General features: G+C 34.3%; 12 protein-coding genes, 1 long non-coding RNA gene and 1 other non-coding gene across 18 annotated transcripts; 7 read left to right on the top strand and 7 right to left on the bottom strand.

Annotated features, from left to right (window-relative positions):
• The first annotated feature begins 88,785 nt into the window (after positions 1–88,785).
• LOC133035036 (uncharacterized) lies at positions 88,786–89,989 on the top strand. Its single transcript, XM_061110670.1, has 3 exons — positions 88,786–89,020; positions 89,112–89,159; positions 89,244–89,989. The coding sequence occupies exons 1-3, from the start codon at positions 89,018–89,020 to the stop codon at positions 89,841–89,843; spliced, it is 651 nt and encodes a 216-aa protein (XP_060966653.1). The 5' UTR covers positions 88,786–89,017; the 3' UTR covers positions 89,844–89,989.
• Positions 89,990–93,603: 3,614 nt separating this feature from the next.
• Positions 93,604–94,393, bottom strand: LOC133034397 (phosphopantothenoylcysteine decarboxylase subunit VHS3-like). Its single transcript, XM_061109478.1, has 3 exons — positions 94,285–94,393; positions 93,808–94,188; positions 93,604–93,702 (listed from the first exon to the last, which is right to left on the bottom strand). The coding sequence occupies exons 1-3, from the start codon at positions 94,345–94,347 to the stop codon at positions 93,604–93,606; spliced, it is 543 nt and encodes a 180-aa protein (XP_060965461.1). The 5' UTR covers positions 94,348–94,393.
• A 12,528-nt stretch (positions 94,394–106,921) lies between these two features.
• On the top strand, positions 106,922–108,806 carry LOC115718399 (UDP-glycosyltransferase 71K1-like). Its single transcript, XM_030647166.2, has one exon. It carries the CDS (start codon positions 107,268–107,270, stop codon positions 108,675–108,677), a length of 1,410 nt encoding a protein of 469 aa, XP_030503026.2. The 5' UTR covers positions 106,922–107,267; the 3' UTR covers positions 108,678–108,806.
• A 9,606-nt stretch (positions 108,807–118,412) lies between these two features.
• LOC133035038 (uncharacterized) lies at positions 118,413–185,568 on the top strand. Its single transcript, XR_009686321.1, has 2 exons — positions 118,413–118,714; positions 185,359–185,568. It is a non-coding gene; the product is annotated as an uncharacterized LOC133035038 (long non-coding RNA).
• Positions 175,875–175,981, bottom strand: LOC115721511 (small nucleolar RNA R71). The gene has a single exon (XR_004012530.1). It is a non-coding gene; the product is annotated as a small nucleolar RNA R71 (small nucleolar RNA).
• On the top strand, positions 182,907–185,540 carry LOC115719767 (UDP-glycosyltransferase 71K2). 2 transcript variants are annotated; one of them, XM_030648955.2, is made up of 2 exons: positions 182,907–184,659; positions 184,988–185,540. In XM_030648955.2, exons 1-2 carry the CDS (start codon positions 183,297–183,299, stop codon positions 185,023–185,025), a joined length of 1,401 nt encoding a protein of 466 aa, XP_030504815.2. In that variant the 5' UTR covers positions 182,907–183,296; the 3' UTR covers positions 185,026–185,540. The 2 variants fall into 2 exon arrangements, with proteins under 2 accessions (XP_030504815.2, XP_030504814.2); XM_030648954.2 differs by having other exon boundaries at positions 185,064–185,540.
• Positions 185,569–186,204: 636 nt separating the features above from the next.
• LOC115720437 (uncharacterized) lies at positions 186,205–189,451 on the top strand. The gene is made up of 3 exons (XM_061109479.1): positions 186,205–186,212; positions 188,662–189,137; positions 189,258–189,451. Exons 1-3 carry the CDS (start codon positions 186,205–186,207, stop codon positions 189,449–189,451), a joined length of 678 nt encoding a protein of 225 aa, XP_060965462.1.
• A 3,791-nt stretch (positions 189,452–193,242) lies between these two features.
• Positions 193,243–224,865, bottom strand: LOC115720698 (zinc finger CCCH domain-containing protein 25). The gene is made up of 5 exons (XM_030649864.2): positions 224,813–224,865; positions 197,871–198,261; positions 197,663–197,772; positions 197,357–197,544; positions 193,243–196,483 (listed from the first exon to the last, which is right to left on the bottom strand). Exons 2-5 carry the CDS (start codon positions 198,041–198,043, stop codon positions 195,692–195,694), a joined length of 1,263 nt encoding a protein of 420 aa, XP_030505724.2. The 5' UTR covers positions 198,044–198,261; positions 224,813–224,865; the 3' UTR covers positions 193,243–195,691.
• LOC115720697 (UDP-glycosyltransferase 71K1) lies at positions 193,357–194,947 on the top strand. Its single transcript, XM_030649863.2, has one exon. The coding sequence runs from the start codon at positions 193,357–193,359 to the stop codon at positions 194,773–194,775; it is 1,419 nt and encodes a 472-aa protein (XP_030505723.2). The 3' UTR covers positions 194,776–194,947.
• On the top strand, positions 222,709–224,326 carry LOC115719228 (UDP-glycosyltransferase 71K1-like). Its single transcript, XM_030648181.2, has one exon. The coding sequence runs from the start codon at positions 222,800–222,802 to the stop codon at positions 224,216–224,218; it is 1,419 nt and encodes a 472-aa protein (XP_030504041.2). The 5' UTR covers positions 222,709–222,799; the 3' UTR covers positions 224,219–224,326.
• A 27,370-nt stretch (positions 224,866–252,235) lies between the features above and the next one.
• On the bottom strand, positions 252,236–253,080 carry LOC115721337 (pleckstrin homology domain-containing protein 1). The gene has a single exon (XM_030650610.2). The coding sequence runs from the start codon at positions 252,892–252,894 to the stop codon at positions 252,454–252,456; it is 441 nt and encodes a 146-aa protein (XP_030506470.2). The 5' UTR covers positions 252,895–253,080; the 3' UTR covers positions 252,236–252,453.
• Positions 253,081–258,399: 5,319 nt separating this feature from the next.
• Positions 258,400–261,040, bottom strand: LOC115718897 (probable NAD(P)H dehydrogenase (quinone) FQR1-like 3). 3 transcript variants are annotated; one of them, XM_030647706.2, is made up of 5 exons: positions 260,704–261,040; positions 259,597–259,673; positions 259,404–259,497; positions 259,028–259,293; positions 258,400–258,906 (listed from the first exon to the last, which is right to left on the bottom strand). In XM_030647706.2, exons 2-5 carry the CDS (start codon positions 259,620–259,622, stop codon positions 258,681–258,683), a joined length of 612 nt encoding a protein of 203 aa, XP_030503566.1. In that variant the 5' UTR covers positions 259,623–259,673; positions 260,704–261,040; the 3' UTR covers positions 258,400–258,680. The 3 variants fall into 3 exon arrangements, with proteins under 3 accessions (XP_030503566.1, XP_030503567.1, XP_030503565.1); XM_030647707.2 differs by having other exon boundaries at positions 259,597–259,698; positions 260,704–261,039; XM_030647705.2 differs by having other exon boundaries at positions 259,597–259,889; positions 260,704–261,038.
• A 369-nt stretch (positions 261,041–261,409) lies between these two features.
• Positions 261,410–266,158, bottom strand: LOC115718896 (anthranilate synthase alpha subunit 2, chloroplastic). 2 transcript variants are annotated; one of them, XM_030647703.2, is made up of 11 exons: positions 265,774–266,158; positions 265,258–265,442; positions 264,982–265,171; positions 264,437–264,588; positions 263,942–264,057; positions 263,524–263,770; positions 263,364–263,420; positions 262,988–263,140; positions 262,724–262,804; positions 262,451–262,537; positions 261,410–262,195 (listed from the first exon to the last, which is right to left on the bottom strand). In XM_030647703.2, the coding sequence occupies exons 1-11, from the start codon at positions 265,937–265,939 to the stop codon at positions 261,869–261,871; spliced, it is 1,761 nt and encodes a 586-aa protein (XP_030503563.2). In that variant the 5' UTR covers positions 265,940–266,158; the 3' UTR covers positions 261,410–261,868. The 2 variants fall into 2 exon arrangements, with proteins under 2 accessions (XP_030503563.2, XP_030503564.2); XM_030647704.2 differs by lacking the exon at positions 265,774–266,158 and having other exon boundaries at positions 264,982–265,160.
• A 2,106-nt stretch (positions 266,159–268,264) lies between these two features.
• On the bottom strand, positions 268,265–269,212 carry LOC115718531 (bark storage protein A-like). Its single transcript, XM_061110671.1, has 2 exons — positions 268,618–269,212; positions 268,265–268,513 (listed from the first exon to the last, which is right to left on the bottom strand). Exons 1-2 carry the CDS (start codon positions 268,792–268,794, stop codon positions 268,448–268,450), a joined length of 243 nt encoding a protein of 80 aa, XP_060966654.1. The 5' UTR covers positions 268,795–269,212; the 3' UTR covers positions 268,265–268,447.
• Positions 269,213–288,358: the final 19,146 nt, after the last annotated feature.

The raw sequence follows: 288,358 nt of genomic DNA on the forward strand, positions 1-288,358 counted from the left end.
AAAATATCACCTATCTAGATTTTCCTTCGACTAATTAATTCAATTTCTAATAATATACTTAACTCATTTATTTTAAATTAATCAATAAATGAAAAAATCTTTGATTTAAGTTGGTCCAAGAATTAATTAAAATAAATAATTAATTTACAACTTAATCTATTTTTCAAGATAAATTCAAAATCATCTTGCATTATGAAATGCAATTTCAAAAATTGATTAATAAAATAAAGAAAAAATATATTTTGAAAATTATTTAAATTTAGTTGAAAAAATAAATTTCAACTAAAAATAATTTTCTATTTAATTAAGTGTCATGAAAAAGAAATATTTAAGTATCATGATAAAAATCAACTTAGATATTTAATTTTCAATTTAATTAAATGTATTAAATTCAAGAAATAAATAATTAAGTGTATAGCCTTAATTATTAATCTCTAGTTTAATACTAGGAAAAAATATACTTAAAATAAATTGTACCAAAATAAATAATTAATTTCACAATGTGTAATATTTTCCTATTTAATATTAGAAATAATAAGTAGTCTAGAAATAACTATATAGAAAATATCTTATTTGACTAAGTATATTTTCTACAAAATTTGAAAAAATATCTAATTTAAGTTGTATTAGAAGAATCTAAAAAATCAACTTAAATATCTTTCAAATTAGATTTAATTAAATATAAAATTAAGTTGTAACCACTTAATTTGAAAATATTCCATTTTAAGTTAATATTTGAAAAAAATATCAACTTAAAAAATATCTAAAGAATCTTAATAACCAATTCCTAAAATTCCTCAACTTAATTTTGAAATTTGAAATTCAAAAGATATTCAGATTTAAGTTGATTAGTTAGAGATAACTAATTTTCAACTTAAATAGGAATATTTAATGAAAAATTCAAATTAAGATTCAGAAAGAATCTAGATGGTTATAATTCTATATTTAATTAAATACAAGAAAATACATATAGTTTAGCTTAGAATAAAAATTCTTTAAACTATGGTTTTCTTAAATTAATTTCAAAATAAATGAAATTAATTATGTTGCTAATCAATTTTATTAGGTTAAACTAATTTAATTAACCTAGTACAGTTATTCAAATCAGGCAAATGGGCCTTCACAATTGGGGTAGTTCATGTGAGGGGGTACTGGGTTCAGTATGTCGTACCCACTACTATAGCTCCCAACTCTCACACAAGGCCCAAAAGAGAGGAATTTAACCTTAAAATGAACAACTGTTATTAATTGAATAGGCCCAAAAACTAAATGGGCCTAAATAAAATCTATCAAGAACTATGATATTTTATTTAGCAACAACAACCTATATGCATCTATAATGAAATTAAACACATAGGCTCACACAGGCACACAATTTGGATGGATCCTATCATGTTGCTAGGTCATACACAGATGAAAGAAGATTGTAAATATACCTGTTACAAATTATTTACTTGACCAAGGGAGCCATGAGTTAAAATCAGATCATTGGATCTGTCAACAAGTTAACCATGGCTATTTGCAATCAAGCAATAATAGGTTTTAAAAACTTACAAACAAGCTAAAACACATACTCCTGCAAGAAGGTTAGCTGGATAGTTGGATGTAGAATTTATTTAATTTTAAATAAATAATTTCAAAAAATTAATTAAATAAAAAAAAAATTATTTTCGAAAAATAAAATAAAATAAAATTTAAATTTTTTTGAATTAATATAATAATATTTAAAATTAAACCTACAATTTTGAAAAATTAGGTTTCAACCAACCTAAATATCATTTCAAAATTTGCTAACTACTTTTTTTAAAAAAAAATTAATGTTATTTTATAAATAAAAATTAAATAAAAAATTAAAAAAGATAAATAAATATCTTTTTCAGATTTTAAATGTAATTTAAATAAATAAAATAACAAAATTTAAAAGTTAGCAAAATATCTTACATCTATTTAAAATTACATGATTATAGTTATCTTATTTTAAATTTAAATAAGGTCAAATTATTTTTTTAAAAAAGTTTAATTTAAAAAATTTAATATCTGACCTTAAATATAAAAATAAGATAAGATATAATCAAATTTAAAAATAAGATAGATAATTAAGCAAAAAGATAGATATTTACTATTTTCAAATTCAAATTACACAAATATCATGAATTAAATTTAAAAAAATATTAATTAATTTAATTATGATAATTAGAATTGAATTAGGAATAGTAAATGTATAAATACAGAACTACATAAAAAATCGGAAGTTAAATCCATGAAATAGCATGAAAAATCGAAGAAAAACGAAAAAAATGCGAGCTGTACGAACGGTATGCTGTGCATACACGTCCGCGCACGCTGGTGGGTTGCTTGGGCGAGGAGACACGGCGCAGGGAGGTGACAGCATGATTTCCGCGCGCGTGTCACTGTTGCTCAATCCCGATATTGTTCGAAACTTCAAAAAATCATAACTAATTCAAATTAAATCGAAATTGAGTTCTGTAAAAAAGTAAATTGCTTAATTTTTTCCATACTATCCAATAAAAATAATTCCAGAAACAGATATTCAATTATTTTTTACGAAAAATTCACAAGCATCAATCAATCATCATATAACACTCAATACAACATGATACCATCAAAAACATCAAACGATCGTTTTAAAGTCCAAATTTCTTGCAAGCAAATCAATTACCATGGCTCTGAGGCCAGTTGTTGGAAATTATTTTACCAGGATCTTAGATCTACTCACAAGTATGTTGATTAACACCCTAAATATGAACTTCTAAAACGATTATGAAATAAACACATATAAAGTATTAGAAACCTTACATTGGGTGCAACGGAATATAATGACTCCTTCCGTTCAGATATCTAGCCCTTGATTCCTTTCTGTAGCAGAGCATTATCAATATCTGAACCTAGATCTCTTTCTCTGATTCTTTAGTGCTGAAACTCCTTCTTGCTGAAAGTCTTTCTTCACGATCTTCCTAACTATGATTGAGGTATCACTTGCTGTGTGTGGGCACTACTCTAATCACTAAGTATTTCGAAATCTTAAGGAAGAAGAGAGAGAGGGAGTGGGCGGCCAGATAGATAGAGAGAGGCTCAGGTTTTTCTAAATGAAAAGTGTGAAAGTTAAGTGTAAATTTCCTGAAGCCTTCACTGTCTATTTATAGCATTCCACTAGGGTTAGGTTTGAATTATTTGGCATTAAAATAATGAAAATATCAGATGATAAATGCTATAAAAGTGGCCGGCCCTAGTAAATATGGATTTGGGCCTCACTTTTTGCAATTTTGCAGTTTTATCATTTCTGCATCTCATTTTCTCAAAAACGCCAATTTTCTAATTCAACCATTTAAATGCCAATTCTAATTATTTAATAACTATAAATAATTATTAAATAATATTGTCATTTATCATATTTATTAATTGAACCATATAAAGTATCATAATTAACAAATATGCCCATAAAACTCTTTCTTTACAATTTCGCCCTTACTTAGTGAAAAATTCACAAATAGACATAGTCTAAATTGAGAATTATAATTGATTAATCAAAACTAATTATATGAGTCTTACAAGCAATATTATCTCAACTAGTGGGGGGCCATGGGTCTATATAAATGAGCTTCTATTAAGCAGATCAAGAATTTATTACTTAAATTCACTGACTTATTAATTCTTCGTTGAATACACGCATAGAACTTAGAATTGCACTCTGAGTATATAGAATGCTCTATATGTTCCACCATATAGACACATCATTAGTTATCCATTGTTATAATCCTAATTTGATCAATGATCCTCTATATGAATGATCTACACTGTAAAGGGATTAGATTATCGTTACACCCTACAATGTATTTTATCCTTAAAACACTTAACCCCGTATAAATGATATTCCAGCTTATGTGAAATGAGTACTCCACCATTTATTTTCGTTTGGTCAAGTTCGAAGGACATCATCCTTTACTTACTATTCGCCAGATAGAAGCTATAGATTCCATGTTTATGTTAGCGCTCCCACTCAATTGCACTACCGTGTTCCCAAAATGTACGTATCACCCTGACCCAAAAGTAGGCTTAATTAACAAATCAAAGAACACAAATAGCCTCTTGAGATTGAGCCTAATTATAACAGGATTAAGATCATTTGATCTCGGATCAACTAGACAATATTGACTTGAATAGATATTACGGTAAGTTTAATAAATCTAAGTCAAGTTCAATATCGGTCCCTTCCGATGCATACTCCATGCATCCAACCTGAGCTTTACTTTAACCAATGCTCTGGAAAGAACATAGCATTTCTCCAAATGCAAGTAAACTCTGTTGTAGATTATCATATCCGTAAAACCCTGTGTCTGATAAATCTAGGAAACTCTATTCACATAGTCATGTTTACTTTCCAAAGTGTTGACAACACAATAAACGGGATCAAGTATGTGAAAAGGATTTCAGATGAATTCATACATTATGTACATATAATCATGAAATAAATCATGTGAACCATGCAACATTAAATGTTATTTCTGATCTATATTAATAAGTAAATCTGATTATATTGAAATGAGTTTTATTTAGGTCATAAAACCTAACAAAAATCTTATTATTTCAAATATTTATATTGTATTTTCGTTCAACAGATGCCCTCTTAAGCAAGTGCATGTCATTTATGTAAACGTATCTTGCTTAAGAATATTTTTATATTTCATTTTTTTTGACATACTGATTGATTTATTTTTTTTACAGCATATCTATATTTAGGGCTCTAGGCTCTCAAAGAGCTCCTAATGAATTCGGGAAAGATACTTGTGAGTAGATCTAAGATCCTGGTAAAATAATATCCAACAACTCGCCTCAGAGCCATGGTAATTGATTCTCTTGCAAGAAATTTGGACTTTAAAACGATTGTTTGTTATTTGGATGGTTTCATGTTGTATTGAGTGTTATATGATGATTGATTGATGTTTGTGAATTTTTGTGAAAAATAATTGAATATCTGTTTCTGGAATTATTTTTATTGGATAGTATTGAAAAAATTAAGCAAGTTACTTTTTTACAGAACTCAATTTCGATTTAATGTGAATTAGTTATAATTTTTTGAAGATTCGAAAAAAGATAGGGCTGCTGCATCACCCACGCGCGCGCGGAACCGAGTGCACCTCGGTCACACGCGTGTTGGGACGGCATTCTGTCCGAGCAACACGCGCGGGTGTCTGAAGACACCCCCCTGCGCGCGTGGAATTGCTGCAAGTCCCCCTCAGCGTCGAGGTTTCTCGGCAGGCTTCCCCTCATGCGCGCGGACGTGTATGCAATGCATACCGTCCGTACAGCTCGCAACTTTTTTCGTTTTTCTTCGTTTTTTCATGCTTTTTCATGGATTTAACTTCCGATTTTTGGTGTAGTTTTGTATTTATACATTTACTATTCCTAATTCAATTCTAATTATCATAATTAAATTAATTAATATTTTTTAAATTTAATTCATGATATTAGTGTAATTTGAATTTGAAAAATAGTAAATATCTATCTTTTTGCTTAATTATCTATCTTATTTTTAAATTTGATTATATCTTATCTTATTTTTAAATTTAAGGTCAGATATTAATTTTTTTTTTAAATTATTTGACCTTATTTAAATTTAAAATAAGATAACTATAATCATGAAATTTTAAATAGATGTAAGATATTTTGCTAACTTTTAAATTTTGTTATTTTATTTATTTAAATTAAATTTAAAATCTGAAAAAGATATTTAATTTATCTTTTTTAATTTTTATTTATAAAATAACATTTAATTTTTAAAAAGTAGTTAGCAAATTTTGAAATGATATTTAGGTTAGTTGAAACCTAATTTGTCAAAATTGTAGGTTTAATTTTAAATATATTTTTTTTAAAATAATTTCGAATTAAATTTTTTTTATTTTATTTTTCAAAAATAAATATTTTAATTTTTTTTATTTATTTTCTTTCGAAAATTAAATATTAATTTTATTTATTTATTTAATTATTTCATATTCGAAATTTATTTATTTAAAATTAAATAATTCCTACTTCCAACTATCCAGCTAACCTTGTTGCAGGAGTATATGGTTTTAGCTTGTGTGTAAGTTTTCAAAACCTATTATTACTTGATTGCAAATAGCCATGGTTAACTTGTTGACAGATCCAATGATCTGATTTTAACTCATGGCTCCCTTGGTCAAGTTAATAATTTGTAACAGGTAAATTTTACAATCTTCTTTCATCTGTGTATGACCTAGCAACATGATAGGACCCATCCAAATGTGTGCCTGTGTGAGCCTATATGTTTATTTTATTATATAGATGCATATAGGTTGTTGCTAAATAAAATGTCACACCATGATAGATTTTATTTAGGTCCATTTAGTTTTTGGACCTATTCAATTAATAACAGTTATTTATTTTAAGGTTAAATTCCTCTCTTTTGGGCCTTGTGTGAGAGTTGGGAGCCATAGAAGTGGGTACGACATACTGAACCCAGCACCCCCTCACATGAACTACCCCAATTGTGAAGGCCCATTTGCCTGATTTAAATAACTGTACTAGGTTAATTATATTAGTATGACCTAATAAAATTGAATTAGCAACATAATTAACTTTTAAAATATATGAAATTTATTTTCATTTTAATATTTTAAAGTTAATTTTAAGAAAAACACTTTTAGTTTTAGATTTTATTTCTAGACAAACTATTTGTATTTTTCTTGTATTTAATTAAATAAAGAATTTTAACTAACTAGATTCTTTCTGGAACTTATTTAATTAAATATTCCTATTTAAGTTATAAATTAGTTATTTTAACTGATTTTTAATATATAACTTAAATTTGAATATTTTATTTAAATTTAAAATAAAGTTGAGGAATCCTAGGCATTAGTTATTAAAGATTCTTAAGATATTTTTTAAGTTAGTTTTTTAAACTTAAAATGGAATATTTTTCAAATTAAGTGGTTACAACTTAATTTTTGATATTTAATTAAATCTAAATTTGAAATTATTTAAGTTCTAGATTTTTTCTAAACAACTTAAATTAGATATTTTTTAAATTTTTGTTGAAAAGATACTTAGTCAAATAAGATATTTCTAGATAGTTATTTCTAGACTACTTATTATGTCTAATATTTAAATAGAAAAATATTATACATTGTGAAATTAATTATTTAAATAATTAATTTTGGTACAATTTTATTTAAGTATATTTTTCCTAGTATTAAACTAGAAATTAATAATTAAGCCTTCTCTACACTTAATTATTATTTCTTGAATTTAATACATTTAATTAAATTGATAATTTTAAATATCTAAGTTGATTCTTATCATGATACTTAAATATTTATTTTTCATGACACTTAATTAAGTAGAAAATTATTTTTAGGTTGAAATTTAATTTTTCAAGTTAAATTTAAATAATTTTCAAAATATATTTTTTCTTTATTTTATTAATCAATTTCGAAAATTGCATTTTAGTTATGCAATATTTTTGAATTTATCTTGAAAAATAGATTGAGTTGTAAATTAATTATTTATTTTAATTAATTCTTGGGCCAACTTAAATTAATGATTTTTTCATCTATTGATTAATTTAAAATAAATGAAATTTAAAATATATAAATATATTATTAGAAATTGAATTAATTAGTCAAAAGAAAATCTAGATAGGTGATATTTTTGCTTGAAGTATTTTTCTAAGTTTTATTATTTTCGAAAATTTGTATAGTTTTTATACTTTATTTTTCGAATACAATAAATATATTCTTATGGAAATTTTTAAGTTGCTAATTAATTTAAATTAATACAACTTAAATTAATTTCCTTAATATTTATATTTAAAATTACTACTAAGATGGAAATAATTAATTTTATTTCAATCACCATCTAAGTATAATTTTATAAATATTATATTAAATTCTTATTTTTGATTTTTTTTAATTCTAAATTTGATATTTAATGAATATATTTATTAGAATAATAAAGAAAATACATTTTAAAGAATGAGCTTTATTATTATTAAGATATTCGATCTCAATTGTTGGTTTTACATCGCGTTTGTTTTAGTGAGTAATCCTCCCTAATGGAGGAACGTTCATCAGCAATTTCGCACCGTTTAATCTCGAAAGATAAGTAGTTTGTAAGTGTTTTATATGGTATGGATCACCCTAATGGTGGCGACCATATTTGACTTGCAAATTGCGAAACAATGGTAGAAGCTCATAAGATAGAATAGCCTTGACTCTCGCCTAAACGGGACAACGCTGGATTCCAATCTTGATCGAATAAAAGGTTGCTAGAATGTTTAACATTTTAGATGAGCTGACAACTCTATTCAATAGATGGTAGCTTTGACTCTCGCCTAAACGGGACACTGATATCAGTTTGTTGAAAAACCTTGGAAATTATTTAGGATTGAATTTTTTTTTAAGTATTTTCTCATATCATTCCTACTTGCTATGTGCTTATAATTTCTGAATTAATTTTGTGTTAAACCATTATTTATTTCTATTTGTTGATTTATATTATTTTGTAGTATCCTGTATAAACATGATGAATTCCATGTTATCACTGTTGACTGAAAATAAGCTGAATGGATCTAACTTTCCTAAATGGAATGAGAACATTAATATTGCTCTCATAGGAGAAAGTGCCTTGTTTGTTTTAACTGAGCCGTCACCTGAAGTGCCTGGGGATAATGCATCCAAAGCTGTGAAAGAAAAGTATGAGCGTTGGCAGAAAGCAAAAGACAAAGCTCTATACTTTATGCTTTCCAGCATGGTAGACACCCTCAAAACTGGTTTTCTAAAACCAAAAAGGCTGCTGAAGTAATGACGAAGTTAAATGAGCTATTCGGTAAGGCATCACTTCAGTCTCGCTTTGACGCGACTAAAAAGTACATCAATGCACGGATGGAATGTTGGGTTTTATGCCCTAAATAAAACTCTGTTTCAATGTAATCTAGATTATTCTATATCAATAAAGTAACAGAAGTAATTTTTCATTCACTTGTGTATGTTTTGGTTCACTTAATCAATTGCTTGTCTATTTGATTTATAAATTCATCCAAACCCCTTTCACATACTTGAACATGTTTATTGTGTGGTCAACACAGTGGAAAATAAACATGACTATGTGAATAAAGTATTCCTAGATTTATCAGAACACTGGGTTTCACTGATATGACAATCTACAACAGAGTTTACTTACATTTGGAGAAATGTTATGTTCTTTCCAGAACATAGGTTAAAGTAAAGCTCAGGTTGGATGCATGGAGTATGCATTGGAATGGACCGATATTGAACTTTGAATTAGATTTTGAAACTTACCGTAAACATCTATTCAATTCAATATCAGAAGTTGATCCTAGATCACATGATCTAAATCCTGATATGGTTAGGCTTAATTTCAAGAGTGTTATTCGTGTTCTTTGATTTGTTAGTTAAGCCTAAAACTTTAGTCTGGGCAATACATACATTTTGGGAACACGGTAGTGCGATTGAGTGGGAGCGCTAACATAAATATGGAATCTATAGCTTCTATCTGGCGAATAGTAAGCAAAGGGTGATCTCCTTCGAGCTTAACCAAACGAGATAAATGATTGAGTACTCATTTCACTTAGTTGAAATATCATTTATACATGGTTAAGTGTTTTAAGGATAAAATACATTGTAGGGTGTTACGGTAATCTAAGTCCCTTTACAGTGTAGATCATCCATATAGAGGATCATTGATCACATTAGGATTATAACAATGGATAACTAATAATGTGTCTATATGGTGGAACATATAGAGCATTCTATATACTGAGAGTGCAATTCTGAGTTCTATGTGTGGATTCAACGAAGAATTAATAAGTCAGTAAATTTAAGTGGTAAATTCAAGATCTGCTTATTGGAAGCTCGGATATATAGACCCATGGTCCCCTCACTAGTTGAGATGATATTACTTGTAGGACTCATTTAATTGATTTTAATTAATCAATTAAGAATTCTCAAGATAAACTTGTCAGTTTGAGAATTTAGCACTCATTAAGGGCAAAACAGTAAATAGAGATTTTGAAGGGCATATTTATTAATTAGGAAACTTTAATTAGTTTCATTATTAATAAAATAAATGATAATATATTATTTGATAATTATTTTTAATTATTAAGTAATTAGATTTATCATTAATATGGTTGAACAGTGGAATTGGCAACATTTCACAAAAAAGGGAAACTATCAAGTGTAGGAAAAGGAAAGTTGGAAAAGAGGCAAGCCTTGTTTCCACATTGCCTAGGCCGGCCCCCTTTACCTTCCTTTTCCCTTGATTTTCTCAGTTCAAAATGTCAATCATAGCCCTTGGTGGTCTTCTATAAATAGAAGGCAAAGGCTTCAGAGTTAAACACATCTGTATCTCTGAAAAGGCTTTTCACAGCATTATTCTGAAAGAATTTTCTCTCAGAAAATTCTCTCTGAGCCGCCACCCTCTCTCTCTCTATACCTTCACTGTTTCGAAATGTATGAGTGCTAGAGTAGTGCCCACACACATCAAGTAATACCTCAATCATAGTGAGGAAGGCTGTGTAGATTTCAGAGACAACAAAGAAGGACTTTCGGGCTCAGATCTTGATTATACTCTGCTACAGAAAGGAATCAAGGGTTAGAGATCTGAGTGGGAGGAGACATATATATTCCGCTGCAATCACTGTAAGATTTCTGATACTCTTATGTGTTTAATTTCATATCGTTTTAGAAGTTCATATTTAGGTTGTTAAATCAACATACTTGTGAGTAGATCTAAGATCCTGGTAAAATAACTTCCAACATGGAACCCCATCAAAACGTGCGTGACCATGTTCTCATCATGGCAAGTTATTTCCAAGAAGCACATGATCATGGTGCTGAAATGGATAGCGCTACTCAAGTAAGCCTTATCTTGAATAGTCTGACTCCTGCATTTCTACCATACACATCAAATTATGTCATGAATAAGAAGGAAATAGACTTTCTTGAGTTAGTCAATGACCTTCAAACTTATGAAAATTTGATTGGAGGACCCAAGAAGAAAGGGAGTAAACCTCACAATCCTGGGAATGGTAATGGGACGATAAAACCTGAAGCAAATGTTGCCTCTGCTTCGAAACCCAAATCGAAGAAGAAGTGGAAGAACACCAAGAAGCGTGCAAAAGCCATGAAAAACAAAAAGGCTGCTGCTTCTGGTGATGCTACACTCAAAGGAAAGTGTTTCTACTGCAATGAGAAAGGACATTGGAAACCCCAGTGTCCTAAACTTCTTGCAAAGAAACAAGGTATTTCTATTTATAAACTTTAAGAGTTTTAGTGAATTATTATCCACTTGGATTTATGATTCTGGACTAACTTTGTTTATTTGTTTTCTTCTTCTTATAGGCCAAGCTACTTGAACTCAGATGAGTTGGATCAGAAAGCTGGACAAGGGTGAAATCGTCCAGATGAAGATAAAGCTCTTCTATCTATTTTTTGAATTAATTGTTTTAGTTTAAAGACAATTTGGATTTCGAATTTTAGTTAGGGATATTTATCCCTGTTTTTCTCATATTGTTGTAATATTTTTTTATTATTATTAATAAAATTTCTTTTATTTTCGAATTCAAACCAATTGCAATTTATGAGATTGAGCTTCATTTATTTTATCTTCATCAATAATTACCACATTATATTTATATGTTTGTATGTGTAAGTGTTTTTATTATTGATGCAAATTCTATAATATTTACAACTCTTCATAGAGTTATATTAAATAAACACTAGAAACTAATTCTATGTTTATTAATAATTGTTAATTCTAATACAATTATTAAGAATTTGTTTAATAAAAGGATCTTTTGATCTGATAGGGGTGGAGAAAAGTTAAGAAAACTATGCAATTCAACGATCTTTTATATCTAATGAACTCTGGATAGTATTCAACTCCACATAAACTCTATCACACTTAGAGAATCATGATCTTTACAACTTTTAGGGGTAGATCATAATCTCTATATACTTAGGGGTGGAGTTTATCCACAATACCATATATGTATATACTTAGGGGTGGAGTCTATTCCACAATACCCTCTGTAACACATATTTTCTTTAAACATGGAAGTAATATAATGACTTAACTATTATCAATATAAATCCTTGATCTTGATTGTATGTTCCATTTCGTTTTACTATTGTAAGTAAAAGTTTGATACCTATAAAAAGTTCTTTGATAAAGTTTCACACTACCTTAATTGAGTGGGAGAATTTTAAAAATTCTTTACCCATCTTCATTAGGTTGACACTTGTGATAGGTACTTAAGAACTCTACTGAAAAGCAAATCTAACGATACACATGGATAGGTATAACTTATCAGAATTATGAGAATAAGATAAAGAACTCTAGTTCAGTCTATTCGAATGACTTGAACCAAGAATTCTTAATCCTCATAAAATTTTATGGTATCTTAATTTTAATTACTTAATCTCTGGCATGTATTTTTCACTTCAAATACTAGTCTGCTATGTTGATGACTTAGTCTTAACTTAAAGTTTCAGACTAATATAAAAGTCACAACTAGGTAACTCTCCAAACAATCAGAGGTTAAAAGTATTATTTAACCAGACATCTGCGATTGAGTGGGAGCTATCTGAGATGTAATCAAATAGGGAACATTAGAAGATATTCAAGAAAGATTTATGAAAGTGATCTATATGTTAGATATTAAGGAACTATGTATCAGTTATCCTTGTATCTCACTAACTCATTTCAAAATTCATGAGATGTTGCTTACTTTGGGGGTGGAGGAATTATTCTATAATAATTCAAGCTCTACCAGAGAAAAATTATAACTTTGTAAATTTGAAATTACTAGAAAGTTATATTGCTGAAGAAAAATCTACACTGTATTATCTCAAATACATATTTTAAAATATGTGAGATATGTCTTCTGTTTATTCAGATGTACTTTTAAAACAGTAAAGATTTCAGTATCCCTTGATGAGTAAAGCATATAGTAAAGGATGTTTCATAAGTGTATTTATGAACTAGTTTCCAGAAGTTTGGGTGGATACAAATATACTACCCTTGATCTGAAGATCAAGACATCAGATTGACCTATTTGCGCACTTTGTTTTATATTAGTGCAAGTGGGAGTTTGTTGGGTTTTATGCCCTAAATAACTCTTTACAATCTGATTAGTTATCAATATAAGAAATTTGAAGTGATTAATGTTTGCATGAATTTTACATGCTAATGGTTTAATATATTATTACACTTACACACAAAATCAGTTAAATCCAGATCATATGTTTATTCACAATTATAGTATCGTCAACACAGTGGAATGTGATTGTGATCATATGAATCAAAAGACTAAGTCCCTGTTTCATCAGTGTAATTGGATTTACACTAATGTGATAATCAGCGATGATGTGTACTTACACTTGGAGTAAGTATTATGTTCTTTCCAGGACATTAGTAAAGTATACTAGTTTCGAATGTATGGAGTATACATTGGACTGGACCGATATTGCAACTAAGTTAAGATATTACAAACTTACTGTTATATATCTTTCCAAGTCAATATCAGTAGTTGATCTTAAGATTAAAAGAATCTAAATCCTGATATGCTTAGGCTCAACTCAGGAGTGCTATTCATGTTCTTTGATTTATTAGTTAAACCTACTTTTGGGTCAGGGTGATGCGTATATTTTGGGAACATGATAGTATGATTGAGTGGGAGTGCTGAACATAAATATGGAATCTATAGCTTCTACTGGTGTATAGAAGTCAAGTGATGATTCCCTTCGAGCTTAGCAAAGAGAAGTAAATGGATGAGCACTTGTTTAACTGACTAATTATTAGATCACTAAACACCATTTACAGGTAGCTAAGTGTTTTAAGGGGCAAAATACATTGAGGGGTGAGAACGGTAAAATTTTCCCATCTCGATGTAGATCATCTATATAGAGGATCTTTGATCACAATAAGATTATAACAATGGTTAAATGAGATAGCATATCTATATCGTGGAACATATAATATGCTTTATATAAGTCTGAGAGTGCAATTCTAAGTTCTAAGAGTGGATTCAACGAAGAATTAATAAGTAGGAATTTACTTGGTAAATTTGGTTCACTTATTGGAAGCTCAGCATATAGATCCATGGTCCCCATTCTAGTTGAGAACATTCTGCTTGTAAGACTCATTAATTGATTCGTGATTAGTCAATTATAATTCTAAAGTTAGACTATGTCTAATTTGTGAATTTTCACTAAGCAGGGGCGAAATTGTAAAGAAAAGAGATTCTAGGTTTATTTATTTATTAATGGACTTTATATGTCTAGTTAATAATTAAATTAAATGACAATATTATTTAATAATCTATTTTAGTTATTAAATAATTAGTTTTGGCATTTAAATGGTTAGAATTAGAAAATTGGCGTTTTTGAGAAAATAGAAATAAAATTTGTTAAAACTGCAAAATCAAGTGGGGCCCATTATCTACACCATGGCCGGCCACCTATTGTGGAATTTCAAATTGATATTTTCATTATTTTAAATGCCAAATAATTCCTAACCTAAACCTAGTAGTTGCCTATAAATAGAAAGTGATGGCTCAGTCAAATCAGAAGTTTTCAATAACATCTTTTGACAGAAATTTATCTCTTCAGAAAAACTGAGCCTTCCCTTTTTCTATACCTTGGCCGAACCCCTCTCTTCTCTTTTCTTCTTCTAAATTTCGACCCTAGTGATAGAGTAAGTGCCCACACACAGCAAGTAGTAACTCAATCATAGATTGGAAGACTGTGAAGGATCAAACTCAAAGAGAAGGACATTCGGGCTCAGATCTTGATAATACTCTGTGACAGAAAGGATACAAGGGTTAGAGATCTGAGTGGAAGGAGACATTAATTCCGCTGCATCAATGTAAGGTTTTCTTAACTTTTTATGTGTTTATTTTATCGTTTTAGAAAGTTCATATTTAGGGTGTTAAATAACATACTTGTGAGTAGATCTAAGATCCTGGTAAAATAATATCCAACAAATGGCACACAGGGTTAGAGTTTCACTTGCACCTTCTATCTTGGGCTATATATATCGAGCTTTATATAATTCTGCCTTACATTGTCAAGAATAAGGCAAATGTTTCTTGCCTATGCACTATGTGTTGGGGTGGTTAGATGAGCACTTTTGTGATCTTTATCATGTTGGGATCTCATTCCCGATTTACCTCATTTAAATAAGTATGCTGGGATTCTAGCTAGGCACCCGACTTTGAATAGAGCTCGACATATTTAAAGGGGAGAGAATTATATTATACATTAACCATATTATTTTCCTTCAGAGGAAGATCATGACTATTTGGATAATGAAGATCAGTTTGACAAAAAAATTGAATTGTTAATGTCGATGCGCTCTGCTTTATTACCCGTTAGAGTTGGCAGTGATATATATAGGGAACCTTATTATCCCAATAGATTTGATCGTCAATTTGGTTTTGAACAAGGTGTTCCCTTAAAGAACTTTTGCTTATGTATCCCTAGGAGGACGCAATGTGGAATCGAAGATATCGCCAAAGCTTGGGTTTTAATTTTAGGGAGGAATATCAACATTCACTTTCATATACCTAAGATGACTCGTATGGGTCAATGTACATGGTGGTATTGTCGTTGGTGGGTGAGGAGTAGACCTATGTACTTAGGGAGGTTTGTCAAGAAGATTCATAAAGAGTTAAAGCAACTCTATGAAGAGGAAGAGTCAAAGTATGTAATCCAAGACATTCGCGAAATTTACTCCACCCTTGATGAGGTTTTTGTGAGATGTTGTAACAACCTAATCTATAGGGACGCCACGTGTGTGATTTTATAAGCTAGTTTAATACTAATAGATTAATTAATTATTAAAAACCGTGATAATATTAAAAACTTGACCAAAATAAAAACACTAAAAACAGACATTAGAACGACATAAAAAGTGTGTTTCGGGGATCTCTGTTATAAAAAGTTTTGCCAAAGAAATATATACGACAACCATTTAAACACAAAATCAAAGTACACAGTAGATACAACTAGCCCAAAACAACTTTTGGCAACTCAGCGCACAGGCCAGTGAGGTCAATATGTACATTGCTGGAGAAGACTGTCACCTCGTGGTTGATCTAGCTTTTATTTGCCTTTACCTGCACTACATAGCACCCGTGAGACACAACAACTCAGCAAGAAAAGTAATAATAATCATATAGTTTATTATTTGAATATTTTCATTTACACACAATAAGAATCAAAATATCACACATTGTTCATAAGATGAAATCCAAATTACTACTGGCATTTGCTATGAATAAACATAAGTATATAGATATTTGGTAATACGAAACCATTATACCAATAATAGAATTCATATTCATTTAATCATATAAATTATATATATATGATACCTCATAAAGTAACCATCTTCATAATAACACGTTGCCTAATCAGGCAAGTCGATGCTTAAATAGGATAATCCTGTATTGCAATGCCTAATTCGGCAAGCCCATGCCATAGCCTGGCACCCATATATCGTATAACTGCATCACCTAATCAAGTGAGCCTATGCCAAAAACATGCACCCATATATCATATAATTGCATCACCTAATCAAGTGAGCTTATGCCATAACTTGGCACCTGTATATCACATCGCCTAATCAGACGAGCCCGTACCTACACCCGGTACTTATCATATGTCATAGATGTTGGAAATTATTTTACCAGGATCTTAGATCTACTCACAAGTATGTTGATTAACACCCTAAATATGAACTTTCTAAAACGATGAAATAAACACATATAAAGTTTAGGAAACCTTACATTGGGTGCAGCGGAATATAATGACTCCTTCCGTTCAGATATCTAGCCCTTGATTCCTTTCTGTAGCAGAGCATTATCAATATCTGAACCTGGATCTCTTTCTCTGATTCTTTAGTGCTGAAACTCCTTCTTGCTGAAAGTCTTTCTTCACGATCTTCCTTACTATGATTGAGGTATCACTTGCTGTGTGTGGGCACTACTCTAACACTAAGAATTTCGAAATTGAAGAGGGAAGGAAGAGAGCAAGGTGGCGGCTAAAGATAGGGAGAGAGAGAGGCTCAGTTTTTTCTGAATGAAAAGTCAGAAGAAAAGTGTAGAAATTTAGTGTAAATTTCCTGAAGCCTTCACTATCTATTTATAGCATTCCACTAGGGTTAGGTTTGAATTATTTGGCATTAAAATAATGAAAATATCAGTTTAAATTCTCTACAAAAGTGGCCGGCCATGCATAGTGGATTTGGGCCTCACTTTTTGCAATTTTACAGTTTTATCTTTTCCGCATCTGATTTTCTCAAAAACGCAAATTTTCTAATTCAACCATTTAAATGCCAATTCTAATTATTTAATAACTATAAATAATTATTAAATAATATTGTCATTTATCATATTTATTAATTGAACCATACAAAGTACCATAATTAACAAATAAGCCCCTAAAACTCTTTCTTTACAATTTCGACCTTACTTAGTGAAAAATTCACAAATAGACATAGTCTAATTTGAGAATTATAATTGATTAATCAAAACCAATTATATGAGTCTTACAAGCAATATTATCTCAACTAGTGCGGGGACCATGGGTCTATATAACCGAGCTTCCAATAAGCAGATCAAGAATTTATTAACCTAAATTCACAGACTTATTAATTCTTCGTTAAATTCACGCATAGAACTTAGAATTGCACTCTCAGTATATAGAATGCTCTATATGTTCCACCATATAGACACATCATTAGTTATCCATTGTTATAATCCTAATTTGATCAATGATCCTCTATATGAATGATCTACACTGTAAAGGGATTAGATTACCGTTACACCCTACAATGTATTTAATCCTTAAAACACTTAACCCTGTATAATGATATTTTAGCCTATATGAAATGAGATCTCCACCATTTATTTTCGTTTGGTGAAGCTCGAAGGAGATCATCCTTTACTTACTATTCGCCAGACAGAAGCTATAAGTTCCATGTTTATGTTAGCGCTCCCACTCAATCGCACTACCGTGTTCCCAAAATGTACGTATCTGTTGTTACTGATATTTCGCAACACCAAAAAGTACAATTTAACTGGAAAAAGAGAGAATTATTTGAGAGATGACAAATGCGAGTATTCGACCTAGAATGGCGAAATATCAGTAACAACATTTGGCGCCGTCTGTGGGAATTCGACTGTAAGATTCTATTCACATTCAAAGAACATCACTCAACATGGCTGGAAATCACGCTAACGGAGCTAACAATGAATCCATCAACATTGGATCGATGAGCGTACCATTGCCTGGAACCGGAGTGCCACCTGTAGACGTCATCAACGGCGGGGTAGGGAGGAGCAATATCAGACCACTCAACCTATTTCCAGAGACGACTGGTCCTCAAGTCGGAGGCACGTCCACACCACCAGCAACCATGCACTTTCCCCCTGTCACCCCGGCGGTCGTGTCCGAAGGAGTGGTCCAGCTCACGACTGATCAATACGCTGCAATCCAGGATCAGTTGCGAGCACTACAAGCCGAGGTGGATGGACAGAGCCGAGCTCGACGCCCTCCTCGGGTCCCTGCCGTTCGTAACGAAAATCCTCAGGTAACGGTTTCTAGACGTCAAACTAACCATGCACGCAGGGAACGACGAACTGATCCTGAAGTCTTGGACTTGAATCACCCAACGTCAAGAGACCAATACGCAAGGTTACCTAACCAGAGCGCACAAACCGACGAGGATCCTGAGCGCCGCAACCCTCGCAGTCGTCACCCTCGGGATAACGACGCAGAGTCAGCCTCTTCCTCCTCGCATGACCGTACTCCAAGCAGGTATACGAGGTCTGGCTCTGTGCAGACACAGCAAGGAGGACGCTACCGTGTACACCGAGGTGATCTGCGTGATCATCTCAATGCAGTCTTTAGGGCGCGCTCCCGCGGTCCGCATAACACGGAGACGCTCCATGATCCCCATACGGGCGATCAGGGTGTCAACACAGTTAACAACCCGCCCATCGCGCCGATCGCGACCACTGGGATTAATATCCCTTCGAACCTTGCCGCAGTGGCTGCGAGCCCTACTGTTGTAGCAACTCCGCCTCCTGCGACAGGAGGAATCGACCAAAGTATGCTTCTGCAAGCTTTGAAGATGCTCGAGCAGCAGCGTAAGCCCATTTACAAGCTGCACGGCACCTCGCCCTTCACCGCAGAAGTGCGACAGGCCCAACTTCCAAAGGGATTCCGTTTATCCGAATCCCTCAAATATAAAGGTACTTCTAACCCGTTAGACTACCTCGAAAAATTTAACACCATAATGGAAGTGGACCAGGTGCCGCAACTCGCGAAGTGTCGCATTCTCGCGGCCACACTCGAGGAGAATGCCCATGATTGGTTCACCCAATTACCAGAGGCATCAATATCGACATGGGAGAACTTCGTCGATCTGTTTCTCACACATTTCCAGGCCACAATGACGTATAGGCCACCCTATACGACTTTGGCGAACATCAAGCAAGAACCTGGTGAGTCTTTGCAGAATTATTTCAAGCGTTTTAACGCTGAAGTAACAAAAGTTGAGAAGGCCCCCGAGTCTTCGCTTGTGTGTATGTTAATAACAGGTGTCTTGCCAAGAACCGACTTTTGGAAAGAGTTACAGGCCCGCAGGCCAGAATCCTTGGTAGAATTCTTCGCCATGGCCGAACCTCATAAGAGGATCGAGAACTCCTTGGCGGAATTGGAGAAGGGCAAGAACAAGCGGCGATCACCCATACCGCGGTCGCGGTCCCGCAGTCCGCGAGGAAAGAATTCCAGGGGCCGAAGCCCCAGGAGACGCAGTCCACGCAAACCGCGGAGCCCGAAGTTGGCCAAGTCACCTCCTAAAAAGGAGTCCTCGCCCAAAAGAAAAGGAGGACCTCGCTTCGTCAACTATACTGAACTCGCCGTCCCTCGAGACCACATCTATGCGGTTGAGGAAAGGAACGGCGTCTTCAAGAAGCCGCCCCCCATCAGGGGAAATCGCGACCGAAGAGACCCCAAAAAGTTCTGTAAGTACCACAAGGATATCGGCCACACTACCCTTGAGTGTTGGGTCTTGCAGGACGAAATTGAAGAACTGATCAGAAGGGGAAAATTCGATAAGTATAAAAGGAGCGAGGAAAGTCACCCCCGAGCGGATGACAAGGAAGAAAACCAGAATGCGAGTGGTTCTAGAGCACCTCGCAATATCTTGACTATAATCGGAGGGCCACACATCGCAGGCAACTCTCGCAAATCACAGGAACGATATGCCAGAGAAGCCAGAGAGAAGCCGCTTACCAATGTGAACAATCTTGGTGAACGGCCAGAGAAGCTCTTCAAAAGAGAATGCGAGGACATTGTCTTTATGGAGAGCGATGCGAGATGGGTCCACCACCCGCATTCTGACGCACTTGTGATAGTCGCCAATATAGGTGGAGACAATGTCCATCGCATATTGGTCGACAATGGAAGTTCAGTGAACTTATTGCACTTCCAAGCCTTCAAGCAAATGGGGCTACAAGAAAAAGATTTGCGGCCAATGACATCGAGCATCTACGGTTTCACGGGAGATGTCATAGCCATCAAAGGGATGATCAAACTCCCAATCACTTTGGGAACTGCCCCAATAACTGCCAAGTCGATGGCCGACTTCGCAGTAATTGATCAATACTCAGCATATAACGCCGTAATTGGACGGCCAATTCTGAAGGAGATGAAGATCGTGACTTCGATCTATCATCTAACCATGAAGTTCCCTACTCCCTCTGGAGTAGGGTCAGTGAGGGGAGTCCAATCTGACTCTCGAGAATGTTACAATGCAGCTGTCAAGCTCGCAGAAAAAAGGACGGTGAATGTTATCCACCTTTTGGACGCACCACCACCTCGCCAGGAGATCCTCAGGATCGAGGAGGTACCGCACATAGACAAGCCGGATTTGGATCCGAGAATCCTTGATCACACCGCCGCAGCCCAAGCCGCGGAAGATACAATTGAGGTACCTATAGATCCTGTAGATAATAACAAGGTTTTAAAAATTGGTTCTAGATTAAACATACAGTTGCGAGAACAATTAACAACCTTTTTGAAACAAAATCTTGATATTTTTGCCTGGAAACATTCAGATATGGTCGGGATATCTCCGCAGGTCATGTGTCATCGCTTGAACATTGACCCCGAAGTGCGAGGTGTCCGACAAAAGCGCCGCAAAATGGACCCCGCGAGGTACCAAGCGCTGAAAGAAGAAGTTGACCGCCTCCTTGCCTGCGGCTTTATACGGGAGTCATTTTACCCCGACTGGTTAGCCAATCCGGTACTCGTGCCAAAGCCCAACGGCTCATGGCGTACATGCGTCGACTTTACAGATTTGAACAAAGCCTGTCCCAAAGACAGCTTTCCTCTTCCTAGCATCGACCAGCTTGTCGATGCCACTGCAGGCCACGCACTTTTAAGCTTCATGGATGCATACTCGGGATACAATCAAATCCCGATGTACGAACCAGACCAAGAACATACCTCGTTCATTACTGATCGAGGATTATATTGTTACAAGGTCATGCCTTTTGGTTTAATAAACGCAGGTGCAACTTATCAAAGGCTAGTGAATATGATGTTCGCAGATTTGATTGGAAAGACGATGGAGGTATATGTTGACGATATGCTCGTAAAGTCGCAACATGCGGAGGATCATATCACGCACTTGCAGGCCATGTTCGGCATATTGCGACGATATAAGATGCGTCTAAACCCCTTGAAATGCGTCTTCGGGGTGGGTTCCGGAAAATTCCTCGGTTTTATGGTGAATCAGCGAGGAATAGAGGCCAATCCTGCGAAGATCAGAGCATTGGTAGAAATGCCGTCTCCGACTAAGCCAAAGGAGGTTCAAAGCCTCACAGGTAAAGTCGCGGCCTTAAACCGCTTCATATCCAGATCCTCTGACAAGTGTAAAGAGTTTTTTCAGATCCTGAAGGGTAACAAGAGGTTTCAATGGGACGAGAAATGCGAGAAGGCTTTTCAAGCGTTAAAAACGCATCTGGGGCAACCTCCAATTCTTTCAAAACCGTTGCCCGGAGAGGTCTTGTCTATTTATTTAGCAGTCTCCGAATATGCGATCAGTTCAGTACTTGTTCGCGAGGATCAAGGACGTCAGCACCCGGTGTATTACGTCAGTAAGCGGTTATTGGACGCCGAGACGCGTTACCCCCAGATGGAGAAACTAGCTTTTGCCTTGATAATATCCTCAAGAAAATTGCGACCTTATTTCCAGGCTCACAGCGTTGAAGTTTTGACAAACTTCCCCTTAAGACAGATCCTGGCAAAGCCAGAGGCATCGGGGAGATTATTAAAGTGGGCTATGGAGTTGAGTCAGTTCGACATCAAGTATAAACCAAGAACCGCGATCAAGGGGCAAGCCCTAGCAGATTTTATACTTGAGTTCCCGAGCACAGAGGTAGCGGTTGTAGAGGGTGGAAATGATATCGCCGTGATAGACAAAGAGGTATGGACATTGTATGTCGATGGGGCCTCAAATAATGAAGGTTCTGGCAGTGGGATATTGTTAATCAGTCCCAATAATTTCAAGGTACACGCTGCTCTACGTTTCGAATTCTCTGCATCTAACAATGAAGCCGAGTATGAGGCTTTAATCGCAGGTCTGAAATTGGCTCTCGAGATGAAAGTCGAATACCTACAAGCATTTAGCGACTCTCAAATCGTGGTATGTCAAGTAAGTGGAGAATACCTAGTGAGAGGCGGAAGATTGGTTAAATACTTAGCCATCGTTCGCGAAATCATGCAGAAGTTCAAACATGTAGTTGTATCTCGAGTACCGCGTACTCAAAATGCCCATGCAGACGCCTTGGCCCGACTGGCCTCCACTAGAGAAGCCGAATTACTCGATGTAATTCCGGTAGACGTATTGTCTCATCCAACCATAGATCGAGAAACAATCATGGAGATCGATGACGTTCAGGAGATTACCTGGATGACCCCTATCCTCGCATACCTCGACAAGGGGCTCTTACCTAATGATAAAGTAGAAGCAAGGAAATTGCGACAACGAGCAGCCCGCTATGTGATATATGACCAGAGCCTGTATCGCAGAAGTTTTAGTCAACCACTTCTCAAATGTATCAGTGGAGAAGACTGCGGTTATATACTGCGTGAAGTACACGAGGGAATTTGTGGCAATCATACTGGAGGTAATTCCCTTGCCCTAAAAATTATGCGACAAGGGTATTACTGGCCAACATTGCGACAAGATGCCCTCGCATTTGCAAAAAGATGTGATAGATGCCAGCGAATAGCCACTTACACACACCAGCCCCCGAGTAACCTCCATTTTATCACGAGTCCCTGGCCCTTTGCAATATGGGGAATTGATTTAATTGGCGAGTTACCCAAGGGAAAGGGCGGAGTCAAATATGCTGTAGTCGCGGTTGACTATTTCACAAAGTGGGCTGAAGCGAAAGCACTCGCGACCATCACAGCAACGAAGTTACGCGAGTTCGTCTACACTTCCATCATCTGTCGCTTTGGCATTCCGCACAAGCTCATTTCAGATAATGGGAAACAGTTTGACTGTAAAGAGATGCGACAGCTATGCGATGATTTAGGAATTAAAAAAGCCTTTTCTGCAGTCGCTTACCCGCAGAGCAATGGGCAGACTGAAGCAGTCAACAAAATAATTAAACACACCATAAAAGGAAAATTAGAAGACCGCAAAGGGGCATGGCCAGATGAATTACCGCAAGTCCTATGGTCTTACAATACAACCCCTCGATCTACAACTGGCGAAACACCCTTCTCACTTTCTTATGGGTGCGAAGCCATGTTACCAGTAGAAGTTGGGGCGGGATCCTTGCGCAGAGATGCGAGAGTAAACAACAAAGCTGGAAAAATAGATGAGACGGTGAATTATAGTGGTTCAGTCAGATTTCGTTCTGCTTAGTCCACTGTAGCAAGGGATTCGTAGGTGCATTTTCACGGTGGATCACCCCTTTATATACAAAGCAGGTGCCCAATCGGTTACATGAGGATCACATTTATTGTTAATCCATTATTTACACATTAAATTGTCATGATTAAACTCAGACAACGTTAACATTAATAAATATATGACAGTTACTGAACTCATCAACGTATGCGTCCTTCGCATCTGCGAGTTGACCGTTCGTGTTCCGTCTGTTGAGTTCGTAGGGTCGCACGTACGTTTGGAACGTCTGCGTCCTTAGGTGATCGCTCGTTACAGACGTCGCATGCTGAAGTTGGTAGCATCTGGACATGCGAACTTACATTAGTCTGTTAGGGCTATTGGGTCATTGGGACCAAAACTGCATCATTGGGCATTGGCCTCTATACTTGCCGCGGAGGTATAGAGGGAGGCACTCGCACATGTTCTGACATATGCGAGTTGGGTCTACCCTGTATGATGAGGATTGCGGTTATGCGGTGTGAATTAAGTCGCATCCGCGATACCTCGCTGGTTCCTCTCCTGGGCGAGGTCTAAACTTCGAGAAGTCTCTCACGGACATTTCAGCTTTCATTGGGAATCTGAATACACGTGTCCTTTTAAGGAGGAATCTAGTCTCGAGTTTCTAGGTGAGAGAAATCTCACTATAACAGTATCACCCTGACCTAAAAGTAGGCTTAACTAAAAAATCAAAGAACACGAATAGCCTCCTGAGATTGAGCCTAATCATAACAGGATTAAGATCATTTGATCTAGGATCAACTAGGCGATATTTACTTGAATAGATATTACGGTAAGTTTAATAAATCTAAGTCAAAGTTCAATATCGGTCCCTTCCGATGCATACTCCATGCATCCAACACGAGCTTTACTTTAACCAATGCTCTGGAAAGAACATAGCACTTCTCCAAATGCAAGTAAACTCTGTTGTAGATTATCATATTAGTAAAACCCTATGTCTGATAAATCTAGGAAACTTTATTCACATAGTCATGTTTATTTTCCAATGTGTTGACGGCACAATAAACAGGATCAAGTATGTGAAAAGGGTTTCAGATGAATTTATACATTATGTACATGTAATCATGAAATCATGAAATAAATCATGTGAACCATGCAACATTAAATGTTATTTCTGATCTATATTAATAAGTAAATCTGATTATATTGAAATGAGTTTTATTTAGGGCATAAAACCCAACAAACTCCCACTTGCACTAATATAAAACAAAATGTGCATTTCAAATAATCTCAACACCTTGACATACAAATCAAGTGTAGTAGTAGTAAACTCCTCGTAATAGGATCTGAAAGGTTGATTTAACCACAACCTTTCCTCCACTATTACTCTTCCTTAATCATAAAATTATTGATAATGTGAAATTCCTCTCTCTATGTCTACTCTCTTGGGATACTGGATTCTATACATTTGGCAACTACTTCTTGGTTATTCAGGAAATAACACTAGTAGTAAAGGCAATTTGGAATGGTGCCAAAGATGTATAGAACTTTCCTTAGACTGAATAGGTACCTTTCCTGCAACTTTAACATTCAGTCCCTTTCTGGTAGACCTAGAGACTTCAGATAGGTTTTTACACTTCTCCAAAATCACTATTCCACCTCCAGAGTAATCACCATCTTATCAGAAAGATTTTTTAGCACAAAGGCAAATTTCGAAATCTGATGTGGTGTAGTCTAAGAGTTTTAAACACACCCTTATAGACTAACATATAGTTCATCTTCTTTATCTTTAGATTTACTTGATTGTCTTCCAATGTTCTTCTCCTGGATTAATCTGATACCTACTCATTACTCCCACTCAACAGCAGGTGTCTGGTCTAAGGCATACAAAAGCATATCTGAGACCTCTCACTGTTGATATAAGAAATTCTTTCGTGGCTTTATCTTTTCTGGAATAGTTGAGACTTTTCCTTAGATAAATAAAATCTATGCCTAGAAGTCGAGAAGCTTCTATAGATTGCCATTAGAAAGAAAATGCTTCAGCATCTTACTAAAGTAAGTTGCTTGCATTAGAGTAAGTAATTACCAGGTATACCACAAGCCATAGGTTTAGATAAACTCAAACCTACAATACTAGGAACATGAAGTTTTGTTAAGTCCATTGAATAGACTTATTAACAAAATTTCCTTTTATGTCCTTGTAATAGAAAACTTTAGGTTATTCCACGTGAATGGATTAAACCATAGTTCTATTGGCTTTTCTTCTTAGTTTCTTATCTTGACAATCCATTACTTGTTTAAACTCACAATGGATTTTAATCACTAGTGTCTCCCAAGTCATAAGAAGGTGAGTTCCTAGAAACTCTCCCACTACGACAAGGTACCGTGAATTATGTCAAAGAAAACTAAATGGTATTAACCTCTTTGGTTGTTACAAGACAACAGAGGCAGTGGGATCAACATATGTCATATAAGATGATAGAACACTTTTGGAATCAAGAAAAATATCTCCTTTATTTGCTACTTTATTTTCATACTTAGTCATTTTCTTAGAAAAGTAGTATTTGCTTGAACAAACACTTTCTTATCTATTGACAATGGGATGGTCCACCCCTAATCACTTAGAATAGCTAACAAACCATGGTTAACAGTTCTAGCTTTTCTTAAGATTTTGATTAGGTCATCCATGAATCTAGTAATGATTTACATTAAGTATACAACCATTACATCATTCTGAAATTGTATTACCATAGAAGGATTTAGGCAACGACTAGTAACTAATCATCAATATGCAACTCGAATTTCTGGGGAGATAAGTTGGGATATAATTCAAAAATCAATTTAATGATCTTTGAACTGCATATCTACTAACTATTTCTCCACCCCTATCAGTTCGCATGATCTTTAACCACTTACCTTAATGGTTTTAACCATTGCTAGAAATTAATGAAAATTTTCAAACATTTCAAATTTCTTTTCTTAAGGTATAATCTAGAGTGATCGTTTTAAGAATACAACGAAAAACTCATATCCACCCCTGAATGTGCATCCATCTGCGAATGAGATGAACTTACTTTCAGTGGATATAGGCATATTAACTCTTTGCAGAGATTGATCTTGTCAAAACCACTATGATCAAGATACAAATGCCATAGATTAAAAAAAATGTGGTTGAGTCTTTTGATGACTTAGGTCTAGTTACATCAAAGAATTCTTAGAATAGTGCAAGTGGATCCTGGTCACAGAATACCTAACTCATATTCCATACAGTTTGAATCCATTAATAGAAGATGGATATTAAACCCTTGTGAAGGTGTAACTGTATTGCATCCTGGAATTAGAAATATAAACTGTTTGGAATCTAAAATTAAAGTCAAAGACTTAAATTTATACCAAATATAATGAGTAATTCTATCTTGGACCACCACTACTAATTTAACTCTAAGTCAGATTTGCCCATAAAGTAGGAGAATTCTAAGATTGAGGATTTATATCAATTGGGAATAGAATTTCGGGATTATAATCATATGTGTCATTTAATTTCTTAAGAGAAAATATAGAATGACATGAAATGATTTATAGACCATTCATCCAATGATATGTTATTGAGCTAATTCGAAATGAATAAGCTAAGAGGAATTAGGATAATTTCGTTTATAACTAAGAATCCAACGATGCTTCGATTAGCGAAAGTCAAAGTAATCTTATTATGTAATCTTCTTGTTTCATATTGTAAAAATACTAGTCTAAGGTGTCATCAATTGATGAACAGCTAGATGTTGCTTATACAATATTTATCTTTCGAGATCTAACACTATTATGTATGTCTAATGGTGAAAATCCACTAGGGATTTATCTCATTAGATAAACAAACCAAGTTAGACCAACAATGAAGATTCGAAATTAAACTACAACTTAATAACAGAAAATAGCAAGTAGGAATGACAAGTGAAAATACTAAAACATACAATCCTAAATAATTTCCAAGGTTTTCAACAAACTGATATGAGTGTCCCGTTTAGGCGAGAGTCAAAGCTACCATCCATTGAATAGAGTTGTCAGCTCATCTAAAATGTTAAACATTCTAGCAACCTTTTATTCGATCAAGATTGGAATTCAGCGTTGTCCCGTTTAGGCGAGAGTCAAGGCAGTTCTATCTTATGAGCTTCCACCATTGTTTCGCAATTTGCAAGTCAAATATGGTTGCCACCATTAGGGTGATCCATACCATATAAAACACTTACAAACTACTTATCTTTCGAGATTAAACGGTGCGAAATTGCTAATGAACGTTCCTCCATTAGGGAGGATTACTCACTAAAACAAACGCGATGTAAAATATATTTTACTTCATTTATTTTAATTAATCATTAAATGAAAAAATCATTGATTTAAGTTGGTCCAAAATTAAAATAAATAATTTACAACTTTAATCTATTTTTCAAATAAAATTCGAAATTCCAGAATTTAAGAAATGTAATTTCGAAATTTGATTAATAAAATCAAAAAAATATATTTTGAAAATTATTTAAATTTAGTTGAAAAAAAAAATTTCAACTAAAAATAATTTTCTATTTAATTAAGTGTCATGAAAAAGAAATATTTAAGTATCATGATGAAAATCAACTTAGATATTAATTTTCAAATTAATTAAATGTATTAAATTCAAGAAATAAATAATTAAGTGTAGAGAAGGCTTAATTATTAATCTCTAGTTTAATACTAGGAAAAAATATACTTAAAATAAATTGTACCAAAATTAATTATTTAAATAATTAATTTCACAATGTATAATATTTTCCTATTTAAAATTAGAAATAATAAGTAGTCTAGAAATAACTATCTAGAAAATATCTTATTTGACTAAGTATCTTTTCCACAAAATTTGAAAAAATATCTAATTTAAGTTGTATTAAAAAGGAACTTAAATATTTTCAAATTTAAATTTAATTAAATATCAAAAATTAAGTTGTAACCACTTAATTTGAAAATATTCCATTTTAAGTTAATATTCGAAAAGATATTAACTTAAAAAAAATATCTAAAATATTCCATTTTAAGTTAATATTCGAAAAGATATTAACTTAAAAAAAATATCTAAAGAATCTTAATAACCAATGCCTAAAATTCCTCAACTTAATCTTGAAATTTTAAATCCAAAAGATATTTAGATTTAAGTTGATTAGTTATAGATAACTAAATATCAACTTAAATAGGAATATTTAATGAAAAGTTTAAATTTTGCTTCAGAAAGAATCTAGATGGTTATAATTCTATATTTAATTAAATACAAGAAAATACATATAGTTTAGGTTAGAATAAAAAATTCTTTAAACTATAATTTTCTTAAATTAATTTCAAAATAAATGAAATTAATTATGTTGCTAATCAATTTGATTAGGTTAAACTAGTTTAATTAACCTAGTACAGTTATTCAAATCAGGCAAATGGGCCTTCACAATTGGGGTGGTTCATGTGAGGGGGTGCTGGGTTTAGTATGTCGTAACCACTACTATGGCTCCCAACTCTCACACAAGGCCCAAAAGAGAGGAATTTAACCTTAAAATGAACAACTGTTATTAATTGAATAGGCCCAAAAACTAAATGGGCCTAAATAAAATCTATCAAGAACTATGACATTTTATTTAGCAACAACAACCTATGTGCATCTATAATGAAATTAAACACATAGGCTCACACAGGCACACTTTGGATGGGTCCTATCATGTTGCTAGGTCATACACAGATGAAAGAAGATTGTAAATATACCTGTTACAAATTATTGACTTGACCAAGGGAGCCATCAGATCATTAGATCTGGCAAAAAAGCTAACCATGGCTATTTACAATCAAGCAATAATAGGTTTTAAAAACTTAAAAACAAGCTAAAACACATACTCCTGCGACAAGGTTAGCTGGATAGTTGGATGTAGGATTTATTTAATTTTAAATAAATAATTTCGAAAAATTAATTAATTAAAAAATTTATTTACGAAAATTTAAAAAAAAATTTAAAAAATTTCGAAATTTTAAAAATATTTTAAATTAAACCTACAATTTTGAAAAATTAGGTTTCAACCAACTTGAATATCATTTCAAAATTTGCTAACTACTTTTAAAAATTTAATGTTATTTTATAAATAAAAAATTAAAAAAGATAAATGAATATCTTTTTCAGATTTTAAATGTAATTTAAATAAATAAAATAACAAAATTTAAAAGTTAGCAAAATATCTTACATCTATTAAAAATTACATGATTATAGTTATCTTATTTTAAATTTAAATAAGGTCAAATTATTTAAAAAAAAAGATTTAATTTTAAAAAAAATTTAAATCTGACCTTAAATTTAAAAATAAGATAAGATATAATCAAATTTAAAAATTAGATAGATAATTAAGCAAAAAAGATAGATATTTACTATTTTTAAATTCAAATTACACTAATATCATGAATTAAATTTAAAAATATTAAATAAATTAATTATGATAATTAGAATTGAATTAGGAATAGTAAATGTATAAATACAGAACTACACAAAAAATCGGAAGTTAATTCCATGAAAAAGCATGAAAAAACGAAGAAAAACGAAAAAATTGTAAGCTGTACGGACGGGATGCTATGCATACCCGTCCGCGTGCGTGCATGGGTGATTTGGGCGTGCAAACTCGGCGCAGGGGAAATCAGCATGATTTCCACGCGCGCAACTTTGTTGCTCAATCTCGAAATTTTTCCGAAACTTCAAAAAATCATAATTAATTCAAATTAAATCAAAATTGAGTTCTAAAAAAAGTAACTTACTTAATTTTTTCCATACTATCCAATAAAAATAATTCCAGAAACAGATATTCTATTATTTTTCACGAAAATTCACAAACATCAATCAATCATCAAATAACACTCAATACAACATGATACCATCCAAAACATCAAACAATCGTTTTAAAGTCCAAATTTCTTGCAAGCAAATCAATTACCATGGCTCTGAGGCCAGTTGTTGGAAATTATTTTACCAGGATCTTAGATCTACTCACAAGTATGTTGATTAACACACTAAATATGAACTTTCTAAAACGATGAAATAAACACATATAAAGTTTAGGAAACCTTACATTGGGTGCAGCGGAATATAATGACTCCTTCAGTTCAGATATCTAGCCCTTGATTCCTTTCTGTAGCAGAGCATTATCAATATCTTGACTTTATACTCTGCGACAGAAAGGATACAAGGGTTAGAGATCTGAGTGGAAGGAGACATTAATTCCTCTGCATCAATGTAAGGTTTTCTTAACTTTATATGTGTTTATTTATCGTTTTAGAAAGTTCATATTTAGGGTGTTAAACAACATACTTGTGAGTAGATCTAAGATCCTGGTAAAATAAATTCCAACAACTGGCCTCAGAGCCATGGTAATTGATTTGATTGTAAGAAATTTGGACTTTAAAACAATTGTTTGCTATTTGGATGGTTTCATGTTGTATTGAGTGTTATATGATGATTGATTGATGTTTGTGAATTTTCGTGAAAAATAATTGAAATTTTGTTTCTGAAATTATTTTTATTGGATAGTATGGAAAAAATTAAGCAAGTTACTTTTTTACAGAACTCAATTTCGATTTAATTTGAATTAGTTATGATTTTTTGAAGATTAAAAAAAAATCAGGGGTGATGCACTTACATACGCGCGCGGACGAGGGTGACACCTCGGACAGCACGCGTTCAGACACGGCTTGACCGAGCTGCTTGTCTGAACCCTCCCCTTCCGCGCGCGGAAACCCTGCATCTCCTCCCCAGCGCCGAGTTTTCTCGGCAGGCAACTCCCATGCGCGCGCGGACATGTATGCACAGCATACTGTCCGTACAGCTCGCGTTTTTTTCGTTTTTCTTCAATTTTTCATGCTTTTTCATGGATTTAACTTCCGATTTTTTTTTGTAGTTTTATATTTAGACATTTACTATTCCTATTTCAATTCTAATTATCATAATTAAATTATTTCATATATTTTTTTTAATTTAATTCATGATATTAGTGTAATTTGAATTTGAAAATAGTAAATATCTATCTTTTTTTGCTTAATTATCTATCTTATTTTTAAATTTGATTATATCTTATCTTATTTTTAAATTTAAGGTCAGATATTAATTTTTTAAATTAAATATTTTTTTTAAATAATTTGACCTTATTTAAATTTAAAATAAGATAACTATAATCATGATATTTTAAATAGATGTAAGATATTTTGCTAACTTTTAAATTTTGTTATTTTATTTATTTAGATTAAATCATAAAGTTTGAAAAAGATATTTATTTATATTTTTTAATATATTTTTTTAAATAATTTGACTTTATTTAAATTTAAAATAAGATAATTATAATCATGATATTTTAAATAGATATAAGATATTTTGCTAATTTTTAAATTTTGTTATTTTATTTATTTAAATTAAATCATAAAGTCTGAAAAAGATATTTATTTATCTTTTTTAATATTGTTTTATATAATTTGACCTTATTTAAATTTAAAATAAGATAACTATAATCATGATATTTTAAATAGATGTAACATATTTTGCTAACTTTTAAATTTTGTTATTTTATTTATTTAAATTAAATCATAAAGTCTGAAAAAGATATTTATTTATCTTTTTTAATTTTTTATTTAATTTTTATTTATAAAATAACATTTAATTTTTAAAAGTAGTTAGCAAATTTTGAAATGATATTTAGGTTAGTTGAAACCTAATTTTTCAAAAGAGTAGGTTTAATTTTAAATATTATTTTATTATTAATTTCGAAAATAAATATTTTTTTAAATTTGAAAATTAAATATTAATTTTATTTATTTATTTAATTATTTTATTTTCAATTAAATAAATCCTACATCCAACTATTCAGCTAACCCTGTTGCAGGAGTATGTGGTTTAGCTTGTTTGTAAGTTTTTAAAACCTATTATTGCTTGATTGCAAATAGCCATGGTTAACTTTTTGACAGATCCAATGATTTGATTTTAACTCATGGCTCCCTTGGTCAAGTAAATAATTTGTAACAGGTAATTTTTACAATCTTCTTTCATCTGTATATGACCTAGCAACATGATAGGATCCATCCAAATGTGTGCCTGTGTGAGCCTATATGTTTATTTTATTATATAGATGCATATAGGTTGTTGCTAAATAAAATGTCACACCATGATAGATTTTATTTAGGTCCATTTAGTTTTTTGGACCTATTCAATTAATAACAGTTATTTATTTTAAGGTTAAATTCCTCTCTTTTGGGCCTTGTGTGAGAGTTGGGAGCCATAGAAGTGGGTACGACATACTGAACCCATTACCCCCTCACATGAACTACCCCAATTGTGAAGGCCCATTTGCCTGATTTGAATAACTGTGCTAGGTTAACTATATTAGTTTGATCTAATAAAATTGAATTAGCAACATGATTAACTTTTAAAATATATGAAATTTATTTTTCATTTTAATATTTTAAAGTTAATTTTAAGAAAAAAACTTTTAGTTTTAGATATTATTTCTAAACAAACTATTTGTATTTTTCTTGTATTTAATTAAATAAAGAATTTTAACTAACTAGATTCTTTCTGGAGCTTATTTAATTAAATATTCCTATTTAAGTTATAAATTAGTTATTTTAACTGATTTTTCATATCTAACTTAAATTTGAATATTTTATTTAAATTTAAAATTAAGTTGAGGAATTCTGGACATTGGTTATTAAAGATTCTTAAGATATTTTTTAAGTTAGTTTTTAAACTTAAAATGGAATATTTTTTTTTTCAAATTAAGTGGTTACAACTTAATTTTTGATATTTAATTAAATTTAAATTTGAAAATATTTAAGTTTTAGATTTTTTCTATACAACTTAAATTAGATATTTTTCAAATTTTTGTTGAAAAGATACTTAGTCAAATAAAATATTTTCTTGATAGTTATTTCTAGACTACTTATTATTTCTAATATTTAAATAAGAAAATATTATACATTGTGAAATTAATTATTTAAATAATTAATTTTGGTACAATTTTATTTAAGTATATTTTTCCTAGTATTAAACTAGAAATTAATAATTAAGCTTTCTCTACACTTAATTATTTATTTCTTGAATTTAATACATTTAATTAAATTGAGAAATTAAATATCTAAGTTGATTTTCATCATGATACTTATATATTTATTTTTCATGACACTTAATTAAATAGAAAATTATTTTTAAGTTGAAATTAATTTTTCAACTTAAATTTAAATAATTTTCAAAATATGTTTTTTCTTTATTTATTATTCAATTTCGAAATTGCATTTTAATTATGCAAGATGATTTTGAATTTATCTTGAAAAATAGATTAAGTTGTAAATTAATTATTTATTTTAATTAATTCTTGGACCAACTTAAATCAATGATTTTTTTATTTATTGATTAATTTGAAATAAATGATTTAAAAATATATTATTAGAGATTGAATTAATTAGTCAAAGGAAAATCTAGATAGGTGATATTTTTTGCTTGAAGTATTTTTTCTAAGTATTTATTATTTAGTATTTTCAAAAATTTGTATAGTTTTATACTTTATTTTTCGAATACAATAAATATATTCTCATGAAAATTTATTTTAAGTTGCAATTAATTTAAATTAATACAACTTAAATTAACTTTTCTTAATATTTATATTTCAAAATTACTACTAAGATGGAAATAATTCAATTTATTTCAATCACCATCTAAGTATAATTTTATAAATATTAAATTAAATTCTTATTTAGAATTTTAATTCTACATTCGAATTGAATGAATATATTTATTACAATAATAAAGAAAATACATTTTAAAGAATGAGCTTTATTATTATTAAGATATTCGATCTCCATTGTTGGTTTTACATCATGTTTGTTTTAGTGAGTAATCCACCCTAATGGAGGAACGTTCATAAGCAATTTCGCACCGTTTAATCTCGAAAGATAAGTAGTTTGTAAGTGTTTTATATGGTATGGATCACCCTAATGGTGGTGACCATATTTGACTTTCAAATTATGAAACAATGGTAGAAGCTCATAAGATAGAATAGCCTTGACTCTCGCCTAAACGGGACAACGCTGGATTCCAATCTTGATCGAATAAAAGGTTGCTAGAATGTTTAACATTTTAGATGAGCTGAGAACTCTATTCAATGGATGGTAGCTTTGACTCTTGCCTAAACGGGACACTGATATCAGTTTGTTGAAAAACCTTGGAAATTATTTAGAATTGTATTTTTTAGTATTTTCTCTTATCATTCCTACATGCTATGTGCTTATAATTTCTGAATTGATTTTGTGTTAAACCATTATTGATTTCTATTTATTGATTTCTATTATTTTGTAGTATCCTACTTAATCATGATGAATTCCATGTTATCACTGTTGACTGAAAATAAGCTAAATGGATCTAACTTTCCTAAATAGAATGAGAACTGTTGACCGAGGTTTTCGGCAACTAATAAAATATTATAAAGTTAGAGAGCTGTAAGAAAATTAGAGAAGGATTTTTACGTGGTTGGGGCGTTAATGAGCCTTAGTCCACAAGTCTTTGTTATTTATGGATGTATTTAATACAGAGAATGTATTTGGTGAGTGTTTCACCCTTATAAATACAGAGAATGTTCTTGGTGAGTATTTGCTCTACTTGCTCTTATGCAGCCCAAGATTCTCGATCCCATTTAATGAGCTTTGAGGGGGTATTTATAGTGTTTTTGGTGGGGTGATCCCCAGAATTATCCTTACAAATGTATCTGTAAGTATCCATAAAGTTGGGTATTCCCAATGAATATACCATGAGTAATGCATGGTCAAATCCCTAGGTGCTGTAGGGCTTTTATGTGGAATGTCCTTATTGTCTTTTGACTGATGTGACTCTTCACAGTGTAGCCGTCGCTAGACTTAAACGATCATTACTTTGTAGCTGCTGGTTGGAGGTTGTGCCGTCAGACTTTATTGCGTGTAGCAGTCCCAACACGCTTCCTCCCATGCGGCATTAAATGCGACTTGATTGCTCAGGAGAAACCTGACACGTCGCGGAGATGCCTTAACGTTACTTCAAGCTTCCGGGAGCATATGGGGTTCCATATGCCTTCTCCGGGAGCTACGTCCTGGAAGCCACCTTACGGCATAAAGACTTAGCAAATATTTTTGGATTGTACATTGCTTGATCTACGTGTCCTTGTTTGGTTGGTCCACGTATATTGGGCAAAATCAGGGGCAACATTTACCCCCCAAGCCTTGTTTATTTGAAAAAAATAAAATAAGGCTTGCTCAAGTGCTTCTGGTTGACTCCTCGGTTTCCTGGCACGAGCTTTGAGCGCGTGAGGGTGTATTTAATGAAGACTTTTAATGCAGCGATTCACTTTTTGCAGAGGTCGATTCGTTTCACGCCCATTGATTGATACGGCGCATTAATGGTGTCAGACGGATACTCAAATGTTTCCACCGCCTTAATTGCAAATTAATCTGGTTCGTTGATTTTTGAGAATTCGAATCGCGCACTTCCCCCACCGTTCGATTGGTAGGTGACAACGCCTATTCCTCATGCAGCTTTTGCTTTATTGTTAATATGCACGGCATGCTGTTTCTTATCTGCTTGTTCTTTTCTGGGTTTGTATTCAAAGTTTCTGGGAATGCAAATGTTTAGATCCTTCATATAATCGGTTTGGGTTCACTGCTCTAGTGATAGGATTACTCTTGTCACGCATTTGTTGTTATTTTTTTGTAGAAGACCATACGTTCTTTGTATAATGGTCGCTTAGGGCATAGGATAGATTGTTTTCTTTCTACTTTCTACCCTTTCTTTTTCTTTAGTGCGCAATGCCGTCTTCTACGAATTTATTGCACCCGACTCTTGTCCAGGGAATCCTTCTAGGGTTTCCTGTGTGACAGGTGTCCGGAGGGGGCCTCTTTCCAGCGGTTAGGGGACCCCCATTCCCTTTTTCTTGGTTTAGGGTTTGGTATGGGGCCTAACTGCTGGAACTTTAATTCTTTTTACAGAATCGAAACATGTCTGCTTCTGGCTCAAAGTCATCTAAGAAGAGCGGTAAGCGCTTGGCTACCCTCGAGGAGGTTTCGCTGGGTCCTGTTGCCCAAGAAGGGTACAAGTCTCGGGCAACCGGATGGGAGGCGGCCGAGCTTCACTCCACTCTAACCTGCCCCCATCAGCTGGAAAACATCGTGGAGGTAGCTGGAATCAAGCCTTCCACATCCGGGACCTACCACCGGCCACCTCGTGATGTGGAGACACCCAATCATAACTACGGCGGCTTCGAGGCCTGGAGCCAGACGCATTTGATGGCCGGGGCCATGCTTCCTCTCCAAGACTATTTTGTTAATTTTTTAGTTTTTGTCGGCCTTGCGCCATACCAACTTATTCCCCAAGCATACCGCCTGCTTTCAGGCTTATTTATTTTTTACTCCGCCCGGGGATGGGGCTCTCCCAGCCCGGCGGAGATATTGTATTTTTACGAACTTGTTTCTGTCCCCAAGAAGGGGGACAAACTTAAGGACGACTTTTACGGGTTCCGGGCCCACCCTGCCAATGAGGGGGTGGTCCCGTATAATAGGCAAACTCATGTTAAGGAGTATCGCCATCGTTTTTTCTTCTCTTCCGGGTTCCGGGCGGTGGACCATCCGGAGCTCCTCACTGAGTGGGTCAGGATTCCTCCTTACGAACGGACCCCACCTACTCAGGTCTTTCTTCGGAGAGCCCAGGCCTTTGCCTCTTACGACCGAGCTGATCTTGACGTCGGGGGCCTGGTTACTACGGAGAACTGCAGGAAGGCAAAACTCATCCTGCCGCATCAATCCGTGGAGGATTCTAACCTCTCCCGGGTTATCTGTCCCAACGTGAGGGTACCTGCCGCGGAGAAGACCTTCCGGGATGAGATCATCGCCACTGCCGAGAAGAAGTACCAGGACTATCTCTACCGGAAGGCTCAGGAGAAGGCATACTCTAAGGCCCAGGCAGCTTCCGGGAGGCCACTTCGCGTGGGGAGCCCGGTCGAGAGAAGAAGCCAGGCGATCGCCGGGAAGCCCCTTCATATTGGGGACTCAGCGGAGAGAAGGGCTCCCAGGCCACAGCCTTCGGCTCAGGAGCCGAACACTGGGGCTCCTGGTGCCAGCACTTCCGGCTCCGGTGGTAAGTCTCCTTTAGCAGTTCATTATGTCCCTTCTGTTGGCGAGTATGCCAGTCTTAGGCCTGTAGGGTTCGATGAGCGTCTTTATAGGTTTAGGATGCCCTCGACCCGGTGGGGAGACCATTTGAAGGAGTTTTATTTTTCCAACTTAGGAGATTTCCTAGGTCGGTCCCGGATGGGTTCTGGTCCTCCGGAGCCCGTCCCCTTAGGCCCTTCAGCTTATATTACATCCAGCTGGTTCCGGCCTTCGGACAGCTATCTCGGAGATGATGCTGCCAGCATCAAAATTCGGAACTTTGCTAGGGCCGAATTAGAGAGTCAGGGTAGGACTAGCTTGCTTGTCATATCTGAGTGTTGGTGGTTTCCCACGGATGTTCTAACACTTGCTTTCTTTCTTTTGTTGTAGCAGGTGCTTCCATGGACGCCATTTTGGCCGAACTTGCCGGGGTTCACACTCCTGAGGCTCCTCCTCCCTTTACTTCTTCCCAGATGGCCCCCCCTCTAAAGATTTCTTCCAGTGCTCCTCCAGACACTATTGACTTAGTGGATGATGAGGTGCTCCCGGGAGAAAGTCAAGAAAAGTAATGGGGCTTTTCTGAGGAAGTTGAAGAAGGTGGAGGGCACCGGGCTCTTCCTGAGGAAGTTGAAGAAGGTGAAGAAGAGCAAGAAATTGCTCTGATTCGTAAACGCAAAGGCAAAATGGTTGCCCAGGAGGAGCCCAAACTAGCCACCTTGTGAAAGCCGATATTCCTACTTCACTCTGGGCCTTGATGGCGGGGTCTCTCCCATGGAGGAACACAATGCCCCTCCCAATACTGTGCTGACTCCGGTTCCTGGAGATGAGGCGAGACAGGAGCTCCAGATAGCTAAACACAACTACGCCATGGATGAATACTCCCGGGGGTATGCTGAGGTGGAAGCTCTTAGGAGGGTCTTGCGAGTTGAGATGCAAAACACTCTCAACAACCCGAAATACCAAAATCCGTGGGACCTAAATTTGGACCCCATGTCGGACTGGTTCAGTCGCTTCCTTGGGCCCACCTTAGCTCCCTTTGCTGCGGAGATGACTGGCGAGTTTGCGTCCCAGCTTACCCGGTGTGCACCTAAGCGGTTCGCTGCTTGTGCATCCTTGAACTCCATCTACCAAGTCCAGGATCTTAGCCACTCCCTCACTGTGGTAAGTGTTTTGTAGTTCACTTTTTTCCTTATTGCTTTCTTTTTCGGAAATTCTTACTTATACTTGTATTATTTTTTTTAGCTTCCTGCTGAAGCCGGCCGTCTCTCCAAGAACATAATCAACCACGGTTTCATCCTGTCTGATTTTGGGGACATGGATGAAATCAGGAAGATTCTTCAGGATCTTACTGCTGAGAGGCGGCTTTATCAGGAGGTTGCTGAGCGCCACGAGGCCACTGCCAAAGCTAATAAGGAAGAGGCCAAGCGGAGGGAAGCGCAAGCGGAGGCAATGATCCGGGAGGAGGCCCTGCGGAGAGATAGGCTGGAGGCCAGGCACCAGGAGGAGTTGAGGACGGAAGGTGAAGCCACTGCGAAGGCCAGGCGAGAGCTTCGGGAGGCTAGGGAAGCCTTGGAGGAGATGGCTGCCAAGGTGAGGTCCTTAGAGGAAACTCACCAGGCAAACTTAGAATCTAGGGCCACCCTGGCCGCGGAGCTGAAGGAGCTCAGGGACTTCAAGGAACAAGCCTCAAAGAAGGCGAAAAGAGATGAGCTTCTTTCTCCTGTCTCCTGCAGCCGGTGCGCCAAGCGTTTTGATGATGGCGTCTTCATGGCTTGGTCTACAAATGACCAAAAAATCAAGCTTACCTTCTACCCCAAACCTGAGGAGATGATTGCCAAATTCCGGGAGAAGAAGAAAAAGCTTGATGCCATGGTGGAGGCACGCATCGGACCTCGTCTTCCTCCTCGCATCGATTAGGCCGCTCCGAGTTCGACCCAGTACAACCAAGATTTCACTCATTTTTTTTTATATATGTTTATTTACAGCTATTTTTCTTTTATTTAAGACAATATCTTACATAGCTGTTTTAAAGGGGAGACAATTTCTAAGGCCTGTCCCCGGGCCATTTGTATATATTTTGACCTGCCCTTTAGGGCTAGGATATTTATACGTGATCTTTTTTGATGCACATATTTCTCTTTTGGACCTGTCCTTTGGATCAGGATGTTTATGCTCATGCTTTTTATTTTTGTGCATACTCTTTTTGACCTGCCCTTTGGGTCAGGATATTTTACTTAGTTTGTTTTTTGTCTGTCCGTGCGGTATACCCTAGTACCCCCCTGAGTGGCATAGAAACTTTGTTTTTAAGGCACTCAGTTTTATTTAACATGCGGAGGCTGTATACATTTGGACGGTACAAACTCTTTAAACAAAATCTAAGTTATATTTTTGGCTATTGCTAATATTTTCTGAGGTGATCAGCATTCTAGGCTCTTGGCACAATGGTTCCATCCATCCTTTTTAGCTTGTAAGTGCCTGAGCCGATTTCGTCCTCGATTTCATATGGTCCTTCCCAATTTGGCCCAAGTACCCCCACTCCGGGTTCTTGGGTGGCTGGGAAGACTCTTCTTAAGACCATATCCCCAATAGCAAACTTTCTGTTTTTAACCTTGGAGTTAAAATACTTGGTCACCTTCTTTTGATAAGCTGCCATCCGTATTTGAGACTCGTCCCGGAGTTCTTCAACTTGATCCAGGGCTTCTTGAAGCAAAGCCTGATTCGTGACTGGATCGTAAGTCGTTCTCCTGTGGGACGGGAATAACGTTTCTACCGGGACCATCGCTTCACAGCCGTACGCCATTGAAAAAGGCGAGTGACCGGTCGTGGTTCTGGGAGTCGTCCGGTAGGCCCATAACACTCTTGGCAACTCTTCAGGCCAGTTGTTTTTGCAGGCCAGCAGCTTTTTCTTCAGGGTGACCTTTAGGATTTTGTTGACTGCTTCCGCTTGACCGTTTGTTTGAGGTCTGGCCACCGCGGAGAAGCTTTTCACTACTCCGTGTTGGTTGCAGAAGTCAGTAAATTCCTCGCAATCGAATTGCTTTCCATTGTCAGAGACTATTTTGTGAGGCAGGCCATATCGACACACTATGTTTTTGATAACAAAGTCCAGTGCTTTTTTAGCAGTTATGGTCTTCATGGGCTCAGCATCTGTCCATTTGGTGAAGTAGTCTACTGCTACTATTGCATACTTTACTCCTCCTTTTCCTGTTGGCAGGGACCCAATAAGATCTATTCCCCATACCGCGAAGGGCCAGGGACTAGTCATCAGGGTGATTTCATTTGGAGGAGCTCTCGGTATGTTCGCGAACCTTTGACACGAATCACACTTTTGGACGTAGTCTATACAATCTTTTTTCATTGTTGGCCAGAAGTATCCCTGTCTCAATATTTTCTTTGAGAGACTGGGTCCTCCCGTATGATCTCCACAGAACCCTTCGTGGACCTCTAACATGATTTGTCTAGCTTCAGGGTCCGATACACACCTTAAATAAGGCATGCTGAGTCCTCTTCGGTAGAGAATTTGATCCATCATTACATAACGATGAGCCTGATACTAAATCTTCCGAGACAGTGCCCTTTCTTGGGGCAACTCACCTTTTGTTATGTATTTTATGATGGGGACCATCCAGCTAGGTTCTTGCCCAACCGTTATCGTGGCCTCTTTTATTTTGATGCTTGGCTCTGCCAAGCGTTCCACTGGTACTACCCCCAACTCTTCGATTTCTCTCTGAAGCTAAGTTAGCCAGACAGTCCACGTGAGCGTTCTTTTCCTGGGGGATCCTTTCTATTTTGTAGTCTGTGAACTCGTGGAGCAGCTCCCGGACTATTGTTACATATGCGGCCATTCGCTCGCCGCGTGTTTGGTATTCTCCTGATATTTGGTTTACGACCAGCTAGGAATCACTGTAGACTTCCACTCTTTTGGCTCCTACGGCTTTTGCCAATCTCAGCCCTGCTATCAGGGCTTCATATTCGGCCTCATTGCTTGAAGCTGCGAAGTCGAACCGTAGGGCCGCCTGGAGTCGCAGTCCGGTTGGTGATATCATCGCCACTCCGGCTCCGGACCCATTTTCGTTGGAGGCTCCGTCCACAAATACTCTCCATGTGGGGATTGGCGGTACCGGCATATTCGTGGTTGCCTCGGCTTCGTTGCATTCAGTAATGAAGTCTGCCAAGGCTTGGCCTTTTATGGAGATTCGGGGAATATAGTGCAAGTCAAATTGACTTAACTCCATTGCCCACTTGAGGAGCCTTCCGGACGCTTCGGGTTTTTGGAGGACTTGCCGGAGCGGGTGATTGGTTAGTATCTTGATCGGATGTGCTTGGAAGTATGGCCTCAATTTCGTCGAGGCCATCAGGAGGCAAAAGACCAACTTTTCAATGAGGGGGTACCTCGTTTCGGCTCCTATCATGCGCTTACTGACATAGTACACGGGATGCTAAGTTTTCTCTTCCTCCCGGACTAGGGCAGCGCTGACCGCGTGTTCAGAGACAGCCAAATATAGAAACAGGTCTTCTCCGAGAACGGGTTTTGACAAGATAGGTGGCTTGGCCATGTGTTCTTTTAGTTTTTTGAACGCCTCCTCGCACTCGTCTGACCACTCAAACTTTTGACACTTCTTCACTATGTTGAAGAAGGGGATGCACTTGTCTGTAGACCGTGAGATGAAGCGGCTTAGGGCAGCCACCTTTCCGGTCAGGCTCTGCACATCTTTGTGCTTTTTAGGGGATGGCATGCTCAAGAGAGCCTGGATTTTTTCCGGGTTTGCCTCGATCCCCCTCTGGCTGACGATGAAGCCTAGGAATTTTCCCGACTTGACCCCAAAGGTGCATTTCTTTGGGTTGAGCTTCATGCCATATCTCTGGACTACTTCGAAACATTCCTCTAAGTCGTCCGCGTGACTATTGCATGCTTTGGACTTGACGAGCATGTCATCTACATAAACCTCCATATTTTGTCCCAGGACGCCTTTGAACATCCGGTTGACCATTCTCTGGTAGGTCGCTCCGGCGTTTTTCAGTCCGAAGGGCATGACTAGGTAACAGTATACCCCCTTATCGGTCCTGAAGCTAGTGCACTCCTGGTCTGCCGTATGCATCTTTATTTGGTTATACCCAGCATAGGCGTCCATAAAGGATAGTAGTTTGAATCCAGAAGTGGCGTCCACCATCGGGTCGATCCTGGGCAGCGGGAAGCAGTCCTTCGGACAAGCTTTGTTTAGATCAGTGAAATCTATACAAACTCGCCAAGTCCCGTTCGGCTTGGGTACCAGGACCGGATGGGCTAGCCACTCCGAATAGTATACGTCGCGGATCATGCCGTTGGTCAAAAGTTTATCCACCTCTTTCTCCAGAGCCTCGGCTTTCACCAAGTCGAGCGGGCGTCGTTTTTGCTGGACTGGCGGCATGTCCAGATTGACGTTGAGCACGTGGGTGATGACATGGGGGCTTATGCCAGTCATGTCTTCTTGGCGCCATGCAAAGATGTCGATGGCGCCCTTCAGTGTTTTTATTATTTTCTCTTTTTCCTCCGGATCTAGGCCCTTTCCCAGCTGGAGTACTTTGGTGGAGTCGAGGTCGCACACTGATAATTCCTCGACATCCTCCATTGGTTCCACAATTCTTTCGGACCCCACGCGGGGGTCTAACTCATCTTCTTCAGCCACTTCTGGCTCAATGGATTCCCGGACCATTAATACCGGCAGGTGGGTTGCAACATTGTAACATTGCCTTGCTTCCCCTGGGTTCCTCTCACCGTCCCGATCCCAGCTTCCTGGGTAGGGAACTTTAGGCACAGGTGCCGAATGGATGTGACCGCGCCAAAATCTACCAAGGCCGGTCGGCCGAGGCTCGCGTTGTAAGCAGTTGGACAGTCCACTACCACGAAAGTGCAGTATTTAAATGTGCTCTGGGGGGTGTCCGGGCACAAGGTGACTGGAAGCCTCACTTTTCCCATCGCGATAAGTGTCGTTCCATTAAACCCTGTGAGTTGGGACCCACTGGGCGAGAGGTCTCGGTCCGTCAGGCCTATTGCGGTGAAGGCCTCCTTGAAGAGTAGGTTCACGGAACTTCCATTGTCAATTAAGACTCTGGCCACCACTTTATTAGCGATGGGGGTCTCTATGAACAATGGCTCATGATGAGGGAAGCGCACCGTCTTGGCATCTTCTTCCGTGAACGTGATGGGTTGGTCCATCAGCCGGGGCCTTTGGGCTGGGAGTTGAGTAACCTCCCAAACCTCATTATGTTTCACGGCCCCTGCGTATCGTTTGAGCTCCTTGCGAGTAGTTCCTCCAATATGGGGAGCTCTGGAGATCATGGCTACCCTCCCGTTAGGTCTGGGCGGTAGACCGGGGATGTGCTGGGCGTCGCCCGCGGGAGCCGCTGGAGCTAACGCTCCTGCCGTACTCCCCGGTGTTCCCTGGGGCACACCCACTGTCGCCTGGCTCGGATTGAGGTGAGGCAGCCTATTTTTGATTCACTCATAGAGGTGGCCCAACCGGATTAGGTTTTCAATCTCGTCCTTGAGATTCTTGCATTCATTGGTGCTATGACCAATGTCGTTGTGGTACTCGCATCTTTTGCTCGGATCTCTCTGGGAGCTATCCTTGTACAGTGGTTGTGGTCTCCGATAGTGTGTATTTTGCCTAGTAGGAAAGTACACACGCTCTTGGGAGTCCGACAGCTCCGTGTATTGGGTATACTGGGGAGTGTACCCTCTTTTCTGGCGCTTTTCCCCCGTCCGGGTGCTGCCCTTGATGGATCTTTTACTCCTTGAGCCCTGGGAAGGGCTTGCCAGGCTAGCGGTAGGAGCGGAGGGCGAAGGAGTTGGGCCATTCATCCCGGACGGATTGTAGAAATGGGATGACGCTAGCGCCAAGGCCTGGCCCTGACTATATCCGGGAGGGGCAGAGAATTGTATGCCGCTTGTCTGTGGAGTTGCGGTCGGGGCAGTACCCGAGGGCGGTACTCCGGGCATGTACCCTGCTATCCCGGTGGGATAGTATCCTCCATAAGCCACTATTTGGGCTTCTTCGAGGTTGATATATTTTTGGACTCTCTTCTGGAAGTCTTGAAGGCTAGCAGCTCCTTCTTGCTGTAGCTCATTCCAGAAAGGAGTCCCCGTATGGATGCCTGCTTGGAGAAGCGCAAGCTGTTGTCCGTCGTCAACTTTCTTGGTTTTCGAGGCTTCCTCTCGGAACCTCTTTATATAGTTTTTCAAGGTCTCAGTGGGCAGTTGCTTGATGTTAGTCAAGGCACTGACCTCCAGGTTGACCTTTCTTGCGGCGACAAACTGTCTCCGAAAATTGGTCTGTAGCTTATTCCAACAGCCCACGGATCCTGGTTCCAACTTCTTGAACCATTCCTCCGCGGACCCACTTAGAGTAAGTGGGAAGCACAGACATTTGGCGTCATTGCTGACTCTCATGACCGTCATGACGCGGTTGAACCGTGACAAGTGGTCGCTTGGATCGGAGTTCCCAGTGTAAGCAGCCATTTCGGGCATCTTGAAGTTCTTAGGGAGCTCCGCTTCCAGGATGTGCTTAGCACATGGCTCCCGGTCCTCGCTATCTGAGTCGGAGTCGTCCCCTTTCTGCCTTCGGGAGACTCGGGCAATGTCTTTTCGAAGTATGGCGAGTTCCGCCATAATTCCTTCATTTAACGTACCCGTGGAGACCGCGGGTCCGTATCTTTTTTGGTCAAGATGATCCCGGAGGTCACCTTGGTTCCCATTGATTTGATTTCTTAGATCAACGGGAGGACATCTCTGTCCTCTTCTTCCTCTACCCCCGGGCTCTTGGTGCACGGAAACGCTTTTTCGGTCCTCTCGATCCTGAGGGCCAAAGCTCCCTTTTTGGGGCTTGCCCCTCTGCGGACCTTTCCCTTTAGGGAAATCTGAGCGGACCTTTCGCGGATCCTGCGCCTTTTTCTTTCACCCTGGGGTAGAGGTAGGATTTTTTGTTTGGTTCCCTTCAGCAGGGTACCTTATAGGACTAGGCTCCCTAGACTTCTGCTGTTGGGAACTAGGCGAGGACGTTTCAGGTTCCTTGCCAAGTCCAGCAGTCATTTCCTTGGGATGTACGTGAATGCCAGCCGCCTCCATGGTTTTTGGCATGGCCAGCATCACTTCTTGCATTTTTTGGTTTTGCGCTTTCTGAGCTTCGATCTCGGCTTCGTGATCGATAGCTTTTTGCCTGAGAAGCACCAACTCTGAGTAACTACCTTCGTCGTAGGCATACTCATCGAGGTTTCCCTCGTAGTCATCATCTGGAATTCCTTCTTCTTCCTCGGAACTCTCGGCTGCTCTTGAGGCTACATCTTCCTCATTTGGGTCTTGAGCATCCTCTAGTGGGCGAGGCTGACGAGTACTTCTAGTCTCCACCATGTTTGTGAAGTCAAGTGTTCGTTTACAGTAGCTTTCTTCAGCTTTCAATGAAAGCACCAAATGTTGACCGAGGTTTTCGGCAACTAATAAAATATTATAAAGTTAGAGAGCTGTAAGAAAATTAGAGAAGGATTTTTACGTGGTTGGGGCATTAATGAGCCTTAGTCCACGAGTCTATGTTATTTATGGATGTATTTAATACAGAGAATGTATTTGGTGAGTGTTTCATCCTTATAAATACAGAGAATGTTCTTGGTGAGTATTTGCTCTACTTGCTCTTATGCATCCCAAGATTCCCGATCCCATTTAATGAGCTTTGAGGGGGTATTTATAGTGTTTTTGGTGGGGTGATCCCCAGAATTATCCTTACAAATGTATCTGTAAGTATCCATAAAGTTGGGTATTCCCAATGAATATACCATGAGTAATGCATGGTCAAATCTCTAGGTGCTGTAGGGCTTTTATGTGGAATGTTCTTATTGTCTTTTGACTGATGTGACTCTTCACAGTGTAGCCGTCGCTAGACTTAAACGATCATTACTTTATAGCTGCTGGTTGGAGGTTGTGTTGGGTTTTATGCCCTAAATAAAACTCATTTCAATATAATCAAATTTACTTATTAATATAGATCAGAAATAACATTTAATGTTGCATGGTTCACATGATTTATTTCATGATTATATGTACATAATGTATACATTCATCTGAAACCCTTTTCACATACTTGATCCTGTTTATTGTGCCGTCAACACATTGGAAAGTAAACATGACTATGTGAATAAAGTTTCCTAGATTTATCAGACATAGGGTTTTACTGATATGATAATCTACAATAGAGTTTACTTGCATTTGGAGAAGTCCTATGTTCTTTCCAGAGCATTGGTTAAAGTATAGCTCAGGTTGGATGCATGGAGTATGCATCGGAAGGGACCGATATTGAACTTTGACTTAGATTTATTAAACTTACCGTAATATCTATTCAAGTCAATATCGCCTAGTTGATCCTAGATCAAATGTTCTTAATCCTGTTATGATTAGGCTCAATCTTGAAAGGCTATTCGTGTTCTTTGATTTGTTAGTTAAGCCTACTTTTAAGTCAGGGTGATACGTACATTTTGGGAACACGGTAGTGCAATCGAGTGGGAGCGCTATCATAAACATGGAATCTATAGCTTCTATCTGGCGAATAGTAAGCAAAGGATGATCTCCTTCGAGCTTGACCAAACGAACATAAATGGTGGAGTACTCATTTCACATAAGCTGAAATATCATTTATACGGGGTCAAGTGTTTTAAGGAATAAATACATTGTAGGGTGTAACGGTAATTTAATCCCTTTACAGTGTAGATCATTCATATAGAGGATCATTGATCACATTAGGATTATAACAATGGATAACTAATGATGTGTCTATATGGTGGAACATATAGAGCATTCTATATACTGAGAGTGCAATTCTAAGTTCTATGCGTGGATTCAACGAAGAATTAATAAGTTAGTGAATTTTAGTGCTAAATTCTTGATCTACTTATTGGAAGCTCGGTTATATAGACCCATGGTCCCCGCACTAGTTGAGATAATATTGCTTGTAAGACTCATGTAATTGGTTTTGATTAATCAATTATAATTCTCAAATTAGACTATGTCTATTTGTGATTTTTTCACTAAGTAAGGGCGAAATTGTAAAGAAAGAGTTTTAGGGGCATATTTGTTAATTATGATATTTTGTATGGTTCAATTAATAAATATGATAAATGACAATATTATTTAATAATTATTTATAGTTATTAAATAGTTAGAATTGGCATTTAAATGGTTGAATTAGAAAATTGGCGTTTTTGAGAAAATCAGACGCAGAAAAGATAAAACTGCAAAATTGCAAAAAGTGAGGCCCAAATCCACTATGTAGGGCCGGCCACTTTTGTAGGGTTTTTCCCTCTGATATTTTCATTATTTTAATGCCAAATAATTCAAACCTAACCCTAGTGGAATGCTATAAATAGATAGTGAAGGCTTCAGGAAAATTACACTTTTTTCTGACACTTTCTGAATCAGAAAAACCTGAGCCTTCTCTCTCCCTATCTTTGGCCGAACCCACTCTCTCTTTCTTCTTCCTTCAATTTCGAAAATCTTAGTGTATGAGTAGTGCCCACACACAGCAAGTGATACCTCAATCACAGTGAGGAAGATCGTGAAGAAAGACTTTCAGCAAGAAGGAGTTTCAGCATCAAAGATTCAGAGAAAGAGATCCAGGTTCAGATATTGATAATGCTCTGCTACAGAAAGGAATCAAGGGCTAGATATCTGAACGGAAGGAGTCATTATATTCCGCTGCACCCAATGTAAGGTTTCCTAAACTTTATATGTGTTTATTTCATCGTTTTAGAAAGTTCATATTTAGGGTGTTAATAAACATACTTGTGAGTAGATCTAAGATCCTGGTAAAATAATTTCCAACAGGTTGTGCCGTCAGACTTTATTGCGTGTAGCAGTCCCAACACGCTTCCTCCCATGCGGCATTAAATGCGACTTGATTGCTCAGGAGAAACCTGACACGTCGCGGAGATGCCTTAACGTTACTTCAAGCTTCCGAGAGCATATGGGATTCCATATGCCTTCTCCGGGAGCTACGTCCTGGAAGCCACCTTACGGCATAAAGACTTAGCAAATATTTTTGGATTGTACATTGCTTGATCTACGTGTCCTTGTTTGGTTGGTCCACGTATATTGGGCAAAATCAGGGGCATCAAGAACATTAACATTGCTCTCATAGGAGAAATACCTTGTTTGTGTTAACTGAGCCGTCTCCTGAAGTGCCGGGGGATAATGCATCCAAAGCTGTGAAAGAAAAGTATGAGCGTTGGCAGAAAGCAAATGACAAAGCTCTATACTTTATGCTTTCCAGCATGGTTGACACCCTTAAAACTCGATTTTCTAAAACCGAAAAGGCTGCTGAAGTAATGACGAAGTTAACTGAGCTATTCGATAGGGCATCTCCTCAGTCTCGCTTTGACGCGACTAAGAAGTACATCAATGCACGGATGGAACCCCATCAAAACGTGCGTGATCATGTTCTCCTCATGGCAAGTTATTTCCAAGAAGCCCAGGATCATGGTGCTGAAATGGATCATACTACTCAAGTGAGCCTTATCTTGAATAGTCTGACTCTAGCATTTCTGCCCTATACATCAAATTATGTCATGAATAAGAAGGACATAGACTTTCATGAGTTAGTCAATGATCTTCAAACTTATGAAAATTTGATTGGAGGACCCAAGAAGACAGGGAGTAAGCCTCAAAATTCTGGTAATGGTAATGGGACGGTCAAACCGAAAGCAAATGTTTCCTCTGCTTCTAAACCCAAATCAAAGAAGAAGTGGAAAAACACCAAGAAGCGTGCAAAAGCCATGAAAAACAAAAAGGCTGCTGCTTCTGGTGATGCTACACTCAAAGGAAAGTGTTTCTACTGCAATGAGAAAGGTCATTGGAAACCCCAGTGTCCTAAACTTCTTGCAAAGAAACAAGGTATTTCTTTCTATAAACTTTAAGAGTTTTAGTGAATTATTATCCAATTGGATTTATGATTCTGGACTAACTTTGTTTATTTGTTTCTTCTTCTTATAGGCCAAGCTACTTGAACTCAGATGAGTTGGATCGGAAAGCTGGACCAAGGGTGAAATCGTCCAAGATGAAGATGAAGCTCTTTTATCTATTTTTTGAATTAATTGTTTTAGTTCAAAGACAATTTGGATTTCGAATTTTAGTTAGAGATATTTATCCCTGTTTTTCTCATATTGTTGTAATACATTTTTTTTATTAATAAAGTTTATATTATTTTCGATTTCAAACCAATTGCAATTTATGAGATTGAGCTTCATTTACTTTATCTTAAACAACAATTACCACATTATATTTATATGTTTGTATGTGTAAGTGTTTTTATTATTGATGCAAATTCTATAATATTTACAACTCTTCATAGAGTTATATTAAATAAACACTAGAAATTATTTCTATGTTTATTAATAATTGTTAATTCTAATACAATTATTAAGAATTTATTTAATAAAAGGATCTTTTGATCTGATAGGGGTGGAGAAAAGTTAAGAAAACTATGCAGTTCAACGATCTTTTATATCTAATGAACTCTGGATAGTATTCAACTCCACATAAACTCTATAACACTTAGAGAATCATGATCTTTACAACCTTTAGGGGTGGATCATAATCTCTATATACTTAAGGGTGGAGTTTATCCACAATACCCTATGTAACACATATTTTCTTTAAACATGGAAGTAATATAATGACTTAGCTATTATCAATATATAAATCCTTGATCTTGATTGTATGTTCCAATTCGTTTTACTGTTGTAGTAAAAATTGATGCCTATAAAAGTTCTTTGATAATGTTTCACACTACCTTAATTGAGTGGGAGAATTTTAAAATTCTTTACCCATCTTCATTATGTTAACACTTGTGATAGGAACTTAAGAACACTACTGAAAAGCAAATCTAACCATTCACATGGAAAGATATAACTTAGCAGAATTATGAGAATAAGATAAAGAACTCTAGTTCAGTCTATTCGAATGACTTGAACTATGAATTCTTAATCCTCATAAAATTTTATGGTATCTTAATTTTGATTACTTAATCTCTGGCATGTATTTTTCACTTCAAATACTAGTATGCTATGTTGATGACTTAGTCTTAACTTAAAGTTTCAGACTAATACAAAAGTCACAACTAGATAACTCTCCAAACAATAAAGAGGTTAAATACATTATTTAACCAGACATCTGCTATTGAGTGGGAGCTATCTGAGATGTAATCAAATATGGAACATTAGAAGATATTCAAGAAAGGTTTATGAAAGTGATCTATATGTTAGATATTAAGGAACTGTATATCAGTTATCCTTGTATCTACACCAACTCATTCGAAATTATGAGATGGTGGTTACTTTGGGGGCGGAGGAGTTATTCTATAATAATTCAAGCTCTACCAGAGAAGACTTATAAATTTGTAAATTCGAAATTACCAGAAAGTTATATTACTGAAGAAAAGTCTACACTGTATTATCTCAATTTCATATTTTAAAATATGAGAGATATGTCTTCTGTTTATTCAGATGTACTTTAAAACAGTAAGGATTTCAGTATCCCTTGATGAGTAAAGCATATAGTAAAGAGTGTTTCATAAATGTATTTATGAACTAGTTTCCAGAAGTTTGGGTGGATTCAAATGTACTACGCTTGATCTGAAGATCAAGACATCAGATTGACTTATTTGCACACTTTGTTTTATGTTAGTGCAAGTGGGAGTTTGTTGGATTTTATGCCCTAAATAAAAATCTTTACAATCTGAATAGTTATCAATATAAGAAATTTGAAGTGATTTATGTTTGCATGAATTTTACATGCTAATGGTTTAATATGTTTATTACATTTACACACAAAATCAGTTAAATCCAGACCATATGTTTATTCACAATTACAGTATCGTCAACACAGTGGAATGTGGTTGTGATCATATGAATCAAAAGACTAAGTCCCTGTTTCATCAGTGTTTTGGATTTACACTAATGTGATAATCAGCGATGATGTGTACTTACACTTGGAGTAAGTGTTATGTTCTTTCTAGGACATTAGTAAAGTATACTAGTTTCAAATGTATGGAGTATACATTGGACTAGACTGATATTGCAACTTAGTGAAGATATTACAAACTTACCGTTATATCTTTCCAAGTCAATATCAGTAGTTGATCTTAAGATTAAAAGAATCTAAATCTTGATATGCTTCGGCTCAACTCAGGAGTACTATTCATGTTCTTTGATTTATTAGTTAAGTCTACTTTTGGGTCAGGGTGATACGTATATTTTGGGAACATGATAGTTTGATTGAGTGGGAGTGCTGAACATAAATATGGAATCTATAGCTTCTACTGGTGTATAGAAGTCAAGTGATGATTCCCTTCGAGCTTAGCAAATAGAAGTAAATGGATGAGCTCTTGTTTAAGTGACTAATTCTTAGATCACTAAACATCATTTACAGGTAGCTAAGTGTTTTAAGGGGCAAAATACATTGAGGGGTGGGAACGGTAAAATTATCCCATCTCGATGTAAATCATCTATATAGAGGATCTTTGATCACAATAAGATTATAACAATGGTTAAATGAGATAGCATATCTATATCGTGGAACATATAATATGCTTTATATAAGTCTGAGAGTGCAATTCTAAGTTCTAAGAGTGGATTCAACTAAGAATTAATAAGTAGGAATTTACTTAGTAAATTCGGTTCACTTATTGGAAGCTCAGCATATAGATCCATGGTCCCCATTCTAGTTGAGAACATACTGCTTGTAAGACTCAATAATTGATTCGTGATTAATCAATTATAATTCTAAAGTTAGACTATGTCTAATTTGTGAATTTTCACTAAGCAGGGGCGAAATTGTAAAGAAAAGAGATTCTAGGTTTATTTATTTATTAATAGACTTTATATGTCTAATTAATAATTAAATTAAATGACAATATTATTTAATAATCTATTTTAGTTATTAAATAATTAGTTTTGGCATTTAAATGGTTAGAATTGGAAAATTGGCGTTTTTGAGAAAATAGAAATAAAATTTGTGAAAACTGCAAAACCATGTGGGGCCCATTATACACACCATGGCCGGCAATTTATAGTGGTTTTTCAAATTGATATTTTCATTATTTTAATGCCAAATAATTTCTAACCTAAACCTAGTAGTTGCCTATAAATAGAAAGTGATGGCTCAGTCAAATAATAAGTTTTCAACAAACTTTCATTAGTTTTCTGTCAGAAAATTCTCTCTTCAGAAAACTCAGCCTTCCCTTTTCTATTCTTTGGCCGAACCTCGCTCTCTCTCTTTTCTTCTTCATAAATTTCGAACCTTAGTGATAGAGTAAGTGCCCACACACAGCAAGTGGTAACTCAATCATAGATTGGAAGACTGTGAAGGATCACACACAAAGAGATGGACATTCAGGGTCAGATTTTGATAATACTCTGAGACAGAAAGGATACAAGGGTTAGAGATCTGAGTGGAAGGAGACATTAATTCCGCTGCATCAATGTAAGGTTTTCTTAACTTTATAAGTGTTTATTTATCGTTTTAGAAAGTTCATATTTAGGGTGTTGAACAACATACTTGTAGTAGATCTAAGATCCTGGTAAAATAAATTCCAACATGTACATGAAACAAAAATAAAAAGTGAGAGTTTTGCCTATGAAATTAGGAAAACTATGAAAGGTCTTGTCATCTGACATGTTTGTTATTTAGATTGTTTAAAAGCTTTGCTATGTGACTGTTTGCCTAGTTAGAGGTTGGCTTCTTATGGCTTCCAGTAGTTGTGAGATTGAGGATATGGGAAGAAGGTGGACAGAGTTGTAGGTGGAGGATGAAGAAGAAATTGGAGTATGGTTTGATCAATCGGAAGAGTTGGGAGACGAGTTTGAGTCACGCTGGTGTTTGGTGGGTAGATTATTGACAAATTGGCCTGCTGATTATGATTCGTAAAGAATGTGACACTTTTGAGGCCAGGCAAGGGTATGTATGCTAAGGAGTTAGAAACCAACAGGTATCTATTCCAACTTTTACACGAGGTCGACATTAACAGGGTGTTGGAGGGGACTATGTGGACATTTAATAGAATACACCTTTCATTAAACACGATGGAGATTTGAGTTCAGGTGTACGATTTACAGGTTGAATTTCGATCAAATAGAGTACTGAAAATAACAGGTGTTTATATTAGCAAGTATGTGTCCTCTTGTCCCAAAAATTTCAATGGAATTTAGAGGTTTTAATATCAGGTCCGAGTGTTGATTAATATTGACAAGCCTCTTAAAAGAAGAATGAGAATTTATAAGAACAAGGATGAATGGTTCTGGGCAAACTTTAAGTATGAAAGGATACCAACTTTTGCTTTATATGTGGCATTACTAGCCACTCTGAAAAATTCTATCACAGATTGTTTGAAGCACCGTTGGAGACAATCGAAAAGCCTTATGGGATGTTTATGAAGGCACTAGATTGTAGACCAAATTGGCAAATTAGAGCTCGCTAACTTCGTGATAACATGGGACAACCGATTGGGGACTTCTCTGGTAGATATTCAGCTGACAATGGAGGATTATCAGAATCATATCATGATCCAAAATGTGCGGGTACAGCTAACGTCAATGAAGAAAATTATGGAAGAATTATTTTAGAAAGTTCTAGTGTTAGAAAAATAGTTGGGAATAAAGATGTTTTGGGAGTAAATAATGGGAATACTATTAATGTGAATGGGGGAGACAAATATGTAGATAGTCAAAATGAATTTGATCATAATAGATCCTAAGAGGAGAAGGACCCAAGGGGAAGGTACTGATGGGTTTTTAAGTCAGATTGAAATGGGCCACAATGTTATTAATAAAGAAATGGGCCATGTTTATATGGAAGTGGTGGATGAGAATTATAATAGGAGTGGGCCTGGAAGGAAAATGAACAAAGGGATGATGTGGGCCAGGCCTTAGCTTCTAGTGGGGTTCAAGAGGACATTGATGGTGGGAAAGAAGTGGGTATTTCTCTAAGTGGCATTATTTCGAAAAATGCATTTTTGGCGGGTAATCATTTTGGGTCCCGCCAAGAGTCATGAGTCTTTTAAGTTACAATTACATGGGGCTTAGGAACCCATGGGTAGTTCAATTCCTTAAGGAAATTATTTTCCAAAACAGACCCGATCTTATTTTTTTGTGTGAGGCTATTTGTAAAAATGTAAAAGTAGAACATCTTCAAACCATGTTGGGCTTTGAAGAAAGTTTTATTGTTGAAGACAGTTATGTTATGGCAAAAGAACAATGACGAGAAACTTTTGAGTTTTAGCCAAAATCATAGTGATATTGAGCTTAAAATTCAAGGTTAGCCTTTGATTCGTGTGACTGGATTTTATGGGGAGCCTCATAAAAGTCTAAGGGATAATTCGTGGAGGTTGATAACAGATTTAGCTCAACAATCAGTGCTTCCTTGGTGTCTAATAGGGGATTTGATTAATGTTCTTCACCAAAGTGATAAAATGAAAGGGAGGTCGTACCCGAGTAGGTTGTTGGCTGACCTTTAAGAGGTGGTGTCAGAATGTAACCTCATTGACATGGATTTGGTTGGTCATCCCTATACATGGGAAAGAGGAAAGGGTACAAATATTTGGGTCGAGGTGAGGCTTGATAGAGCTTTGATATCTCATTCTTGGAATGCACTTTTTCCATCAGCTAGATTGGAGGTCGTGGAGGTTTCGGTCTCTAGTCATAGTCCCATCTAGTTTTGTCTTGTTTTGGCTACACCTGAGTTCGCACCTCAAAGATTTTAGTTTGAAAATGCTTGGGCCTGAGAGCCAATGTGTCGTCAAATTGTCAAAGATAATTGAGCAGCTTATGAGAGTCATTCCTTGCAACTAAAGATTAAGTGTTGTAGCACGGCTCTAGCAGAATGGGGAAAAGATATAATAAAAATTTTAAGGAGCGTCTGAAAAAGTGTAATAAGATATTAAAGTGCTTAAAGAGCAGAAGAGATGATGAGTCAATAAGAAAAATAAGGATACCCAAGCTCAATTGTTTGAAGTTCTTACTCAAAAATAAATGCTTTGGAGACAATGCTCTAAGCAGCTATGGCTTTAAGTAGGAGATCAAAGCACAAAGTATTTTCATGGTTGTGCTACCTCTCATAAAAGAATCAATCAAATCGTGTGTTTGAAGAATGGGGAAGGGGATTGGGTTGGCTGGGAGAATGGTCTTAATGAGGTTATGGAAGACTTTTTCAAGGAGCTGTTTATAGCTTCAAACTCAGACTGGGAAAGAGTTACTTCATGTGTTCGAAGTGCTATTTGGAGGATCAAAATTTAGGGTTGTTGGCTCCTGTGGCTGAGGATGAAGTTACGAAAGTGGTGTTCCAAATGGACCCCGACAAGTCAACAGGGCCAGAGGGGCTTAATCTTGGGTTTTACCAAAAATTTTGGGATGTGGATGGGCTTGATGTGGTTGTTGGGTTTTGTGCCCTAAATAAAACTCATTTCAATATAATCAGATTTACTTATTAATAAAGATCAGAAATAACATTTTATGTTGCATGGTTCACATGATTTATTTCATGATTATATGTATATAATGTATGAATTCTTTTTTAAGTCCAGAACATATTAATTTGTTAAAGATTATAGTCTTGTCAGCACAGTGGCATATAATCTTAATTATATGTTCAAAAGTTTATTCCCTGATTTGTCAGAACACTGGATTTAGACTGACATGGTATAATCAGCGATAGGTATTCTTACACCTCAGAAAAGTGTTATGTCCTTTCCAAGACATTGGCAAAGTTTACCAGTATCGGATGTATGGAGTATACATCGGAAGGGACCGATATTGAACTTTGATTAGATATATTAAAACTTACCGTAATATCTATTCGATTCAATATCACCTGTTGATCCTAGATCAAATGACCTTAATCCTGATATGGGTAGGTTCGATCTCAAGAGTATTATACATGTTCTTTGATTTGTTAGTTAAGCCTACTTTTGGGTCAGGGTGATACGTACATTTTGGGAACATGATAGTATAATTGAGTGGGAGCGCTACCATAAAGATGGAATCTATAACTTTTATAGGAACTTAGAAGTGAAACAATGATATCCTTCGAGCTTGGCTAAACAGAAATAAATGGTGGAGATCTCATTTCACTTTGCTGAAATATCATTTATACGGAGCTAAGTGTTTTAAAGATAAAATACATTGAAGGTGTAGCGGTAACAATAGTGCCTTTTCTATGTAGATCATCTATTAGAGGGTCATTGATTACATTAGGGTTATAACAATGAATAACTAATGACGTGTCTATATCATGGAACATATAGAGCTATCTATATGACTGAGAGTGCAATTCCAAGTTCTAAGTGTGGATTCAATGAGGAATTAATAAGTTAGGAAATTTACTTGGTAAATTCAGTTCGACTTATTGGAAGTTCGGTTATATAGACCCATGGTCCCCATACTAGTTGAGACCATACTGCTTGTAAGACTCAGTTAATTGATTTTAATTAATCAATTAAAATTCTAAAGTTAGACTATGTCTACTTTATGAATTTTCACTAAGCAAGGGCGAAATTGTAAAGAAAAGAGATTCTAGGTTTATTTATTGATTAAGAGACTTTATATGTCTAAATTAATAAATATATTAAATGGCAATATTATTTGATAATTATTTTTAAGTTATTAAATAATTAGAATTGACATTTAAAAGGTTAAATTGGAAAATTGGCATTTTTGAGAAAATGGGAATGGAAAATAACAAAATGGGAAAGTTGCAAAGTGAGGCCCAAGTCCCTTTGTATGGCCGACCTCATGCACTAGGAAATACCATTTGTAGTTTCCATTATTTTAATGCCATACAATTCTAACCTAAACCTGGAGGGTATTCTATAAATAGAAAGTGTTGGCTTCAGGAAACAAACAACTTACACACAACATTGAACATTAGTTTCCTTCAGAAAAGGCCACACCCCACATTCTCTCTTTTCTTCTCTGTATTTTTGAAATTCCTTGAGTGATGAGTAGTGCCCACACACATCAAGTGGTATCTCAATCATAGTATGTAAGACTATGGAAAATCTGCATCAAAGAAGGAGAAAAGAAGATCCAGATTCAGATCTTGATTATGCTCTGCTACAGAAAGGAATCAAGGGCTAGAGATCTGAATGGAAGGAGTCATATTATTCCGCTGCACCCACTGTAAGGTTTTCTAAACTTTATATGTGTTTATTTTCATTGTTTTAGAATTCATATTAGGTTGTTAATCAAACATACTTGTTAGTAAATCTAGATCCTGGTAAAATAATTCCAACAACTGGCACCAGAGCCATGGTAATGATTTACTTTCATGTAATATGAATTAAAACGATGATTTATATGTTTTTGTGTTGATTTGGATGGTTTCATGTTGGTTTATGTGTTAGTTAATGAATGGTTATGTTGTACAGTACCTTTTTCCATAAAAAATATTTTTAATATTTTTGAAAATATTTTATTTGGATTCCTTGTGAAAAATTAAGCAATTTTTATTTTTACAGAACTTGATTCCGATAAAAATTGAGAAAGTTATGAATTTTGGAAAATCGGGATTTCGAGTGTCCATGGGTGCTCAATCGCACGCATCAGGCTTCAGACAACGAAGCCCTGCCCGCGCGTGAGCCTCGCCCGTGTCACCCCTGCATGCGCCGAGTAATGCCGTTTATGCACCCTGCTGACGCCGAGATTCCTCGGCTGGGTGCCTTACCTCCGCGCACGTATGGGGCTGCTGCATGCAGCCCCTCCTGGCAGCAAACCCAAAAATTGCGATTTTTGGGGTCTTTTCCCCAAAAATCCAATTTTTTCATGGGATTGTTTCCCAAACTTCATTTTTCCATTTTTAAATATTTCTAAATTGAAATATTTTCAATTTTAAATATTTTCAATTTGGAATTCTTCCAATTTTAAATATTTCCATTTTGGAATATTTCTAATTTTAAATATTTCCTATTATGGTCAGATTTAAAAATTTGTTAACTTCTTTAATATTTATTTATTATTTAATTATAAGATTAGATATTTTGATATTTAACATATTTTAAATTAAAAGATAACTTTGTCTTTTTATTTAAAATATTATATTAACATTATCTTATATGACAAATTAAATAATTAATAAATTTAAAATTAACATAGATATTTTTATAGATATACTTACCATAATATTTTCAAATTCAAAATTAGTTATTTTGCTAAATATTTAATTATTTATAAATTATAAGTATAAAAATGATATTTTTTTTTTCTATATATATCATTTTTTTTTATTGGAAATTTATAAATCATATCTTAAATATTTAAATAACATAGATATTTTTGTAGAGATTTGAATATTGCTTAATTTGAGATATTTTGACATATAATTATGGTAATTATTATTCATTTATTATTTTATTCCTAAAATAATAATTATCTAACCAAATCTATTTTAAAATTGGTTTATTTTATTAAATTATAAGATCTGAAAGTGATATTGAAGATTCTTTCCTTTTAAATCATTGATCTTATTAGATATTTAATTTAATTTGATTCAAATTAACCTAGATATTTTAAAATTAGTTTCCTTTAGTTGGTTAGTTTAAGAATAATAATTTTATTATATTAATATCTTATTTTCACATCTTTTACATGGACAATGTTTGTTTATTAATATTGTTTATTCAAAAATTTGTTTAACAAACCTATTATTTATCTGATCTAAATTGCTATGATTAACTTGTTGACAGATCCAATGATCTGATTTTAATTGTAGTCCAATTGTCAATAGATCTTATAAATAATTTGTAACAGGTAAATTTTGTACTTCTTTCATCTGTGTAAACCTAGTAACATGATAGGGCCCATCCAAATCATTTGACCTGTGCTAGCGTATATGTTTGCTTTTGGGCTTAGATGCATATAGGAAGCCCATTTAAGTTTTTACTAAGTAAATGGACTAGGTTGCTAAAATAAATTTTGACATAAGTAAATTTATTTAGGTCCAATTAGATTTGGGCTTATTCAATGAATAACAATTATTTATTTAAAGGTTAAATTCCTCTCTTTTGGGCCTTGTGTGAGAGTTGGGGGCCAATAGAAGTGGGTACGACATACTGAACCCAGCTCCCCCTCACATGAACTACCCCAATTGTGAAGGCCCATTTACCTTATTTAAATAATTGTATTAGGTTAATTATATTAGTCTAACCTAATTAAAATTGAATTAGCAACATAAATAACTTTTAAAATATATGAAATTTATTTTTCATGTAATATTTTAAAGTTAATTTTTAGAAAAATACTTAGTTAATTATATATTCTAGATAGTTATTTCTAGTACTAATTATTATTTCTAATATTAATTAGGAAAATATCATAGATTGTGAAATTAATTGTTTCATAATTAATTTTGGTACAATCTAAGTTTAGTATATTTTCCTAGTATTAAACTAGAATTAATAATTAAGTTTCCTCTATACTTAATTATTTATTTCTTGAATTTAATACATTTAATTAAATTGAAATTTCAATATCTAAGTTGATTTTCATCATGATACTTAAATATTGTTATTTTTCATGTTATTTAATTAAAGTTGAAAGTTATCTTAAGTTTGGAATCTTATTTCAAAATAACTTAAAGCTGAATAATTTTCAAAATATATTTTTTTTTATTTTATTAATCATTTCCCAAAATTTCGAAATTGCATCACTTTGATGCAGAAATTTTGAATTTTATTTGAAAAATAGATTAAAGTTGAAAATTATTTATTTTGGACCAACTTAAATCAATGATTTTTTTTCATTTAATGATTAATTAAAATAAATGAACTAAAATATATTATAATTAGAAATTGAATTAATTAGTCTATGAAAGTCTAGATAGATATTATCTGTTTTGCTTGAAGTATTTTTCTAGTGAATTTAATTAAATAGAAAATTAATATTTCAGTTGATTTTTAATCATGATACTTAAATATTTGAAATTTTTCTTAGATATTTAATTAAATAGGAAAATTATATTTTTGTTGAAAATTAATTTTTATTAATTTTGGCCAACATAAAATTAGAGTAATTTTCCAGGATTTATTTTTATTTTATTTTAAAGCATTTTCGAAAGTAGTATTCTTATACACTTCATTTTTCGAAATGCAATATATATATTTATAGAAAATTAAATTTGAGTTGTAAATTAATTTTGAAACAACTTAAATTGAATAATTTTCTAAATATTTATGGAAATTATTACTAAGATGGAAATAATTCACGTTATTTTCATATCCATCTAAGTATAATTTATAAATATTAAATTAAAATTTATATTTGGAATTTTTCATTCTAAATTGGAAATTTTAATTAAATAAATATATATTTAAAATAAATTGATTAAAATAAATATTAGGAGAAAATACAACCTTCATTAAATAATGAGCTTTATTATTATAAAGATATTCGATCTCCATTGTTGGTTTTACATAGCTATTATTTTAGTGAGTAATCCTCCCTAATGGAGGAACGTTCATTAGCAAGTTAGCACCGTTTAATCTCGAAAGATAAGTAATCTTGTAAGTTTTTTATATAGTTTTGATCACCTTAATGGTGGCGACTGTATAAGACTTGCAAGAATATGAAACAATGGTGGAAGCTCATAAGATAGAATAGCCTTGACTCTCGCCTAAACGGGACAACGCGGATTCCAATCTTGATCGAATAAAAGGTTGCTAGAATGTTGATCATTTTAGATGAGCTGACAACTCATTTCAATGAATGGTAGCTTTGACTCTCGCCTAAACGGGACACTGATATCAATTTGTTGAAGACCTTGGAAATTATTTAGGATTGTATGTTTTAGTATTTTCACTTATCATTCCTACTTGCTATGTGATTAATAATTTCTGAATTGTGTATGAATTTAAATTGAACCATGTTATTTTCTGTTATTAAATTGTAGTTTAATTTCGAATCTTCATTGTTGGTCTAACTTGGTTTGTTTTTCTAATGAGATAAATCCCTAATGGATTTTCACCATTAGACTAACATAATAGTGTTAGATCTTGAAAGATAAATATTGTATATGCAACATCTAGCTGTTCATCAATTGATGACACCTTAGACTAGTATTTTACAATATGAAACAAGAAGATTGTATAAATAAGATTACTTTGACTCTCGCTAATCGGAGCATCGTTGGGTTCTTATTTAAAACGAAATTATCCTAATTCCTCTTAGCTTATTCATTTCGAATTAGCTCAATGACATATCATTGGATGAATGGTCTATAATTCATATAAAGTCATTCCATATTTTCTCTTAAGAAATTAAATGACGCATATGATAATATTCCCAAAATTCTATCCCAAAATGATATAAATCCTCAATCTTAGAAATCTCCTACTTGTATGGGCGAATCATAGAGTTAGATTAGTAGTGGTGGTCCAAGAAAGAATTACTCATTATACAGTCACACTTTCACAAGTGTTTCATAACCATTTTCTATCAATGGATTTAAACTGTATGAGTTTAGTATTCTGTGACCAGAATCCACTTACACTATTCTAAGAACTCTTTGATGTAACTAAACTTAAGTCATCAAAAGATACAACCACATATTTTATAAATCTATGGCATTTGTATCTTGTTCACAATGGTTTTTACAAGATCATTCTCTGCAAAGAGTTAATATGCCTATATCCACTGAAATTAAGTTCATCTCATTCGCAGATGGATGTATATTCAGGGGTGGATATGAGTTTTCGTTGTATTCTTAAAACGATCACTCTAGATTTTACCTTATGCAAAAGAAATTTGAAATGTTTGAAAAATTTCATGAATTTCTAGCACTGGTAAGTGGTTAAAGATCTTGCGAACTGATAGGGGTGGAGAAAAAGTTAGTAGATATGCAGTTCAAAGATCATTAATTTGATTTTGAATTATATCCAAACTTACCTCCCCAAAAATTCGAGTTGCATATTGATGATTAGTTACTAGTCGTTGCCTAAATCCTTCTATGGTAATAAAATTTCAGAATGATGCAATGGTTGTATACTTAATGTAAATCATTACTAGATTCATGGATGACCTAATCGAAATCTTAAGAAAAGCTAGAACTGCTAACCCTGGTTTGCATGTTTGTTAGCTATTCTAAGTGATTAGGGGTGGACCATCCCATAGTCATTAGACAAGAAAGTGTTTGTTTAAACAAATACTACTTTTCTAAGAAAATGACTAAGTCTGAAAATAAAGGAGCAAATAAAGGAGATATTTTTTTCTTGATTCCATAAGTGTTCTATCATCTTATTCGTTACAAGATGATCCCAGTGCGTCTGTTGTCTTAACACAACCGAAGAGGTCAATACCATTTAGTTTTCTTAGACATAATTCACGGTACCTTGTCGTAGTGGGAGAGTTTCAAGGAACTTCACCTTCTTATGACTTGGAAGACACTAGTGATTAAAATCCATTGTGAGTTTAAACAAGTAATGGATTGTCAAGATAAGAAACTAAGAAGAAAGCCAAGAGTACTATGGTTTAATCCATTCACATGGAGTAACCTAAAGTTTTCTATTACAAGGACATAAAAGGAAATTTTCGTTAATAAGTCTATTCAATGGACTTAACAAAACTTCCTGTTCCTAGTATTATAGGTTTGAGTTTATCTAAACCTATGGCTTGTGGTATACCTGGTAATTACTTACTCTAATGCAAGCATAAGATGCTGAAGCATTCTCTTACCAATGGCAATCTATAGAAGCTTCACAACTTCTTAGATATAGATTTTATTTATCTAAGGAAAAGTCTCAACTATTCCAGAGAAGATAAAGCCATGAAAGAATTTCTTAAATCAACAGTGAGAGGTCTCAGATATGCTTTAGTATGCCTTAGACCAGACACCTGCTGTTGAGTGGGAGTAATGAGTAAGTATCAGATTAATCCAGGAGAGGAACATTGGAAGACAATCAAGTAAATTTTAAGATTAAGAAGAGGAACTATATGTTAGTCGATAAGGGTGTGTTCAAAACTCTTAGACTACACCACATCAGATTTCGAGACTTGCCTTTGTGCTAGAAAGTCTTCTGATAAGATGGTGATTACTTTGGGGTGGAGTAGTGATTTTGGAGAAGTGTAAAAACCTATCTGAAATCTCTTAGTCTACCAAAGAGAGACTGAATGTTAAAAGTTGCAGGAAAGATACTTATTCAGTCTAAGGAAAGTTCCATACAATTGTGGCACCGTTCCAACCTGTCTTAACTACTAGTGTTATTTTCTGAATAACCAAAAGTAGTTGCCAAAGGTATAGAATCCAGTATCCCAAAAGAGTAGACATATAGAGAGGAATTTCACAATATCAAGGATTTTGTGATTAAGGGAAAGTAATGGTGGAAAAAAGGTTGTTGTTAATTCAACCTGTCAGATCCTATTACGAGGAGTTTACTACTACTACACTTGATTTGTATATCAAGGTGCTAATGATTATTTGAAATGCACATTTTGTTTTATATTAGTGCAAGTGGGAGTTTATTGGGTTTTGTGCCCTAAATAAAACTCATTTCAATATAATTAGATTTACTTATTAATAAAGATCAGAAATAACATTTTATGTTGCATGGTTCACATGATTTATTTCATGATTATATGTATATAATGTATGAATTCTTTTTTAAGTCCAGAACATATGAATTTGTTAAAAATTATAGTCTTGTCAGCACAGTGGAATATAATCTTAATTATATGTTCAAAAGTTTATTCACTGATTTGTCAGAACACTGGATTTAGACTGACATGGTATAATCAGCGATAGGTATTCTTACACCTCAGAAAAGTGTTATGTCTTTTCCAGGACATTGGCAAAGTTTACCAGTATCGGATGTATGGAGTATACATCGGAAGGGACCGATATTGAACTTTGATTAGATATATTAAAACTTACCGTAATATCTATTCAATTCAATATCACCTGTTGATCCTAGATCAAATGACCTTAATCCTGATATGGGTAGGTTCGATCTCAAAAGTACTATACATGTTCTTTGATTTGTTAGTTAAGCCTACTTTTCGGTCAGGGTGATACGTACATTTTGGGAACATGATAGTATAATTGAGTGGGAGCGCTACCATAAAGATGGAATCTATAACTTCTATAGGAACTTAGAAGTGAAACGATGATATCCTTCGAGCTTGGCTAAACAAAAATAAATGGTGGAGATCTCATTTCACTTTGTTGAAATATCATTTATACGGAGCTAAGTGTTTTAAGGATAAATACATTGAAGGTGTAGCGGTAACAGTAGTGCCTTTTCAATGTAGATCATCTATTAGAGGGTCATTGATCACATTAGGGTTATAACAATGGATAACTAATGACGTGTCTATATCATGGAACATATAGAGCGTTCTATATGACTGAGAGTGCAATTCAAAGTTCTAAGTGTGGATTCAATGAGGAATTAATAAGTTAGGGAATTTACTTGGTAAATTCGATTCGACTTATTGGAAGCTCGGTTATATAGACCCATGGTCCCCATACTAGTTGAGACCATACTGCTTGTAAGACTCAATTAATTGATTTTAATTAATCAATTAAAATTCTAAAGTTAGACTATGTCTACTTTATGAATTTTCACTAAGCAAGGGCGAAATTGTAAAGAAAAGAGATTCTAGGTTTATTTATTGATTAAGAGACTTTATATGTCTAAATTAATAAATATATTGAATGGAAATATTATTTGATAATTATTTTTAAGTTATTAAATAATTAGAATTGGCATTTAAAAGGTTAAATTAGAAAATTAACATTTTTGAGAAAATGGGAATGGAAAATAACAAAATGGGAAAGTTGCAAAGTGAGGCCCAAATCCCTTTGTATGGCCGGCCACATGCACTAGGAAATACTATTTGTAGTTTCCATTATTTTAATGCCATACAATTCTAACCTAAACCTAGAGGGTATTCTATAAATAGAAAGTGTTGGCTTCAGGAAACAAACAACTTACACACAACATTGAACATTAGTTTCCTTCAGAAAAGGCCACACGCCACATTCTCTCTTTTCTTCTCTGTATTTTTGAAATTCCTTGAGTGATGAGTAGTGCCCACACACATCAAGTGGTATCTCAATCATAGTATGTAAGACTATGGAAAATCTGCATCAAAGAAGGAGAAAAGAAGATCCAGATTCAGATCTTGATTATGCTCTGCTACAGAAATGAATCAAGGGCTAGAGATCTGAATGGAAGGAGTCATATTATTCCGCTGCACCCACTGTAAGGTTTTCTAAACTTTATATGTGTTTATTTTCATTGTTTTAGAATTCATATTAGGTTGTTAATCAAACATACTTGTTAGTAAATCTAGATCCTGGTAAAATAATTTAAACATTGGCCAGGTTAGTTCAACATTTCTTTACTTTTAGTGAATTTCCTGACTTCCTAAAAGATACGCATATCATGTTAATACCGAAGAAGTCAAGACCTGAACATATGAGGGATCTTTGGCCCATAGCTTTATGCAATGTAATTTATAAAATTATTTCGAAGGTTGTGGCAAACAGATTGAAGATGGTGTTGGCAGATGTTATCTCTGAGACACAGAGCGCTTTTCTTCTAGAGTGTCTTATAACAGATAATATTTTAATCTCTTTTGAGATTATTGTTGGATTTTATGCCCTAAATAAAACTCATTTCAATTTAATCATATTTACTTATTAATATAGATTAGAAATAACATTTAATGTTGCATGGTTCACATGATTTATTTCATGATTATATGTACATAATGTATAAATGCATCTGAAACCCTTTTCACATACTTGATCCTGTTTATTGTGCTGTCAACACATTGGAAAGTAAACATGACTATGTGAATAAAGTTGCCTAGATTTATCAGACATAGGGTTTTACTGATATGATAATCTACAACAAGAGTTTACTTGCATTTAGAGAAATGCTATTGTAATACCCGAAATTAAGAAAATGATTAGCAAAACCCTAATTATATAATTATGAATAATTGAGGAATTATATTATTATATAGTTCAATATATGTGAATTAATATGAATTTTAATATGTTAAGACCCCATTGGTGAGCAAGGGGCATTTTGGTAATTATGACCCGAGAAGGGTAAAACGATGAGATTAATTTAATTACGTGCTTAATAGAACTATATTACTATATAGTATGCCTGTGTTGTCTTTTCAGGTGTGTTCTGACAGGTTGGCGCGGTATAGTCACAACCGGGTATTTCGGGCCGAACGGGATTCAGGCCCGAAATGCAAATTGGATTTGGCATTTTAATGTTGGTGAATAATCTGAAATTAATTGGGTTTTAATTGTGCATGAAATGCCATTTTTGCCCTTGTATGTTAAAGTGAATGTTAATTGGCCCTAAGGGCATTTTGGTCATTTGACCTCTTTCTATTACATTTGGAAAAATGAATTTTATTAAGAAAAATCAAAGTAAATTCTGGGTTATTCCTCTTCTTCACCCGACCTCTCTCTCTCTCTTTAGCTCTTTGAATTTTCAAAATTTCTTTGGTGAATTGCTTGGGTTTAGCTTGAAATTGAAGTGAAAGTGTTGGTGATTCTTGTGCTAGCCCTTAAAGTGATTCTTGAGGTAGCTTTTATAACTCTAATTCCTTTTATGTTGCTGGTATTAATTGTTGAAAAAGCATGTTGGGATTTTGAATTTGCATGTTCTTGATGATGATGATGATAGGTTTCATGATAGAGGTTTCTTTGATTGGTTTGAGCATGTTATGCTTAGATCTTTAAGGTTGTGCTTGGTTGGGCTCTAGATGGAATTTTAGGGCAATTCTCTTGTGTTTAATTCTGGTTATTTCTTGTGATTGATTGCTGGAAATTAATTGAGAAACTTGACTGTGAAGTTCTTGAGTATGAGCTTGATGTTTGCTTAGTTGAAGCATGAGTTATGTGATTATTTACAATCTGAATTTTTGGTTTAGTATGGGATTTTGATGCATGAAATAGGTTATTTTGACCCCTTAATAATTGCTAGCAACCCTATTTGATGATTTGAGAGTTTGGTTATGAATTGGGGTGATTTGGATGAATTTTGGGCATGAAAATCGTTGCTGGTTTTTGAGTTTTCTGGGTTTTGAACCCAGGTGCCGCGGCATGGTATTTAGCATGCCGCGGCGCGCCCATTTCTTTCTGGGCAGACCCTTTTTGTAAACTTCAAATAGCCATAACTTTGTGATCCGGACTCCGATTTGGGAGTTCTATATACCGTTGGAAAGCTCTTTTTGAGATCCATCTGAATATGTGAATTTTAAATGCCATATGAATATTTTATGAAAATGAAATCAGGGGTTAACCCTATTTGTGAAATCCCAGATTGTGTGACTAGGATTACCGCACTCGATCAGAGCACCCGGGATTTGGAATCTCTGTTATTGCGGGACATCGTGTAAGACAAGATTTTGCACGTAGAGTATGCGCAAAGTGGCGCTTATGTGATTATGATATATGTGCGTTATTGTAATCGGATTGTGGTTATTACCCTAATAAGAACGGTTTGTTAGCCTAGGGTTATTACCCTAGTGGAATATGTGTATAAATACCATGCATGTTAATTGAAATGAAATTTAAGGATTATGCGCTCAAGGCATAATCAGTTGGACTCTACACATAACCGAGATGAACCACTTCTAAGGCCTTAATGTAATTAGACGTGTGAGAGCAACACGTGGGTCTACGTCACGTAGATTTAATTAGATGTGTGAGCGCAACACATAGGTCTACGCCACGTAGACATAAATGGGCATGTTGATATAGTGATCAGGTCTGTGCTATACAGACATATATGTGAATAAGCATAATTTATTTGTTATGAATTATACTGTCTTGCTGGGCTTGGCTCACGGGTGCTCTACTGTGCAGGAAAGGGTAAGGCATTAGCTGATCAGCCATGAGTTTCTGGAGCAGACGAAGAATGTACATGTTCACGCCACTTCAGACCAAGCGGGTTATGGGTCTAACAGGGTTGACTTTTGTATTCTGTTTTGCCGCTTAGGCCTGGCCAAGTAAGAAAGAACTTGTAATAATTTTGTAAATAATTTTTGGGATCCCAACTATGTTTGAAAAGTTTAAATGTATTACAAGTTTATTTTTAATCTGTTTAATATAAAAGTTTAAATTCTGCGCTATTTTAATTAGTAATCTCGGTTAGGGGATTAGGGTTTCATAAGCATTTTTGGGTAGCGTGCCTAATTATTTAGGGCGTTACAATTTGGTATCAGAGCGCCAAGGTTTTAAACTTCCTGTAGACCGGCCGAACATGTACATTCGTCGTCAGAGATAAGCTCGACTCATGGTGCAATAAGTATTGAGAGTAAATACTTGACTGTATGTGTGATCATCTGTTTACCGCTTTCCATTTTAGGCAGGATGCAAGCATCTAGAGTATGTATGTGTTATGTGATGCCATGCTATAAATGTTAATTATTTATGTAAATATGTATGAGGTAAATAGATGAGTTAGGGTTAAAGGCATTAAATGCGTAAGTGTGGTATCGGTGCTTAACTCGCTGGGGTTGTTGATTTCAGGGGAACTAGTAATGGACCCTCCGCAATCATCCAGACCACAGGGCGAGCAAGTAGAGCCCGGGGCTACCCGAACCGATCCACCAGCACCGCCTCTACCTCCGCAAAATTCGGGGGATAATGCGGAGGCTGTTAATGCTAATCCTCCTGCTGATTGGCAGCAGATGTTTCATGAAATGCGAAATGTTATACTTCGTCAAGAAGAAGAGTTGCAACGTTTGAGGCAACAAGCTATCCCAATTAATCAAGGGTTACCACCAGCTCCTGTGCCTGTGGTGGGTAACTAAGGGTTTGTTATGCCGCATCGGGACTCTGTGTTCGAGCGGTTTGTGAAGCTGCAACCTCCGGTTTTTCTGGGAGGTATCGACATTATTAAGGCCGATCAGTGGATGAGCACTGTTACCCGGATCCTCGATAATATGGGGGTGACGGGAACTGAAAGGGTAAATTGTGCGGCCTTTATGTTTCAAGATCATGCCCGCGTCTGGTGGGACATAGTGAATCAAACTCGGGATGTCAGTGTGATGACATGGGATGAGTTTAAGAAACTTTTTGAGGAAAAATTCTATAATGTGGCTGTACGGACTTCACATCAGGAAGACTTTGTGAAGTTGACTCAAGGGAAGATGTCGGTGGCTGAATATACTCTGGAATTTGACCGGTTATCTAAATTTGCTGGTGATTTGGTGCCTACCGATTTTACCAGAAAACAAAAGTATGTTCGAGGACTGAATGCTACAATCAGTCGAGACTTGAAAATTACCACATCCCATGACACCCTGTATAAGAGGGTGGTAGACTTGGCCTTAATTGCTGAAGAGGCTGAGCAGCAAGTGATGAAAGAGCAGGCGGTAAAGGATGCCGCCATGGCATCAAACCCTCCTGCTGGTGGTAATTTCAGTAAGGGGATCGACGGTAGCAACCCTGAGCACAAGCGGAAGGCTGAAGCTTCCGGAGCTTCAGGAGGAAATAGAAAGTTTCGGGGAAACAGAGGTGGCCGTCAAGGCCGCGGGTCCTCATTCCGGTCATACCCCGAGTGTCCTAAATGTAAGAAGCATCATCCTGGTGAGTGCCGAGCCAAGGCATGTTTCCAGTGTGGCGTGGTGGGCCACTTTATTAGGGACTGTCCCCAAGCTAAGAGAGAAGAGCCTAAGAATAATGTTGCTCAGAACCCGGGGAGACTTTTCACTATAACTCAGGCAGATGCTGATGCTAGTCCGTCAGTTGTGACAGGTCAGTTATCTATTAATGGTTGTGCTTATACTGTGTTATTTGATTCGGGAGCTACTCATTCGTATGTATCGAGTAGAGTGATAGAAAGTTTACATAAGCCATGTGATATTTATGCTTCGGGGTTTGGAACCCTGTTACCCTCGGGAGACCTGATAGTATCCACAAGGTGGATTCGGTCCTTGTCTTTTTGGATTGACGGTTGTGAATTGACCGTCAATCTAATTGAACTGCAATTATCTGATTTTGACATAATCCTGGGAATGGATTTTCTGTCTAAGTATGGAGCAATGATTGATTGTAAACGGAAGATGGTGGTGTTTGAGCCCGAGAGTGCTAACCCAGCGGTGTTCGTGGGTAAAGTTCAGGGGGCACGCATACCGAGAATATCGTTGTTGAAAGCTAAAGACCTGATGGGTAGAGGTTGTCTAGGGTTCATAGTCACTGCAGTGGACACTAGCCAACTTGTGACATCAGGGCCTGAGAATACGAAATTGGTATGTGAGTTCCTTGATGTCTTTCCAGAAGATTTGCCGGGATTGCCACCTGTTCGGGAAATTGAATTTGTTATTGAACTGGCTCCGGGAGTAGATCCAGTGTCTAAGGCACCGTACCGTATGGCTCCAGCCGAGTTGAGGGAGTTGAAGATACAGTTGCAAGAGTTATTGAATCTGGGATTCATTAGACCGAGCTACTCACCTTGGGGTGCTCCGGTTCTATTTGTGAAGAAGAAAGACGGAACCCTGCGAATGTGTATTGACTACCGAGAGTTGAACAAGCTTACCATTAAGAATAAATATCCTTTACCTCGAATTCATGATCTGTTTGATCAACTGAAAGGGAAGACGGTCTTTTCTAAGATCGATCTTCGCTCAGGCTATCATCAGCTGAGAATCCGAGAGGAAGATATCCCAAAAACTGCGTTCCGTACACGGTATGGACACTATGAATTTCTTGTGATGTCTTTTGGACTCACTAATGCCCCGGCGGCATTCATGGATTTGATGAATCGGGTGTTTAAGGATTATCTGGATAGGTTCGTGATTGTATTTATTGACGACATTTTAGTGTACTCTGAGACGGAAGAAGAGCATGAATTGCACCTCAGAGCGGTTTTACAAAGGTTACGGGATCACAAGCTTTATGCTAAATTTAAAAAGTGTGAGTTCTGGTTATCTCGTGTCTCATTCTTGGGGCACATAGTGGATAAAGATGGGATCATGGTGGATCCGGCCAAGATTGAAGCTGTTCGGGATTGGCCAGCACCGAAATCAGCTACAGAGGTTAGAAGTTTTCTGGGTTTGGCTGGTTATTATCGTCGGTTCGTTGAGGATTTTTCTAAGATTACTGTACCCTTAACGGAGCTGACTTGAAAGAATCAGAAATTTGTTTGGACTGATCGGTGTGAGAAAAGTTTCCTGGAGTTAAAGCAACGCTTGATTACCGCTCCTGTACTAACTCTTCCTTCAGATAAGGAAAAGTTTGTGGTATATTGTGATGCCTCGAGACAGGGTCTCGGCTGTGTGCTTATGCAGGCTGGGAGGGTAATAGCTTATGCTTCTCGGCAGTTAAAGGAGTACGAGTAGAGGTACCCTACTCACGATTTAGAACTCGCAGCGGTGGTATTTGCGCTAAAGATTTGGCGGCATTACCTTTATGGCGAGAAATGTGAGATATACACTGATCACAAAAGTCTGAAGTATTTCTTTACCCAGAAAGACTTGAATATGAGACAGAGGCGTTGGCTAGAACTGGTGAAAGATTATGATTGTGAGATTCTTTATCACCCTGGTAAAGCCAACGTGGTTGCTGATGCCCTGAGTAGAAAAGGTTAGAGTCAGCTGAGTTCTATGAAGCAAATCTCCCAACAACTGGCAAATGAAATGACTCGAGCTCAAATTGAGTTGGTTGTGGGGCAATTGGCTAATATTACCCTGCAATCCACTCTTCTTGAGAGAATTAAAGAAGCGCAAAAACAGGATTCAGAATTGACAAAAACCCGAGCTAGGGTTTCGGCCGGGAAGGCTAGTGATTTTTCAATGGATGAAATGGGAATGTTGAGATTTGGGAATCGAATTTGTGTGCCTATGGATGAGAACATCAAGAAAGAGATCATGGATGAGTCTCACACGACTCCTTATTCAGTTCATCCAGGGTCGACAAAGATGTACCAAGACCTAAAAGCCATGTTTTGGTGGCCAGGCATGAAGAATGACATCGCTGAGTATGTTGCAAAGTGCCTTACGTGTCAGCAAGTAAAAGCTGAACATCAACGACCTGCAGGGTTGCTACAACCGTTGAAAATACCAGAATGGAAATGGGAAGATATAGCTATGGATTTCGTGGTAGGTATGCCTAGAACCACGGGACAGTTTGACTCTGTGTGGGTCATAGTGGACAGATTTACAAAGTCTGCTCACTTTTTACCTGTTCGGACGAACTTCTCCATTGATCAGTATGCTGAGTTATATGTTAGAGAAATTGTTCGTCTGCATGGTGTCCCAAAATCCATTGTGTCGAATAGAGATCCGAAGTTTACATCAAGATTCTGGGAAAGTCTGCATCGAGCTATGGGAACTCAGTTAAGGTTCAGCACAGCTTTTCATCCTCAGACGGATGGACAATCCGAGAGGACTATTCAGATTTTAGAAGACATGCTACGGGCATGCGTGCTTGACTTTGAAGGATCATGGGTAAAGTACCTTCCCCTGATCGAGTTTTCTTATAATAAAGCTATCAGACAACAATCGGGATGGCTCCTTATGAACTTTTGTATGGAAGGAAATGTAGATCGCCCATTCACTGGGATGAAGTGGGTGAAAGAAAGTTCTTGGGTCCCGAAGCTGTTCAGAAAACAAGTGAGGCAGTTGACAAAATTAGAGCGCGAATGCTCGCGGCTCAGAGTAGGCAGAAGAGTTATGCCGATCCAAAGCGTCGAGACATTGATTTTCAGGTCAGAGACATGGTATTTCTCCGAATATCTCCAATGAAAGGCATAAAACGCTTTGGGAAGAAAGGGAAACTTAGCCCAAGGTTCATTGGACCTTTTGAAATCCTTGAGAGGATAGGGCAAGTAGCGTACAGGTTGGCTATACCCCCAATGGGCAAAATTGTACACAATGTGTTTCATGTTTCAATGCTTCGCAAGTATGTCTCAGACTCGTCCCATGTTCTGAGTTATGAAGCGTTGGAACTACAACCGGACTTATCATACGAGGAACAACCAGTGCAGATACTTGATAGAAGAGAGAAAGTCTTGAGAAGCAAGACTGTGGCACTGGTGAAAGTACTGTGGAAAAACAGTAAAGTAGAAGAGGCAACCTGGGAGCTCGAGACGGATATGCAACAGAAATATCCGGAGTTGTTCAGGTAAATTTCGGGACGAAATTTCTATAAGGAGGGGGTAATTGTAATACCCAAAATTAAGAAAAGGATTAGCAAAACCCTAATTATATAATTATGAATAATTGAGGAATTATATTATTATATAGTTCAATATATGTGAATTAATATGAATTTTAATATGTTAAGACCCCATTGGTGAGCAAGGGGCATTTTGGTAATTATGACCCGAGAAGGGTAAAACGATGAGATTAATTTAATTACGTGCTTAATAGAACTATATTACTATATAGTATGCCTGTGTTGTCTTTTCAGGTGTGTTCTGACAGGTTGGCGCGGTATAGTCACAACCGGGTATTTCGGGCCGAACGGGATTCGGGCCCGAAATGCAAATTGGATTTGGCATTTTAATGTTGGTGAATAATCTGAAATTAATTGGGTTTTAATTGTGCATGAAATGCCATTTTTGCCCTTGTATGTTAAAGTGAATGTTAATTGGCCCTAAGGGCATTTTGGTCATTTGACCTCTTTCTATTACATTTGGAAAAATGAATTTTATTAAGAAAAATCAAAGTAAATTCTGGGTTATTCCTCTTCTTCACCCGACCTCTCTCTCTCTCTTTAGCTCTTTGAATTTTCAAAATTTCTTTGGTGAATTGCTTGGGTTTAGCTTGAAATTGAAGTGAAAGTGTTGGTGATTCTTGTGCTAGCCCTTAAAGTGATTCTTGAGGTAGCTTTTATAACTCTAATTCCTTTTATGTTGCTGGTATTAATTGTTGAAAAAGCATGTTGGGATTTTGAATTTGCATGTTCTTGATGATGATGATGATAGGTTTCATGATAGAGGTTTCTTTAATTGGTTTGAGCATGTTATGCTTAGATCTTTAAGGTTGTGCTTGGTTGGGCTCTAGATGGAATTTTAGGGCAATTCTCTTGTGTTTAATTCTGGTTATTTCTTGTGATTGATTGATGGAAATTAATTGAGAAACTTGACTGTGAAGTTCTTTAGTATGAGCTTGATGTTTGCTTAGTTGAAGCATGAGTTATGTGATTATTTACAATCTGAATTTTTGGTTTAGTATGGGATTTTGATGCATGAAATAGGTTATTTTGACCCCTTAATAATTGCTAGCAACCCTATTTGATGATTTGAGAGTTTGGTTATGAATTGGGGTGATTTGGATGAATTTTGGGCATGAAAATCGTTGCTGGTTTTTGAGTTTTCTGGGTTTTGAACCCAGGTGCCGCGGCATGGTATTTAGCATGTCGCGACGCGCCCATTTCTTTCTGGGCAGACCCTTTTTGTAAACTTCAAATAGCCATAACTTTGTGATCCGGACTCCGATTTGGGAGTTCTATATACCGTTGGAAAGCTCTTTTTGAGATCCATCTGAATATGTGAATTTTAAATGCCATATGAATATTTTATGAAAATGAAATCAGGGGTTAACCCTATTTGTGAAATCCCAGATTGTGTGACTAGGATTACCGGCACCTGATCAGGAGCACCCGGGGATTTGGAATCTCTGTTATTGCGGGACATCAGGTAAGACAGTATTTTGCACGTAGAGTATGCGCAGTGGCGCTTATGTGATTATGATATATGTGCGTTATTGTAACCGGGATTAGGGTTATTACCCTAATAAGAACGGTTTGTTAGCCTAGGGTTATTACCCTAGTGGAATATGTGTATAAATACCATGCATGTTAATTGAAATGAAATTTAAGGATTATGCGCTCAAGGCATAATCAGGTTGGACTCGGTACACATAACCGAGATGAACCACTTCTAAGGCCTTAATGTAATTAGACGTGTGAGAGCAACACGTGGGTCTACGTCACGTAGATTTAATTAGATGTGTGAGCGCAACACATAGGTCTACGCCACGTAGACATAAATGGGCATATTGATATAGTGATCAGGTCTGTGCTATACAGACATATATGTGAATAAGCATAATTTATTTGTTATGAATTATACTGTCTTGCTGGGCTTGGCTCACGGGTGCTCTACTGTGCAGGAAAGGGTAAGGCATTAGCTGATCAGCCATGAGTTTCTGGAGCAGACGAAGAATGTACATGTTCACGCCACTTCAGACCAAGCGGGTTATGGGTCTAACATGGTTGACTTTTGTATTCTGTTTTGCCGCTTAGGTCGGCTAGTAAGAAAGAACTTGTAATAATTTTGTAAATAATTTTTGGGATCCCAACTATGTTTGAAAAGTTTAAATGTATTACAAGTTTATTTTTAATCTGTTTAATATAAAAGTTTAAATTCTGCGCTATTTTAATTAGTAATCTCAGTTAGGGGATTAGGGTTTCATAAGCATTTTTGGGTAGCGTGCCTAATTATTTAGGGCGTTACAGCTATGTTCTTTCCAGAGCATTGGTTAAAGTAAAGCTCAGGTTGGATGCATGGAGTATGCATCGGAAGGGACCGATATTGAACTTTGACTTAGATTTATTAAACTTACCGTAATATCTATTCAAGTCAATATCGCCTAGTTGATCCTAGATCAAATGATCTTAATCCTGTTATGATTAGGCTCGATCTCGAGAGGCTATTCGTGTTCTTTGATTTGTTAGTTAAGCCTACTTTTGGGTCAAAGTGATACGTACATTTTGGAAACACGGTAGTGCAATTGAGTGGGAGCGCTAACATAAACATGGAATCTATAGCTTCTATCTGGCGAATAGTAAGTAAAGGATGATCTCCTTCGAGCTTGACCAAACGAAAATAAATGGTGGAGATCTCATTTCACATAAGCTGAAATATCATTTATACGGGGTTAAGTGTTTTAAGGATAAAATACATTGTAGGGTGTAACGGTAATCTAATCCCTTTACAGTGTAGATCATTCATATAGAGGATCATTGATCAAATTAGGATTATAACAATGGATAACTAATGATGTGTCTATATGGTGGAACATATAGAGCATTCTATATACTGAGAGTGCAATTCTAAGTTCTATGCGTGGATTCAACGAATAATTAATAAGTCAGTGAATTTAGGTTATAAATTCTTGATCTGCATATTGGAAGATCGGTTATATAGACCCATGATCTCCCCACTAGTTGAGATAATATTGCTTGTAAGACTCATATAATTGGTTTTGATTAATCAATTATAATTCTCAAATTAGACTATGTCTATTTGTGAATTTTTCACTAAGTAAGGGCGAAATTGTAAAGAAAGAGTTTTAGGGGCATATTTATTAATTTTGATACTTTGTATGGTTCAATTAATAAATATGATAAATGACAATATTATTTAATAATTATTTATAGTTATTAAATAGTTAGAATGGGGATTTAAATGGTTGAATTAGAAAATTGGCGTTTTTGAGAAAATCAGATGCAGAAAAGATAAAACTGCAAAATTGCAAAAAGTGAGGCCCGAATCCACTATGCATGGCCGACCACTTTTGTAGGGAATTTAAACTGATATTTTTATTATTTTAATGCCAAATAATTCAAACCTAACCCTAGTGGAATGCTATAAATAGATAGTGAAGGCTTCAGGAAAATCATACTTTCTTCTGACTTTTCATTCAGAAAAAACTGAGCCTCTCTCTCTCCCTATCTTTGGCCGAACCCACTCTCTCTCTCTCTCTCTCTTCTTCCTTGGATTTCGAAATTCTTAGTGTTAGAGTAGTGCCCACACATAGCAAGTGATACCTCAATCATAGTGAGGAAGATCGTGAAGAAAGACTTTCAGCAAGAAGGAGTTTCAGCACTAAAGAATCAGAGAAAGAGATCCAGGTTCAGATATTGATAATGCTCTGCTACAGAAAGGAATCAAGGGCTAGATATCTAAACGGAAGGAGTCATATTATTCCGCTGCACCCAATGTAAGGTTTCCTAAACTTTATATGTGTTTATTTCATCGTTTTAGAAAGTTCATATTTAGGGTGTTAATCAACATACTTGTGAGTAGATCTAAGATCCTGGTAAAATAATTTCCAACAATTATGCATTACCTAAAGATAAAGGTTGCGGGAAGGATAGTTTTATGGCAATAAAATAGATATGAGCAAGGCGTATGATCGCATCGAATGGGGATTGTTACAAGCCATGTTAAGGAATATGGGTTTTAGTGAGCATTGAATTATGTTGGTGATGAAGTGTGTTACTTCGGTCTTGTATAAAATTATCACAGGTGGTCAAGAGATTGGGTCGATTATCCCAGCTAGAGGATTGTGACAAGGCGATCCATTATCACCTTATCTTTTCATTCTGTGTGCAGAAGGCCTCTCGGAATTGATTAAAGGCTATGAGCGATTGGGGAAAATTCGTGGATGTAAGGTTGCTCGGGGTGCACCAATCGTTTCACACATGTTCTTTGCAGATGATACATATGTATTTTGTAAGGCTAATGAAGATTCTGCTAGCAATGTCATGGATTTGCTGAAGTTGTTTCAGCTGGCTTCAGATCAGCAAATTAATGTGCACAAGTCACCCATTTTTTTCAGCACAAATACAAGTACTGCAGAGCGTGCTAGAATCTGCTCAAATATGGGGATTAGTAAAGCTAGGGATAATAGTACCTACTTGGGGCTGCCGAATATTATGGGTAGAAACAAGATAACTTTGCTTGGTTTTTCAAAGGAGAAATTGAGGAAGAAGGTTCAGAGTTGGGAAGGTAAATTGCTCTCTAAAGCAGGCAAGAAATTGTTAATCAAAACAGTAGCTCAATCACTCCCTAGCTATGAAATGAATGTTTTCTTGTTAACTGAGGAGATATGTAATGAGATAGAGCAATTGATGTGTAATTTTTGGTGGCAATCATCTTCTAAGAACAGTAAAGGCATACATTGGAAAAGATGAGATCGCTTGACAATACATAAATTGAAGGGAGGTATGGGGTTTAGAAGTCTTAGAGATTATAATATCAGTTTGCTAAGCAAAGAAGGCTGGCGGCTCCTGTGTCAACTTGACTCTTTGGTGGAAAGAATTTTTAAGGCACACTACACTATCCTAAAGGTGACTTTTTGACTGCAAAATTGGGTTGCAACCAAGTTTTGTGTGGTGTAGTATACTTAAGGCTCAAGATGTAGTTCGAAAAGGAGCTCGGTGTAGAATCAAGGATGGTTCCACAGTCAGTATTTTGCTAGACCCTTGGTTGCCAAATGAGGAAAATCCAAAGATTACATCTACACATCCTGCCCTTGTTAAGCAGCAAGTCACAACATTGATGTTGCCTGGACAGATGGCTTGAGATATAGACTTGGTTTGTGATTTGCTTAATGATCGGGATGTTGAGTTAGTTGTAAGCATTCAACTAAATTCAAGTCGATATAGTGATGTTTGGTATTGGCGGTTGGAAACTTCAGACCATCACTCTGTTAAAAGCACTTATAGATACTTGCAAGAGAACAAAGAAGATGAATTGCAACTTGTTAGTGTTGGTTTTTGGAGCAAACTATGGAAAATTTGAATGCCTCCGAAAGTTAAAGACCTTTTGTGGCGTGCAGCAGCAAATTTCCTGCAAGCTACTTCACAGTTGCGTTCTAAACATGTTGAAGTTGTTGATCATTGTCCACTGTGTCCGATAGGGAGAGAAACAATCTATCACTGCTTAGTTAATTGTTCTTTTGCTAAAGCATGTTGGGAGCAAACGAAAATGGATGTGGTTAATGTGAATGTGGCTACGTTCTTGGGTTGGCTTGATAACTTGCTGCAAGTGTTAGATGTGGAGCAGAAGAAGGTCATTGCAATGACCTGTTGGGCTATTTGGAAGACAAGGTACGAAGTGGTCTGGATGAAAAAAGAGCCAATGGTTTCTGGGGTGTCTATTTTGGCTCAATATTATTTGGACCATTAGGCCCGGGCACAAGATAGAAACCAAGTCCCTCGTGCAACATTTTTAACTGATGGCTGAAACCAGCAGTAGGTGCTTTGAAGATAAACATCGATGCAACCTTGTTTTCAGTATCAGCTACTTATAGCTTCGTTTGTGTTGCACGGAATGTAGATGGGGCTTTGGTGGAGGCAATTTCTTATTGTCGTCCATGCCAAATAACTCCTGAAATGGCTGAGGCTATGGGGGTTAGAGAAACTTTGAGCTGGATAAAGAGAAAATCTTGGCAGGGGTTTATTGTTGAAACATATAGTCTCATTGTTATGCAGGCAATCCATAGCCCTCTTTCCATGTTATCTTACTTTGGGACTGATATTGGTAAATGTAAAACCTTGTTAGAGGGGTTGAATGATGTTTCTGTTTTTTTTATTAGGCGATTTGCGAATAGTGCTGCTCATTACTTGGCTAGAGTATCTTATTTTGTTGTTGATCGTGTTATCAGAAGTAACGATATTTCTTCTGATTTTAGTGATGTAATCTTGAATGGTTGCAGTTATTAATGTGATGAATGATTTTTTTTTTTATTAAAAAAAAAAGAAGGTAGAAGAAGAGAGAAGGACAGTTGAGTGTGATGATTGATGAATGATCATGTCAGTTTTACTTTTTTAAGTTTTATAATTTTTTATTACAAAAAGTAAACCAGTTACCTATTTTTTTTTAAATACCCCTATATGAATCCCAATCCTCAGATCACATAACTTCTCCATGTAACGGTCAGGGTACATCACGGAATATATAGGGGTTTTTTCTATTTTGGATTAATATTACTTTAAATAAATATTTATACTAAAAATAAACATTTATACTATTTAATATTTACAAAAATACTAATTTTAAAGTTTATTATTTACAAAAATACTTTTAAGATACAAAATTGGACAAAAATAGAACCAGCCAGCAGTGTGAAAGACACGCGGGAGTAGAGAATCATATTGCCACATGAAAAGCAACACCAACTATAATTACGAATTTTTTAAGTTTTTTTCTTGTAAGATTTTGATCCAACATATTATATCAATAAAAATAAAGTAAAAGTTGTCAGATATTTTGACCAAAATGACTAAATTAATAAAAAATATTTATATATATAAAATACAATTTAATATTTTATTTAGGTAGCCTCAGGTGCAAAACGTATGAGAGGATTTTTGCTAAATAAATTTTATATCATAAAATATAAAAAATAATATTGTATTCTAGTATTTGTTTTTTTTAAAAAAATTTGTTAATTAGATAGCTATTTATGTATTTTATTACTATTATTGTCGATGTGTTTATGTAAAATGGTGGAATTGGAAATAAGTAAATCAAAATTTTAAAAATTAAAACAAAAATCATTACACAATCACAAATATATATATACTAGTAATTTTTATATTAATTTATTGTCGCGTATTGATATATGTTGAGAATTTTTATATTGGGTACATATATAAAGATTATAAGTAAAATAATCGTGGATGAATAATAATTTTATTCATAAAATACAGTCTTCCATCATGAAATTATTGATGTGGTTACAACAAAGTATATAATTTAACGAAAAACATAAATAATAATGAAAGAGAGAAACATATAAGTGTTATAAATATTATTATGGATGTCCAAATCTTTTATTTATTACCATGAATTGTAATCAACATTCCTCTTTTCCTTAGTTTCCCTTTTTCTTAGTTTCTTAATATCTCACTCTTGTATTTGTATAAATAAGGGTTCACCCCATTGGAATAAACAACTCAGAAATTCTCATTCACTTTCTCTTTCTCTCTTCATCTTCTTCTTCTTTCTTCTCATCTACTTTATATTATTTTATAACAAGTTATCAGCACGAGTCTCTGCCCAAGCTTCAAGCATGAGTCTCTGCCTAAGACCCAATGTAAGTATTTTGTTAAAATTCTTGAATTGTTTCAAAGTCACGATACACTAAATATATATTTATATATATACTTATCTGACTGAAACAATTTCAAGAATCCTTTGGTTTTCTTTTTTCTTTTTATCTATATATATCTATATATTAGATATATATGTATATGTTTTTATATATTTATTATTGATTCATATATATATATACATATTATGTTCTTATCATTTATAATATTTACAATATATGTTTGCCTATGATATGATAAAGAAAATCTATATAAATTATACATATATTCTGAAGATTATGTATCCTCGATAAAATATTGCATATATCTTAAAGATTATGCATCATCGATAAAATATTGCATATATCCTGAAGATTATGCATCCTCGATAAAATATTGCATATATCCTGATGATTATGCGTCCTCAATAAAATCTTGCATATATCCTGAAGATTATGCAAACGTAATATCCATTATATAGTTGATGGATATATAATGAAAGAGATGAATACATATTTATATATATGTTCTTGTATTCTTTGAGGACAATAAAAAGTAATCTAATATCGATATAGATTTTGACAAACATTTCCTGAAGTAAATGTTTTATATTTGTCAAAAAAAAAATGATTGTATTTATGTGAATACAACTAAAGAATCATTAAAAATGATTATTATTGATGCAATTTTATAGTGGGTTTTGAATACCTAAAAAGAATATTAAGAAAATTGCATTGAAACATCAAAGTATAAGAATAACAGTGAGCATGACTAATGTTATTTAAATACATGAGACATGTATTTATTGTTCATCATTCCCTACAGAGAATGATACGAATTGAATTCAACTACTTTTAAAGATTGTTTGTATTAGTCATGTTACTATACATTGTTATTACTTGCAATGTTGGAAATTATTACATGTGACGTATATTAAAGATTATGCAAAAATTGTATTCATATATTCTTTGAAATATTGTTAAAGAAATTGTTGAGTAATTTCTTTTTATATATGAACAAGTAATAAATTTTTAAGAAATTTATAATAATGTTATACTTGTTCAACGTCATTCCCCGAAGTGAATGAAATGATTTTAAATAATCAATGGCATTGTTTGCTACTCAAATATTTCCAGAAGAAATTGGAAACAACCAAAAGATGAAATACCACACACAATCAAAGTGCATGAAATCTATATATCATGTGTGGGATTGAATAATAGTAGTCGCGTACCTGTAGTACAGACACACTTATAATCAAGATAAAAGTATTTTTGATTATTGAATAAGTGTGAATTGTACAAATTGATTGTACATTTAGAATATTTAAATATCATTCCCTGAAGAGAATGAATACACATGAAATTCTATTTCAAAGAATATAAATTTCACATATATTGGTAATGCCATAAGCAAATTAATATATGCATATTTTATTATTTCTTGAAATCAATAGTTTCAAACTATTGTTGGTACATGATATGTAAATATATAGTTACTATATAATTCAGTTTGCATATTCCCAAAAGTGGATATATAATTTGCTAATATTTGTTAGTGATCCAATATAATCAAAGTGATAAAGAATCACAAAATGATTAGTTGAAAAGCTTCCTGAAGAAGTCTTACATACAATTGCTACTTTGAGTAGTAAAATGTCTTTGTATGTACCTAGATGTGTAACTTTTATCTAGTTATGAAAGTGATAATAAATAACTTATTATATGTTGTACATTTAAATATATAATATATCAAGTCATGATAATTAGACTGATGAATAGTCTAAATAAATTAGACGACTTGTTAAAAAGATACCAGGAAAAATGAATGATATATTATGGTTATATCTATTTGACCATTATAACAACATGATGAAGTTGTTATGTACATTTTATATAATACACATCATTAAATTGATGATAGTGATTCCTGAAGAAATATAAAATTTGATAAACATAATAGTGACTCCTGAAGAGTGTATATGTTTTGGAGAATAATATAATTATATTATTCGTGTATATAAAAATGAAACTTGTAATGATTATGTTGTAATGAATTTACATTACATTTTGAAAGTTTCATTGAAATACAAATTATAGTGAATCTGAAGTTCATGAATTGAATTATTTTGACATGATCAATCATATGCAATAAATTGTCAAAGAATTTGACTAAATTTTGTTGAAGAACTAGAAGATTCTTCTCATTGTTAATTTATAAGGCTCAAAAGAAGAATGTGCATATATTTGCACATAGAAAATATTTAAATTATATTTCCTTAACAATCTTGAGCTATTGTTAGATTTTTATTGCATAGTTTCTTATCGATGTGATAAGATTATATGATCATGCATTTACAAAATGTGTAAATTTATGTATTTCTAATTATACACGTATGACTCATTCTTAGAAATGAATTAAGTTCATAAGGATTGAACTTGAAACTAAAGTTTATTGAACCTAAAGTTCAATGTCATATAGTATATATGAGTTTAAACAAATATTGATTCATTGTGATATATTGAAATCCCTACATGTGTATTAATATTATTAGATATCACAATTTTTAAAAATTCTCTCGATCAGGGGGAGAGAAGCAGTTGGGATTGATGATAATTTTTGAAAAATGATCTTTGCACAAAGTATATAAGAACAATATAGTTCAAAATGATATATACCAACTGCAAATCAATATTATTCAAAGTTGAGATAGAATGAGTTGAAAACGCCTGAAGCGTAAATGAACAATGTAGAAATTATTAATAAATGTTCATTTGATTTGCCCTGAAGTTGTTAAATCTAAAGGTACTCATGGAGATACCTTAATGTTATAAAGTATTAAAATGATAACCGTGATGAAAACGGTACTCGAAAAGACTCCCAAGAGAAGTTAGACATAACACATTTGATCATAATTGAATCCCTGAAGTGATTCTATATAGGTACCTATAAATGATAAACATATTTGAAAAATATGTAATTTAAAGAGATCTCTATAAGTTATGTCAATATGGGAGGAAATTATCATTTATTAAAATTTTTGTCGACAATAAATATTGAATGTTTGCATATGCAATAAACTAACATGAGATAGCAAGGATCATGGTATTAGATTTGTCGAGAATCATCGACATACATTTTGATTTTTGGCCAAAATATTATGACGCAATCCAGGCAAATTTACTCACATAAAGTGAAGTAAGACCTGTAGGGTGTGCAAATAAATTTTTCTAATGAGAAATTTGCATATATGTATTTGTACATAATGAATTGTTGTACAAAGTTTGCATAGACATGAGATTGATTGAAGTAAGGCTTAAATATTGAGAAAATATAATCATTATTTGATTATAGCCTGAAATATATTTTATGAGGATTTATAAGCGTCACATAAATGTTGCAACAAAAGGTTATTTATTTGGAGCTCCTAATATAGTGAGAATTTGAAATAAGCCTTATCTAAAAATTCTAGAAGAATTTCATACATGTCTTAAGTGATATAAATTCTAAGTCGCGCGCACTATATGACAAAGATCTTTGTATGAAATAAAGACATGTAAGTAAATTATTGTTTGAAAAATACGTATGGTTGTCTATGCAGTATAAATACGTAAATTATACGTTGTGATAGACTCTTGAAGAGTTTTTGATTAATTGAAGAACAAACTTTTATTTCTTTTATATATCGAGAAATATTAAATGTATAAAGTTTGTTCATTAGTATTGAAGTCCTGAAGTACTTCATATGTATTAAGAATTATAGATATATGATCATTTGATATGTAAATTAAGATCATAAAACAAGATGGAATAAATATATGGTCTTGGAGTACCATCATTGTCACAAATGAAAATTTATAGTACCATTAATGTGTTATGTTCATATCTACTTGAAATTTTAAATTTTCGTATGAACAAAGTTGTGTACACACATGAATGATACAATTAGTTGGATAAAGACTAATGTTCCACGAACCCCTCATCTATAATTTAGAAGTCCATACATACTCTGGAAGAGTTATAGAAAATATATGATCAAAGATTATATATGGTGATATTTTAAAAGTGATAAACAATAATCTTATGAGATATATTATCACCAAAAGAATTATGGATCATATGTGCATGAGGGGGAGACATATTCATGTTGCACTCTTTTTCCCTTAGTTCAGGTTTTGTCCCAATGGATTTTCCTGGCAAGGTTTTTAACGAGGCAACTTACAAATAGTTATGAATATGAAATATATATTGTACTCTTTTTCCCTAGCTCAGATTTTGTCCCACTGGGTTTTTCTGGCAAGGTTTTTAACGAGGCAACTATAAATCATGTTAACATACTTGCATTTTTTGAAGCAAGTAGAGAATGTGTGTGAGTGAGATCATTGGCATAGCATATTCGGGAAACATATGGATTGCACTCAATAAAGAAGTATCAACCCAAGCAATTCTCTATGGATAATACTGCTTGCATCGTTCAACTAAAAGGAGGTACATTGAAGGAGATAGAGTTAGAACACATTTCACGAAATTCTTCTTTATACGCTTCAAGAAAATGCATATTGGTGTTCAACATATTCAATCAAGTGTCAATCTTACAAACTTGTTCACAAAGTTATTACCAACATCAACATTTGAGAAGATGGCAGACAAGATCGAAATTCGTCGATTAGAAGATCTCCACAAATGCCTAAATGAGGGGGAGGGAGTTAGTTTACACTATACTCTTTTTTCTTTGATCAAGTTTTCAGCAAGATTTTTAATAAGACAGTTATTATGGACATCCAAGGGGGAGTGTTATAAATATTATTATGGATGTCCAAATCTTTTATTTATTACCATGAATTGTAATCAACATTCCTCTTTTCCTTAGTTTCCCTTTTTCTTAGTTTCTTAATATCTCACTCTTGTATTTGTATAAATAAGGGTTCACCCCATTGGAATAAACAACTCAGATATTCTCATTCACTTTCTCTTTCTCTCTTCATCTTCTTCTTCTTTCTTCTCATCTACTTTATATTATTTTATAACAATAAGTGATATATATGAGTTTATTTCCTCTATTTAAATATAATATCTTAATTATTAATTTAGAGTATATATAAGTGATATACTAGTATATTGTTACGTGCGATGCACGTATGCTATGTTTTATATTAAGTATTATATTATGAGTTCGGAAGGAAATAAATGAATAAAAAATAAATAATATTTAATTTAGAGAGATTTGAATAATAAATTTAAATTAAAGTCTTATGTCCAGTAAAAACATATTGGAAACAATAATAATAAGGTTATAATATATGTTGCATTTGTTCCAGTTCTTAAAATAATAGCATCAAGAACATATTTGACCTGGAAAAACAAATATTACAAAATTAAGAATAAGCAAAGCGTGTGTAAATTAGACAAAGAAGGAACCCTCAATTCTCAAAGTCTCGATTATAAAGTAACAAAGAAGTATTAAAATTCCATCTGCTCATTATAAAGCTACCTTCACTCAAAATAGCACAACAAAAGTAACAAAGAAGTATTAAAGGTGTAAATTTTACCAAAAGCAATGAGAATTATTGAGTTTATTTTTTAAAATTTGAATGAAGCAGTGTAAAAAAATTTCAAAAAATTGTAGTTTGTTAGAGAGATATGTAAGTTAATCGTAAATATTATTTAATTTTTTATGTTTAATTATTGGGTTTATTTTTTAAAATTTGAATTTAGCCGTGTAAAAAAATTTTAAAAATGGTAGGATTTGTTAGAGAGATATGTGGGTAAGATTTTTTTTTTTAATTTTAAAAAAGATTGTTTAATTTTTTGGGTTTAATTATTGGGTTTATTTATTTGTTAACGCTTAACGTTAACAGTCTGTTAAGTTAATCGTGTAAGTGTAAATAAAAAAAGGAATCGTTAAACCAAGAATCGTTAAACCAAGAATTGTCGTTAGATAGGCACTTTTAATATATAAAGATATACTAGGTTAATGTTACGTGCATTGCACGTATAATTAGTTTTTTTTTTTTTAATTAAGTGATGTTAAATGCAATAAATATAGGGAAAAAAACAGGAATATTCTAAAAATGGTAAAATATTACAACAATACTGTGGGCCGGCCCAATCAACATTTGTACAGCCCAAAATGAAAATATTACAAAAATACCACTTGCCCTTACCTTCAGCCGCACGTCACAAACGGAGAGGATGAATGAAGCTCCATCGATGCAGTCGGCCACGCAACCAGAATGAAACCAGATCGAACGTAAAACAACTGTAAATCCCGTCGAATTTCAATAGGAAACGAACAAATCCAACGATCTAAACAGAAATTTTTTTAAAAAAAAGAGCAGGACAACCGTGGAGAAACTGAATTTCAACATTTGATTTCGGTTTTTATAGTGCAAAATCACTCAAACGATCGTCGAAAATTCAGATTGAAGCAATGTAAATCTGTATTGAACAGATCTGGAGCTCCCCCTCAAATCCAAAAAAAAGGTATGAACTGAATTTTTTTTTCAACAATGATACACAGTATTTTTAGTTGCATTCTGGTTGATTCAATGGTGTGCAACAGGCAATACATATGGTAAAAACCAATAAACAAGAACTGATTATGATTAAGGAAACAAGGGATACTAATAACTTCGTTTCATTTTTTTTTGCGTTGGCTTACAGTTGCATAATCGTTTGAAAATGGTTTCGAAATCATGAAGAAGTGTTATATGACAAGTACCTAGAGCTAGCATATGTACAAGGTAAGATATATGTTAATGGTAGCAAATTAGTTTTATAATAGTTGTAAATCGATCTGATTCGAATAAACATGATGAAAAATGACAATGCGTTATAACTATGTAATTTTGGGGATAAAATCGTTGTTTTTCAGTTGGTTTACAGTTGCATAATCATTTAATAATAGTTTCATTACGTTTTTTGCAGGAATTTATTGTGGAAAAGATAGAGTACAGAACAGTTTGAGAAATGGTTAGTTTCCCAAAATTTAAATGAAGTTTCTTAATAGTTTTATTCTCGTTTCTTTGTAGTTTATTAACTACCAAAAAAATGGCAAAATCAGGAATCTGGACAGGAAACACAATGCTTGAACAAAGGAACAGAGATAGTAGTAAGTTTGTACTCTATTTCATAACATAATAAAACCAGTTTTAAAATTCGTTGCCTCGGACTAATAACAATTGCAAAAACACAGGAAAGGAAAGACATTCCATTCCTAGTCTTCTACAATGGAAAATTCGATGATCGAATGAATTATGAAAATTATGAAGCCAGTGGACACTACATTTCTGCCAATTGTAACTATGAAGATTTGCAACAGAAACTCAAAGATGCCCTGGAATGCAACCAAGAAAACACTGTTTTGCAACTGAAATATCAAGTGAAGGAAGGATACCAACCATTGAGGATAAAGGATGATCAAAGCCTGCATTTCTACATACAACTCAAACTGAAAGACCCCGACTTCACAACATACCCAATGTGTGTGAATGTCATCAACAACCCAACAACAACCATCGATGCAACATTCTTTGGAAATGACAATTCATTAATTACACATAGAAGCGCCTTCCAACCAATCGAATACAATGCAGCAACAACAGAAGACTCAACAAATCAACAACATATAATTGAAGCAAGAGTACCGGAATTTGGGGAAGAAAGTTTTGACTTCATGGACTATGCAAAACTTGTGGCAGAGGAAATGGTTGAGCAACTGGAAAACAACAGAAAAAAGGAACCAGAAATCACAGATTATGACGAACTACTAATCACAGATCCGCATCATCCGTAAATAGAAGAAGCACAAATATACAAAGACAAAGAAACACTGCAGAGCGTGCTTGGTTTCTATGCAATTAGGAACAACTTCCAATTCAGAGTTAAAAAATCATGTGCAAAAACATACAAGATTTGTTGTTTGGATCCAAAATGCAAGTGGGCACTAACAAAGCATCCGTAAACGGCCAACAAAGTCATTCATCATTCGAAAGTACGACGAAAGGTGATACACACTTGTGATCTAAACATCAGATTTGCCGACAAGAGACAAGCTACAACGAAATTGATTGGAAACTACATCAAGCCACGGTTCACCAACATAAAAACAACTCAAACGCCACAAGACATCAGAGGAGAAATGAAACACAAGTATGGGGTCGAATGAACTACATGAAAGCATGGAGAAGCAAAGAGCACGCGCAAGAAGAATTACGAGGAAAAGCCAACGAATCATACAGGTTGCTGCCCGGTTTTTTGCACATGTTGCAAAAAACTAATCCCGGAACAATAGTGACATGGAAAACAGAGGATGACAACAGCTTCAAGTACTTGTTTGTCGCACTGGATGCATCAATAAAAGGATGGAAGAAATGCAAACCTATAATAGTTGTTGACGAACTTTCCTTAAATCAACATATGGAGGTACACTGCTCTCTGCTTGTACACAGGATGCAAATGGGCACATTTTTCCACTAGCTTTTTCTGTTGTGGATTCAGAAAACAACAACTCATGGCAATGGTTTTTCACAAAAGTGAGAGAAACATATGGGATTAGAGAGGAACAGTGCTTGATCTCAGATAGACATGAGAGCATAAGTAAGGCAGCTTGTCAAGTATTTCCAGAAATCACACATTGCTATTGTGTATACCACCTGTTAAGCAACCTAAAAGCAACCTTCAAGAAGAATGCAAGCAAGCAGGATAAACCATTCTTCGCTGCAGCCGGAGCATACACGGAGAGGAAATTTGATATGAGCGAGTTGGACGGCTTGGACATCCGTGTAAGACCATATTTACAACAAGTTGGATACCACAAATGGTCAAGATACCACCGCAAAACAACAGTATTCAACTATGACTTCAAACATTCTTTGAATCTCTAAATGCGACAAACTTGGCAGCTAGAGAGCTACCAATCACAACACTGATGGAGTCATTGAGAGCATTGATTCAACAATGGACATACACAAACAGGAAAAAAGCACAGAAAACAACAACATTTTTAACACCTACAGCAGAAAAGAAATTAGTCGACAACTTTGTGGAATCATTGACAGAAAATGTAATGACATGTTAAATATTTTAGTTGCATTTCAGTTTCTTTATAGTTTGTTTTTCGTTGTTATACATATTAACAGTTTCACACTTAATCCGCATGAGTAAAACCAATAAACGAGACCATGTTCGAAGTCATTGAACTAACCAGATCATGGGTCATCAACCTCAAGGAGAAAACATGCAGTTGCAACAGATTCCAACTTGATGAGTTACCGTGTGCTCATGCGCTTGCTGTTATAAAAGAGATGAACTTGAATGTTTACAACTACTGTTCGGGTTATTACACCACGCGAACATGGCTTGAAACATACAGCGGCTCAACATATCCGGTACACAATCACACAACTTGGGATGTGCCACAAAACATAAAAGATATCATTGTTCTGCCACCAAACCAAAAATAAGATCTGGAAGACCAAGGAAACGAAGGTTTTTATCTGAATGGGATACAAAAAAACATAACAGGTGCGGCAAATGTGGACAACACGGACACAATCGAAAGACATGCAACAATCAAGCAATAAAATAGATACATATGAAATATTTGAATTGTTTAATTTTGTGTGCAAATTCAAACAAAGTTGATCTGTGATGCTCTAAATACATGGGATTTCATTTTTATGAAATTTGAAACAGTTTTTTAATAGTTTCAAAATAGTTTTGTTACAGTTGCGACCCTTTGTAAAATATTAAGAACCGGAATGACTTATTGTTTACAGTTTTAAAGGCAACGATCAATAATTGATAAAACATAACTTGAATAAGGGAAAATAGTTAACGGAATACGAAGAATAAATATACATTCATAGCACTATTTAGGAAAAATGAAAACATAGTTTGTATTTAGTTGGTAAATAGTTTCTCCATAGTTGTGCGACCGTATATATGAACTTGAACAATTAAAAAAACACAAAACTTTGGGAAATACAAACCTATACAATAAAGATATTATAAGTAGTGAATGTCAAATATCCTAAAAGTTTTAAACCAGCTACATAGTATAAAATCAAATATAATACCTACATTGAAACAACAACACTAAAACTTGTCAAGTAAATAGATTCAACAAATAACATAATAAAGCCACCAAAATAAAAGTTCCTATTTCTTCAATTTAGATGCCTTAGAAGACTTGGATTGCTTCTCATCCTCGCTATCAATACTTTCGTCAATTTTCCTTTGTCCGTACGAGTAGAAAAGTGCAGCAAGTCGGGTTCGATAAACTTCGATGTCAAAGTCTGCAGGGACATCCTTTCCGTGTATAAAGAATTCAGCAAAGGCAGCAACATATGCTCCACAATCACTGTTAAAAAACATAGAGAAAAAATAAACATTAGAAACTAAAAAACAACATAAAAGAAACTTAAAAGAAACACTCACTTCTTCGCCGAGACGCAAGACCACTAAGCTCCACGATTCTGAATGGAGCTGTAGGGTCAGAAACTGAGGCAGGAACTTGTGCTCTATTCTTCCAGAACCCAAGTAAATCGAAAAACAAAGGCAACAACACGGAATAAGCCTTCATCGCATTCCTAGCTGCGGCATTCATCTTCGCGGTTCTCAAAGAATTGTACAGAAATAACGTCCTTTCGTGCACGTCAAGACGCCCAAAAACCCAATGACTTTCCCTTCTTAAATTGATGATGAAAAGCACGTGATCGGCTTCATACCAAGGCTTGGAACAGGGAATGCGCATACCTCGGATGTAATGCGCAATTGGGTGGGCAGCGTGAATGTGTGACATCTTAGTCTTCATTGACTTGGCCTTGTTAAATTTGTGGTACAATGCTTGGATGGAATCATCAAAAAGACAATCAGTGGTTGCGAAATTCAACGTCACAGCGGAAGAATACTTACCTTTTTTCCGAAGGTAATAGAATATGGTGTTCATATGCTGAGAAAAAAAAACAACACAGAAACACAAATGAAAAGGTTTAACAACTGTAAAAAAACTGAAATGTAGTATCAAAACTAAAAAACATTTATAAAGAAACTAAAAACAAACTACCATAAGTACAATATAAATTGGAAACTTTACCGAGTCGTTCATAAACATGTCGCATGTGGCCAAATGGTAAAACCAAGTTTTATCCTCAACATAATCAACACCTAGCCTAAAACCCGGGGTAAATTTCTTTGCGCCGTCTTCATAACAATTATAATGCCTACAACAGCAAAAAAACAGCATTAAAACAGGAATAAAACTGGAAAAAAAAAATAATACAAAAACAGATTTAATAAAAAACAGTCACCTGGGATGTTTAAGCAATCCTTCACCAATCCAAGAGTCAAATTTTGCCTCAATCTCGGTAGATACGGGATCAGCAAAAGCATCATTAAGAGCATAAAGGCCCTTCACATAAGTCACCATTTTGAAATCCCTATCATCCCCAGCAGACTGAGAACCTGAGGACATAAGCTCCATTGGAGTGCTCCCAACATCAGCAGACCCGAAATCAACAAATGGAGATTTCAAGGCCGGAGCACGCTTCCTCTTATCCAACAGAGGTGTATCGCAGACGGATCCTCGTTTCTTCATCAGTATGAATGGCATCTGACTTTTCACCAACAACATCTGGATTGGGTGCGGGGACCTAAAAAATAAAGAATGCATTAAAACAGTTGCAAAACATAGTAGAAACTAAAGAGCAACCAAAAAGAAACCTAGTTTTTTTGAAAACAATTAAAAGTAAACTTACATTGATTTTAGCAACAGCCTCCAAGCCAGCCAACACAACTTGATCATCATCTATTACAAGCTGGCTCAACCCATCAAAGAAATCGTCCCCCTTCAATCGAGACTCATCGCCCTTCGGCTTCTCAACATCCTTAACATTTTTATCACTCCCTCCAACATCCTCAGAAGGATTCACATCAGCAGAAGGGACAGCAGTAACAGCCTTGTCAGCATCATCAGCATCCCCACCAACTTTAACCAACTCACCACCATCGTCGGAGTCGGAATCAATATTTTCTGGATCAGGCAATTGCTTGTCATCATCCTCGGCATCATCATCATCATCATCATCATCAGGATCATCATCAGAATCTTGAGTTACTAATTCATCCGATGACTTTCCCTGTATCAGCCAACATAAATGAAACTTAAATAAAACAGTAAAGAAACTATACAAAAAAAAATAAAAAAACCTAAACAATAAAGTAAGAATAAATACCTCGTCAGAAGGACGACGATGAATGGCATTAACCTTCTCTTGGATATCCTTAATTACAGTCATTACAGATTTGAAATTAAAATCAACAAAACACCTCAACGAAATGAAGTCCTCGCCAATGATGATTGATTCGAACCGAGCATCTCCACTTAGATTTCATCCAATCAATATCTCCGAATCGACTTCTTTGAAGATGAGCCACCCTCGAAGGATTGCTTCACTACACCACGTTCATCAATAGATTCATCGAGAAATAGACCGTCAAGTTGAATCTGCTGCCTCTCTTCATCAGTAGGACGCATGTTTTTTATCTTCAACTGAACAGCATAATTAAACATAGTATGAAAAAAAATTAAAACAATTGGAAAAACCAAAAAACAACTACATATATTAAACCGAAAAGAAAACAGAAAAAACAAGAAAGAAACTGTAAAGTACCTTCTCCAAAGGTAAATCAAAAATCTTGCCCTTCAAGTCTCGAAGGGTTGGATTTTTGGTGACGATGGTGTTGCTCCAGTTCAGAATCCTGAATAAGATGAAACTCTCTTACGTAAAGAGTTCACCATTGCGGGACAGCATTCATAAAACCAAACAAGAAAAACCCAAGGACATCCCAATGCCCTATACCGGCCATCATATTGGCCTCCCTTCTCTCGCCTTTCTATTTTTCATAATGATCCCATGCTCAATCCTACCTTTGAATGAGTCAATTGTCAATTCAAATGATTCCCTACCCCAACAATACTCATCCCACCGACCGCTATCAACTATATCTAGAACAAACCTAGACACTTCTTTGTCAGGAGTATTGCTAAGAAGAAAACACTGAATGAAATACAAGACAGCCATTTTCAAACCAATAGACTCATCCAAACCCCACCGACTACCCAAAAAAGCATCCTCGATGGCTTTGTTGTCAATAGTTTTTACACCACGGAAACATGTTTCTACCAATTGATTTGTTTCCTGTGAAAACAACAACTTGTTGCAATCACCGAAACAATCTAAACCAGAAATAAGGTAAAATTCTTCGGCACTAAACCGTATGCAACGGCCAGCAACCTTAGCCCAAAACTCCTTAGGATTAGGCTGTAAAACTTCCCTTAGTAGTAAACTATGAACGACTTGTGGGTGAAAAACAAACTCAGGCATATCCAGAAAATGCCCAAACTGAGTTTGACGAAACAAAGAAAGCAAATTAACAGATAAAGTGTTTTTAATATTATTTATCACAGAATCACACACCGGTGCACACACACTTAGATCCGTAAAAATCGTAAGGACTAAATTTACAAATCCCAAACACCGCAACATAACAAAAAAGGGCCAATATAAATTAAAAATCCTGAGTTAAACAGTATGAAAACTGTAATACAACTACAAACAAACTAAAAACAAACTATCAATGGCAAACAACTACACAGAAAATAACAGCAAAGACCTTAAATCGTTTGGAAACATAAAAAAAACAGTAAACAAACTAACCCTAAAAGAAATCGAAAAATGCAGTATAAAAAGAACAACAAAACTATATTAAAACAACAAACAAACTAAAAAACATATACAACTATAGGAAAATATAGAGCAAAGATTTGAAAATCGTTTTGAAATCTAAAACATAACAGCAAACAACAAAAACTTATGAAAATCGAAAACACATCAAAACATACCAAAGAATAAACTATTTAAAAACTGAAAAGAAACTAACGAAGAATGATTGAAAACACCAAAAACGAAAACAAAACACATAACCTGTAAGCACAAAAAAACACTAAAAATAAAGAAAACAAAACAAAATTAAATAACAACACCCAGACCAGAATCAAATGGAAAGATAAAAAGCAACAATAAATAAATAAAAAATTTAAAAACATGAAACAAAATGCACAAATGAAACCCTAAAATCACACAAAGCAAAATGAACATGAAACGCCAAAAATCTGGGTAAAGCAGAAATGGAAGAAAAGGGGGAAACGAAAATAAAACTAAAAACCAACCTCAGTCCGATCTGCAGAATGTGTAACAGGTTTCTGAAATTTTTTCCCAGAAATTTCTGGAAGCGAGGACTCCTCCAAGTTCAGCTTCGATTTCTTCGAAGAAGTGGGTTTCACACGCTTCGGCATGGGAGCTTCAAAATCAGAATCAAAATCATCAATGATTGGGCGTTTACCCTTGGATTTGTTGGCCAAAGATTTCTTGCCCATTTTTGATTTCTTTTTGAGAACTGGAGAAGGGGATGAAGATGACCGAGTGATTGCCATGGTATAAATAAGATTGAAAAAAAATGAAACAGAGAGGGAAAAACAGTTGCTAAATCGTGGGCTAAGTGGAAGTTGAAAATTCGTGGATGAACCAAAAAGAAGAGGGAAAAACGTGATAAATTGTGAGTGGTTAATGGAGGTTACTTGATTTCAAAATGAACTTAGAGAACAGAAATGAAGAATAGAAAATGAAATCAAAACAAAATGAAAAAAGAGAGGGAAGAGAGTATGATTTGATTGATGATGCATGGGGATAGAACACGTGTATGCATGGTATGATGAGTAAGTGGTAAATGTGTAATAAAAATAAGTTTGTAAGTATAAATGTAGTAATAGCCGTGTGAGGGTAATAATGTAATAAAGAGAGTAAAAAGGATTTTTCATGTAAAAATTTCATAAATATATGTTTAATTTTTTTTAGTTAGATAATATATATATATTTTTTTTAAAAAATGGAATTTAAAATTTTAATTTTTGATGATATATTTTGTAATGAATCCCACAAAATCTGCACAGTCTTGTCTTGGCTTCGGTTGTGTAGTTTGTTTTTCATAAATCTGACCAAAAAAATATAAAATAAATAAATAGCTTCCCAATTATTTACAAACTCTTTAGATTTGGATTGGAAGTTCTCATTAAAAATAAATAGATTGGATAAGAAGAGGAGAAAACAATGTTGTGTACGATGAAAAAAAATCTCAACTTAGATTAAAATAAAAATATTGTAAATACATACCATAATCATGAAAAGAATAGATTTTTATGAATTTATAAATATAAGAATTTAAGGATACATAGTCAACAACGAAAAAACTTGGAGTTTCGATGCTATCGTAGTACACTTTATTTTTTGGGTTTAATTATTGGGTTTATTTTTGAAATTTGAATAAAGCCTAATCGTGTAAAAAAATTTCAAAAATTGGGAATTAAGTTAATCATAAAGATTGTTTAATTTTTGGGTTTATTTTTTGAAATTTGAATTGTTTAATTTTTTGAGTTTAATTATTGGGTTTATTTTTTGAAATTTGAATGAAGCCGTGTAAAAAAAATTCAAAAATTGTACGATTTGTTAGAGAGATATGTGGGTAAGATGATTTTTTTTTTGTTAATTTTAAAAAAAGATTGTTTAATTTTTTTGGTTTAATTATTGGGTTTTAAAAGATTGTTTAATTTTTTGGGTTTAATTATTGAGTTTATTTATTTGTTAACGTTTAACGTTAACAATCTGTTAAGTTAATCGTGTAAGGCTAAATAAAAAAAAGGAATCGTTAAAAAAAATCGTTAAATCAACAATTGCAGTTAAATAGCCACTTTTTATATATAAAGATATACAATTTATAGAATTCATAAAAATAGCAATAAGTTATCTAGACTTCAATTAAAAAATAACTAAAAGAATAATCAATTAAAAAATATAATACACTTTCTTTACAATAAAAAAATAAAATAAAAATATATGCACCTATAAAAAACTATATATATATATATTCATTTTATTTTTCTAAATTGAACAATTAAATGACAATAAACAAACAATTAGACAACAACCCAATTATAAAATAAAAATAAAATATCAACATATTATATCAACTCAAAACAAATAGAAAAATAACATACAAAAATGCTTAAAAATTAAAAGTAATTACAAAATACTTTGAACAACTCAAAAATATATGTACCCATAAACAAATAATTATATACTTATTTTTATATTAGTCAAACAACTTAATAACAACTAAACAATAATTGTATAACAGCACTATGTAAATCAATTGGACATCAATAAATAATGTAAAGAATTTCAAAGAAACAAACAAGCAACAAAACTACAGAGTTATATAATTTTATTTTGCTCTTTGATCATAAATACGCATAATATATATATATATATATATATATATATAACAACAATCTTGATATATAATTTTATTCCTTTCATCATAAATATCAAAAAAAAAACATAACAGCTATCTTGATATATGTAACATAAAAAACTAAATATGTATACATATACTTTTATTTTTTTCTTAATTAAACAACTATAAATAACAACCAACAAAAAATTTCATAACAACTTCACTATAATATGAAATTAAATAAAAATAATCAAAACAACTCCACAGGTTGAATAAACTCTAAAAAATATTAAAAAAAATTATGTACACCGACTTAAAAATATATTTACCTGTAAAAAAATAAAATATATATTCATTTTCTCTTAGCTGAACAACTAAATAACAAGGAATAAATAACTCAATAACAACTTACTTTAAACTAAAAATTAATTAGGCATCAACACATAGCGTCAACTTTAAAAATAAATAAAAACAACTCACAAATAAAGAAACATGTATATAGTATATTCTTTTTTTCTTGGTTAAATAACTTAATAAAAATAAATAAACAATTATATAACAACTTTTACTCTAATATGCAAATTACATAGGCATGAAAATAAACTCCAAGAAAGAAAAAATACCAGTAATTTATAAAATAAATTTAAAAACAACTACAAAATATTTGTACACCAACTCAAAAAATATATGTTCACACAAAAAAAACTAAACATATACTTATTTTTCTCTTGGTTAGCCAACTTAATAACAACGAATAAACAACTAAATATATATAATGTTATTTTTTTCTTAGTTAAACAACTAAATAACAACCAACAAACAACTTCATAACAACTTCACTATAATATGAAAATTAAATAGGAATCAAAACAAACTCCACAGGTTGCATAAACTCTAAAAAATAATAAAAAAAATTATGTACACCGACTTAAAAATATATTTACTAGTAAAAAATAAACATATACTCATTTTCTCTTAACTGAACAACTAAATAACAACGAATAAATAACTCAATAGCAACCCACTTTAAACTAAAAATTAATTAGGTATCAACACATAGCGTCAACTTTAAAAATAAATAAAAATAACACTCAAATAAAGAAATATGTATATAGTATATTCTTTTTTTCTTAGTTAAATAACTTAATAACAACAAATAAACAATTGTATAACAACTTTACTCTAACGTGGAAATTACATAGACATGAAAACAAACTCCAAGAAAGAAAAAATACCAATAATTTATAAAATAAGTTTAAAAACAACTACAAAACACTTGTACACCAACTCAAAAATATATGTACACATAAAAAAACTAAACATACACTTATTTTTCTCTTGGTTAAACAACTTAATAACAACGAATAAACAACACGATAACAATCTCATTTTAATATATATAAAAATTAATTGGACAGCAACATATTGTGTTAACTTTAATAACTAAATATATACTCATTTTTTCTTGGTTGAACAATTAAATAACAATAAGACAACAACCCTGGCCATATAATATAAAAAAATTATTGGGCATCAACAAATATTTGTATTAACTTAAAAATAAATAAATAAAAAATAGACTCACACACAAAAAGATAATTTAAAAAATAAAATAAATTTAAAAACAACTATAAATCACTTGTACATCAACTCAAAAATAAATAAATATATACTCATTTAGTATACTTTGATTTGATATATAAACTTGGTTATATTTGAAGATTATTTTATAAAGAGGAGTGTTAATTACAATCTCCTATTGCAACCTTTTTAGTCAACCTCCACGCCTGAAATCACATGTCGAATTATTTTCAAAATATATTGTTTTCATGTTTCTATTATGGGAAAGTAACGTGCAAAAAATAGTATTTTTTTTAAAAAAAAAGAAAGAAAAAAAGAAAAAAACCTAATTAAAAGAAAAACAAAATCAGTAAAAAAAGTCTAATTTTAAGTACTTTATATAAATTTACTTTATATTTTTCATTCACTGTAAATTGATAAAGATAATAGTAATAAATTAGTTGGAGGTTGTGTTAGATATTTAAAAATATATATTTGTATGGAATACTTTTTAATGGGTAATAAACAAATTTAACTATAAATATTAATTTTAAAAATATTAAACCATTAGATTTTGGTCCGATAACGAATAATAAAAGAGAAATTTAAATTTCTATGCTTAATTTAGCTACTTAATTAAAGAAAATATCAAAAAATATCTCTTTTTACACTATATCAAAAATATGTTTACATGAAAAAAAATATTTAAGTCAAATTCAACTTTTTTTATCACTTTTTTGTCGAAAAACTTTTTTTTTATTATTTTTTTTAGCTGATGGACCAATCTCAGTCCATATAATGTAAAAATGAGAAAATTTTCTAATTAAATAGAAAAATTAATCATAAAAACTCAAAATTTTTTAATGTTATCCATTCATGGGTATTACTCATTAAGAGTGCACCCATATTTGTATATGTAAAATTTTTTAATAAAATTAATTTTATCTAATATTTTTTTTAGATTGATGTAATATATTTTTATCTAAAAATATTTTGTAGAAAAAGTAACATTTGTGACACAACATAAAAAAAGGAGCAAAATAAAGAAGAAAATAAAATATTTGTCTTAAAAGTAAAATATATTTCATTCAAAATAAATTAAAAAAAAATAGTAAAGTATTAAAGTGAATAATATTTGTGGTTATTTAGTTTTTTCAATCATAATTGTTCTAATAATAATAATAATAATAATATATCTACTTTATTTGTTCTTATTGTTTAATGATTTTTTTTCTCAGGTCATTTCATATTTACTTTTTTAATTTTTTAAAAAGGAAAATCTTACCTAACGCCCCAAATGGCGCGTCCTCCTTCCACCAACAGCAAGCTGGACCCACACGCATCAGCCTTTATCCTTAAAACTTGCTGAAACCGTATAAAAGTAAAAAGAAGTTAGAAAAAGATAAAAAAAAAAAAAATGAAAAAACACTACATATATAATTAAAAAAGTAAATAGGGAATTTTTTAGTCAATTCTTATAAATTTCCCGAATATATAACCCCAAATACATTAACGAGACAAAATCGGCTCCCATATTATATATTCTTAGGAAATTTACACTATGTGGCTTTTTTTTACCAATATTAAACATATATACTTGCCCTATCTTTATTTTTACTTTTTTACTTTTTAAATTTTTCTTTAATACTATTTACAAAGTTTGATATTTACAATTATACAGTTTATACTATTTCTCCTTCTTCCTCCTATTCACACAAATCCACTTTAAAAGACAACCATCTCCACCATTTCCATCTCACATCCAACCTCTCTCGTCTCTAGCTCTCTTGTCCCAGCCCTCGATGTCATGTAAAACATCTACTCAACCTACTATGTTGTGGTCTAGGGAGAAAGAGAGACACTTTAGATTTATTTCCCTCTTGATCAAGCCATCTCCCTCTTTTTCAAACTTATTTTTGCTGCTATTAATATTTTTTGAAGCTTCGATTTGTAAGTTGTTCTTTTCTTGTTCTTCTTTTTTTTTTCCTTTTTAAATTACATTAATAAAAGTTTAGATTTGAAAGTTTAATAAGAATATTGTTGTAGTGTGATTGTTTATTATTGATTCTACTCATTTGCCCTCAAATTTTGTAAATTTCTTCTTTTTCTTTAAGTTGAATTTTTTGTTAATGTGTATATAAGGGCATATCTTCCATGTGTTTGACGAAATGCCTAACATATTTATTCTTAATCACTAGCCTAAAAGTAGAGAGTATCTTTAACTATTGTAATTTTTATTCCTCTTCAAACTAGGATTTTTATATTGTTTTTTTGATGTTATTTATGTTCTTTTTGATTTTATGAATTAGTCAATTTATCAATAAATTTGATACAACGTTGTTTATGCGTTATTTATGCGTTGTTTATACGTATTGTTTTGCTACTACAGTAGAAAGGAAAAACTTTAGTTCCTAGTGTTGAAGTACTTCCAAGTTGATTAGGATAGGCTTTTGTGACAATTTCTATTCCTTGAATGAAGTAAGTTGAACACATTGAGAGTGTACAAGAAAATGCTCTATAGTTGTGTGTGTGCGTGTGTAAAAACACTCATGTCATGTGTTTGGTGAAATGTCCGAAAGAGCTAAGTTTTCACTAACATAAAGAAAGAGAACATATTCAATTATATTTTTTCTTCTTCTTTAAGCTGAACTTTTCATATTGTTATTATTTTATTTTTTGTTCATTTTAGTTTTATGAATTAGTCAATTTTTTTTATAGATATTTAATGATTTTTTTGATATAGTATTGTGTTCACGTTGTTTATAAGTTGTTTATATGTTATTTTGTAAATGCGTTCAATGATTATGTTGATATAGTGTTATTTTAGCATTGTTTATAAGATGTTTATATGTTATTTTGTAAATAAATGCATTTTTTATCTTGTTGTTTTGCTACTGTAGTTGAATGCAAGAAATTTGATTTCCAGTAATGATGTACTTAAATGTTGATCAGAATAGGCTTGTCATCTATTTCTATTCCTTTGATAGAATGAAGTGAGTTACATATATTGAAAGTGTACAAGAAAATGTTCAATCTTCCAAGAAGGTTCAAGCTATTGTGCATGGATTTTGTTATGCATTGAAGAGCAGTATTTTTTAAGAAATATTGCTTTGTAGTTAATTTTACATATATCTTACACGTGATATTGAACATTATAATTTTATTTAAGTTGTTTATATATTTTAGTACAGTGAAAAACAACTATTATTATAATTTTAATTTATACATTAAGTATTTATATAATTATGTTTGTCTTCATTTTTTTGAGAAAAAAGACAATAATTGTTAGTAGTTTTTTTTTTAACTATCAACAATATTTAGCTACGATATAAAAATATAAAAATAATTATATATATAATTTAAAGAATCTACAAATTTTAATTACTGTAATTTAACGTACAAACAACGTGAAATCAACATGTTTAAAAAATAACGAAATTAAACAACGTGTTTACAATTTAAAAACAACTATAAAACAACAAATAATGTTATTTCTAAATATAAGCAATTTTTCTTCATATTTACAATCTATTTCTATTAATGCCCCCACTTTATTCAAAATCAACATAATGTGTGTTCTCTTATTATTTTTCATATCATTATGTAAGAGATAAGATAAATTTTTATTTTAACATGTAAAAAATCTATTCCTTTAATTATTGAACAACCAGTGTAGTGTATAGCAATTTATAATAAATTTTACAATAACATAAAAACAACTTGATTTTATTTTCAAGTTGAAATAAGATGTTACAAAAACAACACAAAAGAAACTTCCAATGTATAACATGAGAACAACTTAATGATTCTTTGTAGATATTGTCTAGGTTTTTTTTTATTGTTTTCAACCAAAATAATATCAATTGATGAACAAATAATTATAAATTTTTCAATATTCAACATCTTCGGGGATTTGCTTTTGGTTATTTTCTTGTTGCTTTATGGTTGTTTTCGCTGTCAAAGTCACAATATCAACTAAAATAATATATTTTAAAACAGGTCCCCCCCTTAAAGCAGATAAAAGTTTTTTAATTATTGTTGTTGTGTTGTTGTCAGGTTGCTGCACATGTGAGTATATTGAGTGATTGTCACTTTCTGTCATTATCACATTGTTGCACTCCATTGATTGGGTAGCTTCCAAAAAAGATTGTATAAAACAACAGACTTTTGTCATCCTTAATTTAGAGTGGTTGCCTAAGAAGCAACTAGGATTTTGAAGTATGGTAAATAAAATATGTTCATGTTAAAATAATATTTTTTGAAACTGATTCCCTCCTTGGAGCAGATAAAAGTTGTTTAGTTGTTGTTGTTGTGTTGTTGTCAGGTTGTTGTACATCTGAGTGTACTGAGTGATTGTCACTTTTTGTCATTATCACATTGTTGTACACCATTGTTTGGGTAGTTGCCAAAAAAGATTGTGTTTCTGTGTTGTTGAATGTGTTCACACACAATGGATACTGTGTGAAATCGTTTTCATTGGTTAATAACTTTATGTAAAACAACAAACTTTTGTCATTCTTGATTTGGAGTGGTTGGCAGCCTTCCTTTAGTTGGTATTTCAGTTGTATTTGAGTTGTTTTATGGTTTCATTTTAGTTTCTCTATCATTATATGCACTAGTTTAGAAAAAGTACAATCTCTTGATATTAATTCTCCACTTAATTCGTAATCAACATAGTGCTTGTTGTCATCTCAATGATCATTGTTTTGTACTAAAATTAACAAAGGTTTCATGCCTGAAACTAGTGTATTAATTTTTCTATATTGTTAAGCAACTAGTTTAATACATGAGAACAACGTATAAACAACTATTTCATGACACTAATCAGTAAATGACCTTAAATGAATCATTTTTTTTTTTCAAATTTAAATTATTTGCACCAATTTATTCAGATCAACTAATTTTCAGTATGGATTTGCTTTGATATACTTCAGAAACACCAAATTACAACGTGATTATGAAGAAAAACATTTAAAATATTGGTACCTTGTATATTTATTTGTCAAATTCTTCTGAGTTGTTTTTGATTTTTCGTTGAAAATTTAAGAAAAAGTGATCATACTTGTTGAAAATAATTATTTCTTTATTTCATTATTTATTGTTCTAAATAATAAAGTTATATTTGTTACTATTTTATTATTGTTATTGTGTTATTTATACATTTGTTATTTCACGATCATGGACAACAAAAAGAAAACATAAAAACAACGCTAAAACAATATAATTTTATTTTCAAATTTTAACACAAACTCAATATTCTCATTATACTACCTAAAAAAATCAATTTAGTGATTTTCCTTCTAGATTTTTAAAAAACACCAAAAAACAATAACAATATATTAACAAAAACAACTAATATATGTGAATCAACTCAATAGCGTTAATGATAATAGATTAGAAAATAATTAAAGCAAACACAATTAATAATATCAGATTTATATTTTTCTAAAAAGAAAAAAGAAGATAAAGAAAAATCCAATTTTTTAGGTAAATATTGACATCTCCTCTCAGTTGTTGATCTTCTTTCGTTGGCTTTTCATGGAGATCTCTGATCGTTGGTCGCGCTGCCATAACTGAATATCGAATCAAAGTTTCTTACTGGCATTAATGGTGATCGACGAAAAGCTTTCTGCCGGCATTTATGGTGTTCGACAAAAATTTCTACATATTTGGTGGTATTGTTTGGAGAATACGTCGATTATGGAGGAGATTTAGGATTTTTTGGAGGTGATCCATGTTCATGTTGAATTCTGATCTAAAATTTTTGAGAGAAACTATTTTGGGAAGGTCTCATGTAGAGAAATATTTTTGAAAAAAAGAAAGTTTACTTTTCTAATTTTGTTTATTTTTGCACCTAGAGATAAAAAAGTAAAGTTTAAATGTAATAAAGTTATAAGAGAAAAAATCTCTATATTCTTGAATACATTTTCCAATGTAAATCATATTGAAATGATAATATTTTTCCTTATTTAGTAGTATCATGAAAAATGTGATATTTTATGTGGATTAAATAATTTAAGATCTTGAAGAAAATCAAAGAGTATCTTTGCCCCGTTGTCATCTAATCCTAGTTTGGGTCCCAGACTATGACATTGATATAGCTGGTACGAGAGCTAGGAATTTCATGTAGCTGTTAAACAAGGGAATTTAGGTAAATTCTACTGACATTGGATAAAGTTTTAATTAATGAATTTACGCTTTTTTAATCACTTTATCAAAAATAAAAAAATTATTCTTTTCATGATTTTTTGCAAAATGACATTTACTACTATTGGCCAGAAAGCTGTTGAGGACGGCGGATCATCTGCTATTGGAAAATTGATCGATGGTATCACTTATTACTATTAGTCTACTATAAAATTTGGGCATTGGTATTAGGCACCATGGCCTAGCACCCTCTCGATATATCGCGTTGCGATTGTTTAGCGATATTTAATTAGACCAATAGTGATATTTATATGTAGAAGGGTGCTAGCACCACAGGTGTCCTTTAGCATTTCTCATAAAATTTCGACTTATTTTAGTTTCATTCTAAGGTGTGGTAATTAGTATTAGCTTACTATTGAATTTCGACCTATTCTAATTTCAGTCTAAGGTCAGGTAATTAGAATTAGTCTACTCTTGAATTTCGATCTATTCGAATTTCATTCTAAGGTCAGGTAAGTTTGTTGTTGTCAAAGTGAAATGGGAATAAAGTAATTTCTTATTCAGAAATGGAACCTTTGCATTTGGTTTTGTATCGCATAATGAATTATGCTATCAACTATCTGAATCCTTGATACTTGCAGATGATATTGTTCTTAAACATTGTATTATTTTCCCCATATAGACAGACTGAAAGTTAATTAGTTTGATGATAGTTCGAGAGCAATCAATTATTGGTTTAATGAAATGTCAATATTTTAATGGTTGTTAGTGGACCGGCTATACTTTGGTTAGGTGAGACGATAATAATAACTATGAAAGCCCTTATATTCAATTCATACATCAGAGAATGGGATGGGGACACATGCATAAACAAATATTGTTCAGCTGTCCAAAATATGAAAAGTGATGCTATTTTTGTTTTCTCTCTAAAAAATAGCCACAGTCTACACACATACACATGCTGGAACCTAACCCACTTAGCAGTATACGTTCATTACCAATCAGAAAATCTAGTTTTGTTTTCAACCATTGGATTTCATCCAAGGTATATAATGTAAAATAGAACCTGCTCCCATATTAATGGGCGAGATAAGACATTATAAAATCAATTCAGAAGTAACAGAAAGAAGAAGAAATACATCATCATCAAGAAGCTAAAATGAAAAGAACAGAGTTATTGTTCATCCCATCTCCTGGAATAAGTCACCTAGTCTCCATGCTTGAATTCGCCAAGCGCTTGAGACAATATGATGAACGAATTTTCATCACAATCCTCATTATGAAATTTCCCAACCATGACGCATATATTAATTCCCTAGTGCCCTCACTATCACAATCCCGAGTCAAACTCGCTCATCTCCCTCAAGTTGACCCACCTCCACCCGACCTACTCAACTCACCAGAAAGTTATGTCTACGTGTACGTGGAGAGTCTTGTTCCTCATGTCAGAGATGCACTTAAACATATTGTGCCATCTCACTCCAATTTAGACACCACTCACTTTGTAATGGTTCTTGATTTCTTTTGTATGCCTATGATGGATGTGGCCAACGAGCTAGGCCTCCCTTCTTATATGTTCATGCCTTCCAACATTGGATTTCTTAGTTCAATGCTTTACCTTGCAACTCGTCATGACCAGATCAACTCCGAGTTGAAAGAATCAAATCCAGATGAGTATAGCTTAAAGGGTTTTCATAATCCTGTTCCTTGGAGTGCCCTTCCTCAAGCTTATTTTTGCAAAGATGGTGGCTACTCTGCTTGTGTTAAAATGGTTCGAAGGTTCAAAGAGACAAAAGGAATTATAGTGAATTCTTTTGAGGGATTGGAGGCTCATGGTGTTAGCTCCTTTAATGATGGAGAAACACCTCCAATTTACATGGTTGGACCGGCGGTTAACTTCAAGGGACAACCTCACTCAAGTACAGATCATGTTCAGAACAATAGAATCTTCAAATGGCTTGATGAGCAGCCTCAGTCATCTGTAGTGTTTCTCTGCTTTGGGAGTCTTGGTACTTTTGATGCTTCACAGTTGAGAGAGATTGCATCTGGATTGGAATGCAGTGGCCATAGATTCTTGTGGTGTATACGAGTTCAACAGCCGACACTAATAGACGAAATCTTGCCAAAAGAATTCTTGGAAAGGATTGGAAGTAAAGGAATGATATGCAATGAGTGGGCGCCTCAGGTGGAAGTCTTGGCTCACAATGCTGTGGGTGGCTTTGTGTCCCATTGTGGCTGGAATTCTATATTGGAGAGTTTATGGTATGGGGTTCCCATTGTAACATGGCCAGTTTATGCAGAGCAACAACTTAATGCATTTCAGATGGTGAGGGAGTTCGACTTAGCTATTGAGTTGAGATTGGATTACAGGAATCGTGGACATAATCAACTTGTGACAGCGGAGGAGATTGGAAATGCAGTAAAAAAGCTTATGGAGGGTGATCATAATGTGGTGATGAGAAAGAAGGTGAAAGAGATGAGTGATATTGCCAGGAAATCTATTGAGAAAGGTGGATCCTCATTTGATGCTATTCGAAAATTTATCAATAATATCATAGGAAGCAACTAGTGTTAATTACTGTCTTGTTAATGTGCTTATTTCTATGTTTGATTTCAATGTTACGCATGCTCATCAATGTTGTTTCTTTCATTTTATTAACAAACAAATGTCATAAATTAAGTTTGGATATTTTATAAATACTAGATTAATTGTCACGTGCAAGGCACGTGGTTAGTTAGTTTTTGTTTTTTTTTTTTTTGAGGGGAGTGGTGCCCTTTAGAGAGAAAGAAATTCCTTGAGATTACACGGGTCATCACCAATCCAAATGGAAACTTCATCTAACCCCTTGGCCCAAGAAGCCAACTTATGAGCGAATGTATTTGCGGTCCGGTTGACGTGAGAGACTAAGGCGCCGGGGAGGAGAGACAAAGCAACACGAATTTGATTCATTATATCGCCAAAGTAAGAGAGATCCTCTTTGGGATGCTCAAGAGCATCCGTGATAGCCTTACAATCTGTTTCCACACACGTAACGTGAAAACATTCCTTAATGCACCATTGTAATGAAAGAAGGAGGGATTTGGCTTCCATAGTGGTGACGTCCCCTCCTCCCACATAAGGGAACGCGACTGCAGCAACCACCAAACCATCGCAATTTCGAATGACTCCACCAAAACCCAATTTTAAAGAATCTTTAGTAATCGTAGCGTCTACGTTCAGCTTTAAGCAACCGGGATCAGGAGGTCTCCAGGATGATCTCGAGGGAGGTCAATTCGCAAGTGCTGGTGCTTTTTGAGCTAATACTGATGCTTTGTAGTCTACCAGAAAGCTCTGCGCTATGTTCACGATAGCATGGGTCTGATCCAGTGATTTTCCTCTAATAGCCCTGTTCCTGTTATGCCAAAGAAGCCAAGCAACACATAGGAAAAGTTCTATCTCTTCCTTGGTTAGAGCAGCGTAAATATTATAAGCAATGTCATGAAACGTAACAGTAGGGGGAGAACAGGAAATAAAATCATAGAAAATCGTAACTTTTCAGACTCTTCGAACGCTTTTGCAAAAGAAAATAGCATGAGAAACAGATTCAATATGGGTTCCACAGCGATCACAAGAGGAGGATTGAGTTATTTTCCTAAAAGCTAGATTTTTATTCGTAGGGAGGGTTGAATTTGAGGCGCAAAAAGCAAAGTGTTTTACTTTAGGCGAGATATTAAGGTGGCAGAGATGTTTCCACCAAGGTGAAGGGGAGGAAGAGGAAGGGATATCATGAGGGGAGGTAGAGGAGAGACTCAAATGGTAGCCAGAATTAACAAAGTAAACACCTGAATTAGTGGGCTCCCATATTAAAGTATCACTGGAGGGTTGAGTGGGAAGGGGTATGGAGATGATTTCCTAGACAATGTGGGACGGGAAATTGTTTCTAAAAAGGCTAAGATCCCAGGTCATGTCGTTCCTGATAAAGAAAGATACCTTGTCCGATACTGAGTTAGATGGGGTAACGTAGTGATACCCCGAAATCCAGTAATCACGGGAGGTGAATGTGTTTTGCCCATTACCAATTTTGGAGATTAGACCCTTCTGCAACAACTCTTTACCCTAAAAAATGCTTCGCCACACAAATGAGGGGGAATGTCCTAGCGAACAGTTAATGAAGGTGGAGTTTGGGTAATATCTAGCAGCTAAACCTTAGCAACAGTTGAGTTCGGATGTTTAAGGAGGCGCCAAGCTTGCTTAGCAAGCAAAGCCTGATTGAAATGGACCAACGATCGAAAGCCTAATCCACCATACTTTTTTGATCTACAAAGCTTATGCCAACTCTGCCAATGAGTCTTAGGACTGTTGTTTTCATTGAAGCCCCACCAAAAATTAGCCATAATAGACTCAAGAGAGTGGCAAGTGGCAACCGGGAGGCGGAAACAAGCCATGGTGTATGTAGGGATAGCTTGGATGACCGACTTAAGAAGCATTTCTTTACCCCCTTTTGAAAAAACCTTATGTTTCCAGCTGTTTAGGTGACCCCAAACTTTATCATGCAGGTAGTGAAAAACTTGTTTTTTTTTGTACGCCCGATATGTTGGGGAAGTCCCAAATATTTTTCAAAAGAGGTTCTCACAGGTATCAGCATGAAGTCAGAGATAAGTGTTTGATCCCAGAGAGCAACATTCGGCGAGAAATAGACTGAGGATTTTTGGAAGTTCACTTGTTGCCCTGTAGCTTTCTCATAAAGAGCCAGTACCTCTTTAATGATATTGCAGGAATTAATGGAGGCCTGACAAAAGAGAAAGCTCTCGTCAGCGAACAAAAGATGGGAGATAACGCGCAGTGCAGGCCACCTTGAAACCGATAAGGGATCTGCTTCTTTCTTGTTGCGTGAGCAAGGAGGAAAGGCCCTCCGCACAGAGCAGGAAGAGATAGAGGAAAGGGGGTCACCTTGACGAAGACCCCTAGAAGGAGAAACATGGCTTGAGATTTTGCCATAAATATTAAACTGGAAAGTGGATGTTGAGATGCAAGCCGAGATAAGGTCTATAATTCGCATCGGAAAATCAAACTTTCTGAGAATAGCTAGGATAAAAGACCATTCGACTCTATCAAACGCTTTGGCCATATCCAGCTTCACCGCCATCCAACCCTTCTTCCCTTTCGATTTAAGCTTAATAGAGTGAGCAACCTCCTGGGCAATAATGATATTATCCGATATGAGTCTACCAGGGAGAAAGGTGCTTTGATTGGGAAAGATCAAATTATTAAGCACCAGCTTAAGCCTGTTAGCTATCATTTTTGAGATGATTTTGTATGTTATATTGCATAGGCTTATAGGCCTAAAATCCTTGACTGTATTAGGTTGCTTGGTTTGGGGGATGAGATTGATGAGCGTGGTGTTTATGGGGGCAATGTTCCCATTTCGATTAAGAAAGCTAAGCACCGCCGGGAGAACATCTTTCTTAACCAATAACCAATTGGCTTTGTAAAAGTTGGAGTTAAAGCTATCAATGCCCGGAGCTTTATCCAGAGGGAGCTGCTTGAAAGCTCTTTCCACCTCCTCAATTGAGTAAGTTTAATCCAGAAAGGATTTGTCAGTGTTAGATAAAGAACGCTCAATTCCTTCTAGAACATTATGGATGTCCTGAGGAGACGGATTAGAGGAAGAGAAAAGAGAATGGAAATAAGATTCGATTTCCTGCGTAATATCTTCCTCCGTAGTGGCGATGCCCCCATTATACTTGTCAAGCTTGAGGATTTTGTTAGTTTTCTTCCTTTGAGAAGCGAAGCGATGGAAGAACTTAGTGTTCTTATCTCCTGAGCAAGCCATTGGGTTCTGGCCCTTTGCTTGCAGTATGTCTCTTCCTTGTAGACCAAAGCATCGAGCTGGGATTGAGTATTCTTGATATGGCTAATAACATTGTCATCCCAAATGGCGGTATTCTGGGCACTTTCAAGGTCTCGCTCAATCTTGTTAATACGCTTATTGAATTAGAAATCTTTTTTGTGATTCCAGGCATTAAGATGAGTGGCACGGGCGGTTTGGGTGGCTACGAGGCGAGAAATTTCCTCCGAGGGACCAGAGGGATTGATCCAAGCCGACTCCAAGGTTGTATCCCAACTTGGTTAAGCGAGCCAAACATTTTCAAAGAGAAAGCGCTTCTGAGAGCGATTAGGAGGAGAAATTGTATCATTGGCAGTAACAATCTCAAGAGCTCGGTGATTCGAGCCAAAAAAACCAAGGTGAGAGAGAAGAGCGTCCAGGAAAAGGTCGGTCCAGGCATGGTTAACAAGGCCCCAATCAATACCCTCCTGGATGTTTCTTGGCGAGGCCACATTATTATTCCATGTAAGTAAAGGGCCTTGCAGTTCAAGCGGAGTTAGATTGTAGGAGCTAAGCAGTAGCCTAAATTCCGGAGCCGGACCTCTATCGGGATTTCCTCCCTGCTTATCATCCGAAGAAAGAAAAGCATTGAAGTCCCCCATAATAAGCCAGGGATCCCTGGGATTGTTGTGGCCAATCCTATTAAGGATTTTCCACGTTTGAGGTCTATGAGACTCAATGGGCGATCCATAAAAACAAGTGAGATGAAAAAAAACATTATTCGAAGAGAGAGACACATAGCAATCAAAATGACTAATGGATTGAGAGAGCAAAGTTAAAGTTACATCATTAGTCCATAATAACAAAAGGGCCCCTCCTCTGCCTATCCTAGGGACTTCCAAACTAGAGTCAAAATGAAGTCTAACCCTAAGCCGATCAACGACATTCTTAGCCAGTCTAGTTTCCATAATAAACAAAATATTAGGTTTACATAAAGTGACCAAACGGGAGAGATGACGGAATGCACGATCACTCCCAATACTACGTGCATTCCAGCTGACAAGCTTCATGGTTGCGGGCAGGCCTGCTCCGTGGCTAGGCCTTCGTTTCCAGGAGAGATCTCAGTGTCATGATGGCCGTCAAAGCGGGACCGCTTGATCTGATGGCGAAGCTCCCCATTGACCATCTCGGTTTGTCTCTTGAAGCTATCCTTGGAATTGGTCTTGCATTTCTATTTTTTGCCATTGGAGCTTGATGGAGTTGCAATACCAAGTTGATAAGAAAGATTCATAGCTTCCAACCGTTTGCTAGTGTCAAGAAGAGGAATGTTGACAGGCAAAGGAACATTGCAGTATTTGGAACTAGTAGATTTAGAGCTACTAGAGTTTTGTGAGGTACTTGAAAAACTAGGTGGTGAGGCTTGTGGAGCTTTTTGGACACTAGAGTTGCTCATTGTGGCATTGAGGAGTGTTGTGAAGGTGTGTGGGTTAGTTTCGGCTTGGGGTAGGTTGGTGATATTGGGTTGCGTTTCTCCATGGGTCCAGGTGACAGTGTCTTGTGTATTTGATGAAGGACCCAATTTGTATAAACCCACAAGTTGGGTTTGGCTGTGGGTTGGGGGTGGGTCTTGAGGGCAATATGTGGGGAATGGGGGCATTAGGTCCGGGGGGAGACACACACAGCGCTAGCAGGATTGGAGGTCATGAAAGTGGCCACCGGAGGGTTGGCGAAGCTAAGCTGTTCAGAGCACAACAAAGAGTTAGTAGAAACCTTAACTTTTCCAGAAATGGATTTGATATCATACCTGAGCTCCGGTGGAAGGGGAGCTTCATCACAAGCTTTCATATAGTCCACACATCCCTTATTATAGTTGTGTCCCATGCGCCCAAAGAAAAAGCAGCTATCACGGAGATTTTCGTATTTTAACTCAAGCAAACCACCTTGTTTATGCCCGAGAAATGGACGGGAATTCCCCGGGGGAGGGGGTGGGCCACATCAAACATGATTCTTATGCGAAAATATGGGCCCCAAGTTTCGCGGAATGATGGGCGATACACTTCTAGCAGGTGGCTGAGGGAAGCCGAAACTAACTGCGCAAGTTGTTCGGTTCGCTTAAGAAATGGTGTGTTGAAAACTTGCACCCAGAGAGGGATTTTCAAGAGGCTATCACCATTAAGGACATCCAAGGAATTAGGAATATCCATGAGGAGGGGCTGGTTGAGGTAGGTCCAAGGTTGCTGCAAAAGCACTCGACGCCTATCCCCTTCACATCCAAACTCAACCAAGAAGAGGCCTTGGGAACGATCAGTTATGGTTACCGGGAATCTAGAGATACGGTTCCAATTGCTGTTCATTTTTTGGTTAAAAACCTTACGGTTAAATGACTTAACCGTGTGTAGTTTTACAACCAAGAAGAACTGGGTTGGGGCATTTTCAGTCTCGGCTGGGCTAGCAGGAATGGGTTCAAGCAAGGTCTGGATTGTGCTTTCGGTATCTGTGAGGTTTAAAGCAACAGTAAGCGAATTTGTTAAGTCATCCATAGTGGTGACCTTGTTAGAGCAGACAAACAGACAACAAGAGTAGCAACAAAGAAAGCAAGAACAGAAATGGCAAAGGGTCAGTGATCTGGGAGATGAAAATAGCGATCCATTTATAGGAAAATTTCCAAAAAGGGTAATAAATATGATACTCGGTGGTTGAGTATCACATCGCAGGTTCAGATTTTCCCTAAAGTGGAAATAGAAACCTGTAGTACAAGCATTAAATGGAATGCAGAGCAATTGTACAGAGGATTTCATGAAGGTAGAGGGCAAAACACATTCAGTACCCAGAGTATTAACTAGATTAATACATTCTTTTTGATAAACATTGAAAAAGGCAGAATAATAAATGGATGAGATGGTGTTCATACTATCCATACAGAGGGGAAGTAGGCTTCGGTCAGGCAGAAGATTAAATTTCCTTTTGAGTTCATACCTAGAAATCATAATTAATCCCCTCCTTTGCAAATACGATTTGACAGAAACCAGAAAATAGCCAGAGGGAGAAAGTATACCTGAAGAAATCTCATAAATGCAGTGACGAAAGGGGAGGTTGGGGATCTGGCCGGAGTTATTGTTGATGCGATTGGTACGGTCTGGGCGTCGCAGCATGATGCGACGGGGACGGCTAGAACCAGCTGAGCTGGCTTGGTCGCGTTGGATGAGTCGTCGGAGCCACCAAGATCTCGAGATCTGGAGCTTGAGCAAGGTTTCGCAGTGTGGAAACGTTTAGATTACAGGTGTGAACAATAGGACTTGGAGGGAACCACATGCATCTGCATTCTCAAAGAGGAGAGAGAGTTTGAAGCGTCTAGAGAAGGCCTTTCACGGTTGTTAGTTAATTAAATATAATGTTATTTTGTAAAAGTATTGGATTAGAAAGTATGAAGAGAAAACAATACAAAAAATTTAAAGGAAAATTAAATGTTATAAGCTATTGGTAACTAAACTTGGTAGTGCTTATTCATGGTAAATTTTGGTGATTGGTGTGAAATTCTTTTCTTTTCTGCCCCTTGAAATCTTGTGAGCAGTTTCCACTTCACCTTAAAAGCTCTTCAAACAACTTATAAATTATGCCATCAAATAAACATGGCATATTGGATTAGCAAAATAACAAACTCAAACAAGCACTGGAAGAAGTGATTTTAATGAAATAAATCACCATTTACTTTGTTTGAAATCATAGCCCTATAAAAAAAATAATATACTTAAATTTTATGAGCATTTCTATCATATCATGGAAACAGTAGACATCTGTGACATAAAAAAGCTAAAAACACAGAGAAGAAAATGATATAAGGAAAAAATAATAAATTCCATAAATTTGATCACATACAACAGATTAAAGAAACTTTCTAGAACTCAACGGGGTTTCTCCAAAAGCCCATTTGCACAATGATGACCCTCCCACAATTCAAGCCCACCAGTCACCATCCCTAGCATAAACACCACAGACTGCTTCACTTTCCTTCCTTAGTTCAATACCAAGCGGGTCCGACCACACTAATATCAACACTTGAAACTAAAATATAAGCTAAAAATAATGAAGATTGTACCTTTACTCATGGCTTTATATAAGTAGGATGAAAATAGATAAGAGAAATAGTAATAAATAATGTGAACATTTGTCCCTTTTTGCATCTATATTGTTTACCAAAAATCAGAAAACAATGTGATTTAGAATGAGTTGAAGCAACCCTTTCAAGAGAATAAGCAAGATTTCTAATCCGAACATGTAAACTTAAACCAAGTTAGGAGCAGTAGCAAGCTCAGGTAGGAGAAGAAAGGAAAGAAAACATTTATATGTGTTTCCCTAGAGCACCTACCCATTAATTCGTGAACATGGGCATCAAGTCTTATTTTACTACAGTGAAAAATTTATTATAACAATTTAAATTAGGGCCAGTGAAACAACGCATATAAACTGAAATTAAAAATAAATTCTCACCCAAAAAGACAAGCCTTGAGCAAGTTGCAAAAGTTTTTGCACAATCTACAGAACCCTCAACAAAACATTTCAAAGAGGACCAAGCAAATCATATACCAATCATAAAATATACAATATATATTCAATTCAAAGTCTTAATGCTTCAAATCATATAATTAAATACAACCCACCTATATTATGCACATAGCTTTCCCTCTTACATGTCAGAGATTCCCTTAAGAGCTATAAGAGTTGCATTCAACAATATTAAACACTCCATAATTAAGTACCAAAACTCACAAAAATAACAAAATTCTTCAAATATATAGAAGAAGAAAAAAAGTTCATTGACCCTCATTTGATTACTAAAACATTAGAGAGGAAAAGGAATAGAATCTAAGTTTATGCAGTAGCTACTGAAATGGTCCATTAAAATTACACTAATAGATAAAAAAGTTTTTTCACTAATGGACCCAGATTAGGCAGTAAATTGAGATTTTGAGAACAGAAAAAAAATATATATAATATTTATAAATACCAAATAACAAAGTGAGAGTTAAGATTTTACCATCTTATAGTAATCATATTTTTCATGCATTGGTTAGAATCGTGTTCTATGTTCAATATCAGACAAGACTTCCTAATAAGTGGGCAGATAATGTTACTGTTTAAAGTTTTATGGCTTGTATCTAAGAGCACTAAAGTTACAACCATATTTGGTAGAAGAAACCTGTCCATAGTAGTTAATGCCTACAAAATCCAACTTCTCAGATATACTATTGATGTAAGGGAAGAGAGTCATGGAGTTGGCCAGTAAAGCAGCAGCAATATCAAATAGACTGTATGGACACAAATAATCGATAAAAATCCAAAATTTCAAAAGAAGCTTATTGATTATTCGATTTGGTAAGATGATATGACAAAAGAAGTCACAAAGATTAGAAAGTAAGAAGCAAAGAAGTTCATTATAAATTTATAGCTAGTGAGCCAAATATGACAAAAAGAAACTCTCTTACAACTACTGATTTTTTTTAATAGAGCACCTATAAGGAATAAATACCTTCGTTCATGGATATAGACTATAGTCATAGGCTTTTAGTGTGCTATAGTTATTTAATTCATAGCATGTTGGTCTTCGCCCATTGGCAACGCAGAAGTTGCAACCTCCACCATATCAGGATAGTCCAAGACAATGGTAAGCATGCAGAAGACATGAGGTTCATTAAAGGTTAGCCAAGAGTCCACTATGTCTGATACACAGTCACCAACAAGCCTGGAATGTCAAATTAAGAGTTAAGAAAACCCACATAAATGTCTTATTGATAAACCCAAAATTCAAATGTTGGCTAAGAGACCAATTAGAGGGGAAAAGGGGTTTGGTGATGTTAGTGCCGTTGGCGAAAGGAGAGGAAGGGATCTGAAGATCACATTCTCTACAATCACAATCTGTATTATTAGGTTAGCGACATGGGATGGATGAAAGAGTCCTTTAGCGGGAGGAGAGTGGTTGGAATTGGAAGGTCGGGAACGGCTGATTACTCTCAGATTTTGAAGCAAAGTGGGTTCGATCAAGGGGTCTACAATATCGGACGGTGCCCAGCCAAGTTCTATGCGGTTAGTAGGTTCGATTGTGGCTCTGTTGGGGGTTTGGAGTTCTGTACAGTTTGTAGGTTTGATCGTGGGAGAGAGATCGTGAGACAAGGCCTAGTATTCATATTCTTTAACGGAGGAGTTAACTTCTGTTAACTTTTACAAAGAGAAAAATAAAACGATAAAGTATCACCGTTAAACCAACAAAATCTGTTAGATAGCCATATTTTATATATAAAGATATTTTTTTAACAGATTAAATTTTATACCTTTCCGTTATTACTACCACTCTCTTAAATATAACAGAATTTGGTTTATATGCCACATGTGGATCTGTTATTGGTCCACTTGATGAGTTACATATAATTATCAGATCTCATTCTTCCTTGTTCTTCTTCTTCTTCTTCTTCCTGATCTGAAATCTCCCTAAGTGATGGCTCTCTTCATGGCAGTGATCAATAACGGGAAGGAAGAGAATTGCGGGGGCGAGTGGGATCAGCTCGATGGTTCTTAGTCGTTTCTATACATGCAAGGAAAATGCTGTTCTTCGACAGGATCCATGGTGGTTTGCCATTAAAGCCGGTGGAGAAGAAAAATGATAGAGATAAAGGGTCGACTGACCTAGAAATGTCTCTGCAAGAGAGAGAAGCAAGCTTTTGCGCACATCTCTGGCTCGAGATCTCTGATTTGCACTCCCTTCATTTATTTATTTTTTTCATTCTTATTTATCGGTGAAATTAGAGTTTTTTTTTTTTTTTGCATACTTTTGAATTTGATGTCAAAATTTGGAACACCGTTAGAGTGTTGAATAACATTAAAAGAACCTTGTACCTGTGACATATGTAGCCATGTGGAGGTGTTTTACTCTTCATTAATGCTCGACCCAAAAAAAAAAAAGAGAAATTATATTCAGAAACTCAAGGAATTTTAATTTAGCTCTCTTGGGTAAACAAGGGTGGTGACTCCTCACCAGAACAGACTCCTAGATGGCTCGAGTTTTTAAAGCACGGTACTACCCTCATGGCTCATTCTTGAATGCTATTATGGGAAATAATCACAGTTTTGTTTGGAGGAGTATCTAGGAAGCACAACAGCTAGCTTGGAAAGGAAGTAGGTGGTGTGTTGGGGACGGCCATAACATAAGTGTTCTTGGTGAACCGTGGCTGCCAGACACCGCTGATCCTTTTGTCAGCTCCTCTCATCTGGCCCTATCTATTGCCACAGTGAATAGCCTGATGATCGTAGACTCATTAAGTTGGGATGCTGAGTTAATAAAAGAGTTGTTTAATGAGAGAGACAGCAGCCTGATCCTACAGATACCTCTACGGTTTGTAGGTTTCCAAGGCCATTACATTTGGCACTTTGATTCCTCTGGTTTATTTACGGTAAGGAGTGCTTATAATCTACTACAACAACTTGATGGCCGCTGGAGTGAAGAATTGTCTCCCCACTATGACACAATTGTTAACTAAGAGAGTGGAGGTGAGCGCATTATGTCCCATTTGTAAGGCTGAGAATGAAACTATTCTTCATAGCTTGGTTACTTGTTAGTATGTTCAGTTGTGTTGGAACAGAGTGGGTATTGGTAGCAATATGGCTTCGGAAACTGGTTTTCTGGACTGGTGCATGCTGGTTTTTAATAAGTCGGATGTGGAAAAATGTTGCTTGATTGTTTCTCTATTGTAAAGTCTTTTTTGGCAATTTAGATGCCAAAATATTTTTTATTTTATGGTGAGATTTATTTGCATTCGTAACTGATTTTCTCACCTTTAATATTCGGTTTTATTGCTCTTTTATTTCTTGCGAAAGATTGATTTTTCAGCCGAACTTCTCTTGTATGGAAACTTCTTGTAAGAGAAGAAATTCTCTTATGGAAAGTTGGTTTTTAAAGAAAACTTTGACTATTATTATTTTCCTTAATATTTTCGATTATGTCTTGATACAATCAGATTATACACACTGTTTATGGTAGGTATCAAGACCCAATACAAGATCAGACTCGTTTATGACAAGTTTTCTTTTCTGGTCTGATTTGCTGCGTCAGAATCTATTTTTTATGCTGCAAATTATGTTTTTCTTAGGAAAGTTTAATACAACTATAGATTCGACCTTGTGGGTGTCTCTAAGGTTTCTATGTTCTATAAATAGAACCTAGAGAGCAGCCATTCGAATCAACTCTTCTATTTTTCATTTCTTGCATTTTTATTATTTGTGAGAAGAGAGTTCTTATGTGATAACCTAGTTGTTCATCTAGATTCTAGTGTTTTTCGTATCTGTTCTTACTCTGTCTTAGGGTTGTTGGAACAACTTGACTGAACAAGAGAGTGGTCTTCGGTAAAAGACTTGTTCAAGCCTTACTTTGAGAGGAAGTAAGCACGCACACTTCAAAGACGAAGGGAGTTTGCTGTTTGGAGGTGTTTCAAAAGTCAGATTCATAAAGTGCATTACAAAGGATTGCGACAATAATTTAGAGGGAGTCTAAACTTGTTTAAGTCAATTGTCTTTGTAATTGTTGATACTTTATTAATTGATTTTATTCTCTGGGCGTGGCCCCGTGGACTAGGAGTGTTCGAAAGAACACTGATACCACGTACAAATCTCTTGTGTCAAGTGATTTAATTATCTGCAATTATTTTTATATTCTGTCTGTTCTATTTTGTCGCTACAAAATTGGTTTCTGCGGTAACAGAATTACATTCTGCTTCTGAAAACGTATACAGTTTTATATTTTTGTATATATTATTGACATTTGGGAAAACTCAGTTTTTCAATTGGTATCAGAGCGGGACACTAAACTCTTAGTGTGGTCCTTTTAACGTTTCGTGTGTTTTTGTGTAAAATATCATTTTTTGCAGAAGGAAGTTCAATTTCTAGACCACATTTGCTTAATGATTTTAATTATCCTTATTGGAAAGTTAGAATGAGGGCCTTCATTAAATCTCAAGATGAGAGAGCTTGGAGGATGGTTCTATCAGGTTGGTCTTCTCCAGTTGAGACAAATTTTGAAGGTAATTCTAAAATAAAATTTAAATTGGAATGGTCTATTGAAGATGATAAACTTTCTGCGTACAGTAGCAAAGCTTTGCATGCTATATTTAATGGTGTAGGTGAAGGTTATATTAAACTTATATCATCGTGTGAATCTGCTAAGGAAGCTTGGCAGATCCTTCAAAATCAGTTTGAAGGAACATCTAATGTTAAGCGCTCTAGATTTATTATGCTTCAAACTAAATTTGATGAGCTTAGGATGTCTGATAATGAAACCCTAACTGAATTCTATGAAAGGCTATCTGATATAGCTAATGAATATTTTGCTCTTGGTGAAAAGCTTCATGATTCTATTCTTGTGAGAAAGATTGTTAGAGTTCTTCCAGAGAGGTTCGATACTAAACTTTTGGCAATGGAGGAAGCTAAAGACTTTACCACGATGAAGGTGGAAGAATTAATGGGTTCCTTGCGTATTTTGAATTGAATCAACAAATCAAACAAAAGGACAAATTACCCAAATCCATTGCTGATAAAGGTAAAAGTATCGCTTTAAAAGTTGCTGACAATGAAAATTCTGATAGTGAATGTGATGATGAAATTGCTTTATTAACTAAAAATTTTCAAAAATATATGAAAAAGATAGGTAATAGAAAGAGTAACTCAAAATTTTCAAAAGGAAATGCTTCTTTTAAACCTTCTGTGTCTAACAAAAAGAGAATTCTGTGCAAGGAATGTGAAGGATTTGGGCATATTCAATCCGAGTGTGCAAACACTTTGAAAAAGAATAAGAAAAGTTTTAATATCACGTGGAGTGATGAAGAAAATTATGAGAATGTTGCCTTAACTTCTGTTATGACTAATGTGTTGTGTGATTCACAAGTGAAAGCCAGATTGGTATGTTTGAATAATACCACTGAACAAGAATGATCTGATTCTGATGATTCTAAAATCTATGAAGAGTCTCTTGCTAAATCATACAAAGTCATGTATGAAAAGTGGATTTAGGTTACTTTTGAAAATAGAGTGTTGATTAAAATGAATAAAAAATTGTCTCATCAAATTGAAATTTTTGAGTTAAAAATAAAAGAATGTGAGATGGTTTTTGTGTTAAAGATGAAAAAATCACTCTCTTAAAGAAGGAACTTGAAAATTTTAAGAAAAATATTCAAATGCTTAATCCCGCATCTTCTATTTTTGAAAAAGCTCATAATGCAGGTCAAAGAGGTTTAGCTAGCATCAGATCAAATGGTATGGAAAGTTCTGGAATCACGAAATTTGTAAAATCTAGTGTTCCAACGAATCTTCCTGATGCTGCAAATTTGAAGTCTGCTGCAACAGATTCAAAACCTATCATTGCAGAAGCTATTTCTGCTGACACAAAATCTCCAGGATTTTACAAAATGAGTAAGATCTGAGGTAAAAAGATTTGTTCCTACTTGTCATTTTTGTGGCAGAAAAGGACATATCAGACATAAATATTTCACTTTGCAAAATATGTTTAAAACAAATTATTTTGGTAATTTAGCAAAATCTCAAAAGAAACATAAAGGTTTGAAACAAAAATGAATTAAGAAAAAGTGTCTAGCTGGTTTTTCAGATAAAAGTGCTGCATCTCAATTGTGGTATTCTGATAGTGGTTGCTCTAGACATATGACAGGTGATAAGGACTTTTTGATTAACATTCGGCCTATGCAGTGTGGGGAAGTAACTTTTGGAAGTGGCTTAGCTAGTGTTATAGTGAGATTTCTCTCACCTAGAAACTCGAGACAAGACTCCTATTTAAAGGACACGTGTATTCAGATTTCCAATGGAAGCTGAAATGTCCATGAGAGACTCCTCGAAGTTTGAACCTCGCCAGGATAAAGCCAGCGAGATCTTGCGAGTATGACCAAAGTCGGATCGCGTAACTGTAATTCGCGTTATGCAGGATGAAAGAATGGATCCAACTCGCATGTGTCGGGACATATGCGAGTATCCTCTCTATACTTCTGCGAAAGCATAGAGATCGACTCTCTATGGTGAGATTTGGTCCCAACGACCCAATAGCCTTGATGAACCGATATAGACTCGCAATTCTAGGTTCTATCAGCTCGATATGCGACGTCTACAAGAGGCAATTGCTTAAGGACTCAGACAGTCCAAACGTAATGATAACCCTACGAGCTCAACAACAGAACATGAACAGTCAACTCGCAGATGCAGAAGACGCATACATTGATGGACTTAGTAACTGTCACTCATTTATTAATGTTAACGTTGTTTGGGTTTAATTATTGCAATTCAATATGTAAATAATGGATTAACAATGAATGTGATTCTTATGTAACCGATTGGACGCCTGCTTTGTATATAAAGGGGTGATCCACCATGAAATGGGACCTAAGAATCCTTTGCTACAGTGGACTAAGCAGATCACAATCTGACTGAACCACTATAATTCTTTGTCTTATTGATATTTTCCAGCTTTGTTGATTGTTCTCACATTCCCAGTCGAGTACTCGCCATTCTAGGTCGAACACTCGCACTTGTCGTTTTCTCTGAAAATTCTCTTTTGTATTAATCAAATAATATATTTTGGTATTGCGAAATTCACTCGACAACATTTGGCGCCGTCTGTGGGAAACGATTAAAGATTTCATTCATTTCAAAGAACACTAATCATCATGGCTGGAAATCACGCTAACGGAGCTAACAACGGGTCCATCAATATTGGAATGATGAGTGTACCGCTGTCTGGAGCTGGAGTGCCACCTGTGGACGTCATCAACAGTGGAGTAGGGAGAAGCAATATCAGACCTCTCAACCTATTCCCAGAAACGACTGGCCCTCAAGTCGGGGACACGTCCACGCCACCAGCGACCATGCATTTTCCCCCCGTCACTCCGGCGGTGGTATCCGAGGGAATGATCCAGCTCACCACTGATCAATATGCTGCGATTCAGGATCAACTGCGGGCACTACAAGCAGAAGTAGATGGACAGGGCCGAGCTCGACGCCCTCCTCGAGTTCCCGCCATTCGCACCGATAACCCTCAGGTAACAACTTCTAGACATCATATTAACCGTGTACGCAGGGAACGAAGAACTAACCCTGAAGCTCTGGACCTGAACCATCCAATGTCAAGGGATCAATCCGCAAGGTTTCGAAACCAGAGCGCACAAATCGACGAAGATCCTGAGCGCCGTAATCCTCGCAGCCGACCATCGAGAGACAACGACGCAGAATCAGCCTCTTCGTCGTCGCATGGTCGTACTCCGAGCAGGTACACAAGGTCCGCCTCTGTACAGATACAACAGGGAGGACGTTATCAGGTACAGCGAGGTGATCTACGTGATCATCTCAACGCAGTTTTCAGGGCACGCTCTCGCGGCCCACATAATACCGAGACACTCCGTGATCCCCATGCGGGCGATCAGGGTGTCAACGCTGATAATAACCCGCCTATCGCGCCGATCGCAACCACTGGGATTAATGTCCCAGCAAACCTTGCCGCAGTAGTTGTGAGCCCCACAGTTGCAGCGACTCCAGCTCATGCGACAGGAGGAATTGACCAAAGCATGCTTCTGCAGGCTTTGAAAATGCTCGAGCAGCAACGTAAGCCTATATATAAGCTGCATGGCACCTCGCCTTTTACTACAGAGGTGCGACAGGCTCAACTTCCAAAAGGGTTTCGTCTATCCGAATCCCTCAAATATAAAGGTACTTCTAACCCGATAGACTATTTAGAAAAATTTAATACTATAATGGAAGTAGACCAGGTACCACAGCTCGCAAAGTGCCGCATTCTTGCGGCAACACTCGAGGAAAATGCTCATGATTGGTTCACCCAATTACCCGAGGCATCAATATCGACGTGGGAAACTTTCGTCGACCTATTCCTCACGCATTTTAGGCCACAATGACGTATAGGCCACCTTATACGACTTTGGCCAACATCAAACAAGAACCTGGTGAGTCTTTACAAGACTATTTCAAACGTTTTAACGCAGAAGTAACAAAGGTCGAGAAGGCCCCCGAGTCTTCGCTTGTTTGCATGTTGATAACAGGTATCTTGCCGAGGACCGACTTTTGGAAGGAACTACAAGCTCGAAGGCCCGAGTCCTTAGTAGAGTTCTTCGCCATGGCCGAACCTCACAAAAGAATTGAGAATTCTCTAGCGCAGTTAAAGAAGGGGAAGGACAAGCGCCGGTCACCCATACCGCGGTCACGATCTTGCAGTCCGCGAGGGAAGAACTCTAGGGGCCGAAGCCCAAGAAGACGCAGCCCGCGAAGACAGCAAAGTCCGAAGCTGGCCAAGTCTCCTCCAAAGAAGGAGTCCTCGCCAAAAAGGAAGGGTGGACCTCGCTTCGTCAATTATACTGAACTCGCAGTCCCTCGAGACCATATTTACACGAGTGAAGAAAGAAACGGAGTCTTCAAGAAGCCGCCCCCCCATCAGGGGAAATCGCGACCGGAGGGATCCTAAAAAATTCTGTAAGTACCACAAGGACATTGGTCACACTACTCTAGAATGTTGGGTCTTGCAGGATGAAATAGAGGAGCTGATCCGGAGAGGGAAATTCGACAAGTACAAAAGGAGCGAGGAAAGTCATCCCCAAGCGGATGACAAAGGAGAAAACCAGAATGCGAGTGGCTCCAGAACACCTCGCAATATCCTGACTATAATCGGAGGACCACACATTGCAGGCGACTCTCGCAAATCACAAGAACGGTATGCCAGAGAAGCCAAGGAGAAGCCGCTTACCAATGTGAATAATCTTGGTGAACGGCCCGAGAAGCTCTTTAGGAAAGAATGCGACGACATCATCTTTATGGAGAGTGATGCGAGATGGGTCCATCACCCGCATTCTGATGCACTGGTGATAGTCACCAATATTGGTGGGGACAATGTCCATCGCATACTGGTGGACAATGGGAGTTGAGTGAATCTGCTGAATTTCCAAGCCTTCAAACAAATGGGGTTGCAGGAGAAGGATTTGCGACCTATGACATTGAGCATTTATGGCTTTTCGGGAGATGTCATAGCAATCAAAGGAATGATCAAACTCCCAATCACTTTGGGAACTGCCCCAGTGACAGCCAAGTCAATGGCAGACTTCGTAGTAATCGACCAATACTCAGCGTATAACGCCGTAATTGGTCGACCAATCCTGAAGGAGATGAAGATCATAACCTCGATCTATCATCTGACAATGAAGTTCCCTACTCCCGCTGGAGTAGGTTCGGTGCGGGGAGTCCAATCCGACTCACGAGAATGTTATAACGCAGCCGTTAAACTCGCAGAAAAAAGGACGGTAAATGTTATCTACCTTTTGGAAGCACCACCTCCTCGCCAGGAGATCCTCAGGATCGAGGAGGTGCCGCACATAGACGAACCAAACTTGGATCCAAGAATCCTCGATCACACCGTCGCAGCCCAAGCCGCGGAAGACACAATCGAGGTACCTATAGATCCTGTAGATAATAACAAGGTTTTAAAAATTGGTTCTAAATTAAATTTACAGCTGCAAGAACAATTCACGACCTTTTTAAAGCAAAATCTTTATGTCTTTGCCTGGAAACATTCAGATATGGTCGGGATATCTCCGTAAGTCATGTGTCATCGCTTGAACATTGACCCCGAAGTGCGAGGTGTCCGACAAAAGCGCCGCAAAATGGACCCCGCGAGGTACCAACCGCTGAAAGAAGAAGTCGACCGCCTCCTTGCCTGCGGCTTTATACGGGAGTCGTTTTACCCCAACTGGTTAGCAAACCCCGTACTTGTGCCAAAGCCTAATGGCTCATGGCACACATGTGTTGACTTTGCAGATCTAAACAAAGCCTGTCCCAAAGACAGCTTTCCTCTTCCTAGCATTGACCAGCTTGTCGATGCCACTGCAGGTCACGAACTTTTGAGTTTCATGGATGCATACTCGGGATATAATCAAATCCCGATGTATGAACCAGACCAGGAGCATACCTCGTTCATTACTGATCGAGGATTATACTGTTACAAAGTAATGCCTTTTGGTTTAATAAACGCAGGTGCGACTTATCAAAGGCTAGTGAATATGATGTTCGCAGATCTCATTGGAAAGACCATGGAGGTATATGTTGACGATATGCTCGTAAAATCATAACATGCGAAGGATCATATTGCCCACTTGCAGGCCATGTTCGATATATTATGGCAATATAAGATGCGTTTAAATCCACTGAAATGCGTCTTTGGAGTTGGCTCTGGGAAATTCCTTGGTTTCATGGTTAACCAGCGAGGAATAGAAGCCAATCCTGCGAAGATCAGGGCATTGGTGGAGATGCCATCACCGACCAAGCCAAAGGAGGTTCAAAGCCTCACAGGTAAAGTCGCAGCTTTAAACCGCTTTATATCCAGATCTTCTGATAAGTGCAAGGAGTTTTTTCAGATTTTGAAAGGCAACAAAAGGTTTCATTGGAACGAAAAATGCGAGCAAGCCTTTCAAGCTTTAAAAACGCACTTGGGGCAGCCTCCGATCTTGTCGAAGCCGTTGTCCGGAGAAGTCTTGTCCATCTATTTGGTCGTCTCAGAATATGCGATTAGTTCGGTACTAATACGCGAGGACCAAGGACGCCAATACCCAGTGTATTACGTCAGTAAGCGATTACTGGATGCCGAGACGCGTTATCCCCAAATGGAGAAATTGGCTTTCGCCTTGATAATATCCTCAAGGAAATTGCGACCCTACTTCCAGGCTCACAACATTGAAGTTTTGACAAACTTCCCCTTAAGATAAGTTCTAGCGAAACCAGAAGCATTGGGGAGATTGTTAAAATGGGCGATGGAGTTGAGTCAGTTCGACATCAAGTATAAACTGAGAACTGCGATCAAGGGGCAAGCCTTGGCAGATTTTATACTTGAATTCCCCAGCACCGAGGTGGCAGTCGTAGAGGACAGAAGTGACATTGCTATAGCAGGCAGAGAAACATGGACATTGTACGTCGATGGAGCCTCAAATAGCGAAGGTTCTGGTAGTTGGATCTTGTTAATCAGTCCCAATAATTTCAAGGTACACGCTGCTTTACGTTTTGAGTTTTCTGCATCTAACAATGAAGCCGAGTATGAGGCTTTAATCGCAGGATTGAAACTTGCCCTCGAGATGAAAGTCGAGTATCTTCAGGCTTTTAGCGACTCCCAAATCGTGGTATGCCAGGTGAATGGAGAATACCTAGCAAGAGGCGGGAGATTGGTTAAATACTTAGCCATTGTTCCTGAAATAATGCAGAAGTTCAAAAATGTAGTCGTATCTCGAGTACCGCGTGCTCAAAATGCCCACGCAGACGCATTGGCCCGTTTGGCCTCAACTAGAGAAGCTGAATTGCTCGATGTGATTCCGGTAGACGTATTGGCTCACCCAACCATAAATCAAGAAGTAATCATGGAGATAGATGACGTTCAGGAGATTACCTGGATGACTCCTATCCTCGCATATCTGGAGAAGGGGCTCTTACCTGATGATAAAGTAGAGGCAAGAAAATTGCGACAGCGAGCAGCCCGTTATGTAATATATGACCAAAGGTTGTATCGCAGAAGTTTTAGTCAACCGCTTCTCAAATGTATCAGTGGAGAGGATTGTGGTTACATACTTCGTGAAGTACACGAGGGGATTTGTGGCAATCATACCGGAGGTAATTCCCTTGCGTTAAAAATTATGCGGCAAGGGTATTACTGGCCAACATTGCGACAAGATGCTCTCGCGTTTGCAAAGAAGTGTGACAGATGTCAGCGAATAACCACTTACACCCACCAGCCTCCGAGTAACCTCCATTCTATCATAAGTCCATGGCCCTTTGCAATATGGGGAATTGATCTAATCGGCGAGTTACCCAAAGGAAAAGGCGGAGTTAAATATGCGGTAGTCGCAGTCGATTACTTCACGAAGTGGGCCGAAGCCAAAGCACTCGCAACCATCACAACAACGAAATTGTGCGAGTTTGTCTATACCTCCATCATTTGTCGTTTTGGCATTCCGCATAAATTCATTTCAGACAATGGAAAACAGTTTGACTGCAAAGAGATGCGACAGCTATGCGACGATTTGGGAATTAAAAAGGCTTTTTCCGCAGTTGCTTACCCGCAGAGTAACGGACAAACTGAAGCCATTAATAAAATAATCAAACACACCATAAAAGGGAAACTAGAAGATCGCAAAGGAGCTTGGCCAGACGAGTTACCGCAAGTCCTATGGTCTTATAATACGACCGCTCGATCTACAACTGGCGAAACACCCTTCTCACTTTTGGAGGAAAAGCGTGACCAAGCGCACCTAAAAAATGCGGCTTACCAGCAGCGAACTGCAAGATACTTTAACTCCAAAGTGAAAGTAAAAGCCCTGCGAGCAGGAGACTTGGTCCTTTGAAGAGTAATGCCAAATACCAAAAACCCGTCGCATGGGGTCTTTGGGGATAATTGGGAAGGACCATACCTCATCGCAGAAAAAATTGGTGATGCAACGTATCGACTCACAACACTCGATGGAACTGCGATTCCATGAGCATGGAATGGCGAGAGTTTGAAATTTTATTATCAATAGTACTCGCATTATTCGATTATGTTCACTCTTGTACTTATACTTAGATATTTTTCATTCAAAAGAAAAAAAATCTTAAGTATAGGGGGGTATATATGCCCGAATGTACTATTGATTATATGAATGAAATTACTTGTTAAATTTTCAAAAATTTTATCAGCTTTGTAAATATTTCTACTTATTACACCAAGCTGTAATTGAAGTCGCAAATATATATATATAAAACGCGAGTACCCATGTACTGCGAAAATGTTAAAGGATAGTTATCCCCGCGAGGATATAAATTTGTCTGAAAAACTAAAGAAATTTGTCCAAGTACAAAAGCGCGAGTACCCCTGTACCGCATATATAAAAAAGAGAAGTAAAATTAAAAAAACATAATCAAACATCTGGAGCAGCAGGAGCAGTCTCATCCGCAACTTTGCTGACGACCTCGTTCTCGACTTCTTCAGCTTCTGCACCCTCGACCTCATCAGGAAGGTTCCCTCCCCCACCTTGGGTCTGAGTAGGCGACATGGCATGAAAAGCCTCGGCCATCTCAGCGGCTTCTGCTCCGAGAAGAGAGAAGTTGAAGTCTGGAACTTTGGAAAGAGTGGTATAAATATAATCAGACACTGCCTGATCATACTGCTTCTTCCCATTCTCTCTCTCAGTCTCCAACTCGCGGGTCATCTCCTCGATCGTCGCCTGCGACTTCTTGACCTCGAGCTCCGCCTGCTCCTTAGCCTTGCTGATTTCTTCGAGCTCCTTCTCCTTCCTAGCCACTTCTTGCTTCAGCCTTTTTATGTTCTCCTGAAACTGGGCATTTTGCCTCTTCAGCGAGTCGACTTCCTTCGAAGGAGTAGCAGCAGCTTTTATGAACAGAGTCATCGACTGCGCGGCCAGCTCGGCAGAGCGCGTAACAAGATCCTCATAAGGAATCTCGGCCAGGAACTTCTCTTGCATGGCTAGGAAGTCGCAAGCTCGAACAGGTGGATCGATTACGACTTTCTTCCCCTTGTCATGTGCGGTCTTGGCCAGCTTCTTGGAAGAGTCTGTGGCAAGGGTAGCTATCGCATCGCTCTTCCTCTTTTGGGCGACAACCGGCGAAGTCGTCGTTGCTCCACCCTTCGGCTTGATCTTCAGGACAGGTGCGGACTTCAAAAAAGTCATATCTGCGAAGATAAATGAAAGATAAGTATAAGTCAAACTCTACCTATTAGTTTATAACAAGAGATGAATTACCTGAGATTGGTCGAGGAGTTTGCTTAGAAAGGCGTTTGTCTATTCGCTCTTGCTGCCTCTCGGATGGTTCTTTGTATACTGGCTCCCTTTGAAGACTTGCGTTCTCAGGAATCAGCTGATGTTCTCGCAACTTCGCAGTTGTACACAGTAATCGCCAGTCGCGATCTTGTACTGGAAGGCTCCCGTGGATTTCAGCTGTCACTCTGCTAGTCGCGTCAAGTGCCGGTGGAACTGGTCTATCTGCGATAACAACAAAGAGCGAGTAAGGAAAAGATCTCAAAAGTAATTCAGAAAATGTCTAAGTTAAAAAATACGCGACATACTAGGTCTGCGATTAAAGTCAGTTCTAATCCCAGGGACTTTAAAGACATAAAACCACTTCGATTTCCAATCCCCCATGTTCGACACCATTCCTTCAACTCCGTTGATCTCAGAAGTCGCCCATTTGCTAAAGCAGTAGAAGCCATTATGAAGACCTACACTTTTTATGTCGTAGAAATAGCTGAACTCTTCTACTGAGGGGGCCCTATTGACATACTCCATATACATCGCATAGAAGGCTAGGGCAGTGCGGTAGCTGTTTGGAGTTAGCTGAAAAGGCGATACATCATATCGCCTGAGAATAGCTGCGATGAAGGGATGAAAGGGGACCGATACCCCACACCGAAGGATGGGTATTGAGACTACCACATCCTCTGTGGGAATGATCGCAGGGTTAGTAAACGGAAGATGCGCTCTCTGAGATGGCTTAGGTCGCTGAAATGCGAGTCGCAGCAAATTTAACCTCACAAAGGTGATGAAGTCTGATTTGGAAACCCTCGAAATTAAATCCTCACACGCGAAGGGCTCATTCAGCTGGGTATCGTCAACCGAATCTGTCCCACTCCCTTCCGCCTCCTCTTCGTCCTCACCTGACTCGTGAACTAGGGTCGTCCATTCATCGTCCATCTCCTCGACCTCGATGTCAGGAGCATGCCTCGAGTGGATAAGATAGTCGCGGGCCGACACCGTGGACTCGCTGTCTCGAATGTCGATGGTCCTAGGTTCTGCGAGTTCCTAGACCATCTTTTCGATGTCCACAGAAGACATCGGGCCTAGCTCTATTGGAGCGGCCTCCTCTTCGGAAAGCGAGGTGGGGAGAAAGCTGTCCTCCTCCTGGTCAGCTTCACCGTCGAATGCACGGCCTCCGGAGCCGAGCTGTTGGCTATCCGACAAGTCGCTCATCTGAAAGATAGAAGATCTTTTCAGCGTGATGGATGTGTGAAAAGCAAAGTAAGTGATCTCACACGCATTAAACTATAAAGTCGCACTCGATAGAATGGTCAGCATCCTTGCGAATACTGACCACCCCCTCAATATGCGAGAAGAGATAATACTTTCTTGGGCGAGTAATTCACGCATCCTGGGCCAAGCGATATACCTCCAGAAACGGCTGGGTGTATCCCAGTGACTCAAGGGGCATGCGTTTTCAAGCATAACCCTGAAGTTACTGGGATACCCCCACCGTTCCGAGACTACCTATCAGCCAAAGAGTACGATCATTTGAGTATCATCGCATATTGCAAATGGCTGGGTGTACCTCAGTATCTCAAGGGGCATATAATCGCATATATGACCATTAGAATACTGAGATACACCCACCATTTGGAACGGCGATTGATACCCTCGCAACTCAGCCCACGACATATAAAAATCCTAAAAGATCTAGCTATTAGTCAAAAGAAAGTAAATCTTGGTAATACGCGAGTATTCGAATTGTTCATCTGAATACTAGGGAATATTCGAGTTGTTCATCTGAATACCCGCGAGTATTCAAGACGTGAAACAGTGCCTATATATCGTGAGCGGTTATGTCAGTTTACAGGTCATATTCTATGAATTTACCCAGGTTTTTTTACCTAAAACACATAGCCTCATAAACATACCCCATACAAGCATACATTCCTAAAAAAGCCTCAAAAATACCAAAACCCAGAAAGTAAAGCATTTTTTCTCCAAACAGAAAACGAAAATGCAATGACTTGAAAACTAACCTTTAGTTTTGATTTCTGCGATTGCTCTCGATCACTTCTGAGATTGAGAATATTGTAGAAAGAGTGGTAGAAATCTGGGCAAAGAATGAAAGTGGGTTTTGAAGTCTCTGTAATGGAGGGAAGGAAGAAGTTAAGAACAAGAGAGAAAAATGGAAGTTTTGATTCGTATCAAAGGGTTTAAATACCCATATCCCTTATTAATTGGGATTACGACACGTGGCAACCAGAATGCCTAAGGTCACCCAATCTAACAGCCAACGATGGCCACGCCTACACAAAAACCGAGGAGTTTTGTGACGTGGCACCATAAATGCAATAAAAAGTAATAATTGCAGCCGTCATTTTTCGGAACCCTCGACGGGACAACAAAAAGGTCACCTCCTCGTGACAACCTTTCACCTGTCTCTCGAGTAATAGTTTCCCTCTGTGACCGCACCTATCACATCGCGAAACTAGGGGCATGTGTTATAGTGAGATTTCTCTCACCTAGAAACTCGAGACAAGACTCCTATTTAAAGGACACGTGTATTCAGATTTCCAATGGAAGCTGAAATGTCCATGAGAGACTCCTCGAAGTTTGAACCTCGCCAGGATAAAGCCAGCGAGATCTTGCGAGTATGACCAAAGTCGGATCGCGTAACTGTAATTCGCGTTATGCAGGATGAAAGAATGGATCGAACTCGCATGTGTCGGGACATATGCGAGTATCCTCTCTATACTTCTGTGAAAGCATAGAGATCGACTCTCTTTGGTGCGATTTGGTCCCAACGACCCAATAGCCTTGATGAACCAATATAGACTCGCATGTCTAGGTTCTATCAGCTCGATATGCGACGTCTACAAGAGGCGATTGCTTAAGGACTCAGATAGTCCAAACGTAATGATAACCCTAACAGTCAACTCGTAGATGCGGAAGACGCATACGTTGATGGACTTAGTAACTGTCACTCATTTATTAATGTTAACGTTGTTTGGGTTTAATTATTGCAATTCAATATGTAAATAATGGATTAACAATGAATGTGATCCTTATGTAACCGATTGGACGCCTGCTTTGTATATAAAGGGGTGATCCACCATGAAATGGGACCTACGAATCCTTTGCTACAGTGGACTAAGCAGATCACAATCTGACTGAACCACTATAATTCTTTGTCTTATTGATATTTTCCAGCTTTGTTGATTGTTCTCACATTCCCAGTCGAGTACTCGCCATTCTAGGTCGAACACTCGCACTTTTTCGTTTTCTCTAAAAATTCTCTTTTGTATTAATCAAATAATATATTTTGGTGTTGCGAAATTCACTCGACAACAGCTGGAAAAGTCGTTGGTATAGGAACTCTCAATTTTGAAGAGTTACCCAGATTGAAAAATGTGATATTAGTTGAAGGGCTAAGGGTTAATCTACTTAGCATTAGTCAAATTTGTGACCAAGGGTATACTGTCTTATTTGACAGTGATCGTTGTTATGTACTTAATGATGATAATCAATGTATTTTGCAAGGATTTCGATCCAATGGTAATTGTTATACCCTAACCCCTGTGTTCACTTGTCATTCAGCCATCAACAACACCACGAATTTGTTGGAAATTATTTTACCAAGATCTAGATTTACTACCATGTATGTTGGATTAACAACCTAATATGAATTCTAAAACAATGAAAATATACACATATAAAGTTAGAAAACCTTACAGTGGGTGCAGCGGAATAATATGACTCCTTCCGTTCAGAACTCTAGCCCTTGATTCCTTTCTGTAGCAGAGCATCACCAAGATCTGAACCTGGATCTTCTTTTCTCCTTCTTTGATGCAGAAATTCCATAGTCTTACATACTATGATTGAGGTACCACTTGATGTGTGTGGGCACTACTCATCTCACAAGGATTTCGAAATTTCTCTCTATTTTTCTTTCTCAATTTCGTGGCTTATGATCCATGCAAGAGAAGAGAACAAGGTTGCTTTATATAGGGAAAAGGGAGAGCACAACTTTCCAAATAAAACAGTTTCCTTAATTACTGTGTAATCAATTAACTGCCTTATTTAGTGTGATCCACCACTTTCCTATTTTGCTAAGCTTTGATTAGTAATTACATGGCAATTAAAATTGAAAATAATAATTGGGAAACTCAAACCATGTGGCTGGCCATAGGGTGAAATGGGCCTTACTTGAATTTTGCAGTTTCCTCAATTTTATTTCTATTTCTAAAAAAATGCCATTTTTCCAATTCTAATCATTTAAATGCCAAAACTAATTATTTAATAACTAAAATAGATTATTAAATAATATTGTCATTTAAAATAATTATTAATTAGACATACAAAGTCTCTTAATTAATAACTAAACCTAGAAACCCTTTTATTTACGATTTCATCCTTACTTAGTGAGAATTCATAAAGTAGACATAGTCTAACTGTTAGAATTATAATTGATTAATTAAAATCAATTAACTCAGTCTTACAAGCAGTATGGTCTCAACTAGTACGGGGACCATGGGTCTATATAACCGAGCTTCAAATAAGTCGAACCGAATTTACCAAGTAAATTCCCTAACTTATTAATTCCTCATTGAATCCACACTTAGAACTTGGAATTGCACTCTCAGTCATATAGAACGCTCTATATGTTCCACGATATAGACACGTCATTAGTTATCCATTGTTATAACCCTAATGTGATCAATGATCCTCTATATAGATGATCTACATTGAAAAGGCACTACTGTTACCGCTACACCTTCAGTGTATTTTATCCTTAAAACACTTAACCCTGTATAAATGATATTTCACCTAAGTGAAATGAGATCTCCACCATTTATCTTCGTTTGGTTAAGATCGAAGGAAATCATCCTTTACTTCTATTTGCCAAATAGAAGCTATAGATTCCATATTTATGTTAGCGCTCCCACTCAATTGCACTACCGTGTTCCCAAAATGTAAGTATCACCCTGACCCAAAAGTAGGCTTAACTTAACAAATCAAAGAACACGAATAACACTCTTGAGATTGAGCCTAACCATATCAGGATTGAGATCATTTGATCTAGGATCAATAGGTGATATTGAATTGAATAGATATTACGGTAAATTTTAATATATCTAATCAAAGTTCAATATCGGTCCCTTCCGATGTATACTCCATACATCCGATACTGGTAAACTTTGCCAATGTCCTGGAAAGGACATAACACTTTTCCAAGGTGTAAGAATACCTATTGCTGATTATACCATGTCAGTCTAAATCCAGTATTCTGACAAATCAGGGAATAAACTTTTGAACATATAATTAAGATTATATTCCACTGTGTTGACAACACTATAATCTTTAACCAACACATATGTTCTGGACTTAAAAGGAATTCATACATTATATACATATAATCATGAAATAAATCATGTGAACCATGCAACATAAAATGTTATTTCTGATCTTTATTAATAAGTAAATCTGATTATATGAAATGAGTTTTATTTAGGGCATAAAACCCAACAAACTCTCACTTGCACTAATATAAAACAAAAAGTGCATTTCAAATAATCATTAACACCTTGATATACCAATCAAGTATAATAGTAGTAAACTCCTCGTAATAGGATCTGATAGGTTGAATTAAACACAACCTCTTCTCCACCATTACTCTTCCTTAATCACAAAATCCTTGATATTGTGAAATTCCTCTCTATATGTCTACTCTCTCGGGATACTAGATTCTATACTTTTGGCAACTACTCTTTGGTTATTCAGGAAGTAACCCTAGTAGTTAAGGCAAGTTGGAATGGTGCCACAAAAGTATAGAACTTTCCTTAGACTGAATAAGTATCTTTCCTGCAACTTTTAACATTCAGTCTCTCTCTGGTAGACCAAGAGATTTCAGATAGGTTTTTACACTTCTCCAAAATCACTACTCCACCCCCAAAGTAATCACCATCTCATCAGCAGACTTTCTAGCACACATGCAAGTCTCGAAATCTGATGTGGTGTAGTCTAAGAGTTTTAAACACACCCTTATCGACTAACATATAGTTCCTCTTCTTAATCTTAAAATTTACTTGATTTTCTTCCAATGTTCCTCTCCTGGATTAATCTGATACCTACTCATTATTCTACTCAACAGCAGGTGTCTGGTCTAAGGCATACTAAAGCATATCTGAGACCTCTCACTGTTGATTTAAGAAATTCTTTCATGGCTTTATCTTCTCTGGAATAGTTGAAACTTTTCCTTAGATAAATAAAATCTATGCTTAGAAGTTGTGAAGCTTCTAAAGATTGCCATTGGAAAGAAAAATGCTCCAGCATCTTACTAAAGTAAGTTGCTTGCATTAGAGTAAGTAATTACCAGGTATACCACAAGCCATAGGTTTAGATAAACTCAAACCTACAATACTAGGAACAGGAAGTTTTGTTAAGTCCATTGAATAGACTTATGAACGAAAATTTCCTTTCATGTCCTTGTAATAGAAAACTTTAGGTTACTCCATGTGAATGGATCAAACCATAGTTCTATTGGCTTTCTTCTTAGTTTCTTATCTTGACAATCCATTACTTGTTTAAACTCACAATGGATTTTAATCACTAGTGTCTTCCAAGTCACAAGAAGGTAAAGTTCCTTGAAACTCTCCCACTACGACAAGGTATCGTGAGTTATGTCTAAGAAAACTAAATGGTATTGACCTCTTCGGTTGTGTTAAGACAACAGAGGCAGTGGGATCATCTTGACGAACAAGATGATAGAACACTTATGGAATCAAGAAAAAAATATCTCCGTTATCTGCTACTTTACTTTCAGATTTAGTCATTTTCTTAGAAAAAGTGGTATTTGTTTAAACAAACACTTTCTTATCTAATGACTATGGGATGCTCCAACCCTAATTACTTAGAATAGCTAACAACCATGCAAACCAGGGTTAGCAGTTCTAGCTTTTCTTAAGATTTCGATTAGGTCATCCATGAATCTAGTAATGATTTACATTAAGTATACAACCATTACATCATTCTGAAATTATATTACCATAGAAGGATTTAGGCAACGACTAGTAACTAATCATCAATATGTAACTCGAATTTTTAGGGAGGTAAGTTTGGATATAATTCAAAAAATCAGATTAATGATCTTTGAACTGCATACCTACTAACTTTTTCTCCACCCCTATCAGTTCGCAAGATCTTTAACCACTTACCTTCACCATTGCTAGAAATTCATGAAATTTTCAAACATTTCAAAGTTCTTTTGCATAAGGTAAAATCTAGAGTGATCGTTTTAAGAATACAACGAAAACTCATATCCACCCCTGAATGTACATCCATCTACGAATGAGATGAAATTACTTTCAGTGGATATAGGCATATGAACTCTTTGCAGAGAATGATCTTGTCAAAACCACTATGAACAAGATACAAATGCCATAAATTTATAAAATATGTGGTTGTATCTTTTGATGACTTACTTTAGTTACATCAAAGAGTTCTTAGAATAGTGCAAGTGGATTCTGGTCACAGAATACTAAACTCATACAATTTGAATCCATTGAAAGAAAATGGTTATTAAACACTTGTGAAAGTGTAACTGTATAATTAGTAACTCTTTCTTGGACCACCACTACTAATCTAACTCTATGATTTGCCTATACAAGTAGGAGATATCTAAGATTGAGGATTTATATCATTTAGGGATAGAATTCCGGGAATATAATCATATGCGTCATCTAATTTCTTAAGAGAAAATAAGACTTTATATGATTTATAGACCATTCATCCAATAATATGTCTTTAAGCTGATTCGAAATGAATAAGCTAAGAGGAATTAGGATAATTTCGTTTTAAATAAGAATCCAACGATGCTCCGATTAGCGAAAGTCAAAGTAATCTTATTTATACAATCTTCTTGTTTCATATTGTAAAACACTAGTCTAAGGTGTCATCAATTGATGAACAGCCAGATGTTGCATATACAATATTTATCTTTCGAGATCTAACACTATTATGTTAGTCTAATGGTGAAAATCGATTAGGGATTTATCTCATTGGAAAAACAAATCAAGTTAGACCAACAATCAAGATTCGAAATTAAACTACAATTTAATAACAGAAAATAACATGGTTCAATACAAATTCATACACAATTCAGAAATTATGAAGCACATAGCAAGTAGGAATGACAAGTGAAAATACTAAAACATACAATCCTAAATAATTTCCAAGGTTTTCAACAAACTGATATCACTGTCCCATTTAGGCGAGAGTCAAAGCTACCATTCATTGAATAGAGTTGTCAGCTCATCTAAAATGTCAAACATTCTAGCAACCTTTTATTCGATCAAGATTTGAATTCGCGTTGTCCCGTTTAGGCGAGAGTCAAGGCTATTCTATCTTATGAGCTTCCACCATTGTTTCATATTCTTGCAAGTCTTATACAGTCGCCACCATTAGGGTGAGCATAAACTATATAAAAAACTTACAAGATTACTTATCTTTCGAGATTAAACGATGCTAACTTGCTAATGAATGTTCCCCCATTAGGGAGAATTACTCACTAAAACAATAGCTATGTAAAACCAACAATGGAGATCGAATATCCTTATAATAAAGCTCATTATTTTAATGAAGGGTTGTATTTTCTTCTAATATTTATTTTAATAAATTTATTCTAAATATATATTTATTTAATTAAAATTTTCAATTTAGAATAAAATATTCTAAATATAAATTTTAATGTAATATTTATAAATTATACTTAGATGGATATGAAAATAATATGAATTATTTCTATCTTAGTAATAATTTCCATAAATATTTAGAAAATTATTCAATTCAAGTTGTTTCAAAATTAATTTAAATTAATTTATAACTCAAATTTAATTTTCTATATATATATATATATTGCATTTCGAAAATGCTTTAAAATAAAATAAAAATAAATCCTGGAAAATTACTCTAATTTTATGTTGGCCCAAAATTAATAAAAATTAATTTTCAACAAAAAATATAATTTTCCTATTTAATTAAATATCTAAGAAAAATTTCAAATATTTAAGTATCATGATTAAAAATCTACTTAAATATTAATTTTCTATTTAATTAAATACACTAGAAAGATACTTCAAGCAAAACAGATAATATCTATCTAGACTTTCATGCACTAATTAATTCAATTTATAATTATAATATATTTTAGTTCATTTATTTTAATTAATCATTAAATGAAAAAATCAATGATTTAAGTTGGTCCAAAATTAAATAAATAATTTTCAACTTTAATCTATTTTTCAAATAAAATTCGAAATTTCTACATTAAAGAAATGTAATTTCGAAATTTTGGGAAATGATTAATAAAATAAAATAAAATATATTTTGAAAATTATTCAAACTTAAGTTATTCTGAAATAAGATTCCAAACTTAAAATAATTTTCAACTTTAATTAAATAACATGAAAATAACAATATTTAAGTATCATGATTAAAAAATCAACTTAGATATTGAAATTTTCAATTTAATTAAATGTATTAAATTCAAGAAATAAATAATTAAGTAAAGAGAAAACTTAATTATTAATTCTAGTTTAATACTAGGAAAATATACTAAACTTAGATTGTACCAAAATTAATTAGGAAACAATTAATTTTACAATCAATGATATTTCCTTATTTAATATTAGAAATAATAATTAGTACTAGAAATAACTATCTAGAATATATCATTAACTAAGTGTTTTTCTAAAATTAACTTTAAAATATTACATGAAAAATAAATTTCATATATTTTAAAAGTTAATTATGTTGCTAATTCAATTTTAATTAGGTTAGACTAATATAATTAACCTAATACAATTATTTAAATAAGGCAAATGGGCCTTCACAATTGGGGTAGTTCATGTGAGGGGGAGCTGGGTTCAGTATGTCGTACCCACTTCTATGGCCCCCAACTCTCACACAAGGCCCAAAAGAGAGGAATTTAACCTTTAAATAAATAATTGTTATTCATTGAATAAGCCCAAATCTAATTGGACCTAAATAAATTTCCTTATGTCAAAATTTATTTTAGCAACCTAGTCCATTTACTTAGTAAAAACTTAAATGGGCTTCCTATATGCGTCTAAGCCCAAAAGCAAACATATAGGCTCACACAGGTCAAATGATTTGGATGGGCCCTATCATGTTACTAGGTTTACACAGATGAAAGAAGTACAAAATTTACCTGTTACAAATTATTTATAAGATCTATCGTCAATTGGACTATGATTAAAATCAGATCATTGGATCTGTCACCAAGTTAATCATAGCAATTTAGATCAGATAAATAATAGGTTTGTTAAAAAGAGTTTTTGAATAAACAATATAAATAAACAAACATTGTCCATGTAACAGATGTGAAAACAAGATATTAATATAATTAAATTATTATTCTTAAACTAACCAAATAAAGGAAACTAATTTTAAAATATCTAGGTTTATTTGAATCAAATAAATTAAATATCTAATAAGATCAATGATTTAAAAGGAAAGAATCTTCAATATCACTTTCAGATCTTATAATTTAATAAAATAAACCAATTTTAAAATAGATTTGGTTAGATAATTATTATTTTAGGAATAAAATAATAAATGAATAATAATTACCATAATTATATGTCAAAATATCTCAAATTAAGCAATATTCAAATCCCTACAAAAATATCTATGTTATTTAAATATTTAAGATATGATTTATAAATTTCTAATAAGGAAAAAATGATATATATATATATATATATAGAAAAAATATCATTTTTAAACTTATAATTTATAAATAATTAAATATGAGGGAGGGGCGCTGAGAAAACTCGGCGCTTGCAGGGTCTTCGACCGAGAAGCCTCCGTCAGCTGCAGGGTGCACGCCCAGGATTATGCGCGCGGATGGGGAGGTTGATCCGAGGGTCTGGTGCGCATGAGCACCACCCTTGACAGCCTTGAATCCCGATTTTCCAAAATTCATATCTTTCTCAATTTTTATCAGAATCGAGTTCCGTAAAAAACAAAATTGCTTAATTTTTCACAAGGAATCCAAATAAAATATTTTCAAAAATTGAAAAAATATTTTTCATGGAAAACGAAACTGTACAACATATACATTCATCAACTAACACATAAACCACATGAAACCATCCAAATCAACAAAAAACATGCAAATCATCGTTTTAATTCATATTACATGAAAGTAAATCATTACCATGGCTCTGGTGCCAATTGTTAGAAATTATTTTACCAGGATCTAGATTTACTAACATGTATGTTGGATTAACAACCTAATATGAATTCTAAAACAATGAAAATATACACATATAAAGTTAGAAAACCTTACAGTGGGTGCAGCGGAATAATATGACTCCTTCCGTTTAGATCTCTAGCCCTTGATTCCTTTCTGTAGCAGAGCATCACCAAGATCTGAACCTGGATCTTCTTTTCTCCTTCTTTGATGCAGAAATTCCATAGTCTTACATACTATGATTGAGGTACCACTTGATGTGTGTGGGCACTACTCATCTCACAAGGATTTCGAAATTTCTCTCTATTTTTCTTTCTCAATTTCGTGGCTTATGATCCATGCAAGAGAAGAGAACAAGGTTGCTTTATATAGGGAAAAGGGAGAGCACAACTTTCCAAATAAAACAGTTTTCTTAATTACTGTGTAATCAATTAACTGCCTTATTTAGTGTGATCCACCACTTTCCTATTTTGCTAAGCTTTGATTAGCAATTACATGGAAATTAAAATTGAAAATAATAATTGGGAAACTCAAACCATGTGGCTGGCCATAGGGTGAAATGGGCCTCACTTGGATTTTGCAGTTTCCTCAATTTTATTTCTATTTCTCCAAAAATGCCATTTTTCTAATTCTAATCATTTAAATGCCAAAACTAATTATTTAATAACTAAAATAGATTATTAAATAATATTGTCATTTAAAATAATTATTAATTAGACATACAAAGTCTCTTAATTAATAATTAAACCTAGAAACCCTTTTATTTACGATTTCATCCTTACTTAGTGAGAATTCATAAAGTAGACATAGTCTAACTTTTAGAATTATAATTGATTAATTAAAATCAATTAACTGAGTCTTACAAGCAGTATGGTCTCAACTAGTATGGGGACCATGGGTCTATATAACCGAGCTTGTTGGGTTTTATGCCCTAAATAAAACTCTTTACAATCTGATTAGTTATCAATATAAGAAATTTGAAGTGATTGATGTTTGCATGAATTTTACATGCCAATGGTTTAATATGTTTAATATGTTTATTACATTCATACGCACAAAATCAGTTAAATCCAGATCATATGTTTATTCACAATTACAGTATCGTCAACACAGTGGAATGTGATTGTGATCATATGAATCAAAAGTTTTGGTCCCTGTTTCATCAGTGTTATTGGATTTACACTAATGTGATAATCAGCGATGATGTGTACTTACACTTGGAGTAAGTGTTATGTTCTTTCCAGGACATTAGTAAAGTATACTAGTTTCGAATGTATGGAGTCTACATTGGACTGGACCGATATTGCAACTAAGTTAAGATATTACAAACTTACCGTTATACATATCTTTACAAGTCAATATCAGTAGTTGATCTTAAGATTAAAAGAATCTAAATCCTGATATGCTTGGGCTCAACTCAGGAGTGCTATTCATGTTCTTTGATTAATTAGTTAAGCCTACTTTTGGGTCAGGGTGATACGTATATTTTGGGAACATGATAGTATGATTGAGTGGGAGTGCTGAACATAAATATGGAATCTATAGCTTCTACTGGTGTATAGAAGTCAAGTGATGATTCCCTTCGAGCTTAGCAAATAGAAGTAAATGGATGAGCTCTTGTTTAACTGACTAATTATTAGATCACTAAACACCATTTACGTGTAGCTAAGTGTTTTAAGGGGCAAAATACATTGAGGGGTGAGAACGGTAAAGAAATCCCATCTCGATGTAGATCATCTATATAGAGGATCTTTAAATCACAATAAGATTATAACAATGGTTAAATGAGATAGTATATTGATATCGTGGAACATACAATATGCTCTATATAAGTCTGAGAGTGCAATTCTAAGTTCTAAGAGTGGATTCAACGAAGAATTAATAAGTAGAAATTTACTTGGTAAATTTGGTTCACTTATTGGAAGCTCAGCATATAGATCCATGGTCCCCATTCTAGTTGAGAACATTCTGCTTGTAAGACTCATTAATTGATTCGTGATTGATCAATTATAATTCTAAAGTTAGACTATGTCTAATTTTATGAATTTTCACTATTCAGGGGTGAAATTGTAAAGAAAAGAGTTTTCTAGGTTTATTTATTTATTAATGGACTTTATATGTCTAATTAATAATTAAATTAAATGACAATATTATTTAATAATCTATTTTAGTTATTAAATAATTAGTTTTGGCATTTAAAAGGTTAGAATTGGAAAATTGGCATTTTTGAGAAAATAGAGATAAAATTTGATAAAACTGCAAAATCAAGTGAGGCCCATTAAACACCATATGGCCGGCCACTTAGATGAGTTTTTCAAATTAATATTTTCATTATTTTAATGCCAAATAAATCCTAACCTAAACCTAGTAGTTGCCTATAAATAGAAAGTGGTGGCTCAGTCTCATAAGATGCTTTCATTAGTAATCTGACAGAAATTTCTCTCTTCAGAAAAACTGAGCCTTCCCCACTTTCTATACCTTGGCCGAAATACCTCTCTCTCTTTTCCCTTCATCTTTTTCGTGACCCTAGTGAAAGAGTAAGTGCCCACACACAGCAAGCAGTAACTCAATCATAGATTGGAAGACTGTGAAGGATCAAACTTGAAGAAGAAGGACATTCGGGCTCAGATCTTGATTATACTCTTGTACAGAAAGGAATCAAGGGTTAGAGATCTGAGTGGAAGGAGACATTAATTCCGCTGCATCAATGTAAGGTTTTCTTAACTTTATATGTGTTTATTTTATCGTTTTAGAAAGTTCTTATTTAGGATGTTAATAAACATACTTGTGAGTAGATCTAAGATCCTGGTAAAATAAAATAATTCCCAACAGAGCTTCCAATATGTCGAACCGAATTTAACAAGTAAGTTCCCTAACTTATTAATTCCTCAATGAATCCACACTTAGAACTTGGAATTGCACTCTCAGTCATATAGAACGCTCTATATGTTCCACGATATAGACACGTCATTAGTTATCCATTGTTATAACCCTAATGTGATCAATGATCCTCTATATAGATGATCTACATTGAAAATGCACTACTGTTACCGCTACACCTTCAATGTATTTTATCCTTAAAACACTTAACTCTGTATAAATGATATTTCACCTAAGTGAAATGAGATCTCCACCATTTATCTTCGTTTGGTTAAGCTCGAAGGAAATCATCCTTTAATTCTATTTGCCAAATAGAAGCTATAGATTCCATATTTATGTTAGCGCTCCCACTCAATTGTACTACCGTGTTCCCAAAATGTAAGTATCACTCTGACCCAAAAGTAGGCTTAACTTAACAAATCAAAGAACACGAATAACACTCTTGAGATTGAGCCTAACCATATCAGGATTGAGATTATTTGATCTAGGATCAACAGGTGATATTGAATTGAATAGATATTACGGTAAATTTTAATATATCTAATCAAAGTTCAATATCGGTCCCTTCCGATGTATACTCCATACATTCGATACTTGTAAACTTTGCCAATGTCCTGGAAAGGACATAACACTTTTCCAAGGTGTAAGAATACCTATCGTTGATTATACCATGTCAGTCTAAATCCAGTGTTCTGACAAATCAGGGAATAAACTTTTGAACATATAATTAAGATTATATTCCACTGTGCTGACAACACTATAATCTTTAACCAACACATATGTTCTGGACTTAAAAGGAATTCATACATTATATACATATAATCATGAAATAAATCATGTGAACCATGCAACATAAAATGTTATTTCTAATCTTTATTAATAAGTAAATCTGATTATATGAAATGAGTTTTATTTAGGGCATAAAACCCAACAGAATTTGTGGCATGCCAAACTCGGACATATTAATTATAAAATTCTGAAAAAACTGTCAAATGGAGGTATTGTTCGAGGTCTACCCAAGCTTGGTAAAGAAAGTGTTGGTAAGTGTGAACCATGTCAACTTGGTAAACAATTACAAATCACTCACAAAAGTGTGGCTGATATATCAATACCTCAAAAGTATTGGAATTGCTTCACATGGATCTTATAGGTCCAATTCAAGTTGAAAGTTTAAATGGTAAGCGATATATTTTTGTGTGTGTTGATGATTTCTCTCGTTTTACTTGGATAGATTTTTTAAGAGAAAAGTCTGACACTTTTGATGCTTTTAAAACTCCTTGTTTGAGATTAAGAGTTGAAAAAGGATGTAATATTGGGAAAATTGTTCGAATTCGGAGTGATCATGGTAAGGAGTTTGAGAACTCAGTTTATGATGACTTTTGTAAGTCTACAAGTATAACTCATGAATTCTTGTTACGAAAATTGTGAAACAGTACGCAAGTGCACGTAATCAAGTAGTAAACTCACACAAGTGAGGTCAATCCCACAGGGAATTGAACTGAATACCACTAAAATAGATTTATGATTCTATTTGGTAAACAAAAATAATTTTGATAAAGTTTAAAATAAAGATAAACAAGAAAATTAAAGAAAGCAGTAAAGTTGTTTAATTAAGGATGAGAAATCAGGGAAAAGAATCACGTTGATTTAATTACCCAATTGTTAATGCTAATTACTACTCTCTTTCTCAATGTGAATGATAGATTATAAAATTAACTTAACTCTTTTCAGATCTTTTAGGCCCTAAATTACATGTTATCTAATCATCTCTGAATTAGACTAACATATAATCAGCATTACGCAATAATCTAATTGTCACTAAGGCTATGTAAATACTTTCGCTTCCCATAAAAACCTAGTTTATCCAATTTTAGCATTCTCAATTCTCACTTTTCAGATTTTGAATTGAGATCATAGAACATGTAAAAGGTGATCAAGCTTAAACATGGAATTAACACAAATATGGATAAATTTCACAATCAAGAAAGGAGAAATAGCAATTATCATTAACTAAAGATAAATTCAATCAACAATCATCATCTCCCTAAATAGGAGTTTAGTTCATAACATCCATCATCAAATCCATAATTAAAATTGAAACAGAAAATAGCATAGAAAAATTAAAGAGAAGAGAAAGAACTAGTTGAAGCAATTGATCTGGGTCGCCACAAGCCGCTCTTCAAGCCTCCTCCTTTGTTTCTAGGGCTCCAAACCTGAATGACCCCTAATTTTCACGAGCCCTCTCTATTTAAACCAAGTCTCTGTTGGAAGTTATTTTACCAGGATCTTAGATCTACTCACAAGTATGTTGATTAAACAACCTAAATATGAACTGCTAAAATGATGGAAAATTAAACACATAAAAGTAAGAGAAATCTTACATTGGGTGCGGCGGAATATATGTCTCCTCCCACTCAGATCTCTAACCCTTGATTCCTTTCTGTCGCAGAGTATAATCAAGATCTGAGCCCGATAGTCCTTCTTTATTGTCTCTGAATTCTACACAGCCTTCCTCACTATGATTGAGGCATTACTTGATGTGTGTGGGCACTACTCTATCACTCATAGATTTCGAAACAGAGAAGGTAGAGAGAGAGAGGGTGGCGGCTTGGAGAGAGTTTTTGTGTGAGAAAATTCTGTCAAAATGTTGTACAAAAACTGAAGCATTTACCTTCTATTTATAGAAGACCACCTAGGGCTATGGTTGAATTAATTGACATTTAAAAATTGAAAAATCAATGTAAAAAGGTAAGTAAGGTGGCCGGCCTAGGCATTGTGGAAACAAGGCTTGCCACTTTTCCAACTTTCCTTTTCCTACATTGCTAGTTTCCTGTTTTGTCAAAAACTGCCAATTCCTTTGTTCAACCATATAAATGTCAAATCTAATTATTTAGTAATTAAAATTAATTATCAAATAATATATTGTCATTTATTTATTAATAATAAAACTAATTAAAGTTTCCTAATTAATAAATATGCCCTTCAAAATCTCTATTTACTGTTTTGCCCTTAATAAGTGATAAATTCTCAAATAGACACAATCTAACTTGAGAATTATAATTGATTAATTAAAATCAATTAAATGAGTCTTACAAGTAATATTGTCTCAACTAGTGGGGGGACCATGGGTGTATATATCCGAGCTTCCAATAAGCAGATCAAGAATTTACTACTTAAATTCACTGACTTATTAATTCTTCGTTGAATCCACACATAGAACTTAGAATTGCACTCTCAGTATATAGAATGCTCTATATGTTCCACCATATAGACACATCATTAGTTATCCATTGTTATAATCCTAATTTGATCAATGATCCTCTATATGGATGATATACATTGTAAAGGGACTTAATTACCGTAACACCCTACAATGTATTTTATCCTTAAAACACTTAACCCTGTATGAATGATATTTCAGCTTAGTGAATTGAGTACTCCACCATTTATCTCGTTTGGTTAAGCTCGAAGGAAATCATCCTTTGCTCACTATTCGCCAAATAGAAGCTATAGATCCATGTTTATGTTAGCGCTCCCACTCAATTGCACTACTGTGTTCCCAAAATGTACGTATCACCCTGACCCAATAGTAGGCTTAACTAACAAATCAAAGAACACGAATAACACTCTTGAGATTGAGCCTAACCATATCAAGATTTAGATCATTTGATCTAGGATCAACGTAGTGATATTGAATTGAATAGATATTACAGTAAGTTTTATAAATCTATTTCAAAGTTCAATATCGGTCCATTCCAATGCATACTCCATGCATCCAACCTGAGCTTTACTTTAACCAATGTTCTGGAAAGAACATAGCATTTCTCCAAATGCAAGTAAACTCTGTTGTAGATTGTCATATCAGTAAAACACAGTGTTTTGATAAATCTAGGAATCCTTTATTCACATAGTCATGTTTACTTTCCACTGTGTTGACAACACAATAAACATGATCAAGTATGTGAAAGGGGTTTGAATGAATTTATAAATTAAATAGACAAACAATTGATAAAGTGAACCAAAACATACACAAATGAATGAAAAATACTTCTGTTACTTTATTGATATTGAATAATCTGGATTACATTGAAATGGAGTTTTATTTAGGGCATAAAACCTAACAGTCTCATCTTTAAAATTTGTGAAATTACGAAACTGCCCAAAAATCCCGTCACTGGGTCCCCGCCGCGACTGGCAATGCCCCCGTCGCGACGGGGTGAAACATTTTTCTCTCAAATTCTTTCTGCCTATCCCCGTCACGACTGGGACATTTCCCGTCGCGACGGGATTAGGCAGCACACATTTTCTTGGTTTTTCTTCTCAATTCCTTCACCACTTGTCCTCAATTCTTGTACGTACTCTCTTTAAACACCCAAGGACCTGAAACAAAAGAATCAAGCGTTATATAGCCCTAAAACTAGAAACAAAGAGTGAAAACTAACCGAAAATATGACCCGAAACTTAGACTAATTTTAGCCTAACAATTCTCTGCTCCTAAAACTCCTCAACAAAATGGAGTTGTTGAGAGAAAGAATCGAACATTGCTGGAGATGACAAGAGTGATGTTAAATAGCAAGAAGCTGACAAAGCGATTGTGTGCAGAAGCTATTAACACAACTTGCTATATAATAAACAGAGTGTTTATTCGTCTAGGTACCTCAAAAACATCCTATGAAATTTCGAAAGGTAAGCATCCAAATGTAAGTCATTTTCATGTTTTGGATGTGTTTGTTATGTTTCTAGAGATCGTGAGCATATTGGTAAATTTGATGCTAAAAGTGATGTTGGTGTTTTCATTGGATATTCCTTAAACAGTAGAGCTTATCGTGTTTTCAACATGAAAACTCAAACTGTTTTGGAATCAGCTAATGTGGTTGTTGATGATTTTAAAAAAAATTCAGAATTTTCCACAGAAGCCGAGATAGATAGCTTTATGGATACTCCTCCAGAAGCAGCAAAAGTAGATTCTGATGCATCATAACTCAATTCTGACGATGCAAATGATGAATCTGCCGCTGCAACTGATACAAGAGAACCAGAACAGAGAAGAAAAGTAACATAAATAAATGATACTGTAACCCTAAAGTTTAATTGCACAAAAGAAAAAGGCGAATCGGGGAAGATATAAAAGCGATATGTGAGCGAGCTTACCATGTTGGAGTATCTGAATTTGGGGGATTAGGGTTCTGAGAGATGGAAATTTGGTGTGTTGCCTTCCTTAACTAATTTGGGTTTACTTTGGTTCGTTGTTCTCACCTTGCGGTGGTCAGAGCCAGATTCCCTTATAATGAGTTGAGTGCCTTTCTTTCTTATGGTGCGTTTACTAAACTATAATTGGAATCAGAATAATCAATGAGAGAAATGTATCGGTTTAAAATAGAAAACAATCGAAAACAATATTTTATTAAACTGTTTACTAAACTGTCTGGAAAGAAAACTAGAATCATATTATTTTGTTTACATAACTAGGAAAGGTAATCAGAATGCTTTAATTTGACAAAATTATCATTATAAGAACATGTAATTTTTTTCGGTTTATAGATTTTTAAAGGGCATATATATAGCAGAGACGTAAAGCGGTGACATGGTACTCTAAAATTTCTTTGAAGCTATTTGTTTCTCTCTTTAATTTTCTTATTTTTTTTAATTTTAATTTATATAAAATTTCTCTAAAACTATTTTTCTCTTTTCTCCTTAATTCTCTCAATTTTTTAATTTTAATTCTATAAAAAAAAAGTACAAAAATAACTCCATAAAACTCAAATTATATTAATTATAATACAATATACAGTTAGACATTTATATGTATAAACTAAAATATACGTATGTGTATATAAAATGCGGAATAAACAAATATATACACTATATAACTTAAGGATCGAAATACCTCCAGCCATTGATTCTTGAGCTTCAAACCCACATAAGCTTTGATCTGCAAAGGAAACTGGTTGATGTGGGTAATCGGGCTTCCGCGCTCTCTCAACTCTCTTTAGATGGAATTTGCTGAATAATCAGAATGAGTCAGAAGCTCGGGGACCGAGACCCTATATTTATAGGTGAGATACTCCATCAGTATCTGCGCCACATTAATTGTCAGAATATTTTGACAATTAATTCAGGAAATCAGATCGGGTAATGAATATAGAAATCTGACCATATATAGAATATTACGTAATTGATTTTGTCCAGATTCAATGAATATAAAATATTCATTTATCAGAAAATCAATTATTTATTTTATTTTCTTAAATAGAAATTTATTTCCTTAAATAGAAATATATTTCCTTAAATAAAAATATTCTTATATTCTCCCACTTGGTCAGCATTTAGACTAAAACATTCAAACCCAACTTTCGTCGTTATATAATAAACATACGAATCATAGCGACATGTCCTCATTATAAGTCGAGTATTATCTTCCATGTATTACGATATATTTATTATATAACAATGTACTTAAGTGAATAAACCCTAAACCTTATGTTTATTCCGGTCCTCTTACGATAATTTTCTCATATGAAATTAAGGTGCACATAAATATGAGAAAATATCGAAATTAGAGTTTCATTGAATATTTTTGGTTGTACAAATAAAAAACTAAATATGGGTTAACTGAATCCCATATTTACTTTATGATCCTTGAATTTGTGTTGCGGCATGCCTTTAGTCAAGGATGTGCGATCACCCAATTCAATTTGTGTGATTAATGACCACTTATCACGTCTTTTTACGACTAAATACTTAGTGTCGATATGCTAGCTTCGACCAGTATTATTGTAACTGAATTTATCGTAAAATTTTCTTAATGGCCTAATGAAACTGTAATTCTGAACTCTAGGCCTAATATGAAACTCTATAATACATCATACGAGATGTATCCTCAAAATAATAAATGAATGTGACTTCTATAGTGGAAATGACAATCAAGATTCTCCATAATATAACTTACTGGTAATCTTAAGGATCTAATAAAATATTGATTTACGTGAATCAATACAACCAGTGAAGTACGTTAGAATCTAATTGGTTAACTATATTTCCAGATGGTCAAGTCATCTTAACAAAATATGTATGAATATAATTTTTAGTATCTTAAAGACACCTCATCACTTTGTATGAAAAATAAAGTGGTCTTAACTTTAGTTATTCTGATACTACTTAACGATCCTGCAACAAATGCAATGCAAAGTCTTATTCAGACTCTTAAGCATACATTATTAGGCTTCAAAAATTAGAAGCAAATGAATGTTCTTAATCTATTCTCACTCCAGACCATTTTTCAGATGATGGTTCGAGTTGAATTTATCACACTTAAAGATAAAAGTTATGTCAGATGAATAATACATAATTTTATTTAATCAGAGATGTTGTGGCTGCTCTCTAATTAATTAAAATTATATATGTTATTTATATTCATTATCTCAAAATAATAATTTGAGATATGAATTATTTCGCCTCATATAAAAAAAAATTATCATCATTTGCAAGTAACATATTGTCTATATATAAAACAAATATTACTCACACTAATCTTCTGGTATATAATTATTTCCATAATTCTCTTTTCAAACTTAAAGGAAAAGATGATATAATACCAATTTGTGAGATATTTGTTTTAATCTATAGGTAGACACCTTAAGCTTGCATATGTTCACTGTTTGGAATTGATTAATGAATTGAAACGAGCAACAAATGCCAAAGTCTATAATAGAATCTTTTATAAAGACAAGTGAGAATGTAAATCTCCTTTGTTATTGATTCTTAGTTTAAAATAAACTTCTTAGCAATGAATTTACCTTTATATCTTTATATTTCTTCATGTTGCCTAATGAATATTATTGGTGAAAAACCTATGCTTCATTAATTTTCTCCACCCCATTAAGCAACTTTACTAAAGATAAACTTCATTGCTCTTTAACATATTAATTTCTTCATTCATGGCATATTGTACTACAACTTCAATTCTTTATCATTCTATAATTTAATTTGTGTCTCAAATTAATATTGTAGTTGAACTCTTATTGTACAAAATGTAATCACTAAAAAATATTGATCTTATTGTTCTAATATAAGTCATCTTAAGGATGGACCAACGAACTCTTAAAAGAGCAAATGGTTCAATATGCATGTTATTTTAGAAATTGTAAGCAATTACTAAATAACATAACTTATTAGAATTTTATCAATGACTTGTAGATTATTAATGATTAGTTATGAATTCTCAATAACCATTAACCTTAAGGGTTGTTGTGAATCATAATTTATCTAACACTTGAGGTGGAAGTTTGAGATAATGTGAATGATCTTTCTCAGAAACTAGGTTCCTAGATTGATCACTCCCACTGATCAAGTCAATTCTTAATTCCACATTTCTAGTGTTGTGAGATGGATAATAAAATATGTAACCCTTAGACCTTATAGCTTTTCAGATGAAATATGCTCATTTATGGTTTTGGGCCCAGATCTTTTCTTTGACAATTGTACTCTAACTATATATGGGTATTTATAAAATGTGTACATGTCATCAAGTCGGTTTTCAACCTTATCACAACTCAAAATATGTTTGAGAAACAACTTTGGTTAGAACACGATTCGATATGTACATCCCCATTGAAGAGTATCAATAGACAAAGATTTAGGAAAGTTTAGAGTTTGCTATGTAGGCTCCATCCCATGTCCAAAAAATGCTTAGTTTCTTAAATCTGTCACACACTATAATTTGGGTGTACCAAGCATATGTATCGGGCAATGAACCCATGCTTTTAAAGAAACTTTACAAATGGACTAGGAGTTTATCCATACTCACGAATTTTAATGTAGTATTCTCCATTTTATATTTGATCTCACTATCTTAATATACAAAATGCACTATTTCTCTACTTAAGATTTAAATGTCTTTGAAACATATAAATCTATACTTTTGTAGAAATATAATTAATATGAGTAATCATTAAAAAAGATATGCAAAATTTGAATCCGTGTCTACAAAATTAATTGACTTGTATAATTTCTAATATGATAGAATTCTAATGTGCACTGATTTTGACTTGTTGGAATATATTTTCTTAATGAAATCCACACAAGTTCTAAATAAAGTTAGTAAAATCAAGTGCAATGAATATCCCCACCATTTACTAACATTTATTCTATTTATGGAGATATGTTCCATAATCTTTTGGTGCTATAATGTAGAAGAATTCTTATTAACAATACATTTCTTATTGTCAGATTGAACTTGCATATCTGTATGAGTGACATCATTTTGTAGTACAAACCTTTAAATATGTGACTAAATCAAGTTTCAATAGAAGCTTGGAACATAAAGGTCTTTGATAATTTCGAAACAAAGCCACTACTATATTGCTTGTTCCTTAAACTTCTAAATGTGAGAACTCATCTTGTCTGTGTATAAGATTTGCTCACAGTTACTGACTTTCTTAGGTTTATTTGTAAACCTTGCAAGAAATTATGAATGCGGAATAACAATTTAAAATAATCCACTATGTGTTAATAATCACATTAACTATATTAGAATGAATTCATACACAATAAATTAAAAATTTATTGGTGATAATAAAGTGTGATTTATTTTTCTTAATTTTACAGTAAAAACTGTACATTTTAGATGAAGTTATCAGAATAAATTTTGGAAATTTCTACTGGTATGGAAGAAATTTATGAATAGTGATGTAATAAAATTACATATATAGATTTGAGGTTTAAATGAATCATGTTTTTACCAATGAATAAACATGCTTAAATATAAAATCTTATTTAACAAAATTGTCTGTGGGCTAAATTTTTAATTTAATAAGATTAGATTTAGATGTAGGTTATGATAGATTTACACAATTTATGAAAAAACTTAAACTTTAATATTTTCTATCTCAATGAAAGGTACGAAACACATAATTATTTATAAATATTTCAAAATTTTATACTTTATGATAAAATTATTAAATTAAATCTACATAATTCCCTGTGGGATAAATTAAGAGAATTTAATTTAACATATTAATTATGTAAATATAATAAAATCCCTGTAGGGTAAGATTATTATGTTCACATAATTCATGTCCATTATGTGATCTTAATCCACGTAATATATATAATTTTATATAACTAAGGATGCTGTGCTATTCCCTAATTATTTAAAATTATGTGGTTCACTAGACACCAAAATATAAACTGAAGAATAAAATTTCACTAAATCTAAAATTGTCTGACAGCTAAATTTTAAGTTTAATAAAATTAGATGAACCTTATGATAGATTTAATTAAACAATTAGTTTAGGAAAATGAAGGTTTATTATCTATCTTAATTAAATTTGTGATAACACTATAAAATTAAATCCCCATAACTCCCTGTGGGGTAAATTAAGAGAATTTAATTTAACATATTATCCTAATTAATTATACAAATATAATAAAATCCCTGTGGGTAAAATTATTATACCTATATAATTAATTACAAGTTATGTCCATTAAGGTGAATTTTAATTAATATATAATTTCATACACATAAGGATGTTGTGGCTACTCCCTAATTATGTAAAATCATATTTTCACTTTGACATTAGGTATTGGGCTCTACCTAAAAGTAATTTCGTTATTAACATAATAGACAATCACTGAGATTAGTGCTCCTAGTGCGGTCGTCCGAAGATCAATAAAAACTAATCTAGATATGAGCAGTTGTCATAGGTTCATGTTTTCTTATGTCAAACCACAAAATTACTTACATTTTTATTCATATTTTATTCATTTTATGAATGTTTTATGAATATTTTATGAATAATTTTATGAAGATTTATGAAACTTAATGTGCTATATAAAATATTCAATCTATCTTAATGTTTGAATATTTCTAAATATATCTAGCACTATAAAAGAAATTTATATATAGCATTTAAATCATACAACTCTAAATTAATTGTATTAAGAATGAATTTGTCAAATAAATACAAATAAATACAATTATTGTATGATAATACATTAAATGCTTAATTCCATAATATGTAATTAATTATGCATTTATAATCATATAATATCTTAAATATTTGTACTAATAATTAATTTTTATAAATAAGGTAAATATACAAATTAGTACAATTAATTATATGAAATGAAGTAAATGCAAAATTAAAGAATATACTTAATGGCAGATTTTTCAAATTTTATTAATTTAAACAATAAATTACATAAATTTGGTAATAAATAATTAAATACACAATTATTACATGCCTAAATAAATCATGTAATAAATTACCTAATTAAAACAAATTTCTATTTTCAATTTATAGTAAATAACATATTAATTCTTACCTAAAAAAATATATATTAATTCTAAATATATGTATTAAATTAAAAATAGAAATTAAATTAATGTAATTTATTGACTAAATTAACACAAAATAGAAAAATAATTAATATTCCAAATACATAAAATTATTTAAAAAAAATTCGAAATTTTTTTTCCCTTTTTTTTTGAATATTAACACTGCCTAAACAACATGTCGTTGTTGCAAAAAGCAAAATGACACGTCGTTTTTTCCAATTATGAAGGGCTGATAATGCTGTAATATCCAGATTAAAATAGTATTTAATTTTTTTTTTGGATATTAATTGAGCAAGGATAATTATCTTGTTTCTTTGTGTTGTTGGTGAGTTGATATTATTGCTTAGAGTAGTTGTACCAATTTTTTAGAGAGAGTTAAAGTTGTATTAACTACGAAAGTAAAATATTATGGTATTTTTACAGAGTAAGTAATCGTTTAATTAAAGCCCAATATGAAGGTCCATTAGGGTTTTATAATATATTTAGTGAGTTTAATTAATTAATGTTAAAAATTCGTAGGTTTGGATAAATTCGCAGGATTAAAAACTGTTTTACTAAAACGATCATATCTGGAGTTCTACAACTCGGATTGAGGTGATTTCAGTGGCGTTGGAAAGATAATTCAAAGATCTATCAATTATGTAGAAATAGATTTATCGTAATTTTAAGTTTATTGGGGTCAAAATTAAGGTACAAAGTGACGACCTGTTAAGTTTAGTATAGAAAGCCTAAGTTTTAAAATTCAAATTTAAAACTTATAACTAACAAATAAGATTTTTATTTAATTATTCTATTTAGAGTTAAATTAGCATCAGATTATAGGGGTTATTTTATTATTTTCTTTTATAGATTTAATTAGATTATAAAACCTAAATCTATCACATTCTTGATACGTAATATGCAGAGTCTCTAACCCTAAGAAAAATAAAACTCAATCTCAATCTCTTTCTTTCAGCCTGAATACAATTCTTAGAGAGGACACTCATAAAATCCTATATCCTACAAGTTATCCATCTCGCTACCTATCAAAGATTTATAATTTTTCCTTCTTGTTTCATTCTCTTCGCCAAACAACACTCATGATTTTCATCAACATAACATTGAGATCATCATCACCATTCTAATAATTTGAGATTTCAAGATCTAGCACTGATTAAGAAGAGTCATCAAGAGGTAAGAGAGTTCTTCCACTTATTGTTGTGAACTTTTAGGTCAAACTATGAAATCTCGTTTTTATTTTTTTCTGAAAATTATTGTCTTAGTAAAATAGTCATATCTCTCTCAATATTGATCCATTTCCAGCGATTTTTGTATCGTTAGAAAGCTTATTCGATGATCTAAAATTTTTATGAAGAAACTATTCACCATTTAGGTGATATTCTATGTCGAAAATTATCATCTTTCTGATATTGTTGTAAATCGTTTTTTCATATTCCTAGAAAAAGTACTTTCACTTAAAATACCATAACTCTCTCAATTCTTGTCCATTTTTAATGATCTATATATGGTTTCAAAGCTTATTCAATTTGGCATAAGTTTCATGAAGAAACATTTCGTGAATTCGGAGTTATACTATGTCGAAAAGTTAGTTTCCTTCTGTATCATGTAATTCGTTTCTTGAATCTTGTTCTTCCAAAACTGTTTTGGTAAAATTGTAATATCTCTTTGAATATAATTCCAATTTCAGAGATTTTAGTATCATTGGAAAGGGAATTTAATTTCCTAAAACTTTCATGAAGATGTTATCTTCTAGTTCTGAACCTTTCAATACAAAAAGTTTGTATTTTTGCTAAGTCGTATAATTCGTTACTCCATATTCCTTCTCAGAAATAGTTTCAGTAAAACAATCATAACTCTCTCAGTTTTAATCCATTTTTAATGATCTTTATATCGTTGGAAAGATAATGGAATTTCCTATAATTTTTATGAAGACAACTTTTACTGAATTAGTGTAGTTGTTGGTCAAAAATAGTAATCTTTCTGCTGTACTGTAAGAGTACGAATTTTAATATTAAGGCCTTGACCCATGTCTTATTATAGGTAGTAGTGACGAGATAACAACTCTTAAGCAGCGGGATTTGAGGTAAGGAAATTAGATAGTTTTGTATGTGTTTATCTGCATAAATTTAAATTCTTTATGTATTGAAATATGACTTATGATTTGTTTTTATGAATATGTATATGGTACTGAGAATGTGTGGTATGGACACAATATGAGTTTGTGAATTGATACATAGATTATGGTTGTATGACTTGTATATGTTGTATGTTGTATTTGTATGTTTCAGGTTTTGTGTTGTATGATGTATTTGTATGTTGCATGTTATATGTTGTATGTTGTATGCTAACGTCTCAGGTAAAGTGGGGGACCATGGTGGGGTATGATACGGGATAAGGCCGTTGAATGTAGAGATACCCTACCCTGCATTTTACTGAGTCGTGTATGAGATTGTTATGGTGGGTATGATACAGTGATGTTACTGTTGAATATAGAGATACCCTATCCTATAACAATGGTAGGGCTGCATAGGCCCATGTTATTATATGGGCAGATTAGGCCCAGGATATTGTAAGGTCAGGCTAGGCCCGGGTTATGTAAGTAATGGCTATGATATGCCAATGTTGTGATAATGTTATTATTATTTATAGTATTGATATGATTATGTTATGAGTATGATATTGGAGTTATGGTCTCTGTATATGTGTACGGTGTGAACAAATAGTATAGACTTGTATGATAAAGGTTTCCATATGTACAGTTATTTGGTTATAGTTATAAAAGAGCATGTATGATATTGCTAAAACTTAATAAATACATTAATGGTATGTGTTATATTATATTGTATTGTTTGATAAGCATTTCCTTACTGAGCTTTTAGCTCACCCCCCTTACTTTCCCCCTACAGGTATTAGACAGGGAAGTATGTATAGTGAGCGAGTGGTCGGTTCGTACGTATACCGTGAGCGGCTACGGGCGGACAAACGATCTAGAAACATGGGTGGTGCCTTAGTTTTATTTAAAGCAGTTGATAAATCTAACACAGTGGAAATACATTATTTAAAATTATTTACTTACTGTATCTTGTTTTACAAATGAAGGATCCTTCTCTGTTGCATTTTGATTTTTTTTAAAATCCACTGTTGTATTTAAATTATTTTTTTTATCTTTTCAAATTATGCATGAAAATAGTATTTTTGTAAAATAAGGCAAAATATCGGGGCGTTACAGTTGGTATCAGAGCCGATCGTCCGTTAGCCCGAAGGATACTCACGGTATACATACAGAAGATTGAAAAACATCCCTCTCACTATTATGTAAGTGTTAGTTTTAATTTTCTTGGTATTGCCATTACTAGTCTTATATGTGATACATATAATTAGAGCCTCATCTTAGGTGGTGCTTAGAGACATCAATAGTACCCTCTATCTCTTATGATTGATTACACTTTTTAGGAAGAAGATGTATATGTTTATATTTCTTTATTGTCTTGAATTGAACTAGGAAGGACCGTGTTCCTTTCTTGAAAATTTAGAATAAATTATATTAGGAGTTCATAAGACTTTATTTGATAAATATAATATTACTAGTTAAGCTTGACAACATTAAGTTTAGATATGTACATAGAATCTTCTCTTCCAATAATTGAACTCTTTTGTTTCTTTTAAATCAACCTTTCTTGTAAGAGCTCACACATGAAACTAGAAGATCAGTTAGAATCAATGTGAAAGGAACGACCAATAGAGGTGGGGGCTAAGGATGTGTGTTCCGCTGACCCACAGATGGTTGATGTTCCAGAGAACCCAATATTAGTTAAGGCTAACGATCTAATAGAGGTATTGGAAGGACTACGAGCATGACTAAGACAATTTGTTGAAGAGTTTTCACAGGCTCAACAAAAGATCACCAACACTAGTAGTGGAACTTGAAGCACATAATGAAATGTACCAATAGCCAACTAAGTACCGACGCATATATTTTCACCTATCTATGAATGGTTGAAGAAGCGGTCTCTACACCTAGCCATGAATGGAATCCCAACATATAGGAAGTAGGAATGACTTAGAATAGTAGACGTTATACCAGACTGGGACAGTATAATTTACGAAACCTACTTATTAAGAAGGATGAAATAATAGATCTTTAAGGAGAAGGTACTATCTTGTTGGATATTCTATAAGTTACACACTCCTAAGTTAGATGGTAAGAAGTATGAGTACTGTATGCAAAGACATTGGAGATAAGTATGTTATAGAAATGAGTCAGGAGAGGACGATGCCATCATATAGAAAGGAGTGCAGTGTGCTGAATAGAATCCAAAATGAGAAGTTAGAAAGAGACATGATAAAATTACTAGAGGTAATAACTTATGAAGGTATCTTAAACACTAAGAGATAAGCAGAGCATCAACAAATATTAGATTACCGAAGGAAAGTTGTAAACTTTAAACTCAAGGTCATCTACTTGGTGGAGGAGATAATAGAGAAAAATGTGTATAGTTTCGACAGAGACATTTTCAAAGGAGAAAGACAAAAAAAAGGTCCAGGCACGGCTAACAATTTGGGTACAACATGAATGAGAGACAACTAAGAGGGTGACTACTCGGAATTGATCACAACTACACAACTAAGAGATTGTGGATGCAGCTTTGTGGCGGGTGTACAACAAACAACTATAGAGAGTAGATCGCAAATTCAAAACTTGAGAAAGAGGAGGAATTAGCATTCAAGGGTGACATCCCTAGATTCCAAATATTCACTGATACAACAACAATGGTGTGGAGTATAGCTCAATGAGAAAATGTTAGGAAAGCCTCACTTAGAGACAGGAGAAAAGTGAGACACAATTAGGACCAAAGTAACATATATTGAAGAGTGTCATGGCATGTCAAGGACTATACAAGTTTTTGATAAGTGTTGGGATTAGAAAATACACTCATGCAACATAAAGGAATTCAAGGCACAACGTAAGCAAAGGATACTACAATCCAATTACGACTTATATTATGGGCAATAGTATAAGTATGTTGGAGTGTCATCTAATGAGAAACTAAGAGGAAAACTCACAAAGTCCAGCCCTGCTGAAAAGAGATGGTGTTTCTAGGCCCTATAGTGCCCGAGAAGAAAATGACTATGGATTTGTCAAAAACTAAAATTGTTAAGAGTAAAAAAAAAAAAAAAGGAAAAATATTAGATATTTTTCTCAATCTAAAAAGCCAGTAATAGAGATCTTTGGAAGGACTCTCTCAAGCTGACAATAACTAACTTATTGCACACTACTAAGTCTTGTCCAATTGAAAGTGCAAAAGTTAGAAGAAGAAAAAAAACAAGATAGGTATTGATAATTTGGTGGCGTTTGGATGTAAAATGAGACGCTTGAACAAATTATTGACTTGTGCTTAAAGGTAGTATGGGAAGTAAGAATAAAAAAATTCTTGACTAAGGAATTATAAATAGTGAGTCTCCAGTAATAAATCAAATACAAGTAGGGGTATAGGAGGTATAATAGTGATGGACAGAGTAAGGTCTGTTCGGCATAGTTTGCAAATTATATATATAGTATCCTTACCCTGATAACTTGGATGATCAATACATTATGAGATTGGTATGGTTGACTTATTGTTAAAAGTCAACAAATAATAAATAGTTGGGCTACGATAAGCTATGGTAGGATTGAACTTATTTTAAAGGGGTTATTAGTGTGCTTTCTATGTTTTAATACATATATGTTATAGTCTTAAGTAAATAATCAGTATTGGAATGTATGTTTAAGAGATTTGGAAGATTTAGAGGTGCAATTAAGAAGTTGAGATTTTTTTTTTTTTTTAGTGAATTAAAGAAGGCTACAATATATATAGGATATGAATATGGCTGGAATAATCAATGCTATGATAAGTATGAAGTTATGTGATACCTCAGATGGCTGGTATATTAGAAGAAGCAATCATTGAACATAACTATCAGAATCTATCGGCATTACAGATTTAAACTTCATCACTATATCGATGTAATACCAAAGTAGATGAAAGTTAGTATAGGAAACTAGCTAATCTCATAATCAAGTCAACTTGATTGAAGGGGGTAATGGAGGACCAAGCACCATAGGAGAGATTAGCAAAGAAAATACAATATAGTGATACAAGAAAGAGACTACAAAAGGAACCGACAGTGGTTACCTAGGAAAATGGGAAGGCGTGACAACTGCAATGAATACATGGATAAAGGATATCAAGAGGTGAATGTTAGACAAAAAGGTGGTCGAAATGGATCATTAAATATTTATATATAGAAGACCTTTTAAAGAGCTTAAATGTTTATTTCCAAGTGTCATGGAACAAGTGTCTATCGATGAGTGGGTAACACCTATGAAATTGAAAGAATGACATTGTAGCCTTATAGTAGAAAATCAAGTAGAGAAGTAAGATTTTTATAGGTAATAACATTCAACTAAAGAATGGGAATGATTAAAGACAAGTTTGCATAAGGTCTTCTACCCTACTCTTTGTGTTTGTTATTTTGTATTGTATAATGTGTTCTCAAGTGACATGTAAGGATGTTCATTTAGAGAATAATTAGTGTTACTTTAAATGGCATGTAAGGATGCTCATAGAAGAATAAATAGTTTCACTCTTAATGGCATGTAAGGATGATCATAAGAGAAAGAAAAACTTTTCATATATTACGAGCATGTGATTGCAAAACTTAGTATTTAAAGCATGTATATGTAAGTTATTATGATGGAGTACATTTTGGTATTTAAGTAATGTATAGAGAAATAATAATACTTAATTAAGTTGTGTATATTTTATGTGTTATGGATTGACCGATAAGACATAGGTTAAATGCATGTTTATTGGGTCCATATATATGGTAGATAATGAGGTAATGCAGTAAGTGGTGAAAGACATGACGACTCAACACCCCGAGTGTTGGTAAGTTAAATTTCGAGGACGAAATTTCTTTTAAGGAGGGTAGAATGTAATATCCAGATTAAAATAGTATTTAATTTTTTTTTTGGATATTAATTGAGCAAGGATAATTATCTTGTTTCTTTGTGTTGTTGGTGAGTTGATATTATTGCTTAGAGTAGTTGTACCAATTTTTTAGAGAGAGTTAAAGTTGTATTAACTACGAAAGTAAAATATTATGGTATTTTTACAGAGTAAGTAATCGTTTAATTAAAGCCCAATATGAAGGTCCATTAGGGTTTTATAATATATTTAGTGAGTTTAATTAATTAATGTTAAAAATTCGTAGGTTTGGATAAATTCGCAGGATTAAAAACTGTTTTACTAAAACGATCATATCTGGAGTTCTACAACTCGGATTGAGGTGATTTCAGTGGCGTTGGAAAGATAATTCAAAGATCTATCAATTATGTAGAAATAGATTTATCGTAATTTTAAGTTTATTGGGGTCAAAATTAAGGTACAAAGTGACGACCTGTTAAGTTTAGTATAGAAAGCCTAAGTTTTAAAATTCAAATTTAAAACTTATAACTAACAAATAAGATTTTTATTTAATTATTCTATTTAGAGTTAAATTAGCATCAGATTATAGGGGTTATTTTATTATTTTCTTTTATAGATTTAATTAGATTATAAAACCTAAATCTATCACATTCTTGATACGTAATATGCAACCCTGAGAAAAATAAAACTCAATCTCAATCTCTTTCTTTCAGCCTGAATACAATTCTTAGAGAGGACACTCATAAAATCCTATATCCTACAAGTTATCCATCTCGCTACCTATCAAAGATTTATAATTTTTCCTTCTTGTTTCATTCTCTTCGCCAAACAACACTCATGATTTTCATCAACATAACATTGAGATCATCATCACCATTCTAATAATTTGAGATTTCAAGATCTAGCACTGATTAAGAAGAGTCATCAAGAGGTAAGAGAGTTCTTCCACTTATTGTTGTGAACTTTTAGGTCAAACTATGAAATCTCGTTTTTATTTTTTTCTGAAAATTATTGTCTTAGTAAAATAGTCATATCTCTCTCAATATTGATCCATTTCCAGCGATTTTTGTATCGTTAGAAAGCTTATTCGATGATCTAAAATTTTTATGAAGAAACTATTCACCATTTAGGTGATATTCTATGTCGAAAATTATCATCTTTCTGATATTGTTGTAAATCGTTTTTTCATATTCCTAGAAAAAGTACTTTCACTTAAAATACCATAACTCTCTCAATTCTTGTCCATTTTTAATGATCTATATATGGTTTCAAAGCTTATTCAATTTGGCATAAGTTTCATGAAGAAACATTTCGTGAATTCGGAGTTATACTATGTCGAAAAGTTAGTTTCCTTCTGTATCATGTAATTCGTTTCTTGAATCTTGTTCTTCCAAAACTGTTTTGGTAAAATTGTAATATCTCTTTGAATATAATTCCAATTTCAGAGATTTTAGTATCATTGGAAAGGGAATTTAATTTCCTAAAACTTTCATGAAGATGTTATCTTCTAGTTCTGAACCTTTCAATACAAAAAGTTTGTATTTTTGCTAAGTCGTATAATTCGTTACTCCATATTCCTTCTCAGAAATAGTTTCAGTAAAACAATCATAACTCTCTCAGTTTTAATCCATTTTTAATGATCTTTATATCGTTGGAAAGATAATGGAATTTCCTATAATTTTTATGAAGACAACTTTTACTGAATTAGTGTAGTTGTTGGTCAAAAATAGTAATCTTTCTGCTGTACTGTAAGAGTACGAATTTTAATATTAAGGCCTTGACCCATGTCTTATTATAGGTAGTAGTGACGAGATAACAACTCTTAAGCAGCGGGATTTGAGGTAAGGAAATTAGATAGTTTTGTATGTGTTTATCTGCATAAATTTAAATTCTTTATGTATTGAAATATGACTTATGATTTGTTTTTATGAATATGTATATGGTACTGAGAATGTGTGGTATGGACACAATATGAGTTTGTGAATTGATACATAGATTATGGTTGTATGACTTGTATATGTTGTATGTTGTATTTGTATGTTTCAGGTTTTGTGTTGTATGATGTATTTGTATGTTGCATGTTATATGTTGTATGTTGTATGCTAACGTCTCAGGTAAAGTGGGGGACCATGGTGGGGTATGATACGGGATAAGGCCGTTGAATGTAGAGATACCCTACCCTGCATTTTACTGAGTCGTGTATGAGATTGTTATGGTGGGTATGATACAGTGATGTTACTGTTGAATATAGAGATACCCTATCCTATAACAATGGTAGGGCTGCATAGGCCCATGTTATTATATGGGCAGATTAGGCCCAGGATATTGTAAGGTCAGGCTAGGCCCGGGTTATGTAAGTAATGGCTATGATATGCCAATGTTGTGATAATGTTATTATTATTTATAGTATTGATATGATTATGTTATGAGTATGATATTGGAGTTATGATCTCTGTATATGTGTACGGTGTGAACAAATAGTATAGACTTGTATGATAAAGGTTTCCATATGTACAGTTATTTGGTTATAGTTATAAAAGAGCATGTATGATATTGCTAAAACTTAATAAATACATTAATGGTATGTGTTATATTATATTGTATTGTTTGATAAGCATTTCCTTACTGAGCTTTTAGCTCACCCCCCTTACTTTCCCCCTACAGGTATTAGACAGGGAAGTATGTATAGTGAGCAGGGTCAGTTCTGGTACGTATACTGTGAGCGGCTACGGGCGGACAAACGATCTAGAACGCCGGTGGTGCCTTAGTTTTATTTAAAGCAGTTGATAAATCTAACACAGTGGAAATACATTATTTAAAATTATTTACTTACTGTATCTTGTTTTACAAATGAAGGATCCTTCTCTGTTGCATTTTGATTTTTTTTAAAATCCACTGTTGTATTTAAATTATTTTTTTTATCTTTTCAAATTATGCATGAAAATAGTATTTTTGTAAAATAAGGCAAAATATCGGGGCGTTACAAATGCATGTAAGAAACGACACGTCGTTTTCCCCAAGAGGAAAAATGACACGTCGTTTAACATCCTGAAGGGCTGCCCACAACGACGAAAAACGACATGTCGTTCTCCACATGAGAAAAACGACACATCGTTTAGGCAAACGACAGCGACCAAATTTACTTGAAAAACGACATGTCGTTTTCCACATTAGGTCGACTTCCTCAGCCAAAATCAATTTCAAATGAATCTAAATGCAAAAATTAAGGCATCCATATAGATTTCATGCATCGAAAACACGTAAAACAAAGACTTTAAAAATACTAAAAAAATTTGGGTCCGAACGGTGTTTTTCAGATTTTTTTTTTTTTTGACATTTCTTTGTTTTCCAAAATAGGTTTTCATGCTTACCAATACTATATGAATGTAGTGATGCATAGGAATTGGAATAAATACCGAAAACGAAAATTAAAATCGGAATAAACACGGACCGAAAAAACTAAAATTTCCACGTGTTTATATATATACGTATATAATGTATATATTGCATAAAACATTATAAATATGAAGGAGAGTATTATAATCAATATTATACAATAAAACGTATGTATAATACATATATAAACATATATACGTATATATATATAATAAAAACTATATATATAGAACCATATATAATATATATATAAATGAATAAATAGAATATATATATATGTATAAGAATTCTCGGAAGTATATATATAATATATATGATATAATGAATAGTTCAATGAAAAATATATATATAGATATGTATAAACCAACCAAATATGAATATATATATATATATATATGAACACTGTATATGTACATATATATGTGAAACTCAAATAAAATCAAGGTAGAGATAAAACCGCTCTGATACCAACTGTTAGACATTTATATGTATAAACTGAAATATATATATGTGTATATAAAATGCGGAATAAACAAATATATGTTGGGTTTTTTGCCTTAAATAAAACTCATTTCAATATAATCAGATTTACTTATTAATATAGATCAGAAATAACATTTAATTTTTTAATGATCTCTTTTATGGTTCACATGATTTATTTCATGATTATATGTACATAATGTATAAATTCATCTGAAACCCTTTTCACATACTTGATCATGTTTATTGTGCCGTCAACACATTGGAAAGTAAACATGACTATGTGAATAAAGTTTCCTAGATTTATCAGACACAGGGTTTTACTGATATGATAATCTACAACAGAGTTTACTTGTATTTGGAGAAGTGCTATGTTCTTTCCAGAGCATTGGTTAAAGTAAAGCTCAGGTTGGATGGACGGAGTATGCATCGGAAGGGACCGATATTGAACTTTGACTTAGATTTATTAAACTTACCGTAATATCTATTCAAGTCAATATCGCCTAGTTGATCCTAGATCAAATGTTCTTAATCCTGTTATGATTAGGCTCAATCTTGAAAGGCTATTCGTGTTCTTTGATTTGCTAGAATGGTTATCATTTTAGATGAGCTGACAACTCTATTCAATGGATGATGCTTTGACTCTCGCCTAAACGGGACACTGTATCAGTTTGTTGAAAAACCTTAGAAATTATTTAGGATTGTAAGTTTTAGTATTTTCACTTGTCATTCCTACTTGCTATATGTTTATAATTTTTGAATTGTGTATGAATTTATATTGAACCATGTTATTTTCTGTTATTAAGTTGTAGTTTAATTTCGAATCTTCATTGTTGGTCTAACTTGGCTTGTTTATCTAATGAGATAAATCCCTAGTGGATTTTCACCATTAGACATACATAATAGTGTTAGATCTCGAAAGATAAATATTGTATATGCGACATCTAGCTGTTCATCAATTGATGACACCTTAGACTAGTATCTTTACGATATGAAACAAGAAGATTATATAAATCAGATTACTTTGGCTTTCGGTAATCGAAGCATCGTTGGATTCTTATTTAATAAACGAAATTATCCTAATTCCTCTTAGCTTATTCATTTCGAATTGGCCCAATAACATATCATTGGATGAATGGTCTATAAATCATTTCATGTCATTCTATATTTTCTCTTAAGAAATTAAATGACGCATATGATTATAATCCCGAAATTCTATTCCCAATTGATATAAATCTTCAATCTTAGAAATCTCCTACTTGTATGGGCAAATCTGACTTAGAGTTTGTGTTAGTAGTGCTGGTCCAAGATAGAATTACTCATTATATTTGGTATAAATTTAAGTCTTTGACTTTAATTTTAGATTCCAAACAGAAATTTTCTTATATTTCTAATTCCATAATACAATACAGTTACACTTTCTCAAGTGTTTAATATCCATCTTCTATTAATGGATTAAAACTGTATGGAATATGAGTTAGGTATTCTGTGACCAGGATCCACTTGCAGTATTCTAAGAACTCTTTGATGTAACTAAACCTAAGTCATCAAAAGACACTACCACATTTTTTTTAATCTATGGCATTTGTATCTTGTTCATAGTGGATTTGACAAGATCAATCTCTGCAAAGAGTTAAGATGCCTATATCTACTGAAAGTAGTTCATCTCAGTCGCAGATGGATGTACATTCAGGAGTGGATATGAGTTTTTGTTGTATTCTTAAAACGAACTCTAGATTATACCTTAAGCAAAGAAATTTGAAATGTTTAAAAATTTCATTAATCTCTAGCAATGGTTAAAACCATTAAGGTAAGTGGTTAAAGATCTTGCGAACTGATAGTGGTGGAGAAATAGTTAGTAGATATGCAGTTCAAAGACCATTAAATTGATTTTTGAATTATATCCAAACTTACCTCCCCAGAAATTTCAAGTTGCATGTTGATGATTAGTTACTAGTCGTTGCCTAATTCCTTCTATGGTAACACAATTTCAGAATGATGTAATGGTTGTACACTTAATGTAAATCATTACTAGATTCATGGATGACCTAATCAAAATCTTAAGAAAAGCTAGAACTGTTAACCATGGTTTGTTAGCTATTCTAAGTGATTAGGGGTGGACTATCCCATAGTCAATAGATAAGAAAATGTTTGTTTAAACAAATACTACTTTTCTAAGAAAATGACTAAGTCTGAAAATAAAGTAGCAAATAAAGGAGATATTTAATTCTTGATTCCAAAAGTGTTCTATCATCTTATTTGACATATGATGATCCCACTGCCTCTGTTGTCTTGTCACAACCGAAGAGGTTAATACCATTTAGTCTTCTTAGACATAATTCATGGTACCTTGTCGTAGTAGGAGAGTTTCTAGGAACTCACCTTCTTATGACTTGGGAGACACTAGTGATTAAAATCCATTGTGAGTTTAAACAAGCAATGGATTGTCAAGATAAGAAACTAAGAAGAAAGCCAATAGAAGTATGGTTTAATCCATTCACATGGAATAACCTAAAGTTTTCTATTACAAGGACATAAAAGGAAATTTTAGTTAATAAGTCTATTCAATGGACTTAACAAACTTCCTGTTCCTAGTATTATAGGTTTGAGTTTATCTAAACCTATGGCTTGTGGTATACTTGGTAATTACTTACTCTAATGCAAGCAACTTACTTTAGTAGGATGCTGAACAATTTTTCTTTCTAACGACAATCTATAGAAGCTTCACAACTTCTTAGACATAGATTTTATTTATCTAAGGAAAAGTCTCAACTATTCCAGAAAAGATAAAGCCATGAAAGAATTTCTTAAATCAACAGTGAGAGGTCTTAGATATGCTTTTGTATGCCTTAGACCAGACACCTGCTGTTGAGTGGGAGTAATGAGTAGGTATCAGATTAATCCAGGAGAAGAACATTGGAAGACAATCAAGTAAATCTTAAGATTAAGAAGAGGAACTATATGTTAGTCTATAAGGGTGTGTTTAAAACTCTTAGACTACACCATATCAGATTTCGAAATTTGCCTTTGTGCTAGAAAATCTTTTTGATAAGATGGTGATTACTCTGGGGGTGGAATAGTGATTTTGGAGAAGTGTAAAAACCTATCTGAAGTCTCTAGGTCTACCAGGAAGGGAGTGAATGTTAAAGTTGCAGGAAAGGTACTTATTCAGTCTAAGGAAAGTTCTATACATCTTTGGCACCATTCCAAATTGCCTTAACTACTAGTGTTACTTCCTGAATAACCAAGTAGTAGTTGCCAAAGATATAGAATCCAGTATCCCAAGAGAGTAGACATATAGAGAGGAATTTCACATTATCAATGATTTTGTGATTAAGGAAGAGTAATAGTGGAGGAAAGGTTGTGGTTAATTCAACCTTTCAGATCCTATTACAAGGAGTTTACTACTACTACACTTGATTTGTATATCAAAGTGTTGAGATTATTTGAAACGCACTTTTTGTTTTATATTAGTGCAAGTGGGAGTTTGTTGGGTTTTATGCCCTAAATAAAACTCATTTCAATATATCAGATTTACTTATTAATATAGATCAGAAATAACATTTAATTTTTTAATGATCTCTTTTATGGTTCACATGATTTATTTCATGATTATATGTACATAATGTATAAATTCATTCGAAACCCTTTTCACATACTTGATCATGTTTATTGTGCCGTCAACACATTGGAAAGTAAACATGACTATGTGAATAAAGTTTCCTAGATTTATCAAACACAGGGTTTTACTGATATGATAATCTACAACAGAGTTTACTTGCATTTGGAGAAGTGCTATGTTCTTTCCAGAGCATTGGTTAAAGTAAAGCTCAGGTTGGATGCATGGAGTATGCATCGGAAGGGACCGATATTGAACTTTGACTTAGATTTATTAAACTTACCGTAATATCTATTCAAGTCAATATCGCCTAATTGATCCTAGATCAAATGTTCTTAATCCTGTTATGATTAGGCTCAATCTTGAAAGGCTATTCGTGTTCTTTGATTTGTTAGTTAAGCCTACTTTTAGGTCAGGGTGATATGTACATTTTGGGAACACAGTAGTGCAATTGAGTGGGAGCGCTAGCATAAACATGGAATCTGTAGCTTCCATCTGGCGAATAGTAAGCAAAGGATGATCTCCTTCGAGCTTGACCAAACGAACATAAATGGTGGAGTACTCATTTCACATAAGCTGAAATATCATTTATACGAGGTCAAGTGTTTTAAGGAATAAATACATTGTAGGGTGTAACGGTAATCTAATCCCTTTACAGTGTAGATCATTCATATAGAGGATCATTGATCACATTAGGATTATAACAATGGATAACTAATTATGCGTCTATATGGTGGAACATATAGAGCATTCTATATACTGAGAGTGCAATTCTAAGTTCTATGCGTGGATTCAACGAAGAATTAATAAGTTAGTGAATTTTAGTGCTAAATTCTTGATCTACTTATTGGAAGCTCGGTTATATAGACCCATGGTCCCCGCACTAGTTGAGATAATATTGCTTGTAAGACTCATGTAATTGGTTTTGATTAATCAATTATAATTCTCAAATTAGACTATGTCTATTTGTGAATTTTTCACTAAGTAAGGGCGAAATTGTAAAGAAAGAGTTAATAGGGGCATATTTGTTAATTATGATACTTTGTATGGTTCAATTAATAAATATGATAAATGACAATATTATTTAATAATTATTTATAGTTATTAAATAGTTAGAATTGGCATTTAAATGGTTGAATTAGAAAATTGGCGTTTTTGAGAAAATCAGATGCAGAAAAGATAAAACTGCAAAATTGCAAAAAAGTGAGGCCCATTACTGTACATGGCCGACCACTTGGTTTGAAATTTTAAACTGATATTTTTATTATTTTAATGCCAAATAATTCAAACCTAACCCTAGTGGAATGCTATAAATAGATAGTGAAGGCTTCAGGAAAATTACACTTAAATTTTCTATTTTTCCTTCAGAGAAAAACCTGAGCCTTCTCTCTCCCTATCTTTGGCCGAACCCACTCTCTCTCTCTTCCTCATTGAGATTTCGAAATACTTAGTGTATGAGTAGTGCCCACACACAGCAAGTGATACCTCAACCATAGTGAGGAAGATCGTGAAGAAAGACATTCAGCAAGAAGGAGTTTCAGCATCAAAGATTCAGAGAAAAAGATCCAGGTTCAGATATTGATAATGCTCTGCTACAGAAAGGAATCAAGGGCTAGATATCTGAACGGGAGGAGTCATATTATTCCGCTGCACCCAATGTAAGGTTTACTAAACTTTATATGTGTTTATTTCATCGTTTTAGAAAGTTCATATTTAGGGTGTTAATAAATATACTTGTGAGTAGATCTAAGATCCTGGTAAAATAAATTCCAACAATATATACACTATATAACTTAAGGATCGAAATACCTCTAGCCATTGATTCTTGAGCTTCAAACCCACATAAGCTTTGATCTGCAAAGGAAACTGGTTGATGTGGGTAATCGGGCTTCCTCGCTCTCTCAACTCTCTTTAGATGGAATTGCTGAATAATCAGAATGAGTCAAAACCTCGGGGACCGAGACCCTATACTTATAGGTGAGATACTCCATCAGTATCTGCGCCACATTAATTGTCAATATATTTTGACAATCAATTCAGGAAATCAAATCGGATAATGAATATAGAATTCTGACCATATATAGAATATTACGTAATTGATTTTGTCCAGATTCAATGAATATAAAATATTCATTTATCAGAAAATCAATTATTTATTTTATTTCCTTCAATAGAAATTTATTTTCTTAAATAGAAATATATTTCCTTAAATAAAAATATTCTTATATATACAACCTTAACGTATTTTGCTTTTATTTTTTTAAAAAAATATTATAGTAATATTAATAATAATAATATAATATAAAAATGATAACAACAAGGAGGGTTGGCACCCTACGATTGGTTAGCGATATTCTCTAAATCTTATTTTTTTTTAAGTTATATGGAACATGTTACTTAATTACACTAATAATGGTATGATACCAGCAAGGAGGGTTGCCTTTTAGCATTTCTTATAACTAAAATATTAATTTTTTTTATATTTTTTTCTTTTTTTTAATTAAGATATTTAGAAAATAATAATCACTTTTTCAAAACATATTAATTAATAATAACAGAACAAATTAATGAATTTTTTCTAATGTCTCAAAAATGTTAAAAAACAAATGTTTAAAATTCGAGATGAACTCTAAGATTAAGATATAGATTTGGGAAATACAATAATGATGATTACAAGTGAACTATGGTAATGACAATAGATGTGATACAGTAATGACAACGGGTGAGATACGGTGATAAAAATAAGTGAGATACAATGAAACAACAAGTGAGATACAATAATAACAATAGTTTTGAATGATCGAGATATGAAAATAATGTATTATGGGAAATGCCGTAATTTTTTTCTATACCACCTTATTTATTTATCTTTATAAAAATATTTTTTTAACAAAATAATTTAAAATACTACATATAATAAATTTTAAACTTCCTAATAAATAATTCTAAATAATAATTAATAAAATTATACATTTAGTTTTTAATAAATAAATTATTGATAACTCTATGGAATAGAGTTAATTTTTATGCTTTTAAACTAAAGTATTGTGAGAAGAGTAGTGAAAATGTGTTTATTTGCTTAATTTTAATTAGTTTTAATGTTATTTTCTATTTAGTAATCTAACCTTTAAGTCTTGTAAATATTGATCTTGTTGGGTGTGTTTTTCCAATTAACTGTGCTTATTTTGTTGAAGAATGAGGAATTAAATTGATAGGAAAAAGAAAAATAAGCAAGGAAGAAAAGGAACACAAGCTGAAATTGGGTTGATTGCTGAAGCAATGCTGAAGTGAATTCAGCATCCTGGCAGTGACGTGGAAACACGAATTTCACTTATCCACCTCAGCAACTTCGGTCCAGTCACTCAAATTACACCAGCCAGCTGACGTGGAAGAAAGGAGTCTAACCCTAGTGGGCCAAAGTGGAAAAGTTTGGGCTTCTATTTTGGGGTAGGAGGTTGGTACCCTAAAACCCAACATCTAAAAGAAGAGAAAAAAAAAATACACCATTATCATCCTCATCATCTCGTACTTGAGCAGCTGCATTTTTTATGGAGGAGCTTTAATTGCAGCAGGAAGTACAACAAAGAAGAACTAAGAGGGGACCAAGCCTAGTGTTTGACTTTTCTTTTACCCTTTCTTAATAGTCTTCTTTATTTTCATCTTTTATTGTTGTTTGTACTTAGTATCAAAAACTTCTTGAGATTGTAAATTTGGGCAGCAGCCATGGATGAATTGTTTTTAGCTTGGATTTTATCTTCTTTCTTGAATATGAGCTAAACTTTTGAGGCTTGAATGGCTATGAACTTCTAAGTTGGGTATGATTAAATTTTAAGCTTATTTTAGCATTTGTTTGCCTTTTTTCATTCAAGTGAGTTTCATTTTAATTGATTGTTGTTTCTTGGCCATGAATAACAATTTGCTAAGCTAGATCTTGTACCAGAAGGGCTAGATCTAGTAGTTCAACTTGAATGAAGCAAGTGAAAACCTAGATTTAGGCTTTTCATTGTAAGTGGGATAGGAATATTTCATTTACCTTGCATAACTTACCAAATTAATGTTTGAATAGTGTTCTGCTTGCTGGTTTGATATAGGAATATATAGAGCTAAGTGGTAGAATTAAAGTTGTGAGTGTTGGAAAATTGTCAGAAGCCTAGAGGAATTTTTTGTTATCTCTGTGCAGAATGCTAGAGTAATGCTGAACCGATGCTGTACTAACTGTAAAAAAACCTGACTAGAAGGAATTAGTTATTCAAGCCATTTTTACCATATTACAACTTTTATCTTGCAACCAATTTTTTTCTTAGCAGCAGTAGTTTAATTATAACAAGATTAATTCATGTCATTTCTAATTTTGAATCATTACTCAACCATTTGCATATTATTTCTTTTTATTTTAGGTTGTAATTAGTTGGTTTTACAAGATATTTTTGTTTGCAATCCATGTCGAGATGATCTTACTTATCACTTTATTACTTGTGTGACTGCGTATACTTGCGTATATAATTTTCACAACAAGTTTTTGGCGCCGTTGCCGGGGATTGAAACTAAAAATTGTGTATTATCAACTATTTTGCAATTTATATTCTGGTTTAAAGTTTTAATCCTATTTGGTACGCTAAATTTTTCTTTTTCAGGTGTAATGTAGTGTATGAACGAGCAAGAAGAAGACCTTGAACTTGCTCCTATTGACCCCGAAATTGAACGCGCTTTTAGAAAAAGGAGGAAGGAACAAAAGGCTAAAAAACGCTGCAATATGGTCGATGGGTTTAAAATTGGGGGTGCTCATAATGAAGCCAATCCTATTGCTTTGGCCGATGATAGAGCCCGAGCAATAAGAGAGTATGCAGCCCCTATGTTCAATGAGTTAACTCCGGGTATTGTGAGACCCGAAATCCAAGCACCTCACTTTGAGCTCAAGCCCGTCATGTTTCAAATGCTCCAAACGGTTGGTCAATTTGGTGGGTCGCCAACGGAAGATCCTCACCTCCATATTCACTCATTTTTGGAGGTGAGTGACTCTTTCAAGCTACAAGGAGTAAGTGAAGTGGCTTTAAGATTGAAGTTGTTCCCATTTTCCTTGAGGGATCGGGCTAGAGCATGGCTTAACACTCTTCCTCCCGATTCGGTGACTAATTGGAATGACTTGGCTGAAAAATTCTTGAGAAAGTACTTTCCTCCAACAAGAAATGCAAAGTTTCGAAGCGAGATCATGTCCTTTCAACAATTGGAAGATGAGACTACTAGTGATGCATGGGAAAGATTCAAGGAGTTGTTGAGGAAGTGCCCACACCATGGTATTCCTCATTGTATCCAACTTGAGACATTTTACAATGGTCTCAATGCGGCATCTATGATGGTGTTGGATGCTTCCGCTAATGGAGCCATTCTTTCCAAGTCTTACAATGAAGCTTTTGAGATTTTGGAAAGGATAGCTAGCAACAACTATCAATGGTGAACTAATAGAGCTCCTACAAGCCGAAAAGTAGCGGGTGTTCTTGAAGTAGATGCTTTGACCGCTCTAACTGCTCACATGGCCTCAATGACCAACATTTTGAAGAATATGAATATGGGAGGAAGTGTACAACCAGCCGCTGCCATTCAAAGGGCAGAAATCTCTTGTGTGTATTGTGGTGATGGGCATACTTTTGAAAATCGCCCTTCAAATTCAGCTTCGGTTTGCTATGTGGGTAATCAAAACTTCAACCGCAACAACAATCCATACTCAAACTCCTACAATCCGGCATGGAAGCATCATCCAAACTTTTCATGGGGAGGTCAAGGGGCAAGTTCAAGTGGAGCACAAGCACAAGGAAAGCAATCATTCCCGCCGGGCTTTTCTCAACAACCAAGACCTCAACAACCTCACCAACCTCAAGGCTCTCAAACTAGTTCTTTGGAGAGCTTAATGAGAGATTATATGGCCAAGAATGACGCTGTACTTCAAAGCCAAGCAACATCTCTTCGGAATCTTGAAGTTCAATTGGGGCAATTGGCCAATGATTTGAAGAATAGACCACAAGACACTTTGCCTAGTGACACCGAAAACCTAAGAAGAAATGGCAAAGAACATTGCAAAGCGGTAACCTTGAGAAGTGGAAAAATAATTGAGTCAAATGTGGCTGCAACAGGCAGTAAAGAGCCCTCTTCAATCCAAAAAGAGGGGGGAAATGAAGAAAAAACCAGCAACTTCAGCTGCTGAAATTCCCCCAGTAGTTACAGCATCCAGTCAGCATTCTACTGCAGAAAAGTCTTTGCAAAAGCCACCGCCACCATTTCCTCAACGGTTCAAGAAGCAACAAGACGATGGTCAATTTCGGAGATTTCTTGATGATCTAAAGCAGCTCCACATCAATATACCTTTAGTGGAAGCTTTGGAGCAAATGCCAACTTATGTGAAGTTTTTGAAGGATATTTTCACAAAGAAAAGGAAGTTTGGTGAGTTTGAAACGGTCGCTTTGACGAAGGGATGTAGTGCTATGTTGAAAAGTAAAATTCCACCCAAATTGAAAGATCCGGGCAGCTTTACAATTCCAATTTCTATAGGGGGTCGAGATGTTGGAAGAGCTCTTTGTGACTTGGGAGCTAGTATTAATCTCATGCCTATATCTATTTTTAGGAAGTTGGGAATTGGAGAAGCAAGGACAACCACCGTCACTTTGCAATTAGCGGATCGTTCCATGGCTCATCTGGAAGGGAAAATTGAAGATGTGTTGGTACAAGTGGATAAGTTCATTTTTCCGGCCGATTTCATTATTCTTGACTATGAGCAAGATAGGGAAGTTCCAATCATTTTAGGGAGGCCATTTCTTGCCACGGGAAGAACTTTTATAGATGTTGAAAAGGGAGAGCTTACCATGAGAGCTCAAGATGAGCAAGCCACGTTCAAGATTTTCCATCCCATACGTGCTCCGGATGCAATAGGAGAATGCTTAGCAATTAGAGATATGGATCCTAACATGGTTGAGGAGTCCAAATTCAAAAATAGTAAGAAGGTGAGAAAGAAGATTCCCCTTAAAGAAATTGCTAAGGATCACGAGCCGCGAGAAAGCAAAGACAACACATCATTTGAACCTAAAAAACCACCCACAAAGAAGAGAAAGAAAAAGAAGTTTAGTAGAAAAATTTGGTCTCAAATGTTTAAAGTTGGGCAGCAAGTGATTTTTGCTAACTCTTTAACGAAGGCTACTCATGGACGACTAGATTCAAGGTGTGATGGATCTTTCTTGGTGGTGAGAGTGTACCCCGACGGGGTGGTAGAACTACGTGATGCACTTTCAAGAAGAAAATTTTTGGTGAAAGGCCAAGGAGTGAAGTTTGGGGGTGGTGAGGTTGATCGAGCAAAGACCTCCATCACATTGGAAGAGGCTTGAGGAAGAAGGGTCTCAGGTTGTCATGGCTTTAGTGAATCACATTTGGGCAACCCGAGAGCGGAGGAACAAGATTATATTTAGTTATATATATGCTATGTAATAAGTTTGGGGTGTGCCACCCCTTGTTAAAAAAGAAGAAGAAAAAAAAAGAAAAAAAAGTATATACATGTATACATACTTATATAATTTCAATCTCTTTAGTTACTAATGAATTTGTAATGGTGTGGTGATTGTTATTGCAGGTGCAAAGAATGGAATGACAGAAAAAAGGGGTTGCTGCAATATGGTGTGAGCAAATTTGTATGTTGAAGCAGTAGGTCCCAGTACAGCATTGGATCAGCATCGCTTCAGCATTTTGAAGCAGAGACTCTAGTGGGGAAGAGTTCAAATCTTGAGGGAGTTTTTTTTTTTCCTTAGTTAAATTGTTATTGCTGGTTGTGGTTGATTGTTTACTTAGTTTACTTTTATTGTTGTCTTTAGTTGTGTGAGTAATAAATATTATGTGGATTAGATGTGTATTAATCATGTTATTTTGTCATGTTTGTGATGTTATGTTTTAGCTTGCAAATGAGAAAAATACTGCATGTATTTTCAGCTTGGTTTAGGGTAGCGCTCGATGATGAAAAATATCCATTTTCCTCCATTTGTGGAGTGCCTTGGTTTGTGTGTTGAAAATGCTAACTTTAAGTGCTATTCTTGTCTAAATGCTAGCCTATGAGGAATGCTTTCAACAATTGTGTGTTTGTGTTATCCCACCATACCTTGAGTTTTTAGAATAGCTAACACTTTGAGAGAGTTTAAGCATCTAGAATTAGCTAGTGTAATCCTTGAGGTGAAATCCTAGCGAGCTTTATGACTTAGAAATGATTTAGGCCATCTTTGGATGTTTGAGCCTTTCTAACCTTCCCTATACATTCAATTTTTCCCTAGTCACCCAAGTTTGAGCCGTTTAGCCTATTCTTGTTGTGCAACCCAATCATACATCTAACGCCAATCCTAATTTGCATTTCCAAATATGTCCTAACTTAATTGCTCACTTGTCAAGAGCCAAGTTTCACATTAAGTTTGGGGTAAGTGCGGTGAGTGTAACTAGTGGCGAGCTAATTCAAGGTTATACTTTTAGCCACATTGGGGATAATGTTGGGTTGTAAGTTTGGGGTGGGAGAATGAGCTCAAAAAGTATATGAGTATGAACTTTCAATTAACCTTCTCTTGCTATTTATTATATAAGTATAATATAGTAATAAATGTCTTTCTAATGTATAAAAAAAAGAAAAAAAAATCAGCAATGAAAGAAAAGAAAACAAAAAAATACATATGCTTGCAACTAAGTTTGGGGTGTTCCACCCATTTTAGTTCAAAAAAAAAAAAGAATAAACATAGCAAGAGAAGTCAATTTTAATATCAAGTACTTGTGAGTATGAATTAGGGAAGAGGGTCAAGAGAAAAAAAAAATTCTTAAGGAAGAGGCTCGGTTTTTGACAAGTAAAGTGGTTAGGTGTTGAGCTAGCTTAAATACATCATTTACCATACCCTAACCCAAGCCTAACATTCAAGCCTAGTCAAGTCCTTTTGATCTAAGTTGTAAAGCTAAGCTACATTAGTGGAGAGGATTGCACTAATTCAACTTATGGAAGCAAACCTTTAAACTTGAGGATCAAAGGTGGATGTTATAGAAATTCAAGTTGTTGGTGGGAAGTATTTGCAAATTTATTTGATCAAATTACTCTTGGTAAGTTTTAAGGACATAGATAGCATGCAAAATTCTATTGAAACACACAAGTTCAAGGCATATTCACTACTGTCAATTACACTTCCATTTCATCTAATTCTGAGAGCACTTTTCGTCCCTAGACCAAGTGTGAAAGAGCAAGATTTTCTCTACTGCAAGCATGTTAGTGTCGCTGTCATTTTCTGTTTTTATTGTTTAGTTCTTTTTGCTTTTCATTACTCGAGGACGAGCAATACTCTAAGTTTGGGGTGTGATAACTCTATGGTATAGAGTTAATTTTTATGCTTTTAAACTAAAGTATTGTGAGAAGAGTAGTGAAAATGTGTTTATTTGCTTAATTTTAATTAGTTTTAATGTTATTTTCTATTTAGTAATCTAACATTTAAGTCTTGTAAATATTGATATTGGTGGGTGTGTTTTTCCAATTAACTGTGCTTATTTTGTTGAAAAATGAGAAATTAAATTGATAGGAAAAAGAAAAAGAAGCAAGGAAGAAAAGGAACACAAGCTGAAATTGGGTTGATTGCTGAAGCAATGCTGAAGTGAATTCAGCATCCTGGCAGTGACATGGAAACACGAATTTCACTTATCCACCTCAACAACTTCGGTCCAGTCACTCAAATTACACCAGCCAGCTGACGTGGAGGAAAGGGGTCTAACCCTAGTGGGCCAAAGTGGAAAAGTTTGGGCTTCTATTTCGGGGTAGGAGGTTGGTACCCTAAGAACGCAACATCTAAAAGAAGAGAAAAAAAAAAGTACACCATTATCATCCTCATCATCTCGTACTTGAGCAGCTGCATTTTTTCTGGAGGAGCTTTAATTGCAGCAGGAAGTACAACAAAGAAGAAATAAGAGGGGACCAAGCCTAATGTTTGACTTTTCTTTTACCCTTTCTTAATAGTCTTCTTTATTTTCATCTTTTATTGTTGTTTGTACTTAGGATCAAAAACTTCTTGAGATTGTAAATTTGGGCAGCAGCCATGGATGAATTGTTTTTAGCTTGGATTTTATCTTCTTACTTGAATATGAGCTAAACTTTTGAGGCTTGAATGGCTATGAACTTCTAAGTTGGGTATGATTAAATTTTAAGCTTATTTTAGCATTTGTTTGCCTTTGTTCATTCAAGTGAGTTTCATTTTAATTGATTGTTGTTTCTTGGCCATGAATAACAATTTGCTAAGCTAGATCTTGTACCGGAAGGGCTAGATCTAGTAGTTCAACTTGAATGAAGCAAGTAAAAACCTAGATTTAGGCTTTTCTTTGTAAGTGGGATAGCAATATTTCGTTTACCTTGCATAACTTACCAAATTAATATTTGAATAGTGTTCTGCTTGCTGGTTTGATATAGGAATATATTGAGCTAAGTGGTAGAATTAAAGTTGTGAGTGTTGGAAAATTCTCACAAGCCTAGAGGAATTTTTTATTATCTCTGTGCAGAATGCTAGAGTAATGCTGAACCGATGCTATACTGACTGTAAAAAAACCTGACTAGAAGGAATTAGTTATTCAAGCCATTTTTACCATATTACAACTTTTATCTTGCAACCAATTTTTTTCTTAGCAACAGTAGTTTAATTCTAACAAGATTAATTCATGTCATTTCTAATTTTGAATCATTACTCGACCATTAGCATATTATTTCTTTTTACTTTAGGTTGTAATTAGTTGGTTTTACAAGATATTTTTGTTTGCAATCCCCGTGGAGACGATCTTACTTATCACTTTATTACTTGTGTGACTGCGTATACTTGCGTATATAATTTTCACAACAAGTTTTTTTATAAAAATAAGTGAGATACAATGAGACAACAAGTGAGATACAATAATAACAATAGTTTTGAATTATCGAGATATGAAAATAATGTATTATGGGAAATGCCGTAATTTTTTTCTATACCACTTTATTTATTTATCTTTATAAAAATATTTTTTTAACAAAAATAATTTAAAATACTACATATAATAAATTTTAAACTTCCTAATAAATAATTCTAAATAATAATTAATAAAATTATACATTTAGTTTTTAATAAATAAATTATTTATAATAATATGAAATAAGATAATATATTTATAATTTTACTACAGATTAGAATTATATTTTTAAGTAAGTATTTATTATAATACTAAAAAAAATTAAATTAGTCGCGCGAAAAACAGGTATATTAACTAGTTTTTAAAATGATCCATTAATTTATTAAGTTGATTATTTTTACTTAATGAAAGTTTTATCGTCATTTTAGAACACTACTCGGGTATCAAAATTATGTAGTCCTCGACTCTTGTGAAATTATTTTATCTCAAAATTTAAAATTTTATCATTATTATATTATATATTCTCTGATACATTTTGGAATGTAAATCATAATAATGAGATGATAATGTTTTTTATTTATTTGGTAGTAGTATGAAAAATGTGATATTTTATGTGGATTAAATAATTTAAGATCTTGAAGAAAATCAAAGAATATTTTTGCCCCGTTGACATCTAATCCTAGTTTGGCCCCAGACTATGACATTGATATAGCTGTTAAACAAGGGAATTTAGGTAAATTCCACTGACTATTAGCATAAAGTTTTGAGTAATTAATGAATTTACGCTTTTTTAATCACTTTATATAGAACATTGCTATTAGGTACCAGTGCCTAACACTTTCTCGACATGTCGCGTTGCAAAATGACATTTACTGCAATTGGCCAGAAAAGCTGTTGAGACGGCGGATCATCATTTACTGCTATTGGAAAATTGATCGATGGTATCATTGGAAGCAATTAGTATTAGTCTACTAAAATTTCGACCTATTCTAATTTCATTCTAAGGTCAGGTAAGTTTGTTGTTGTCAAAGTGAAATGGGAATAAAGTAATTTCTTATTCAGAAAAGGAACCTTTGCATTTGGTTTTGTATCGCATAGTGAATTATGCTATCAACTATCTGAACCCTTGATGCTTGCAGTTGATATTGTTCTTAAACATTGTATTATTTCCCCACATAGACAGACTGAAAGTTAATTAGTTTGATGATAATTCGAGAGCAATCAATTATTGGTTTGATGTAATGTCAATATTTTAATGGTTGGCAGTTGACAGGCTATACTTTGGTTAGGTGAGATGATAATAATAACAATGAAAGCCCTTAAATTCAATTCATACATCAGAGAACGGGATGGGGTCACATGCATAAACAAATATTGTTTAGTTGTACAAAATATGAAGAGTGATGCTGTTTGAGTATTATTGTTTTTGTTTTCTCTGTAAAATAGCCACAGTCTACACACATACACATGTTTGAACCTAACCCACGTAGCAGTATACGTTCATTACCAATCAGAAAATGTAGTTTTGTTTTCAGCCATTGGATTTCATCCAAGGTATATAATGAAAAACAGAACATGTTCCCATATTAATGGGCGAGATAAGACATTATAAAATCAATTCAGAAGTAACAAAAAGATAGGAAAAAGAAGAAGAAGAAACGTAGTCGTACATCATCATCATCATCAAGAAGCTAAAATGAAAAGAACAGAGTTGTTGTTCATCCCATCTCCTGGAATAGGTCACCTAGTCTCCATGCTTGAATTTGCCAAGCGCTTGATACAATATGATGATCGACTTTTCATCACAATTCTCAGCATGAAATTTCCCAACCATGACGCATATATTAATTCCCTAGTGCCCTCACTATCACAATCCCGAGTCAAACTCGCTCATCTCCCTCAAGTTGACCCACCTCCACCCGAGCTACTCAACTCACCAGAAAGTTATATCTACGTGTACGTGGAGAGTCTTGTTCCTCATGTCAGAGATGCACTTAAACATATTGTGCCATCTCACTCCAATTCAGAGACCACTCACTCTCAAGGTTGTTTTGTAATGGTTCTTGATTTCTTTTGTATGCCTATGATGGATGTGGCCAACGAGCTAGGCCTCCCTTCTTATATGTTCATGCCTTCCAACATTGGATTTCTTAGTTCAATGCTTTACCTTGCAACTCGTCATGACCAGATCAGCTCCGAGTTGAAAGAATCAAATCCTAATGAGTATAGCTTAAAGGGTTTTCATAATCCTGTTCCTTGGAGTGCCCTTCCTCAAGCTTATTTTTGCAAAGATGGTGGCTACTCTGCTTGTGTTAAAATGGCTCAAAGGTTCAGAGAGACAAAAGGAATTATAGTGAATTCTTTTGAGGGACTGGAGGCTCATGGTGCTACCTCCTTTAATGATGGGGAAACACCTCCAATTTACATGGTTGGACCGGTGGTTAACTTCAAGGGACAACCTCACTCAAGTACAGATCATGTTCAGAACAATAGAATCTTCAAATGGCTTGATGAGCAGCCTCAGTCATCTGTAGTGTTTCTCTGCTTTGGGAGTGTTGGTACTTTTGATGCTTCACAGTTGAGAGAGATTGCATCTGGATTGGAATGCAGTGGCCATAGATTCTTGTGGTCTATACGAGTTCAACAGCCGACAATAATAGACGAAATCTTGCCAGAAGGATTCTTGGAGAGGATTGGAAGTAAAGGAATGATATGCAATGAGTGGGCGCCTCAGGTCGAAGTCTTGGCTCACAATGCTGTGGGTGGCTTTGTGTCCCATTGTGGCTGGAATTCTATATTGGAGAGTTTATGGTATGGGGTTCCCATTGTAACATGGCCAGTTTATGCAGAGCAACAACTTAATGCATTTCAGATGGTGAGGGAGTTCGACTTAGCTATTGAGCTGAGATTGGATTACAGGAATCGTGGACATAATCAACTTGTGACAGCGGAGGAGATTGGAAATGCAATAAAAAAGCTTATGGAGGGTGATCATAATGTGGTGATGAGAAAAAAGGTGAAAGAGATGAGTGATATTGCCAGGAAATCTGTTGAGAAAGGTGGATTCTCATTTGATGCTATTCGAAAATTTATCGATAATATCATAGGAAGCAACTAGTGACAGCGTTAATTACTGTCTTGTTTATGTGCTTATTTCTATGTTTGATTTCAATGTTACGCATGCTTTTCTATGTTGTTTCTTTTATTTTATAAACAAACAAATGTCATCAATTAAGTTTAGATATTTTATAAATATATTTTTTTTACGGATTAAATTTTATACCTTTCCGTTATTACCACCACTCTCTTAAATATAACAGAATTTGGTTTATATGCCACGTGTGGATCTGTTATTGGCCCACTTGATGAATTACATATAATTATCAGATCTCATTCTTCCTTCTTCGTCGTCTTCTTCTTCCTGATCTAAAATCTTCCTAAGTGAGGGCTCTCTTCATGGCAGTGATCACTAACGGGAAGGAAGAGAATCGCAGGGGCGAGTGGGATCAGCTCGATGGTTCTTAGTCGTTTCTATACGTGCAAGGAAAACGTTGTTCTTCGACAGGATCCACGGTGGTTCGCCATTAAAGCCGGTGGAGAAGAAAAATGACAGAGAGAAAGGGTCGACTGACCTGGAAATGTCTCTGCAACTGCAAGAGAGAGAAGCAAGCTTTTGCGCACATCTCTGGCTCGAGATCTCTGATTTGCCACTCTATTTATTTATTTATTTTCATTCTTATTTATCAGTGAAATTAGAGTTTTTTTTATTTTTTTTCATACTTTTGATGTCAAAATTTGGATCACCGTTAGTTAGAGTGTTGAATAAAATTAAAAGAACCTTGTACCTGTGACATATGTATGTAGCCATGTGGAGGTGTTTTCCTCTTCATTAATGCTCGACCCCAAAAAAAAACAGAAATTATGTTGTATATCAGTTTAATTTAATTGTTTTAATTTTTATTTTTATATTTTTGATATTCTCATTAGATCGTTTAGAATCAATATATCAATATATAAAGGAGACGTATGAAATAGAATAATAAATATGGCATTTTAAAATCACTCCAAATAGCTCTATCTTTAATTCTTTCTTTTTTAATTTTTTATTAGGTTTTAAATATTTATTATTTATTTTTTCATATTTTTTATTATTTTATTATTATTAATTATATTATTTAATAAATTTGTTTAGACTTTTTTTTTTAAAAAAAAAAAACGTGGCTGTTTGTTTTATAAAAAAAAGTAATATATTTATATATATATATAAATATAGATCATTATTTATTTTGATTTTTTTTTAAGTTTTTAACATTCTTATTTCATATTTCATAATATATATTGTTGCAACAAATCACAATAAGAATTTTTGTATTTCATTAACATGATTTTGTAGACTTTTAAATTTAAAAAAATTTAACTAAATATAGCTTCAATACCTCTTTTTTTTTTCTTAATTATTCTCTTATTTTTTACTTTTTTTATTACTTCTAAAAGAAAAAATCTCCAATTAAGCTAATAATAATAATAATAATAATAATAATAATAATAATAATAATAATAATAATAATAATCCATCAATCAATATCTATATATAAAGGAAAAATATGAGATGGTAATATGACGGTCTAAAATCTCTCCAAAGCTATTTTTTTTCTCCTTAATTCTCCCAATTTTTTAATATTTTATTAGAGCATAAATTTACAAATTAATATTTTACTATTATTTTAATAAATCTTTATATCTATATCTATCGTATAGCATTCTATTTTCTATTTTAAAAAATTTAAATATCTATTAATTCTTAACACACAACCTTAACATATACCGTGTTATTCTATTTTTTATTTTAAAAAATTCACATATATATATATCAATTAATTATAATATATACAGTAGTTTACTATTTTCTATTTTGAAAAAAATTACATATCTATCAAAAAAATTCCATGACAACTATAATACAATTATAAATAAACTATAAAATAACTTAAAAAACAGTTCATTATTTTCACTGAAGAGGTATTGTTGTAAATAAAAAAAAATTGAAAGAGTAAAAATAAAAAAAAAATAAAAAATCGTGTCAATGTATTTTTGTAAATTTGTTCAAACCTTTAGTCTATTATGTAAATTTTTCACTTTTTTATGACTTTAATAGCAAATTTCACATATTGAAAAAATAATAATTAATAAAAGTCCTAAGTTTAAAACTCCCACCCTAATATATTAAAAAAACTAAAAAAAAAAAAAAAATTTAAGTGTTAAAAATAAAAATAAAAAATAAAAAATAAAATATATTTAGAGTATGTTTGGAAGTTGAATTTCGGTGAGGAAACAAAAAAGTAAAGTAAATGTTTGGAAAAAAAGTGTGAAAAATAAGAAAAACAATCAAATTTTCATATTAGGTAAAAAAAATTGTTGAATGAAATTTTTTTCAATACAATTTTTCATTCCATACCAAATATAAGATTTTTATTTATTTATTTATTTATTACTTTTAGTTTTCCTACAATGGTAACATACCAACTTAAACAAGTGAAATTATAGCAAATGACCACAAATCATAGCACTATATATTTATTATTTATATTGTCTTTTGCGGCATAAAAAAATCAATATTTTTTTCATATATTTTTTTAGAATTAGAAGGAAATTACTTAAAGACAATGTTATATACTTATATCTATATTAATTCTGTTAAAATCCTTTTTTATTTGCAGTTATGTCGATTTTTTAATTTGTAACGGGTTGTTGTGGGTTGTTGGTATATATATTTTGTTGTACAATATATTTCTGTTTTGTTGTATGATATTTTATTATTGGGTAAATGCCATTTTAGACCCTGTGTTTTGCAAAAGTTACCAATTGGACCCTCTGTTTGTTAAATGACAAAATAAACCCTATATTTTCATAAATAGTAAAAATAAGACACTGAGCACAATTTTCAAAAAATTTATTTTTTAATATAATCAACTTTAAGTCAAATTCTAATACAAACAGATACAGAAAATGTAACCAATTTTGTCATAACATCTTTAGATCAGATTATTATTAAGTTTATTTTGACAAAATATCAGTTCAGGGTCCCATTTGTACAATTTTAGAAAATACATGATCCATTTAGTCATTTAATAAAACAGAGGGTCTAATTGGTAAATTTTTGCAAAATATAGAGTCCAAAATGGTATTTACCCATTATTATTTTTAGATGATATTTATTTTTATTTTACTATGCATAATAGTAGTATATAATTTTGTTCGCATCATACAAATATTGTAATGTATGTATATAATTTTATTGGGATGCTACATATATTTAATTAATATTTTTTATATATATTTTAATTGTGGTATATAATTTAGTTAGCATAGTATATATATTAATAATATGTTAATTATTATTATTATTATTAGTATATATATTTTGGTGAATAAAATATATATTTTTATTATACAGTATATTATTTTTTTTAATAATATTTAAGTTTTTTTATTGTACTTTTATTAACGTGACATATAATTTTATTAGTGTTATACATATTTTTATTTTTATTTGTTGTTATTATATATATTTATTGTAACTTTGTAAGGTATATATATTTTATTGTAAAGTATATTATTTTATTTTAGACCGTGCATGTTTAGTTTTTATTTTATTATATATAAATGTGGTACATAATTTTGTAAGTATGATATAATTATTTATGGTTGTATATAATTTTGCTAGTATAATATATATTTTTTGAGTATTAATATACTAGATTTAGTATTGTTATATTTTTTTGTGGTATATAATTTTATTACTACGGTATATTAATATTTAGTAATACGATATATCAAATATTACTGTTGTATATATTTAATGATTTAATATATATATATTCGTTTTTGTTACAATATATTAATATGCAATACTAAAAATTTTATATAACTTAATTTAATTATTATATCTATTTTTTGAAAAAAAAAATAATATGTATTAAATTAATTTTTATAATTTTTATTAGCTAATTTATTATATTTAACTATATTGTTAAACATGTAGGGGGATTGGGATTTTGAAGCTTGAGAGACTTTAATTTGGCTCTTTTAGAGAAGCAATATTGGCGTTTGTTGGTTAATGTTGATTCTTTGGTTAGTAGGCTTTATGAGGCTAAATATTATGCTACTGGTAATCAGTTTTCTGCTGTATTGGGAGACAATCCTAGTTTCATTTGGTGTAGCATTCTTGAAGCAAAAGATCTTATCCACGCCTGTGCTCAAAGAACAATTGCTGATGGGGAAAATGTCTCCATTCTTAATGATCCTTGGCTTCCACATAATTCAAACAACTATGTTGTCTCACGACACCCTGCTCTTGTGAATAAGTCCGTCAGCTGCCTCTTTCAAGTAGGTACCCGCGCGTGGGATGAGGATGTTGTGAGGGACCTGTTTGTTGCCCGTGATCAGGACCTTATTTTGTCCATTCAACTTAGTGATTCGGCCGCTAATGATGGTTGGAGTTGGCGACTTGAGACTTGTGGGAATTGTTCGCTTAAAAGTGCATATAAATTCTTGCAATAATCTAAGGGTGCTTAGTGCCGAGATGCCAATAGTGATTTTTAGAAGGGCCTTTGGTCATTAAAAATTCCTCTTAAGATCAGTAATTTTTTATGGCGAGCTGTTTCGGGTGTGCTTCCAACGTGTTTTCAACTCCAAAAACGTCATGTTCCTGTCAATGCTGACTGCCCTTTGTGCAACTCTAGTACTAAAACTATTCATCATGCGTTGGTAGAATGCTCATTTGCAAAGGCTGCTTGGCATCGCAGCATAGTGGATATCGGGGCTGGGGCTGTAACATTCTGCAGTTGGTAGTTGAGAATTTTCACCAGGGGGCACGAAGTTGAAATAGAATAAGTGGCGATGGTGAGTTGGGCTATTTGGCGTGCGCGGAATGACTTTGTTTGGCAAAAGAAGTTGGCTTGCTTCAAATATTGTAACATCAGCTAGAATCATGCTTGATCAATACCCGTTTGCTCAGGGAAGGAAGGGCCTTTCATTGTCTCCTTTGAATGATGGGGGGTGGAACTGTGAGCGTTGGATTGCACTTGTGTTAAACAAGATTAAAGTTAATGTTGATGGGACTTTATTTGAACAAGAGGGGCAGTTTGGAGTGGGCTGTGTAGCTCGAGATCATCATGGAACCATAGTATAAGCTTTCAAGAAAGGAAAGGTTGGGTATGTCCAACCCGAAATTGTTAAGATCATAGGCATTAAAGAAGCTTTGAGTTGGATTACAACTCATCCCTGGGACAATGTAGTGTTAGAAACGGATAGTTTGGTGTGTGTCCAAGTAGTCCAAATTAATGTTTTTATGTCCTCACAGTTTGGTCTTATTGTTCAAGATGTTGGGATTTTACTTTTGGCTTTATCTTTTGTTGAGTTATGTTTTATTAAACGATCTGCAAACAAGTTGGCTCATTGTTTGGCAAGAGACTCTTGTTTCTCTAAAGATTGTGTCCTTCAATTGGAGGATTGTTCCCCTGAAGTGCGTTCTATTATTTTGAATGAGTTTATTATTAATTAATAAATTCCCTAATTTATTCAAAAAAAAAAAAACTATATTGTTAAATAAAAAAAATATTTACTAACTTAATTTTCAAACAAGGTTTTCACAAAAATATTAAATTTTAGGTAAAAGTTTACAATTTTACTGTCACACGAAATTTTTTATAAAAATACTGTTTTTTTTTATATAAAACAACCATAAAACAATAAAACAAAACAATTAAACAATAGTGGAACAACTGAAAATTAACCGTGAAATAACATTGAAAACTTAACACAGTACATTGTATAAAAAATATGTAATGTTTTTGAAAAAAATAACTTACTCCACAGTAAAAAGTAAAAAAGTTAAAAATTTTAATTTGTGGTCTAAAATCCCATTTTTAAATTTAAAGATATTTTGAATCTCAGCACATTCAACAAACATTCACCCCGCCCAATCTATATATTTATATAATGCTGTTGTTTGGACAGATGACGTGGCGGCATATATGAACTCTCTTTATATTTATTTAATTTCTTATATTTTCTAATTTTTCAAAAATTCTTTCATCTTTATTTTTTACTCAAAAGTCATATACACTATATTGATAAAAATTAATAAGAGATCATTAATACAATAAATAAAAGAATTAATGGCGTTATTATACCATCCCAAACTCAATATATTTTTTAATTAAAGAGATCATTAATACAATAAATAAAAGAATTAATGACATTATTATACCATCAGAAATTCAATATATTTTTTAATTATTTTTAATTAATATTAATGTTAAAAATATTAACAATTGCACCTTATTTATTTTTTCAGTTTTAGTTTTTTTTTTTTTTTTGAAAATGCATTTGTGGTACTCACTATATTAAATGTAATATATTTTATGATAAACGTTAGTACACTATAAATATTAATTACTTAATTATGTACATGTTTTTAATTCTAATACAAAACTCAAAGGCCACAAATAGTTATATACCTATTTCTAATTCTAATACAAAACTCAAAAGCCACAAATATTAACAATTCTCCTTACATTTTTTTATTTTCTTATTTTTTATAATTTTTGAAATATTCTTTCATCTTTATTAGTTTTTAGAGCAATGATGTAGCAGCCTATCAAATTATGAATCTAATTTTCTTATTTTATGGATTTTCCAAATTTTTCTATTATTTATTTATTTTTTCTTATTAAAAGCTAATCACACAATTTATTACTTACTACTCTTCAACTTCTTTTTGCTCTACAATAATTCTATGCGCCTCTTCTCTTCTGTGGCTTCATCTCATTTTAATTTTTTTATATTTAAAAATTTAATAATAACAATAACTTATTATTAATTATTAATTAAAGGAGAATAACTAATAATTGATTATAACATTTATTAATTAATTTTATTATAAACAAATAATATCAATAAAAAATTGATTACAAATTTTATTAATTAAGTTACAATGTAAATTTATTTATTATTATTAAGAGCTATCATAGTATTAATGATAATAAAATTTAGTGACAACCTTTCAACTTACAAATGTTTACTAGCTACTTTATATATGAGCTCTCATATAAATATATGTGCTCTGTTGTAAATTATATTTTTGTTGGTGCTTTATATATGTAGTTTTCTTTCATTCTTTTTTAGTTTTGTTGTGGCAGATGTTAATTACTGTACTCATTTCTCTATGTATATTATGTGAACGCAAATGTATTTTCTTTTTTAGCTCTCAACATTTTCTAATTTCCATGCATTTTTCTTTTGGTTCTTATTGGAACACATATGATCTTTACAAAATTATATTCTTGATTTCAGGTCATTGAAGAGCAAATTGTTGTGTCAATTATTTGATAGCATTGGACAAGTAAGTTAATCCGAAAATTATTTGTTTAAGTTGTTTGTTTGTTTGTTTTTTTTTTTTGGTATTAACATATGATTTTTGGGAATTTTTTTTAATGAATTGTGAAACTGTATTACTCTTAGTTGCTTCTGTCTGGCACAACTAATTTATTACTTTCCAATTGTTTTTTTTTTCTTCTTATTTATTGGTATATATATTTATTAACAAAAAAAAAAAAAAACTATATGTAAGGTACGTATACTTATTTTATGTTAGGTGTTTTATAATTTAATTGAGAATAGCTCAATAAATAATTATATAACTTAAAATGGTTTAAAAATTAATTTTAATTATTGTGTGGATTTATTTCGAAACCCATGGTGAAGCCCAATTGAAAATTTGCATAAAGAAAGAGAAGAGGAGAATGAGTTATTAGAGTTTTTAATCTTCATCTCTTTCTTTATATAAACATTAATTAAAAATTTATTTAATTACAATAACATAATGAAATATTTTAAGTGGTTGAGATTAAATCTCACTCAAAATAATTGTAATTTTTTAAGTTGTTAATCTTTGTATTGAGAATATTATTTTTACTATATAGATATCACTATCTTTTTCACCTTGCTTTGTGTAAAATTAACATTACATAGTATTTATGTGGATAATATAGGATTCATGCCCAATTAATTATAATTTTTTAAATGAAATGCAACATATATTTTTATACTTTTCTAGTTTTTGCCAAAACTTAAAAGTTTTTCTTTAATTATTTTTAACAAATATAAATAATTTATTAAATTTTGGTTTTTAAATTTTAAGTTTTTTACTTTACCCAAAAAAAAAAAAACCTTAACAAATAAAAGTATTTTTTTAATTATTTTCCATTTCAATTTTTATATTATATTTTTTAATAGTTTAAAATTTAGAATAATTTTCAAGTTATGATGTTTAGTTGAGCTTCACATCTAAGATTAAATTGTTAACTTCAATTTATAATTCTCTCATATGATAAAAATATTACTTCCATTAATTATTTTTTATTTTTATCTTACATATATACTTTATTTGTTTTTTTATTCAAAAAATAATATGCCTAAATAAGACCGCGCAAAGCACGGTATTATTCCCTAGTTATTGGATATCTGACCAAAATGGGAACAGTGGGAAGTTTTAGTTTTTAATATTATATTTATCATGTGTTGAAAAAAAAGGACATCTGAGTGGATAATAAGAGGTGCTCTGCTCACCAACTATTTTTAGTGTGTTCAATGCATATAAGAATAATAAAATATTAGGTCAATTTTAAGTTCATATTAGGAACGGCAGAGGGAGAAGAAGAACACAACTCATCATCAAGATTCAAGAAACAGCAATGGCAAGGGTAGAATTGGTGTTCATCCCAGCTCCAGGAATAGGACACCTGGTTTCAACTCTTGAATTCGCCAAGCGCTTGATCCACTATGATCATCGACTTTTCATCACAGTCCTCTACATGAAGTTTCCCTTTAAGTCCCATCTCGATGCATACATTGATTCTATTGTGGCCTCACTTTCTCTTGTACACCGAATCAAACTCCTTCATCTCCCTCTGGTTGACTCACCTCCCATGGAGCTACTCAAGTCCATAGAAAACTTTATCTATCTATACATGGAGAGTCTTGTTCCTCATGTCAGAAAAGCACTCACAGATATTGTGTCATCTAACTCCAATTACTCTCAAGGTGATGTTGTATTGGTTCTTGATTTCTTCTGCATGCCTATGATGGATGTGGCCAATGAGCTCGGCCTCCCTTCTTATATGTTCATGACTTCCAACTTGGGATTTCTTAGTCTCATGTTCTACCTTGCAACTCGCCATAACCAGATCAGCTCTGAGTTGGAAGAATCAGATGCTCCGTTAAGATTGCAGGGTTTTCAAAATCCTGTTCCTTCAAGCGTTCTTCCCACGGCTGCATTTTGCAAAGATGGTGGCTATTCTGCTTATGTTAAGCTTGCTCAAAGGTTTAGGGAGACAAAAGGGATTATAGTAAATTCGTTTGAGGAATTGGAGTCTTATAGTTTTAGCTCGATGAATGATGGGGAAACACCTCCAATCTACATGGTTGGACCAGTACTTGACCTCAACGGTCAGCCTCACCCAAGTATGGATCAAGTTCAGAATGATAAAATCTTGAAATGGCTTGATGAGCAACCTCACTCTTCTGTAGTGTTTCTCTGTTTTGGTAGTATGGGAAGATTTGGTGCTTCCCAATTGAGAGAGATAGCATCTGGACTCAAACGCAGTGGCCATAGATTCTTGTGGTCTGTACGAGTTCAACAACCAACAACCATAGACGAAATCTTGCCAGAAGGATTCTTGGAACAGATTGGAAGTAAGGGGATGATATGCAACGAGTGGGCGCCTCAGGTGAAAGTCTTGGCTCACAGTGCTGTGGGCGGCTTTCTGTCTCACTGTGGCTGGAATTCCATACTGGAGAGCTTGTGGTATGGGGTACCAGTTGCAACATGGCCTATTTATGCAGAGCAACAACTGAACGCGTTTAGGATGGTGAGGGAGTTCGGCTTAGCTGTTGATTTAAGATTGGATTACAAGGATCGTGGAGATGATCATATTGTCTCGGCGGAAGAGATTGAAACTGCAGTAAAACATCTTATGGAGGGTGATAGTGAGGTAAGGAAGAAGGTCAAAGAGATGAGTGAAATGGCCAGAAAATCTGTTGAGGAAGGTGGATCTTCATTTACTGCTATTGGAAAACTGATCAATAGTATCATTGGAAGCAACTACTATTAATTAGTCTATTGTTGAACTTCAATCTATTCTAATTTTATTCTAAGGTCAGGTTTGTTGTTGTCAAAGTGAAATGGGAATAAAGTAATTTCTTATTCACATTTGCATTTGCTTTTGTATTGCATAGTTTGTGTAAGCGCTTCATGATTTAAATTGGAGAAAGAGATTACGAAAATGAAGATGATTGGTTATATAATGGATATTGTGGAACAAACCATGTGAGCACCTTCAAGTTTAAAAGACTTGTTCACGACCCATTGTGTTTTGAAATCTTTAAGGGAGCACCTACGATCAGTGGAGCTAAATCTACTCATAATCTATCCGGCTAAAAATACAAATATTAGCAATTTAGACATTTAAAATATGTACTTATTATTATTACCTATTAATACGTACAAATGATCAGCGAGACAAGCTGGTCACAATAAATCACTTGGTGTGGTTAAAGAATCGTACAAAATTAAAGAAGATAATAAGTGTGTTTACTTTTCTTTCTTTTTATTTTTAATTAATAATTACATATCACTACAAATTCCTTACTTTTTCCTTAATTTCATGTTTAAAACACAAGAATGGAAGCAAAAGAGAACCACACACACTAAAAGCAAGCATGCCATAATTTAATTTAGTTGTCCAGCACTCTACAAGTCGAGTCCGAACAACAAATTCCAACAGTTCAATATTCAACCACAAAAATTTAATGATTGTTGTCAAGATAACCAACAGTTTGCCATTAGGCATAGAGCAATGCAAGCATTTAAGATTCTCACGCTTAAGCCCACCAAAAACAATTATCATCTTGACGAATAAACCAATCAGTTTATCAGTTGCCAGGGGATTGCAGTGACGAAAGCAATCTTACCAGGATCGGGTAATGTCATTTTATCTCAGTTATATCCTTTAAAGAAGGATTGTAATTTTATGTCCTGTTCGTTCTTGATCTTCTATTGTCATCTCTTTCATTTTCTTTGTGTAACCTTGGCTCCAACTGATCCTTGTTATGTGGCCTACTTAATCTCTTTTCATCCCGCCTAGCTCTCGTTGGTTCAATGTCATCATAATCATGCCTTCTGGATCTTTCTCCTTCCCTCTTATCCTGATAACTTCTCATCTTCACTTGAACATCATCAGCATTGTGCCTTCTCATTCTCCTTTCCTCCCCAACATCCTGCTCCTCTCTTGATCTTGGCTCAAAATCGTAATCACTATCCCTTCTTGATCTTTTTTCTTCTCTTCTATCGAAATTGTTTCGTGTCTTTGGCACATCATCACCATGCCCTCTTGGCCTTCTTTCCTCCTTCCTATCATGGCCTCTTGACCTGAGCAAAACTTCTTCGTCATCATGCTTTCCTGATCTCTTCTTCTCTCGCTTATCATTATCTTCGCTTGAATTTGGTTCATAATCATTACCATTAGGCCTTCTTGAACTTCTTTCTCTGCTATCACGGTCTTTTGTTCTTAGATCATGATCATCACATTGACTTCCCAGTCTCTTCTCTCTCCTATTGCTTTGTTTAAAATCCCTTTCTATGGTTTCCTTGGCCTGTTCTCTAAAGCCTGAGCTTTTATTGCCTTCTTGAACTGTATGCTCTGCACCGCGACTAAATGGATTGTTGCCGGATCTTCTCTCATCCGTTTTTGGACCATCAAACCTGTCATGGCCCCACCTTGACTCTTTGTCCTTATCGCCCCAACCTGTGTTTGCAGCTCTCTAAACACAAGCCCAAAAGACATATAAGTACCAAAGTACAGTACAATAAAAGTATTAATGAATGCAATCACAAACAACAGTAGATACCCAAAACTCCCAGCACCCTATCTTAAATGTTAAAAATAAATCATGGAAATTTGCTATTGAAAAAAAAAAACAGACAGAATAGTTAAAAGTTAGGCAGGAAAAATATAAAAGGGAAGAAAACCCAGACGGTAAGAGGAGATCCAATTCATTTGAGAACTATGAACCCTCTGAAAAAAGAAAAAAGAAGATCTGAACAGAGTCCATATACACAAATAAAAGCACAGACTTTCTCTTAAGTTTCACAATGCTACCTAAGAACAAATTCATACAGCTCCAAAATTTCCCAGATAGTAACTATCTAGAACAAGTTAAAGTTTTTGCAAAATGTTCTAAACATAACCAAGAATATAATGCTACCCTCCCTTAGAACAAATTCACACATATTTTAAATTTTACGTGCAATAACTGCTTGGAACAAGTTCATAAAATAACAAGGACATTTTGCAAAAAGTTCTAAATGTAGGCAAAATATTCACTATAACAGGTGACATGACATCCAATTCCAAAATAATGATTTAGATTGTTCCTGCTACATTTCATTATCGTCAAAATATACTAGTTCATTTAAAAAAAAATAAACAAATAAAGAAGGCATACAATATTCAAGAAAATTAAGAACAAAACTGGCAAAGTTAAACACATTAAAATGGAAAAGCAGAACTTGGCCATGCAAATCATTTACAGTAGTCTTTTCAAATCTAAGAGAATGATGGTCAATTTGAAATTTTCTTGGACAAGCACGAGTATAGTAGTATGGAATTTTACTAAACTGTTGATTGATCTTACCTTCTCATCATGAGAAAATTTACATCCCGCACCTCGTGTACATTCTCCCTTTTGGAAAGCCCGGCAAACGCCTCGTGCCTCCCTCTTCTTCTGCTCAGTTTCTTCATCTTCTTCTTCTTTCTTTTTGTACTTAGTAACATGATCAACCCTAATAGTTCGACCTAAAACCTGTGCTCCATTTAAATTATCTGAAAATTCATAACAACACCACCAAAAAATACGATTAGATACCACAAACAAAGAACCCACAAAGTGTATCGGAGCATACAAGTTCAAAAAAACAAATGGTGAGAGGGAGCAACTAACCTACAGCAAGATTTGTACTTCTCTGGTCTTCATACGCAACAAAAGCAAATCCTTTTGATTTTCCAGTCCCCTTATCTCTAACTAGATTGACATCTAAAATTTCCCCATATCTATACAACAAAATCAATCAAAATACCAAAACTTGTGAATTCAGAATACAAACGATTGAAAACAAAATTAAAAGGCATATGAGAGTGAAGGTACTTACTGAGCAAACACGGCAAGAAGATCACCTTCGGTAAGATCGAAGGGAATGCCTCCGACATAAACATAGGCGGAATCTTTATACTTAGCGTGCCAGGAAGCTTCTTCAGAAATGCCTAAAGTAGCCTCTTTGGCATTAATATTCTGAATTCGTTTCACAAGAGTAAGCGGATTCATTGCCTGACTGAATCGACACAAAATTTTGCCCTAAAAATGAAAGTTACGTCTTCTCCCTCTCTCCCGCTGTTAAAACCCTCTTTGGTTTCTTTATCAGACTACGTTTTTAAGACCAATAATAAAATTTTAAGTAAGACAGATTTTCGGATGCATGCGGATATATGCTGTCTTCAGATTAATACTAATTCAAGTCTTATTTGGTTAGTTTTTCCTAAACACTTTTTCCTCTCTCTTCTCTCTCTATGGAACCAAAACACGGTTTTCTTTTTTTAAAAAAAAAAAAAAAATTGAAAACTGAAGTAAAAAAGTTAGTAGTAAAGAATACACTTGATAATTTATTAAAATATATAATTCATGCTTATTTATTTATTATATTTATTTTTTTTTAAAAAATAATAATATTAATTTAGAGAAATTCTAAAATGCACCTCCTTAAAATAGATATATTGATGCACCCCTATCTGTTTAGCACCCGAAATAATTTTTTAGTCAAAATTTTTCTCATGGTCATGTATGTTATAGTTATTTAAACAACCTGCAAAATTTAAAGAAATTTGGAAAAATTTAATACGTCGAAAATTACGTTCAAACAGTGTATTGCACGCGTGATTATTTTATTTTATACGCGTGGAAAAGAAGCTATTTGAACATTGTTTTCTATATTGTAAATTATTCGGAATTTCTTAAAATTTTTTAAGTTATCTTAAATAGTTATAACGTACATGAATATGAAAAAAAAATTAGACTAAAAATTTTTTTTGGATGCCGAAACAAGTCAAGGGTGTATCAGTACATCCCTTTTAAGGGAGTGTATTGTAGAATCACCCATTAATTTAAGAAAATTCTACAATACACACCTTTAAAATAGATACATTGATGCACCCATATCTGTTTTAGCATCCAAAATAATTTTTCAGTCAAATTTTTTCTCATGGTCATGTACGTTATAGTTATTTAAGACATCCTGCAAAATTTTAAAAAATTTAAAAAATTTTAACACCCCGAAAATTATGTTCAAACATTGTATTGCACGCGTGACTATTTTATTTTATACGCGTGTAAAATCGAGTATTTGAACATTATTTTCTATATTGTAAATTATTTCGAATTTCTCAAAATTTTGTAGGATATCTTAGATAGCTATAACGTACATGAATATGAAGAAAAATTAGATTAAATTTTTTTTTCTGAATGCCGAAATAAGTTAAGGGTGCATCACTACATCCCTTTTAAGGGGTGCATTGTAGAATCACCCATTAATTTATATTATCATTTAATGTTTTTGACAAATTATTTACTTTACTTTTATAAAATTGTTTTAATTTACATAGATGAATAATAATTAAATATGTAGGCTTTTGTCTTTTTTTTTTTTTTTTAGAAAAAATTTATGTATAAAAATTATTGTGTTTGCCAAAATTATTAAAACATTACACACAAACTATGTATTTTAGAAAATACCTACTATTAAGAAAAATACCAGCATTTTTTACAAACAAAAAAACTGAAACAATAACAATGTATCAATCTATATGTATAAATAAAAAAAAAAAAAATTGAATGCATAAAAAAACTTTCAAAAAATTAGACTAATGAGTATATTATAAACTAAAAATAAAAATACTACTTGGTACTATTTTTATAATTATAGCTATTATACATTGTTGCTAATTCCATCAATGCGGCAAAGGTTCCTGCCACTCCTTTGCTCGATACTCAACCAGCAAAGTCTTCTTCAATGAACCGTGCATCAACAAAATCTCCCACAAAGTCTCAGCCTCAAACCAGTAAGCCTCAAACCAGTGAGATAATCACTGATCTGTCAGGGGTCTTCACCCCATTTTCTGTCATTCATAATGCCCCCACTGCTTTTGCAACTTACCCTCCATATACCAACTCATCTCATACAATTAAAGTTAACCAAATACATACCCCATTGCCCTCTATAATGCAAAGCAGTACACAACCAATTGTGTCTTCTGGTATTGATCAGCCAGGGAACAAAGAGAATATGTCACCAAATCGTTTTACCAAAAGACAATCGGATGGTCAAAATCTGAGGCAAACACTCAAAAGATGCAGAGGCAACCAAACTCAATTATTCATTTCTTCTTTGTCAGAGGAAAATAAATCTCACCTTGATGTTTCTATTGACGAAATGGATTCTATTGGTGCAAGTGACAACATTGCGGAGTCTGAATTTCAGCTCCGCAAGCAGCCATGAAAATCATCAGCTTGAACTCTCATGGTTTGGGGAACCCGAGTGCGTTCCGTCATCTCAAATTGCTTGTCAAAGAGCAATCCCCAAGTGTGTTATTTCTTATGGAAACTAAGTTAGGTCCTAATTGTATTTCCCGCTTTCGCAATGTTTTACATTTTAATAATGGACTTGAAGTCCCTCGTGTTGGTCTTAGTGGTGGTCTAATGTTACTTTGGAATGATGATGTAAATGTAACCCTTTTAAATTATAATTCAAATGTCTTTGATTGTTACATGGCTTGAGGAAATGGTCCCTCTTGGCATTTTACTGGTTTTTATGGTGCCCCGGCTGCTCAAAATCGCCACCTTACCTGGACCCTTTTGGAACGTTTAAAAGATGTTGCACCTTTGCTACCATGGATAGTAATTGGAGACTTTAATGAAATTCTTTCCAATCACAATAAATCGGGTGGTGCTTTGCGTAATGAGGCTCAAATGGATATGTTCCGACATGTGCTTGATCGCTGCAATCTACATGAGCAAGACTTTGAAGGAGATCAGTTCACGTGGATTAAAGGGAGACATTCTACCGATGCGATCAAAGAACGGTCGGATTGGTGTTTTGTTAACACTGTGGTGTGAGACTTTTCAACCGATTTTTACTAAACACCTTGATTACTATCATTCTGATCACCGTGCACTTGCTGCCCAAATTTTGCCAATTAATTCTCCAAACCAGCAGCAGTCTAAGCGCACCAGGTTTTGTTTCGAGAAGCTGTGGTTGCAAGAAGATGAAGCTACTGAATTGATTCAACAGAACTGGCATCAAGACTCACATGAAAATGTTGCTATGGTCTTCCTCAACAATCTCACAAGGTGTGCCAACTCCCTTCAAATTTGGCATCAGCAAAAGTTTGGAAGCTTTAAGAAAAAAATCAAACATGCACAGAAGAATGTTGCAGCTTTGAATAATGCTACAGACCGTTCTCCCACTGCTCTCCAAAATCTAAAACACCATGAAAATGTGTTAGATGAGTTGTTAGCTCAAGAGGAAACGTATTGGCAACAGAGATCCCGAGTGGACTGGCTGCAAAATGGTGATCAAAACACCAAGTTTTTCCATGCTTATGCATCCTCTCGCAGACAACATAACAAAATCAAGTCCCTGGTAAATAATCAAGGTACTGCTGTCCATTCAAAACAAGGCATGACTGACATAATCACATCTTATTTTAATGATTTGTTCTCGGCTACTGATGTACATCCTGAAGCATTGCTTCATACGCTTGATACGATCCCAACTACTGTTACATCAGCTATGAATGATTCATTGATTAAACCTTTCACAAGTGAGGAAATTTTCAGTGCTCTCAAAACAATTAATCCTGATAAAAGCCCGGGTAGTGATGGAATGTCAGCAATGTTTTATCACAAGTATTGGACAATTGTAGGAGATGTTGTCACCAAAGTGGTTTTGGGTGTTTTGAATGATGGTAATAGTATGGAAACTATTAATCATTCACTCATCACACTCATTCCAAAAACCAAAACTCCTACTGGTATGGGTGATTTTCGACCGATTAGCCTCTGCAATGTAATTTATAAGATCATCTCAAAAACTTTGGCTCTAAGGTTTAAAGATGTACTCCCAGCTGTTATCTCAGAAACACAAAGTGCTTTTCTCTCAAATCGGCTTATCACGGATAATATCCTTGTGGCGTTTGAATTAATTCATCACTTGAAGCATAAGACAAGGGGTGGTAGAAGCTATTCGGCCCTCAAACTAGACATGAGTAAAGCTTTTGACAGAGTCGAGTGGAGCTATATCCAAGCAGTTATGTTCAAAATGGGTTTCCATCAAAAATGGGTTGATTTGATCATGAGCTGTCTTACTTCTACAAAATTCTCTTTTATGCTTAATGGTGAAGAAGTGGGACATGTTCAACCAACCAGAGGTCTAAGGCAAGGAGACCCTTTATCACCATACCTATTCTTGATTTGTTCTGAAGGGCTATCAAGGCTATTGCAGAATGAAGAGCACATTCAGAATCTAAAAGGTCTGCGCTTAACACGTCATTCACCATCGATTTCTCACTTATTATTTGCGGATGATAGTCTTCTCTTCTGTGAAGCTACACAAAGTTCGGCAAGGGCGATCAAGAAAGTTCTGGATATCTACCACCAAGCATCAGGTCAACTCTTGAATACTACAAAATCTGTTATGTCTTTCTCCCCTAATACCACTCAAGCAGCTCAGGATTTCTTTCACAACACTTTGGGCATGCCTATTAGTGAATGTCATGAGCGTTATCTTGGATTACCAGCCTTCTCGGAGCGAGATAAAAAGGAAATGTTCAGTGATGTCAAAGAACGAATATGGCAAAAGCTTCATGCTTGGAATGAGAAATTATTTTCTGTTGGGGGAAAAGAGGTACTTTTGAAGGCAGTTGTGCAATCAATTCCTACTTATGCCATGAGTTGTTTTCGTCTGCCTTCGACTTTCTGTAGCCAATTAGAATCTATGATGGCTAATTTTTGGTGGGGATCTAATAAAGATGGTTCCAAGATACATTGGAGAAGTTGGAAATTATTATGTAAATCAAAATTTGAAGGGGGTATGGGGTTTCGATCCTTTGTTCATTTCAACAAAGCTCTCCTTGCAAAGCAAGCTTGGCGAATCTTTAACATGCCCAATTCTTTGCTAAGCCGATTGTTAAAGCATAGATATTTTTCCAATAACAGTTTCTTGGATGCAAGGCTCGGTCACTCTCCATCTCTCACTTGGCAAGCCATTCATTGGGGGAGGGAATTGCTAATACAAGGTTTGCGTTTTAAGATTGGTAGTGGTTTCAATGTCCTAGCTGGCTCAGATAAATGGATTCCTGGACATAACGATTTCAAAGCTATTAGTTATCGAGGTCCATCTAATCTGCCAGTGGCCAATTTTATAACAGAACAAAGAGAATGGAACATTGCTCTTTTGGAGCAATACTTTCTGCCTATAGATGTGGATAGAATTGTGACCATTCCACTCAGTTTTTTTCCATCAAATGATTGTCTCATTTGGCACCATACTACAACAGGTTGCTACACAGTAAATTCAGGTTTTCATTTGGCAGAAAATTTGGCAGAGGAACGAGAAACTAGTGCCTCAAACTCACATACCAATTGGTGGAAAACTTTTTGGAGTTTGAACTTACCTTCAAAGGTTAAAATTTTCGCTTGGAGGGTTATGCAGAATGCTCTGCCGGTTGCTACTGGTTTATGCAGAAGAAAAGTAATTGATTCGGCTATATGTTCACTATGTAGCAATGCTTGGGAATCTATTGGACATGCCTTATTTAATTGCAACAAAGCTAAGGAGGTTTGGAAACTTACCAAGTTCACCATAGACCATACACATGCTTATAATATGTATAATGGTGATTACATAATCCATTTATCCACTATACATTCTAGACAGGATTTTGAATCTATTGTGTGTACTATGTGGGCAATTTGGCATGAAAGAAACCAGGTTATACATGGTGGTGTCTCTAAAAATAGCCAAGCTATTGTTGATTTTGCTGCTCAGTATTTGGACAAGTATATGCGATCAAAGCTTAGAAACCAGAAGCAAAATACTGTCTGCAACAATATCAGTAATTCTGCTACTGTGCAAGCAGCAGTTCAGCATCCGAAACCACCAATTCCATGGACTCCACCGACCTTTGCAGGCTTCAAATTAAATGTGGATGCTGCTGTCAACCATGATCTCAAGATCCTGGGTGTTGGTGCTGTTATTCGAGACCATACAGGAACTGTAGTTGCTGCACTTTCCAAACCAGTTCAAGGTTGCTTTCGTTCGGATGAAATGGAGGCCAAAGCTTTGTTTCACAGTCTTAATTGGGCTTTGCAGTTGCAATTACAAATTACTCATATTGAAACTGATGCACTGCGAGTTTCCACTGCCATTAATTTTCCTTCTCAGAATCTTTCTAGTTTTAATGATTTAATAATGGATGTTTGTTATCTTTTATCCTTTTTCTCGGGAGTAACTGTTTCTCATGTTTTGAGAAATGCTAACCAAGCTGCACATGGTTTAGCTAAGTATGCTCTTGAGTTGGATGAAGATGTCTGTTGGATGGGTGAAATCCCTAATCCTATTTTCTCTGTTATTGTAAACGATCTTCAGTTTTAATAACAGTGAATTTCTTCAAAAAAAAAAAATAAAAAATGAGTTCTTATATATATAGCTATATTTAAGTTAAATTTTACTTTTTTATTACCATATGACAAAATAAACAAAATTAAGAAAACTAAATTTTTTTTTTTCAAAAATACGAAACAAAGAGTTTTCTTCCCCAAAAGAACTTCTCCTTAATCTTGCAAAGCAAAACAGTGAGTTTCTCTTCATCGTCGATAACACTTAAAAAGAGATGGAGATCTGAAATCATCAACCACCAATGATTTAAAAGCTTTTTGCAATCTCCATGAACGCCGGCGAAGAACTTTAGGCTAATCTCCATTGACGCCAGTAAGAAGTTTTGTTTAGATGTTCTGCCATGGCAACGAGATCACCGTGGGGAGATATCCATGAAGCCAACGATGTAGTTTTTGAGATAAAAAAAAATAAATTTGATGTTGTTTAGTGTGTTTTCTTCAATTATTTTGTTAATTATTTGTTGTTGTTTGGTTGATTTACATATGTTTTCAGTATTTTTTTTTATAATTTTTGAAAATATTGAAGGAAACTACTACATTGAATTTCTGGAAAATATAATAAGAATAATGAGTATGTGTTAAAGTTTCAATACAAAAATATGTTACTTTCACGTTGTTTTTAAGTTTCATTTACGTTGTATTTTCACCCTTCTAAAAATAAAAGTAAAATGTACAAGCGACAGAATAACAACACAAATATAATAATGAATGTGACAGGAAGATATTGCAAATATGAAGAAAATTTGTAAATACTCATGCAATAACAACATCAGTAGTTGATTTTGAGTTGTTTTGTGTGTTTGCTAAATTATTTGTTCATCAATTGATATTATTTTGGTTGAAAACAACAAAAATAAAAACTACACAAAATCTACAAAAGAATAATTAAGTTATTTTCATATTATTGTGAAGTTTCTTTTATGTTATTTTTTGCAACATCTTATTCAACTTGAAAATATTATAAAATATCAAGTTGTTTTCATATTGATGTAAAGTTTGTTATGAATTGTTCATACACTACACTAGTTGTTTAACAATTAAAGGAATATAGTTTTACATGTTAAAAGAAAAACTTATCTTTATCTCTTACATCCAGACATGAAAAATAAGAGAACACATTATGTTTATTTTGAATCAAGTAGGGGTATTGATAGAAAGAGATTGTAAATATGAAGAAAAATTACTTATATTTAGTAGTAACATTGTTTGTTGTTTTACGGTTGTTTTAAAGTTGTAAACACATTGTTTAGTTTCATTATTTTTTGAAGATGTTACTTTCATGTTGTTTGTACACATTGAATTTCAATTGTTAAAATTTGTAAATTCCTTAAATTATCAATTATTTTTATGGTTTTTTTTTATCGTTATTAAATAGTTATTAATCGTTTAAAAAAAACTTCTGACAACTATTGTTTTTTAATAAAAAAATATAATTATACAAATACTTGATGTATAAATTGAAAATATAATAATAGTTGGTTCTTAATGTACTAAAACATATAAATAATTAAAAAGAAATTATAATATTCAATATCTCGTACAAGATATATATGAAGTTAACTAGAGAAAAGTTTTAAAAAAATATATAAAAGCAAAATTTCTTAAAAATTGTTGCTCTTCAGTACATACAATCAAAACGAAACACACTTCTCAATCGTAAATTCATGCACAGTAACTCCATCCTTCTTGAAAGACTTTAAAACATTTTCTTGTACACTTTTTATGTATGCAACTAACTTCATTCTAATCAATTTTGAAGTTCATCATCGCTAGAAATCAAGTCCTGTAGCAATTAAAATAACATTAAACAAACTATAAAATAACTTTCTACTATAAAATATATATATTTTTTCAAATGAATGAACTACAACTAGAGAACATTTCAAACAAGACAAATAAAAAAAAACAAATTATTAATCTTGATAATATTTTTCTTCGGAAGCTTCAACTTATCAAAAACATCAGAGGTCTTATCACCCACCTGAAAATATTATGATGATAAAATTAATAAAGCAATGAACTAATTAAAATACAATTAATAGTTATACAAAGCTGTAAGTATATCATATACTGAACAACATAAAAATAACAATATAACAACTAAAAAATAAAATAATTGTAAAACTTAATAAATATGCAACTAAAATAACTCCAAATTAAAATTCAAATACAACTGATATATGTAAGACCTAACTCAATAATCTAAACTTTTTTTTTTTAAAAAAAAAAACTTAAGAACCCTAGAATAAGAACCGTATAATAACTAAATTAAAACTAAAAAAAATAACTAATTAGAAACTGAAAAAGTGATAGACATAAACCATTTAAGGTTAAAATTTTTTTCTATCTAAATACATCAGAAAAAAAAAAAAAAACATAACAAAGCAAGTCTTTGAACCCAAACAAAGATAACCAAAACTAATACATTAATCTTTTAATTTGCAATCTTGTCATCATTATCTCATTTTTTGTCCTGAAAGCTTCTTCAATAGATAATTTGGTGAAACAACAACAACAAAATAAATTAAAAGATGAAACAACTATCAAACAACTTATACACAACGTTAAATCAACATAGTTATTTAAAGTCTTTAGAAAAATAACTTTGCCACCTTGTGAGAGAAATGGACATCAATAAGCATTAGATTTCAAAGTTGATATCATTTGAAAAAAAAAAATTAAAACCAAATCTAAAGGAGATTGTTGAATAATAAAACTCTAAATTTGAGTTTTATACCTAACATTTAGATTTGAGCTTCACCAACAAAAATAAATTAATTGAAATGCAGCAGCAACAACAACAATAGCAACAATATAAATAAAAAAGATGATAGCAACTACAAAACAACTTATAAACAACAATAAATCAACACATTTATTTAAGATTTGAAGATAAAATTACTAATTTATTAAACTCAGTTCTACAAAATAAAAATAATAACAATATTAGGAAGAAGCTTAACTTAAAGATAAAAAAATAGCACAATGGAAGATGTCCTCTTTCTTTAGACTAATAAAGAATATTAACTATGTTAGACATTTTGTCAAACACATGGAAGGTATGCCCTTGTATACATATAAACAAAAAGCTTAACTTACAAAAGAAGATAAATTTCATAAAATTTGTGGGTAAATGGGTGAATTTAACAATAAAGAATCATACCACAATAATATTTTTATAAAACTTTCAAATCTAAATTTTTATTGATGTAATTTGAAAAGAAGATTGAGAAGGAGAAGGAGAAGAAGAACTTACATATCAGAGCTTGAAAAAATATCAATAGCTAATTAATATGAATTTAGGGCCAAGCCACTATCAAAAATTCTCGCTAACTACAATAAATTCAGCAAGTCCACCTCTATTCTGACATATCACATAATCAATTAAAACCACATTACCTCTACCAATAACCCAATTTATTATCTATAATTCTATGATTATAGGGCTCGTTTGGAACGCCGTATTAGGTCGTATTGTATTGTATTGTATTATATTGAATTGTATTTTATGCAATATTTTTATGTAAAACTATATGTGGTATTAACTTTTATGGACACTCAAATATATAATGTTTTAGTATAAATTAAAGTTTAACATAGTATTATATAAAAATATGATATATAATCCAATTTAATATAATACAATACAATACAATACGAGCTAATACGACGTTCCAAACGAGCACATAAAGATTTGTCAATATAATCATTAATTCTTTTATATCTTATCTCTATTGATTATTCTTTTTCTACCCATAATAAGCCTACATCTTAGAAAAATGAGTTGTGTATAGAGTCTTGACATATAATATAAGCATCCTCAAAAAAACCTTTGTTTTATGGGTGAAATATTAAATTATTAGAATCATCGTTCTTCAGAGAATAAATTAATTGTAAGCAGAACATTTAATATATATTTATATATATATATGAGAGGTATCTCACGACATGGTTAAAATAAGATTTTGTCACCAGCTATGAATAGTTGACTCCTTTTCCAACCTCTACTACTTCACCAACCACATAAATACACAACAGATTAACGGCATACATACTAATACTATGAATTTTCTTAATTTTCCAGTCCACTCGATTCAAAGCAAATATGCTTATATTTTTACCAAAATATCATTGTTTTTGGGAGTAGTCACTGGAACCTCAAGATGTTGAAATTAAAATCTACCATATTACAATTACAATCTATATCTTTACCAAAAAAAGTCATATATCTAGATTGTTTATTAATTAGATGAAGGGGAATAAAAAAGCATACCTTTGTTATTGATAACCACGTTGGGATTTCGGTGCCCTTAACTCAATGGTTTCTTCTGAAGAAATTTTTTCCTTGGTTTCTGTAGTTCATGGTGAGTTGGGCTATTCGGCGTGCGCGGAATGACTTTGTTTGGCAAAACAAGAGTTAGCTTGCTTCAAATATTGTAACATCAGCTAGAATCATGCTTGATCAATACAAATTTGCTCAAGGAAGGAAGGGCATTTCGTTGTCTCCTTTGAATGATGTGTTGGACACCACAACACGTGAAAACGTAATTACTTTATTATTGAAAAAGTAATTACACCAAGACTTGAACACTTTTTTTATTAGACCACAATACACCAAACACTTACTCTTTAATTTAATCACTAGACACCTTTACTACACACTTGTATATAACTCACACTTTTGGGACACTTTGTATTTAGACACTTATTAAGAACACACACACACTTGTGTATAGATAACTTAGCACACACTAAGACTTCACTTGTTTTGTGCACCCACATCCATGAGACCAAGGGTCTATTTATAGTGCCTCATGGTTGGTTGATGAAGCCTCTTCAATTTGCTAGAGAATTCTAGCATTGGGCTTGTCCCAAATAACTAGAAACATCTAGTGACTATTGTTTCTAAAAATTTCTAGAAAATTATTTTCTACTCATTTCTTACATTTATCTAGACTTTTCTACTAATCTTTGGTAATTACAATGGGCTTTGTCTTAAATTAACTAACAAATATGTAATAACTAGAAATTTCTAGAAGTTTAGAGGAGGTGATGACTTCTAACACTCCCCCTCAGCACCGACTCTTCATATTGAGTTGTTCTCTGAGTTTTTGAAATCTCGTTGTGCTGAGTCCTTTAGTGAATAAGTCTGCTACTTGATCTTCGCTCTTCACTTGGTGCATCTCTAATTCTTCCTGAAGTACTTTCTCTCTGAGAAAATGGTAATGCACCTCCACATGCTTTGTTCGAGCATGAAATACTGGATTCTCTGCTAGACGAATAGCAGACTGATTGTCACAATATAGTGGCACTGCAGAATCTGTAGATTGGTGTAGATCCTTCATTAGTTGCATCAACCACGTACTCTCTTGAGCTGCCATTGCTGCTGCTCTATACTCTGCTTCTGTGGTTGACAAAGACACTGTTGGTTGCCTTTTGCTACACCAAGACACTACTCCAGATCCAATCTTGAATACATACCCAGTAGTTGATCGTCGGGTATCATGATCTCCAGCATAATCAGCATCGCAGTAGCCAATGATCTTAACCTCATCCCCTTTCTTATAGAAGAGACCATAGTTAATGGTATCTTTGACATACCTCAGTATTCGTCGTACTACTTCCAAATGTGGCTTCTTTGGTTGCTGCATATATCGACTTACTACTCCAACTGCATAAGAAATATCTGGTCGAGTCAATGTAAGGTAGATTAGACTTCCCACCAGTTGTCGATACATTGCTCCATCTTGCAAGTCCTTCCCAGCATGAGCACATAGCTTAGCATTAGCTTCCATAGGTGTTGAGATGGGCTTACACTCGAGCATTCCAAATCTTTGCAGCAAATCTTTAGCATACTTTTGCTGACAGAGAAATAAACCTTCCTTAGTTCGGTCAACTTCTAATCCGAGGAAGTGTTTCAATTCTCCAAGCTCCTTCATTTGAAAGCGTACTGATAAGTTCTCCTTTGTTTGACAAATTTCTGCGTCATCATCTCCAGTGATAATGAGATCATCGACATATACCAAAACTATTGCGATCTTTGCTTCCCTTACTTTGACAAATAAGCTTGAATCTGCATGTGCCATAGAATATCCGCTTTCTACTAAGAACTCAGCAATCTTTCCATACCATGCTCGTGGAGCTTGCTTTAATCCATAGAGCGCCTTTTTCAGCTTGCAAACATAGTCAGGATGTGCTTTATCCTCAAATCCTCTTGGTTGCACCATGTATATCTCTCGATCCAGTTCTCCATGTAGAAAGGCATTCTTCACATCCATCTGCCATAGCCTCCAGTCTTTACTAGCTGCAAGTGCTAACAGAACTCGTACTGTTGTAATTTTAGCGACTGGGCTAAATGTCTCGTCATAATCTAGCCCATATTGTTGAGAGAATCCTCGAGCAACTAACCGAGCCTTGTATCTCTCAATTGAACCATCAGGACGAGTTTTTACCTTGTAGACCCATTTGCACGAAATGGGTTTCACTTCCTTCGGCTTTGGCACCAACTCCCAAGTCTGATTCTTTGCTAGCGCACTTATTTCTTCTTTCATAGCTCCTAACCACTTGGAATTTTGGTATGCCTCTTCATATGACTCTGGTTCTCTGAACTTTTCTTCTTCAGCTACAACAGCATTAGCATATTTCGGATTTGGCTTTCGCGCTCTTGTTGATCTCCGAAGTTCTAATTGACTATCATCATGTCCTTCTCTTTGATGCACCCCCGTTTGCCATGGATTCTGAGGTGCCTCGTCCTCGGTGTTTTCTTCTTCATCTGTATCTTGAGTTGTAGGTAACTCAACAATTTTCTCCCCCATTTTCTTCTGCAATTCATCTTCCATTTCTTTAGAATCTGGTAATGATTCCTTTTGCGATGACCACCATGATGATGTTTCATCAAAGACCACATTCCTTGATGTGTAACACTTTCCAGTTGTAGGGTCGCAACATCTCCACCCTTTCCGTTGGCTGTCGTATCCCATAAAGATACATCGTATCGCCTTCTTGTCAAATTTGCTACGTAGGTGGCTTGGCACGAACACGTAGCACACACAGCCAAATACTCGAAAGTGACTTACTGCAGGTTTATAACCCCACAGTTTTTCAAAGGGTGAAACGAACCCTAACTTAGCCTGGGGAAGCCTATTGATTACATGAGCAGCTGTCTTCATACCTTCAGCCCAAAATCTCCCTGGAACATTCTTTGCATGTAACATGCTTCGACATGTTTCTGCAAGATGGCGATTCTTCCTCTCGGCTACTCCATTCTGTTGTGGCGTATTTGCACATGTGAATTGATGGCGTATGCGGCATTCTCGAAGATACTCAGAAAATTCATCTGAGGCATATTCGCCACCGTTGTCTGTTCGGAGACATTGGATTTTCTTGCCGACTTCTCCTTCTACTATTTCTTTAAACTCTTTAAATTTTGAAAAAGTTTCAGATTTTTCTTTCATAAAGAAAACCCATACGTACCTTGAGAAGTCGTCGATGAATGTAACCATGTATCGCATACCGCTGATTGATGGTTGTTTGACTCGCCCAAATACGTCAGAATGGACCAGCTCCAATGGTGCTTTAGCTTTGAACTTTGAATCTTCATACGGTAATTGATGCGCCTTACCGTATTGGCAGCCAGCACATACGGTTTCTGTTCTGACCTCGAGTTGAGGAAGACCCTTCAGCATAGACTTCTTCATCATCACCTTGAGTTTATGATAACTGACATGTCCTAGCCTTGCATGCCACAAATCTGTTGTTTCATTCTTCCGAGTCTTGTCTACATAAGCAGACTCTGCTGACATTACATAGACAGACTCTAAGCGGCATCCTTTCATCATCGGTGTTCCAGAGATTTCAAGATCTTTGTAGATCTTGACATCTTGAGGGCCGAATACGACATGGTGGCCTGTCGCCGTAAGTTGCGCCACTGATAGTAAGTTTTTCTTCATCCCAGGTACATGGTAGACATCCTGGAGTGAAACTTCTTTTGGGCTGAATCTCGGGATGATTGTTGTTTTACCGATGTGCGCGATCGGTAATCTTGAGTTGTTGGCTGTCACCACAACGCGACCACCTTTATATTCTGTCATATCTTGCAGCTTCTCTTCATCTCCTGTCATATGATTTGAGCAGCCAGAGTCGACTATCCAATCGTTATTGTAGTCGATCTTTCCTGGAACAGAAGCTGTCAAAGCTAATTCTTCTTCCTCCACTGCGAATGATGCTTCTGCGTCCCATTCTTCATCGCTTGTCCTTTCTGCATTTGATGTGGCTGCATTGCCTTCTGCAGTTTTCTTCTTGAACCAACAACTTTTAGCCATGTGGCCATACTTGCCACAGTTGTAGCATTTTCCATCAAATTTATTGTTATTCTTTGATTGACCACCCCGTTTGTCTTTATTCTGAGCTCCCCCTGTTTGGGAGCTCCCATGATGACTATCCTTGTCATCATGTTTTCTAGTATTTCTACTAGTATTTGGTCGGGGTCGTCCTTTCTTATCTCTACTAAAGAGTGCTTCTTCATCACTCTTTAATGAGACTCCAGACGTTTGCTTAGCTAACGCTTCTTGGTCAGCTAGCAAGTTTTCTAACTCAACAAGAGAAGGTTGGCTTGGCCAACCTTGTATTGCAGCAATAAAAGTTCTATATTCTGGCCTTAATCCATGAATAATAATTCTTCTAATTCTAGCATCTGACATGCCAGCACCAGAGTCTAATGCAGAGATTTCGCGACAAAGAGATTTTACCTTGGTGAAGTATTGGTTGATCGTCATGTCGCGCTGCCTGATTGAGAGAAGCTCATTCTCCAGAAGCTGCAATCTTGTATCATTCTTCTTGGTGAACAGCGATGCAAAAGTATCCCATGCTTCCTTCGGTGTCTTCGCCGGCCTGATGTGCTCCAACATCTCATCTTCGACTGTGGTCCGAATCGCAAACATGGCTTTGCCCGCTTTAATCTTCCATTTCTTTAAAGCGGATGCATCCTCTGGCTGTGTGACTTCATTGCCACCAACGATCTCCCATAAGTCTTGGCCTTGGAGATATGCCTCCATGTGCATCGACCACGTGTTGTAATTTTGGTTGTTAAGTTTCTTAATTCCGCCGACCACTTGAAGGTCACCCATCGTGCAAACTCTGTAGTACTAAACCACACACGATCACTCTAAGAAACTCAACAAAGGACTCTTTCGGAACGAACTCGATCCGGCTCTGATACCAATTGTTGGACACCACAACACGTGAAAACGTAATTACTTTATTATTGAAAAAGTAATTACACCAAGACTTGAACACTTTTTTTATTAGACCACAATACACCAAACACTTACTCTTTAATTTAATCACTAGACACCTTTACTACACACTTGTATATAACTCACACTTTTGGGACACTTTGTATTTAGACACTTATTAAGAACACACACACACTTGTGTATAGATAACTTAGCACACACTAAGACTTCACTTGTTTTGTGCACCCACATCCATGAGACCAAGGGTCTATTTATAGTGCCTCATGGTTGGTTGATGAAGCCTCTTCAATTTGCTAGAGAATTCTAGCATTGGGCTTGTCCCAAATAACTAGAAACATCTAGTGACTATTGTTTCTAAAAATTTCTAGAAAATTATTTTCTACTCATTTCTTACATTTATCTAGACTTTTCTACTAATCTTTGGTAATTACAATGGGCTTTGTCTTAAATTAACTAACAAATATGTAATAACTAGAAATTTCTAGAAGTTTAGAGGAGGTGATGACTTCTAACATGATGGGGGTTAGAACTATGAGCGTTGGATTGCATCTATGTTAAACAAGATTAAAATTAATGTTGATGGGGCTTTATTTGAACAAGAGGGGCGGTTTGGAGTGGGCTGTGTAGCTTGAGATCATCATGGAACCATGGTAGAAGCTTTCAAGAAGGGAAAGGTTGGGTATGTCCAACCCAAAATTGCTGAGATCATAGGCATCAAAGAAGCTTTGAGTTGGATTGCAACTCATCCCTGAGACAATGTAGTGTTAGAAACGGATAGTTTGATGTGTGTCCAAGCAGTCCAAAGTAATGTTTTTATGTCCTTACAGTTTGATCTTATTGTTCAAGATGTTAGGAATTTACTTTTGGCTTTATCTTTTGCTGAGTTATGTTTTGTTAAACGATTTGCAAACAAGTTGGCTCATTGCTTGACAAAAGACTCTTGTTTCTCTACAGGTTGTGTGCTTCAATTGGAGGATTGTTCCTCTGAAGTGCGTTCTATTATTTTGAATGAGTTTATTAATTAATAAATTTCCTGATTTATTCAAAAAAAAAAAACTATAATGTTAAATAAAAAAAAATATTTACCAACTTAATTTTTAAACAATGTTTTCACAAAAATATTAAATTTTAGGTGAACTATAAAACAATAAAACAAAACAATTAAAACAATAGTGGAACTGAAATTAACCGTGAAATAACAGTGAAAACTTAACACAGTATATAATATACAAAATATATAATGTTTTTGAAAAACAAAGTATTTTTTAAAAATAATTTACTCCACACTAAAAAGTAAACAAATTAGAAATTTCAATTTGTGGTCTAAAATTCCATTTTCATATTTAAAGATATTTTGAATCTCAGCACATAAAACAAACATTCACCCGGCCCAATTATTGGATATCTGACCAAAATAAGATCAGTGGGAAGTTTTAGTTTTTAATATTGGCTAATTATGTAATCCCTCACTAACTTTTTGAAGGATTACACCCCTCAAATAAGACAAAATAACTATAGGTTGATGTTAGTAAGTTATATGATAGGAAACTGGCTGTTAATTTAAAATTTAATATTGAAAAAAATGATAAATTCACATTTTTGAGGTCAAACATGTCATTTTCAACTAAATTTGAGTAATATTGGATAATAAAAAAGGGTATAATTGTAATTATATACTATTCTAATATTTTATTATTTGTATTTAGCATAAAGTAGTTTGTATTTTTATAGAAATGTTTTGTATCAATGCAAAATATTGTATCAAGCCATTTCACTAAAATATTGTATGAAGCCAAATGTGACAATGAAAGAGATTATGCTACAAACAAAATTAAAAATAATTTAAAATAGATTTTAGAAGTGCAAAAAGAACAATAAAATAATTAACTTTTTTATTTAATGACTAAATCAATAAATGTAAATAATATTTTAATGTTTCTTTTTCAATTTAAATTTTAATAAACTTAATGTTTATTAAAACGATTACACAATATATTAAAATCATTAATGTATGTTTAAGTAATTAATGAATTATTTCAAAAAAAAAAAAAATTCTTTTGTTTTTTTTTTTTAAAAAAAGTATTTAGTTAGTTGAAGTCATTATGTATTTCTTCTTCTCCCTCAAGTTGTTTAAGGTGAACTTAGATTACAAGTTCACAATCAATGTATAAAATATACTATTTTTCTTTAATTTGAGACTTCATATAAATAAAATAATATAATTTAATGTAATGGAAACAAAAAAAAAAAAGTCTAAATTTAAATTTATTTCCATTATAAATTGAACAAATATATTAATTTAATTTATATGTTATTGACAGTAAAATCTCATGAATTAAGTTATTGGCTCGAAAATGAAAAAATTGTTGTGATTTTTAAAAAATATAGATTTGATTTTTTATTTAACAAAAAAAATTATTTAATCAATAAATTTTGTAAAACATAAAATCTAAAATAATATTTTTCCATAAATAAATAGAAAATAAAAATAACATCTTCTACAAATTTAGACATATACCTTTTAATTTATTTTTATCAATAATTTTATACACTTAGTTTCATTTTTATTTTATTTTTTTTGCTGAATAATCAATTTAAAATTAATCACAAAAAAACTTACAAAAAATACTATAAAATAGAGAAAATTTTACAAAAATACTGTGACACAGAGTTTTTTTTTTTTTTACATTTTTATTGTACCAACTTTACAAAATACTGTGTTTAAATTTTCAAAATTATAAAAATACTGTATTTCAGTAAAAAAAATAAAAAAAAACAACTTAGAAACAACCCTAAAACAACTTAACAAACAACATGAAAACAACTATAAAACAACAAAATATAACTAAGCAATAGAAAAATAACAAAATATTAATCTAATTGCAATAAGCAAAATAATATGAACTCCTTAATATATTTTTGTATTACGAATTTTTTTTACTTAGTTTTGATAACTTGATTTATCTTTTTGTACTATTATATTATTTATTTTTTTCATAGAATTTGTTGTTACAATTTTCATTCTTTCAATTTTTTTTTTCTCTTTTTTTTTTTTGAATTAGTGATAGTTAAGAAATAACTAGATTTTTTTTTTCTTTCAATCACATTGCTAACGTGTTTAATTTTATGATTATATGTATAATTTTAAAATCTATTAAATTGCAAGCATGATGTAAATCACGATGAAAAATAATTATAATTATATATTCAAAATTTTGCTTAAAATGTGCTTTTTTTCCATAAAAATTATAGGGTAAATACTATTTTAAATCCCGTGTTTTGCAAAAGTTATTAATTGGACCACTTGTTTTGTTAAATGACAAAATAGATACTGTATTTTCCAAAACAGTACAAATAGGACCCTAAACTGATTTTTTTGTCAAAATGAAATTTAATAATAATTCAATCTAAAGGTGTTATGACAAAATTGTTTACATTTTCAGTATCTGTTCATATTAGAATTTTTTTTCAATTTGGTTATATTAAAAAAAAAAAGTTGTCAAAAATTAAACTCAGGGTCCTATTTTTACTATTTTAGAAAATACAAGCTCTATTTTGTCTTTTAACAAAATAAATGGTTTAATTAGTAACTTTTGTAAAACACAGGGTCACAAATAATATTTACTCAAAATATTATTGAAATTTAATTTCATTTTGTATTAAAATTGTTGAAGTCCCAATACATAAACTAGCATTAGTAAAAGCATTAATAGAGTTTTTTTAAAAATAATTTTAATTATATATGTTCAATATTTTTTTTTTTAAAAAAAATAGATTCCAATATGTATTTAAAAATATATTTGTTCCACAAAAATTGTATTCAGAATTTAATCTTATTTTGTACTAAAATTATAAAAATGGATGAATATATGCTAGCAATAGTAATGCTTGAATAGAGTAAAAGAAAAATCATAGAAAAACTTTTCAACCATTTCGAAAAAAAAAATGCTTTAAAAAAATAAAGAAAAGGACAATTGATTGTAATATTAATATTGATATAATGACTGGAGCAACAAGTTTCAAGTTTTCATTTTAAAAAGGTCCATCATTATTATCCATTTGTATCATCCGTTAGATTATATAACAAATAAATCCAACCATCAAACAAGGCTGAGGTATGTGATCCCTCTAAATAAAGTGAGGGATTACATAAGACCCCCTTTAATATTAGGGGAATTATGAAGTTTCTCACTTCATTTTGAGGTGTGTAACACCACTAATAAGACAAATACCTTTTTAGTGTAATAAAAGTGGCCTGACTCCCTATAGCCGATTTTTATAACCTGATTGTACAAATTTACATGTCAGGAAAATAATTTTTAACTGAGTTTTCTATATTTATCTAATAAAATATATTTTTGAGGGGTATTAAAGTAAATGTATTTTTTTGGTGGGATGTATTTTCACTAAAGTGATATGTTTTGAGATTGATAAATGATGTATTTTAAAATTTTAGCATTTTTATAAGAATATGTTTCCCTATTAATTAATGTATATTGTTTCTGATGATTAGTACCAAAATAATACCATTAAATAGGATTAAAATAGGATTAAAATGTTTTCGAATTTTTATTTTAATTGCCCAGCATACAGTATAATACATAAATATGCTTATAATATGTTTCACTTTGCATGTTAAAATATTATTTTGTTAGAGCATCCCAAGGAGCACATTAAATTTGGTGTCATACTATCACCAAATTTGATATTAAAAATTATTTTCACTTCAATCACAACACTAAAAATTACACTAAAAAAATATTATTTATTATTATATTATTTTTTAATAAAATAAAAAATTAATATTATATTAATTAACTAAAATTACCACAATTAACAAAAATGCACCCCTCCAAATAAAAGAGTCAGACATGCAATAGACAGTTTGAATTTTATTTTCGGCGTGCTAAATTTTTTTTTGAATTTTTCAAAAATATACAAAATGTTTTAAATAACTATAATGTACATAATCTTTAAAAAAATTAGACTAAAAAAACTCTCGAAACATGTAAGAATATATCAATGCACCATTTTTTTTAAAAAATACACAATAAATTTATAAATATAGTTAATAATATAAATATAAATTTTCTGTGTTATTAATTCCTAATGATTCTACTGTAGATTCATAATTGCACTCTTAATTACATAGAACGCTCTATTAACCAATAATAGACATGATATAATTTATTCATTGTGCCAATCTAAATAATCAACAATCCTCTATAAATTGTCTACATTGAATATAGACTAAAATTACCGTTTTACCCTTCAATGTATTTTATCCTTAGAACATTTAGTTTTTTATAAATGATATTTCAATAAACTAGTATAATACTGAAATAATAGCTCTTTCATTTATGTCTATTAGCCAAGCTCTAAGGAGACATCATTTCACTTCTATAAAGTTATCGAAGCTATAAATTCCATATCTATTATTAGCACTCCCACTCAACAGACATGCAATAGACAGTTTGAATTTTATTTTCAGCGTGCTAATTTTTTTTTGAATTTTTCAAAAATATACAAAATGTTTTAAATAACTATAATGTACATAATCTTTAAAAAAATTAGACTAAAAAAACTCTCGAAACAGGTAAGAATATATCAATGCACCATTTTTTTTAAAAAAAATACACAATAAATTTATAAATACAGTTAATAATATAAACATAAATTCTCTGTCTTATTAATTCCTAATGATTCTACTGTAGATTCATAATTGCACTCTTAATTACATAGAACGCTCTATTAACCAATAATAGACATGATATAATTTATTCATTGTGCCAATCTAAATAATCAACAATCCTCTATAAATTGTCTACATTGAATATGGACTAAAACTACCGTTTTACCCTTCAATGTATTTTATCCTTAGAACATTTAGTTTTTTATAAATGATATTTCAATAAACTAGTATAATACTGAAATAATAGCTCTTTCATTTATGTCTATTAGCCAAGCTCTAAGGAGACATCATTTCACTTCTATAAAGTTATCGAAGCTATAAATTCCATATCTATTATTAGCACTCTTACTCAATCGCACTACCATATTCCCAAGATGTAAGTATTGAGTTAATCCTACGGGTAGGCTTGTAACGAACAAATCAAAGAACACGTGTAATACAGTTAAACCAGAACCCAATCATCTCAGGATTAAGATCATTGATCTAAGATCAACTATTAGAGATTTACTTAGAAAAAATATTACGGTAAATTTACGATATCTTTTCTATTGTAAATATCAGTCCAGTCCGATATATAGCCAATACATCCAATCTTAGCTTACTTTACTAATACCTTAAAAAATATATTCCATTTATCCAAGTGTAAGTAAACTAATCGATGATTATCACGTCGATTAAATCATGTGCACTGATATATCATGAGACTTAATGTTTGAAGCTTATGATCATGATTTATTTTTACTATGTAGACAATACAATAATCATGACTATCCATAAATTTTGGATTTAATAGAATTTATATATTAAAACTATAATCATGAAATAATCATGTGAACCAAGTAATATAAAGTTTCACTTCTATATCATTCTTTAATAGTCAATAAGATTACTTTGAGATGAGTTTTATTTAGGACATAAAATTTCAACAAGAAGAGTAGTGGTGGGATTGGCGGTGGTGGAGGAGGTGATCAAAGGTGTTTGAAGGAGGTGGTGATGTGTTTGGGATTGGGAATAGAGAAGGAGAGAAAGAGAGAAGGAAATAAATAGAAAGAAAAAGATCGAAGAGTGTTTTGTGGGTTTTCATCAAGGTCACCTTTTGACGACGTAATTCAGCAGGCTGACAAAGGTTTAAGAAATAAAATAAAATGAAACACTAGATGTGTGTGTTTCATATACTGTTTTACTTTTGCCGGCGAGCTTAATTACGCCGGTAAAAGTGTTTTCCCGCATACTTTTTGGCATATTTTCCACCACGCGAGAAACTTTTCTCTATTTTTTTTGAGACTTTTGTCAGCGCATTATAATGCTAACAAAAGCAAAAAAAACTGCCAAATGTTCGCTCTTGGCTTTTAGCACTCTTTGCTGGCAAAATTAAGTTGTTTTACCTACATAACAACCTTTTATCAGCGAGATATTTTGCCGGCAAAGGTCTTCGACCGTGGATAATTTGGGCATACATTTACTGGCAAAACAACTTTGTTTTGCTGGTAAACATCACATTTTGCCGATGCAATTCATGAATTGCGTCGAGAAAAGGTAATATTCGTATGGTGAAAGCTTTGAACAAAGTTTCCTAAAATAAATAATAAAACAATAGTATCATTTAATCTGCAAAATATACACAATTTCTTAATAAATCAGCTAACAAAATTTAAATAAATATAATTTTCATAAATATAAATTTGAAGATATTATATACTTGTATAAAAATACTAATATTTATTAGAACAAGTATAATAGTTTGATTTTAAATCTTTTTATGCAAAACAAGATCTCAATTTTATTTTAAAAATACTACACATAATTAATTTTGTCATATTTACTAAATATGACCACTAAGGACTTTACAATTAAAATTCTAATTGAATAGTTTTATAATGCTAAAAATACATATTTTAAACTACATGTATAAAAGAAGCAGTGAAGTGTGTAATAAAATATTTGAATCTTATTCAGAAGTTTTTAAAAACTTACAAATAATCTTAAATAGCTATAACATACATGATCATTTAAATAATAGAATAAAATATTTTTTATAATACCAAAATAGATGAAAGAATTACTAGAACAACCTTTTTAAAGTGCTCTATTATGAGATTAGGTAGGCACATTAACTGTAAATAAAAAAAAAATGAGATAGTTAATAAAAGCACCAAGTTGAATATAGGAAAACAAAAATGCAAAATGAGATGATGAATAAGATACCTCAGTGTAATTGAATAGAAGTACAATGTAAGATCGGTTGCCAATTTTTAATAATTTTTATACCCTTGCTTCTAGATGAAGGTATACCAGTCATTGGATACCAAAAAATGTGCATTCTTCATCAATCTAATGGTTAAAAAGCTATTGAAGTTTTACTTACCTCAAGGGACCGTTTGGTACGCAGGATTGGATTGGATTAGACATGCTAATTTGTCCAATCCAGTGTTTGGGCATGTTAGAAGTCTGGATTACTAATCCAGCTAACCTCATCTGTCTAGGATTATTTATCCCATCCAGCAAGGTGGGATAAATAATCCCATGCATGTGAGATTTTTTTTTTATCGTTTTTTAATTTTAGTTTTATTTTTTTTTAAATTTAATAAGAATTTAAATGAAATAATTATCACACATTTATTTATAAATATTTTTATAAAAAAATTATTTATTAAAATTAGTAAAAATGTATAATTTTGAATTATTATACATAAATTTTCAAAATTTAAAGTTACTTAAATTGATTCTAAGAAAAACAACATGACAATAAAATTATATATTATTTTTAAATTACTAGAAAATTTACATAAATATTTTAAAAAGTTAATATTTATGTTAAATTAGTGTTAAGATAAACAATTTCATATTATTCAAGTATTTTTATTTTACTATTTTAATTATTTATTAAATAAAAAATATAATTAAATATTTTATTATATATTTATGATATATATTTAATTATATAGGATACATTATTTTATTTTATAATTTATTTATTTTTTATTTTTATTTTTTTTTTGCTAGGAATTATTCATTTTTATTTATTCATTATTATATATTTTAATTTTAATTTATTATTACATATTTTAATTTTAATTAAAAAAAATTCTAAAAAGAAATAAATAAAATAGTCCAATTTATTCTTAAACCAAACACAGGATTACTTTCAGCATAATCCAATCTTATCCAGTCCAGTCCAATCCTTTTTAGTCAAAATCCTACGTACCAAACGGGGCCCAGTGTTTTATGAGGTTTTACATAATTGGCCTTAATATTATATTGAGCACGTGTTGAAAATAGGACATATGAGTGGATAATAAGAGGTGCTTTGCTCACGTTCAATTCAATGCATATACGGCTCATAATAAAATATTAGGCCAAATTTGGCAGAGGGAGAAGAAGAACATAACTCATCATCAAGAAACAGCAATGGCAAGGGTAGAATTGGTGTTCATCCCAGCTCCAGCAATAGGACACCTGGTTTCAACCCTTGAATTCGCTAAGCGCTTGATCCACTATGATCATCGACTTTTCATCACAGTCCTCTGCGAGTTTTCCTTGAAGTCCCATCTCGATGCATATATTGATTCTCTTGTGGCCTCACTTTCTTTAGCTCACCGAATCAAACTCGTTCATCTCCCTCTGGTTGACTCACCTCCCGTGGAGCTACTCAAGTCCATAGAAAACTTTATCTATCAATACATGGAGAGTCTTGTTCCTCATGTCAGAAAAGCACTCACAGATATTGTGTCATCTAACTCCAATTACTCTCAAGGTGATGTTGTATTGGTTCTTGATTTCTTCTCTATGCCTATGATGGATGTGGCCAATGAGCTCGGCCTCCCTTCTTATATGTTCATGACTTCCAACTTGGGATTACTTAGTCTCATGTTCTACCTTGCAACTCGCCATAACCAGATCAGCTCTGAGTTGGAAGAATCAGATGCTCCGTTAAGATTGCAGGGTTTTCAGAATCCTGTTCCTTCAAGCGTTCTTCCCACGGCTGCATTTTGCAAAGATGGTGGCTATTCTGCTTATGTTAAGCTTGCTCAAAGGTTTAGGGAGACAAAAGGGATTATAGTAAATTCGATTGAGGAATTGGAGTCTTATAGTTTTAGCTCGATGAATGATGGGGCAGAAACACCTCCAATCTACATGGTTGGACCAGTACTCGACCTCAACGGTCAGCCTCACCCAAGTATGGATCAAGTTCAGAATGATAAAATCTTGAAATGGCTTGATGAGCAACCTCACTCTTCTGTAGTGTTTCTCTGTTTTGGGAGTATGGGAAAATTTGGTGCTTCCCAATTGAGAGAGATAGCATCTGGACTCCAACGCAGTGGACATAGATTCTTGTGGTCTGTACGAGTTCAACAACCAACAACCATAGACGAAATCTTGCCAGAAGGATTCTTAGAACAGATTGGAAGTAAGGGGATGATATGCAACGAGTGGGCGCCTCAGGTGAAAATCTTGGCTCACAGTGCTGTGGGCGGCTTTCTGTCTCACTGTGGCTGGAATTCCATACTGGAGAGCTTGTGGTATGGGGTACCAGTTGCCACATGGCCTATTTATGCAGAGCAACAACTGAACGCGTTTAGGATGGTGAGGGAGTTCGGCTTAGCTGTTGATTTAAGATTGGATTACAAGGATCGTGGAGATGATCATATTGTCTCGGCGGAAGAGATTGAAACTGCAGTAAAACATCTTATGGAGGGTGATAGTGAGGTACGGAAGAAGGTCAAAGAGATGAGTGAAACAGCCAGAAAATCTGTTGAGGAAGGTGGATCCTCATTTACTGCTATTGGAAAACTGATCAATAGTATCATTGGAAGCAACTACTATTAGTCTATTCTAATTTTATTCTAAGGTCAGGTTTGTTGTTGTCAAAGTGAAATGGGAATAAAGTAATTTCTTATTCAGAAATAAAACATTTGCATTTGCTTTTGTATTGCATAGTTTGTGTAAGCGCTTCATGATTTAAATTGTGGAACAAACCATGTGAGCACCTTCAAGTTTAAAAGACTTGTTCACGACCCATTGTGTTTTGAAATCTTTAAGGGAGCACTTACGATCAGTGGAGCTAAATCTACTCATAATCTATCCTGCTAAAAATATAAATATTAGCAATTTAGACATTTAAAATATATACTTATTATTATTACCTATTAATACGTACAAAGTTAAAGACCATAAGTGCGTGTGTTTACTTTTCTTTCTTTTTATTTTAATTAATAAAAACACATCACTATAAATTCCTTATTTTTTCCTTAATTTCATATTTAAACACAAGAATGGAAGCAAAAGAGAACCACGCACGCTAAAAGCAAGCATGACATAATTTTAATTTAGTTGTCCAGCACTCTACAAGTCGAGTCCGGACAACAAATTCCAACAGTTCAATATTCAACCACAAAAATTTGGTTAGTTTTTCCTAAACACTTTTTTCTCTCTCTTCTCTCCCAATGGAACCAAAACACGTTTTTTTAAAAATTGAAAACTAAAATAAAAAAGTTAGGGAAATTGTAGAATGCACCTTCTAAGAATAGATACATTGATGTACCCTTGTCTGTTTTAGTACCCGAAATAATTTTTTAGTACCCGAAATAATTTTTTAGTCAAATTTTTTCTCATGGTTATGTACGTTATAGTTATTTAAGACATCCTGTAAAATTTTAAGAAATTTGGAAAAGTTTAACACGCCGAAAACTACGTTCAAACAGTGTGTTGCACGCGTGACTATTTTATTTTATACGATTGTAAAATAGACTGTTTGAACATTGTTTTCTTTGTTGTAAATTATTTGAAATTTCTCAAAATTTTGTAGATTATCTTAAATAGCTATAACGTACATGAATATGAAAAAAAATTAGACTAAAAAATTCTTCAAGATGCCGAAACAAGTGAAAGGTGTATCAATGTATTTATTTTAAGAGGTACATTGTAGAATTTCTCAAAAAGTTATTAGTAAAAAATACACTTAATAATTTATTAAAAAAATATAATGCATGCTTATTTATTTATTATATTTACTTTTTTTGAAAATAATAATATTAATTTATATTATCATTTAATGTTTTTGACAAATTACTAGTTTAATTTTATAAAATTGTTTTAAAAAAAATAATTAATTTACTTAGATGAATTATAATTAAATATGTAGCTTTTTTTTCTTCTTTTTTATTTAAGATCTTATATATATAATCTTAAAAATTTATGTATAAAAATTATTGAGTTTGCCAAAATTATTAAAACATTACACACAAACTATTTATTTTAGAAAATACCTACTATTAAGAAAAATACCAACATTTCTTACAAACAAAAAAACTGAAAGAATAACAATGTATCATTAATCTATATGTATAAATAAAAAAAGATTGAATGCATAACTGTTCTGTCTACTCTGGGAGGCAAGCATTCTGACTTTAATTTTCTCTATTGCCTCATTGGTCTGCTAAACTGACTCCGGACCTAGGTATCTTCTTTCTCCACTTTCATCCCAATGAATTGGAGATCTGCATTTCTTGCCATACAATAACTCGTAGGGAGCCATCCCATTGTACTCCGATAGCTATTGTTGTATGAAAACTCTATCGATGACAAATACTTACTCCAGGAACCTTCAAAATCCATCACACAAGCTCATAACATATCCTCCAATATCTAAATTGTCCTTTTGGACTGACCATCTGTTTGAGGACAAAAAGTTGTACTGAACTTCAACTTTGTAGCCATGGCTCGTTGAAGACTTTCCCAAAACTTGGAAGTGAACTTCAGGTATCTATCTCAAACGATGGACTTCGGAGCCCCATGCAATTGTACTATTTCTTTTACATAAAGTTCTGCATACTGATCTACTGAATATATTATTTTTACTAGCAGATTGTGTGCCCACTTGGTAAACCGATCCACAACTACCCATATGGAATCAAACATACCTGTGGTTCTGGATAAACCAACCACGAAATCCATAGTGACAACCTCCCACTTCCATTTGGGAAGTGTTAAAGGCTGCAACAATCCTGCAGGTCTTTGATGTTCAGCCTTAATTTGCTGACTAGTTAAACATCTAGTCACATATTCCACCACATCTTTTTTCATACTGCACCACCAATAGTAGGGTTTCAAGTCTTGGTACATCTTGGCAGTATCGAGATGTAATGAATATGGAGTGGTATGAACTTCATCAAGAATCTCCTTTTTAAGTTCCGAACTATTCAGAACACAAATTCGAGTTTTATAAAGTAACATTTTGTTACCCGACACTATGAAATCTTTAGCTTGGCCAACTAAGACTTCTTCCTAAACGCGTACCAATTCTGAATCCACCAACTAAGCAGCTCTAATTCTTTCTAACAAGTCCGATTGTAGTGTCAAATTACTAAGTTTTCCAACTACAAATTCAATACGACCATGTCATCTGCCAACTGAGGTGAGATCATAATCGTGCTAAATACTTACCCGAGACCTTTCTTGCTTAGAGCACCTACCACTACATTGGCATTGTCGGGATGATAAAGAATTTCACAACTATTGTTTATAATTTTTTTTATATAATGAAATAAATAAAAATAATTAGTATTAGGTTATAGGTAATTTATTAATTATTTTTTATCTAATTTTTAAATTAATCACAACCGTTTAATAATGATCAAACAACTAAAATAAATGTAACCACCGTGGTTATATATTTGATGTAACAATTAAAACCTCATATATATATTGTAAGAAGAAGAAGAAGAAGAAGAAGAATGTTTGTGTTAGTTTAAAAAAAAAAGCGAGTACGGGTATTGTTGACCGAGGTTTTCGGCAACTAATAAAATATTATAAGTTTATAGAGCTGTAAGAAAATTAGAGAAGGATTTTTACGTGGTTGGGGTGTTAATGAGCCTTAGTCCACGAGTCTATCGTATTTATGGATGTATTTAATACAGAGAATGTATTTGGTAAATGTTTCACTCTTATAAATACAGAGAATGTTCTTGGTGAGTATTTACTCTTCTTGCTCTTATGCAGCCCAAGATTATTGATCCCATTTAATGAGTTTTGAGGGGGTATTTATAGTGTTTTTGGTGGGGTGATCCCCAGAACTATTGTACAAGTGTATCTGTAAGTGTCCATAAAGTTGGGCATTCCTAATGAATATACCATGAGTAATGCATGGTCAAATCCCTAGGTGCTGTAGGGCTTTTATGTGGAATGTCCTTATTGTCTTTTGACTGATGTGACTCTTCACAGTGTAGCCGTCGATAGACTTAAATGATCATTACTTTGTAGCTGCTGGTTGGAGGTTGTGCCGTCAGACTTTATTGCGTGTAGCAGTCCCAACACGCTTCCTCCCATGCGACATTAAATGCGACTTGATTGCTCAGGGGAAATCTGACACCTCGCGGAGATGCCTTAACGTTACTTGGGCTTCCGGGAGCATATGGGGTTCCATATGCCTTCTCCGGGAGATATGTCCCGGATGTTGCTTCATTGCCTAAAGACTTAGCAAATAGTTTGGATTATAAGTTGCTTGATCCACGTGTCCTTATCTGGTTGGTCCACGTATATTGGGCAAAATCAGGGACAACATTTACCCTCCAAGCCTTGTTTATTTGAAAAATAAAACAAGGCTTGCTCAAGTGCTTCCGGTTGACTCCTCGGTTTCCTGGCACGAGCTTTGAGCGCGTGAGGGTGTATTTACTGATGGCCTTTAATGCAGCGATTCACTTTCTGCAGGGGTCGATTCGTTTCACGCCCATTGATTGATACGGCGCATTAATGGTGTCAGACGGACACTCAAACGTTTCCACCGCCTTAATTACAAATCAATCTGATCCGTTGATCTTTGAGAATTCGAATCGTGTGTTTCCCCCACCATTCGATTTGTAGGTGATAGTGCATGTTCCTCATGCAGTTTTGCCTATAAAAGCCACCACCTTTCCTTCATTTCGGTTACTTCCCATTTCTTGCCAACTTTGCTCAAGTTTCCCAGAGAGAAAAAATTCTCAGACTAAGAAAACACTGTTGAATACTTGGCAATTTTTTCCAGTCCATCTTCGTTCGCTACTGTCAATCCTTCTTATCTTTGTTTGATCTACAACAGGACCCCCAGTCTCAACACTTCACTGTAAGTTTCTTGCACCCCTTGCCTTAGTGTTAATGTACATGGCATGCTTTTACTTATTTGCTCGTTTTTTTTGGGTTTTGTATTTGGAGTTTCTGGGAATGCAACCTTTTAGATTTTTCACGTAACAAGTATAGATTCACCATTTCTGGTGTTAGGGTTACTCTTGTCACGTATTTGTTACTATTTTTTGCAAAAGACCATACATTCTTCGTATATTGGTCATTTAGGGCATAGGAGAGATTGCTTTCTTTCGATTTTCTGCCCTTTCTTTTTCTCTGGTGCGCAATGTCGTCTTTTGTGAGTTTATTGCACCCGACTCTTGTCCAGGGAATCCTTCTAGGGTTTCCTGTTTGACAGGTGTCCGGATGGGGCCTCTTTCCAGCGGTTAGGGGACCCCCATTCCCTTTTTCTTGGTTTAGGGTTTGGTATGGGGCCTAACTGCTGGAATCTTAATTCTTTTTACAGAATCAAAACATGTCTGCATCTGGTTCAAAGTCATCCAAGAAGAGTGGTAAGCGTCTGGCTACCCTCGAAAATGTTTCGCTGGGTCCCATTGCCCAGGAGGGGTATAAGTCTCGGGCCACCGGATGGGAGGCGGTAGAGCTTCACTCTACTTTAACTTGCCCCCATCAGTTGGAGAACATCGTGGAGGTAGCTGGAATCAAGCCTTCTACATCCGGACGTATCACCAGCCGCCTCGTGATGCGGAGACGCCCAACCACAACTACGACGGCTTTGGGGCTTGGAGCCAGACGCACTTGATGGTCGGGGCCATGCTTCCTCTCCAGGACTACTTTGTTAATTTTTTAGTTTTTGTCGGCCTTGCGCCATACCAACTTATTCCTCAAGCATACCGCCTGCTCTCAGGCTTATTTATTTTTTACTCCGCCCGGGGATGGGGCTCTCCCAGCCCGGCGGAGATATTGTATTTTTATGAACTTGTTTCCGTCCCCAAGAAGGGGGACAAACTTAAAGACGATTTTTATGGGTTCCGGGCCCACCCTGCCAATGATGGGGTGGTCCCTTATAATAGGCAAACTCATGTTAAGGAGTATCGCCATCGTTTTTTCTTCTCCTCCGGGTTCCGAGCGGTGGAACATCCAGAGCTTCTCACGGAGTGGGTTAGGATTCCCCCTTATGAGCGGACCGCGCCTACTCAGGTCTTTCTTTGGAGAGCCCACGCCTTCGCCACTTATGACCGGGCGGACCTCGACGTCGGGGGCCTGGTTACGACAGAGAATTGCCGGAAGGCTAAGCTCATCCTGCCGCATCAATCTGTGGAGGACTCTAACCTTTCCAGGGTTATCTGTCCTAATGTGAGGGTGCCTGCCGCGGAGAAGATCTTCCGGGACGAGATCATCGCCACTGCCGAGAAGAAGTACCAGGACTATCTCTACGGGAAGACTCAGGAGAAAGCTTACTCCAAGGCTCAAGCAGCTTTCGGGAGGCCACTTCGTGTGGGGAGCCCGGTCGAGAGGAGAAGCCAGGCGATCGCTGGGAAGCCCCTTCATATTGGGGACTCGGCTGAGAGAAGGGCTCCTAGAAGCCTTCGGCTCAGGAGCCGAACACTGGGGCTCCTGGCGCCAGCACTTCCGGCTCCGGTAAGTCTCCTTTAGCAGTACATTGCGCCCCTTCTGTTGGCGAATATGCCAGTCTTAGGCCTGTAGGGTTCGATGAGCGTCTTTATAGGTTTAGGATGCCCTCGACCCGGTGGGGAGACCATATGAAGGAATTTTATTTTTCCAACTTAGGAGATTTCCTAGGTCGGTCCCGGATGGGTTCTGGTCCTCCGGAGCCCGTTCCCTTAGACTCTTCGGCTTATATTTCATACAGCTGGTTCCGGCTTTCGAACAGCTATCTTGGAGACGATGCTGCCAGCGTTAAGATTCGGAACTTTGCTAGGGCTGAATTAGAGAGTCAGGGTAGGACTAGCTTGATTGCTATATCTGAGTGTTTGTTGTTTCCCATGGATGTTCTAACACTTGCCTTCTTTCTTTTGTTATAGCAGGCATCTCCATGGACGCCATTTTGGCCAAACTTGCCGGGGTTCACACTCCTGCAGCTCCCCCTCCCTTCACTTCTTCCCATATGGCCCCCCCTTTAAAGGCTTCTTCCAGTGCCCCTCCAGACACTATTGACTTAGTGGATGAGGAGGTGCTTCTGGGAGAAGGTCAAGAAAAGCAATGGGGCTTTTCTGAGGAAGTTGAAGAAAGTGAAGAAGAGCAAGAAGTTGCTCTGATTCGCAAACGCAAGGGAAAAATGGTTGCCCAGGAGGAGCCCAAACAGCAACGGAGAGCTGACACTCCGGCCCACGGTCTTGATGGCGGGATCTCTCCCGAGATGGAGGAACACACTGCCCCTCCCAATATTGTGCTGACTCCGGTTCCTGGAGATGAGGCGAGACAGGAGCTCCGGATAGCCAAACACAACTACGCCATGGATGAATACTCCCGGGGGTATGCTGAGGTGGAGGCCCTGAAGAGGATCTTACGAGTTGAGATGCAAAATACTCTCAACAACCCGGAATACCAAAATCTGTGGGATTTAAATTTGGATCCCTTGTCGGATTGGTTCGGTCGTTTCCTCGGGCCCACCTTAGCTCCCTTTGCCGCGGAGATGACTTGCGAGTTTGCGGCCCAGCTTACCCGGTGTGCACCCAGGCGGTTCGCTACTTGTGCATCCTTGAACTCCATCTTCCAAGTCCAAGATCTCAGCCACTCCCTCACTGTGGTAAGTATTTTGTAGTTTATTTTTCTCCTTATTATTTTTTCTTGGAGATTCTTACTTATACTTGTATCTTTTCCCAGCTTGCTGCTGAGGCCGACCGCCTTTCCAAGAACATAATTAATCATGGCTTCGTCCTGTCCGATTTTGGGGACATGGACGAAGTTAGGAAGATCCTTCAGGACCTTACTGCTGAAAGGCGGCTTTATCAGGAGGACGCTGAGCGCCGGGAGGCCCTTGCCAAGGCCAGTGAGGAAGAGGCCAAGCGGAGGGAAGCGAAGGCGGAGGCAATGATCCGGGAGGAGGCCCTTCGGAGAGATAGGCTGGAGGCCAGGCACCAAGAGGAGCTGAGGACGGAGGGCGAAGCCACTGCTAAGGCCAGGCGAGAGCTTCGGGAGGCCAGGGAAGCCTTGGATGAAATGGCTGCCAAGGTGAAGTCCTTAGAGGAAACTCACCGGGAAAACTTGGAATCCAGGGCCAACCTGGCCGCGGAGCTGAAGGAGCTCAGAGACTTCAAAGACCAAGCCTTAAAGAAGGCAAGAAGAGATGAGCTTCTTTCTCCTGTCTCCTGCAGCCGGTGCGCCAAGCGTTTTGATGACGGTGTCTTCATGGCCTGGTCTACAAATGACCAGAACATCAAGCTTACCTTCTACCCCAAACCCGAGGAGATGATCGCAAAATTTCGGGAGAAGAAGAAAAAGCTTGATGCCATGGTAGTGGCGCGCATCGGCCCTCGCCTTCCTCCTCGCATCGATTAGGCCGCTTCGAGCTTGACCCATTACAACCATGATTTCACTCTTTTTTTCCTTTTTTTTTTATTTACAGCTAATTTTCTTGTATTTAAGACAATATTTTCATAGCTGTTTCTTTTTTATTTAAAGGGGAGACAATATTTAAGGCCTGTCCCCGGGCCATTTGTATATATTTTGACCTGCCCTTAGGGCTAGGATTTTTATGTTTATATATGATCTTTTTCGATGCACATATCTTTCTTTTGGACCTGTCCTTTGGATCAGGATGTTTATACTTATGCTTTTCATTTTTCTTTTTTGTGCATACTTTTTTTTTTTTTTTGACCTGCCCTTTGGGTCAGGATATTTTGACCTGCCCTTTGGGTCAGGATATTTTACTTAGTTTGTTTTTTGTCTGTCCGTGTGGTATACCTTAGTACCCTCCTGAGTGGCATAGAAATTGTGTTTTTAAGGCACTCAGTTTTATTTAACATGCGGAGGCTGTATACATTTAGACGGTACAAACTTTTTAAACAAAATCTAAGTTACATTTTCGGCTATTGGTAATATTTTCTAAGGTGATCGGCATTCCAGGCTCTTGGCACAATGGTTCCGTCCATCCTTTTTAGCTTGTAAGTGCCTTAACCGATTTCGTCCTCGATTTCATATGGTCCTTCCCAATTTGGTCCAAGTACCCCCACTCCGGGTTCTTGGGTGGCTGGGAAGACTCTTCTCAAGACCATATTCCCAATAGCAAATTTTCTGTTTTTAACTTTGGAGTTAAAATACTTGGTCACCTTCTTTTGATAAGCTGCCATCTGTATTTGAGACTCGTCCCGGAGTTCTTCAACTTGATCCAGAGCTTCTTGAAGCAAAGCCTAATTCGTGGCTGGATAGTAAATCGTTCTCCCGTGGGATGGGAATAACGTTTCTACCGGGACCATCGCTTCGCAACCGTACGCCATTGAAAAAGGCGAGTGGCCGGTCGTGGTTCTGGGAGTTGTCCGGTAGGCCCATAACACTCTTGGCAACTCTTCAGGCCAGTTGTTTTTACAGGCCAGTAGCTTTTTCTTCAGGGTGACCTTTAGGATTTTATTGACTGCTTCTGCTTGACCGTTTGTTTGCGGTCTGGCCACCGCGGAGAAGCTTTTCACTATTCCGTGTTGGTTGCAGAAGTCAGTAAATTCTTCGCAATCAAATTGCTTTCCATTGTCAGAGACTATTTTGTGAGGCAGGCCATATCGACACACTATGTTTTTGATAACAAAGTCTAGTGCTTTTTTAGCAGTTATAGTCTTCATGGGCTCAGCTTCCGTCCATTTGGTGAAGTAGTCTACTGCTACTATTGCATACTTTACTCCTCCCTTTCCTGTTGGCAGGGACCCAATAAGATCTATTCCCCAAACCGCGAAGGGCCAGGGACTAGTCATCAGGGTGATTTTATTGGGAGGAGCTCTCGGTATGTTCGCGAACCTTTGGCACGAATCACACTTTTGGACGTAGTCTATACAATCTTTTTTCATTGTTGGCCAGAAGTATCCCTGTCTCAAAATTTTCTTTGAGAGACTGGGTCCTCCCGTATGATCTCTACAGAACCCTTCGTGGACCTCTAGCATGATTTGTCTAGCTTCAGGGTCCGATACACACCTTAAATAAGGCATGCTGAGTCCTCTTTGGTAGAGAATTTGATCCATCATTACATAACGATGAACCTGATACTGAATCTTTTGAGACAGTGCCCTTTCTTGGGGCAACTCACCTTTTGTTATGTATTCTATGATGGGGACCATCCAGCTGGGTTCATGCCCAACCGTTGTTATGGCCTCTTTTATTTTGATGCTTGGCTCTGCCAAGCGTTCCACTGGTACTACCCCCAGCCCTTCGATTTCACTATCTGAAGCTAACTTAGCCAGACAGTCCGCGTGAGCATTCTTTTCCCGGGGGATTCTTTCTACTTTGTAGTCCGTGAACTCGTGGAGCAGCTCCCGGACTATGGTTACATATGCGGCCATTGGCTCGCCGCTTGTTTGGTACTCTCCCAATATCTGATTTACGACCAGCTGGGAATCACTGTAGACTTCCACTCTTTTGGCTCCTACGGCTTTTGCTAATTTCAGCCCTGCTATTAGGGCTTCATATTCGGCCTCATTGTTCGAAGCTGGGAAGTCGAACCTTAGGGCCGCCTGGAGTCGCAGTCCGGTCGGGGATATCATTGCCACTCCTGCTCCGGATCCATTTTCATTGGAGGCTCCGTCCACAAACACTCTCCATGTGGGGACCGATGGTGCTGGCACATTTGCGGTTGCCTCGGCTTCGTTGCATTCGGTAATGAAGTCTGCCAAGGCCTGGCCTTTTATGGAGATTCGGGGAATGTAGTGTAAGTCGAATTGACTTAACTCCATTGCCCACTTGAGGAGCCATCCGGATGCTTCAGGTTTTCGGAGGACTTGCCGGAGCGGGTGGTTGGTTAGTACCTTGATCGGATGTGCTTGGAAGTATGGCCTCAATTTTCTCGAGGCCATCAGGAGGCAAAAGACCAACTTTTCGATGATGGGGTACCTCGTTTCTGCTCCTATCATGCGCTTGCTAACATAGTACACGGGATGTTGAGTTTTCTCTTCTTCCCGGACTAGGGTAGCGCTGACCGCGTGCTCGGAGACAGCCAAGTATAGAAATAGGTCCTCTCTGAGAACAGGTTTTGACAGGATAGGGGGCTTGGCCATATGTTCTTTTAGTTTCTTGAATGCCTCCTCGCATTCGTCCGACCACTCAAACTTTTGACACTTCTTTAGTATGTTGAAGAAGGGGATGCATTTGTCTGTAGACCGTGAGATGAAACGGCTCAGGGCAGCAACCTTTCCGGTTAGGCTCTGCACATCTTTATGCTTTTTGGGGGATGGCATGCTCAGGAGTGCTTGGATTTTTTCCAGGTTTGCCTCAATTCCCCTCTGGCTGACGATGAAGCCCAGGAACTTCCCTGATTTGACCCCAAAGGTGCATTTCTTTGGGTTGAGCTTCATGTCGTATCTCCGGACTACTTCGAAACACTCCTCTAAGTCGTCTGCATGGCTATTGAATGCTTTGGACTTGACGAGCATATCATCTACATAAACCTCCATGTTTCGTCCCAGGAGGCCTTTGAACATCCGGTTGACCATTCTTTGGTAGGTCGCTCCGGCGTTCTTCAGTCCGAAGGGCATGACTAGGTAACAGTATACCCCCTTATCGGTCCTGAAGCTAGTGCACTCTTGGTCTGCCGTATGCATCTTTATTTGATTATACCCGGCATAGGCGTCCATGAAGGATAGTAATTTGAATCCAGAAGTGGCGTCTACCATTTGGTCGATCCTTGGCAGCGGGAAGCAGTGCTTCGGACAAGCTTTGTTTAGGTCGGTGAAATCTATACAAACTCGCCAAGTTCCATTCGGCTTGGGCACCAGGACCGGATTGGCTAGCCATTCCAGGTAGTATACGTCGCGAATCATGCCGTTGGTTAGAAGCTTATCCACCTCTTTCTCCAGAGCCTCGGCTTTCACCGAGTCGAGAGGGCGTCGCTTTTGTTGGACTGGTGGCATGTCCAGATTGACGTTGAGGACGTGGGTGATGACGTGGGGACTTATGCCCGTCATGTCCTCTTGGCGCCATGCAAAGATGTCGATGGCGCCCTTCAGTGTTTTTATTATTTTTTCTTTTTCCTCCGGATCCAGGCTCTTTCCCAGCCGGAGTACTTTGGTGGAGTCGAGGTCGCACACTGATATTTCCTCGACATCCTCCATTGGTTCCACAATTTTATTGGACCCCATCCGGGGGTCCAAATCATCTTCTTCAGCCATTTCTGGCTCAATGCTTTCCCGGACCATCAGTACGGGCAGGTGGGTTGCAGCATTGTAACATTTCCTTGCTTCCCCCTGGTTTCCTCTCACCGTCCCGATCCCAGCTTCCTGGGTAGGGAACTTTAGGCACAAGTGCCGAATAGACGTGGCCGCGCCGAAATCTACCAAGGCCGGTCGGCCGAGGATCGCGTTGTAAGCGGTCGGACAATCCACCAGCACGAAAGTGCAGTACTCGAATGTGCTCTGGGGGGTTTCCAGACACAAGGTGACTAGAAGTCTTACTTTTCCCATTGGGATAAGCGTCGTTCCATTAAACCCTGTGAGTTGGGACCCACTAGGTGAAAGGTCTTGGTCCGTCAGGCCTATTGCAGTGAAGGCCTCCTTGAAGAGTAGGTTCACGGAACTTCCGTTGTCAATCAAGACTCTCGCCACCACTTTATTAGCGATGGGGGTCTCTATGACCAACAGGTCATGATGAGGGAAGTGCACTGTCTTGGCGTCTTCTTCCGTGAATGTGATGGGTTGATCCATCAGCCGGGACCTTTGAGCTGGGAGTTGAGTAACCTCCCAAACTTCATTGTGTTTCACGGCCCCCGCGTACCGTTTTAGCTCCTTACGAGTAGTTCCTCCAATATGGGGACCTCCGGAGATCATGGCTACCCTCCCGTTGGGTCTGGGCGGCAGACCGGGGATGTGTTGGGCATCGCCCGCGGGAGCAGCTGGAACCAATGCTCCTGCTGTACCCCCCGGTGTTCCCTGGGGCACACCCGCTGTCGCCTGGCCCGGATTAAGGTGAGGCAGCCTATTCTTGATCCACTCATAGAGGTGGCCCAATCGGATCAGGTTTATAATCTTGTCCTTGAGATTCTTGCATTCGTTGGTGCTATGACCAATGTCGTTGTGGTACTCGCATCTTTTGCTCGGATCTCTCTGGGAGCTATCTTTGTACAACGGGTGCGGTCTCCGGTAGTGCGTATTTTGCCTAGTAGCAAAGTACACACGCTCTTGGGAGTCCGTCAGCTCCGTGTACTGGGTAAACTGGGGAGTGTACCCCCTTTTCTGGCGCTTCTCCCCCATCCGGGTGCTGCCTTTGGAGGATCTCTTACTCCTCGAGCCCTGGGAAGGGCCTGCCAGGCTAGCGGTCGGAGCGGAGTGCGAGGGAGCTTGTCCATTCATCCCTGAGGGGTTTCCAAAATATGACGATGCTGGCACCAAAGCCTAGCCCTGACTATACCCGGGGGTGGCAGAGAACTGTATGCCGCTTATCGGTGGAGTCGCGATCGGGGCAGTACCCGAGGGCGGGACTCCGGGCATGTACCTGTTGGGTTTTATGCGCTAAATAAAACTCATTTCAATATAATCAAATTTACTTATTAATATAGATCAGAAACAACATTTAATGTTGCATGGTTCACATGATTTATTTCTTGTTTATATGTACATAATGTATAAATTCATCTGAAACCATTTTCACATACTTGATCCTGTTTATTGTGCCGTCAACACATTGGAAAGTAAACATGACTATGTGAATAAAGTTTCCTAGATTTATCAGACACAGGGTTTTACTGATATGATAATCTACAACAAGAGTTTACTTGTATTTGGAGAAATACTATGTTCTTTCCAGAACATTGGTTAAAGTAAAGCTCAGGTTGGATGCATGGAGTATGCATCGGAAGGGACCGATATTGAACTTTGACTTAGATTTATTAAACTTACCGTAATATCTATTCAAGTCAATATCGCCAAGTTGATCCTAGATCAAATGATCTTAATCCTGATATGATTAGGCTCAATCTTGAAAGGCTATTCGTGTTCTTTGATTTGTTAGTTAAGCCTACTTTTAGGTCAGGGTGATACGTACATTTTGGGAACACGGTAGTGCAATTGAGTGGGAGCGCTATCATAAACATGGAATCTATAGCTTCTATCTGGCGAATAGTAAGCAAAGGATGATCTCCTTCGAGCTTGACCAAACGAACATAAATGGTGGAGTACTCATTTCACATAAGCTGAAATATCATTTATACGGGGTCAAGTGTTTTAAGGAATAAATACATTGTAGGGTGTAACGGTAATTTAATCCCTTTACAGTGCAGATCATTCATATAGAGGATCATTGATCACATTAGGATTATAACAATGGATAACTAATGATGTGTCTATATGGTGGAACATATAGAGCATTCTATATAACTGAGAGTGCAATTCTAAGTTCTATGCGTGGATTCAACGAAGAATTAATAAGTTAGTGAATTTTAGTGCTAAATTCTTGATCTACTTATTGGAAGCTCGGTTATATAGACCCATGGTCCCCCCACTAGTTGAGATAATATTGCTTGTAAGACTCATGTAATTGATTTTGATTAATCAATTATAATTCTCAAATTAGACTATGTCTATTTTGTGAATTTTTCACTAAGTAAGGGCGAAATTGTAAAGAAAGAGTTAATAGGGGCATATTTGTTAATTATGATACTTTGTATGGTTCAATTAATAAATATGATAAATGACAATATTATTTAATAATTATTTATAGTTATTAAATAGTTAGAATTGGTATTTAAATGTTTGAATTAGGAAATTGGTATTTTTGAGAAAATCAGATACAAAAGGTGTTAAAATTGCAAAATTGCAAAAAGCAAGGCCCAATCCACTAAGTGTATGGCCTGCCACTTTTGTAGGAAATTTAAATTGATTTTTTCATTATTTTAATGTCATATAATTCAAATCTAACCCTAGTGGAATGCTATAAATAGATAGTGAAGGCTTCAGGAAAATTACACTAAAATTTTCTATTTTTCCTTCAGAGAAAAACCTGAGCCTTTCTCTCTCCCTATCTTTAGCTGCCACTTCTTCTTTCTCTTCCCTCTTGAAATTCCGAAATTTCTTAGTGTATGAGTAGTGCCCACACACAGCAAGTGATACCTCAATCATAGTGAGGAAGATCGTGAAGAAAGATCATCAGCAAAGGAGTTTCAGCATAAAAGATTCAGAGAAAGAGATCCAGGTTCAGATATTGATAATGCTCTGCTACAGAAAGGAATCAAGGGCTAGATATCTGAACGGAGGGAGTCATTTAATTCCGATGCAACCAATGTAAGGTTTCTTAAACTTTATATGTGTTTAATTTATCGTTTTAGAAAGTTCTTATTTAGGATGTTAATAAACATACTTGTGAGTAGATCTAAGATCCTGGTAAAATAATTTCCAACAACTGGCCTCAGAGCCAAGGTAATTGATTTACTTGCAAGAAATTTGGACTTTAAAACGATTGTTTGTATGTTCTTTGGATGGTATCATGTTGTATTGAGTGTTATTTGATGATTGATTGATGTTTGTGAAATTTTTGTGAAAAATAATTATGATTTCGTTTCTGGAATTATTTTTATTGGATAGTATGGAAAAAATTAAGCAAGTTAGCCTTTTACAGAACTCAATTTGGATTTTATTTGAATTAGTTATGATTTTTTGAAGATTTGACAAAATCGGAAATTTGTCTTGATAGTTTCCTGCGATCGCAGAACTGTCCGTACAGTTTCGGATTTTTTCCTTTTTCTTCAATTTTTCATACTTTTTCATGGAATTAACTTCCAATTTTTTGTATGGTTTTGTATATATACTATTACTATTCCTAATTCAATTCTAATTATCATTTTGAATTAATTTAATTTTTTTTTAAATTAATTCAAGATATTAGTGTAATTTGAATTCGAATAGAATTAGTATTTATCTTTTTGCTTAAAAATCTATCTTATTTTTAAATTTGATTATATTTTTTTTAAATTTAAGGTCAGATTTTTTAGATATTTATAATATCTTTTAAGATATTTATAATATCTTTTAAGATATTTAAGATATTTTAAAAATATCTTTTAAGATATTTATAAAATCTTTTAAGATATTTTAAAATATTTTATCTTTTAAGATATTTAAAAATATCTTATCTTTTAAGATTTTTTTTTAAATCTTTTTAAGATATTTTGACCTTATTTAAATTTAAAATAGATATTTATAATCATGTAATTTTAAATAGATATAAGATAAAAAGTAGGTTTAATTTTAATTTTTTTTATTTTCGAAATTTAATTTTAAATTCCGAAATTAATTTTTTTTAAATTATTTTTCGAATATTAAATTTTTTTAATTTAATTATTTATTTATTCGAAATTATTTATTTAAAATTAAATAAATCCTACTTCCAACTATCCAGCTAACCCTGTTGCAAGAGTATGTGTTTTAGCTTGTTTGTAAGTTTTCAAAACCTATTATTACTTGATTGCAAATAGCCATGGTTACTTTTTGCCAGATCTAATGATCTGATGGCTCCCTTGGTCAAGTTAATAATTTGTAACAGGTAAATTTTACAATCTTCTTTCATCTGTGTATGACCTAGCAACATGATAGGACCCATCCAAAGTGTGCCTGTGTGAGCCTATGTGTTTAATTTGATTATAGATACATATAGGTTGTTGTTGCTAAAATAAATTATCATAGTTCTTGATAGAATTTATTTAGGCCCATTTAGTTATTGGGCTTATTCAATGAATAACAGTTGTTCTTATTAAGGTTAAATTCCTCTCTTTTGGGCCTTGTGTGAGAGTTGGGAGCCATAGAAGTGGGTACGACATACTGAACCCAGCACCCCCTCACACAAACCACCCCAATTGTGAAGGCCCATTTGCCTGATTTGAATGACTGTACTAGGTTAATTACACTAGTTTAACCTAATTAAAATTGATTAGCAACATAATTAATTTCATTTATTTTGAAATTAATTTAAGAAAAACATAGTTTAAAGAATTTTTTTTATTCTAAGCTAAACTATGTGTATTTTCTTGTATTTAATTAAATATAGAATTATAACCATCTAGATTCTTTCTGGAACTTAATTTAAATTTTTCATTAAATATTCCTATTTAAGTTGATATTTAGTTATCTTCAACTAACCAACTTAAATCTGAATATCTTTTGAATTCAAAATTTCAAAATTAAGTTGAGGAATTTTAGGCATTGGTTATTAAGATTCTTTAGATATTTTTTAAGTTAATATCTTTTCGAATATTAACTTAAAATGGAATATTTTCAAATTAAGTGGTTACAACTTAATTTTTGATATTTAATTAAATTTAAATTTGAAAAATATTTAAGTTCTAGATTTTTTTCTAATACAACTTAAATTAGATATTTTTTCAAATTTTGTGGAAAAGATACTTAGTCAAATAAGATATTTTCTAGATAGTTATTTCTAGACTACTTATTATTTCTAATATTAAATAGGAAAATATTATACATTGTGAAATTAATTATTTAAATAATTAATTTTGGTACAATTTATTTTAAGTATATTTTTTCCTAGTATTAAACTAGAGATTAATAATTAAGCCTTCTCTACACTTAATTATTTATTTCTTGAATTTAATACATTTAATTAATTTGAAAATTAAATATCTAAGTTGATTTTTATCATCATACTTAAATATTTCTTTTTCATGACATTTAATTAAATAGAAAATTATTTTTAGTTGAAATTTATTTTTTCAACTAAATTTAAATAATTTTCAAAATATATTTTTTCTTTATTTTATTAATCAATTTTCGAAATTGCATTTCTTAAATGCTAGAATTTCGAATTTTATCTTGAAAAATAGATTAAGTTGTAAATTAATTATTTTAATTAATTCTTGGATCAACTTAAATCAATGATTTTTTTCATTTATTGATTAATTTAAAATAAATTGAATTAAAGTATATTATTAGAAATAGAATTAATTAGTCAAAGGAAAATCTAGATAGGTGATATTTTTGCTTGAAGTATTTTTCTAGTGTATTTAATTAAATAGAAAATTAATATTTAAGTTGATTTTCATCATCATACTTAAATATTTGTAATTTTTCTTATATATTTAATTAAATAGGAAAATTATATTTTTTGTTGTAAATTAATTTTATTAATTAATTTTGGGCCAACATTAAATTAGAATAATTTTTTCCAGGATTTATTTTTAATTTTAATATGCATTTTTCGAAAATTGTATTCTTATATACTTTAATTTTTCGAAATGCAATATATATTTATAGAAAATTAAATTTGAGTTGTAAATTAATTTAAATTAATTTTGTAACAACTTAAATATTTTTTTCTAAATATTTATTGGAAATTATTACTAAGATGGAAATAATTCATGTTATTTTCATATCCATCTAAGTAAAATTTATAAATATTAAATTAAAATTTATATTTAGAATTTTTCATTCTAAATTGAAGATTTTAATTAAATAAATATATATTTAAAATAAATAGAATAAATAAAGAGAATCAAAGAAAATACAACTCTTTTTAAATAATGAGCTTTATTATTAAGACATTCGATCTCCATTGTGGGTTTTACACCGCGTTTGTTTTAGTGAGTAATCCTCCCTAATGGAGGAACGTTCATTAGCAATTTCGCACCGTTTAACCTCGCATGATAAGTAGTTTGTAAGTGTTTTGTATGGTATGGATCACCCTAATGGTGGCGACCATACTTGACTTGCAAATTATGAAACAATGGTGGAAGCTCATAAGATAGAATTGCCTTGACTCTCGCCTAAACGGGACAACGCTGAATTCCAATCTTGATCGAATAAAAGGTTGCTAGAATGTTTAACATTTTAGACGAGCTGACAACTCTATTCAATGAATGGTAGCTTTGACTCTCGCCTAAACGGGACACTGATATCAGTTTGTTGAAAACCTTGGAAATTATTTAGGATTGTATGTTTTAGTATTTTCACTTGTCATTCCTACTTGCTATATGCTTATAATTTCTGAATTGTGTATGAATTTATATTGAACCATGTTATTTTCTGTTATTAAGTTGTAGTTTAATTTCGAATCTTCATTGTTGGTCTAACTTGGCTTGTTTATCTAATGAGATAAATCCCTAGTGGATTTTCACCATTAGACATTCATAATAGTGTTAGATCTCGAAAGATAAATATTGTATATGCGACATCTAGCTGTTCATCAATTGATGACACCTTAGACTAGTATTTTTACAATATGAAACAAGAAGATTACATGAATAAGATTACTTTGTCTTTCGCTAATCGAAGCATCGTTGGATTCTTATTTATAAACGAAATTATCCTAATTCCTCTTAGCTTATTCATTTCGAATTAGCTCCATAATATATCATTGGATGAATGGTCTATAAATCATTTCATGTCATTATATTTTCTCTTAAGAAATTAAATGACGCATATGATTATAATCCCGAAATTCTATTCCCAATTGATAAAAATCCTCAATCTTAGAAATCTCCTACTTGTACGGGCAAATCTGACTTAGAGTTTGTATCAGTAGTGGTGGTCCAAGATAGAATTACTCATAATATTTGGTATAAATTTAAGTCTTTGACTTTAATTTTAGATTCCAAATAGAAATTTTCTTATATTTCTAATTCCAGAATACAATACAGTTACACTTTCTCAAGTGTTTAATATCCATCTTCTATTAATGGATTAAAACCGTATGGAATATGAGTTAGGTATTCTGTGACCAGGATCCACTTGCAGTATTCTAAGAACTCTTTGATGTAACTAAACCTATGTCATCATAGACACTACCACATTTTTTTAATCTATGGCATTTGTATCTTGTTCATAGTGGATTTGACAAGATCAATCTCTGCAAAGAGTTAATATGCCTATATCCACTGAAAGTAGTTCATCTCATTCGCAGATGGATGTACATTCAGGGGTGGATATGAGTTTTTCGTTGTATTCTTAAAACGATAACTCTAGATTATACCTTATAGCAAGAAATTTGAAATGTTTGAAAAATTTCATTAATTTCTAGCAATGGTTAAAACCATTAAGGTAAGTGGTTAAAGATCTTGCGAACTGATAGGGGTGGAGAAATAGTTAGTTGATATGCAGTTCAAAGATCATTAATTTGCTTTTTGAATTATATCCAAACTTACCTCCCCAGAAATTTCGAGTTGCATGTTGATGATTAGTTACTAGTCGTTGCCTAAATCCTTCTATGGTAATACAATTTCAGAATGATGTAATGGTTGTATACTTAATGTAAATCATTACTAGATTCATGGATGACCTAATCAAAATCTTAAGAAAAGCTAGAACTGTTAACCATGGTTTGTTAGCTATTCTAAGTGATTAGGGGTGGACCATCCCATTGTCAATAGATAAGAAAGTGTTTGTTCAAACAAATACTACTTTTCTAAGAAAATGACTAAGTCTGAAAAACAAGTAGCAAATAAAGGAGATATTTAATTCTTGATTCCAAAAGTGTTCTATCATCTTATATAATATATGATGATCCCACTGCCTCTGTTGTCTTGTCACAACCAAAGAGGCTAATACCATTTAGTTTTCTTCGACATAATTCACGGTACCTTGTTGCAGTGGGAGAGTTTCTAGGAATTCACCTTCTTATGACTTGGGAGACACTAGTGATTAAAATCCATTGTGAGTTTAAACAAGTAATGGATTGTCAAGATAAGAAACTAAGAAGAAAAGCCAATAGAACTATGGTTTAATCCATTCACATGGAATAACCTAAAGTTTTCTATTACAAGGACATAAAAGGAAATTTCGTTTATAAGTCTATTCAATGGACTTAACAAAACTTCCTGTTCCTAGTATTATAGGTTTGAGTTTATCTAAACCTATGGCTTGTGGTATACCTGGTAATTACTTACTCTAATGCAAGCAACTTACTTTAGTAAGATGCTGAAGCATTTTCTTTCTAATGGCAATCTAGAGAAGCTTCACAACTTCTTAGGCATAGATTTTATTTATCTAAGGAAAAGTCTCAACTATTCCAGAAAAGATAAAGCCATGAAAGAATTTCTTATATCAACAGTGAGAGGTCTTAGATATGCTTTTGTATGCCTTAGACCAGACATCTGCTGTTGAGTGGGAGTAATGAGTAGGTATCAGATTAATCCAGGAGAAGAACACTGGAAGACAATCAAGTAAATCTTAAGATAAAGAAGAGGAACTATATGTTAGTCTATAAGGGTGTGTTTAAAACTCTTAGACTACACCATATTAGATTTCGAAATTTGCCTTTGTGCTTGTAAATCTTTCTGATAAGATGGTGGTTACTCTGGGGGTGGAATAGTGATTTCGGAGAAGTGTAAAAACCTATCTGAAGTCTCTAGGTCTACCAGAGAGAGACTGACCAATGTCGTTGTGGTACTCGCATCTTTTGCTCGAATCTCTCTGGGAGCTATCTTTGTACAACGGGTGCGGTCTCCGGTAGTGCGTATTTTGCCTAGTAGCAAAGTACACACGCTCTTGGGAGTCCGTCAGCTCCGTGTACTGGGTAAACTGGGGAGTGTACCCCCTTTTCTGGCGCTTCTCCCCCATCCGGGTGCTGCCTTTGGAGGATCTCTTACTCCTCGAGCCCTGGGAAGGGCCTGCCAGGCTAGCGGTCGGAGCGGAGTGCGAGGGAGCTTGTCCATTCATCCCTGAGGGGTTTCCAAAATATGACGATGCTGGCACCAAAGCCTAGCCCTGACTATACCCGGGGGTGGCAGAGAACTGTATGCCGCTTATCGGTGGAGTCGCGATCGGGGCAGTACCCGAGGGCGGGACTCCGGGCATGTACCTGTTGGGTTTTATGCGCTAAATAAAACTCATTTCAATATAATCAAATTTACTTATTAATATAGATCAGAAACAACATTTAATGTTGCATGGTTCACATGATTTATTTCTTGATTATATGTACATAATGTATAAATTCATCTGAAACCCTTTTCACATACTTGATCCTGTTTATTGTGCCGTCAACACATTGGAAAGTAAACATGACTATGTGAATAAAGTTTCCTAGATTTATCAGACACAGGGTTTTACTGATATGATAATCTACAACAAGAGTTTACTTGTATTTGGAGAAATACTATGTTCTTTCCAGAACATTGGTTAAAGTAAAGCTCAGGTTGGATGCATGGAGTATGCATCGGAAGGGAACGATATTGAACTTTGACTTAGATTTATTAAACTTACCGTAATATCTATTCAAGTCAATATCGCCAAGTTGATCCTAGATCAAATGATCTTAATCCTGATATGATTAGGCTCAATCTTGAAAGGCTATTCGTGTTCTTTGATTTGTTAGTTAAGCCTACTTTTAGGTCAGGGTGATACGTACATTTTGGGAACACGGTAGTGCAATTGAGTGGGAGCGCTATCATAAACATGGAATCTATAGCTTCTATCTGGCGAATAGTAAGCAAAGGATGATCTCCTTCGAGCTTGACCAAACGAACATAAATGGTGGAGTACTCATTTCACATAAGCTGAAATATCATTTATACGGGGTCAAGTGTTTTAAGGAATAAATACATTGTAGGGTGTAACGGTAATTTAATCCCTTTACAGTGCAGATCATTCATATAGAGGATCATTGATCACATTAGGATTATAACAATGGATAACTAATGATGTGTCTATATGGTGGAACATATAGAGCATTCTATATAACTGAGAGTGCAATTCTAAGTTCTATGCGTGGATTCAACGAAGAATTAATAAGTTAGTGAATTTTAGTGCTAAATTCTTGATCTACTTATTGGAAGCTCGGTTATATAGACCCATGGTCCCCCCACTAGTTGAGATAATATTGCTTGTAAGACTCATGTAATTGATTTTGATTAATCAATTATAATTCTCAAATTAGACTATGTCTATTTTGTGAATTTTTCACTAAGTAAGGGCGAAATTGTAAAGAAAGAGTTAATAGGGGCATATTTGTTAATTATGATACTTTGTATGGTTCAATTAATAAATATGATAAATGACAATATTATTTAATAATTATTTATAGTTATTAAATAGTTAGAATTGGTATTTAAATGTTTGAATTAGGAAATTGGTATTTTTGAGAAAATCAGATACAAAAGGTGTTAAAATTGCAAAATTGCAAAAAGCAAGGCCCAATCCACTAAGTGTATGGCCTGCCACTTTTGTAGGAAATTTAAATTGATTTTTTCATTATTTTAATGTCATATAATTCAAATCTAACCCTAGTGGAATGCTATAAATAGATAGTGAAGGCTTCAGGAAAATTACACTAAAATTTTCTATTTTTCCTTCAGAGAAAAACCTGAGCCTTTCTCTCTCCCTATCTTTAGCTGCCACTTCTTCTTTCTCTTCCCTCTTGAAATTCCGAAATTTCTTAGTGTATGAGTAGTGCCCACACACAGCAAGTGATACCTCAATCATAGTGAGGAAGATCGTGAAGAAAGATCATCAGCAAAGGAGTTTCAGCATAAAAGATTCAGAGAAAGAGATCCAGGTTCAGATATTGATAATGCTCTGCTACAGAAAGGAATCAAGGGCTAGATATCTGAACGGAAGGAGTCATTTAATTCCGCTGCAACCAATGTAAGGTTTCTTAAACTTTATATGTGTTTAATTTATCGTTTTAGAAAGTTCTTATTTAGGATGTTAATAAACATACTTGTGAGTAGATCTAAGATCCTGGTAAAATAATTTCCAACAGTACCCTGCTATCCCGGTGGGATAGTATCCTCCATAGGCCACTATTTGGGCTTCTTCAAGGTTGATATATTTTTGGACTCTTTTCTGGAAGTCCTGAAGGCTAGTAGCCCCCTCTTGTTGTAGTTCATTCCAGAAGGGAGTCCCTGTACGGATGCCTGCCTGGAGAAGCGCGAGCTGTTGTCCGTCATCAACTTTCTTAGTTTTTGAGGCCTCTTCTCGGAACCTCTTTATATAGTTTTTCAAGATCTCGGTGGCAGTTGCTTGATGTTAGTCAAGGCACTGACCTCCAGGTTGACCTTTCTTGCGGCGACAAACTGTCTCCGGAAATTGGTTTGTAACTTGTTCCAACATCCCACGGATCCTGGTTCTAGTTTCTTGAACCATTCCTCCGCGGACCCACTTAAAGTGAGTGAGAAGCACAGACATTTTGCGTCATTGCTGACTATCATGACTGTCATGACACGGTTGAACCGTGACAAGTGGTCGCTCGGATCAGAGTTCCCGGTATAAACTGCCATTTCGGGCATCTTAAAGTTCTTGGGGAGCTTCGCCTCCAGGATGTGCTTAGCACATGGCTCCCGGTCCTCGCACTCCGAATCGGAGTCATCCCCTTTTTGCCTTCGGGAGACTCGGGCAATGTCTTTTCGAAGTATGGCGAGTTCTGCCATAATTTCTTCATTCAACGTACCCGTGGAGACCGCGGGCCCGTATCTTTTTTGGTCAAGGTGATCCCGGAGGTCACCTTGGTTCCCATTGATTTGATTTCTCAGATCAACGAGAGGACACCTCTGTCCTCTTCTTCCTCTACCTCCGGGCTCTTGGTGCACGGAAATGCTTTTTCGGTCCTCTCGATCCTGAGGGCCAAGGCTCCCTTTTTGGAGCTTGCCCCTCTGCGGAACTTTCCCTTTAGGGAAATCTGAGCGGACCTTTCGCGGATCCTGCGCCTTTTTCTTTCGCCCGGGAGTAGAGGTAGGGTTTTTCTTTTGGTTCCCTTCAGCAGGATACCTTATGGGGCTAGGCTCCCTAGACTTCTGTTGTTGGGTACTAGGCGAGGATTCCTCTGGTTCCTTGCCAAGTCCGGCCGATCCTTTGCCTTGGGATGCACGTGAATGCCAGCCGCCTCCATGGCCTTTTGCATGGCCAGCATCACTTCTTGCATTTTTTGGTTTTGTGCTTTCTGGGCTTCGATCTCGGCTTCGTGATCGATAGCTTTTTGTCTGAGAAGCACCAACTCTGAGTAGCTACCTTCGTCGTAGGCATACTCATCGAGGTTTCCCTCGTAGTCATCATCGGGAATTCTTTCTTCTTCCTCAGAACCCTCAGCTGCTCTTGAGGCTACATCTTCCTCATTTGGATCCTGAGCATCTTCTAATGGGCGAGGTTGACGAGTACTTCTAGTCTCCACCATTTTTGTGAAGCGAAGTGTATGTTTGCTGTAGCTTTCTTCAGCTGTCAATGAAAGCACCAAAATGTTGACCGAGGTTTTCGGCAACTAATAAAATATTATAAGTTTATAGAGCTGTAAGAAAATTTGAGAAGGATTTTTACGTGATTGGGGCGTTAATGAGCCTTAGTCCACGAGTCTATCGTATTTATGGATGTATTTAATACAGAGAATGTATTTGGTAAATGTTTCACTCTTATAAATACAGAGAATGTTCTTGGTGAGTATTTACTCTTCTTGCTCTTATGCAGCCCAAGATTCTCGATCCCATTTAATGAGTTTTGAGGGGGTATTTATAGTGTTTGTGGTGGGGTGATCCCCAGAACTATTGCACAAGTGTATCTGTAAGTGTCCATAAAATTGGGCATTCCCAATGAATATACCATGAGTAATGCATGGTCAAATCCCTAGGTGCTGTAGGGCTTTTATGTGGAATGTCCTTATTGTCTTTTGACTGATGTGACTCTTCACAGTGTAGCCATCGATAGACTTAAATGATCATTACTTTGTAGCTGCTGGTTGGAGGTTGTGCCGTCAGACTTTATTGCGTGTAGCAGTCCCAACACGCTTCCTTCCATGCGGCATTAAATGCGACTTGATTGCTCAGGGGAAATCTGACACATCACGGAGATGCCTTAACGTTACTTGGGCTTCCGGGAGCATATGGGGTTCCATATGCCTTCTTTGGGAGATATGTCCTGGATGCTGCTTCATTACCTAACGACTTAGCAAATAGTTTGGATTATAAGTTGCTTGATCCACGTCTCCTTATCTAGTTGGTCCACGTATATTGGGCAAAATCAGGGACAACAGGTACAGGTACGGATTTCACCCAAACCCGGTATAACATATTTAATCAAATTCGCACTCGGCCTGAAATGCACCCAAGTTTCACCTGAACCCAACCCTTGAAATTCAAAACCCAATTTTTTTAGGTTTTCTGGGTACGGGTGGGCCAGGTTGAGCAAGTGGGCCGGGTTTTTGGGCCCAAATATGTAGCCTTACAATCAATAACCAATTTCTAGAGTTTCACCTTGAGGACAAGGTGAATGTTTGGCACCGCGGTAATGTTAGGCGTCCTATTCGATTTAATTATGTTAGGAGACCAAGGGTAACTTAGTCCTAAGATATAATTGTATGGGCTGGGCTTAGTGTGTATTTTAATGAGCTGGACTATTAGTCATATTGAGTCTTACACTAAACCTATAAATACTAGAGTCTTATTCATTTAAAAGATAGGGTTTTTTTTTCATAAATGTACAACAAAAACAACATAATTACAAAAAATGTGCAAAAAAAAAATTATTTTAAAAACTTATACATTTTGAAAACTTATTACATGAAACCATACATTTTAATTATTAAATAATAAAATATGTGTATTAAAACTCAAAATAAACAATTTCGTAAAATTAATTAAACAATTTTATAAAAATAAACAAGTTAAATATTTTTTTTATTAAAAAATAAATATTTATTATCTATTTTAGTATGAATTATTATAATTTAATAAGATTTTTTTTAATAAAATATAATATCAAAATTATAAACATTAATGTATATAAATATAAATTAATACTTAAAATTACTAAAAATAAACATGACACTTAGAGTGATATAATAAACATATGTGAATATTATTATTTTGTTTATTAAATTAGTATGTTTAATAAATAGAAAACAAAATAAACATATATATACAAAGTATTTTATATTATTAGTATGTTTATTATAATTGTAAACATAAAAATAAACATGACCAATTTATACTATACTAAAATAACTATATTTTCTTTTTATTGTTTCTATATATTGATTATTTTCTAATGAGTTAATGGACGAATTTTCTATTGAAGTATAATTCTTACATCAAAAAATAAATAAACAAACATAACTTTATAAACTCCAAAAATTATTTAATTAGAAAAAATAAACATGACACAATAAACAAAGAAAAATATAAACATAAATAATTTTTTATATATTATTTATTTTCTAAAAATTACTAAAAAATAAACATAACACACATAGTGATATAATAAACCTATGTTAATATTATTATTTTGTTTATTAAATATAAAAAATAAAATAAACACATATATAAAATATTTATTGGTATGTTTATTATAATTATAAACATAAAAATAAACATAATCAATGTTACCATATATATAATAATCAATAATTATTACCATATATATTATACAAAAAATTGAAAAAAGTTTTTAATTATACATAAAAATGTATGAGAAAATGATAATAAATTTTTTTTGCTATACAAAATTGTAAAAGCCCTAAAAGATATGTAGTTTGTATGTGAAATTTGAGTCAAGTACTCTAGGGAGACCCCAAGCATCTCGAATAGCTTGGAATCTTCAGACTCATTCAAGAACTAAGTTTGGATTTTTGGCTATCACTCATCAAGCTTATTTTGAGACTCCATCAATCTGAACTTGATTCAAACTTGGGTGAGTAACTTTTGAAGTCTAAGTGTACTGGTCCAACCATGTAGATTGGAGGTGTTTCCCATCCCCATCATTCATCGAGCTAGAACTATAAGACTCCAATTCCTCAAACAAACTTACTATAATCCCTTTTGTCTAACTGAACCTTCGAGCAAGGTAAACATGAGCAAAATAGCCACCATCACAGCAAAACAAAAACCAGAAAAGAGCACTTGTAGGAACAGGATTACTGATCTGCTTATGACGAGTAAAGCATGAACAAACATATATGAAGGAAGCCCAAGCTCATTCACCACATTCATCAGACATACAGAAGAAATTAAGAACTAATACAACAACATCTTGACTGGTCTCTGTATTGGAATGAGACGACACAGTATCTGTGATTGCCTTTCTGACAAGAGGAATAATATTCTGGCGACTTGAATTACTCTTTAGATGGTGGATTGTGATCAAAAGTCTATCTTGACAATGGAGCAGGGTAAAACCAGGTGCCCTGTTCCGGGACCTGGGATTATCACCCAACTCAGCCATTTTCATTTTAGCTTTACTATATAGTTTCCCAATCTCGTATACATATCAACACACAGGGAAGTAAAAATTTAAACTAGGAATTAATAGCTTACTAATCACGAAATGCATTATTTCACCTGATTGTCCAATAATGTCAAGATCATTTTATGTAAATGTATTGCACTTTACTTTTTGTTATTTTAATCAGATGTTCATTGAGTCTTTCCACTCTAAAAGTAAATAATTTGATTTTTACATGGGGACAGAAAACAGGAGAAAGGACACAGACCATGATCAAAAAAGCTTAGAAAAGTATTGTAAACGATTTTTTTTAAAAAAAAAAGAAAAGTTAGAGAACTATACCTGTTATCAGGAAAATTTGATCCCGAAACTCCCAACTATGGTTCCAAAGCAATGAACCCAATAATGGAGGAGAAAATAAAAAAGGGCTATTTGCATAGTAAACCCAAATCTTGAAACTTTACAAGACTGAAACTCCGGACAACAAAACTTTTCAAGAAATTCCAACCATTTCAATTACGTAAAATTATTTTAAACTGTTCTAAACAAATCAATATGTATTCAAGTTAACAAAAAACTGAAATATACATTCAGCAAAGTGCAAGAAAGATTAAAGAAAATATCCCCAAATTATCTTGATAACAATCTTTACACTAGACATATATCTTCTTACACAAAAGTTAAGCCATTAAACTCCAGACGTGTAGATCAACGCCGAGCATCGTAATCGACGATCTCCGAATCGTTGAGCGCGAGTGAGTTCTGGACAATCGATCGTCCAATTGAGTTGATCCACTCCTCCTTCTCCTTCTCGGTATCAGCGAGGAAGTACATGGGCTCAAGTGAGTTCCCTGATCCCGAGAGCTCAAAAGCGCAGGGCTTATGGACGATATCCTCAGCGCCCTTCACAGTCTGACAGGTTCCCATGCTTATAACGCCGCGAGGAACCGAGGCCGACGTTACGTTGGAGTCCTTGAACCAGAGGAGCTTGCCTTGCTTGAGGACGAACCATCGGCGGCGCCAGGTCTTGATGTACTCGCCTTGTTTTGTCAACCACCCGGTACGCTCCGGGCGGGACCAGAATTCGACGCCGCTGTACTCTTCCGTGCTCGGGTCTTGACCAGTCACAGATCTCCATAGTCCCTCCATAGCCGGAGAAGTGGAGCTCTGGTATGAAATTCAAGAAAAAAGAGAGTGATTTTAGAGAGAGAGAGAGAAGTGTGAGATTGGGTTGAGCTGTTCTTGTCCTGAGCTGATTAATTCGCAGTCGGAAATCGGCAAACGGCTTATAATGCGGCGTCGTTTCTTATTTATTTATTTTTATTTCAAGTATTTTTTTCACTGCTTCATAAATTTTATATTTTTCCTTGCAGAAAAAAAAATGGAAATATGTATTTAATTAAGGGTAATTTTTATTTTTTTAAAACAATGAACAAATTTTCATTGAAAAAAATAAGGTTATATCCAACAGAGAAAGATAAAAAAAATTCAATTCAAAATGGTTCACTATCTATTTTAAGTGCATGCAGAACTAATTCATGAACAACTTTATTAGTTGATTGACGAATCTAAATCAGAGTTGCTTTAGGAAAATTAAACGGTAAACTAGAAATATCATCTAAAAGAGAACCAAGATCATTAGAAAGAAAAAATCTCTTAACAAAAGTAGAGATTACAACAAGACAATCAAATTCAATCGGTTTTGAGTTATTTCGTGTTATTGATTTTTATTCATTATAACACTGTTACAGAACCGGTTCTATTTTAATTATAACTGGTTTAAGTTATTTTGTGTTATTTATTTTATTCATTATGTTACAGAATCGGTTATATTTTAATTATAACCGGTTTGAGTTACTTATTTTTATTCATTATGTTATAGAACTGGTTCTATTTTTATTATATCCGAGACATTTGGTCACCACTTTTTTTAAAAAAGAAAAAATTATAACCCGTTCTATGAGGTATTATGTGTTATGAAGTATTTTATTGTGAAACTAGTTTTGTTTTTAATTTATATTTCAGTGTTTTAGGAACTGATTTCTTCTTTGTTTTTAATTGTAATCGGTTTGAGTTATTGCGTGTTACTTGTTTGTATTCATTATGTTTTATAACCGGTTCTATTTTAGTTATAACTAGTTCGAGTTATTTCGTGTTATTTGTATTTATTCATTATAACACTATTATAGAATTGGTTCTATTTTAATTATAACTGGTTTGAGTTATTAATTTTTATTCATAAAATCGGTTATATTTCTAGTTATATCTGAGACAAGTACTTCGGGTGACTTTTCCAGTGACTTTGCCGGCGACGATGACTTTTCCGGTGACAGTGACTTTTCCGGGGACAGTGACTTTTCTGACAACATTGATTTTTCCGGTGACAGCGACTTTTTCGGTGTCGGCGACTTTTCCAGAAAAACTTATTGTTGTTTTACAAATATGAGATTCCATTTTTTTACAAAAATATGGCATAAAAAACTATATAAATGTAAAAAAAAAAATAAATAAATAAACCCATAACCCTATAATATTATTTATTTATGTCATATAAAATTAAACTATACTCTCAATTCCCATATTTATGAAAATTCCCCTACATTTAATTTAAAAGTACCAAGTGGTGGAGTGATCCATTTAGACGTTGATGCACAAATATTTCTCTTTTAAACTAGCAGTTCGCTACATATTACTGAATTCATCAAATAGGACTTGAATACGTGAAACTATAATTTGAGGAGAACTAAATTAATGGAAACGAACTACTTGGTTTCGTTCTCCTCAAATATACCAAGATGCCAAAAGGATTAATTCAAAGTCTGACTGGGATAAAACTTCTAAAGCTTTAATGATTATTAGTTGAAAAGAACTGTTACAAAGATATTTTTTAAGACATTGAAATTTAATAATTTCCACACATTCTTAAAACTATGACAAAAAAAAAAAAAATAGCATGGCTATTGGTATCAGAATTGTAACCACATACCGGGCAGTTTGAATGGGTAATAATATTTTTTTTTCTGCAACCCAATATTAGTAGGAAGTATCCCATGGAAACCTCACTAGATAAAATTAAAATTTTCTTAGGTAAATTCATCCTCCAAAACCTCTTCTACCAAACTGAAAACACATTCTTAGAAGGAGACGGTTCAGACAAATCAAAAGCAGAGGCCACAATATAACCACTTTTGGAAACTTACTAAGGGGTATAGAACTAATACATTGAGATATACAATGTTAAACAACTGTTGGAGAATAGGTAAATTCCAGCAACTCCATGAATCATCTATTAAATCTTTCACTAGTAAAATAGGATGTGTAGTACTAATGGATGCAGGTAAAAAAGAATACGAGCGAAGCAATTAAGGATCTTTAAATACCAAAATAGAATCTCTAGTTCCTAATCTTTTTCAGATGCCTTTTTTTAAGGAGAGAGCGCCCTTAGATAATACTACGCCGAATATAGCTAGGGGATTTCCCAACTGCAAGGAAATCCAATGTTACTATAGCTCAAATAAAGTAGTAGTAGAGTACCAAGTAAAACTTAACAATAATAAAAAAAATCAACCAAGACTAATAGAGTTAGTTAACCACTTGGTTAATCAATTAAAACATAAAATTGGAAGAAAGAAACAGAAAAATTAGATAGTAAGAATCCTAATTTAGTTGTTCAAAAAGGAACGATAATCCTATTCAAAATAGGACAATATGAGTAAAAAATTTCACCACAAATGTAGTTCATACTAAAAACGCATATAGATTTAAAATACAAACCTGAAGCTTCCAAAAAGGTAGTATGGTGATATTATTTAGCTTTATAAATTTAAGTTAGTAAAGTATTTAGACAAGTAAGAATCCTCCAAGCTTGTGCTACTAACATGGTTTTATTGTGAAAAACAAACAAACAAAAACCTAAGCCACCTTTGGAAAACACAATGTATAACAAGCCAACCAATAAACTTTTTATTTATTTACAAAGAAGTCCACCAATATCTTGTTATTAACCCTTCCAACTCCTCACAAGTTTTCAAAGGTAAAACAAGACATCACGTAGGTGGGAATAGATTGAATAATAACTTTTAAAGGTATCTCTTTACCAACATAAGAGAAAAAGCTTATTATTCTAGAAATTTAGTCAAGACCAAACTTTCTCATTAACATCATCAAACAATCTTTGTTTATTTTGCCCACTTAACATCAGCAATCTTTAATACTTCTCAATAGCTTTAGTGATTTGCATATGAAAAATTGCAGTACATAAAGATTGCATATCATTTAGTCTATTTGGTGAGAGTACATAGTAGATTTATTAAAATTTATTAGCTGCAAAAGAACCAAAGAAAGAGTTAAAGATAGTAAGAACTTACAAATAAATGATAGAAAAATATTAACAAAATAAATGTAAATTAATGTAGGGACATTTCATACGTTAGCTACACAACAATATAATTTTCTAAAGCTTAAGTTATTATAAGTATATATATCCTCTTGTAATATAGTAGGTTATTAGATTATTAAGATGCAAAAATTCAAAGTAAATACCGAAAGAAGTCTAAAGTCAAAACCAAAGTTAATACACTGAAACAAAAGATAAATGGTATTTGGTAGAACATAGGACCAAAATAAACTACCTTATCATAAGAACAATTCATGTTTCAGCTACACCTCAATATAAGTCTCTAAAGCCCATATTATTATAAGTTTACAACTTTTAAACACCGAAGGGATTCTTAGTAATGGGTTAATTGATCGATGACAAATACCTGACCTAATGCTTTAGAATATGAATTAAAGAGTTCAATCAAAGAAGAACAAGATCGAGAAGATGAATGAAGAGAATACTATCATCAGTGGAAAAAAGGTGAGTGACCGACTGAGCTAAGCGAGCTGCTTTATATCCAATTATATCTTTATTCTTTTCTACCTAACATAACAATGCCGAAAAACCTTCCACAAAAAAAAGTATGGTGAAAGTGGATCACCTTGACATAATTCTCTTATTTGAATAACCTTTCCTTTAATCTCACCATTTAAGTTGAAAGAATAATAAACCGTGCAAACATATTTCATGAGTAAGCTCACCCACTAATAAGAGAACCCTAGTTTGAGCATTACTGATTCTCAATAATCACACTCAACTCTATTATAGGCTTTGCTCATATCCAACTTCATTATATCAAAATATCTCTTCCCTTTATTAATAGCCCTTAGGTTGTGTAATAATTTATAAGCAACCATTGCATTGTCTGTAATACATTTACCTCCAATAAAAACACTTTGAGGGAAATGTATGATATCATTTAACCAAAGCTTTAATAGTTGAACCAACATTATTAATATAATCTTATAAATAACATTGGCCTAAAATCACTCACTTTTTTTGCAAATTTTATTTTAGGGAGGTGAAGAATTGTGGTTTGGAGAGCTGCAAATAATTGCCATTGATAAGCCCCGAGAACTCCACACTCAAGAACACACTAAAACAGTAGCAATAATAGGAGTAGAACAGTAGGAATACAATAAGAAATGTATATTGAATGTATGAGAAACCCAATTACAAAGGATAGGAGCCCTTAGGCCCCTTTGGTGCAAATAGAGATTTACTCAAACATTGCATACCCCCCAATTCCCCTCAATATTCTATATATACTATTGTATTCCCTCCAAAACACTACCCTTAATACAAAGACTCAATTACCCTTTTATTTAATATATGTTAGCACACCTCACTAATCCTAGGTCCTAACAGCCTTCCAACAAAGGTTCAACTAAAGATGAAAAAAGGTAGAGATTGGGCTACATTGTCCATTTTGTAATTCTTTGGCTGAGTCAATTATGCATGTATTAGTTAATTTTCCTTTCTCTAGGGGTGATGAATGTTCAGGTGCCTTCTTGATGTTTGGCACTTGGTTACAGGAGGGTTTAAAATTTTGAATAAGGAGACTAAGGAAGAATGTGCTGTGTTGTGTTGGACATTGTGGAAAGCTTCCAATGAGCTGGTTTGGGACAAGAAGATCCCGGTGATAGACGAAATAATCGCATCAGCTCGTGTGAATTTGGCTCAATGGGCTGCTGCCCAGGTTTGGCTTTAGTTACCTACTGCAACTGTTATGGCTTCGGGTGATGGTGCAGAATCATGGGTAAAACATAGGGAGAGGGGGTGATTAAAGTGAATGTGGATTGAGCTACATTCAACAGTACAGCAAAAAATATGGCTATGAAATGGTAGCTAGGAATTTTCACGGCTGTTTTATTGCTTCAGTTCAGCGTTGTAGATGGAAAAGTGGCTCCAATCTTGGTGGAGACATTGGAAATAAAAGAAGCACTAAATTGGGTTAAGGAGAAAAGATGACCACCATGGATTCATTATCTGCTTAGTTAATGAAATTTGAAATTCAAAGCTGATAATTTCTCCATGGCATTATTATTAATGATTGTAGAATGTTAATTTCTGAACTTGGTTCGTTCAGCTAACAATGAAGTTGCTTAAAAAAAATTACATTCCTACATAAAAACATGACAATTTTTTGTTCTTTATAAATTTCATTCCCATGTAGATTAAAAAACAATTGATTAATTAAATATAGTAGCGTAACTACTAACAGTGCATAGCATGAAAAAATATAAATAGTAAGCACCTTCTGTAGAGTGTACTAAAAGAAAAAAAAAACACCTTCTATATATTCCATTATAAATAGTAAACAATTGTTATGATGGTCCATTTATTGAAAGTTCGTTTGGTAAGAATGTAAAAGAAAATGCAATATGTATAGGCCAATTTCTCCTCTAATAATACGAAATGGCCTTCCTTTTCGGATGGAGCTGATAAATGAAAGTTATGTGATGCTCCATTCTGTTAAAAGTAGTACTTCTTTCATTCACAATTAGTTTTGAACTTTTAACATATTGAATGCAGTTTTTAGGGTGAAGAGGTGTCAATGTTTGAGCTTTTTGGCCATTTCTGCAACATATTTACCCTGGTAAAAGGCTTGCTTAAGTTCAAGCTCCGTAGGCTCACGAGACCCATCTGCAGCATATGTCCCAGCACCATAAGGAGAGCCACCCTTTACCTCATTCATCTCAAACATTCCACTTCCGAATGTGTACCCAATAGGGACATATATCATACCATGATGTGCCAATTGAGTCACGGCTGTTAATCTGTAATGTAGATTAAAGGTTGAAAAAACACAATATAAGGTTAGAGTTCCATATTTGTAAACCAATATGATTGATTGGAAGTACAATATTAGATTGGTTCACTATTAAAGAGTTGACTCACGCAGTAAGCTCTTGGCCTCCCCCATGGAAACCAGTACTCCAAAATATACCAGCTGGTTTACCAGCAAGTGCTTGTTTTTCCCATAGTTGGTGAGTAGCCTCAAAGAAGGCTTTGCATTGAGCAGCCATTACACCAAAACGAGAAGGAAAGCCGAACACAAAGCCATCAGCCTCCGAAAGTTGTTCAGGCTTGATCTCTGGCACATCATCTGCCTTGGAAGGGGCCTTCATTTTTTGCAGTATCAAATTTGAGAGTGTTTCAGGTACCTGCTTTGATCTAAGCAAGTTAAACAAAGTTTTGTTCATGGTACTAAAGGGCCAATATTGAAAAGCATTCTACTTGGCTGTTAATTTTCTCTTTTATCACCCATAGTCACCTGCCAAAGTGTTGCTTCAACATCTTGGACAGCATTAGCACCTCGCTGGATCTCTCGCGCCATAGTCTCTACATGTCCATACAGAGAGTAGTACCTGGAAAAAAGAAATTAACATTCAAAACAAAGAATAAGGAAAAAGAAAATTGTAAATAAGGAAATAACTAATTTGCTTGAAAGCAAGAGAGACTCTTACACTATATAGATCTTTGTGGTAGTCATAGCTGTGGTTTTACGTGGGAGCTTGTTCTTAAACTTTCCTCTATTTCAAAACTGTGTATACCGAATCACTTGCTCCCTTTATTAAACAGTTGTGAAGATTGAAAAACTAGAAAATGTTTATATCCACGCATGTAACTCGAGGAGTAAACAATAAACACCATTGTTCTCGGCTTTGTGAAAACACAGTCCACAAAAACTCAAATCGTATCAAAATTCTTTAATGTAAATGCAAACACAACCTGAAGCTTCACATGAAGAAAGAAAGACCTTGTTTGCATAACACAAATATAAGAAAAAAAGAATCAAGAATATGTAGTCATCAGCTTAAAGGAAAATATTTTGGAAAAGGCTCATAGAAAAGGAAAAACACTCCCTACAGCTCTCACAAGAGAAATAACTTTTAAGAAAAGTATCAAAACTGACCTCAACACCCAGTTCAACTTATCTAGCCCTCACAAGCCGATCTAATTAAAAGCTAACAACATCCTCAACAATTTCAATAGTTGAGCAGTTGAGCGGTAATGGAAGCTCAATTTGTGGTATATCATTAGGAAAATTAAGTTGGTTTTCCATAAGGACATATCTCAATTTCATTTCACCAACCACTCTACTACTCAAATAGTAGGTGTAAAGCCTTAAAATTCAAGGTGTACGAATACACTTAAGTTTTAACTCTAACGAGCTCACAAACAAATCATTGCTTGGTGGGTTCTGAATTTTCGAATGAAAGAAATATGACTAAAACCAATTAAGACTAACCCGATTGAATACAGAACATTTTGGATTAGTCAAAATAGTAACCATGCATAAAATCAATATTCAATCAAATTCACCTCCACGATATACAGAAAAACAGAAACTTGAAAAGTCAAAAGGGATTCCCATCATCAACATTATTCAAAAATAAATAAGAAAAAGAAAGCAACACGGACGAAGAAGAAGAACAGCAAAACAGTATAGCCAAATTCAAACGATTGAAAAAAGACACACACACAACTAAAGCCAAAAGTGTGTAAGCAGCAAAAGAAAAAAGAAAGAGCCATGTATATATACAAATACAACAGAACACAGACGTACACACCTTCAGCGCCACGATCATAAAAAATGAGTCAATATCGAGATATAAGATCAAAAGGAGTAACTTTTAAGTAAAGAACAGAGAAGGAAAAGAACTCCAATGGCATGAAACATGAAGTTTGGCAGTGAGTCGGTGTGACACGTAGAAGAGAAGAGACAGACCCAATTCGACCTGGACTTGGGCCTGGGCCCGGATCAACAGAAAGATAAGCAAGACGTTATTGATGTAAATCCCGTAACGTGTCAACGTCTTATTTATTTATTTTATTTTATTTTTGCTAATGTGTCTTTTCAGTGATGAAGATGACAGTTGGGTTATGGAGTTTCAGTTTACGGGAGTAAGAGAATAATCAATTAAATTTGAGTTTAGTTGTCTGAATAAAGAAGGAAATATTGAGTTTTGATGGTTAACGAAGATTGAATTGAATTTCAGAAGGAAAATAAAGCTTTCACTATGATAATTTTATAAATACTCCTTATTTATAAAATTTTACCACTTACAAAATAATCAAAAAAGTATATTTCAAAGTTTGATTTGGAAAAATTTGTTGTTGTCATTTTCACTTCTCTTTCTCCCTCTCCTTCTCATCCCATCGTAGCCGCTCTCTCCGACCATCCACCTTCATGAATTAGCACCACATTCGATCAAGTTTTTCAGTTAAAATCTCATGAGTATGCATTACCACAACAAAGCTCATACCTAATAGCAATACTTTAAAATTTTACACATACTATGATTTTTCAAAATAATAAGTCTCACATACAACATTTGATACATTTTTTAGGTGAGCATTTGAGATCATGAGCTAATAAACTACAGCGAACTTTTGACTTTTGCTCAACATATAAGTAGTGAAATAGATCACATTGTAAAGATCGACTTTGATGTGCTAAACTAAAATCACTAAAAGAAAAAGGAAAAACGTGATAATTTTCCACCAAAAAAAAACTGCTATGTTTAGAAAGAAGCATAACCATTGTAGTAGCAACCAAGACAAGATTACGTAGCCTCAACTCTGCTCTAAATCCTCCGTCTATCATTTCTGTACTGTCCCAAACATCTAACCATCTACAACTCTCTTTTAGCACTCTCCTTTTGAAACTTGAATTACTTTCTCCAAAGCTGCACTCTTGTACATTCTGTGAATTGATCAAGTTCGTGAATCTTGTTAATCTTTGTCAACAAACGAAGACTCAGCAAGATCAATTGCACGAGCAAGACCAGCTGCTTTGTTTTCACATTCTCTCTGCTCGTCACCTGGATCGCTGTCAGCCACAATTCCAGCTCCAGCTTGAAGGTGAGCTACCCATTCTCGGCGTTTGTTTACATCCTTGTAGGAAAACATTGTATCATAACGAGTGCTTGTTGGGAAGACAATGGTTCTCAGAGCAAGGGCAATGTCCATGTCCCCGTTGAATGAAATGCCCCCAAATCCGCCACTGTATGCACCACGTCTTGTCACTTCTAGTTCATCAATTAGCTCCATGGCTTTCACCTAAATTTCAGCAGAGACAATGCAATTCAAGATAGAGACAAGGCTTTGCAAACACCACGATAATTTTCTTCTGAAAATCAACGTAAATTGCTGGATTATACAAGATTTAAAAATACATCAACTCATTGTGGCTTTGAAATCATTCTGAGAAAACATATCGGTGTCTTTGCAGGCCCTGTCATTATCTTTTATTTTTAAAGCATACATGTATGACTAGCAGTATGAGTAGGAGGGAAGAGAAATTTCAATCAAAACCTTTGGTGCTCCACTGACTGTGCCAACAGGCAAAGCCGCACGCAAAGCATCCCAGCTTGTTAAATCATCTAGTAACTCACCAGTAACCTGCATAATGAAATGAAATAAAATAAACCAATCAAACACAACTTGTTCTCAAGAGTATGATGTAGTGATATGAAGTAGCTACACACAACACATTCCATGTGCCACTTTCGCTATGTAACAAATCATGTGTAGAAATTCCTGTTCATCACAATCTATGTCATTTAGTAAGAGAGATAGGGGACTTACAGTGGAACTAATATGCATGACATGAGAGTACCGCTCAATATTCATGAGCTTTTCAACCTTGACAGAACCAGACTTTGAGACCTGCAGCAAAGTAGAGTACATGATTCCAGCTTCCACCAACAAATACAAATTCAAAGGAAATCATGCAGATAGTAAAAAGGAACGTTCTACTAGATACAGGATCAAAAAGATACTAGGTGTACAAGTAAATGATGTACCTAAAAGTTTTCTACTTTAATTGATAAAAAAAATAAGCAAAAGTACCTTCCCAACGTCATTCCTGCCCAAATCTACTAACATGATATGCTCTGCTCGTTGCTTTTCATCGTTCAAAAGCTGCTTTTCCAACATTAGGTCTTCTTTTGGTGTCTTGCCTCTTCTAATCGTCCCAGCAAGAGGCCGATTAGTAATTGTTCCCTATTGGAAAAAACAAGCAACGCTGGTCAAGATGCAGTTAGTAAAAAAGACAAAACAATATAATGAAAACCACAATAAACCAAATAATAAGACGAATGTTAATATTGTTGTAATGTTGTTACACAATAGGAGTTATATTGATGTAACTAAAAAAGAAAATCAGGGGAGTTAGGAGAGAAGAAAATCAGAGATACTAGACAATTCACTGGATCTATAAACTAACCTTCTTGACACGAGTGAGAATTTCAGGACTTGAAGCAACCAGAATACATCCTCTTGCCTGCTCGTTGTGGAGTAATGTTCATGTATCCTTATAAGGTCAATCTTAATAATAAACTATAAAAAACAAAAAAAAAAGTATGCAACAGAACAAGTAGTCAAACCTGCAAATAAGTCATATAAGGACTTGGGTTAACAATCCTTAGTGCTCTATACACTTCAAATGGATCTGCAAATGTTCTCCGTTCAAAACGCTGACTTAACACAATCTGGAATATATCACCAGCCAAGATGTGTTCTTTGGCTTGCAAAACAGCCTCCTTGTATTCCTCACTTGTCATGCTTGAGTTTTCCAGTTTAGGACCGAATTGGCGGGTGTGCAAATTTATTGAACCTGCAGGAAGCCTTGGGCTGAAATAGACAATAAAAATTACATATTTGAAAAAAAAAAACATCAAGAAGAATGAGAAGCTTTGCACTAGTAACCTAGCCCACCAGTGCCTAATCCAACCTTACACTTACACAGGCAAAAGTAAATATATAAATATTGGGAAAGAAATAAGGGTAAACAGGTAGACTTACGTGACAACATCATGTACTCTAGATACTAAAGCTTCCAATCTGTTCATTCCATCATTAAAGGCCTCATCAACTGAAGCATATCGATCTAATCTCACCCAATGAATAATATATGCTTTCTGAGGTCAATGTCAAACATATAAAGAATCACTTTCATACAAAGCTTCTAATCTCTTCTAATGAAAATTTATAACAGGTCAACAAGCAAGTGAATTCTCATATTTCTTCTAGTGGAGTACATATTGCTTCACATCAATACCACAGAGTAAAGCATAGAAGATATTGCTCGAAAAAAGCATGGAACAAAACTTCCCAAAAATCATTCAAATCTGCATGAATTTCTTTTGTATTTTCTGCTCCTTGACAATAAGTAATTGTTTAGAGAGTACAAGAAATCTAACATGAAATTTCAACAATTAAAAATGAAGGAATCGAAATGCATGAAACGGAAGATATTATAATGAAAGAACACTGAAAGAGATAATAAGTATAAAATACCTTCTCCACATGATCAAAAACAATCACATCATCATAAAGGCCTAGATGAACATCTGGAAGGTTTCTGTCATCCAGTGGAGCAGAAGAAAATGGTAGTTTTTTCTTCTCCGCATAACGCACTGTGTCATATGAGAAGTAACCAACCCACCCACCTAATCAAAGAGTAACCCCTCATTAAGTCCTCCATTGCCTTTAATATTGGAGACCAACGTATCTATATGACAAATACACTAAATAAAACTGAACTCAACCCAAAGTGTGCCGATTGAGAATAGCTAGAGCCAACACAAATGTGAAAAAATATGATCTGTGCATTTTAATTATACAATTAAGAGTAACAAAAACCAGAAAAGAAAAATATATACCCGAAATACCTAGCAATGTACTTTAGTTTCATGCCTACAATTAGATGACAGTGGCAGAATTTAATGCCTCAGAAAGATTGAAGGTTCAGCAAGAGGAAATAAATATCAAAGTAATTAATTTTTGTTTCCGTTATATATAATAATAAGCAACATAAAAGGTTTTCCATCTGGTGATCTTACCACAAAATGCTTCTGGGAGTTCATCAAGGAGCTGAGGTGTCCACCCTTCCATAATTCTACGAGGAACAGTCATTGGATCTTCCACGATCTCCTCCTTCCTACACCCTTCCTCATGGTCCATAATAGTTACCATATTCTCTTTCGCTACAATTTCGATGGTTGGCTGAGCTCCAACTACACTGTACCGCCCCTAAAAACGTTAAAGCATAAGAATTGAATGTCTACATTGGGGGAAAACAACACACACATACTTGAACAAGACTAAAATACTCTTACAATGCTAGAGGCCCGCAAGCCCGGCTCAACAGACTCAAAAAGAAAGCTTGGAGCATCTCTGTCATCCTCCTTAACCAAACATCGGTATGCAAGAACCGGAGTTAGATGATCCGAGAATATGGTTTGATACAGAGGAATTAAATTCCCCTTTTTAGAAGCTTCTAAAAATCGTTCTGACTGATCAACTGAATGAAATGAATCACAGCAATCAAAACCCATCATCGAAGAATAAAGAAAACAGTCAACATTGTTAACTTCAGTAAAAGTATCAAATACTAATATTTGTAACCAAAACCATTATATATTTTGCCTGATGATACAATTAAAAAAAAGTACAATCTTCAAAGTAATATATATATATATAGTCATTAATACAAGTTCTCAATCCAACTTCTAAGGAAAAAAAAAATATCAGAAACGCAAGTTCATCTTCATCAACCAGCCGGAACCAGAGAATGGTAACATAGATCACTTTGAAGACGAAGAAAGTTAAAGACCAAAAAAATAAAATTTTACCTGCTGAAAGTGATGATAACGCCATGCATCTGACTGTACGGGCACGCGAGCAAAAGCCGGTTCCAGTAAGAGCAAGTGAGCTGGAGACTGATCTGCCATTAAGGCTGACGGATACCAGCGATGGTAAACAAATGGCTGAAGTAAGCTGAGAAGATAGGGTTTCCATGGTGCGAAGGAAGGAGAAGATGGCGTTAGTTAATGGAGTTTGCTGAGTGAAAGAATGGCTTCTCTCCGGTCAGGTGGTGGTGGTAGTGGCTCTTCGAGCTCGAGTGGTTCAAACGATGAGATTTGACAGCCGTGATTTTGGGGCCACTAAGGTCCAATCAATGAGCCTAGGCCAGTTTCAACCAGCTAAGTCAATTGGGCTCCTTCTGGGCTCTTTCTCCAATCTATTTCCTGGGTCGGTTTGTGCTTTTTACAAAAATAACTATTTTTTTTTTTAAGATTGTTTTTTACATTTTCAAAATTAAAGTGGCGTTTGGTAACACTTTTTGAATGAGTTTTCTGTTTTTAAAAGTAGAAAAATGAAAATATTTTTCAAAAACATGTTCTATAAAACTTTTTTTGTTTTTCAATTTTATAATTAGAAATCAAAATTTTAAAAACAAAAAAAAAAATTACTTTCAATATTTTTTTAAACTATTTTTTTTCGTAATCAATCTTTTGGATTACGACCAGACCTGGACCGAATCTCCTCCCCACGGCCCTGGCGTTGAACCCGGCTTCTGATCCGAACCTGAATCCGACCTCGGACCTAGACCCGACTTAAATAAAATCAAAAAATAAAAATGAAAATGAACTTTACAGAACACACTTTTGTTTTCTGTTTTTAAAATTGATAAACAAAAATTGTTACAGAACGCATTTTTGTTTTTCAAAAATAAGGTGCCGTTTGATAACACTTTTTTAATCAGTTTTCTGTTTCTAAAATTGAAAAAGTGAAAATATTTTTCAAAAACATGTTCTATAAAACTGTTTTTACTTTTTCAATTTTTTAATTGAGAATCAAAATTTTAAAAACATAAAAAAATCACTTTCAATATTTTTATTACAGAACGCATTTTTGTTTTTCAAAAGCAAAAATTTTACTTTCATTTTGTGATTAAAAAATTAAAAAAACAAAAGTGTTACCAAACGGCACCTAAATTTTTTAAAAACAAAAATTTTACTTTCATTTTGTGATTAAAAAATTGAAAAATAAAAGTGTAAGTGTGCGTTTGGTAACAATTTTTTAATCAGTTTTTTATTTTTAAAATTAGAATACTGAAAATATTTTTAAAATCATACTTTATAAAACTATTTTTACTTTTTTAATTTTTTAATTAAGAATCTAAATTTTAAAAATTAAAAAAAAAAATCACTTTTAAATTTTTTTGAATTTTTTTTAATTAATATTTTAGACTCCGAATCTAACTTAGACTTTGGAAACTGAACCCAGACCCGACCCTAGACTTGGACTCGCCCCCGGACATAGCCTCAAACTCGACTTAAATAAAATCAACAAATAAAAATAAAAATAAAATTTACAGAATACAATTATATTTTTTGTTTTCAAAATTAAAAAATAAAAGTGGTTATAGAACACAGTTTTATTTTTCAATAACAAAAATTTAAAATAAAAATTTTACTTTTATTTTTGTAATTAAAAAATTTAAAAACAAAAGTATTCCCAAATACCACCTTAATTTTCAAAATTACTAAAATACTATAAAAGAAAATAAATAACTAAAGCAACTAAAAATAACTAGAACACCTAAACAACAAAAAGAGAATAATTATGGTGGCGTTTGGTAACACTTTTGTTTTTTAATTTTAAAAACAGAAAAATAAAAGTAGATTTTTTGTTTTTAAAATTTTGTTTTTTAAAAACAAAAATGTGTTCTATAACCACTTTTATTTTTAAATTTTAAAAACAGAAAACAAAAGTATGTTCTCTAACCACTTTTATTTTGTACTTTTAAAAACAAAAAAATAAAAATGTGTTTTGTAGTCATTTTTATTTTTTAATATTCAAAACAAAAAACATGAATTTCTTTTCTTTTTGCTTTTTTTAAATAAAAAAATTATGAATATTATTTTTATTTTTAAATAAATGTATAAAGATTAAAAATCAAATAAAAAACACTCATCAACATCTTAAAAAAACTGGTATTTTGAAATCACGAAACTCATTATTTATAACACAAAACCAACAAAAATCATAATAAAATATGAATTAATAGTTGTCCAATCTTGAAGAAAAATATTAAAAACCGACAAGAGTCATAACACCTACTTTCATGACCATGCAACACTTCCATTACATACTCACGTCCTGATAAGGCCGAATTTCTACACACTTCTTTAGATAGATATAATTGATTGTACTCCGCTCAAGCAAACAAAACTAATAACTCTCCAAACTCATTGTGTGAATTATCAAGAAGTAGATTATTTTTGTTGAATGGTGAAACATTTGAAGACATTATTTTATCTTGAAGAGCTTTGGAGACAAAATATATAATCAACAATAATAGTAACATGATATTATTATTGGACAAGCTTGTCTGCAAAAGGAAATATATAATCAACAATAATAGTAATATGATAGTAACAATAATAGTACATTACAGAGTTGGCTGTATTAAGAGCTGCAAGAGAACCAAACAACTCAATGGTATTAATTTGTTCCTTCTTATCCACTAGCTATATTAGAAAATCCTCTACTTACAAGCACAGGGAATCCATTGGACAAGCTTGTCTGCAAAAAAACACACGCACCCAATTATATTATTATTCATAAATGGTATATGATCATATTAAACCTTGTAAATTTTATAAAGAGAAAATAGTTTAGTAATTTACCATAACCATAGCAAAACTTTCCATGCCTGAAGATGAAACCTGAAATGTTTGGAAAAGGAAGTCCCTATAAGCTGCATTGTCTACAAAAATATTAGATGTTGAACCCTTAAGTCCCACAACTAACTTGGGCTTTTTCTCCAAACACAAAGTTGAATTCACACACTGTTTCAGTTCCATCTCCTGAAAGATTTGCTCAATTATGATAATAATTGCCTATGACATACTAGAGTGACGATGGAGGAGAGAACAAGGCTATTGTACTTATAAAAAGACCAAATGCTTAGTTGGTAAAATAGTAGTAATCATAAATTAATACCATCATATGCTCATAAATTTCAGTTGTCACATCAGAGTATGTATAAGAACAAGATTAAAACTCTTCACTGCAACTATTACAATCCCAATTGGCTCACTCCCATAAATCTCTCTACCCATCCAATCAGTATAATAACACTAGTTCAGATACTACAAACCAATACTACTGCTACTACAAATCATGCACTAATTCAGATACTACAAATCATGATCAAATTGATCATGATATCATCACTACCAGTACTACTACTAATCATGACCATCATCTCTACCAGTACTCCTCCTCACTACTACAAAATTGGGCTTTAGAGGCGGTTTTTAAGGGCTTTCAGCGTCGGTATTGGCGAAATTCGCTACCGACGCTATTCCGGGTGACGCTAAAGGGTTACAAACAACCGACGCCATAGGACCCCTATGGCGTCGGTTATTATGAAATAACCGACGCCATAGGGTCTTCCTATGGTTTTTTTTTTCAGCTTCCAATTTTGTATTTTAGCATAATTTATATATATTATTTTATTATTAATATAATTAAATTAAGTATAAATTATATATAATAACTATAAATACAAATTAAATTGAAAAGTTGAATAAATACACATCTACATTACTCTAAGTGTTTGTATATTAGCTATCTTTTTATTAATATTTTATATTATGTGTTTGTATTTTTGTAGTATATTAGTATATTTTTATAATTTTTTTTAATATATTAGTATCATTTTTGTAGTGTATTGTATTTTTGTAGATAAAGGGTTAAAATTTGCATGAAATTTTTTAAAAACTTTGAACATTATTAATAACTTTTGATCCGGTTGTCCGCTTGAGGCGATTTTTTTTTTTTTTTTGAACTTGGGTATTTTTTGTGTTTTATTTTGCTATTTTACTTAACATAAACTAATAGAATTCTTATTTTAAGTATTAGAATTAATGTTTATAATGTATTTGTTTTTTTTTTTTTTTTTGAAGAAAAGCGTGCATTATATAAGCATAAAACAGTTAGACCTGTCGATCATTACAGAAAATATAGTCGGGCAAGGAGGTCGGCAGCAAAGTACCAAACCTCTGAAGGGAAAAAGCCCACTTGGCCACATTATGTGCCGCAAAATTACTAAGTCTACTCACATGTTCATAACTACAACCGATAAAGGAGGGAGCAATTCTATTACAAAAGGAGACGTAGTTCTCAAGCTCCCAAGGGGAATCTTTCCCATTGAGGGCGTTGATCACTACCCTCGAATCACTCTCAACAATAATATAATGGAAACCAAGAGTCCTAGCCGCCTGTAAGGCCAAGCAGCACGCCGCAGCTTCCCCGCAGAGAGCATCAGCAAACTCCAACTTAGAAGTAGTCACCCCGATCACCTTGCCAACATGATCCCTTGCAACCACAGCTGCACACATGCTATCCATTCCTACTCTGATGTCACAGATCAGCTTCAACCAATCCTGAGGGGGAGGACGCCAAACATCGGACGGGCACAACTTGGGGCAAGGGAGTAAGTAAGCTTGGTGATCTGCAAAGGAAAAACGGATAGAGTCAATACATTTAAAAATATCAACAGAGCTATTGTTGTGTACCTTATCATTCCGCGTTTGCCAAATCTTGTCAATTATTATTGAAGCATACAGGAAGGCCTCGTCAGCATTAACGCCTTTGCTTTTTAGGTCCCACAAAAACTTGACCCAATCCCACATTCTAATACCAGTATCACAAATGGGGTAGATACCCCAAGGGGTTGACCTCCATAAACGATAGGCAAAGTCACAAGACAGGAAAAGATGCTCCATGGTTTCGATTGTTGCTCCACACAACGGGCATCTGTCATCCTCAATAGGAAATTTTCTTGCTATGATCTCACGGACAGGGAGAGCCTTAGAGAGGATACACCACCAAAGAACCTTGAGCCGCTCAGGGATTTTACTATTCCACAGTTTGTTCCATAAGGCTGGGGCAACCTCACAAGAACTCGCGCGATCTGCAGCTTGGGCCCTATAGGCTGATTTGCTAGAAAAATAGCCATTAGATTCTAAGGTCCAGCACCAATTGTCCTCTCCAATGCCTGAAGGACTACCTCCTTTCAAGATAGCCGAAATAGTCTCATTATCAAATAAGTTGTTAAGCTTTTGGATATCCCAACCCCCATCCGGTTGCAGGAGATCAGCGACTCTTAAATCCTCCTTCATTAAGGGGCCTCTTGGCCGGGGTAAAAAGCCTTTCAAATGGCCTATCCAAGGGTCATGCCAAACCTTCGTATCCTTGCCATCCTTTATTCGCTTACATGCCCCTTTGCGAATAATAGATCTTGCTTTAGTCACATTCTTCCAAAACCACGAGTCCGAAGCTTTCGGCTTACAGTCCAAAAAGTGTCGGCCCTTAAGATATTTGGCTTCCAAAATCCGACAACATAAGGATTGGTTTCCTGTCAGAAGGTTCCACCCCCATTTAGCCAGGAAAGCCTGGTTCATTTCTTTTGATTTCCGGAACCCCAGCCCCCCTAATGACTTGGGGAGGCACAATTTGTCCCAAGCTTTCAGGTATAACCCATGATTACCCTTCTCAGAGCCCCACCAGAAGTCCCGGACCAAACTGTCAATCTTCGTAGCTAGACGGTTGGAGAGCTTAGTAGTTTGCATTGCATACATAGGTAGAGAAAGGCCTACGGATTTGATAAGCGTCGCTCTACCCGCTTTTGAAAGAGTCTTAGCTTTCCAACCGTGTAATTTTGAAGTCAGGTTATCGAGTATGAAGTTAAAATCAGCATCCTTTTGTCTCGATCTGAAAAGAGGGAGGCCTAAATACCTGACATTTCCTTCCGGAGATCCAATACCCAGCATAGCCTTGATCCCTTGCTTCATGTTATTGGGGGTATTCTTGCTAAAGAAAATGGAAGTCTTCATTTTATTCACCTTCTGACCAGACCAGGAGCAAAACTTCTCAAGACAATCCCAGTAACCTTTGGCCTCCTCAAGATTGGCTTTACCAACCAGAATGAGGTCATCAGCGAAGAAAATATGAGATATCAAAGGGCCTCCCCTACTCAGCCTGATGCCACTAATAGATTTCTTAGCTTGGGCATCTTCCAGAAGCCTAGATAATATGTCCGCCGCCCAAATGAAGAGGTAGGGAGAAAGGGGGTCCCCTTGGCGAAGACCACGCGAGGGGATAATCTTTCCAAATTGGCCTCCATTAATGCAAATGTTGAGAGTGGTGGTAGATATACACTGAGAAACCCAATTCCAAAATTCCGATGGCACCCCAAAACAGTCTATAACATGATCAATAAATCTCCAACTCATCTTATCATAGGCTTTCATAAGGTCAATCTTAATAGCAAACAGACCTTCTCTTCCTTTCTTCCTATTAAAAGAGTGAATAATTTCCTGGGCAATCACATTATTATCTTGGATGTTCCTCCCAGGAACGAAAGCTGCTTGCGTAGGGCAGATGAGTTTAGGTAACACTGGTTTGATTCTGTTAGCAATAATCTTGGATATTACCTTGTAAACCACATTGCAGAGAGAGATTGGACGATACTGACTGGGTCTCTTCGGGTTGTGAACCTTAGGGATAAGGACAATATTGGTAGCATTGACACCTTTATGCATACGTCCTGAATGGAAGAAATCCAAGACCGCTTCATAGAAATCATTCTCAACAGATTCCCAATAGTGTTTGAAGAACAATACAGACATTCCATCTGGCCCCGGGGCTTTGTTATTACTCATGGAAAACAGGGTGGCCTTAATTTCCTCGCGAGAGGGTTGTCTAATGAGCTCAGACTGGTCTTCCAAAGAAAGTCTATCGTGGATTAAGTCAGTGCAATTCATCTCAATGTTAGTTTCCAATCCCGTGAAAATTCCTTGGAAAAATTCCATGAATTCATTGCCTATATCCAATCTCTTATTGATCCACATATTGTTTTTGTTGAGAATGCACTCAATGGCATTCCTTCTCCCTCTGATAGAGGCAGAAAGAAAGAAGAACTTAGAACACTTATCACCTTCTTTCAGCCAAGAGACCCTGGCCCTTTGCTTCCAGTAAAGGTCCTTTCGAACACGGGCCTCATTAAGAGAGCTCCTGAGATTTCTTTCAGTCTCCCAATCTCTAGAGCCCACTGGGAGCTTTTGAATATGATCCAGTCTCCTTTCCAGATCACGAATCATAGTATCAATTTTTCCAAATTGGGACCTGTTCCAGTGTAAGAGAGCGACTCTAGTAGCCCCAATTTTCTTGAAGATCCGGGCCGGAGCCCAGTTGTAACTAACCGACTTCCATGCGGAGTCCACCACTAGCCGACTCCTTTCGTCCCTAGTCCAGGCTTCCTCAAACTTAAAACTCCTTCGGATTTTGTCCTCCAAACCCCCAGAGAGTAGGCACAGAGGACGGTGATCCGAATTTGAGGTCTGGTAAGAGCAGAGAGCCGCCTTTGGGAAAAGACTAATCCACGCTCCATTCGCAAGCCCTTTATCCAGGGCCGATTTGACATGGTTGGATCCGGAGCGGTGGTTATCCCAGGTCAAACAGTCTCCCTGGATAGCCATATTGACCAGACCCCTGGAATTCACCAAGCTGGAAATAACCGGAATGAATTGGTCTCTTCCTTTAGAACCAACTCGTTCAGATTCACTCAGGACAAAGTTCGTGTCACCCAAAATGAGCCAAGGACCACCAAATCTGTCCCCTATTTTCATACAACTCTCCCAAAAAGATTTCTTAGCATGGAAGTAAGGGGGACCATAAACACATGACAGAAGCCATGGGTGAGCTGGGGGATCCGAATAGACAATACCCGAAATATGATTTTGGGAGTAGGCAATACATTCAAACTCAAACCCAATTTTCCAGGCCAAAATAATACCTCCCGCACTACCAATAGCTGGAACAACAATATGAAAGTAAAAATGAAGCGAGTGAAGTGTACGTACCAAAGAAGTAGCATCTACTTTGAGTTCGGTCAGAAAGATGAAATCTGGGGAGCGCAACCGAATCAGGGACTTCAACTCCCGAACTGTAGAGGTCTGCCCTAACCCTCTACAGTTCCAAGCGATTCCTCTCATGGCTCCTGTGGAGGAGTAGGAGCCTCCTCCACAGGGGTATGAGAATGGGCAGACCCAAAAGATCCAGAATCGTCAACCACAAAAGTACCGACCATCGGCCTAGCTGATATAACATTTTTTCCTTTTGAGCACCACTCATCCGATCCCAAGAAGTCACTGTTGGATAAGGAGGCATCCTCCGTGGGCTCCTCCTCCACATCATTAGTAGCATTAGCCTTGACGTCTGAGTCCCAGGGAAAGTCCCTGACAACCCGTGGATGGTGGCGAGGGATCTTCCATGGCCGAGAACAGAGAGACGCCGACGCCCCGTCAAACTTTCTCTTTTTGAAAGGAGTGGTTCTTTCATTAACCTCCGAAGCAGTAGGGACCCCAATGTCACCACCTATGGTTTTAATCTCATATAAATCCAGGTTTCCAAACTTCTTGAGCTCATGAATAAGCGTTTCTTGAGCTTGAAAAAAATTGGATAAGGCAAGAGTTTCATCATTATAATGTATTTGTTAATTCTAGTGTGTTTTGGTATATTGGTAAAAACTTATCAATCTATCCTTTTGGTCACAAGTTCAAATCCCAATATAGACCTTTTTTGTATTTTTTTTATAGCTTACTATATCTATCCTTAGCACTCAACAATATATATCCTATGTATTACATCAATATTATTCTAAAATTACTTTAAGCATTTAAAGATTATCTAAATATATATGAAAAATATTCTTATAAAAGTAGGTTAAAGAAAGCATACCTTATACCAAAAATTATGTACTTGTCTTCTGATAAAGTCACTTCCGATAAAATCCTAACAACCAAGTTTAAGAGAAATTAAAATCAAATATTATCCTAATTTTACTGAAATTTCGGCAGCATAACGACTATAATTGAACGTTTTCGAAAAATTCAAACCTATTAATAACAACAAAACACAATTCAAAACAATATGAAATAATCACAACAACATTTAGCAATATAAAAATTTACCACCCATTCGACTGCAGTACATGTATTCACAGAACCTACTTCACTAAGGATGAATATTGAAGATATTCAAACTCATCTAACATGCATATTATTTCACCCATCGATCCGGCGCATTACAATATATTACAGAACCTACTTCACTACGGATGAATATTTAAGATATTCAAACTCTACTAAGCATTCATAATTAATTTATAATAAAATTTAGTGAGTGTATACCTCGAGCTAACTAGAAACCGATCAATACCAAATAAGTCAGATCCTTGCAAATTGACCTCACAACCTACAACAGAAAGAAATACTACAAAATTACAAATTTTTTTATTTAGCTACTTACTAGTTATATAATTTATGAGTATTTAGTTACTAACTAGTTAATTTATTACTAACTAGTTAAAAATACATGAATAGAATGAAAATTAGTAACTTGCTAAGTAGTTGTAATTAACTATCTACTAGCTACTAAAAAAAATAAAAACACATGATTAAAATTGAAAATAGAAAAAAATTGATACAAAATAGAGTTAATTTTTAAACTTTTGTTTCTAAACTAATTTTTTAGAAAACAATTTCTAAACTTTTATTTTAATACTCTCTTATCTCATTCTCATTCACAATATTTAACAAAACTATTTGTTTAAAATACTCAATATATACATATACAATATATAAAATACTCTCCTATTTATCTCATTTCTCATTCACAATACATACACACACAATACATATTCAATACAACACAAAATACATACATATATACTCTCCTATATCACATTTTTCATTCACAATATATATACACACAATACATTTCTCATTCACAATATATACACACAATACATATTTAATAATATAGAAAAACCCTAAAAAAATTTATAAAATAAAAAATAAAGCAATGTACAGTACTAAAATTAGTAGAAATTAGATTTATACCTTAATAGACGTTGAAATACAATGTTTTCTCCACTAAAAAAACGGTGGCCGGAGGTATAACCACCACCACCACTACCTCTACCTTCGGTTTACCCTAAAAAATGAGGAAAAATGTGATCTTTTCAGGTATATAGTTTTAGGTATGGAAAATAAAAGATTTAGAAACAAAAATGAGCTAAAATGGTGAAAAAATGGTGAAATGGGGGTGGTTTTTCGTGGTGGTTGGCGGAGAGGGTTTGGGGTTCTCTGGTTTGGGGGTTTCTGGGTTGGCTGGTCGAATGAGGAAGATGATGGGCTGGGCTAGGGTTATAAACCCTTTAGGCGTCGGTTTTTTTAGAAATAACCGACGCCATAGGGGGGACACCCTATGGCGTCGGTTATTTCCAAATAATCGACGCCATAGGTGGTGTCAAAATCCCTTCCAAAAAATTCCAACCCTATGACGTCGGTTCTTTAATATTTGCTGAAAAAAAGTGCCTCTAAAAGCTTCATTTGTAGTAGTGTCCTCAAGCACTAATCTGACAAAAAAACCAGCACAAATAAGCAACTAAAATCACAAATAAAATTGGTAAATTTATTCTAAAAATTAAACTAGTTCAAACATGAACAACTCCATCCACACATAATTCAAACAGAAAACTAAACCCATTTAAGAGACTAAACCTAAAATCTTATATCAGAGATTAAACCCAAACCCCATTTCAAAGATTAAATGTGAAAGTAAAACAGAGATTTCTTCAAATTTTGCAAACCCTAAGATTAAAATTAAAAAATACAAGAGAATTATACTTGCAACAGCAAAAATTCTTCCTCAAGCTACTCTCATCATGCTATTCTGATCATTTTTCATTTTCAAATCTGAGAATGAAAAAAAGAGAAAAAATCGGAGAGAGAGGGAGAAAGAGAGAACGATATATATATACAGAGAGAGAGAGAGAGAGAGAGAGAGAGAGAGAGAGAGAGAGGAAGAGATTTTACCAATTAAAAACTGAAGCCATGGAAGAAACATCTAATAGTTTGAGCTTCTGAAGAGGAAACGAGCAAGAAAGAGAGAAGCAAAAAAGAAAATGTGTTTTTAAAAATTTTTAAAATCAACATAAATCTGTTTTTAAAATTTATTTAATTTTGATTTTAGATTAAAAAAACAAAATGTTGTTACCGAACTTGTTTTCAAAACTTATTTCCAAAATTTTAATTTTAAAAACAGAAAACCACTTTTAAAATTGTTACCGAACAGGACCTATAAAACAACAAAAAGATAATTATAAAGCAACAGGAAAATAACAAGACACCAACCTCATTGTAATATGCAAATCAATTTGAACTCCTCAATTTATTTTTGTATTACGAATTTTATATTTACTTAGTTTTAACAACTTGATAATTTTTTTAATGAAATTTATTTGTTACAACTTCATACCTTTTAACTTTTTTTTTTAGAGTTAGTGACAGCTGAAGTAATAGTTTAATTTTTAAAAAAAATAATAATAAATAGTTACATTACTAATATAAATAATAAAATCTTATAATTTTAAAATGATGTATGGGTAATATATAATTAAAACAACAAAAATCTAACTAGACAACAATATAATTTTAATATGTTAATATCTACTACATTGAAAAAACGAAAAAACTTATTATTGTATTTAAGATAATAAAATTTAGGAAATTTTAATTAATTGTTTTTATTCTTTAAAATATCTTGATGTTATTTGTTTTTTGGAAGTCCTTATAAATAGGTAATAGTTTTGGTGAGGTATTATTCTTATATCTAAAGCTTTCTAAGATTTAAACAGTGTTCCTAGTGTTGAACCTAATAATAATTCCCGTTCTATGAACCAAAAAGAGTTGACCATCTTTTCAAATTCTTCCACCATGATTGAAGCGGAGACAGATGAGTACTCAAAGTCGGTTTTTGAAAGATCAATCTCTAAGAGGTCTATTAATAAAGGTGGGCTGATGAATATGTTTAATCAACTTTGGCAAAATAAAGCATGTGAGAAAATTGAAGAGTATACAGATGGTATTTTTATTCTTACCTTAGTGTCAAGTGTTATTAAGAATAGAGTCTTGAGGGGGCAACCATGGAATTTTTCAGGTAATTATCAAATCTTTATAGATCCTACTGGTTTGGAACATATCTTGGATTAGAATTTTCAAGGTATTTCTTTTTGGATTCATGTTTATGGTATACCTTTTCGTAAGGTTAATTTCAATATGGGAAAAGAAATTGCTAATACTATGGGTAGGTTTTTAGAGTATGATTCTTCTACCAAACTACCTTTTATGAGATTCAGGGTAGAGTTAGATGTTACTAAACCACTGATAAAAAGGATGCATGTAGATTTGAGTAGCCTTAAAGATTCAATTTGGATCTCTTTCAAATATGAGCGCTTAAATAAGTTTTGTTTTTTCTGTGGTTGTTAAGATCATATACAGAAAAATTGTGTGAGCTTTTTAGAAGAGTTAGAAAAAGAGTTTAACCCAAACCTTGAATATGATGATTCCCTTAAAACTGTTCCTTTGCCTATAACGCACCTCCCCTCTAATAATACTCTAACCATGATGTGGAGGTTGTCAAACCTAATAATAAAGCTTTTACACACACTGGTTTTGATAAGGTGCGCTTAGGTTTAGAATTTGCCAACACGGATAACCAAACAAAGAGAATTAAATTAGTAGAAAAAGATAAGGTGCCATGTTCCCGTTATGTTGAGAATATGCAGGACTACTCAAAAAGTTCAAAGAATATCCAACAGAAGAGCTTAGATGGAGGAGACAGTAAAAAGGCAGCTGATAAATGAGTGAATGAGTAGTATGGAGAGGATGTCTTCACTATCTTCTACAAGGAAGTTGTTCAGAATAATGGTGGGGCTAACAGAAAGTTATGGAAGTTTGGTTGTTTGGTTGTTTTCGGTTTGAAATTTATGATTTTTTTGTATTTGGTTTTAATTAATATTCTATTTGGTCAAGAGTTTAATTTGTCTAAAGGTTGATGTAAGCAATGGTATTTTGAGAAAGACTTATTAATTCAATAAATTTCTGTTGTGTTTTAATTTTAATCATTGTTATGATTGCTTTAACTATTATGATTATTTCTCCATGAGATATATCTAACAAAGTTCTTAGAGTACATATTCCAAGTAGTCTTCCAATAATATTATATAAATTTGATCAACAATAAAATAAGGGTTTATATGGTTGATAATAGAGAAAAGTTACATAGTTTAGTGATGTTAACAAATAATAGTTTTCAATAGCTGTCATAGTTGTAAAAGTAATTTTTGAAAAGTCTGACAAGATTATAAAGTATGGAATTATATTGGTATCATGGTAATTAAACTAAAATGGGGAATAAATTCACTGTACTAAAATGGTTGGTACTTTTTGAAAAATAATATTTATTAATATCAGTTTTAAAGATTATATTATATATAAAGGATTTATAATAATATAAAAGAGATTGTGGGATTAGTTAATTCTCATTTATGTAGCTGATTGCTATTATTTTAGAATATAAAGTAGGGGTGTTTATCAAACCGTTCAAACCGCCCGCACTGCATCACATCGAAAAAAAATGCGGTCTGAAATTTTTTGCGGTGCGGTTGCGGTTTGAATTTTTCCTAAACCGTGCGGTGCGGTTTGGTTTGCGGTTTTGAATTGTTAATATGCGGTTCAAACCGCACCGCAACGCACATTATAAAAATACCAATTTTTATATTTATTTAGGTCCAATATGTGAATGTTCAACTCAAAATCCACTAATTATTGTATTGTTGACACTTAATTTTTTTTTTCATATTTATTTTCAAGCCTTATGGTATTTTGATAAGTTTTGCTCAAAATTTGTTGTATTTGTGATAGTTCAATTATTTAGCGATAGTCCAAACCGCATAAACCACAAAAACCGCACCGCACCGCACTATTTTTTGCGGTGCGGTTTTTGCGGGTTTTTAGCTTCGCGGTGCGGGTGCGATTTGGGAAATTGGAAAAACCGCATGTGCGGGTTGGTTTGAAAAATGGTCAAAAACCGCACCACCCGTACTGCGAACACCCCTAATATAAAGGGTACCAATAAAGGTAATCTAATTTTAATACATTTTATATCAATCACGATTTTTATTATTAATGATGTTTGTGAAAAATCAATTGATTTTAACTCAATCGAAATTGAGTGGTTGTATTAGGAGTGATTGAAGGAATTTAGTATAAGAGTTGGTGTGGAAATGTTGTGTTGACCACCTAATATCTGATATTAAAGGTGATTTATTTGAGAAGAAATTTAAATGGAGTATCTCAGTTTAAAAGTTTTCATGATATTGGATTGTAGATGGTATTGTTTTATTATGTAATGATAATATATTATAACACATGTAGAGTCTGAAGGAGAATTATTAAAATAAAAGCACGCTGAGTTTATGAAGTAAGTCTTTCAATACACTTAAAGAAGAAATGTCAATCGTAAGTTGGAATGTTCGAGGTTTAAATGGAGAAGAGGCAATTCAACATTTAAAGTTACTTCTAAAAGAATACAAGCCAAATGTTATCTTCTTAATGGAAACAAGGTTGGTGGAAGGTAAGAGTTATAAAATAAAGAGGTAATTGGGTTTCGATAATGTTCATGAAGTGTCTAGAGTAGGTAGGGGTGGGGGTTTAATGCTTCTATGGAATGAGGAGATTGTGGTTTCAAGTATCACGTCAACTACTAATTATATAAGTTGTCTTATGAGTATTGAAAATAATCCACAAACATGGCACTTTTGTGGTTTTTATGGGGAACCTAATATTTCTAGAAGAAGATTAACATGAGATATGTTGGAACATTTACGGATAATATATAATGGACCATGGTTAGTAATGGGAGATTTTAATGAGAATTTAGGCCAACAAGATAAAAATAAAGGAGGAGTTCGAAATGAAGCACAAATCGAGGCGTTTCGAAACACTTTAGAGTTCTGTGCACTACATCCATTGCAATGCAAAAGTGATCGTTATACATGGGCAAAAAGTGTGAGTAATGAAAGTTTGAAGGAAAGATTAGATTGGGCAATGGTCAATGAGGTGTGGGAGGAATCATTTCCACAAATAATTTTGGCTCATCTCGATTATTATCATTCTGATCATAGAGCACTTTTGATTAAGATGACGGGTAATTTGGAAATACAAAAGTTTTCCAAGAAGAGGAAACGTTTTAGGTTTGAGAATATTTGGTCTACAAATGAAGAATGTAAGACTATAATTTGGAATAATTGGATGAATGACGATTCTACTCCCATTCTAGAATTACTTCAAAATATACAACGATGTGCTGCTAACCTAACTACTTGGCACCAGAGTAAATATGGTTCTTTATTTAAAGAAATTAAAGAGGTTCAATCAAAATTTTTAAGCTTACATAATTTACAAAGTGAGGGAGCGGCAAAAGAAGAGTCATTACAACTAGAAAGGAAACTTAGTTATTTGCTCTTGAAAGAAGAGGTCTTTTGGAAGCAAAGGGCACGTGTTCAGTGGCTACAAGCGAGTGATCAAAATACTAAATACTTTCATTAAAAAGCAAATGCAAGAAAAAAAGAATAATACAATAAAAGGTACGTTGAGTTGTATAGTAAATTGGAAATTATAGTATATGAGTTTAAATAGTATTGGTATCATAATTTTGAAATGTTAAATTGATTAAATGGTTAGTATTGAAGGTTATGGTTTTCCTATAGAGAGAGTTACTCTTATTATATTATGTTAATTACTAATGGGCTGATTACGGTTAAATTTCTCCAATTAGGTTTGCTCAATGAAGAAAATGTTTGGTGTACCAATAACAATGAGATGGGGAATATAACTAAAGGATACTATACTTCCCTCTTTTCATCAATTGTGCCTACAGTTGAGAATATCGAAGAATTGTTGCAAGCAGTAGGACGAGTAGTTACTGATGAGATGAATGAAATGTTGGTAAAACCTTTTTCTCTAAAGGAAATTGAAGAAGCAGTGTTTAATATGCCAGTAGATAAAAGCCCGGGGCCAGATGGGATGATTGCAATATTTTATCAAAAGCATTGGGACATTGTTGGACCTTTAGTATCTAAAACAATTCTTGATTGTTTAATGGGGGTAGCTGATATGACACTTATTAATGATTCTTTGATTACTCTTATTCCTAAAGTCAAGAATCCCGATTCGATTAGTGATTTTAGACTGATTAGTTTATGTAATGTTTTATATAAAATAATCGCTAAAATGCTAATAGGTTCAAGATTCTTTTACCATTAGTAATAAGTGAGAACCAAAGTGCCTCCGTTCTTGGAAGACTCATTACCGATAGTGTTCTCATTGCTTATGAATGCCTTCACAACCTAAAAGCAAGGAAAGATGGTAGGCGATGTTATGTGGCTATGAAGTTAGATATGAGCAAAGCATATGACAGAGTAGAATGAAAATTCATTAAGATGATGATGTTGAAGATGGGTTTTAAGGCAGAATGGGTTCATATTATTATGAAGTGCGTTTCATCTGTATGCTACTCCTTCCAAATTAATGGTATCATTTATGGAAAAGTCATTCCGAATAGAGGGTTAAGACAAGGTGATCCATTATCTCCTTATCTTTTCCTCATTTGTGCAAAAGGTCTCTCGGCATTAATTAAGCAGGCAAAAAATAAGAAAGAAATAATTGGTCTGAAAGTGGCAAGAGAAGCTCCCTCTATTAGTCATCTATTTTTCGCTGACGATAGTTTACTCTTCTTGGCGGCTAATGAGGGTTCATTGCATTCAATCCAACAAATTTTTGCAGTTTATTCAAGGTGCTCAAGATAGGTAAAAAAGTTGGTAGTATGGGTAATTGGAATTTTAGTTCATTATTATTTCAATTACCAAATTTTAATTGCTCTAAAAGTAGGATAAGTAACTTTATGATCTAATTTTTCTCTTTCTAAATTATAGGTAATAAATTTCAATAAATCTATTCTCTATTTTTCGTCAAATACAAAGGAAGAAATGAGGAAACTGTATTCAGAAGCCTTAAATATGCAGACAATGGAGGCCATTGAAAAATATTTGGGTTTACCAATGATAGGTGGAAAGAACAAAACTGAGATTTTCAGACCAATAAAGGATAAAATATGGGAAAAACTTCATGAGTATCAGGCAAAGCTTTTTCCACAAAGGGGTAAGGAAGTGCTGGTCAAAGCTGTTATTCAAGCAATGCCCACCTACCAAATGTCTTGTTTTAAAATTCCAGAGGGTATCGGTGAAGAGATAGAAAAACTAATAGCAAGATATTGGTAGGGATCAGTTGACAACAAACATAAAATTCATTGGAGAGCTTGGCATAAGATTTATAAACCAAAGAGTGATGGAGGTTTAGGCTTTAGACATTTTAGTCAGTATAATCAAGCTCTTTTGGCAAAACAGGCAGGGAGGATCTTAATGAACCCCTCATCAATACTGGCTCAAGTTTTGAATGCACGATGTTTCAGGCTCACTAATATTCTAGAGGCAGAAAAGGGATCATTGTTAGGCTATTTTTAGCCTACGTTTTGGGTCACTTTTTATAGTTTTTTTCCTTCTTTGTTATTATTTTTGGAATAGAATTATGCTTGTTTTCTTTAGATTCAGGTTTCACACTTGGAATGTATAAATTGATCAAATTTCGGAAAACAACAATCTATAGAATAGAGAAAATTCTGCTAAAAAATAAAGTTGAAACTTCAAGCTTAAATTTGACTATGTTTTGATCAGATTTTGGAAAATGTCTAAACATAGAAGTTTTAAATTTCTTTTTCTTCTTTCCAACGCATCTTGAATCAACTCATTTGGAGTTTGTATGTGAAAGTTATGCACATTTTACTAAAAGATGTTGAAGCTGTCAAATTTGCTTCAGTAGTCGCGACCACCACTTTCCATGGTCGTGACCATGGTCGCGACTAGGAGGCCAGACAGCAAGTTTATTTTCGTATTTTGCCTATGGTCGCGACTAGGCTTTATGTAGTCGCGATCAGGGGCGAAATACGAGATTTTTGGCCAATTTTTGACTTTTTCAAAGGTAGCAACCCTAATTTCTATTTAAAAGGCTCGTGTTTTAGAAGGAAGGGAGGCAGAAATTGGACCCAAAAGTGAAAGAAGGAGACAGAGGAAACAATGGTGGCGATCCAGAATGCAATCACCAACTAGTTCTTTCTTAAATTCTTAATTTCTATGTTAATTTCTATTTTAGTTTTGATTATGGATGTTATTATGGATTTTATGAACTAAACTCCTATTTAGGGAGATGATGAATGTTGATTGAAATTACTTTTGGTTAATGATAATTTCTATTTCTCCTTTCTTGATTGTGAGTTTATCCATATTTGTGTTTAATTACATGTTTAAGATTGATCACCTTCTACATGTTCTATGATCCTAATTCAAAATCTGAAAAGTTAGAATTGGGAATGCTAAAATTGGATAAACTAGGTTTTGATGTGAAACGAAAGTATTTGCATAGCCTTTGTGATATTTAGATTATTGCTTAATGTTGATTATATGTTAATCTATTTTAAAGATGATTAGATACATGTGATTTAGGTCCTAAAAGATCTGAAAAGAGTTAGGTTAATTTTTATAATCTGTCATTCACATTAAGAAAGAGAATAGTAATTAGCATTAACAATTGGGTAATTAAATCAACGGGATTCTTTTCCCTAATTTCTCATCCTTGATTAAACACCTTTATTGCTTTCTTTAATTTTCTTATTTTTCTTTATTTCAAAATCTATCAAAATTATTTATCTACCAAATAGAATCATAAGTCTAATTTAATGGTATTCAGTTCAATTCCCTATGGTTCGACCTCACCTGTGTGAGTTTACTACTTGATTACATGCACTTGCGTATTGTCTATAAATTTCGTAACAATCATATCCTTCACCAACTTGGCAAGAAATTTTATGGGGCAGAGATTTGTTATTAAAGGGTTTAGACGGAGCATAGGAAATGGTAAAGACACAAGGACATTTAGAGACCCATGGTTACCAAGACCACCTTCTTTTCTTCCTAGCTCAGCTCCAGCGTTTGATGTGGCAAGACTGCCAAATCTTATTGGGTCACCTGGATGTTGGAATTTTACCGTAATACATCAGCACTTTAATCTCCCTGATGCAGAATGTATTTTTCCATTTCGTTGAGTCCATTTAATCATGAAGATTCGTGGTTTGGGCATTATACTAGTCATGGTAATTATTCAGTGGGAAGTGGATATAACACCGCGATGACTCTGGATAAGTTATTACCCTCTTCAGCTAGTGATGTCTTCTCACTATGGTGGAAGCAATTCTGGGGTTTAAAAATACCGAGGAAAATTTTACATTTTGCGTGGAGGGGTTTCCATGAAATCTTGCCAACGCGTAACGGATTGAAAAAAAGAAATATAGTTTCTAACAATTCATGTGATTTATGTGGTTTTGGAGGAGAGTCTAATGCTTATGCTATTTTCTGGTGTCCCTTTGCACAAGAAATTTGGAAACTTCTGGATTTTAAATTTCTACATGAAGTGAGAGAGGTAATTGATTTCAAAAATGTGATATTATATGCTTCTGAGGTGGTAGAGAAGGATTTGTTTGAGAAAATTATTATTAGTGCTTGGGCCATATGGACGGAGAGAAATAAAGTTACTCATGGTCAACAATTAGGACAACCACAACAGATTGTTAATTGGATTGACAGTTATTATGAAACTGTTGTATCTGCTCGTGATGGAGCCAAGGTTAGTAGCCTTACTCTTCAAAGAAATAGAAATAATTCAGAAGTTCTACCTAGAGATCCTCAAGAAGAACAGAGACATACAATACTTATGGTTGATGCAGTAGTATTGAATAATTCAAGTTAAGTAGGCTTAGGGGCTATTATCTTTTCAGAAGATAAAAGGGTGAGGGCAGCAGTTTGCAAGCCTCTCAAAGGTTAGACAGTTCTTTAACTTTAAGGAAATTTTTTCGATTTGTATAAGCCTTTAAATTTTATAGCATAATGCTTTGAACAGATTTCAACACGATAAACATGGGGCAGTTTTATGTTTGAACAGTATTAGGTCTGGTTTTACATGTTTCAGATGACGTAGGGACTATTATATTTTAATTGCTAAAAGGGTGAGGTCTGACATAACAAGTTTTTAAAATATGCTCTAGCTAAGTGATTGAGTAGTACTTGGTGGTGTTTATATAATGTGGATAGGCGTTTTTAGATAGATTAGTTAGCCATAGGTAGTTTAGTTTTTGAGCGCATTTGTATCAGGCTAGAATGGATCAAGCTTTATATGTTTTTGCCCCTTTTGAGAAAAATGTTTGTATTGTGTTTTATGGAGTTCTTTCACTAGCCAAAGGGTTATCCCTTTGGCTAGTTTTTTCCTTTATCTTTTCTTTGCAATGTTGGTTTTATCGTTTATTTGGGTTGTGTTTCTCGTGGTAGTTTCTGCTATAGTTTATACTAATAGCTTATCATTGTGGTATTTTCTAGTTTGTTATGCTTTCAGGTAGTATCTCTATATTACAAGCGGAGACCTTGGCCTTCTTGGTTGGACTTAATTGGGCTCTTTCATGCGGAATTTAAATTAAAGAGGTTTTTTCCGATTCTTTGTCTCTAGTCACAGCTATAAACAAAGGAAGGGTCTTTTTCAACGAGCTGGGTGTGCTACTTGAGGATGTCATAGCTTTATTGTCTAAACTTCTGAGAGCAGTTTTGTCCCATGTGGCTCGGGATGCGAATTCTGCAGCAAATGATTTGGCAAAACATGCTCTTCGGTTAGACAATGAGCTATCCTGGTTCGAGGAGGTGCCGTCGCCGATTGTGGATTACTGCTTTGTTAATCATGTGTGATTTTGATCACCGCATCAAAAAAAATGTATCAAAAAATAAACTAAATATAAGTAATTATATCTACAAAGCAACACACATACAACAATAATAACAAAGTTATAAGATAAATTAAACATATACACCATATCAAATGCACATAAAATATATAGAAAAAAAAACCAACTGAAAAATAACGTACAACTAAAAAGTGTTTTGAAAATCACTTTAAACAACTACAACAAGAAATGCACGTATATACAATAGAAAAAAATGATATAAGCAATAAACTAAAAATATGCACCATACAAATGCACACAAATTAAAAAATAACTAAAAAATAAATATCCAACAAAAAAAAAATACATCAAACCACTACAAAACAACAAAACATCAACCCAATGCACATATACACAACAAAAAAATTATCAGCAATAAATTAAAAATATACATCATAACAAATACAAATGAATTTAAAAAATAATTGTACAATAAAAAACATATAAAAACTACTACAAAGCATCAACCCTATTGCAATATGCAAATCTTTTATAGATTAATTTTGAATAAACAAAAAAAATATTACTTTTATTAATCATGTAAGAGAAAAAAAGATTTACGAAGAGTGCTCCTAATTTTTTTTTTTTTTTTTTTTGTGTGTAAAAGAGAAAGAATGTTAAAACTAAAATATCACCACAAGAAAATAGAGTTTTGCCAGGGAGATTTTGCGTCGGCAAAAGGTAACTTGAATTACTGGTAAACTTTGTCGACGAGGTACTCCGCCAGCAATAGTTGACAGCAATAAATGGTCGGGAAAAGGGTTTATGCCAGCGAATAAAGTTAGTTTGCTAGTAAAAGTCACTTGTGTCAGCGAGTGAAGTCGCCACCGTAAAAGTGGTCATCGGCATTGGCGCAACAACTAAACAAATTTGAAGATGTTTTCCTGGTGAGTTAAGTCATTGGCAAAAAATTTCCCGTCAATTTTCTACTTCGCGTGAAAGTTTTGTCAGCGCATGTAACTGTTAGAAACTTATTTTATTAAGATCTAGATTTACTAACATGTATGTTGATTATAATTCTATAATCTAACATCTTAAATTTGAAATTTCTAAAAATGATAAATAAACACATAAGGGATTAAGAAATTCTTACAGTGATAGTAGAGGAATAATATGACTCCTTCTATTCACATCTCTAGCCCTTAATTCATGTCTGTAGCAGAGTATTATCAAGATCTAAACCTAAATCTTTTCCTGCTGACAAAGTGAACTACATAGTCTTCCTCACCATACTGAGTATTTCTTTGATATGTATGGGTAAGTTCTCAACACCAAGGAGCACAAAATTTTATGAAAAAATCACAAGAGAATTTTGAAAATATATTGAAAATAAGAAAACCTTCTGTTGACCGAGGTTTTCGGCAACTAATAAAATATTATAAGTTTATAGAGCTGTAAGAAAATTAGAGAAGGATTTTTACGTGGTTGGGGCGTTAATGAGCCTTAGTCCACGAGTCTATCGTATATATGGATGTATTTAATACAGAGAATGTATTTGGTGGATGTTTCACCCTTATAAATACAGAGAATGTTCTTGGTGAGTATTTACTCTTCTTGCTCTTATGCAGCCTAAGATTC

This window comes from Cannabis sativa, chromosome 2 (assembly GCF_029168945.1).
Source record: "Cannabis sativa cultivar Pink pepper isolate KNU-18-1 chromosome 2, ASM2916894v1, whole genome shotgun sequence".
Taxonomy (NCBI): Eukaryota; Viridiplantae; Streptophyta; class Magnoliopsida; order Rosales; family Cannabaceae; genus Cannabis; species Cannabis sativa.

Excerpts from the sequence above, each read along its gene's own strand:
- LOC115720437 (XM_061109479.1), top strand. Across the intron at positions 189,138-189,257 it reads TGGGAATTGTTCGCTTAAAA|CTGTTTCGGGTGTGCTTCCA; the intron begins GTGCATATAAAT and ends TTTTATGGCGAG.
- LOC115720697 (XM_030649863.2), top strand. The coding sequence starts at position 193,357 with ATGGCAAGGGTAGAATTGGTGTTCATCCCAGCTCCAGGAATAGGACAC.
- LOC115718897 (XM_030647706.2), bottom strand. The coding sequence starts at position 259,622 with ATGACTACCACAAAGATCTATATAGT. Across the intron at positions 259,498-259,596 it reads ACCACAAAGATCTATATAGT|GTACTACTCTCTGTATGGAC; the intron begins GTAAGAGTCTCT and ends TCTTTTTTCCAG. Across the intron at positions 258,907-259,027 it reads GGAGGCCAAGAGCTTACTGC|ATTAACAGCCGTGACTCAAT; the intron begins GTGAGTCAACTC and ends TCTACATTACAG.
- LOC133034397 (XM_061109478.1), bottom strand. The coding sequence starts at position 94,347 with ATGACTGTAATTAAGGATATCCAAGAGAAGGTTAATGCCATTCATCGT. Across the intron at positions 94,189-94,284 it reads ATCGTCGTCCTTCTGACGAG|GGAAAGTCATCGGATGAATT; the intron begins GTATTTATTCTT and ends TGGCTGATACAG. Across the intron at positions 93,703-93,807 it reads AGGCTGTTGCTAAAATCAAT|GTCCCCGCACCCAATCCAGA; the intron begins GTAAGTTTACTT and ends TTTATTTTTTAG.
- LOC115719228 (XM_030648181.2), top strand. The coding sequence starts at position 222,800 with ATGGCAAGGGTAGAATTGGTGTTCATCCCAGCTCCAGCAATAGGACAC.
- LOC115720698 (XM_030649864.2), bottom strand. The coding sequence starts at position 198,043 with ATGAATCCGCTTACTCTTGTGAAACGAATTCAGAATATTAATGCCAAA. Across the intron at positions 197,773-197,870 it reads CTTCTTGCCGTGTTTGCTCA|ATATGGGGAAATTTTAGATG; the intron begins GTAAGTACCTTC and ends TTTGTTGTATAG. Across the intron at positions 196,484-197,356 it reads AATTTTCTCATGATGAGAAG|AGAGCTGCAAACACAGGTTG; the intron begins GTAAGATCAATC and ends GCTTGTGTTTAG.
- LOC115718399 (XM_030647166.2), top strand. The coding sequence starts at position 107,268 with ATGAAAAGAACAGAGTTATTGTTCATCCCATCTCCTGGAATAAGTCAC.
- LOC133035036 (XM_061110670.1), top strand. Across the intron at positions 89,160-89,243 it reads ACAAAGGAACAGAGATAGTA|GAAAGGAAAGACATTCCATT; the intron begins GTAAGTTTGTAC and ends GCAAAAACACAG.
- LOC115718531 (XM_061110671.1), bottom strand. The coding sequence starts at position 268,794 with ATGGAACTGAAACAGTGTGTGAATTCAACTTTGTGTTTGGAGAAAAAG. Across the intron at positions 268,514-268,617 it reads AAAGTTTTGCTATGGTTATG|ACAAGCTTGTCCAATGGATT; the intron begins GTAAATTACTAA and ends GTTTTTTTGCAG.
- LOC115719767 (XM_030648954.2), top strand. The coding sequence starts at position 183,297 with ATGAAAAGAACAGAGTTGTTGTTCATCCCATCTCCTGGAATAGGTCAC. Across the intron at positions 184,660-185,063 it reads CAGGAAATCTGTTGAGAAAG|TGATCACTAACGGGAAGGAA; the intron begins GTGGATTCTCAT and ends TCTTCATGGCAG.
- LOC115718896 (XM_030647703.2), bottom strand. The coding sequence starts at position 265,939 with ATGGAAACCCTATCTTCTCAGCTTACTTCAGCCATTTGTTTACCATCG. Across the intron at positions 265,172-265,257 it reads GCTTGCGGGCCTCTAGCATT|GGGCGGTACAGTGTAGTTGG; the intron begins GTAAGAGTATTT and ends TAACGTTTTTAG. Across the intron at positions 264,058-264,436 it reads TTTTTGATCATGTGGAGAAG|AAAGCATATATTATTCATTG; the intron begins GTATTTTATACT and ends CATTGACCTCAG.
- LOC115721337 (XM_030650610.2), bottom strand. The coding sequence starts at position 252,894 with ATGGAGGGACTATGGAGATCTGTGACTGGTCAAGACCCGAGCACGGAA.